Source organism: Suncus etruscus, chromosome 9 (genome assembly GCF_024139225.1).
Source record: "Suncus etruscus isolate mSunEtr1 chromosome 9, mSunEtr1.pri.cur, whole genome shotgun sequence".
NCBI classification, from domain to species: Eukaryota; Metazoa; Chordata; class Mammalia; order Eulipotyphla; family Soricidae; genus Suncus; species Suncus etruscus.
The window spans coordinates 37,384,027-37,672,384 of NC_064856.1; the positions used below are offsets into that span (position 1 = coordinate 37,384,027).

Here is a 288,358-nt window from a genome sequence, read left to right on the forward strand (position 1 = left end):
GCTCCTGGAAGGCACGGGGGACCATATGGGACACCAGGATTCGAACCAACCACCTTTGGTCCTGGATCGGCTGCTTGCAAGGCAAACGCTGCTGTGCTATCTCTCCAGGCCCCCCTTTGCATCTTTGATGCTTTACTTTTTATTGCTATGAGCGTCTTTATCTCTGCCTTTTTTCTTCTTTCCTTCTCTCTCTTTTTTCTTTTTATTCTTTCTTTTTCTTTCTTTCATCCATTTTTGTCTTTCTTTTGTTATAAGTTCAGAAAATATGATTCAGAGAAAAAAGTATATTCAAATATTAAATATAATCACTAACTCAAGAGATGGCAAAATGTAGATTATGAGCATGGATCTGCATAGAAATAATCCATCCACCCATACATACATACATATATAACAATAATGGAAAACCAATGATGTTGACCTTTGAGGTTGAATGCAAGAAGTTGCCACATACAATCAGGGAAGAAAGTTTACTTAGAGGAGATTTTCAAAGATTCTTTAGAAGACAACTGCCATTTCCCTAAAATAATCAAATGGAAAAGGTTCTAAGCAGAAGAACAGCTATAGCTCCTACTACCTGAAGAATCTTGTCTTCATTTCTGCCACCACCACTAGAAAGAGGTTGAATTGGACTTGGATCTTCCAACCTTCCCTAATTTCTTGTGATGATGAGGCATTCATCTAGGCTTCACACCTCTAGGCTTCAGTAGAGGTGTGGGGGGGGGGGAAGAAGAGAGAGAGCAAAACTTACTTCGATAAACTGTCTCTCAAGGCTTCACTCAGCAAAATAACAGTAACAAATAGGCTTTCTTCTCTAGAGTTTCTGTAGAAACTTAAAGCATGTTCCCATGCTAGGTGTACTTAAGTCAGTTTAACTACCCCATATTTTCTGGCATATAAGATGACCCTTCAACCCATGAAAAACTTCCTAAAAGTTGGGAGTCGTTTTATATGCCGGTATACAGCATGCTGAAACTTATTCTAGCTTCAGAGATGATTGATCCGCCCCCCTCTTACTTTTAAGACTTTTAAGAAGTTTTTCATGGGTTGAAGGGTTGTCTTATACGCCGGAAAATACAGTAAGTTATCTATTCCCAGTACTTTATTCAGTGACTTGCTCTATGTTAGTAGCTTGAACTTGATCATTGAATATTTATACCCATGTGTCACTTAGTGATAGGAATAAAATGTGTATGTAGATAATTTTGCATTGTGTGTATGCCCTGCAGTGGTCCTCTAACTTTTTAAACAGGGGGCCAGTTCACTGACCCTTAAACTGTTGGAGGGCCAGATTATATTAAAAACAAAAACTATGAACAAATTCCTGTGCACACTGCATATATCTTATTTTGAAGTGAAGAAACAAAATGGAAACAAATATAATATGTGGCCTGAGGGTCATAGTTTGAGGACCACTCTAGGAAGCTAGAGTCTAATTACACAAACTTTAAAACTAGTTTACCAACTCCAAATACTTGTAAATATTCCAGGTACATTTTGGCTAACTGAACTGGATAGCTCAATGCTAAGTCTGACTATATAATGTTGCTAGAGCTTTTCACTGTAAGGGATCATAGGGATCAGCATGTTAGCTGGGAGATTATTAGGGCCACACCAGTAGAATTGGGGATTGAAAGATGTTATCAGTGCCAAGGTTCAAACATACGTCCCCTTAGGCTACCTTCAAAGCTAAAGTCTAGAATCAAACACTGGAGATGTAGTTCATTGATTGAAGATTTGCCTTTCATGTGTGAAGTGCTTGGTTAAACACAGAAGCTGCAAAATAATAAGTGCAATAATAATAATAAATAAGCAAATGTGAGAAATACTAAGAGATAGAAGAAGTTCTCTGTCCCCCCTGACTAAAGTTTTGCAGCGATCATTATCTGCTAGAACTTGGACTCTCATGGCCTTTTTAAAAACAGTAATAAAAATATTTTTAACATGTTCATATGCTATATAAAGAAATTATTTTCTATAAGTTGATTATTTCTACCACAATATGAGACACTAAAATTGATGAGACAGCTTCATCATTTAATCTCACACACATAAGTGTGGCTTTTCTTGGGCCAGTGAAATAGCACAGCAGAAAGTGTCCTTGATTTATGTGCAGTCAATCCAGGTTCTGTCCCTGGCACCAGGTATGGTCCCCCAAATCAATCAGGAATGAGATCTGAGAGCAGATGTAAGTCCCGCACATTGTCAAGTTTGAGCACAGAACAGAAAATAAAGAAGCATAGCTTTGCTGAAACACTTTCTACTCTTCCTTATGGACAGATAACAAGGGATCTCATTGTAAAAAAACTAATTTATTGAGTGACCATTATTAAGAAAAAAGATAGAAAATAAAATGAAATTGGGTTTTTTTTTTAACCTTGGGGCTGGGAGCTAGTATAGCAGGCATGATGTTTGCTTTGCACACAGACAACATGGGTTCAATTCCTGTCACTTCACATGATCTCCCATGCCCTACAGGAGTGAGCCCTGACTGCAGAGCCAGGAATAAGCTCTAAGCATCACCAGGCATGAGCCCAAAACACACATACACACACACACACACACACACACACACACACACACACACACACACACACAGAGTGTTTAACTTTTTTTTCTAATCCTTGATAGATTTTACTTTTCTGTCTTAGTAAGGAGAATTCTTCATGCCATCGAGAGCCATTCCCAGGCATTTGCAGATACTTTAAGTCCTTGTTAACAAGATAAGTGTTCCCCATTTGATACTGTACCTTGAAAGAAAAATATAACCATGTCAAAACTGTGGCAACCATGAGCACCTTGGAGATGATGCGTGTTCAGACTAAATCCCTGAAATACAACTTTTTTCTTGTTATTTGCCTTTTCTAAGGACTAAGATTTCCCAGCACATTTCAACAATCTAAGTTAATTAAGAATTTACAACCCAGATCTTAGTCATGTCTCCTTTTAGTCTTAGTCTGAATCATCTTAGTCTTGTCTACCCGTTAGCCAATGGGATAAAAGCAACCCTGGAACTGGCTAGCTTTCTCTCTTTTGCTTTTGTTTTTTTGTTTTGTTTTGTTCTGTTTTGGGGTCACACTAGGCAGTGCTCAGGGGTTACTCCTGGCTCTAAGCTCAGAAATAGTTCCAGGCAGGCTCAGAGGACCATATGGGATGCCAGGATTCGAACCACTGGCCTTCTGCAGGCAAGGCAAACACCCTACCTCTTACTATCTCTTCGACCCCTCTTTTGCTTTTTCAAATTTCATTGCAAGAGCCCAACTGCAACTCCAGGATTCTCTGAGCATTAATGATTCTCTGCACTGGGCCAAAGTGATACCACAGCAGTAAGGCTTTTGCCTGGCACATGGCCAACCCGTGATAGACACAGGTTCAATCTCCATCATTCCATATGGTCCCCCAAGCCTGCCAGGAGTGATTTCTGAGAGCAGAGTCAGGAGTAACCCCTGAGCACCTCTGAGGGTGCCCAAAACAAAAACAAACAAACAAACAAACAAAGATCCTCTGCATTAAAGGAATTCCCTATAGTTAGTTCTCTATAGGATTTTAATTGATTTAGACCAGAAGTAAGTGTGCAGCACACAGTTCCAGATATGTGACACCTGAGACAGATCATTATTTTATTAGCAATAGTTTAATTACAAGCAGAAAATTTAGTTGAGCTAGAGAGACAGTATAGCAATTGGGGCACTAGATTTGCACATGGCTAATGTGGATTTGATAATGGGCACTGAAGTTTGTTTCTAAAGCATCACCAGGAATGAATGATCCCTAAGCACTCTAAATGACACCTTAAGCCTGGCCTGAGGAAACCCTGTATACAGTGCAAGGAGTAATTTCTGAGCACTTCTAGGTGTGGCACCAAAACAAATCAAAACAAAGAAATTCTTTCCAGTCCTGGTTTTCCCATAACCATTGTTGTTCAGAGTGTAAGGACAACTACATATGAGTGATATAAAGCTTTCTAGAAGAATTCCTGAAAAATAAAGCTTAGAAAATCACATGTCTACAACAATAGTTTCCAGGTTAGGAATAGGTCATTCCTTACAACCCAACAGATACTTGTCAAAACTTATTATGCAAAAAAAAAAAAAAAAAAAAACCTGTAGGATATGGTAATGCGTATATATGGAGCCAGTGATTGTTCCTATGAAAGTATGCTTCAAGAGAGGAGAAACGGGGCCCGGAGAGATAGCACAGCGGCGTTTGCCTTGCAAGCAGTCGATCCAGGACCAAAGGTGGTTGGTTCGAATCCCGGTGTCCCATATGGTCCCCCATGCCTGCCAGGAGCTATTTCTGAGCAGACAGCCAGGAGTGACCCCTGAGCAACGCTGGGTGTGGCCCAAAAACCAAAGAGAGAGAGAGAGAGAGAGAGAGAGAGAGAGAGAGAGAGAGAGAGAGAGAGAGAGAGAGAGAGAGAGAGAGAGAGAGAGAGGAGAAACCCTGAATCTCTTAGGCCATGGGAATTCCCTTTATTCCCCAATACTTCCTGTGCCTATGCAAAAAAAAAAAAAAAAAAGTGAGGGTAATGCCAAACCCTGCCACTCCAACACTCCTTTTTCTTGTTTTGTTTTGTCTGTTTTTAATATTATTTTCCTTCTCTTTTTTCTTCCACTTTTTTCTTTCTTTTTCACTTGTGTGGAAATTATTTGGTGATTTTTTTTTTTTTTTTGGCTGGGTGCGTTTATTTTCTTTTCTCTCTTTTTCTTTTTTGGTAGTTGCTACCAAATTTTTTTCTTCTCTTTTCCTTATCCCCCTTATCTCCAACAGAATCACATAACTTGAATCATTCAGCCTCATAAATTGAGGGGGTGGAAATGATGATATCAGGACCAGTCATATGAACATGTAGTGAAAATAAAAAATTATCAGACTTGAACACCAAACCCAAAGTCAATGACAACAGAATAAATACCCAACCTAAAACAAGCTGTAGAGTGGAGACCAGTTACACTAGTATTCTGGGTGTGTGTGTGTGTGTGTGTGTGTGTAAAGGAGGGAGATATGTGATACATGCTGGGAACAGGGGTAGAGGGAAGACAATAGCAGTGGCGGGAATGCCCTTCATTCATTGTCACTATGTACCGTAAATAATTCTGTGAAAGACTTGTAATATACTTTGATCACAATAAAAATATATTAAAAACTTATTATGCATATGTCAGTACAAGGAGTACCTTGTTTGAATAATACAGGTACAAGGTGTAGCATCCCATGAGGGTACCCACATGTCCCAAAAGAATCATTATTTAGATACTATTTGCCCTAATAAAGATGGTAAAGGGTAGAGATATCATGAAGGTGTTAGGGAAAGTTGAAGAATTGAGCTAGTAGCGGAGGTGGGTGGAATAAAAAGGAAAAAGTTCAAGTAGCCCTGCCACCTTACAGCCTCATAAAGAGTCCATACCATTCCTACACAATTCAAACAAATATTTTTTACATGAGATAAACTGCAGTTAAGGCTAAATAGGCTTTGAGAACAATGTAATTTTTCTAATCTATTTAGCTCTCTTTCTTTAGTTCCTGTGACCTAGTGATGGGAGTGGGGGGGCACCATGCCTTTGGTTAATTAACCCCAGGCCTCAGCCCCCAAAGAAGGTAAGTCTCCCTTGTTTTTACCCTTTCTCATAACTGTAAATCTCTGCCAACTTGTTTTTCTCTTTTTGATGCTAGTTAATTCTTTGTCAGCTATTTCTTACTAACCGGTTTCCTCTCTCAACAGGAAATAAAAATTCAATAAGCACAAATCACTTGACATAAGATACCATATTAACAAAATAAGATAAAAGTCACATAATTAGGGGCCAAAGACATAACATAGCCATAAGGTGTTTGCCTTTTTTTTTTTAATCTAATTCTTTCTTCTTTTGGGGGGGAGGCAAACACCCAGTGAAGCTCAGGGTTTATTCCTGGCTAAACACTCAGAAATCTTTCCTGGTGTGGGGGACCATATGGGACGCTGGAGGAAATCAAACCACAGTCTGTCCTAGGTTAGCATGTGCAAGGCAGATGCCCTACTGCTTGTGCCACCTCTCCAGCCCCTTTCTTCTTTAAAATTTACATTTATAGCTTCTAAACAGGCTCCTCCTAACCTTTCTCTTTTCTTTTTTTTTCCAACAGAACCACAGAAATTGAATCATCTTGTCTGCCTCATAAATTGAGAGGGGACAAAAAACAATGGTACCAGGAGCAAACAGTCACATGAACATTGAGTGGAAATAAAAATGATCAGACCTAAACACCAAATCCAAAGTCAATGACAACAGAATCAAGCTAACCCAATCTACAACAAGCTATATACAAAAGGGACCTATTACACTAGCAGTCTAGGGGGCAACGGGGGTGGTATATCATGCATGCTGGGAACAGGGGTGGACAGAGGACAACACTAGTGGTGGGAAAGGTCCTGATTCACTGTCACTATGTACCTCAAATATAAATGTGAAAGACTTGTAATTCACATTGGTCACAATAAAAATTATTTTACAAAAGAGAAAGAAAGCTGAATAACGCATAAAAAATAAAAAAGATGTTAAGCTTTCAGTAAGTGCAGACTACATTTTATGGATAGACAATGCTAAAAATTTAATCATAAGATTTTAAAAGCAATAAACTAACATGGCAGATTAGTAGGCTGAAAAAACAAGTTACAACAGTCAAAATATTTCAAAATATTTTAAGCTTGCAAGCAGTGAATGAGAAGAGAATAAATAAATACATAAATAAATAAAACACTTCCATCTACCAAAATTAAATTAAATTAGTTTCCAGAGGGCAGGAAAATAGTACAGAAATTATGGCACTTGCCTTGCACTCACTGTCCCTGGCTAGATACAAGGCATGGCAAGTGCTGCCAGGAGTAATCTTAAAAAGAGCCAAGAATAAGTACTGAGCACTGCTGGGTGTGGCCCACATCACACTCTCATAAAGTAGTATTCCACACAAATATGAAATAATGGGGGTCAAGGGCCAAGTGGTCTCAAGTGCATTGGTGGTGTTAAAAAGGACAGAACTAAATATCCAAGCCAAAGTCAACAACAATGTCATCATGAGATCCAAACTTTAACAATCTAAACTTTAAATGGTCTGGCAAGCTGAGATCAGGGGTGGTGACCAGGGATGCACCCTGAGAACACTGGTGGAGGGAAGTGGTCACCAGTGGTGAGACTGTCCTGATACATTGTCCTGATGTATGTCTGAAACCCAAATATAAAGAACTTTGTAAATCACAATGGTTTCAAAAATATATAACATTTTTTAAAATGTATGTTCCAAAACATCAATGCCTAAGAATCATCATAACAGAAAAACTAAGTTTCTATTCAAAGTGAGGCACTCAGGTAGGAAGAAGTCCCGATGGCATATCTTGGGATACAATAAACCAAGAGAAGGGATTTGAAGGAGTCACTATTTTACAAGCCTTAGCAGCTAATAGCATCACTGTCAGGACTCACCACTGACTCCTGTGTGCATAGTAACCAAATAAGAAACTTATCTGGAGCCACTGATGATGTAGAAAGAAAACTGAACTCCTTACCAGAGAAGTTACATCAGAAACAAAAGCCAGGAAAAGGATATCAAAGAAGATCAACTACCCACAAAAGTCCCACAATGGGCGGATTGAAAGAAGTCCTATAAAAGTCAACTTGGAAAAAAGGAGGGTGCATATGTGTGTGCCAACCCAAGTATAATGTGTCTGCATGCACATGTAGTCTGCAACTTTTCTCGAGTGGTGGGCTTCCATACTGTAGTAGTGCTTTTCTGCTGGGATGCATAATGCAGTTCTTTCTTTACTGGGGTGCTCTCTTGAGCATTTTACTCTTTCTCTTTCTTGTTTCCTCCCTTTTTCAGAACCTCAAAATAAAACCTGTTTTCACTTCACTGCCAACAGGCTCCTGAAATTCTTTTATGAAAGAAAGTCTGTATAGACCTGGAAAGCCTGAAAAGGTCTAGGATTGGCTTTTCTTTCTTCCAAACAGCAAGGCCTACTGTCCTAGATCTCCCCGCCAATCCCCAGTGGTATGAATGAGTAGAGAGAAAGCAGCAGATTTCCTTCTTAGGACTGTCTTCTCTCTCCCTCCTACTCCACATTAGTCTCTTGAGGACCCCAACCAGCATCATAAGAAATAGAAGATGAGAAAGAAAATAAAAAAAAAATTCTAGGTTTATAGATTAAAAGTATTGTCAAAATAACCAGCCTACTCAAAACATTATGCTGATATAGCACTATTCCCACCATGACTCCAGTGACATTCTTCAAATAACTAGAACAAACTAATTAAAATGTGTATTTAATGATAAAAATTTTGAATAGTTGAAATTATTCTGAGAAATGTGGACACAAATTCAATTGGATTGAAATTTTTGACCTCTGTCCAGCAGAATCAGTTATGGTGAATTAGACAGATGGCACATCCAAGTTACAAGTTATCCCCAGCAGCCCCAAACACAGAAATAGTCTGGGCTATAACACAAAACTTGTTCCTTACCTTGTCACCATTAACAGTTACATTAAAAACAGTTAGCAGGTATATTAAGATCCAGGGCTGGGATATTTACATAGCTGTGACCAGGGTGATACAAAATCAGCTAACACCTTTAAATAGCATCAAAACTCATGGTGATTTTTGACTCTATTTTTACATGCTTACATTTGCTGCCTGTGTTGTATTCTGTACTTGTCTTGTTTTAATCACAGGACGATCCTAATTTTTGGTTTATGATAAAGAGGATATTGAATAAAAGAATATAAGAAGCATTAACTTTCCTTACTTTAAATTATACTAGAAATCTAAAATAATAAAAATGGTGTAGTACTGTAATAAGATAGACTCAGACCAATGGAACAGAATTAGAGTTCAGAGATAAATATCAGGTTTATGAACAGTTAATCAATAACAAAGGAGCCAGGTATGTAAAATTAAGCAAGGAAAGCTTTTCAACAAATGGTGCTGAAATCTTATAATTCACACATTCACAGTTATCCTATTCTGTAGCTCAGGATAAACTTTCTTTTAGCCCTTGTACACTTCAAAAATAACATTCAATTATATTTTCCATATACTTGTAGTTAAATTTGTTTTTTCCTCCTAATAAAACTAGTCCAAAAAATAAAAAGTTGAACATAAAGTAGAATTTAAACCAAGATAGGAGTTAAAGAAGTTACTCTGTCACTAGGCCTGAAAGAAGTGAAAAACATATTTTCCCCTACACATTCCTGATGGGAGTTGTCTGTCTCTTTCTCATGCAATGCAATGTTCCCCCCTCAACCTCCCCTCTGTGTTAACTACCTGCTTGTCTTTTATCTACTGAGTTACAGGTGCTGATCCATTTGCTGGCTCCCCATGGTTTTACAGACCCTGCATTAATTGTGCTGAAGACATCTTGGAGACTTAATGTCTGGATCCCGCTCACTTGGAGACTTGAAGTCTGGACCCTACTCACACCTACCCCCAAAACCTCCGGATTCCCCCATATCAAAGCCCATTCCTGTTTCCTCTGTAAAAATAACACAGCCCACCTGAAAACTGTATAAAAACCCCTTGATTTCAGACTTTGGGGTTCGCAACCTCTGCTCTGCTCTGAGCACGTTTCGAACCTCTGATCGATCAGATTAAACTTGGAACTTGCCTGCAATTTGCTGAGCACGTGCCTTTTTCACTATTCTGTGCTGGGCAACTGGGGGGTCGGGTCGTCCGGATTTTTCATTTTTGGCGAGCCAGCCAGGAGACCCTTACACACCCCACCCGAGCCGGACGAGTGAACAAGGTCTGCTTGGTGAGTTCCCTGGGATCCCTTCTCCCTCCTCCTCCCCTTAGCTCACTCTCTAGTTCCCCGTGTGCTTTGCTCTGGGTTTATCTGTGGGAAGCGCTATTGCAAACAGACCTGATAATCGACTAAGGGGCTTAGTCGTGGAAGTGTGTGACTTTGGAATCCCAGACTGAGGTTCCCACTCGATGCGTATACCGAGTGGCAAAGGAGTTGACGAACTCCAACGCAAAGTCACATCCCTGGCCGCGCGCACCAGGGTGCCTAGGAGGCGATTTAAAGCAACGGGGAAGACGTTCCCTGGTTGCAGGAAGGAGGTCTGTCTGTGTAAAGGTTTGTCTGCGTCGTAGGTTTGCTTTCTGTCGCTATTATTGAATTTGAAACTGTTGTTGGAATATTGGCTTGCGATTTGAGTTGAATATCTGGCAATTCTGATATCGTCATTGTGTTTCTCTATTGTGAGTCCCTTGGGGCTCGTCCTTTGATTGTTGAGCCGAAAAACTTTCTGTTTAAGATCTCTCACTAACTGTATCTAAACTAACGCTACTGAGTCCGACCGCAAAAGTCCCCCGGAGCCAGGTACCCCGTCTTCTCCATAAAAGACGTGGTCCGATAGATAAATCCTGGTGAAGAATAAAGGGTCTCAGTCAAGTCTCTCCAGATAGACTTGCCCTCCAGCAAGACAAACTGAGCTCCGGTTAGGAACACATTGGTTTAAGCAATACACTTCTCCCTCAAGTGGTCGGACATTCTCTTTTTCTATGTCTTCTGTGACTAGTTCTTTCTGTCCTCTTACTTGTAACTGGACTAATCCAGCCTCATATTCTGGTACACTCATCCCAGTTTGTTGTTTTCTCTCTACGGAACACCCTACCCTTGTTTTCGTGTTCCAAATCGGACTCTGTATTGTGTTTTTTTTATTCCTTGTTGGTTGTTACACTGTTAGGTGTGGAAAGAGGGCTTGATATATTGCTGTGTGAAAGAGAGGCTTGGTAACAGCTGTTTGTGCATAAGGCTGGTGAGACCAGGCAGCAATGGGACAGGTACAATCCACACCACTTGCTCTTACACTAGAGCACTGGAAAGAAGTTAATAAAAGGGCAAAAAAACAGTCTTGGGTTATAAAGAAGAGAAAATGGCAGGCATTTTGCTCTTCTGAATGGCCCTCCTTTGGTGTAGGGTGGCCTAAGGAAGGCTCTTTTCATTTGCCATCGGTACGGAAAGTAAAAAGCGTTATCTACCGCGCCAAACCCGAGGGACACCCAGAACAGGAGTCCTATATTCTTGTTTGGGAAGATTTGTGTGAAAGCCCCCCGGAATGGATGCGCCCCTTTCTGTTTCCAACAGCTCCCGACAGCCTGGTCGCCTTGCCGCCTGACCCTGAGCGCTCTTCCTTACCCCCACCTACTAACCATAGCATTCTTCCCGTAAGAACCCAAGAAGGAGGCGCCCCGGAGGAGATAACGAAGCCAGCCCCTCCCGGCTCACCTCTATGCCCACCACAGTTCCCCAACATTTATCCAGATACAACTGATCTTCTTCTTTTCGAGCCCCCCCCTTACAGGCCCACAGAACGGAGATTCGCCCAGCCTGCATCCACACAACGGGAGGCACCTGTCTCCCCTGCGTCTCCCTCAACTTGCGAAAGTTCAGAGAAGCAGGGAGCAGGTCAGGGGGCGTGGCCGCTTCCCGGGTCTGCAGAGCGGGGAGCGTCTGCCCAACCTGCGTCTCCCTCAACTTGTGAAAGTTCGGAGAAGGGAAGGGCAAACGGGGGGGCGTGGTGGGTCACCCCAGCGCCTGCCTCGATCTGCGGGAATGCAGGAAGTGCAGACCAGGGGACGCTGCGGCTCACCGCAGCGCCTGCATTTGGGAGAGGGGAACCATCCACACTGTCAGCTCCCACTGCCCCTCCCCAGCCACCACCACCACTATTAACCAAGGGGCATGACCGGGCCCCTTGCCTGCCTTCTGTTTTAACAACAGACGGACAGGAATCATACTATCCACCCTCCCCCCCTGACTCAGAGGGAGGGGATGGACGCACAGGACCAGCTGCAGGGACCCGGAGCCAGCTAAGAGGACAAAGCTCTGCCCCTCTTGCAGCATCTATAATGCCACTAAGACCAGTGGTCCCCAACGTTCCTTTGCCCGATGGGCATGGTGGAAATATGCCTACCTTACAGTACTGGCCTTTTCCCTCCTCTGATTTGTACAATTGGAAGCTAAATCATCCTTCTTTTTCAGAGGACCCTACTAAATTAATCAACCTTTTTGACTCCCTAATGAACACTCATCAACCAACCTGGGATGATTGCCAACAACTGATAAAAACCCTCTTTACTACTGAGGAACAAAATAGAATCCTGGCCGCAGCACGGAAAAATGTGATTGGGAATGGTGGTTTAATCACCGACAGGCCTGATGAAATAGATGACATCTTTCCTTTGCGCAGACCTGACTGGGACCCCAACGCTCCTGGAGGTAGGGAACATCTGTCCACTTATCGCCAGACACTCATGAGAGGTCTCCGGGAAGCTGCTAGGAAACCCACAAATTTAGCCAAGGTAAAAGAAATAATACAAGGGCCAGAGGAGCCACCAGCTGTCTTCCTAGAAAGACTAATGGAGGCATATAGGCGATATACCCCATTTGACCCTGCTTCTGAGGTCCATCAGGCATCAGTAATCATGGCTTTTGTAGGACAGTCAGCAACAGATATTAGAAGGAAGTTACAGCGGCTAGAAAACATACAAGGCAAAAATTTGCAGGATGTGTTAAAAGAGGCAGAAAAGATATATGAGAAAAGAGAAACAAAAGAAGAGAGAGAAGAAAGGTTAGAAAAGGAACGTAGAGAGTGGGAAGAAGAGAGAGAAAAGCGTAAGAAGGAAGAGGAAGAGAAAGAAAGATTAGAGAGAGAGCGGAAGGAAGATCGGAGAGATTACAGGAGAACTAAGCAAATAGCAAGAGCCCTGGCCGTAGCAGTCAGTGCAGAAAGGGCAGACAGGGACCTGGGCCCACGTAAGAACCCGGGATGGGGCTCAGGCCCGCGTCGCGATTTAGGATCACGACGGAAGCCGCGCAAGCTCGAGAAGGACCAGTGTGTTCGATGTGGACAGATAGGGCACTGGGCACGGGAGTGCTCCCAACCCCCGAAACCTCGCTCAACAAAGACCCTAGCAATAGACTCCGAATGAGGGGGTCGGGGCTCCAATCCCCTCCCGGAGCTCAGGGCTAAGTTTAAAGTGGAGGGGACTCCCGTGGATTTTGAGTTAGATTCAGGAGCAGTATATTCAGTCCTGAAGAAACCACTAGGGCCATTGGCAAACAAAATAACTTTAGTACAGGGAGCAAATGGAAGCAAGTACAGACCCTGGACTACTAGTCGTACAATGGATCTGGGGAGAGGAGAAATAAAGCACTCCTTCCTGGTCATTCCAGACTGTCCTTCACCTTTAATGGGTCGAGACCTATTAACTAAATTAAGGGCACAAATTACTTTTGAGGAAACAGGCCCTGAGGTAATTTTTAGGAATCCAAAAGTCCAACCTATTGGAACATCCATTTTAACCATGAGAGCTGAAGACGAGTATAGAATATTTGAGGAAGAAATCCATACCTCCAAAACAGATCTGGACTGGTGGTTAGAAATAGCACCAGCAGCATGGGCCGAGACTGCTGGACTAGGGCTGGCAAAACTACAGGCACCAGTAGTGGTGGAATTAAAGGCAACCGCAACCCCTGTAAGAATCAGGCAATACCCCATGAGTCAAGAAGCAAAGCAGGGAATAACTCCCCACATCAGAAAGCTCTATAAGCAAGGAATTCTGGTAAAATGCCAGTCCCAATGGAATACTCCACTCCTCCCTGTCAAGAAACCTAGCTCCGGGGACTATAGACCAGTACAGGACTTGAGGGCAGTTAATGCCCGGGTGGAAGACATTCACCCTACGGTGCCCAACCCCTACAATCTGCTTAGTACCCTCAGTCCAGACAGAATTTGGTACACTGTGTTGGATTTGAAAGACGCCTTCTTCTGCTTACCCTTGCACCCAGCTAGCCAGCCGTTGTTTGCTTTCGAGTGGACAGACACGGAGGCCGGCATCTCAGGCCAGCTGACATGGACACGACTCCCGCAAGGATTTAAAAACTCCCCCACCATTTTTGATGAAGCTTTGCATCAGGACCTAAGTGCTTTTCGCGAACAACACCCACAGGTAACTCTGTTAGAGTATGTCGATGACCTGCTGATCGCTGCCGAAACCGAGGGCAGTTGCAGGCAAGCCACTCTAGATTTGCTACAAGAGCTAGCCCAGCTGGGATACCGGGCCTCTGCCAAGAAGGCCCAATTATGCAGACAGGAGGTAACGTTCCTAGGATATACCCTACGTGATGGCAAACGATGGCTGACGGAGGCTCGGAAAAAAGTAGTTGCCCAAATCCCGCCACCAACAACACGGCGACAGCTGCGTGAGTTCCTGGGAACAGCAGGGTTTTGCCGTTTATGGATTCCGGGTTTTGCCAACCTGGCAGCACCTCTATACCATCTCACAAAGGGAGATGCAGCATTTGAATGGACTCCTGATTGCCAACAAGCCTTCGATGCAATCAAGACGGCCCTGCTGTCCGCCCCAGCGCTGGCTCTACCTGATGTGAGTAAGCCATTCACTTTATTTCTGGAAGAAAGAGGCGGGGTGGCCAGAGGCGTCTTAACCCAAACACTCGGGCCGTGGAAAAGACTGGTTGCCTACTTATCAAAGAAATTGGACACAGTAGCCAGTGGCTGGCCCAAGTGCCTTAGGGCAATTGCAGCCGCGGCCCTTTTGGTAAAAGATGCTGACAAGATCTCCCTTGGGCAAAAGCTAACTATAGTAGCCCCACATGCACTGGAAAGCATCATCCGCCAGCCTCCGGACCGGTGGCTCTCAAACGCAAGAATTACACACTATCAAAGTATTCTGCTAGACAAAGACAGAATTCATATCGGAGTACCCGCCACCTTAAACCCGGCCACTCTGCTGCCTGAAGAAGAAGCAGAGCCGGTACTGCACAAATGCCAAGACATACTGGCTGAGGAAAGCAGTACCAGAAAAGATCTCCAGGACCAGCCGTTAAAGCAGTCAGATGTGATATGGTTTACAGACGGGAGCAGTTTTGTAAAAGGAGGAGAAAGAAGAGCCGGAGCAGCAGTAGTAAGCAATCATAAAGTGGTTTGGGCCCAACGGCTGCCAGATGGAACTTCTGCTCAGCGGGCAGAACTAATTGCATTAACAAAAGCTTTAAAATTAGCAAAGGGGAAGAAAGCCACCATCTACACAGATAGTCGGTATGCTTTTGGAACCGCCCACGTCCATGGCATAATTTATCAAAGACGAGGGCTGCTGACTTCAGCGGGAAAGGACATTAAAAATAAAAAGGAAATACTGGAATTATTATCTGCCCTTCAACTCCCCAAAGAACTGGCCATCGTTCACTGCCCCGGACATCAAAAAGGAAATGGAGCAGTAGCAGCAGGGAACCGAAAAGCAGATGCAGAGGCAAAGGCTGCAGCTGAGGGACTACTGCCCTGCCCCGTCGCAGGACCAAGGCCACTTCAGGAGGAGGCATTAGTATGGGTCAGAGAAGACATCCCTATACCTCCACTCAAGCCGGAGTGGAAAACTACAAAAATTGCTGAACTAGATCCGGAAGAAATAGAAGAGCCTGACCCAGAGGCAAGAAGGTTGTTGCCACTCAAGGAAGTACCTAGACAAGAGAAAACTTCAAGAATTCAAGAGTACCTAAAAACACTCCATCGCCTCACCCACCTAGGGCCCAGGAAAATGTTAGAAATTGCAAGAGACTGGCTGGGGGACACGCGCCCCGAGGAAATAAAAAGACTTGCAGAACAAGTTGTTAAGTTGTGCCAGCCATGTCAGCTGGTAAATGCCTACCCTGGAAGAATCCAAATGGGAAAACGATTAAGAGGAACACGACCTGGACAGCACTGGGAGATTGACTTCACCGAGATCAAGCCCACCAAATATGGACTGAAATACCTATTAGTTTTTGTGGACACTTTTTCCGGCTGGGTAGAAGCCTACCCCTGTAAAAATGAAACTGCGCAAATGGTATCTAAGAAAATTCTAGATGATATTTTCCCCAGGTTCGGACTTCCCCAGGTAATCGGGTCCGATAACGGACCTGCTTTCGTGGCCCAGGTAAGTCAGGGATTGGCCAGGGCTCTGGGAATCAATTGGAAGCTACATTGTGCCTATCATCCCCACAGCTCAGGACAGGTAGAGCGTATGAATAGAACTATTAAGGAGACTTTAACTAAATTATCTCTAGAGACTGGCGTAAGTGACTGGATTTCCCTCCTCCCTTCAGCCCTTTTCCGGGCTCGAAACACCCCTCTCCCCTCCCAGTGTAGTTTAACCCCTTTTGAAATCCTATATGGGGCTCCTCCCCCAGTAAAAGTTATAACTGATACTTATGAACCTTCTCTTGCTTCCTCTTCCCCCTTGGCTGCCCGACTGGCTGCTGTCACCACGCTGCAAAAGTGCATCTGGAAAAATCTTCAGCAGGCATACGAGCCCGGGGACCTGACAGTACCACACAACTACAAGCCAGGAGACTCAGTCCTCGTGCGGCGACATCGTGCTCTAACACTAGAACCCAGGTGGAAGGGACCGTATGTTGTCCTCCTCACGACCCCTACTGCAGTTAAGGTAGACGGTATTGCGGCGTGGATACACGCCTCACATTTAAAGCCAGCACCAATAGAATTTAATCAGAATGAGTGGGCAGTGGAGCGAGCAGAAAACCCGCTCAAAATCCGGCTTAAACGCCAGCAAACTGCTCCTCCTGCCTCAACTCCTGTGGTTACTTCTAATGCCCCCAGTCTTAGGGGGGTTTGATCGGCCAGTGGAACACCAAAAGCTGCTAAGGACTCTCTACGGTAACCCCTGTGACTGCCCCGGAGGTCATCAGTTCAAACCTGAGTACCGAGCTACACAGGCAGTCGACTGTGGCACTAAAACGGCCTATCTCCAGCTCAAGCCAACAGCTTCCACAGGTGAAATCAAGGCTCAGTGGGTATGTAAGCAAAAACCCCAACCCCTTCCCCCGGACACGAAAGGAACCTGCCCCCCAGGATGTGTAGAGCTAACTCAGGTACACTCACGGTGCTATAAAACCTATCAGCAGTGCGTTAAAAATGGCCAACTCTACCTGGTGGCGAAACTAACTGATACCTACAAGGGGAGCACTGGAGGTGAATGGGGTCCTGAAACTTTTAAAACTCCATACGGGGCAGCACATTGTCTAGCAAATATTGGAGATGTGGTCTGCTGGCCTCTAAAGGCCCCTTTACATATATCAGATGGGGGAGGGCCCACAGATCAAGAAAAAGAAAAGGAAGCCATAGAATGGGCCGAAAAGGAAGTTTATAACCTAATGCCAAACTGGCCCAAGCACCCCTCCCTTCAAGCTAGGGTGCTAAATGAGGATCTGGATTCAAATATACACGAGATTCTAAAGTACACTCACAAGCTCTTAAATCAAACCAACCCAAGCTTAGCGGCTGACTGCTGGCTATGCATGAAAATGAGTAACGATTGGCCATTAGCAATACCTGTGCCTAAACCAAATATAAGTAGCTTTTCAAACTGCACCTATACCAAGCCCTTTAAGGTAATCCCTCAGGAATTTGACTCCTCCACTTGCTATGTTAGAAATTACTCACTAACCATAGATTTAGGGCAAGTACCAACAACAAGGTGCTCTAACATCTCCGAAGTCTCGTTGGACTTGGGATGCCTCCCCCCAGGACAGGTCTGGGTCTGTGGAGGAAATTTGGCTTATCCAGTGTTACCCAGAAATAGCACAGGCATTTGTGCACCTGCCTTCCTGCTACCCAACATTGATGTTCTCCCAGGAACTGAACCAGTCCCTCTTCCCAGCATAGACCTCCTGGGAGGACACCGAACTCGAACTCGTAGGGCTGTAGTATTACTACCCCTGCTGGCTGCGTTAGGTGTGGTCGGAGGATTAGGAATGGGAGCTGCAGGGTTAGGAGTTTCATTGGACCGGTATAATAAGTTATCTGATCGACTGGCCTCAGACATCCGGCAGGTTTACAAGTCTATCCAGGACCTACAAGACCAGCATGACTCACTCGCCCGGGTGGTCCTGCAAAATCGGAGGGGACTAGACTTAATCCTAGCCGAGAAAGGAGGATTGTGTGTAGCTTTACAAGAAGAATGTTGCTTTTATGTTAATAAATCCGGAATAGTACGAGACAGAATAAAGAAACACCAGGAAGAATTAGCAAAGCGAAGGGAGGAACTCTATGATCAACCGTTATGGTCTCTATGGGGAGGAATCCTCCCCTACCTCCTGCCTCTACTTGGTCCACTGCTAAGTGTACTCTTAATAGTTGCAGTAGGACCCTGTATCGTAAACAGAGTTGTAACTTTTATCCGCACTCAAGTGGGGGAAGTTAAGCTAATGGTGCTAAGACAGCAATATCAGGAAGTACCCACAAAACTCTGAGTAACCACTTGCTGCACCTTGAATTTAACCCCTGAAACCAACTCCGCCCCACCTCAGCAGGAAGTAGTTACAGAAGAGACGTCTGCCCAAAATCCCTTCAATGTTCTTGGCTAGCAGTGGTTACTTCGGTTACTTCTGTGTTAATTCTAAGAATAGAATTATTAACAAGAAGGAGTGGGAAATGAAAGAAGTGAAAAACATATTTTCCCCTACACATTCCTGATGGGAGTTGTCTGTCTCTTTCTCATGCAATGCAATGTTCCCCCCTCAACCTCCCCTCTGTGTTAACTACCTGCTTGTCTTTTATCTACTGAGTTACAGGTGCTGATCCATTTGCTGGCTCCCCATGGTTTTACAGACCCTGCATTAATTGTGCTGAAGACATCTTGGAGACTTAATGTCTGGATCCCGCTCACTTGGAGACTTGAAGTCTGGACCCTACTCACACCTACCCCCAAAACCTCCGGATTCCCCCATATCAAAGCCCATTCCTGTTTCCTCTGTAAAAATAACACAGCCCACCTGAAAACTGTATAAAAACCCCTTGATTTCAGACTTTGGGGTTCGCAACCTCTGCTCTGCTCTGAGCACGTTTCGAACCTCTGATCGATCAGATTAAACTTGGAACTTGCCTGCAATTTGCTGAGCACGTGCCTTTTTCACTATTCTGTGCTGGGCAACTGGGGGGTCGGGTCGTCCGGATTTTTCAGGCCTAGCCAAAAAATAAAGGCATTGTAGTCCAAACACTTGTGGACACAAGAACTAAGATTTGATAAGACTCTGTCATAGCACATGCCTAGTAAAAGCTGGATCCCAACCCCAACCCCTTCTCCAGAAAAAAATTCCAGATTAGTAAAGGGCTGTGATAAGGACATAAAAGTGGACACCAAACGTCCATATTCCTCCCTTTGACAACACAATAACAATGGATTCTTACCAACATAAATGTCCCCATGGGGGAACAGTTTGGGAGAAAACCTATAAAACCAGCATTTCTACCTAAAGTATGTGTATTCTCATCTCTCTCTCTTTCTCTCTCTTTCTCCTCTCCCTCAGCCTGCTTTCTGTCTTGTATTACCCTCTTGCTTTTCTTCTTCATAATCAATAAATAAACCTTTTACTTCACTATTCAGCTCCACTTGAAATTCTTTTCTATGAGGGAAATGAATCATTTCTAGCAAGTCTGTGTAGATTTTCAGCTCATTTCCTTCCCTGAAAGGAGCAATTCTATATTACAGTCTGGGTTCCAAAGCTACAAGACAAATTGGATAGCAGGGTTCATTCCCATACAGGGTAGGAATCAAGTTGAGCTGGTGAGATGTGTAGTCTGAAATATGAAGGGGCTAACTGCTGATTTTCATCAGTTCTCGAGTTTCCCAAGCACTTCATTGGGTAACTCACATGGGCAAAAAAAGAGAAAGTGGTAAGCACCCTTCTTGAGGATGCTACCTCTCTCTTGCCCACTTCACATAATTCATTCACAACAGACTCAGAATAAAAACTGGTATCCTCCTCCTTGGACTGTTAAGAATGTAAAGAATATTTACTTTATTTTGTCCTTCCCACAAAAGCCAATTAAAGAAAGATAAAAACTTAGCTGAGGACTTGATCAGAAATCCTTTTTAAGATTTAGAGAAGACAAGAAAAAAAAATTCAGTTTAATAAAAATGTTAACTTTGCAAAAAAAAAAGTTTTAGAGAAGACACAATAAAATATGCCTCTAAAAAGCCAAATGAATTTATTGACCACTCACCAATCTGCAACCTTCTCTCTAAATGCAAGTTCCCCTCCTTTTATTCCAATATAAACTGCATATAGTGACCACTGCCAGAAAAATTTGTATCTAGGACAGTGTTTCTCAGCCAGGAGCCATTTGTTCTTTTCTGTTCCCCTAGGATATTCTAAAGTGAGTAAGAGGTGAAAAACATTATAAAGAGAGGCACCATCCAAGACCAGTGGGCCAGAAGTAGAACAGGGTTCACAAGAAGAAAAATGTGAGGGAAATTGATGGGCACTTGGGAATATGAGGGGAACTGATGAGATTTATAGGTATAAAGAAGAGTGAAGGAAGGTGATGAATCTGAGCATAAGAAAGGCCCATGCCACCAGAGTAGAAACTGAAGCAAAGCAGTTACTTAGGTGCAAAACACTTTGTACTTCAAAACTGAATCAACATTAGCTATGATTTTCTTTATGTAAACCTGCTTACTTGCTTATTTGCTTGCTTGCTTCCATGTTTTAAGAGATAACAATAGAATGGACCCTTTGTTTGGGCCTAAAAATTGGCAGGAATACCTCAACTATTTGTCTGTGTGAATAAACTCCTATCTCCTCAACCCACCCTGAGCAGCAATCTTTATTTCTTGAACTTTCTCTAACAAAACAAAGTTAGAAGAGGGCCAGATAGAACAGGTTGAGAAATATTGGTCTAAGATACAAGTTTTCTATTTTCCAGCCTGCAGATTTGCTACTTTATTAAGCCCTTTCTCTCCACAATACACTTAGAACTAGACCTTTGAGGTTACCTTACTGTCCATCTGATGTTAATAGGGGAAATGAAGAAGTCATTGATTGCTCTGTGAGGTACAGCTGTTGCTTAGTTTTCCTCTGTTGGGACCTGAATTCTGAACAAGGAGGGACTCCATCTTGTAAAGGTCACATGGCTGGCTTTTTCTCAGGTTCTGAGCAAGGAGAGATGCTATTTTGTAAAGACCACATGGTGTAAGTCACATGTTAGGTCTTCAAAGCCTATTTCCAGAGACCCCGCCCCAAGCTACCTGGCCATACTAGGTTGTCTATCAGGACCAGGGAGCAGTAGAAAGGTACCCCTAGACAAGAGCCAATCGTTTTAAGGATCATCAGAAAGCTGAACCACCCAATATCCCTTCCCTATATAATCTTCATCATGACCTTGGGCAGGCTCATTTTCTCTGGGATGGCCCTGGCTGGACAGACTGGGGGTCTTGTTGGCAGACGGATTAAAGTATTAAACTTTATTCCAGTTGTGTGGCTCCTCCTTCTACTCTGGAACCCTACACTGGAACCTCATCATAATGCAAATGAGATGAATAAAGCTATTTGTGGTGGTTTTGATGGGGTTCATATGAAAAGTTCCTGTAGCTAAAGCTTCGATTTTATCTCCACCGAAACCTTCAATAAAAGGTTAACATCATGTATGAAGGTAAAATCCAAATGGATTAAAGACCTTGATATCAGACCTGATACCATAAGGTATATAGAACAACACGTCAGTAAAACGCTCCATGACATTGAGACTATAGGCATCTTCAAAAAGGAAACTGCACTTTCCAAACAAGTGGAAGCAGAGATCAACAGATGGGAATACATTAAGCTGAGAAGCTTCTGCACCGCAAAAGAAATAGTGCCCAGGATACAAGAGCCACCCACCGAGTGGGAGAAACTATTCACCCAACACCAATCAGATAAGGGGCTAATATCCAAAATATACAGGGCACTGACAGAACTTTACAAGAACAAAACAAATAATCCCATTAAAAAATGGGGAAAAGAAATGAACTGACACTTTGTCAAAGAAGAAATACATATGGCCAAAAGGCACATGAAAAATGCTCCTCGATACTAATCATCAGGGAGATGCAAATCAAAACAATGATGAGATACCATCTCACACCACAGAAATTGGCATACATCATAAAGAATGAGAACAATCAGTGCTGGCAGGGATGTGGAGAGAAAGGAACTCTTATCCACTGCTGGTGGGAATGCTGTCTAGTCCAACCTCTATGGAAAGCAATATGGAGATTCCTCCAAAATCTGGAAATTGAGCTCCCATTCGACCCAGCTATTCCACTCCTGGGATATATCCTAAGAACACAAGAATACAATACAAAAACCCCTTCCTCACACCTATATTTATTGCAGCACTATTCACAATAGCCAGGCTATGGAAACAACTAAGATGCCCTTCAACAGACGAATGGCTAAAGAAAGCATGGTACATATATACAATGGAATATTATGCAGCTGTCAGGAGAGATGAAGTCATGAAATTTTCCTATACATGGATGTACATGGAATCTATCGTGCTGAGTGAAGTAAGTCAGAGGGGGAGAGAGAGAGAGAGAGAGAGAGAGAGAGAGAGAGAGAGAGAGAGAGAGAGAGAGAGAGAGAGAGATGCAGAATAGTCTCACTCATCTATGGGTTTTAAGAAAAATAAAAGTCATTTTTGCAACAATCCTCAGAGACAATGAGAGGAGGGCTGGAACACCAGCTCACTTCATGAAGCTCACCACAAAGAGTGGTGAGTGCAGTTATAGAAATAACTACACAGAGAACTACCATAATCATGTGAATGAATGAGGGAACTGGAAAGCCTGTCTGGAGTACAGGTGGGGGTGGGATGGGATGGAGGGAGATTTGGGACATTGGTGGTGGAAATGTTGCACTGGTGAAGGGGGGGGGGGGTTCTTTACATGACTGAAACCTAATCACAATCATATATGTAATCAAGATGTTTAAATAAAGGGAAAAAAAGGTAATTGCTGGTTTTCTTATTTGAGAAATTCCATGAATAGGGACTTTTGGTTTTTTATGGATCACATCTCTACCACTTAGCCTGTGTGCAAACTAATAGTTCTTGGATCTCATTTACATTTATTAAAATGATCACATAGGAGCGATATATAGTACAGTAGGAAAGGCACTTGCCTTGCATATAGCCAACTCTGATTCAATCCCCAGCATCACAAAAATTCTCCCAGGAATAAGAGCACATCTGTGTATGGTCCGCAAAAAAAGGAGTGGGGAGAGAAGAAAAAAATTACTCCTCAAGATGCTATGAGATTAAATGAGCAATTGCCACTTGGTTTTATTTGTCCCTCTCTTCATTTCCTCAGAGGAAGGCACACTAGAAATAACCTTTCTTCACAACAATTTTGTGTTGAAAATGATTGAGAAGAGGGAATTTCAGGGTTCTATACATTCTTCCTATTCCTATCAGTCGCTCTGCAGAGTAAGGCTAAATCTGCAAACTATCCTTGGGGAAAGCTTCTAATTAGCATTTAAAGAGATGCTGGAAATGGATATCCTCTGCTTGGAACTCTGGCACAAAAAATACTTGCATCCTTCTCCACAAGGGAAAACAAAGGAAACTTCTGCAAAGGCTTTCCTGTTGTTTAGTGGAGGAAGGGTAACTGTGCTTAGTTTGCCATTTCCAGGCTTGTCAGCAAAATCTAAACTTGTAATGTGGGGTGGAGGTGGGGGGAACAGGGCATATATTCCCTTCTTAAATAAGTCAAGACATGCTGAAGATGTTAGACTCAGGGCATATATTCTAGTAGTTAGATGAGGCAAGGACAGGATAACCAAACTCAATGAGAGTTAGTTATGTGGATCATTACAGAGCAACCAATTAGTAAAGCCAAGACTGGAAGTCAGATCTCCTATCACATGTGCACTAAGTCCTTTCTCTGCACAGTCACCATCCCTTGGGGTCAAAGTCCCTTCAAGCCAATAAAAAATAGCATTTTACTAATAGCATATGCTAATGACTCTAACAATCCATTCCTGGTCATATCAAACAAGGTCTGAGAAAAAGAGGAAAGATTAATTCCACTTTCAGTCCCAACCAACTTCCAAAGGAAAATGAAGGTTTAAATAAAAACCGATATTGGAAGCAGTCTATATACTCAACATTAGAAAATTATCAAAAAATGATGAATCCACTCAATTATTCATCAATTACTACAGTTTTTAACATATAACATTAAGATATCTTATAATACAATGTTAAGAAAAAAGATGTAAAGTGATATCAATACTATGTTAACTACTTAAAAGATAATAAAGATCTGAAATTTCAAAAAGGAAGTAACTAAATGTTGCTAAATTATTTTGATAATTGATGGTAAAACGAAAGTTTAATTTTTTTGGGGGGGGGCCACACCCCATGACACTAAGGGGTTAATCCTGGCTCTGTGTTCAGAAATTGCTCCTGGCTCGGGGGACCATATGGGACACCAGGGATCTGACCCAGGTCCATCCTGGGTCAGCCGCATGCACGGTAAATGTCTTACCACTGTGCTATCGCTTTGGCCCTGATTTGTTTTTAATTGAAAATATATTTTAATGTTAACAATCATGCCATTGCCTTTGCTTTTTTCTCTTTTTTAAATGGAATATATTTTTATAGACCTCATATCACATAATTGACATAGTTAATCACAATACATTTGTTTCCAGATAAGTGAGAGTAAAAATACTATAAAAATAAAAGAGAAAAAAGAGTACAGAATCAGAAGATTTTTGAAAATTAGTTTATCATAAGGTCATTAAGTTACTATCATAAGGTTTAGTAAGCCCTTGTTGCTAGATGATCATTCTGATACTTCTTTTGTGTCTAAACATTAGTTAGCTTAAGAGACACCATAGCATAGCATCTAGATTGGTGCATTTCTACTGGGATGACAGCATTAAGCAGAAATAGAGTGGTCCAGAAATTCCAAACACTATTACTGGTATTGCAGTTTTTGGGGGGCTGCTTTTGGCTGTCAGGTCTTCAGGAAGTATGAGAAAGTGGGGGGGTAGAGGAGAAGGGAGAAGGTGCCTATATTTACTCAAAAAATGTCCTGGTGATGTCAGTCAAAAACTGACACACCTGTAGTTTTGGTCAGATTGGTATCTCTGCAGAGAGCTGTAGAGAATTGGTGAAGCAGGGCCATTGGTGAACCAGCGATTGTGTGTAATGGGTACAGCAGGTGTGGCTTTGGCGAGGTAGGGACTTAGCCATCCCTGTCCTTCCTTGATCGCCAGCTTTCAGATGCACAGCTAAAATAGCTATAATTTTTCATGGCTTGGTTGACATCTCCTTTGAGAATAGAGTGAATCATGAAGATGATAGAATGCAGACAGCAATTTTTTAAATGTACTTAAATTATCATGTTATATTCTTATACCTTTATTGTACTATCCTAAAAAAAACATAGACAAAAATATCTGTTCACACAGATATATGTAACTTGCTTCTAATTTTACTTTCTTTCATTGGAAAGAGCATTTAACTATCTTAGCAGAAAATCAGCTCATATCTGCTTGTGTGCCCAAAATGGTGACACAAATTCTGAAAGGTAGAAAAATGAATTAGTATATATAGATGTGTGCTCACAATTTAGAGAAAGAAAAGCAAAGGCAGACTCTGGGGTGTACCTCTAACTACTCAGAGTTTGCCTAAATAGATGAATGTATGGATGCATGATGAATAGAAAACAGGAAAATGAGTTGGACTATTTACCTTTCATTAGTTCAAAGCATCCTTACTTTATATACTCAGAGAAAATTTCTGGAACTATTTTTTTCAATATTCCCATTATAGTTGTGGATTAATTCTGCCAATAAGAGGCTTTTCAAGACATCTAAAATATAGAGAAAGAAAGCTTTTATGGTCTGGGGACACTATTTGCCAGCAAGTGGATATTTAGCAGATGTTTTGGGATATATTTGACAATTACCCTTCTGCTGCTCCAAGCCATTGAATCACCCGCCACATCTCTTAGCTCTTATGCACAGCCACCTGGGAAATTATCCCCTTGGCAACAACCTCTTCTCTCTAAAGTTGCTGCACTCTGTGATTTTATGAAAGCAGAAATCAACTTCGAGCAGCCATAGAATTCTCTAATTCTCCAATGCCACTTTTCACCGGAAATATCTAGACTGCTATCTCTACAAACTGTGCTATTAATACAGTGTCAAAAGTAATAAAAATGTTTGCCTTAAAATAATTATCTTTAAACCAAATATACAGATTTTTAGTAATAAGTATATGTTAACTGGCATGTTTCACTGCTTTGTTAAAATTTAACCACTCACCTAAAAATATTTACCATGCATTTGGGCTGGACTAAGTAAAATGGATACCTAATTAAGGAGGTGATTTTAGCCCTGCAGATGCTAACAGAATTGGAAAAGACAAGAAAAGCAATAATGATAAAATTGGAAGGTAAGGGCTAAGGGCTCACAGCCGCACCTCAAGCAATGTCATATTCTACTAAGACAAAGGGGGAAGCTTCATAAGAAGTTGAGACAACATGACAATAAAGAAGAAATAGAATTTGGCTAGAAAAAGAAATAGGACTAACACTTAAAGACCTATCAAACAAGAAACAGGAATACAAAGGAGTCTTAAGAATGTTGCAGGAAGGTAGATATAGGGGGATCTGGTAACATCATTTGGAAAAAACAGCATCTAAAACCTGAACCAGCTTGAAGTCTTAGAGGCTTTTGATTAAAGGGCCCATGGAGGAGCCAGGAAAGCCACCGAAATGCAGAATTTCAGGCCATTTACATGAAGCTTCCAAAGAGGAGATGCTGGACCCTTGGAATGAGAGGGTCCACCACTAAAACAGATTAAGAAAATCAAAGGAAGACCTTCAACTGCTCCTAGATCTCCTCCTTAGCAACTACCTTATCAACAAATTGGGGCATGGATGGAGGGGGACTGTCTGGAAGTTTGGGAAAAGCTAACTTGGGATAAAGTTAGCTTGACTTTGTATTGCAAGTACATGTTATCCTTTTATGTGCTGTCTGCATCTCTCCTCCTGACATGGTATTATGGCTTTCTCTATTCTGGAGAATTTTGTATTCTCATTTGAGTGTGTCTCTTCACTTACATTTCTTTTTTTTCCCATAAAATTGCTAAACTTTACTGCACATCTCCTACTGAAATTCTTTTTTCTGCACAGAAAAAGTGATGGTCCAGAAAGTTTTGGTCTAGGACTAATTTTTCTTTCTGCAACGAGCAATTTTTCACTACATCCTGAGCCCAAGGCTCTCAAAGAAAACAGGAAGCAGGGATTATCTTCCACACCTTGCAGAAAAAGTGCATGTTAGATACACTTTGAAGGCTGCCTTGTGGGGCTCATAGGACATTAACAGTGACTTATAGCAGACTTTTTCCATTCCTAGAGCCCCAGGCACTCCTGAGTTATCAGAGATCTGGAGAGGAAAAGCAATAAATTTCTTTCTAGACTAGTCTTCTTCCCACTTCATATAATTCACCTGGAAACATCCAACAGCTTCAAGGACACAGAGAAAAAAATTATTCCACCTAGGATCTGTACACAGTTGGCAAAGAAAGCTTAATTCCCATCTAGATCTGCCCAAAGTCTCAGATCCAAGACCCAGCTAAGCCTGCTCCTCCCTCTCCACCCATTTCTATGTTCTATGCCCTACCGAAAGACACCAAAAGTAGACACAGGAACAACAATATTACAATATTACTGCATAATTTTCTTATGATCTGCCTTTGAAATGTTCACTGGTGGCCACAGGTATGATTCAGAAGGATGGAGCATATTATTTGCAAATTGGATCCCTACTACTGCATGATGCCCCATAACATTACCAGCAGTGACACCCTCCAAATTTTTATTCAGCTGGGGTTGCTTAATTGGTATATAGTAGATATAGCATATCTATATGGTAGAGACTGCTAGGATTATTTTATGATTAATGTAGAGAATATTTCTAAGTAACAAAAGACAAGGTGAATTATATAGGGAGAGAATCAGAGTGAGATAGAGACACAGAAAGAACATCCAGAGGGCACAGTCTGAAATTTTGGAACCAACCAGGCCTATTATGTGGAATTTACATACCTTTCAAATTATCTGAAGCATTATCTGTTTCACTTACTTAAATTTACTTAATTTTATTTACTTAAATTAAATTTACTTAAAATTATCTGTTTACTTAAATTCTTTGTGGGTGTGTATATTTATATGTGTGTGTTTTAATACACTGAATTTAGATAAACCAGGTGGTACCAGAAGATTTTTTGACAACCCTAGAGACAAGTCAGAAGGCACTGCTCAATCTGGAAATTCGATCATGGAAATGAAGGCTCTGGAGGAAGTATCACATCAACAAGAGTAATAGTAGTAAAAGAGCAGCAGGCCAAGGGGTCAGGGAGTGTATGGAGATGAAAGATATGAATCGTACTGAGAAGAAACCTCAGAGAAGCAGAAGGAAAACAAGAAGAGATCACACCAGAAGCTTAAAGATGAAGGCAAGGAGGGATTATGTGACAAGACCAGATGGTTCATGCAAGTGTTTGAGGTTGTGATGCTGCTCAGGACCTGCAGTGTGATGATACTCAGGCCACACTGGCAATGCTGTACCCCATGGCTGTACCCAGCAATATTCAGAGGACCCTATGTGCTGAGGACAAACTCATATGCTAGGCGATGTAACTTAATTACTATACTATCTCCCAAACTTTCAACTTGAGTTATACAGATGATCATTAGTATTCTTGTCAGATTTAACTATAATAATTAAGTTGTGAAAGGCCAGAGAGGTGGCACAAGTTTTACTTTGCACACAGCTGACCTAGGACTGACCTGGATTTGATCCCTGTTGTCCCATATGGTTCCCCAATTCAAAAGCAATTTCTGAGTGCATATCCAGGAGTAACCCCTGAGCTTCACCAGGTGTGGAATCCCTCCAAAAACAGTTAACCTGATACATGTGATCTTTGGTTCACACAAGGCAGCATAAGACCCTAACACTAGCTCTTCAAGTACTGACATTTATAGGTTTAAGCTAATATCTTGTCTTTGATTCTATTAAATACAAATCCTAACAAATATACTCTTTTTTTTTTTTTTGGGCCACACCCGGTGACGCTCAGGGGTTACTCCTGGCTAAGAGCTCAGAAATTGTGCCTGGCTTGGGGGACCATATGGGACACCGGGGGATCGAACCTAGGTCCGTCCTAGACTAACGCAGGCAAGGCAGGCACCTTACTTCTAGCGCCACCACACCGGCCCCACAAATATATTCTTAATAAGCAGAAAATAATAAATAGCTATTAGGGCAGGGATAGCTCAATGGTCAAGTGCATGGAGTCCCAAGATTGAAAATCAGATAAAAACTTTTCCCTTTAGTGTCTCCAGAATTCCTCTGGTGCTTCTCAGTGCCACAAGGCCTAGACAGTACCACATTCTCAAGCCCTAGCAATAAATTTGCAGCCCAATTAGTTCAGTACTCCAGTAGTGGCTCCAGGCTCCTTGGAACTGTTGGGTGCATCCCCCTCCACTTTCTGAATAAGACCCCCAACAACTTAAAATGTAGTTGAGCTTTTTACTGATGCTACCTGAGCTGCATAAGCCAACTGTCTATAATAGAACTTTTTCAAAGTCAAGTTCATTACACCATAGCTAAACCAACTCTCTTAATATGTTCCTCAAGTTGAAGTGAAGGAGTTGTGAAAGGAGCAGAATAGTTAGTTAATGATAGTTAATGATCATGGAACCTCAGAGAAAGAACAATCAATGAAGGAAAATACCATAGGTCAGATGGGCTAAAATCTCACTAGGGTGAGTTGGGCTTGTTCCAAACCAAGGGTTTTAGGGCAAGCAAATAATCATAAAAGGGAGCAGTAGAAATGTAAACCTGCTTTCAGGAGGGCCATATGATTCCTGTGCTGCCAGTTATTCTTAAAAGTATCTGGCTATACTTGAGAATAAGCCCAGAAGAAATACTGGAGCAGCCTGTTATTCATGAACACTAGGCAGCACCATGACATGCCATGTCTACTTTGTATGACACTTGTGTTGGGTACATATATGCAGAGTGCATTATGTAAATATACATCTGTATACATATATACATTACAATTTCCCTTCGTTTTTGTACAAGTGTCCACTTTGGTTTCACAAAAGTTTATGAGTTAATATTGCTTTTATTTTTCAAATAAGACGCATGAAGCAGGATCTCTTTGGAATGATATACTTCACAAAGATTTCATAAGAGTGAGTGAATTTTCACACATGCCTGGGCACAGTGGATTTTCTCATAGAAAGGAGGTGACACATAGGTGGCAGTCCAGTGTTTTAGTCAGTCAGAGATTTTTCACTTCTAGTCATGCATGTGGCCATTCCTTCTTTCACTCATGCTGCAATTGCTTGTTTATAAATTAATTCACCACTGCATGATAGTCCCACTGGTCCTCACTGTGTGTAGGAGAGACCAGAAGAGAGGCCCAGGGCCCGCAAGCAGCAGTAATGGGATGAAAATGGCACCAGTGGGAAGTGAACAAAGTAAGGAAGGCTTACCAAAGTAATAGTGGAAAGAACTTAATTAAATTGTAATTCCCATTTAAGCTTCCTTTGCTTTGCTTTACCAGATTGGATTTTAGAACCCTGGTGTGTACTTTCAAAATGCCTTCTACAAAATATTGTGTTCAGCCTGCTGTTTCTGCCACCCCTAGGCTGTTAGCCACAACACTGACCTGCACCTCTGGGTGCTGACTTGATTCCCAAGCATTCTCCCAACCCACAGGAAACTTCTATGACAAGCCTGGATCTGATTTCCTTTCATGGGGGAAGGGGGGACAACAGGGACTAGGCATATGAGTCTCCATGGCTTGTTGGTTGTCCCTCTCACTTTCTAAATGCTTTCACTTCTAGTTCTTTGTATCCCCAAAGCTTCTCTTAAAGACAGACATCTATTCTCCTTCAGATAAAGAAAGGTTTGAAAAAATTTAAAGGTTCACACAGGCCTATGGATAAATTGGTGGAAAAATTTGACTCCTTTTTGATTTGTTTTTGCCTTTCTCACACACGCTCCACAACCCCTGCTCTACCCTTTCCCCTCACTACTACATTTACCCCTGATCCTGAGTTGTCTGCAGATAGGTTGCTAATGTGCAAGAGAGACAAACAAACTGTGATCACAACAGTACTGAGACTAGACAAACAGCCAGTTTACAGGGAAACAGAAGAGGAACACTGCACCTAGGCCTGCTCACAGGAACAGGGCCTGTTCATTGGTTTTTCCATGAGTGAGGTATGATAACCTGACACAGATTCTGCATTAGCAGGGTCATTCCATATCTCTTACTGAAGATACTCTGGCCCAAGCTTCTCCTTTGCCACAGTTCCCTAGACCTTCAGTTAAAGTGCAGCTTCCATTTCTTTCAGAATCCTTAGTTTGGCAGAAGTCCTCTTAAAAACCACTGGATCTGGAGGAATCTGAAGATCAGGATCAAACTGATAATATGTTTATTTGCCCTCTTTATCTCCTTCCCTCTATCGCCACCATAAATTTCTTTAATATTTCATTGTTGGCAAACTATGTAGGTTATTTTCCCCAACTCACATCTGTTCCCCACATCAATGTTGTTATAAATACTTTAGGGGGAGTTCTGTTATAGTAAATGTCAAAAGGTGAAAATACGGTCATCTCAATAGTTTGTTTCCAAGTTCCTCTCATGGGAGAACTACTCTGGTGTGAGGAAAACACAAAGTAAGACTGACAGAAACTTAGATACAGGAGCAACTGAGTAAAGAGAAGAAAACGCCTTGGTATTTCTCTGAACAGGAATAAAATATATATAATATAAAGTAGAAGAAAGGATGATACAAGGAGGAAAGGGAGAAGGAAACGATAATTCAGGCCCCATATATGTGGTATTCTCCTCAAAGTGAGTGATGATCCTGAGTAGTGATGGAAAGAAGTAATGTCTCATGTTCAAGTACACTCTTCACTGCTATATGAAATACTTTCAACTCTTACCCACCCACCCAAATCTCAGTACACCTTGTGTTAGTAGGTATACATGTTTTTTTTATAAAGGATTAAACAAAGAGTTTGCAGTTTGGGGGTATTGGAGTGGTCAGAATTAATGCAATGAAGGCAGAACCTTTATTTCTGACAGAACTATGTAGGACAATTATTGACTTTTTGCAAAAGGAATTATAGTTGGAAGAGACTAGAGTTGACAGGGGAATTCCAACAAATGCCAAGTGATTAAACAAAGTGTTTGAGAGAACTGGGACCAGAATTGGACTTAATGCAATCACACACAGGAGAGCAGTATCAATGTTTTGCAAAATACTTTTTCCTTGAGTATTTTATCTAATTTTAGGCCGCCTTGGTAGGCCATTTGCAAGAAGACGCTGAAGGGATGGATGCCATACTGCAGGAAACTCTCAGGGCATCTCCTGGATAACACTATTTCTTTTACAGAACTCACAGAGGTGGCTGTACTCATTCACAAACACGTACACATAAGATAGGTCTGCCCCTTTGCTTCTCTGCCCCTTTGCTTCTTTTCCTTTTATCCTTCCAGCTTTGCCTTGGAGGTGGGTAGGGGGATGCTCCATAGAGAACCTGCAAGGAAGACCCAGGCCCTGAGGAAAGGGGTTCAGTTACAGCTTGTTATATGTCCAGAACTAGGAACTTCCTCTGTTCTTTCTGGAAACACCTCAAATCTTTCCAATGGTTTTTCTTGCCAGTCACCTCTGGGAGTGGGGGAGAAACGCGAGTTTGCAAGACTGGGTTAAGATGCAGAAACAATTCTCACACCTCTGCACCCCACCACCACAGACTCATCAGCAACTGGACCTACAGGTGTGTACACCAAAGGGCCACCCAGCTGGATGGGTCTCAGGCCTACGGCTCACTGTGCTCCATGCCCTGATAACCTGATAGGGACAACCCCCTCCCTCACTCCCCGCCCCAAACCCCCCCACACTAGTTTCCTAAGGACAATCGGGCCAGCGGGATGAGACCAATTTAGTCTCCCGGGCCTCCAAACTCTCCCCAGAGGCTGCAGAAGCTCAGCGTTAGTGGTAAATTCAGAAAGCTAGTATGCATGGAGCTCGGCTGCCACCCGGTGGCAGAAACAGACTTGTTTCTTAAATACATAATAATTATTATTTAAAATAAATAAATAAATACCTTAAAAAAAATAAGAGGATATTCATACCACCATTTATCTCAGCATTCAGTTCAATAGCTACTAGTTGGAATAAATCTAGATGTCAAACGACAGAGGAAAAAGAGCCTGTGGAAAGACAGATTAAGAGTAAGTGGTTGTGCTGCAAGCATTCTAGTGACAAGATAGCTCATGCAGTATTCAATAACATTGAGATACATTAGCATAACAGGTGCCAATCCTACACACACAAAAAAAGCTTCCCTCTTGGAAATTCCATTCCCTAATGGGGCATTCATCCAGTCTTTTTAAGACACTATCTAATGACACTGGGATAGTCCATCTTTGAACCCAGAAAGTTAACAAGAAGCCTAATGGAGGGAATGGTCATCTATTGGCATTTGGTTGAGATTCAACTAAGAACCTTCCTCCTCCCAGTCTGTTGAGTAAAGGAACCATTTTGGAAGTGGCTTCCAGACCAGGCTATTGATTTTTATTGGTCTCTTTTTAGCTACAACTTTCTGGAGCTTTTAAAAGATCTTTTATTTTTCTTTTGCTATAGGCACTGAATTTCTAATTCACAAAACCCATGATGATGATGCTAAAAGGACTGTTACATATGCTAAATTTGGGGACAATTTATTCTGAAATAGTAGTAATCATGAAAGTCCCCTCGCCTATCAATCTCTGTCCTTATTCAGGGTAGAAACATAATTTTATTCATATTTCCCACAATATCCTCAAGTACTGGGGCATGTTTTATTATGCTTTATGCCATGAGGAAGAAACGAGAAAATAAAACCAGAGATTTTATAGCCCTAATTGTGTTCTGTCTCCTTCTGTCTATAATTGGGTCCTTCCAAAGCTCTGAAAAATTTACTTCAATTACTTTGAAATCAGAGAGCAGAATTTACCTCATAGGATTGTTGTGAAAATTCAGCAAGATAGGCAATGTGAAATCTCACTGCACAGTGCCCAAAATTGCTTTCTGAAAAACTAGCATCTGGAAGTAATCACTTACTGGCTGCTTTGTGTTTTTTAAGCATTGTCCTCAAGCTTCCTCCAATTGTCTTATTAAAACAGCAGAACTACATTGGGGTATATAGTACATTCAGACTTCAATGCTGTCAAGAGGCAAGGCAAGTTAATTTCTGTGTTACCACATCTAAAGGTGACAATCCAGATGTTCCCCTACCTTCTAAACCTAGGAACTGCATGTAATGAACACTTTTGGTCTGGTATTATATCTAACAATTTTTCCAATGAGATTATCTAACTCAAAGACTTATTAGAAAAGGATTTAGATCTATTCCTGTCTGCACTTAATTTATGGATGTAAGATAAAAATAATTTGAAAAACAAACTAAAGATAAATGAAAAGGTGACAGTAATATTACTTTAAGAAAAAAGAGTATGAATTTTCTTCCATTTTGTGGAAGAGAAAAGAAAATGAGGACTTCAGAGGCAGGCATGAGGCAGGTCAGCAGGAATAGCTTCTGACATCTCCAGCAGTATGTAGAACTGGCATCCTAATGCCTGTAGGGAGAGTCTTGCACAGCTAATCTAACCAGAATTTAGTAATCATAGAAGCCAAGTGAGGACCCATGCCATCAGCCCATGATTCAAGAATAATAGGCTTCTATCTTCCCTAAATGTCCCTTGATGATTCCTCTCATCTTCCTTGATTTCCAATCTTGAGTAAAATATTATTTAAAAATATTTCTGAATTTTAATGTTATTAATTATAACTTGCCTCTATTATTATAATTACCATCAGTATTATCATATTGAAAAGATTGCTTAATTACTATAGAGTATTCAAAATAGCATTGAACAAATTTCTGAGTGAGAGCCTTTAAATACTACTACTAATATATTTCTAAAGCAGTTCCCAGAAATATTACAAGGGTCTCCAATTGATGTGGGTAACTTCACAACTTTGGTATTAATAAGGTAATTTTTTGTGCAATTGATAGTCGGAGTCCAGTGTCACTTATGAAATGCTTACTATTTTCCAGAAACTCTTAGTTGCTAAGAATGGCACAGCAGTGTATATAGAACAATGATCTTCATTTCTATCAAGCTTACTCTGCAAAAGATGCCTTGCAAATGCTAGGGGCATCAGGGTCATGCCTTTTAATGCTTAGGGAACCTTCTAGGCTATACCAGACATGCACAGGAAGCCAAGTGGTACTGAAGATTGAACCTCGTTTGGGCACATTAGGTATACATTATAGTATTTCCCAGTGCCTATTTATAGTCATTTTAATAAGTTTGTAATAATCTCATTTTTGATTTTCATTTATAAAGATGAAGAAACATCTTTTCAAGTGCTTGACAAATAAGTATTTTGAAAAATATACTCAAATTGTGCCTTTTTTCCACTATCTTTTGGTCTCAATGTAGTGATGAGAGTTCAGCTATTAATCTTATTTGGGCTACCTTTTAGCAATATATTACTTTCCTCTTGCTATTTTCAAGGAAAGTTCTTTGCTGTTGGTTTTGTCTTTCATTTTAAGTACCTTTACTCGTGACTGTTGACCTCCCTGAGTTTATCCAACTTGTAGTTCATTAAATCTATTGAATATATTGGTTTTAAAAAATAGTTCTTCAGGGGCCGGCAAGGTGGCGCTAGAGGTACGGTGTCTGCCTTGCAAACGCTAGCCAAGGAAGGACGGCGGTTCGATCCCCGGCGTCCCATATGGTCCCCCCAAGCCAGGGGCAATTTCTGAACGCTTAGCCAGGAGCATCAAATGGGTGTGGCCCGAAAAACCAAAAACAAAAATAGTTCTTTAAAACATTGGAAGGTTTGGAGGCGAAAGAGTTGGTATACTAGGTAAGGCAGGTGCCTTGCACTGCAGCTGACCTAGGTTTGATCTCCAGCATCCCCTATTTCAAGCAGTGCCAGGAGTGAACCGTGAACACTGTTGGGTGCAACTCCAAAATTAAAAATTAAAAAATTGAGAAGTTTTAAGCCCATACTTCAAACATCTCAAGCTTATTAATTGAGGTTTTTTTTTTCTTGCTTCTTTGACTTGTCTAGTCATTATTAATCTGTCCTTATGTTCAGTAGTTTCTTCCTCAGCCAATTAAGCTGCTGAGCTGCTTTAGCAAATCTTCAATTTTAGAAATTATAATTTTCAGCATGAGAATTTCCATGTAGGTTTTAAAATTTTCTCTATGATAATTTCATTTAATGTAAATTGCCCTTATGCCTTATCTTTTTGCCTTCTATTAAGATTCTCTTCATTCTGTGAAAATATTTATAATTTCATTGAAATTTCTTTTCTATTGAAATTGTCTAGGGTCATCCTCTTGACCCATTTATGCTACCTAGTTTTGTTTTAATTCAATGTGGAGGTTAACACCAGACTCTTCTTCCTTTGATTGCCAAGTAAGTTTCAATCAGAAACTAGATATTTTAGGTAATATATTGTAATAACTCTGGGTAATTCATTCCTCCATACAATTTGTTTTTACTTGAAAAATGCTTAACTAAGTAAATGAATGATTTAGTGATGTCTATTTGTCCCTCCTGGCCTTAATTTCTCATTATTGCTGCTCAGGGAAAAGTAATTTAGCATACTTAGAGTCATCCTGGGATGATACTCCTCATTTTTCTTTTTCCAGAGCTCTAGAACTGGAAGTGTAGGAAATTAGCAGACTTGTATTAAAATGTTACTTCCAGTACTGGAAGTGCTCAGTAAAGACAGGAAAGGCCCTAGATGAGTTTTTTGGTTGTTTTTTTTTTTTTTTTTTTTTTTTTGGTTTCCTCTAATAGAATTTAAGTATCACAATAGGCAGCTGGGAGCAGGGTGGAATTCAATTTTGATAACAGATGATATTATTAAAGGTAAGATTTACCTTTCATGGTAAAAATAAAATTCAATGATGACATTCATTTGTGGGACATAAACACAATAGGAGAATAAAGAGCAAAGACAATAGAAAGCAAGGTCAGGAGGTCTGGTCCTTAGCTGCCATAAGATAGCAGGAGTAGTTAGATCAGAGAAGGGCAGAGGGAAGTCATTAGTCTGGATAAGAATATAAGAAGTGAGTTCTGAAAAGAGAAATATTGATATACGTGATATCCTTTCAGTAACATTATGTCAAGTCACAATGTCTACAAAGAAAAAAGTATTTGCCATAGAGATAGGTTAGAGGGAGGGAAACTGAGGACATTATTAGTGTAGGGAAGTATTCACTGGTAAAGGGATGGGTGCTCGATTATTGTACAATTGAATCTCAATCATGAACAACTTTGTAACTTTTTATCTAATGGTGATTCAATACATTAAAAAAATTCACCATCCTGAATTTTAATTAATTTGAAATGTTTATTGGTTGTTATTTTATTTTATTTATTAAAGGGAAATACAGAGATAGCACAGCAGTGTTTGCCTTGCAAGCAGCCGACCTAAGTTTATTGGTTTGAATCCCAGCGTCCCATATGGTCCCCCCCCCATGCCTGCTAGGAGCTATTTCTAAGCAGATAGCCAGGAGTAACCCCTGAACACCACCGGGTGTGCCCCCCCCCAAAAAAAAAAGAAAAGAAAAGCTCTTGTTGTTTTGGGGCCGGAGAGATAGCATGGAGGTAAAGTGTTTGCCTTTCATGCAGAAGGTCATTGGTTCGAATCCCGGCATCCCATATGGTCCCCTGAGACTGCCAGGAGTGATTTCTGAGCATGGAGCCAGGAGTAACCCCTGAGCGCTGCTGGGGGTGACCCAAAAACAAAAACAAAAAAGGGAAATCCATGTTTTGTTTTGTTTTGTTTTGTTTTGTGAGTACATTCAGTGGAGCTAAGTGCCTAACCTGGGCTGTGTTCAGGAATCAGAGAGACCATTAGCGGTGCTAGGAATAGAAGCTGTGTTGACCTTGTGCAAGGCAAATGCCCTATCATGTACTATCATTCTGGCCCCTTCCAGTTTTTAAAAGGTTAAGATTTAAGAATAACTTTTCCTAGGGACTGGAAAGTCCCTTAGCAGAGGTTGCATAAAGCTTATCTCTGTATTCAAGAACTTTTTATCATGGAAAAAAATCTCCCCTCCCTTTTTTTTTCGTTTTTGGGCCATATCTGGTGACACTCCTGGCTATGCACTCAGAAATTGCTCCTGGCTTGGGGAAACACATGGGACACAAGGGGATCAAACTGGGAAAAATCCCTTTACAGGTGTGATTAGCTAATATCTTCTCCCATTGTAGGGGTTCCTCATCTCATCATAGAATATTTTAGTTAATATTTTACATTCATAAATACCTTCCTCTGTCCCTCTCTTCCTTCCCTAGAACCACTAGTACAATATAATGGATCATTTTTTGCTTATTGATAAAAGACCAAATGTATTTATTCATTCAGCAAAAACTGCTGCAGTTTTTGTGAATGATCTTTTTTAGTAAATACATCTCTACTTCAAATATAAGAAAAAATTATCCTTCTATGTGGCTGGCCCAGGGGACATTGGGGGGGGTCTTATTGGTGATGTACATTGTACATACATTTATGTATACACATTCATGGTGGTGTACATTGAGCTGAAACTCAATAATGAACAACTTTGTAATCAGAGTGTTTTAATAAAAGGAAAAAACATTAGTCTGTGTGAGCTTCCCAAGTTTTTGTAAGGAACTTGCCCATTCCAGGGGTCCTCAAATTTTTTAAATAGGAGGACAGTTCACTGTCCCTCAGACCATTGGAGGGTCTGACTATAGTAAAAACAAAACTTATGAACGAATTCTTTTTTTTTTTTTTTTTTTGGTTTTTGGGTCACACCCGGCAGTGCTCAGGGATTACTCCTGGCTGTCTGCTCAAAAATAGCTCCTGGCAGGCACGGGGGACCATATGGGACACCGGGATTCTAACCAACCACCTTTGGTCCTGGATCGGCTGCTTGCATGGCAAACGCCACTGTGCTATCTCTCCGGGCCCATGAACGAATTCTTATGCACACTGCATATATCTTATTTTGCAATGAAGAAACAAAACAGATACAAATACAATATGTGGCCCACGGGCCATAGTTTGAGGACCATTGAAACTGTCAAATTTATTAGCATAAAGTTATTTGTAATTTGATTATATTTCTTTTAAAAAGTATCTATAGTGGGGCCGGGCAGTGGCGCTAAAGGTAAGGTGCCTGCCTTGCCTGTGCTAGCCTTGAATGGACCGCGGTTCGATCCCCCGGTGTCCCATATGGTCCCCCAAGCCAGGAGCAACTTCTGAGCACATAGCCAGGAGTAACCCCTGAGCGTTACCGGGTGTGGCCCAAAAACCAAAAAAAAAAAAAAAAAGTATCTATAGTGATAGCACCTTGATTATTCCTGATACTATCTTTTCTCTTAATCTGTTTATTTGCCTAAATATTTAGCAATACTTTTATTTTCAGATCTTCAATTTTTTTTAATAAATTTTTATTGTGATCGAAGTGTATTACAAATCTTTCACAGAATTATTTACGGTACATAGTGACAATTAATGAAGGGCATTTCCACCACCAGTATTGTCCTCTCTCCACCCCTGTTCCCAGCATGTATCCCATATCTCCCTCCTTTACCCCTCAGAATACTAGTGTAACTGGTCTCCACTTTATAGCTTGTTGTAGATTGGGTATTTATTCTATTGTCGTTGACTTTATTGACTTTGGGTTTTGTGTTCAAGTCTGATAATTTTTTTATTTTCACTACCTGTTCATATGAGTGGTCCTGGTATCATCATTCCCCCCCCTCAATTTATGTGACTGAATGATTCAAGTTATGTGATTCTGTTGGAGATAAAAAGGATAAGGAAAAGAGAAGAAAAAATTTGGTAGCAACTAGAGAGAGAGAGAGAGAGAGAGAGAGAGAGAGAGAGAGAGAGAGAGAGAGAGAGAATGCACCCAGCAAAAAAAAACAAACAAAAAATATCACCAAATATTATCAACACGAGTGAAAAAGAAAGAAAAAAGTGGAAGAAAAAAGAGAAGGAAAATAATATTAAAAACAGACAAAACAAAACAAGAAAAAGGAGTGCTGGGATGGAAGGGTTTGGTGTTACTCCCACTTTTTTTTTTTTTTTTTTGCATAGGCACTGTAAATATTGGGGAATAAAGGGAATTCCCGTGGCAAGAGATTCAGGGTTTCTCCCCTCTTGAAGCATACTTCCATGGGAACAACCCCTGGCTCCATATATACTCATTACCATATCCCAAGGGATTTTTTTGTGGTGCCAGGAAACTTTCCTCTCAGTTGTGGATGAGAAAACCAGGCCACTGTAGCTAGCAATCTTGGTAATTGCGCAGGTCATAAGACAAGGTCTAGGATAGTGTCTTTACGATTCTAGAGGTTCTGTTCCATTAGGTCTTCAATTTTATTTATATTTTTCATTTTATTGTTTTCTGGCTGTCCTATTATTTTCTTATTTTCATTCATTTTACTCTAAATTCTTCTCACTGCTTAAAATGTTTATTAAGATGATTGGTTTGTAAATGTGTTTCTATTTTACCATAGCTAGTGCTGTAATTTTTAAGAATAACCATATTTGTATCTAATACATTTCAAAATAGTGTTTTCATTTTTTTTTTTTTTTTTTGGATTTTGGGCCACATCCTGGCCCAGGGGACCATATGGGATGCCGAGGATGGAACCTAGGTCCATCCTGGGTCAGCAGTGTACAAGGCAAAAGCTCTACCACTGTGCTATAACTCCAGCCCCAATAGTGTTTTCAGTTTTATCTTTAAAATTTATCCTAATTTCATTAGAAGTGGTAGAGCAGTTTCCCAATATTTGAGGGTTTTTGAGATTTTAAATTTTTTTTCCTTTTGCCAGAAAATATGCTTTGTATGATTCCAACATTTTATTTATTATGACTTGGTTTATAGTTCACAATTTGGCCTCTTAAAAGTGAAGGGAATCTGATGCACACAGAACTGTTGTTGGGTGGATTATTTTATAAAGGTCAGTTGAGTCAAGATAGTTGACAAAGTTCTTCAAGACTTCTAAATACTAATTATCTGTCTTCATGTTCTATTAATTACTGAACATGTTGAAAAATACAATTCTGAGTTTTTTCAATCTTTTCATCTATCTGTTATTAAGCACACTTCTAGAAAGGCAATTTTCTTTTATCAAGTGAATCCTTCATTAAATTATAAATATTTTAACCCATAATCAAGGTAAAAATCCCCACGTTCTGGAATCTATTTTAGTATAGCAAACAGAATGTCTGCTTTCTTGAAACGATTGTTTTCAGCATGATTTATCTTTATACTGTTATTTTTGTTGGCATTGAAGGATCTAGGGATCATTTACTTGGCTGCAGGGCCCCTTCATTTGGTTGTGGTTTTTCAGAGAAATTTGCATACTTGGTTGTGGTGATCACAGGCTTGTACATCAGAAACCATACTCTTGGTCAGACATTTGCACACTTGGTTGTAGTGTCTGGGATGTGGGGTTGTGATCAAACACATAGGCTGCATTCAAGGCAGGTGTTTTTCCCACTGAACTACATCTTTGAGTATATCATATACTTTAAATATATGGGTGCTTTTATGCTTAAAGTGAGTGTGAAGGGCCAGAATATAGTTTAAAGTACTTGTTTTACATGGACATGGCAGGTTTGATTCCCAGCACACAAAAGTAAAAATAAAACAAATTAAAATGGGTTTTAAGCATTGAGTTGTTTTGCTCCTTTTATTCAATTCTCTTTTAAATTCTTTTTTATTATGTACTACACCATTAATAACCAAGGTGATAACTGGTATGCTTAGGTTTAAGTCTTTCAACATACTATTTTTTTTGTTTGTTTGTTTTTTTGGGTCACACCTGGCGGTGCTCAGGGGTTACTCCTGGCTGTCTGCTCAGAAATCGCTCCTGGCAGGCACGGGGACCATATGGGACACCGGGATTCGAACCAACCACCTTAGGTTCTGGATCGGCTGCTTACAAGGCAAACACCGCTGTGCTATCTCTCCGGGCCCTCAACATACTATTTTTTTAGGGCAGGCATATTAACTCCCCCTCTTTTTTTCTCTCCCCTCCCCCTATCTCCCCCCCCCTCTCTTCCTTTATTTTTCTTTTAAGACATTGTGGTTTGCACTATTGTTAATGGAGGGTATCATGTATATCACATTATCTCTGTCCAATATCCAATTATTGTTACTGTGCAAAGTAATCAGTTCCAACTATTATTGTCATAGTGGTGTTTTCTCTGCCCTAAGTGCATTGCTTTACTATTTGTGGTGAGCATCCTATCATTAACTAGTTCTCCTGGCCTTCCTCTCTAGTCCCTGGATATTTTTCTACACTAGCTTTTATTACAAAAACTAATTTAAATAGTGTTATATCTAAAGAAATTCAACTCTCAAGCCAACTTTTACTAGAGATTCCAACCAAACATATCAAAAGGTAAGTAACACTGTTTTTTATACACTCAGAAAGTCAAAGAGAAGGGAAAACCTCTCATCTCATTCTATGAAATTTGTATTTTTCTGACATCAACACCAGACAAGGAAATTAAAAGCACAGCATCCTTCCTGAAAATATGTACACATTTTAAACAAACTTTTAGCAAATTGATCATAACAATATATAGTAATAGTAAGATATAATGATTAAGCAGCTTAGGGGGGGTGGGAATTCACCTGACAGAACTCAGTTACTGCTGGCTCTATGCTCAGATATTATTCCTGGTAGACTCAGGAGAGGATATAGGATGCAGGGGTTCCCACCTGGGTCAGCCACATACAAGGCAAATGCCCTATTGGCTGTGCTATAGCTCCAGCACAACTTAGCTTTTATCCTAGGAAAGCAGTCTTTTTGGCCATGAAAATTCAAATGTGATTGATCATATTAACCTACTGAAAAAATATCAACCAGGAGGAACAATTGACAAAATCTTCCAGTCCATTTCTCATAATATATAATAATATTGCATATTTTCATATATATTTACATAAATATATAATTATATATAATTATGTATTATATAATTATAGAATAGTCAGGAAAACAGATAAAATATTATGTAACTTGTTTTTTTTACATAGGCTGCACAAAATATTATTGCAACTTTGATTTTCAACAGTTATCTTTATATTGGGTTTAAAAATAACAAAAAAGTAGATGTCTTCCAGCAAAAGGGAAGAACAAAGTCTGCCATATAAAACTCCCCTATAAAGTACCAGATCACTTCATAGATTCACAGCTTGCTTAAGGAAAAAAATCTGGGCCCGGAGAGATAGCACAGCGGCGTTTGCCTTGCAAGCAGCCAATCCAGGACCAAAGGTGGTTGGTTCGAATCCCGGTGTCCCATATGGTCCCCCATGCCTGCCAGGAGCTATTTCTGAGCAGACAGCCAGGAGTAACCCCTGAGCACCGCCGGGTGTGGCCCAAAAACCAAAAAAAAAAAAAAAAAAAAAGGAAAAAAATCTACTTGTATCTGTAAAGTGGTACAGATATTGTAAAATGGTAGGAAATGAAATCTGGTGAAATCAATATATGAACAGATCCCAAATTATGTTTTGCACATCAGTGGTCATTAATATGGCCAAAACTGATTGGATGATGGGAAAAATTCTAGAAGTGTCCACTATTCATTCAACAATAGATGGAAAATGGAAAGACACCTGGTGGGCTGGATAAATGTCCTGGTGGAATACATGTGGCCTGCAGGCCATAGTTTGGGGACCCCTATTTTAGGAGATGCAATCCAATAGTGCTTTGGGAAAACTTGTGGTACTCTTGGGATTATTACTCTATACTGCTTGAAAACTCGTGTTTTTCCAGTAGTTTAGGTGAGAAATGAATGCCTAATTATGTTCTTGAATCTAAGTTAAAGTAAATGCCAAACCCATTCTTAAAGGCAATATCTTGTAACTATATTATTATTTTACATAGAGAGTATCTATATTCTGAGAAAAATAAATGTTCAATTCTGGGCATAAATTCTGGTATGTCAGCTGACCAAATGATAGTTTGATTCTTTACTCACTGTTAAAAAATTACTAGACACACCCGCCATTTTCCCAGCAGAAAAATAGCCCAGCTCCTCTACCAAGCTCCAAAATAATGGCCGTCAATACTTCTTGGTTCTGGAAAAATACCTCTGTAGCATTTTTGGAACCGTGGGAGGTGTGTGTTTGTGTATGTGAGAAATTCCCCTTTTTTTTTTTTTTTTTGGTTTTTGGGCCACACCCGGTAACGCTCAGGGGTTACTCCTGGCTATGTGCTCAGAAGTCGCTCCTGGCTTGGGGGACCATATGGGACACCGGGGGATCGAACCGCGGTCCGTCCAAGGCTAGCGCAGGCAAGGCAGGCACCTTACCTCTTGCGCCACCGCCCGGCCCCGAAATTCCCCTTTTATGTATAAACCACAGCAGCTCAGTGTCACAACCTATACCCTATGACAGAAATGACTCAGCTGTATGACTTAACCTTATCAAATAGCCAAACCAATGAATAAATCCTGCATGAGACACCTCAAAATATAGAAGATATAGTAGTGTCCAGTAGTATTACAGGAAATTTACTAGAAAGTTATGTAATAATTAACCAAGGCTCAGTGAGCCTAACGAGTAAATAGAAGGCTCAACTAGCATCAACCACAGCACAAAACTCTTAAGACACTGACTCTAGTAATACCATGGAGAGTTATAACAATTATATCAAGCTGAGCCTTGTTGACTTGAGTTTTGTTTGATAAATCCATTTGCCTTTCTGTTGTAACAAACAATATGAAGTTAACTTTTTTTTTTTTTTTTTTGCCTGCAAAGAAGCAAGAAATGGTGGTAGGTGGAAAACTGGGGACATTGTTGAAAGGACAGTGACAGTGGTGGTGGGATTGGTGTTCAAAAAAATAAAAATAGTTGTATTTACCTCATAGGTGGTAAGCATTGGATTTGATATAAACAATTTACTGAAAATAGAGGGCTTTATATATTGGTTTCCTTTCTTTTTCCCCTAAAAGTGATCATCAGAGGAAGCCATTTAAGGCTCTACCTGTGCTAATTAAAAGAAATTATTGTCTTTCCCTAATTCTCAAGATCCGTTTTATAATAGAGTCTTATTATACTATCAAGAAGTCCGATACAAGTAATTCTGGGAAAAGTGCCTATGAATTTTATACTGTAAAACTGAGTTGAAGGAAAGCAACTTGTATCCTGCCCTGTATACTTCGTTAGGATTTGGCTTTTTTTTTTTTTTTTGTTCGTTTGTTTTTGAGGGAATTAACTTGAAAAATTTTGCAGAAAAAGAAAATAAATGAAAATACAACACATCATTCTTTGAGACATGAAGCCAAACTGGCTCCAGTAGCTGCTGGCATGGCAGGCAAAGCCAATTTCCTAGAAGCATTTACAGGATCATTTGTAAGCTAATGCTTTCCAGACTTTGAAATTGAGGGCTAAGGGTAGACTTTTTTTTTTTTTTTGGTTTGCAGATTTCACATAGAACCAATAGACAGTTGCTGAAGCTACTATCACTTCCCTACATTTCTTTCAACCTTATATAAAGATCTAATTTTAGGCAATCAGACAGAAGATATGGTGGATTTTGCCCTTTAACTATTGTACCATAATCTAAAGGAACAAATAGGTGGGGATACAGTTAATCAGAACCCAATGGAAGGTGCTCTCGGAGAGACATTAAGAAATAGCTACAGGAAGGCTGCGATTAGAAAAAAAAAGTTAGCAGAAGACAGTAAAAGATGACTAAATATTTCAGGATATAAACAGAATAAGGCAAGAGAATTGTTTTTTGTTTTTCGGGCCACACCCGTTTGATGCTCAGGGATTACTCCTGGCTAAGCGCTCAGAAATTGCCCCTGGCTTGGGGGAACCATATGGGATGCCGGGGGATGGAACCGCAGTCCTTCCTTGGCTAGCGTTTGCAAGGCAGACACCTTACCTCTAGCGCCACCTCACCAGTCCCGAAAGAGAATTCTGTTCCATGGGGAAAAATGATTGAGTGGAATAGATCTTTGGCCTGATCTATTTAAGACTTGGCTGTGTAGAACAGCAATTTTTTCACCACCACTCCCAGCAACTTTTTTTAATCCCTTTTTTTTTTTTTTTTTTTTTTTTGTGGAAAGTAAAAGAATCCTTTTGCTGACACTGCTTTTATTTTCTGAAAATGTTTAGAAGTAAGCAGTTACTGGTTCTGAGTCTGAGGCTAAAGAATGTAGTCTGAAGACAATTTCTATTTTTCTGTTCTGACACTAACATGATGGTTTTTGATCTTTTAAATTTTTCACCTCACCATTTACAAGCTGTTACCCATAGATCTCTAGAGTTCTGAGTTGGGGGGTGGGGGCTAAAAAACTCTACTTTCATTCTGGAGGAAAAAAAAACACATTTTCTTTAAATCTTAGTAGCTGAAACTTTCCTCAGAGCAAAAGTTGAAAATTGTCTAGACAAGAAGGGATGACATTGAAAGATCTGGGGTTTAAACAAAAAAAGTCAGGCTCACGCCCTATGGACTAGATATGTTGAGGTCTAAAATAAATCCAGTATCTATCAACAAAGAAAATGATTAAATTCATTTAGGTTAGCAATTAACAACAGCTAAGATAAATTTTTTTTGGGGGGAGGCTACACTTGGTGGTGCTTAGGGTTTGCTCCTAGTGGTTCTGTGCATAGGGGTCACTTCTGAAGATGGTGAAGATGTGGCACTGGGGAGCAGACACATGTGAACAGTATTCAAGGTACGCACCTTGTATTATCTCTTCTCTTTGGTCTCTTGTGTTAAGAATGGGGGAGTGTGAAGGGATGACGCAACAATCCCAATTCCATCGCATTTTATTGATTTGTTCTGCCTTAGTTTCTAAGATACCATCGTGCTATACCTGAGAATGATAGGTATTCAAATTCTGCTCACTTAGATTTTGCTTCAAATGATTCCTTTGTAGATGTTACTATTAAATTTCATAAGGCGAAAAACTTATCAAAGCCCTTTTAATGTACTTGACATAATCCCATACTTAGGACATTCCTTTTTTAAAAATTAATCTTAACAAGGTCATTGGATCATTTGTAGCACATATACCTAACACTCTTAAAAAAAAAGTGAGGTACCCTAGTTTTTGCTCTGTAAGATGTACCTGACCATAAGGCATACATAGTTTCGATAAGGAAAACAAGAAAAAGGTATTCTCAAGCAAATAGTGTTCCAAAATATTTAATAAACTATAACAGAATAATATTTCAACCATGTTAAATGAACAGCTCGCAATGTGATATTAAGTATCATTATGACTGTCATTAACAAATGGAGAGTTGAAGTTTTGAGTACTCCTCTAGTTTTCTGGGAAACCCAAGAATGCCTCATCGTTCCATAAGATACAAACAATTTCCCCATCTTTTGGGGGGGAAAGTGCATCTTATGGTATGAAAAATACGGTATATCTTGCTAACCTGGTTTAACCCAGGGTTTCCAAACTTACAATGATGCATGTAGACCCTGTCTTAATAACAGAAAAAAATTCTTTTCTGCTCCTTCATAAATAGGTCACTTCACTATGCCAAATTTGATAGCATAGATAGCACTTACTACACTTATTTACAATTTTAAATGTTTTCATGTTGAATGAACCCCTCATTCATATCTTAAAGGGATGGTCATTAACTTTCTTTTTCATAGAATCAACTTTCTTTAGGTTCTTATATGACAATCAGACTAACATTAGTGTCTCACCTTCAATTTTGTTAAATTTTATTTAATGAAAGAACTATGAGTTAGAGAGTTATTGATAGTTGTTTTAGGTATAACAACACCAATTCCACTACCAGTGTACTGTGTATTTGTCAGCAACAAAAACATCTGTTAATTCTCTGTCCTCACAAACTCCCTGGTGTTCCAATATTCCAATGTCCCCATCCTCATCTCCCACCTGCCATCTGACAGGCGCATTGCAAAGTTTGGTGGCTGCCTCTTAGGTTTTTTTTTTTTTATTGTTGTTGAGTCTGTGCTTAGGATGTATAAAATCTTTTTTTTTTTTTACATTTATTTTTATTGAGACCAGGCATTTATTAGGATCATGATCCCAGGAACAGTTCTACTCAATCCTGGTTGTCGCAGTCAGGCTTATATAATTAGCAATCTTGGTTTTTGCAGAGATCCTATGTTGAAGCTGGGGTGTTAAGGAACATCTTCTGATTCCATCTTACCATTAGATGGTGAGGCAGGGAAACTTGCCCTTAGAGAGAGTTGTTGCTGTTTCCTTGTTGTTAGGGTAGTCATATGAACCTACTCTGAAGCAAGTTAATGCCAGGGCAGCATTAGGGCCTCCCCTGGGGAAAGTTTGATTCTTGGTTCTGGTGCAGAAAACACTGCAAGTTCTGAGGATAGGATCCAAGGTTCAAGATTGGATGGTAGATGTCCGATCAACAGAGGTCTAAGTCAAATTCCCATGACAAATGTTCAGGGTAAAAGGAGGTCCTGCATTATAAAGTTTATGAGTTCTTATCCCTATTAGATAAGAGCTTCTATACATAAAATTTCTCCATTTTATTGTGCTTATGCAAAAAGGAACAATTTCATATGAAACCACTGGTGCATATGAGGGTAAAAAATAACAAGCTAAACCATCTCTATAACCTGGTTCTAATCTGAATTTAGATCCCAAGAGAGATTAATCTACTAGAATTTCCTACTATGAAGATGCAAATAAAGGAAGTTCAGGGAAGCAACCTCTACATATGTAAAAAACACTAAGAATTATAACTATCAAGAAAATTACCAAAATATATAAAGAAAAATATATATCTCCTTTAAGACTTTTTAAATAGTCTGAGAAAAAGACTTTTTAAATAGTCAGGGTATATTATCTGGATGTATATAATCTTCTCTGTATTTTTTTTGAATAAACTGAAAACAAAATTCTCTTGAGAACTAAAGATAAAGAAATAAATCACAAAAATATAGTAGACTAGCCTTCACATAAGTCAAGATAGAGGGAGGCTAGAATATGTGTTTATAATTTCTTTTCTCCATATCTTCCAGCATTCCATCCCATAATGACAATTCATGCTTAAAACCCTCATAGACCTCAGGCACCAATCTTCTATCCATAGAGTCCTCTTGTCTGACCAGAAGATATATCCTGCCAAGAAAACTCACTTGAGGAGATGATTGGTAACTGAGAAAAGTTTAACAGACATTGAATAAAGACTTCTCAGAAAGTGTCAGATCTGATAAGTAATGAAGGAAGTAATGTTTTTGGATGACTCCAGCTAATGCAAGTACACAAGTCAACCTTTGGAAGCTTGATGCACTCTGACCATGGAGGGATGCCATGGCCAAGAAAGGCAGTTAATGGTATGTTGTGTGACAAGACAGGGAAGATTCTCTGCCTATATCCTTGGGCTTTCTAACAGGTGAGAATATTGTGCTCTGGTGGGTTCAGGCTATAATACTGAAGTGAAAACTGAATAGACAAGATTGTATTTGCTACAAAAAACTACAAAATGAACTGGTCTTATGCATTTAGTGGTGGTAGTAATATGTATGTGTGCTTGTGTTTGTGTGCCAATGCATGAGTGTTTACAAATTCTCACGTGTCCATATGCAATTATTACTGGCATTCTTGAATCGGTGAGGGCAAACAATAAAGATCAATACATTGATTACTCAGAATATATTTGGAAGAGGTAGAAGTAGAAAATGGGACAGCAACAGGAAACAGGAAGTGCCTAAGCAGCCACAGTCAGACAGGAGAAGTCAAAAGGTTGTAAAGAAAAGACTGCATCTCTGGATTTAAAAGCTCCAAATACAGGCAAACATATATTTCCATAGCTTTCCCCAGATCTTCCTGTCTAGAAAAGTAGATATCCATCAAAAGAGACCAAAAAAAGTTTACTCCAGGGGCCAGAGAAATAGCATGGAGGTAGTAAGGTGTTTGCCTTGCATGCAGAAGGTAAGTGGTTCGAATCCCAGCATCCCACATGGTCCCCTGAGCCTACCAGGAATGATTTCTGAGCATAGAGCCAGGAGTAACCCCTGAGCACTGCCAGGTGTGACCTAAAAACAAACAAACAAAAAAAGTTTATACTCCCGTTTTTAAACTTGCTCCAGAGATGTGTGCCTGCCCAACTGCATTAATGAACACAATGAAGCCCTCAGTCAAGAGGTACAGTTAGTATAAGGCAAAGCCAAGTGAAGGGCAGAGGATGGGGCAGCCACAAGAGGCCAGGCAACAGATTAGGAAGGAGAGAGTTCAAGGGTAGCTCAGGGGCAAAAGTAAGCATGAGTCCCTGAGAATGATGCATATTATGCCCTGCACAATCCTGGTGGACCCCAGCAACATACCAGTGCTTATCTTCTGGAGCACCACAGTAAAGTGCCTTTGAGGCCCATGCTAAAGCTGCACTCCCTTGGGTACAAATCCAGTGTGTGAGCCCTAATTAGTAATTATGTAATCAATATCTCTACCTTATAGGAAAGGGGAAAAGAAACATGAGGGAGGAGAGACTGAAATTCAAATAACAAGAGAACAGTTACTAAATATTGATTCTTGCTTCAATGAAAAATGATGTACTTTTCTCTCAGTATGTGCTAGTAAACACTGGTATTGCAGCTGTGATCCCAGAGCCCTACACAGTCTGCTTAAGCCTCAGTACATAGGATGATACCAGAGCTACATTCCAGGTATCCTATGTTTCCAAGAATCAAAAACACTGTCAGAGGAGTTCATGCTCTATCCACTCTCTCCTGTGATTTTCATGTCATATTCTTTTTCTCCTCTTGTTCAATCACTATCAGTTATGAGAATTCTGTCTCTGAAAACGAATACTCAAGAGAGAGCTACAAGAAAAGATCAATGTGTAATTAGAGATAGAGTATTAACTAACTTAGCAATGTCACAATTCAACAAACAATCACCTGCAGGATGGAATGACAGTACAGAAGATAGGTTTTTGCCTTGCATGCTGTGACCCAGATGATACTTCCCAGCATTCCATATTCCCTCCCTCCACCTCAGAGTTTTTCCTGAATACAGAGTTAGGATGAAGTTCTGAGCATAGTCAGGTGATGTTTCAAAACAAAGCAATAAACAAAAAAATCATTCTACTTATGGACAAAAAATATATCAAAGGAAGGATAGCCTTGCTTTGTCAAACTACTGTTTGACAGAAACAAAGTAAAACACAAAGCAAATTAATGGATCCTCAAGGATTTGGTGGACTTTTTGCTGCCCAGTAAACAGTACCCTCAGATCACTGTTTTTCTGACCAAAATGAAAGGCTCTAGATCACACTGTTGCGTGATATGACACAAATGAAAAAAAGATGAATATCCAATTTGGGGTTTCATTATATATTGTCAAGATGATCTAGATACTAGGGATGTGATAAAACACTAGCATGAACAATTCTGTCAGCATTAAGAACTGATCATATAAATGTTAGTCTAGCTACTATCCACAAAAGGAGATGAATATTAAAAAATTAAAACACAGGGTAGATTAGCTTGGCAGACATTTGGGGACTTCTCCTGGCATCCCCTGACGGCTTGCCTCGGCTGAGGTGAGTGTTTGGGGGCCGGAGTTGCGGATCAGGCTGACTGCTGGACCCCTAGGCCCGGCAGACATTTTGGGACCTCCCCCAGCCTGCATCAACCTGGGAACTTTGACCTCCTTCAGCATTAATCTCTTCAAGGCGAGTCTCGCTGAGGCGTGTGTTTTCTGTTGGAGTTGTGGATTGTGCTGGTTTCATTAGCTTGGCAGACATTTGGGGACTTCTCCTGGCTCCGCTGCGCTTCGTGGCCGCGCACTCCACCTAGCCAATGAGTACCACCACAACACGTAGAAAAACCCACGCGTAAGCGTGACAATGGGGAGACTACGCAGACCAACTTCAACCATAGAGAATGAAGATGGAAACTCTGATGACCCAACAACGACCAACTACCTAAGCAGTCTTTCAGAAATGGAGTTTAGAGACGAAATATGGAGGTTGCTAACAGATATCAAAGAAAGTATAAATCAGAACGCTAATAAAAATCAAGAGAATATGAAGATAGAAATCAGAAAACTCCAAACTGAAATATCAGATCAGATAACAGGTCTGAAAAACTCAGTAGACGAATTGAAGTACATAATGGATGAGCTTTCCAACAGGTTAACAGCAGCTGAGGATAGAATTAGTGCTTTAGAAGACGAGATGCATAACAACTTTACACAGCAGAAGAGATTGGAAAAAAGCCTCAAATCAAATGATCAGACAATGGAAAATTTACTCAAAGAATATGAGAAGATGAAAATAGAAGTCTTTGATAAGCTCAACAGAAACAACTTTAGAATCATTGGAGTTCCATAGACCCAAGAAGAAAATCTTCAGGAAGAATCAATGGTTAAGAACATCATCACAGAGAAACTACCAGAGCTAAAGAAAACATGTGACCAAATCCTGCATGCCCGAAGAGTACCAGCTAAAAAAGACCCCAGTAGAAACACCCCAAGACACATCCTAGTCACCATGATGAAACCCACCGATAGAGATAGAATACTGCAAGCAGCAAGATCGAAAAGGGAAATTACATTCCAGGGAGCATCCTTGAAATTTACAGCAGACCTGTCACCAGAAACACTCTAGGCCAGAAGGCAGTGGTGGGACGTAGTGGCAAAACTCAATGAAATAAATGCTTCGCCAAGAATATTGCACCCAGCAAAACTAAGTTTCAGGTTTGACGGATGTATACACGGCTTCACAGATAAACAACAGCTCAAAATCTTTGCAGACTCAAAACCAGCCTTAAAAGAAAAACTGAAAGATCTACTCTAAAAACAAGACAGAACAAAAAACACACCAAACTTCTACACAAAGATGGCAATAAATCCCATGACAATTATTTCTCTCAATGTCAATGGACTAAATGCACCAGTTAAGAGGCACAGAGTGGCGAAATGGATCAAAAAACTGAAGCCAACCTTCTGCTGTCTACAAGAAACACACCTGAATAGTCAGAATAAACATAGACTCAAAATCAAAGGCTGGAGGAAAATCATTCAAGCAAACAACACCCTTAAAAAAGCGGGGGTGGCCATACTAATATCAGATGACACAAACTTTATACTCAGAAAAGTTGTAAGGGACAAAGATGGATATTATGTACTAATCAAGGGATTTGTACAGCAAGAAGAAATCACTCTCCTAAACATATACGCACCGAATGAGGGTCCAGCAAAGTATTTAATACAATTGTTGACAAATCTGAAGAAGGATATCAATAATAACACAATAATTGTGGGAGACCTCAACACAGGCTTGTCAACACTTGATAGGTCAACCAAATGGAAACCCAACAAAAATATATTAGACCTGAAAAGAGAAATGGATGAAAGAGGCCTAGTAGATATATATAGGGCACTATATCCTCAGAAACCTGGATACACATTCTTTTCCAATGTACATGGATCATTCTCCAGGATAGATCACGTGCTGGCACATAAAACATACCTCCATAAAATAAAAAAGATAGACATTTTGCAGGCTGCCTTTGCTGACCACAAGGCTCTGAAGTTAGATGTGAACTGCAAAGGGACACAGAAGAAAAAATTTAACACCTGGAAGTTAAACAGCCTCATACTCAATAACCAGTGAGTCCGAGATGAAATCAAGGAGGAAATCAAAAGGTTCCTGGAAACAAATGACAATAAAGACACAAACTATCAGAACTTATGGGACACAGCAAAAGCAGTACTGAGAGGAAAATTTATAGCTTTGCAAGCACACATCAGGAAGGAAGAAGGAGCTTACCTGAGTAGCTTAATGACACAGCTAATAGAACTAGAAAGTGCTCAACAAAAGGACCCAAAAATAGGGAGACAGAAGGAAATAACAAAGCTGAGAGCAGAAATCAACGAAGTGGAAACCCAAAAAACAATCCGAAAGATCAACGAAAGCAGAAGTTGGTTCTTTGAAAAAATAAACAAGATTGATAGACCATTGGCAAAACTCACAAAGCAAAAGAAAGAGAGAAACTTGATAACGCGTATTAGAAATGAAAAGGGGGAGATCACTACAGATACTGCAGAGATTCAAAGGGTATTCAGAGAATACTTTGAGAAACTCTATGCCACTAAATATGAGAACCTGGAAGAAATGGATAAATTTCTGAACTCATATAACCTTCCACGGTTGAATAAAGAAGAGGTAGCATATCTAAACACCCCCATCACTATTGAGGAAATTAAAACTGTAATCAAAAATTTACCCAAAAACAAAAGCCCAGGCCCTGATGGATTCACGAATGAATTCTTTCAAACCTTTCAAGAGGAACTACTACCAATTCTGGCCAGGCTCTTTTATGAAATCGAAAAAACAGGAATACTTCCAAATAGCTTTTATGAAGCCAACATCACCTTAATACCAAAACCTGATAGAGATGCTGCCAAAAAAGAAAATTACAGACCAATATCCCTGATGAACACAGATGCAAAGATCCTCAACAAAATCCTGGCGAACAGGATCCAGTGCCTCATCAAGAAGATCATTCACTTTGATCAAGTAGGTTTCATCCCAGGAATGCAAGGATGGTTTAACATCCGTAAATCTATCAATATAATACACAACATAAACAACAACAAAAATAAAAATCACATGGTCATATCAGTAGATGCAGAAAAAGCATTTGATAAGGTTCAACACCCATTCTTGATGAAAACTCTCAGCAAGATAGGAATAAAAGGAACCTTTCTCAATATAGTCAAAGCCATCTACCAGAAGCCAGTGGCAAATATTATCCTCAATGGAGAAAAACTAAAATCCTTTCCTCTAAATTCTGGTACAAGACAAGGCTGTCCTCTCTCACCACTCCTATTCAACATAGCACTGGAAGTACTTGCTATAGCGATTAGGCAAGAAAAAGATATCAAGGGAATCCAGATAGGAAAGGAAGAAGTCAAGCTCTCACTGTTTGCAGATGACATGATACTCTACTTAGAAAACCCTAAAGACTCTACCAAAAAGCTTCTAGAAATAATAGATTTGTATAGCAAAGTGGCAGGATACAAAATTAACACACAAAAATCAATGGCCTTTTTATACACTAATAATGATAGGGAAGAAATGGACATTAAGAGAACAATCCCATTCACATTAGTTCCACACAAACTCAAATATCTTGGAGTCAACCTGACTAAAGATGTGAAGGATCTATACAAAGAAAACTACAAAACACTGCTCCAAGAAATAAGAGAGGACACGCGGAAATGGAAACACATACCATGCTCATGGATTGGCAGGATCAACATCATTAAAATGGCAATACTTCCAAAAGCATTGTACAGATTTAATGCGATTCCTCTAAAGATACCCATGACATTTTTCAAAGAAGTGGATCAAATACTTCTGAAATTCATCTGGAACAACAAACAACCTCGAATAGCTAAAGCACTCCTTGGGAAAAGGAATATGGGAGGCATTACTTTCCCCAATTTTAAGTTGTATTACAAAGCAACAGTTATAAAAACAGCATGGTATTGGAATAAAAACAGACCCTCAGATCAGTGGAATAGGCTTGAGTACTCAGAGAAGGTTCCTCAGACATATAACCACCTTGTTTTTGATAAAGGAGCAAGAAATCCTAAATGGAGCAGGGAATGCCTATTCAACAAGTGGTGTTGGCACAACTGGTTAGCCACTTGCAAAAAAGCGAACTCAGACCCACAGCTAACACCATGTACAAAGGTAAAATCCAAATGGATTAAAGACCTTGATATCAGAACTGAAACTATAAGGTAATAGAACAACATGTAGGTGAAACACTCCAAGACATTGAGACTAAAGGCATCTTTAAGGAGGAGACAGCACTTTCCAAGCAAGTGGAAGCAGAGATAAACAGATGGGACTATATTAAGCTGAGAAGCTTCTGCATCTCAAAGGAAATAGTGCCCAGAATACAAAGGCCACCCACTGAGTGGGAGAAATTATTCACCCAATACACATCAGATAAAGGGCTAATATCCAAAATTTACAAGGTACTGACAGAACTATACAAGAAAAAAACAACTAACCCCATCAAAAAATGGGGAGAAGAAATGAACAGACACTTTGAAAAAGAAGAAAGGCAAATGGCCAAAAGGCACATGAAAAGATGTTCAACATCACTAATCGTCAGGGAGATGCAAATCAAAACTACTATGAGGTACCACTTCACGCCACTGAGATTGGCACACATCACAAAAAAGGAAAACAAGCAGTGCTGGCGGGGATGTGGAGAGAAAGGAACTCTTTTTCACTGCTGGTGGGAATGCCGTCTAGTACAACCTTTATGGAAAGCGATATGGAGATTCCTTCACAAACTGGAAATTGAGCTTCCATACGATCCAGCTATACCACTCCTAGGAATATACCCAAGAAACACAGAAATACAATACAAAAATCCCTTCCTTACTCCTATATTCATTGCAGTGCTATTTACAATAGCCAGACTCTGGAAACAACCAAGATGCCCTTCAACAGATGAGTGGCTGAAGAAACTGTGGTACATATACACAATGGAATACTATGCAGCCATCAGGAGAGATGAAGTCATGAAATTTTCCAATACATGGATGTACATGGAATCTATTATGCTGAGTGAAGTAAGTCAGAGGGAGAGAGAAAGACGCAGAATGGTTTCACTCATCTATGGGCTTCAAGAAAACTGAAGGACATTTTTAACAGTATCTCAGAGACAAGAGAGATGAGGGCTGGTAGGTGCAGCTCAGGACATGCAGCTCATCACATAGAGTGATGAGTGCAGTTGCAGAGATGACTACACTGAAAACTATCATAAAATGTGAATGAATGAGGGAAGTAGAAAGCCTGTCTCGAGTACAGGTGTAGGGGGGTGGGGAGGAGGGAGATCTGGGAAATTGGTGGTGGGAATGTTGCACCGGTGAAGGGGGGTGCTCTTTACATGACTGTAATCATACAACTATAATCATGTTTGTAATCACTGTGTTTAAATAAAGATAAAAAAATATCATAAAAAAAAAACACAGGGTAAATGAAATGGATTAAAGACCTTGACATTAGACTTGAAACTATAACATACATAGAGGAAAACATGAACAGTATACTCCATGACCATGAAGCTAAAGGCACCTCCAAAGATGAAACATCTTGACCAAGGAAGTGGAAGGGAAGATAAACAAATAAGATTACATTAAACTAAGAAGATTTTGCACGTCAAAGTAAATAGTGACCAGGATACAAAGACTGCCTATATAATGGGTGATACTATTCACCCAATACCCACCAGATAAGGTGTTAAGAGAGGGGGTTAAGACCCAAGATCATTGGTAGTGCTAAACAAGAAAAAACATCTAAACACATCCAAAAAACAGGAAAAAGAGATGAATGTTCTCAAAGAAAAAATGCAGATGGCCAAAAGACAGATAACAAATTCTTCCACATCACTAATCATCAGAGGAAAACATATCAGAAAAAAACAAGATATTTATCATCTTACATCACTGTTCTCTGTTTAAGCTGTTTTAGAAAACAATATGGATACTTGTCAAAAACTAGAAATTGAGCTTCCATATGACCAAGCAATATATGACCCTAGGAGCTCCAAAACACTGCAAAAAAGTCTCTGCACTCCTTTGTTCATCACAGCACTATTCATAATAGCCAGAATCTGGAAACTACTGCCTGAGAATAGATGAGTAGATAAACTGGTACATCTACACATGGCATACTATACAGGTGTTAAGAAAATTGAAGTCGGGCACGGAGAGATAGCACAGCGGCGTTTGCCTTGCAAGCAGCCGATCCAGGACCAAAGGTGGTTGGTTCGAATCCTGGTATCCCATATGGTCCCCCATGCCTGCCAGGAGCTATTTCTGAGCAGACAGCCAGGCGTAACCCCTGAGCACCGCCGGGTGTGGCCCAAAAACCAAAACAAACAAAAAACAAACAAACAAAAAAAAACAAAACAAAAAAAACAAAGAAAATTGAAGTCATGAAATTTACTTATACATGGATGGATATGGAGAGTATTATGCTGAACAAAATGAGTCAGATGAAGAGGGATAGAAATAGAATGATTGCACTCATTTGTGGAATGTAAAAAAGAGATAACATGGTAATACTATCCAGAGACAATCAAGACAGGGGCCAGAAGAGCCAGTCCATGGAAGGAAGCTTGTCACAGAGTGCAGTCAGTGCAGAGAAGGGGCCACTGTGATGATGATACTTGGAAGTGATTATTCTGGACAAGAACCTGATGCTGAAAGAAGATAAAGTGAAGAGAGAGAGAGAGAGAGAGAGAGAGAGAGAGAGAGAGAGAGACAGAGACAGAGACAGAGACAGAGAGACAGAGACAGAGAGAGACAGAGACAGAGAGAGACAGAGAGAGAGACAGAGAGAGAGACAGAGAGAGGAGAGAGAGGAGGAGAGAGAGGGAGAGAGAGAGAGAGAGAGAGAGAGAGAGAGAGAGAGAGAGAGAGAGAGAGAGAGAGAGAGAAGAAAAATGTCTGCCACAGAGGCAGGCAAAGAGTGGGAGGGAAAATTGGGACATTGGTAGTAGGAAATGTGCACTGGTGTTGTGCACTATATGACTGAAACTCAATCATGAGCAACTTTGTAATTGAAACTGTGAGAAAAAGCAACTATATTATGAACAATCTTGTAAACCATGGTGTTTAAATAAAGTAATTTACAAAAAAACAACAACAAAATAAATAAATAAATAATATATAAAATACTGGGTGAGAATTTAGCATTTTGATTTTGATTAGAAAACATGTTCTTTCTAAAACAGGTAAATTATAAAATCTGAGCAAAGAATCATAAAAAATCTAAATAATGACTCACTTAAAAACAAAAGAAAAATTAAACTGCATCAACTTATTGATAACAACATTTACAGGTTAAGGGAAAATTACAGAAGTCAGGCCAGAGTGATAACATGGGATCAAGGCACTTGCTTTGCCTAATCAACTTCTGGCATTACATATAGACCCCTAAGCAATACCAGGAGTAAGTCCGGAATACTGTAGCTCCAAAACTAAAAATTAAAAAACATATACCCACTCAACCCCCCCCCCCCCCCCGCACACACACACAAACAGTTGTAGAGGCCAGAGAGATAGCACAGCTGTAGAGTGTTTGCCTTGCAAGCAGCCGATCCAGGACTGATGGTGGTTCGAATCCTGGCATCCCATTGATGATCCACTGAGCCTGCCAGGAGTGATTTCTGAGCACACAGCCAGGAACAATCCTGAGCACCACTGGGTGTAACCCCCCCCCAAAAAAAAACCAAAATGTTGTAGAATTATAGAATTTATAAAAAAAACCATTATTAATATTGACTAAAATTATGTGATAAAAACTGATAATCTAACTTTAGAAAATTTATTAGCATACAACCATATCTTTATTTGGTTGATGCTCTGTGATTTTATTAATATAGGAAATATGAATGAACCAATAATATTGCTGTCATAATGCAGTTTTTACTATAAAAACATTTAGGAAATATTAATAAAGCATATAATACCAAAACTACCAGTTTGGGTGAAAACTTACCATAGGTAATAATTCTTCAACTCTTTATAAGGAAAAAAATAAAGATATTTTGATTATCTTCCAGTAACACAAATGAGTTTTTTTGTGTCTGCTTGAACTACATGTTGTAGTCTATTCCAAAGAAATCAAATACAGTTTATCTATTCAAAATTGCAAATTATATATTCACCCAAGTCACATCAAATATTTATTATTGTATTCTGGCATGATCATTATTTCAACTTACATTTTACATAAAATAACTTGTTTTCTAAAAAAAAAGGTAAATCATAGAAATATTCCTTTTGTCCATTAAAATTTTACTTAAAAAGCAACTTAGCAAAATTTCAGTAGTTATCTTTTAATATCAGAGCCTTTAAATGTCTCTAAAACACTCAATTTATAAATTAAAAAAAAACATTTGACTTATAAGTTAAAGTCAAGTAATCTTTTAATCTGTCAGGAAAAACTTTTATCAACAAAATTTCTGGAAAGTGAGGTGCAAACAGAAGTACTCTCTGCAATGCTTTAATACAGTATTTTCAAAGGAAACACAGAACTAATCATCATGCTGATGCCAGTGAATAGAAACTTAAAAATTTATTACTCAATTAATTTGAAGTCTGAGACCAAACTGATACTTTGACAGTACTGTTATATGACAAGTCAAATATAAAATTAATCACAACACACAAATTTGATCAATTAAAGTGCTCTCTGTATTATCAGTCCGTTCTTTCATTGGGTTTCAATTTGCCATAACAACCAAGGATAGGATTACATATAGACAAAAATAACAAGGTTTGAAACTAAATATGGAGGGTTAAGTATTTTTTTAAAGTCTGGGCTATAATTCTTGTTGTAACACAATTCTAGAGCATAACTAATTTTACAATGCCTTAAAACTTTTCAACAAGCAAATTATTAAAAAAATATACCATACATTCTATGTTACATTAACTATTGACAATCAATTACACCTTTCAATAACTTAGAAAAGTACAACTTTTCCCTGAAAAATTGCAGAGTGATCGTGTTTTAATCATAACTGCCACTTAAACTATCATAGTGGGCAGTGACTGTATTTTCTCACTTCTTCATTTTAACAGAAGTAAAAATTGCATTGATTTTTTTTTTAAAAGAGACTAGGGAAATTGAATCCAATTAGTGGTGAAATGAACCTTCAAATAACCATTGGATTTTATATTGCTTTTAGTCAGTTTAAACTATTGAAAGAAAATTAACCATCAGACTTGTCAAAATAACTTTTGCTCCATAGAATTTTGCTTTCTTCTAAATCATCAATGGCACAAACACTTAACTATATATAGAGTATTCAGTCCTTATAAATGAAAATAAACATGATAAACCTACAGGAGGCTTAAAGGTAACTCATTTGCTTTAAATAGTATAAGGCTCCTTTGAAAGATTAAAACATACATTTCAACTGTATCGATTCCAATGTAGTCAATTTCCACTTTTCCTAATTCTCTTTTAGTACATAGGTTCACTGGGCTTCCAAAAAGTTCAGCTGATCGTGGAGAAAAATGAAGTCACCAATGGAAGGGCATGGATACCATGGCATTGTTCCAAAGAGTATGAGACCCGTTTTTGCATCCCTGAAGTCAGAACGGTCACTTTCCCCAATTCAATTGCTCTATACTAAAGCAGCATTGTCTGTGCAGAGTCACTTCACATCCATATAGCCAGAATGTTTCACTATTCTAGTTATTAATTCAAACGTTAAAAAAAAAAAACACAGATCAAATACATGTACCCGTGATCCTTTGTATCCTAAAAAGTAGAAATATTCTTAGTTTTAACCAAGAATTACATTGGAATGAACTAAACACATCTTTTATAGTCATTTAAAGTATACTCTTTTTGTTATTATAATCCTATATAGATTATTTAATATTGCTTGTGGACATAATTTAATCAATAATCTATCATATCAATCACGACAGTGATCCAGAATCAGGTTCTGGCTGCAGAGGGAGCTTAATTATTAAGCAACACCATCCTAAAAAAGCTTCTGGATATCTGATTGGTAAGAAAACAAACGATGCATTGCTCACTGAAAATTAACACTGAAGTTCAAGTACAGGCCCCCTTCTTTGTATTGACCATAATTAACTCTCAGGATAAAATAATGAAACGTTGAATCCCATTAATAAATTACAATGAACTTCAAGAAAGCTCTATGGGCAATTCTGGTGTTATAGTTGTATATCTTGGATCCAACCTGGGGACAAAATCTGGAAACTGTTGAGATGCACCAGTACCAAAAACATCAAGGACTTTTCGGTTCATAACAGCAAATCTGTAAAACAGAAAAACACAACAGATAATCACTGATTGAAGTTTAATTAACAGCTGATATACTTTATTTGGTTTCAAAATCTTTTTTTTTTTGGTAGAAATTGCTGTTATTTTGTGATCAGTAAAAACATTACTATCACTTACTTGCCCTTGGTTAGCCTTAAAAGGAATTTCCAGTAAGATGGTCGTAAAGTCTGAACTTCCATAACAGCCTAAGATTAAAAGTATTCAATTTGAGAATTATATTACATAACAAATGTTATCACGCATAAGCAATAGTGACTTTATCTTTATTTTCATCATTGTATCTTAAGAACAGTGATGGCTATAAAAATAAAACAAGCTGACAACTTTTTTTTTCAAGTGTTTCAAGATTCTGTAAATGTGCTCCTAATTAGGAATACTACTTAGGAAATTAAAACATGCATTAATAGTGACTAATATTAAAATGTTTACTGAATAATCATTAGCTTAATTTTATTAATTAAACTTTATTAACTGTTAGCAGCACTATGAGAAAAAAATAAAAATCTTCCCTGAAACTTGGCAATACCCCTGAAACCCTTATTATCAACATGTATTTTGGACTTAATCTCAATGCCTGTGCAGTAAAAGTAAAATTTTTTTCTTATTTTTTAATTTTTTTTTTAATTTAAAGCACTGTGGCTTACAAAGTTATTCATAGTTAAGTTCTAAACATATAATGTTTCAGCACCAATCCCACTGGTAGTGTCAACTTCCCTCCACCAATGTTCCGAGAGTCCATTTCATACCTCATTCAACTTCCCTGCCTGTCCTCATAACAATTACCTTTTAAGTTTGGTTGTTAAAGTATAGGTCTCATGATTTCACAGTAGTTGACTCTGGTTTAGATATTTAGTTGTCTTTCCTTAAAACCAGCAATGTACACGCATTCCCTGTCCCTGTTATTTCATATGTCTTTCTCCTCCACTCAATTTCTTTCCTTCTTCTCACTACACTCAGGGGTCAAGAGTGTTCTAGACAACTCTCATTTAAAATATTGCATTCCTTCATGCAGTTATTTTAAATATCACATATAAGTGATATCATCCTGAATTTATCCTTCTTCTTCTGGCTTACTTCAATTAACATGTTATTTTCCAGTTCTATCCATTTATGCTTATGGCATCTATCCCCTCCCCTCAAGATAATTAAATTGGGACATTCAAGCTGTGGTAAAGCAGTACTATTTTACTTATAAAAATTACACTCTATTCCTAAACGTTGATGTGTTATCAAACAGAACCTAGATCATTAAGTTAAATGTTCAATCATTTAAAACTTGCTAAAGTTATCCTGCTATAAAATTAGCACAAAATAACAAAATGTAATAAACAGAATATTATCAATCTTACTTTTTTCTTTATTTGTTAAGAGTAGACTGGAGAGAGAAATAAACCTATTTCTCATTTCAAAAAGCTGTACTTACTGCCTGAAAGCAGATTGCTGTAGATATGGAATAGATGATAGTATCTGCATGGGGAAAATAGGGAACCCTCCCTGTTTCAATGCCTTTGAAATACATTGTCTGCAAAGCAAGCACAGTGTATAATTAATTAGAAAACAACAATAGCTTTAACAATAAACTATAGTTAAACAAAGTTGAATAATATGAGCCCTATCTATAACCATTTTTTCTACCTTTCAAACTTATAGTAATCCTTCCATAGCTCAAATAATAGTCATACCTTTAGGAATGAATTAAACAACAGTCCTCCTCCTTTCCCATTCCATACTCCCTTGTCCCAGAGGCAAAATCCAGTACCTCTATATTTCATGTTCTCTGTCACTTATTTTTCAAATATTTTACATAATACCCAGTTCTTCTCTTCCCTGTTATTCACTTAAAATATTTCATGTGCATTTATATTTTGGGACAATGCTAGGTTGAGTATTTTGAAATGAATAAAACACGGCATAGCAGAAGTAACAACTAGTCCACTCTAGTAATGCTATATGCTATATTTATATGTGTACATATGTATAATTCAAACATAAGTACCTATGGTGCATATATGTTGCTTAGTTTTGAATTTCCCACAAGGGGCAACTACTCTACCTAGAAAAATGACTCAGGGAAATCAAGAAGAAATTCAGAAATAACTTCATTATAGTAGTGCCTTTTACCCATTTACAGTAAAAATCTCCTCATTTAAAAAAACATTTGCAATTGCTACAGTTTGAATGCTTTGTAAATCTGTGATTTAATATAAAAATTAAATTGAAAGACATTAAACAAATTTTATTATTTTAATAATATCAAATTGATCTGTCAACTGATGTAAAGTTCTCAAATACTATCAGTTTCTATACTTATCTTGTCATGAGCTGGTGACCATGACAGCCCAATGACCATATTTTCTTTTTTGCTGATGGGGGCACAACCAGCAATGCTTAGTGACTACTTCTGGCTCAGTGCTCTAAGGTTGTACCTAGCTGTGCTTTGGGGAGTATGAAGTGCTACAGACTGATACATGGGTTCCTTGTGTACAGCAAATACTTCCATCCATATTTCTGATAGTACTACCACAGAATAGGGAAAAAATGAACAAATATGTGAAAAAGCAGGATTCATGGAAATAGGTTTTCTGGAAAATGGAAAAGATAAATGTAGAAAGGGAATGAGAAAGAAGATCAGAAAGAGGTGTTACAATAAGGTAGGATAGAGGAAGGCCCCAGAAGAAAAGGAAATGAATTAAAAAAGAGAAAGACAGAAAGATAAAAAGAAAAATAAAAAGAAGCCTAACAATTGGGACAAGTATATTACTCTCAGCTTTGCATCTTTCTGTTATCTACCTTGAACACAAGCATAGATAATGGTACTAAAATATCTGCTGAATGGATCATTTATTAGCTCAACTAATTTGTCCCCAAAACTCCTTGTGATGTATGTTACTTTAATTAGAGAACAAAGCAACAAAGATGGTGTGATAAATAAATTATATATGAATCAATTTTTATAAAGTATAGAATAGGGGTGGAGCAGAGCTATAGCACAGCAGGTAGGGTATTTGCCTTGCACCTGGATTCAATCCCCAGCATCCAATATGGTCCCCTGAGCCTACCAGGAGTGATTCCTGAGTGCTGGAGTAACCCCTGAACACCACTGGGTGTACTCCCTCCCCCAAAATAAGTATGTGCTGAGAAACTTAATCTGGAATTAGGATATAAAAATACTAAGGTCTATATATAGACAATCTACCTTAAAAAAATCAAATGCAGTGTTACTCTGAAAATAATATATTGACAGATTTTCAATGATAAAACTTAAATAAAAGTTATAATCTTATCAACATGTTCCCAGTTATTTTCTATAATCTAAGAAGAAAGGAGGGTGGAGCTTTCTCTAGCTCTCATCACTTCAAAAATTAATAAACAATGACTTGTCTAGGAAAAAAAACGTTACCCCAAATCAAGTCTAAATATTATTTTTCACTAATAGAAATTACAAGTCAAGAAAGGTTGATTCTATTCTTCAGGCAGAAAATGTCCCAGAGAAATCTAGATTATCTGATTTTATTACCAAGTACAAAAGTTATTTAATATACTCGTCTCATGTAAAAAAAAAAAAAGTCAATTTGAAGAGGCACTCTAGAGAAAGATGAGGCAACATGAGCATAACTGCAAAAGGTTGAAACAAAGCAGCATTAAAAATATTAAAATTCATGTCTCCCTAATGATATTTGAAAATATACTCATTTTGGCTCAACTTTGCAGGATGATAATTGTAAACACAGGTGAATAAAAGAAGGTGGCCAAATGCTTTATTATTGATTTTGTAAACAATACTTCAGAGTAAACAAATTGTTAAAAAGAGAAAAGTTCTTTTTTAAAAAAATTCTACTCATAAATACAGAAGGAGGAAAAATAATAGTCTGGCAGCATTTTGCAACCCTCATACAATAATAAATCCTAGCAATAATCAGAATGGCAGGGGCCAGAGCGATAACACAGCTGTAGGGGAGTTTGCCTCGCAAGTGGCTGACACAGGACAGATCTGGGTTCGATCCCTTGCATCCCATATGGTCCCCCACGCCAGAAGCAATTTCTGAGCACATAGCCAGGAGTAACCCCTGAGCATCACAGGGTGTGACCCCAAAACAAAAACAAAACAAAAAAAAAAACAAAATAAGAATAGCTGCAAAACTATTAAATAAAATCTTAGTTGGCTCTACAAATACTGAGCCTACTAAAAACCCTTATTGCAAAAGGAGAGAGAACCAGACATGTGTGTGCCTCTTGAGCAATTATTATAATTCATCAAGAATTAACGGTGATGGGAATGTCGCACTGGTGTTTTCAAGGTGTTTAAATAAAGATATTAATAAAAAATTTTTTCAATTCCTTTTTTCCTGCCCTTTCTCAAACTGAGGTTGAAAGCCTCTAGAAGGACTACACTCATTTTTGGCTTATTTGATTTTTACCCCCATTTTATTGCTTTTCTCTTCTTCAAACAAAACCACATAACTTGAACTATCTAGTTCTGCATCTCAAATAGAGGGGGAAATAAGGAAGGGTACCAGGACCAAACAGATATATGATCATTATGTAGTAAACTAGACACAGAGGGGACCACTTACTCTAGCAGCCTGGGGGATGAGGGTTGCGGAAATGGGATGCAGGATGGGAGCAGGAGTGGAGGAAAGACAAATTTGGTGATGGAAATTCCCGATTCAATGTGAATATGTACCTAAAATACTACTGTGAAAGATATGTAAGCCAATAAGGTCAAAATAAAAATTATATATAATATAAAAAGAAAAAGAAAAATCATATAAGCATAAAAAAAGAAAATGAAGATGTGAACTTCATTCTTCACATGTAAAAAAGAAAAAAAATTAACATAAATAGGATAAGGGTCTGCCCTCTACTGGCAAACCCTAATTCTGAATTTGTGTAAGCCGCCTAATTTTAATTATAAATTTGTAGGAAATACTGAATTAAACAGAGAGCTCAGTGAGGATTTCAATCAGCAAAAAGGGAAAGGATGGGTAGATGAGAGACCAACTATTTAAGCTGAAAGATTTTGCATCCAAAATCAAACAAAGGAATTATTCAATTAAATTTCTGTTAGACAATTATTAAAAACCAAACTCTCAGAGCAGGACAATGGTTAATTTTTGTTTCTTCATTTTTTTTTTTTGTTTGTTTGGTTTCTGGGCCACATCCGGCGGTGCTCAGGGGTTACTCCTGGCTGTCTGCTAAGAAATAGCTCCTGGCAGGCACGGGGGACCCTATGGGACACCGGGATTCGAACCAACCACCTTAGGTCCTGGATCGGCTGCTTGCAAGGCAAACACCACTGTGCTATCTCTCCAGCCCAACAATGGTTAATTTTTAAGGATGGACATACACACACAGAGCTAGAAGCCTACTTTTGCCTCTGTGCTAAGGGAACATTTGTGCTCAGAGATTATGCAGACTCTGAAGTTTAAGCCCAGGCTTCCCACCCTTTGAGCTTTCACCAGTCTCTTCTCTTTATTTTTTATATTTATCCTGATTTGTTAGTGATGAAATTATTTTGTCTGAATCTGCTTTACAATAATTCAGTACATGAAGGTTTGTGATAGAAGAGATTTGCCCAATAATACTAATAAAGTACTAAAACTCTATGATGGTGTTAATTAATTACTAATTAAGTACTGATTGATTAATTACATGACAGTTAATTACTGTCATTTCCAAAACTTGTATTTTAAAATAATACACCAAAATTAAAAAAATAAACCTTAAAGATGTTTTAATAATTAACATTTGCATTTGTAATTGGGAGAGAAAAATGATTTAAAAAATTATTTGGGGGGAAACAGGACAAGTATTAAAATGTTTGCTTACCTCTACCAATTTGGAAGCTAAATACATGGAAATTGTTGTACTTTTATAAAACATCATTGATACACCTGCCAGAAATCCTGAATCAAAAATAAGACAAAACCAATCAGGTGTCAAAGTGTTTATGAATTAGTCACTGTCTTGTTAAAACAAAATCAAGATAGTAATTCACTTGATGACATAAAAATGAGATGGATTCTATCAGTACATTTAAATTTAAAAAAATTCAACTTAAAAACTATTATCAAACAGTTTTGAGACCCATCTTATCTGATCTTTTATATTTATATCCTTTAAAAACATTACCACATATAATCATATAATCAAAGATAACTTTAAAATACATTATAATTCCTGACTTTAAAGAGAAATATTTATTCATTTCTTCTACTAGTAGCTCAAGTGACTTTCATTATATTTCTCTCCATAGTAGTGCCTTCATCCTATACATAAAAAACAGGGTAGGAAAGAGGCCTAAAATGTTAATGATACTAAGAATATTACTAATAAACACTAAAAATTTATCTAACTTAAGTAGTGCATATATTGCACTTGTAGAAAATGTTTTGTTTGTTTGGCTTTTTTTTTTGGCCACACCCGGTGACGCTCAGGGGTTACTCCTGTCTATGCACTCAGAAATCACTCCTGGCTTGGGGGACCATCTGGGATGCCGGGGGATCAAACTGCAGTCTGTCCTAGGCTGGCGCATGCAAGGCAGATGCCTTACTACTTGCATCACCGCTCCAGCCCCTAGAAAATATTTTTATGATTACCATTTTACCAATTGATTATATTCCTAAAATAAAACAGAAAATCCCCTGCACTATTATTAAAATATACATCATTTTCCAGCAGTGAAATAAAGTATTTTAAGAATTTTAATTATAATTCCATTAACAAGCAATATAATATTTTAAAACATTGTTCTTCTTTTGGTTCAGGCTTCAAAACAATGGTCAGGGGTCCTGTGTCACTCATAAGAGATATTCAACCAATTCAGCAAAATAGTTTAAAGCTCAATCCAACAATGTGATCCTGTTCAGGCTCATCTAGAAATACTATAAAGCCATCAGAATGACTGATGGTACCACTTTAATAAAGTACCACTTTATTACCATAGTGGGATATATAGTATCAGAAATAAAATTTAGGGTACTCCAGGCACATCTATAAGTCCTTTGACCTACATTCCAGGCCTTTTGTTATCTTATAATACATTTTTTATGATTTCTGGCTTGTAGGGATAGGCACGTTATTACATTGCCAACTCAAAAACAAATGGCAAGAATGCCTGTTGCGGGGCCAGAGTGATAGCGCGTTTGCCTTGCACATAGCTAACCCAGGATGGTACTTGGTTCAATCCCGGTGTCTCATATGGTCCCCCAAGCCAGGAGTGATTTCTCAGCGCATAGCCAAAAGAAACCCCTGAGCGTCACTGGGTGTGACCCCAAAACAAAACAAAAAAAACAAAAAATGCCTGCTAAATACTATGTTCAAATTTGGAAATACTAGCTAAATTAGTGTAGTGCCTTTCTAGGAATTCTCTTACAGAGAAGATGACACAAAGAAATAAGTTGGAAATTAATTCATATTCATCACTATCATCAACTGGAAAACAATAATTCATTTTATTGTCACTTCTTTACCAGCTATAATAGCATGTAGTTCATCATCCAAATTTCTGACCCAGCGCAAGAAACAGCTAGTGCCCTATATTAAGAAAAAAAAATACAAAAACCTTAGTTACTTCATTTCTAGTAAAACAAAAAAAAATGTGTGTAATATTAGTTAACAAGTGAGTAATGACACTGGAGACAAATTAGTGATTTATCTAAAACAAAATACGTAATTAAAATATTATAAAATATAAACTAGCTACTAAGATGTTACTTTGTTCCTAATAGGAATTAGAAAATTACTATTACTATAACGATTTCTGAGAATGATTGGATAAATTCTTCTGCCTAGACTAAATTAGGATGCCACAACTATTTATCTTCTCTTTTACCACTCAAGCCAAAATTCTATACCCACAAAAATATTTTTTCAGTATTGAATATGAAATAACACTCTCATAGATAAGTTAAAAGTATATTTCACCTTCAAACCTAAATTATCAGAAAGAAAAAGTCCTGTAGGAAGAAAGAATATGATATTCAAATCTATTATGACTGTAGTTTAAGTAATATGTTTATAATAGTGTGAACATTTATGACAGTAATTTCCTGTTACTGCATCTCAATGCCACCAAAGTGCCCAAGGCCCTCCATTACTGTCCTTACAACACTTCCAGTCCACCCATTCTCCCATTTGGTTAATCTAAATTTCAAAATCTAAGGCCAGGGGTTTAGCATCATTTGATACTGTCTATTCTTTTATTCTAATTCTCAGGACACTACAGATGAGTAAGATTACCTATCATTTGGTACCTCTGATTTATTTCAATTAACATGGTATCTTCCAATTTCATTCATTCTTACAGATTATAGCTTTTTTTTATTATCTTTTCTTATAATATTGTGGATAGTCAATAGGGATATGATATTTATCATTACTTATTACTATAAAAATGTAAGCCAAATTGACAGTGAAATATAGGATCATAGCAGTGATAATAGAATATATAAATAAAAGACTAGAAACCACCAATATTGATGATGATGTGGTTTAAAAGTTTAGATTTCTGAAGAAATAAAAAGCTGTGGTAAGATGAAGGCAACTTTAAAAGCATTTTTATTTTGAATCATGTAATTTTAATGAGTTAATTTATTAAAATAAATTATTCTACAAGTGGCCAGAAAACTTTAATCCACTAGTTAAATCTATCCCGTCACACATTTTCATATGGCTTATAAGCTAACTGTGTTTGTATACCTATGAGTGAATAAAAATAAGCAAAAGAGCAGTCCATGAAATTTCATAAATTATGAAACTTTAAATATCTGCATGAACAAGTTTTATGAGAATATAGTCATGTAAGCTCACTTCCCTTTTCAATTCACTTTTCATGGCTGTTTTCACACTATAAAAGCAAAAGTAAACAGTTTACATCAAAAAAAAATCATGGTCCACAACATTTAAAAACCTTATCTTTTACAGAAGAAATTTTCTGTAATATAATATATGTAATATAATAATGGATTATAGCACTAATATGAAAATATAAATGGATAGCACAAGTAGGAAAGAGGATTACAAACACAGTTTTGTAATGTATAAAATTATATACTAAATATTAATTAATAAAATTTAAATGTTGATACAATCATTATATATTTAAAGGGGGCAATAAATATTAAAGACTGAATAGGCAAAATTTCCCAAAGTGTCTGGTAACACCATGGGATACGTGGTTGATCCAGAAACAGGGTAGTAATAATTCTGGGTACAATTGAGGGATGCTTTACTTTTGTGTTATTTACTTAACACACTGACCCTAGTATAATGGCATTAATTAAACCATATCTAACTGTGAGCAAGTGTTAACATATTAAGAAGGTAGCTTTCGAGGGAATTATGATTTTTATTCCCATTTAAAAGGCAAAGGGATAGTAGGACAAATAAATATGTGAATCTCTGGAAAAGTGCTATGAGTAATTTTAAAAAAATTCAGAAAAAAGGAGAAACAAAAAAGGATGGGGGACAGTAAAGCAAAGGGAAAATAAAACAGAAAACAAAGAAAAACAACAGAGTAGATTTAAATTCAACAACATTCATAAATACATTAAATGTAAATAGTATAAACATACCAATCAAAAGATAGATGATCAGACCATACTAAAAAAGAAACAATTATAGGCAATCTAAGAGAAACCAACTTAAAATAAAGATACAGGAAGATTATAAGTTAAAAGGACAGCAAATGCAATCAAAATTACAGTACCAAAATTAATATTAGAAACAGAAGATTTCAGAACAAAGGGATAAAGAGGACTATTGCAAAATGAAAAGGGCCAGTTCACCTAGAAGACAGAAGAAAACATTCATTTTTTTCCTGGGTCTTTCTTTAATTGCATTCCTATGAAGTTGCTAATGGCATCAACATATATGTTAATTAATATATATTCATCACATATGTCTTTGGAACTCTGAAAATGAGTTTTCTAATAGTTTTCTAAACTGGTCATATTTTCTTTAATACCATTAATTTGCATTACCTAGGTAAATAATTAGTAACAGAAATAAAAGTAAAAACACATGCTCTGAGACATGCTTGACCCTGAAGAATAACTAACTTGAATGCTTGACCCTGAAGAATAACTAACTTGAATTATGTATGCTGGAGGTAACTCACATTTGATAGCTGACAGCAAGACTAAATACAAATACTATGGCATGGGAGAAAAGTGAATACAAACATATAATTATCAATAATCTCCCCTATTGTTTCTATGAATTCAAAGACATCAATAAAGTTTCCTAATCAATCAATATTTAAAAATTACAATTCTAGTTATTACTAATGAAAATTGTCATTCACCCAGTAAGTGTGGATATTATAAACATAACAAGTGACAGCCATCCACAAAACTGTAATTTTATGCACATCCTCTTCAAATACTTTCTCAATTTTACATAATAAAATTTTCTGTAAAATGATGCATGACCATTTTACTCAAAATGACTTTGACCAGCATTTTATCAGCATTTTCTTTCTGTTTTACAAAAGTAATTAGCGTGTATCATATCCCAAATTAGTCAACCTTATTATTTAATGCATTGTTTCATTTAGAATCTAAATTTTGTCACTTAGAATTTAAATTTTAGATGCTTAACAAGATGTATCAGTAAGTTAATTTACATATAAGTAATTCTTATTACAAAAGGTCATATGTCATAAATTACTCCACGTGTTTAATTGTGTGCTTTAGGTACCTGAGTTTATTTATAGTAAATGAGTACATTTATGTGGAAATGCAGTGAAGACTGTAAACTGGTTACTGGAAAAGTGTAGAACAGTGAGTGGGAAAAGAGGGGTGAAAAATGTTGGTTATATAAATAAATTACAATAGAAAAATCCCTATTTCCAATAAGCATTGATATTAGCTTAAACTTCTATAATAGATTTAAATAACCAAACAGTATATAGGTTTACATAATATAAAAGCACAGGGTATATCAGTAATTTTAGAATACTAGAAAGTCCCTATTTTCAGTATACAGATAATTACAAATGTTAAATATTAAAATTTTATTTTGTAGGGGCCAGAGTAATAGCATAGCAGTAGGACACTTGCCTTACAAGCGGCTGACCCAGGACAGGCCCGAGTTCTATTCCTGGCATCCCATATGGTCCCTGGAGCCTGCCAGGAGTGATATCTGAGCATAGAATCAGAAGTAACTCCTGAGTGTTACCGGGTGTGGCCCAAGAACCAAAAAAAATTTATGTAGGATATTTATAGAATGTCTTTTAATAATTAGAATTAATATTTTAATATTCAACATTAGAACCTCAATTCCCAATATGAGTACATCTATTTGGTGATATTTATGAATAATATAGAGTTACTAAATAATGATAGATGAGTATGTCATAGCACTTTCTAAGAATAGTCACATTGGTTATTTCCTATTTTTAGTTTCCTTTTCTGAAAAATCTTACCTTGTAGATACTAACAAAGGAACCGAGAAAAGCTCCAAGCTGAAAGTTTTCTTTATTGTAGAAAAGAGAAAAAAGCCGGGATGGCTGTGTAAATAGATGTCTAAATGCAGATGGAATTCGGAGGCAGCACTGGATCAAATATCCCACACTAAACATTCTGATGAAACCCTAGAAAAATTGTGAGAGGAAATCTGATTTACTAGCTAATATTAGTTTTATATATAAAGATTTTTGTCTTAAGAGTAAAAACAGGTTTTTAGACACAAATTCTATCACAGGCATTCCAAAATTAAGTCTTAAAACCTCAAAGAATACATTTTTAAAAACTTGAGAAAGGTGGTGAAATCTTGGAGTTCTTTGAGTTATGTTCTTTGAGTTACAAGACTGAGAAAATTCTTAATCACTAGTGGAATTTGTTTCTCCTCCAAGCAGCTCCCTCAACCCACCCTCACTCTTAGGACTTCTTTTGAGAAAAATAATTTTATTATTTTTTTAGAATTTTCTCTCAACGTTTTTATTTGTTTGTTTTTGGTTTTGGGCCACACCCAGTGATGCTTAGGGGTTACTCCTGCCTATTCGCTCAGAAATTGCTACTGGCTTGGGAGACCATAGGGGATGCCAGGAATCGAACCAAGGTCTGTCCTAGGCTAGCTTGGGCAAGGCAGACGCCTTATCCCTTGTGCCACCGTTCCAGCCCCTTCTCTCAACTTTTTAATTTTGCCATGCAGGAATCAAATCCTAAATCTACAACTAAACCACATTCTAGATTTCAACTTTTAATCAACTTTTGAAATATATGGGTTACAAGTGTTTCTCAGACTAATAACATCTTTATCTGTGTTCAAGCTGAAGTAACTGTAAGAAAATGATAGCTTTAAGATATATTAAACACAATTTGGGGCAGGTGAGGTGGTGCTAGAGGTAAGGTGCCTGCCTTGCAAGCGCTAGCCCAGGAAGGACCGTGGTTCGATCCCCCGGTGTCCCATATGGTCCCCATAAGCCAGGGGCAATTTCTGAGTGCTTAGCCAGGAGTAACCCCTGAGCATCAAATGGGTGTGGCCCGAAAAACCAAAAACAAACAAAAAAAACCCACAATTTGATGGGGCTGGAGTGATAGCATGGAGGTAAGGCATTTTTGCCTTGCATGCAGAAGGTCAGTGGCAAATCTTGGCATCCCATATGGTCCCCTGAGCCTGCCAGGGCGATTTCTGAGCATAGAGCCAGGAGTAACCCCTGAGCACTGCCAGTTGTGACCCCCACAAATTTGTTATAAATCTATATTTTAGGTACATATTAACGTAAAAACAGGGGAGTTCCCATCACCGAATTGTCCTCCCTCCACCTCCGCTCCCGTCCTACCTCCGTCCTACCTCCCATATCCTGCTCTCTCACCCACGGGGCTGCTAGAATAAGTGGTCCCCTCTGTGCCTAGCTTACTACTTAGAGGTCCTACATCTATTTGGTCTTGGTACCTCCCTTATTTCACTCAGCTGTGAGATATATAAAAAATTAAAAGTATGTTGATGATATCTAGCCACAATAGAGATAAGGATTAGGAGGACCAGTAATGGAAGAAATCTTGCCACAAAGAGTGCAGAGTACAGGTAAAGAGAGAAGGGTCTAGAACTGGTTATTAAAAGGGGATAAAGTGATATGCATGGCACCTCTTCATTAACAGTAGTACATACCAATGTCAAAAAAGGAGGGGGGGTGTAAGATGACTGCCCCAGTCAGGCAGGGAGGATAGGTGGGAGGGAAGAGGGTATTAGGGAGGGTAAAGGGATACTATTGACACTGATGACAAAAAATGTGCACTGATGAAGGTTGTTGTACCAATATTGTATGACAGTAACTTAATCACAACTACCTGTGGAAAAATCTGTATTATAAACAACCTTGTAACCATGGGGTTTAAATAAAACACACACACAATACATGCAGTGACTTACACAAATTGAAGCAAAATATCCATTGAGTCCTATTGATAACTTAACCTTTCCAGTTTTTTGTTTGTTTGTTTTTGTTGGGGGCTATATCCGGCAGCACTCAGATTACTCCTGGCTCTGACTCAGAAGTCACTCCTGGCAGGCTTGGGGGACCTCATATGGAATAGTAGGAATCGAACCTGGGTTAGCTGAGCTCAAGGCAAATAAATGCCCTACCCACTGTGCTATCCCACCAGCCCCAACCTTTTTATTTTTGGATAAAATCCATTACTCCGGAAGCTGAGATAATCACTCTGTCAAATGTGGGAATTATTTTGTGTGAAAATATATACAGTTTATTACTGAAAAAAAATGGGTGTGATTCATTGGCAAGTATGACCATAAGCTGTCCTGTGTTTTATCTAATGTCACCCTGCTGAGCATGCATACAAGTACCACAGCTAAGGAAGTGCAAATCTTGGGATTTATCTCGGCTAAGGCCCACAACACAACCCAAAGTACATGCATGCACCTTGAACATTACAGCTGTAATGTGTCAGCACCATAGCAGTCATCATCATATAAACAACAAAGAAAAGGGGAAGGAAAGAAAAAAACATAGTAAATATTGGGACCAGAATGATAGTACAGCGAGCGGATAGGGTGTTTGCCTTGCATGTAGCTGACCCAGGTTTGATCCTGGCATCTCATATACAGTCCTCAGAGCACTGCCAAAAGTAACTCCTGAGAGCAGAGTCAGCAGTACCCCTGAACATGGGCAGGTGTTTTATAGATAAATAAATAAAAATAAAATAAAACAAGTGATAATTAAAAAAATAAACAAATACATATAAAATGATTATAACTATGGTAAGTGAGATAGAAATAATCAAGGCACTGGGAAAGAAATTAAGAGAATAGCAGATTGAATGATATTACTGAGGATGTGACATTTAAATTTAGAAGTTAGTATGAAGAACACATTCCAGTAGGTGGGAGAAAAAGTACAAAACCAAAGAGATGGGAAGGTATAAGGAATCCACAAAGAATGGCTGAAGAGTTATTGTTTAAGAGGGAAATGTAATTCTATGAAAAGGACATAATTTAACACAAGAACATGATTTAGCATGAGACCAGGGAATAATGAGGGCCAATTATTTTACAATTCTTTTTTTTTTCTTTTTTGGTTTTGGGTTTTGGGTCACACACAGCAGCGCTCAGAGGTTACTCCTGGCTTTATGCTCAGAAGTCACTCCTGGCAGACTCGGGGGACCATATGGGATGCCGGGATTCGAACCGCCTGCCTTCTGCATGCAGGGCAAGTGCTTTACCTCCATGCTATCTCTCCGGCCCAATTATTTTACAATTCTTATACAAATTCCTCTTCTATTGTTCTCTAATTATGAAAATAATATTCCAGTTTACACATAAATTTACAAGTTTACAAGACTGGCACACATCTGAAAGAATTAAAAGATTTTCTTCATTGCTCAGTAATTCTTTACTATCTTACATACTGAGAAATCATCAGCATTCTATGCCAGTTTTCTCCAGTGCCTCTGGATTTAGCTCCCCTCCAGGAGTATCCTAATAGGCAGTTAGGTTGCGTTGGAGGTTGTGACCATTCTCTGAAATCTATAGATTCCAAGGATGCCAGTAACTGTGCAGTGCCCCTACTTTAAAACTGTGGCAGGAAATGAGATATGGAGGTCAAGTAACAGAAAGCACTGTGCAACTGCATATCTATTCACCAGATCTTATTCTTGGTGGCAGCTGTGGGGATTTGGAGAGAACACCATCAACTTGCTGTGTCTCTTACAACTCTAAGCTATGATGTGCACAATCCCTCCCTTCCATAGCAAATGTCTTGGGTGATGAGCATAACTCAACTCTTATCATCAGCTAAGTGTGTCTGAAATGTTTGAATAAAGAATATAAACTGTAAGAGCACCAGAATAGTTAAAGCATCATCCAAAACTCAATTTGTGGAAAATAGTATCCCACTTCCATGCCCAGCTGACAACAAGATAAATGAATTGCTTCTGAGAGGGAGCAGGGTAAGGGTGGGCAGAGGGCACTGTTAGGAGTAGGGGGTTTCTGCTGGTGAACAAAGCTAAGTTTCTAATTGTAAAGCAAAATGGACAGACTCCAGCTACCTCAATGTCTTAAAAACTTCAACAGCTTTCCAAGTCCAAGCCAGACCCCAAATGACAATAGATTAGAAGTGCACAGTGCATATGTATGAGCACTGACTAACTTTACTCCACACATTCCAGGACCTTTTCTAGGAGGTACTGAATGAAATGAGAATACATAATGAAGGACAAACTTTAATAACTTTTTCCCTTTGTTATTTCACCTTTCCTTCTGCTTCATAAGTTTTTAAAGTCAGTTTTAAAATTTTATTTATTTATTTTTGTTTTATTAAAACAATTATAATCTACAGAGTCCCTCATAGTTGAATTTCAGATATACAGTGAGACAGGGGCACTAATTTTTAAGTAAGACAATTTTAAACTGTTTAAGGAAATGGTAAGTCAAAATGGAAAATTAATTTTCTATTTCTCACAATTTGGATGGGGGTGGGGTGGGTGCACTAAAACCAAGAACTCATACCTGCTAGGCAACATTTTGCTACTTAGTTACAACTCCAGTTTATTCAGAATCAATTCACAGATTTCTTATTCCTAAAGTTAAAATGCAATGACAAGAGTCAGAGCCATAGTACAGTGGGAAGTAACCCCTAAGCATCTTGGCATGGCCCCAAAACAAACAAACAAAAAAGCAAATGACACCATTCATTGTCAATTCACTCATTTACTCTGAAGTAATTTCTTCATTATTTATTACTATACTACTTTCCACAGTTTATATATATGTGTATATATATATTTATTTATATGAGCATATACTTACTTTAATACAATAAGAGATACAGTTATCTTCATAATGTTTGCAACATCTATGCCTTGGTCCATGTTTACATCTGAAATTAAATCAAAATGTATGTGTTATGAATCTCTCTAAAACTTTTCAAAAAGGCCAGAGATAGTGTAGGGGTTAAGTCACTTAACTTTTAGTTTCACAGAACATAAAGAAAGCAAATCACAAAGATAACAGTTCATTTTTTTCCTTTACTTGTCAATATTTGATACATCGTGTAAAATAATATGACCATAGCCAAAATATTTTAATGTAGAACAGATAAACCATATTAATAAATATCCGTGACTAAACATTAAAAAATGCATATACTTTCTCCATACTCTGCCAAATCTTTTGGAAGCTTTAAATTTCTTATTGTAGAATATAAATGGCCATAAATCACCCATGAAGTCAGTACTTAAGCAAAAAATTGTAATGAGAATGTGCTCATATTACAAGAATTTATACTTAATTATATTTGCTAGAAAACATCTGGAAAAGAAACTTGATAATCATATTAGAATTCAAAATTCAACCTTTAAAATAAAGAAATAAATATGTGGGAATTTAAGAGTATATTATTGATGATTTAATAGTCATTTATTTAGCCCTCTAGAGATTAAAAAACATTTTTGCTGAAAGGACTACTGTTCAAAACTGTTACTTGATATGTTGACTTCAAGACAATTCATTCAATTACTTCAAAAAGTCAACAGAATATCTAAGTGGGTTTAGTTCTTTTTATTCTTCTTTTCTCTTTAAAGGATCCATTTTCTAAAGTAAGTAGACTATAACATCTTGAGACTATAGTTAATTACCTTCATGGTTGAAACTCATGAACTCAATCCTATTTATAATAATTTAGACAGTGATATTCTCACTACATATCTCTAATTCCATTTGTAAATTGATTATAAGACCTTTTCCGCAATCTAATTCTGCTCTGCAGCTGGAGTACAGTCATTGGTGACAGCAACAGTTCATACCGACCATAGCTCTTATGTCATTAGAATGATATGACACATTAGGTCATGTGAAACTGGTGAGTGATTCCAGCTGGCACCTGAGAAGAGGTAAAGGAGAAAAGGGCTGCCTTATGCAAACCATCACTCTTCATATTTCTAAGTGTCCTCTTCAAAGACATTTCTTAGCCACTACTACCATTCTCTACAGTTTCCCCTCTGCTAGTAAAATTAAATTCTAGAGAATATTGCCATTGAATCTCCTGTGTCTCACTAAAACTAACATTTGCTCTGCTCTGTATTAGCCTGTACTTCTCTCAAAGATCTCTAAAATGCAGTGAGTCTATTTAGATGAAAAGGTTATTGTGACCTGGTCAGTTCTAACACCAAAGGCACCATCCAACGTAAAATACATTCTTAGCCTTCTCTCCCCAGTGCAGGTGACATCATTTCTACTAATAGGAATCCTTTCTCTATCTTCTAAGTGAGGTAAGTTACAACTATTTTGTACTTGCTTAGTAAGTTCACCAATATAATCCTCTGCTAACCCTTTCTTTTTATCTTCTTTTTATCTTACAGAGAACAATCTTCATATTTTTCAAAAATCAGTAAAAACTGTTAGTATTTATTCTGTGCTCAGCTATGTGAGAAAACTCAAATTATTCCATTTATTGCTTATAACACTGTTAATAGAGATTATTAGTGTTAGTTAACTCATGAGGATTGTGGAATGTGGAGTGATTCAATCACTTGTTATAAAGCTGGCAGGTGCAAAATGTGAGTGAAACACAGTTTTTTTAATTTCCAAGAGCTTAACTTTCCAAAACTTGATCCTCTAACTTCCTTTATAGCCTATACATTCCACCTTCTCTAATATATAGTTAATAAGGTTATTTTTATTGATGTTTGAATTTTATAATTTTATATTGTTAATTTTAGTACCTACCTAAAAAGTCATAAAATGAAGATCTACTAATATGAAATATATTTTGTTGCATAATATATAAATTTCAATTTTTTATTTATAAATTTCTAATAAATTCTGCTCTTTATTTTAAGCTTGCTTCTTAATATTTCTGCATCTTAAGTCTCTTTCAGAAATTTTATCTTTTCCAAACTAGGAAAATTCAATTAGCATATATTAGTATATAGAAATAGTCTTAGTCTAGCCTCTTGAAATCTAGCTATAATTTGAAATAAAAATATTTCAATTTCAGGTGAATCTGTTTTAAAAATGAGTGATGGTTTCTTGTCCTCCAAGAAACAAGTAACATTCATTCTTTTGAAAAACTCAATGCAGTTCCTAAATTATCATTATCTAAAGAAAAAAGAAAAACACCTTGCTATTGTACATATAGTACATAAAACTGAAGTGTGCTAACATATCAAAATTAAAAACTCACATTGAATCCACAAGTTTCCTAACTAGAGCAATTATATTCATTCTCCTTGGTTTTTCCTCCTGATTCTCAGTCTTTTGTTCTATTCTTGCATATGTAGCCTCCGGTGAAGAAGAATGTGTGGGAATTTCTTCCTTCCCAACAATGAACCTAAAGGAAAGAACACAATATGAGGCAATTTTCAGCTTAAAAATATACAGTGAGAAAATATTTTTTGCTATATAGAAATAAATGCTGAAGACTATCTTTTAATTTTTTCACAATTTATGTAAAATCCAACTACACTTTAAATAAATATTAGGTTTTTGAACTCTAAATCCTCAAAGACATTAATAATTATTTGTTTGAGAATTCAGGTATTTTAAAATCATGTTAATCAGGTAAAACAAAGGAAAGCACTTTTGTCAAAAAAAAAAAAAAAAAAACTTTCAACTTAGGCCACAACTTCAGTTCGCTGAATATTTATTTACCTTAAAGCTTTTGTTTTTTTATCCACATAAGCAAAAAAGCCACTAGTATGAATCTACTAATCTACAGTAAAATCTATCTTTATTTAAAGCTTACAGAGTGTTACAATTGAATGGTTCTCAGTGGCAATTCAGTAGAACAAGAGCAAAATAAAGAAAACTGAAGGAAAACCAGAAAATGCTCAAGATTCTATATATCCACATTATTTCTTTGAAAATCTTAATCTGATGTTATTCCAATCAAATTATTTCTCTTGGAGAAAGCCAATATCCAAGAAACTCATTATTTTTTATCTCTTGAAAACTGGACTTTATATTTCCACAGACCATAATAAGAAAATGTCAGCACCACTTGAGATTTTATTTGTGCTATTGTATCTTTACTGTATGAGTCATTGTCCTTATGTAGGATAATTAAACTCCCCTAAGAGAATTCCACCTTTTAACTTTACAGAAAATATCGTAAGTGATCAATAACACTACACCCAAGTTTTAGAATACAGGAACTATGGCAATAAGACAATTTCAGCACATGTGAAAGAGAAAAAGAAAAGGCTACTACCTACAACAACTGAAACCCATTTCATTCAGACCAAGTTGATAAAATATCTAGTTTCTCCACTTGTTAAGGAGCATGCAAAGAAATGTGTCACCACATAGCAGCTGTGCATCCGTGGCAACTACTGTTAGCCCCAAGGAATCTGGTTCTTAATTGTGAATACGCATGGTGAATTTACAATTTGACTTCCATGCTTTAAAAACAGCAGAAGCAACAGGATAAAAGCAGGCTTGAACAGATACAATAGCATCTCACACTCTTCACAACACTATTATAGAATTGACCAACACATTTAAGAGGCCAATTCCCTGGAGAAGCTGCTGCCCTTGCAGCAAACTGCAAAGTTAGTGATTCTTCCTTCCCTTTATGCTTCCATAGCCCAATGATGCCAGTATGGAACACCTCAGTCGTAGTTCACTTAATCTACTAAACTGTGTAGTTTGTGAGACTCTATATTTTCTTTGCTATTATTTCTCAGCACCTCACATAGATCTCATACATAATATGCATTTACTACATTGTGAATGAAAATAATAACAAGCATTTTTATAGGATTGGAAACATTTTTGTTGTTTTATTTTTCTAGTTTGGATCACAAGTGTCTGCTCAGGAGTTACTCTTGGCTTTGCATTCAGGAATCACTTCTGGTGGTGCTCAGAATGCCAAGGAATGCAAAGGAACAAACCCTGGTTCTTCCTGTGCAAGGCAAACCACCTTACCCACTGTACTGTTTCCAGGTCAGAACAAGCAACTTTTAAACAATTATTAAATCATTTCAGCCTCCTAGCAACAATATGAAGTAGATACCATAATTCCCATGAAAGGCTATCTGGAGGCCCACCCCATGACCCCACGCTTTGTGCCACTTTTCACTGGCTACGCTGTACCTCAGAGGGAAGCCCCTCAGAACATAGGACACAAGGGAACTTGGTTCAAGGGAGCCATAATGGTTCATATGGTTCAAGGGAACCATAATGCAGAAACAAGCCTCTTATGTCATCTAAACGCACCAAGGACTCTGACACCCTACTACTGACCTATACCCTATGCCACTTATCCTTGGCTCCCCTGAACCAGGAAGCCCCCTGCTGCCTGAATCTTGAACCCAAAAATGTGCAGCATGTGAATTTGACACTTTCCACTCCACAAATGCCAAGTGTTTTGGGTTTTGATGCCTCCACAATTGCCCTCTAGCTAAACAAAATCACTTTTTTCTATATAAACATTGAAATAGCATGATACGACACTAACTTTGTTAGATTAACAAATTAAGGATAGTAACAGTGTGCTAAAATATGAAGAAACAGTTCAGATCTCAGACAAATGGGAATCTGCAGCTAAAAATCACAGCATCCAGAAATTTTCAAAAACAATGATGAAAAATAAAAACTGACAAACTCTGGCAGATACTAGTTCTGTCAAATCATAAAGCTCCGACAAAGTCTCAATCCTCACTTATGAAGAACTTAATGGTCAAGGAAGTAAAGCAATCAACCAATGATAAGATGAAGTGATCCAGGGTATCAGAGTCCAAACATTGAAGAAGAATTTAATTGAAGAAGTTAAAAATAATACAACAGGGGCCAGAGCAGTGGCACAAGTTGTTGGGCATTTGCCTTGCACGTGCTAGCCTAGGCTGGACTGCTGTTCGATTCCCTGGTGTCTCATATGGTCCCCCAAGCCAGGAGCAATTTCTGAGCGCAGAGCCAGGAGTAACTCCTGAGCATCACCAGGTGTGGCGCCCAAACCAAATAGATATAATAGCCAAGTATAATGACAGAATTAACCATGCAGAGGAACATATCAGTGAGATTAAAGATAAAATAACAGCCACAACCAAGAATGAACTGACAAAAGAAAGAGAGATGAATGAGTGAAAAAGAATATAAGCATGGGACAGGTAATAGCAAGAGGAATAATAATCAAATCATAGAAATATTAGAAGAATGTTACCAAAAAAATAAAGGAAAGTAGAATTGGTGAAGAAACAATTCCAAAAAATATTCTAAACTCTGGAAAGAAGCTTCTGCACAAATTCAAGAGACCCAAAGAACATCAAAAACCAAATAAATACAAACAACACCAAGACATATAATCAAGCTGGTAAAAATCAAAAGACAAAGAGACTACTTAAAACAGCGAGGAAAAAAAAAACGACCCTTATATATATATATATATCAACTATGTAAGAAAAGCAAAAGAATAGAATTACATATTCAAAGTATCAAATTAAAACAATTTCCAGCCTCAAGTCCACTATCCTATGAAGCTATCATTTAAACTTGATGGAGGGAAAAAAATAATCTTCTCAAACAACAGTTGGCAGCATTTGCAACAACTAAACCTTTCTCCAAGAATTACTGAAAGGCCACCTATAAAAACAGACTCTGGTAAAAGCAGCTAGAATCCACAAACATCTTGTATCCTCAAAAATGGCAACACAGCCATAGATATTATTATGAACTAAACCACCTATAAATGGCACAAAGTAACTGGATGATCAGAAAAGAAAATCTATCCATCTGCTTCCTACAGGAAACACAGCTAAACCTAAAGGATAAGAAGAAGTTCAGAGTAAAGGATAAAAAACAATCATACAAGGCAATGGAAGGATATACAAGAAAAAAAGCTAAGCAGCCATACTTAGACCAAATAGTATTTACTATAAAGTAGATAATTGAGACTGTGATAGACACTACCTAGTGATTAAGAATATAATAGATCAAGAAATACTATCATCAACCTTTAAGTACCAAATGAATGCTCAGCAAAGTTCATAATGATTCTGCTAGCAAAATAAAGAAACCATTGATAGAAATACAATAGTAGTGGGAGACATCAACACTCCATTTTCACCACTAGACAGATCAAGCAGATGAAATATCAGTAAAGAGGCAGAGCCCTAAATGAGGAGCTACAAGAACTAGAACAGTTGGACATATACAGGACTCATCTATCAAAATAAGAATATACAGTTTTTTTCTAGTGCACATGGAACATTTTTAAGATAGATCACATATTAGGGTATACTTCAAATATATATATTTACAAATATAGAAGTTGTAAAAAGCATCATCTCAGACAATAATGCCATGAGTAGAAATTAACCACAGAAAGTAGATGATAAAAACTTCCAGCATGTGAACTTAACAGAATACTGCTAAACAGCAACTGGATCAAAGAAGACAATCAAGAAAGAAGCAAAAAAATATTTATTGAAACAAATAACAATGAAGATATAAATTGTCAGAATTTATGGGATAGAGCAAAGTCTATACCGAGGAGGAAATTCAAAACATCACAGGCCTACATTAAGAAAGAAAAATAGAGCCTAAATCAACAACCCAGACATTTATCTATTTAGAGAAAGAACATTAAACAAACCCTAAAGGGTAGCAGGAGAAAAATAGTAAAAACAAGAGCAGAAATCAACAACATGAAAATCAAAAAAGCAATTCAAAGAATCAAGAATGAAAAGAGTTGGTTCTTCTGAAGAATAAATAACATAAACCTTTAGCGAGACTCATGAGAAATAGAAAGAGAATGTTCAAATTAACCATATCAGAGATATAAGGGGAGAAATAATAAAAGACCCTTCATTAATTCAAAATACAGTGAAAGGTCACTATGAACAACTGTATGCACTTAAGCTTGAGAATCTAGAAGAAATGGATAGATTTTCAGAGTCATGTAATCTCCTAAAGCTGAAAGAGGAGAGAGTAGAAAGCCTAAACAGGCCAATCACAAGTTAGGATATCAAAACAGTAATTAAGAATCTCTCCAAGAATAAAGTCCTGGTCCAGATGGCTCACTGGTGAGTTCTATCAAACCTTCAAAGAAGATTTACAACATTTATTCCTTAAGCTCTTCCAGAACATTGCAAGAAGAATCCTTCCTAACAACTTCTATAAAGCTAACATTATACTAATACCCTAAGCAGACAAAGACATTTCCATAAGAAAAAATTTCAAACCAATCTAACCTCCCTGATGAACAATGATGCAAAAATTCTAAACAAGAAGACCATAGTGTGGGATGAAAATATGCCCATGATCTCATTCCCCACAAAGATGGTCTCAAAAGACATAATGGGATATCTATATTTTCTATGTATGTTTGATTCCTAAACCTCTTTATACCTCTTAATGTTTCTATACCCACCCCAATGCAAAGGTAGCTTCTTCCATCCTTTTTATAATTTTATTTTTTTCTCTTTTAATTCTTATATATTTTATTTTTCTTTGCTTGTTTGGGTTCTGTTCAAGGTGAAATTCTAGAAGAAAGGTCTAGCCTGGGATAAAATAGCTCTGGCCAAAACCAGGGCGCATAGACTGTATAGCCTGCCATTTCTACCCCTTAATGCACCAACAATATAATATGGCATTGTTCCTTCTTGCATAGGCACACTAACATGGGGAAATTCTTTGTATAGAAACAAGCTCTTATCTACTACGGATAAGAACTCATAAATTTTATAATACAGGAGCACCTCACACCCTGAACACTTAACATGGGGACTCGACTTAGACTGAATGAGATACAACAAGGACTGTCCAACTCCAACCCCATATGCCAACTTTAGAACTGACACCGTTCCCTGCACCATTATCAGGAACCAAACTCCCCCCGGGGGAGGTCCCTACTACCACTCTGGCACCAACTCGCGCCAGGCTAGGTACATAGAACATCCTGATAACAAGGAAACAGCAAAACCTTGATTTAAGGACAGGTTCCTCAACCTCATCACCTAATGATGAGATGAAATCAGAAGACACTTCACCCTTTGGCCTATGCAAAACCCAAGATCACTAATTACAGAAGACTGACTGCAACAACTGTGACTGGAACCATAAAGACTCTATATTAGTCTTAGACCTAGGACCTGTGCAAAAACCAAGATATTTAATTACAGAAGACTGACCTTGACAAGCACAACTAAGCAGACCATTTCCTGGAACCATTAAAAAAAAAAACTTGGGGTTTGACAATGAGCATGGCCATAGCCTATAGTTGATCCAAATAAAGTATGCATGCACCAAGGATAGAGAAACCCTGTATCTCTTAGGCCAAGAGAATTCCCTTTCTAATTTCCCCCAATTAACTGTGCCTATGGCAAAAAAAAAAAAAAAAATATTGCCACACCAGTCCCTCCTATTTTTAATTTTTAATTTTAATTTTTTAACTTTTCTTTCTTCTTTGAAATTTAAATTTATAGCTTCTACACAGGGGCTCAAGCCTGCATTTTTCTTCTTTTTCAATAGAACGATAGAACATGAATCATCTTATGAGGCTTGTTCTGCCTCATAAATTGGGGGGGGGGGGGGGGAAGTGGATGGTACCAGGGGTAAGTAGTCTCATGAACACTGAGTGGAGAAAAAAAAGATCAGTCCTAAATACCCAACTCAAAGTCAATAAAAATAGAATCAAAAGACCCAAACTACAACAAGCTATACACAAAAGGGACTTGTATACACTAGCAGTTCAGGAAACAAAGGGTGGAGACAGGGAAAGCATGCTGGGAACAGGGGAGGAGGGAGGTCAACACTAGTGGTGGGAATTGACCTAGTTCACTATCACTATGTACCTTAAATATAACTGTGAAAGACTTGTAATTCACATTGGTCTCAATGAAAATTATATACATATGATTATATATATAAATATCAATAAAAGAAGCTCTAGTGGGTAGGAAGTTTGCCTTATACATGGCTGACCTAGGGTTGATCTCCAGCATCCCATAGGGTCCCTTGATTCCTGCCAGGTGTGATTTCTATATACGGAGTCAAAAGTAAGTCCTGTCCCTGACTATTGCTGGGTGTGATCTAAAAATATTAGCAAACAAGAAGAACGTAAAAAACCCTGGAGACATCTCTCTTATGTATGTATGTATCTCTCTTAGACTGAAGGGAAAGCAAAGGGATTTTTACTTGACCTTGTATTTGATCATATACTATGCAGATGCCAGGAGTGTGAGAAACTAAGTTCTTGTTTGTTAAGCACTGACTCGACTATATATGTGCAAATGTATCTATATATGTTTATGTATATTATATATATTTTGTTGCAGTTCAAGTTGACTGAAACAGTTAATTTACATTGTTCACATTAAAATCCACTTTATACAGAAAAAAAATCCTTAACAAAATCTTAGTCACTGAATCCAACAACATATCAAAAAATTCATACACCAATCAAGTGGGAATCAGTACTAATATGCAAGGATGGTTCAACATATGCATATCAATTAACAATACACTACATTAACAAAATATAAGAACTATATCATGATATCAATGTAGAGAAAACTTTTGACAAGATTCAACATAAATTCATAATTAAAACCCTCAACGTAATAGGGGTGGTGGGAACTTTCCTCAATATATTAAGGGCCATCTAGAACAAATCCATAGCAAGTATCATTCTTAACAGTGAAAAATTGAAACCATTTCTTCTTAAATCAGATAGAATGCAAGGATGGTCACAATCTCCACTTTTATTTTATATAGTATTAGAAGTACTGACTATAGCAATTGGTTAAGAAAAACTAATCAAAAGTATAAAAATAGAAAATAAGTCAAATTATCACTTTTTGCAGATGACAGAGTAATATATATATATATATATATATATATATATATATATATAAAGATCCTAAAAAGTCCATAAAAACGTTCCTAGAAACAAACTTTACTTTTCATACACTTGAATTGTCGTACACTAAAAATCATCTCAAAGTGGATCAAAGACCTAGAGACCCATCCAGGAACTATAAAGTTTACTAAGGAAGAGATCAGCAGAAAGCTAGAAGATTTGGGCCTCAAAGGCATATTCAATGATCACTGGCAAAGCCAAGAAAATTAATTAAAAATAAACAAATGTGACTATACCAATTTGAAGAGTTTCTACAAGGCAAAGAAAACACAGGCTAAAACTAAAAAAAACAACTGTGTCTTTTAGTTTCACATTCAACAGTTCAGATAAGTGCTTAATATATATATAGAATACTAATAAAGATCAACAAAAATAAATTCAAAAATCCTATCAAAATGAGGAAAAGAAATAAACAGACATGTCTCAGAGGAAGACAAGTGGATTGCCAATAGGCACATAAAAAGTGTTCAGAATTACTTGTCATTAGGAAAATCCAAATCAAGACCACAAAGAGATATCATCTCATACCAGTGAAAATAGCACATGTCAAACATAGCATGAACAAATTGCTGGTGGGGACGTGGACTAAGGAATTCTCATCCACTTCTGGTGGAAATGTTGTCAAGTTCAACCTCTGTGGAAATTAGAGTCCTCAGTAAATTAAAATGAGTTGTTATATGACCCAGAAATTCCATTTTTAAGTATCTATTCATAGGATGTAAAAACATTCATTCAAAAGACACATGCACACTATTCATCATTGTAACAATGAGTACAATGGCTAAAATATGAAATCAACTAAGAAAAAATGAATGGATTATAAAGATTTGGTACAAATATATAATGGAATACCGTGCAGCTGTAAGGAATGATGAATCATGCAATTTGTTGCAACCTGGTTGGAACTGGAAAATAGTGTGTTGAGTGAAGTAAAGCCAGAAGAACAAAGACAAACACAAGATGATCTCACTTATTTGTGGAATGTAGAATGATTATATTAGGAGATGTAATGTAATAAAGGGGGATGCATAAATCACCCTTGTCCCCAAAGCTTAGAGAGAAGGCCAAAGAAATGAAATCAAGGAGGAAAGGAAGCAGATGAGAAAGAAAAGTAATGGGAGAATATGGGCTGGGCTTTGGTTATGCTGGGAATGTGCAAGAATGGCAGAGCTATATATCCAAAGCACAGACTGAACAACACTGGAATACAAGATATAATCTGAAACCATGAACTTTATGTGCCTGCTCATGTAGCAAGTGGGGATTGGAAAGGTTAGTTGAAGGATTGAAAGTATGGAAGCATTGGCCATGGGACTTGATAATGGTGGTGGGATTGGTGTTGAAATATTATATGCCTAAAATTCACATGTCAATAACTTTGTAAATTACAGTTCTTTAATAGAAAAAATTTAAAAAATGTTCACTTGGAAAAGCACCTGTCCATAGCTACTGGCATCAGTAATTATTATTTTTGGTTTTAATTGAATCACTGTGAGATACAGAGTTACAAAGGTTTTCCTGACTGATTTCCAGTTATACTATGTCCAACACTCATCTTTTCACCAGTACACATTTCCCATGACCAAAATCACCAGTTTCCCTCCTGTGCTCCACCAGCCATCTACCCCACACCTGCTTGCCTCTATGGCATTCTCTCTCTCTCTCTCAATTTATTACTTAGAAATTTATATGGGGCTGGAGCGATGGCGCAGTGGTAGGGCATTTGCTTTGCACATGGCTGACCCAGAACAGACTGAGGTTCGATCCCCAGGCAGCCCATATGGTCCCCGGTCCCCCAGGCAGGAGCGATTTCTGAGCACATAGCCAGGAATAACCCCTGGGCGTCATCGGGTGTGGCCCAAAATATACAAAAAAAGAAAGTTATAATAGTGTCATGGTTTATGGCATTGACATAAAAATATTATATCTCTCCCACAAAGTTTCCAAAACCCTGTTCTTTGCATCTCCTTTGCTATTTCCTCTTATCTCACCCCATTCTTCCCTTGATTGCTTGATATTTGCTACTAATACCAGTGATACGGTTTTAATCATTGTTTATACAGAACTGTTCATTTTTCTTAGTACTGAACTCTCCATATTCTATTGAAGAGAGAGACCGTCTGTTTCTTTTCCTTCTCCCTGACTTTACTGAATTCTTACTTTTCTTTAAACTGTGATGAGTCAGACTGTGTATTCATTCAGACTCCAATTATTTTGTCTTTAACTTCTACTATCATCTATTAAAAAATTAAAACACCAACATTCCAAATAAATCTTTACATTTGTGCTTTTGCAGATCCCACGGAAAGATAGCTTTCAACAAACCAAGCTTAGTTCTGTTATCAGTAGTATCAACTTCTCATTTAGCAAATCTTTCACAATTATACTGCAACACTTATTTTATAATATATAATTAATATATGCAATATTAACATTAAATTAATATTAATATTATGCACATATTATATAATATGTATAATATATTACTATGTCATTAATATGGTATATGATTAATATATACTAATATATTTCAATAAAATATAATATAAAATTACTGCTCTGTATTTTGATTTAGCTATGGTTATGTACAGTTTACATTGCATATTGTGATCATTTCAATCACATATAAACTTAATTAATTTGTTCCCTCCAAGACTGGTTCTCATGTTTCTGTTCATAGTGCCTTATGTTAGGCAGTTAGGTTTTCAATTCTTGTCCGGTGTTAAGGACAAGAGATGGGGAAAAAATCTGCCACTGGGATTTCATTTTCTTCCATTAGATTCTCTATAATCCTCCACTTTTACCTAAATCCCAGTCTTTACAACCCTATTCTACTTCTTTGTGACTATCTTTTTCAATAAGCAAAATTGCTGCAGTCATATTTTTCTTATCAAGTAATAGTAAAAATAGAAAACATTTATTTTCTTTTCCTTTGGGGGCACGCCCAGCTGTGTTCAGGTGTTATTCATCATTTTGCACTCAAGAATCACTCATGAGGGGTTTGGGGAGGGAAGGACCATAAGGATGCTGGGCACCAAACCCGGGTTGGCCGCATATATGCAAGGCAAACAGCTTATCCACTGTACTGTAGCTTCAGCTCCCAAATAGCCAATATTTCTTGAATAGTATGTGCAACACTAAGCACTTCATACAGTCTAACACATTTGATTTTTCAAAATAATCATGGGGCTAGAATAACAGTACAAGAGGTAAGGAGCTTGCCTTAAAATCAACTAATCCGAGTTTATACAGGGCATCTCATGTGGTTCTCCCAGAACAGAGCAGAAATAGTTTCTAAACAATACCAGTCCCCTAAACCTAAACATCTTACTGAAAACAAATTTATAATAATCTTAATTGCACTGGAAACTATGACACAACCTAGAAAAGCAGTGAATTTGGGGTATAAATGTAGTATTACTTTGTGATACTAAATTCAATTAGTCAAAAACTTTTTTTTTTTTTTTTGGTTTTTGGGCCACACACCCGGTGAATCTCAGGGGTTACTTCTGGCTATGCGCTCAGAAATCGCTCCTGGCTTGGGGGGACCATATGGGACCTCGGGAGATCGAAATGCAGTCCATCCTAGGCTAGCGCAGGCAAAGCAGATGCTTTACTACTTGTGCCTCCGCTCCGGCCCCAAGTCAAATATTCTTAAACCTAATTTCTCTAACGATATTGTCATATAGAAATAAAAAATACTCATAATGCAGAAATTTGAAATATTTTCAAAATTATGTGAAAATGCTTGGTATGAACTATGATATAAACACATACTATTATTAACCAACTTTCTATAGTATCTATCAAGTGCCAATCACTGTAGTAATAAAGAACTAAAAATAAGACTCTAATGACTCTAAAGAAGTTTCCAAATCAACTTGAGTTTTCACTGGCATTAGAACTGTACTAAGGAAGTCCATAGTCTGATACCACAGAACTAACTACTTCCATCTACAACTTGTTGGGGTTTTTTTTTTCCAATCCATGGAGAATTCTGATAATTCTTTTGAAATACCCATGGTATATGGCATATAATAGGTCCTAAAATAGCTGCTGATTTTCAATAATAAAAATCTGACAACTTACTTTTTAAAAATATTTCTGTGGCTTCTAAATTTACTTTTAGCTTCAAAATGGAATAAAAATGTTTATGGTAACTATGTATGATATTTTTTAAAAATTTTACATATCCTCTAGTAATATGAAAAAAAGTTACTCACCTAAGTGCAGAGAATGTAAATCCTTTCAAACCATCTTTGGACCTAAAACAATAAAAACTTACACTTAAAACATGTTTTAAGATGTCAAGTAGTATATTAAAATGACAATTTTTCTGAAAATAATTTTTCAAACAGTGAAATTACTTTTGGAAAATAATCTGAGGATTACAAATGGTTAAAGAGTAAAAGACAATGAAGCAAGACACTCACACAAAATAATTTTCCTATGTTATATTAAAATAATTTAAAGTTTGTTTTTACAGATTTCCAGGATGAAGAGAGTAGAAGTTAAAATTTCTAAGGGTTCCATGTAGATGACAATGAATGCTGGAATAAAGTGATCTTTATTCTACCCAGGTTTGGGAAAAATACTTGGGAGAGGGGGGTCTGCTTATACCTGCTGAGTCTTTTGTATAAGCCAGCTCAAGGTCCTGATTTCTCCCTTCTTAGTAGTGCTCCCTTATTAACTCTGCAGTGAAAGCAGAGCAATGCAGAATTGGCAAGCACAGCAAACTTAGCTCACATCATAACTTTTGAGTGAGTAAAACCAAACAAAGTAACAGACCAAGTGAACAGGATAGGTAGGGAAGGGGGAAAGAGAGAAACATTTCAAATGTTATTAAAAGCACTTCTTTATATGTGCAACTAGGCTTAATTATACCTTAGATCTATGAACAGGTATTTCTTTTTTTTTTCTTTTTTTTCTTTTTGGGCCACACCCGGCGGTGCTCAGGGGTTACTCCTGGCTGTCTGCTCAGAAATAGCTCCTGGCAGGCACGGGGGACCATATGGGACACCCGGATTCGAACCAACCACCTTTGGTCCTGGATCGGCTGCTTGCAAGGCAAACACCGCTGTGCTATCTCTCTGGGCCCCAAACAGGTATTTCTTTATTCTATAGTGATGTGCACACACGAGAATGTATATGATTATAGTATGTGCATACACACGCTTCCAGATATCAGAGCATTTGGCAGAAAAAGAGTTTGCCTAAAAGTCACGGTTTTCTCTTAAACCTCCTACTGAAACACTACAATTCTTTTAACATAATAAAACAAATTAAACAAATAGAAATCAAATAATCAATAATTAAAAAAATCAAGGCAATCAAAGGAAAGGGGAAAAAAGAATTCTCAGAAAGGCAGGAAAATATTTAAAGATTTTTAAAATTGGTACATGTTATATGTTTATATATAATAATATAAACTAGTCTATATTATAACTACCTTACTAAAGAACTGGTTTAGTTTCAAAATCCCTTGAAAGAAATTATAAAGATTAGTGATACAATTATGCTGATGTTTATGAGTAATACCATATATTCTTGGATAAAAAATATCATATCAAGGGTCAGAGCTAGTAGAGTAGCTAAGATGTTTGCCTTGCACACAGCTGATTCAGTTCAATCTTTGGTATATATGATCCCTACTCTGCGAAGAGTTATCTCTCAGCATAGAGCCAGGGAGTTAGTCCTGGGTTTTGATGGGTATCATGCAAAAACCATGAAGAAAAAAATATATGATGCCCCAAGTATATGAAAAATTCTTCCTATTCTTTATTTTATAACAATTGCAAAGGAAAAGCACAAGATATAAAAATTATAAAAATATTACAAAACTAGGGCCCGGAGAGATAGCACAGCGGCGTTTGCCTTGCAAGCAGCCGATCTAGGACCAAAGGTGGTTGGTTGGTTCGAATCCCGGTGTCCCATATGGTCCCCTGTGCCTGCCAGGAGCTATTTCTGAGCAGACAGCCAGGAGTAACCGCTGAGCAATGCCGGGTGTGGCCCAAAAACCAAAAACCAAAAAAAAAAAAAAATCACGAAACTAAATAAAATCAAATGTATGCTGATTTTAAATATACACATTTTTTATTGGAGGACATTTTTTAAAAAATCCTAAGATTTTTTTTCAGGTGCACAGGTGTTTTAAAGTATCTAAAAATTCATTTCAATAACATGACCAATATTGGTCAAACTAACAGTAATAAAGCAAAAATGAAATAAAATATGCTACCTAATTTCAAGACAGATTAAGCCTAATGAAAAATAAATAACGCTAAGTTTACAAAATAAATAGGAAAATGCAGAGCCCTGGATGCACCTAAATGCCAAAAGGAACAAGTGTCTGAATTATAGACTCCTCTGATATGTCCTGCAGCTAGAGGGGGAAGCTTCCAGGTGCCAAGCATCCAGGAAAAGGTGAACATTAAAATAATTTTTTAACATTCAAATGACTTTATTTAAACACTGTGGTCACAAGGTTGTTCATAATAGTTTTTTATTTTCAAGATAGATGTTCATGATTGAGTTATGGTCATCCAATGTACAACCACCTTCACCAGTGCACATTGCCTGCACCAATGTCCTCACCCTAGATTCCCTCTGACCCCAGTTGATGTCCTTTTCCTTCCTACCCACCCTAACCTACCTGCTTCTATGGCAGGCATTTTACCTCTCTCTCTCATCTCTTTTTTCTATTTTGACAGTGTGGTTTGCACTACTATTAATGAAAAGATGCCAATCATAACATTTTATCCCCTTTCAATATCCAGTTCTTGTCCAAAGTGATCAAATCCAACTATCACTTTCAAAGCAGACCTTTCTCTACTCTAACTGCACTCTAAGCTCTTTGTGACAAGCTTCCTACCATGTACTGGTCCTCTTAATCCTCATTTTTATTACCTCTGAATATCATCCCCACACTGTCTTTATTTTCTTTATATCCCATAGATGATTGAGATTATTCTATGTTTATTCCTCTCCCTGTGATTCATTTCACTAACCATAATAATCACCATGTATATGCACATATAAGCAAATTTCAGTTTTCCTTGTGGCTGCAAAACATTCCATTGTATAGATGTACTACTGTTTCGTTAACTACGTACTCATTTGTTGTTGGGCACCTGGATTGCTTCCACATTCTAACTATTGTAAATAGTGCTGAAATGAGCATAGGAGTACAGAGGGCATTTTTGTATTGTGTTTTTGTATTCCTAAGGTACATTCATAAAAGTGGTATTGCTAGATCATAAGGAAGTTCAATTTCCAGCTTTTTGAGGAATATCTATATTGTTTTCCAGAAAGGCTGAACTTGACTGTATTTCAATCAGCACTGAATTAGAGTCCCTTTATCCCCATATCCACACCAGCACTGATTCTTGTTCTTTGCGATTTATGCCAGTCTCTGCAATGTGAGATGATACCTTATTTCTGTTTTGATTTGTATCTCCCTGATGTTTAGGGATGTGGAGCATTTTTTCATGTACCTTTTGGCCATGTGTATTCTTTTTTGAGGAAATGTCTATTCTTTTCTTCTCCCTATTTTTGATGGGGTTAATTTTTTTCCCTGTTAAATTGTCAGTACCTTACATATCTTAGACATTAACTTTATCAGATGGTTACTGAGTGAATAAGTTTCTCCCATAACATGGGTAGCCTTTTTATCCTAGTCACTGTTTCCTTTTTGGTGCAGAAGCTTCTAGATTTAATGTGGTCCTATTTGTTTATCTTTGCTTCCATTTGCTTGGACAGTGGTGTTTCCTCCTTGAAGATACCTTTAATCTCAATGTCCTGGAGTTTTCCTATGTTTTCCTCTATGTACCTATGGCTTCAAGTCTGATATCTCAATTAATCCATTTAATTTCTCAATTAATCCATTTGGGTTGACCTTGTGCATGGTGTTAGATAGTAGTCTGAGTTTGTTTGTTTGTTTGTTTTGCATGTGACTGACCAGTTGTTCCAACACCACTTGTTGAAGGGGCTTTCCTTGTTCACTTTGTATTTCTTGACCCTTTATCAAAGATTAATTGGTTGTAAACCTGGGGGTCAGTTTCAGAATACTTAAGTCTATGTAATTGACTGAGGGTCTGTCTGTCTTTGTTCTACTCCCATGTTGTTTTAATGACTATCGCTTTATAGTACAATTTAAAGTTGGAGAAATTGATGCATGCCTCCCATCTTCTTTATCCTAAGGATTGCTTTAACTATTCATGGGCATTAAATCTTAAAGTATCATTTCATTTGCAAAGATAAAAATTCTTAAATTTATCTTTTTACAGCATGTTTATTACTAGATTTTATATGTATATGTATATGGCAATAAATTCTTTTTGTTTGTTTTGGTTTTTTGGAAGGGACACATTCACCCAGTGATGCTCAGGGTTTACTCCTGGCTCTGTGCTCAGAAGTTGCTCCTAGCAGGCTCTGTGGATCATATGGGATGCCGGAATTAGAACTGGGGTCTGTTCTATTTTCAGTGTGTGCAAGGCAAATGCCTCCTTACCACTGTGCTATTACTTCAGCCCCGATATCTGGTAATAAATTCTTGACCCTTGGTAGGTTATTGATAAAGCACAGTCATTTATCTCTGTGTAAAAATATTTTGGTTTTGCTTGTTTTTTAGCTATTGAGTCATACCTACTGGTGCTAAAAGGATAGAAAGGCACCTCACTATTAGCTAAAATTGTTTGTTATAATGCAAATTAAATCACATTTCTCGTGCATGTGGTAATCAAGCCTACTGATCAGTAAATAATAACTGTGCCTATCATGTATAGAACAAGTTTATAATAAATGAGTGCCTACTACATATAAATACAATTTAACTTCTAAGGATATTTGCAATGAAAAATTCTATCATACAGCTGATATTTCAGAAAGGTTGATTAAAAAATCATTGGAAAAAGTATGATATACAGTGACAACTGCTGACAAAAACCTTAGTGGGTTAAAAAAATTAGTGAAATCGTGTCTTACTATTTTCATAACATGGTCAAGAAGGGCCACTCAGAAATAACATTTCTATACCATATCTTGAAATACCATTGGCAAAATTTCATGAGTCTGGATGTAGGGTACAAGAGATGAATATAATTATCGTAAAACTATTATTTAAGAAAATGAAAGTATCCTATGTCAATCTCTAGTTACTAAAGTGAGGGAAGACAATAAATCAACCAAAAAAGTTGGAGGATAAAAATCTACAGTACTTTAAGGTTGAGATGATTAAATGAGCTAATAAAACACAAATATTAAGAAAATCAGCAGTCTGGCTCCAAGTAAGAGGTCTGATTCTAAATAAGTACTAATACATGGGAACTGACCATCTTTTAGGAAATAAGAATAGAGGACTGCATATATTTTATTTCTCCATAATTTATAATATAGAAAATATAAAATAATAATAAAAATATTGGGGCTGGAGAAATAGCACAGCGGCGTTTGCCTTGCAAGCAACCGATCCAGGACCTAAGGTGGCTGGCTCAAATCCTGGTGTCCCATATGGTCTCCCATGCCTGCCAGGAGCTATTTCTGAGCAGATAGCCAGGAGTAACCCCTGAGCACCGCCGAAAACCAAACCACAAAAAAAAAAAAAAAAAAGTAACAATAATAATAAAATCATTCCTCCTCTTAGTAAATAACTTATATTAAGATGATCTATACAAATGACATATAACTAACTGGGATCAACTTAAAGTTATGAATTTGTAAGGCTGTGATAAAAATAAGTATGATTTAAATAAAGCCTAAAGAAACAAGGAGCAAAATATATCTGCAACACTATACCAAATAAATTATTGAATATAAAAATTACAAAGGTTCCTAATAAAATTATATATTTAAAAGTATTAAAATTTGTTGTATTATTAAAATACTATAGTGCAAATGATAATTATCACAATATCAGAGCATTATTTCTCGATTATAACTATCAATAGTAATTAAAAATATTTTACCTCATGCTTCATTTCTATTAAATTATGTCCCTGAAATACTTCCATTTTTTCCCATTTTTTTTATTTAAAGAAAATGCACCACATAGTTGACATAACTGATCCTAATACATTTGTTTCAAGGGAAAGCAAAGATGTTGAAAAATAGAAAGAAAATAGAAAGAAAAACTAAAAAATAAAATGGAAGAAAAGAAAAAAGAAAAAGTTCAGTAGCAAGTATATTTGTGAAAATTATTGTATCTCCAATAAAGTTATTAATGTAATAGCAATTTTAATAAGCTCTTTTTTTTTCAAAGATAAGAGATAAAATACAATAAAAATAGATGTGTGTGTGTGTGTGTGGCAGTTGTTGTAGTTGTTGTTGCATAGGCACAGCGAAATATAGGAAAATAGAAAGGAAAAACCTTTGGCCTAGAAACAGGGAGACCTTACCCCCGAAGAAATACTTCCATCTTTATTACAACATTGGACCAGTAGATGTCACTAGTAAACCATCTTTGATGAATTTGTATTTTTTTATGTGATTTCTGTGTCTAACAGTCTGTTTATTTAATATTTCCCTTAGAAAAACATTAAAGACATTAAAATGTTTCCTAGTCAAACTGCTTTAAGTTTCCAGTAAATAAATATAATATTAGTTATGAGTCATAATCCTGTTCTCATAATCCACCATTCTATCACAGTTAAGAAAAAATTAAGAACATGTACTATTAATTGCCAAAAAAATCTGGTAATACAAAAGTTGGAGATATAGTAGATAGAGGGTCAGGCACTTGCCTTGCATGCAGCTGGCAAAATTTCTATCCCTAATGCTACATATGCTCCTTTAAACATGCCAGGAGTGATCCCTGAGCACAGAGCCAGTAGTTATAAATCCTGAAAGCAGCTGTTTATGGTACAAAATGTGCTTCCTGATTATATGTTCCTTAATAGATGGAAAACATTTCAAATTAAAAAGGTTATGAATAAAAACCAAAGCTTTTGTTTCTAAACAAATTTACTGTCAATAGTTTACATTTGGCTAAATGAGTATATAAATTTATAAATGGGTATATAAATTTATAAGGCCAGGGAGACAGCACGAAGTTTAATACACTTGCCTTGTGTGTGACTTTGGCTATGACAATGATTCAAATCCTAACATCACATATAGTTCCCTAACACCAAGACAGGTTTGGAGCCACAACTCAGAGCAGTAGTTGGCTCCTAAGCAGTGCAAGGTATAGTTAAAAATAAAAAAATTAAAAAAAATAAAATATATATATATATATAAAATGTAGTCCTATTGTTTATCTCCTTTTCCCACTTATTTGGACAGTAGTGTTTCCACTTATTTGGACAGTGATGAGACAACTAACAAAGTTGGAGAAAGACCTGTAAAAAAAGAGTTAAGGAAGCAATCCTATAACAATCATTAATGACAACGTTTTATAAAACTGAAAGTGGTCAATAAAATGAACCAAAAATGGGAATACAGAAGGAAATAATAAAGCTTAGAGAGAATTCAATGAATGGGAAATCCAAAAATCAACCCAAAAAGATCAATGAAAGCAAGAGTTGGTTCTTGGGAAAAAATAAACAAGATTAATAAATCATTACCAAAATTCACAAAGGAGGAAAAATTTATTAAACCAAATTAGAAATGAAAATAGAAAAATTACTAAAGATTCTTCAGGAAAATTACTAAAGATACTGCAGAAATTCAAAGGAAAATCAGAGGTTACTTTGAGAAACTCTATGCCACAAAACATGAAAACCTGTAAGAAATGGAAAGACTCTTGGACTCATAACCTCCCAAGTTTGAACCTAGATGATCTAGCACAGTGGTCCGCAACCTGCGACTTGCGAGCCACATGTGGCTCTTTACACTTTTAATTTGGCTCTTCTGTGTGCCTGGCGGCCTCTCCAGGAGTCAGGACTCTGCTCCTAGCTTCTGTCAGTGCCCGCCCAGTGTGCAGCCCAAGCAGCCCACTCCAAGAGTGTAAGATGATACCTAGTATCAACCCAAAAACAAAGGTGTTCCCCCAAAGTCATCCTTTCTTAAACCTCTTCCTTTGATATGTAAAAGTCCACTGACTATGTACTTTTGTCTCTCTCTCTCTCTTGACCTGAAGCCTCCTGGTATTGGGAATTGGTTTTAATAACTGGATTAAAAAAAAAATCCCTGCTGAACTAAACTCTGTGACAGATGACACAATAAAGATAATTTGTGAAATTCACAATTGTGATCAAATCCAGGCTATTCACCACCCTGGGTGAGAGTATGGATGCCCACTAAAAAAACTCCCTGCTGAACTAAACTCTGTGATAGATGACTTAAATTTTCACTAGAAGAAAGCATAACTTTGCTAACTGAAACCAATGTTTCAGATTAAGATTTATTTGAACTTGATCTCAATGAACATGGAAAAATGTGACTACATTAGACTAGGTAACTATATTACATCAGGTTGGGAAGTTAAGTTAACAAACTGAGTGCATTATCTGAATGTAGAAGCTGTGGTTTGATCCCCAGCACTGAATTATCTGTGAAGCACTGCAGGTAGTGTCTATCATGAAAATGTCAAAAAAGATTAACGTAGACTGGAAGGACAGTATAATAAATAGGGAATTCCCCTTGCATGCAACTGACCCAAGTTCAATCCAATGTGGCCCCTCTTAGCCTGCCAAGATAATTTCTGAGTGCAGTGCAGAGAGTAACCCCTAAGCATCACTGGGTGTGGTAAAAAAGGGGGGAGGGAGGAAATAAATTAACATGCAATTAATTTCAGGCACTTTATGTTTGTTTGGGGGCTACATCCAGCATTGCTCAGAACTTACTCCAGGTTCTTTGCTCAGGGATCATTCCTGCCAGGAATCAAACCCAGGTCAGCACATGCAAGGAAAATACACTGTACTATTGCCTGGTCCTTTTATTTCACTCTTAATTTTGATTTGTTTAAAAAAATTTAGTCTTTGTTGCATATGTATACTTCAATAGGTTAATTAAACCACATTAATCTACTACATAGAACCGGAGGGCATGATCAAATTTATTGTTAATATATATAAATCTTTCCTTTTGATCAACTATTCTTTGAATAATACTTCTGAATGTGGCATTTAAAATGGAGTAAGGCAACTGTCATATTCCTGTTCTATAAAAACTCATATAAAACCATCTGAATCTGGTATAGCAACAAGTGAACAAATTTGGGAAAGACTTGTTTGTAATCTTTAACATATCTTTTTAGTTGTTGCTGGGTTTGTTTTTTGTGTTTGTTTTGGTTTTTGGTCGTCTGCTTTTGGAGAGAGCTACACCTGGTGATGCTCAGAGGCTATATCAACTCTGTGCTCCAGGATGGATCTTGGAGGTACTCAACAACTGGACTGTGTGATATCAGGGATTGAACCCAGGTCTACTGCACACAAAACACATTTAACTCATTAAGCTATTTATCTAGTACCATTTAAAATCCTTATATGTCTTCAAAATAATCTTCAATTCATTTTATTTACATAGAATATTTTCCAGTGTTAATAATGTTGTTTTTAATATTGATTACCATTGTACAGTATATTTCATACAGGATGAAGTACTGGTTTAGCTTATTCTCAATAATCTAAGAAGAGTTGCTAAAGCAGGCAGCAGTTATGGGTAATCAAGTGTGATTGTAAGTCCCTAGATGATTATTTTGAACATTTTTTCTGGTGTGCCCTAAATATAAATTGGAAACATTTGGATTCAAATTAACTTTAACAACTCCAATAGAGTCAGATTTCTGGAACTGTTTTTGCTTTAAAATCCAAACTTTAGTAAGGTCATGCTCCCAAATGGCTTTATTTAGTAAGAAACCAAAAATCACCTTTAGACTGTGTCTAAAAAGAAATGCTAATTAGAACAAATTTCCCTCACAGAATGAAATGATAATAGGAATCCTAGTCAAACTTAAATTGGTTGTCCAGGGAGCAGATTTTGGTTTCACTGGACATTCTGAAAGGCCTATATGTAGTTCCTGAGGAAATAGCATATGTTTAGACTTGACAAATTAAGTACAGTCAAAAACCAAATAAAATCAAAATGATATTTTGTGTAAATTCAAGGGAAAATGTAGCAAATGTCACTTTGCTACAATCACTGCATTGCTCTGGAAAGAAATCATTTACTTTAAGTAATATCACAAGTACAATGCTGACTCAATTTTACTTTATAAAAGTGACTGCATACTGGCAAGTATTTTCATGTCTGTCTTCTAAAAGGGCTGTGAAAAATGTAAAACAAATGCTTTCAATTATATAAGTTCTCAGAAACAACAATAATTTTAACTAAGTATTGATATCTGGATCATTAAAATGAGATGAAATTGATGTTCGTATTGAATAAAATTATTTTAAACAATATTGTTGTTTTACTTTGGCTGTGCTCCGAGTTTATTCCTAGCTCTATGTTCAGGGATCACACCCAACAGTGCCTTCAAAGGAATCATATACAGTTCTGGGACTGAACAGTGGCTACCATATGCAATGCAAGTACCTTATCCCTCTACTATCTCTCCAGAACCTTGCGTAACCCTAATTAAAAAAAAATATTTTGGTTCAAAATGTTTTATTCAATATAATTTGCTTCTAATTAATTAGCTTTGCACTCTCCTTAATTACTAAGATGTTACTCTGAAGAAGTACTCCAAGAATTATAGGGATATCAGATAAGAGGGAAAAAAAAGTCACAAATAATCTAAATAAAGGAAAAGGGCAAAATCAAACTAATATTATCCAAATATTTGACAAGAAATAGAAAGGAACAAATTGTTTTGCTTTGATTAAAATTATTTTTTAATTGAGGCATTGTGATTTACAGTACAGCTAAAAATGGTTTCATGTATTTACCATTCCAACCCTACACCTACAACCTCAGCATCCATTTCCCTCCACCAAGGTCCCAGAGGCCCCTCCTGCTCTACCCATCAGAAAAACCGGCATTTGGCTATTTGTTACTGCATTGCTAAATATTCTGATACCCTACATCTGAGACTATGCAATATGTTCCTTTTCTTCTGACTGACTTCACTCAGCAGCAAGACATTTTCTAATTTTATCCACATGATAAGCTTTTGTTCTTCGTTATAGTTGCATTGTATTCCAGATGTATACCCAAAATCTTGATCTATTCATCTGTATTTGGACATATGGTTGTTTCTATATGCTGGTAACCGTGCTAAATGCTACAATAAACACTGTTGTGCATATGTTCTTTTGTTGTTGTTGCTTTTGACTTTTGGGCCACAATTGGTGACACTCAGGAGTTATTCCTATGTACTCAGAAATCGCTCCTAGCTTGGGGGGGTCCATATGGGATATGAAGCTGGGGGATCGAACCGCGGTCTGTCCTGGGTCAGCTGTGTGCAAAGCAAACACCCTACTGCTGCGCCATCACTCAGGCCGCACATATGTTATTTTGAATTAATGTATCTGGGTAGATAGTTTTTTAAAAAAGTTTATTTCTAAGTATTTATTTCCATGTGACTTCTTATTTAAACAGGTTAGTATTTCTTATCCTACTCCTGGAGGTGGGTGTGGTGCATTATATACCAGAAAAGCATAAATATTAACATTTTTGAAAATCATGTTTCCTTAACAACAATAATAGTAAAACTTTATGCAAATTTTAGGTATTAAGATCTTAATTAATACCTTGTTAACTAGCTTAAAAAACTTTCAAATTGGGGCCAGAGCGGTAGTGCAGCAGTAGGGTGTTTGCCTTGCACGTGCTAACCTAGGACGGATCAAGGTTCGATCCCCGTCGTCCCATGTGTCCCCAAGCCAGGAGCGATTCTGAGCACATAGTTAGGAGTAACCCCTGAGCATCACTGGGTGTTGCCAAAAAGCAAAAATTAAAACAAAAACAAAAAACTTTCAAAATCACAAGTATGCAATGAGAAAAAGAAATATTAATGTTGCTAAGAAATTCAAGCAAATACTATTAAATTCAAAAAACTAGCTTAAAAAATCTCTGTATTGATAGATCCATCTAACTCTCAAAAGAGAAGAAAAACAGCATCAAAAAACGCATGGACAGGGAAAAGCAATAGCACAATGGGAAGGTCATTTGCCTTGCATGTGTCTGACCTGAGTTCTATCCCCAGCATCTCATATGGCCCCTGAACCAGGCAGAAGTAATTTCTGAACACAGAACCAGGAATAACCTGAGTGTCGCTGGGTGTACCACCCCCCAAAAACAAAACAAAACAAAACAAAAAAGCTCATGGACATATTGGACTTGCAGCTAATTATACTACGGCCCTTACTAGAGGGCAAGACAAGTTCCCCCAGGTTGAAGTCCTGGCCGCTACTCACACCAGCCCTACAAACTACTGCCATGAAGCTAGGCTTCACTCATTTTCTACCAATTTATGCAGAGATTCCGAGTAGCCAAAAAAACTCCTCTCCCTGTACCTCTGTATTTCCAGAAATCCTGGCAACCATGCCCATGAACTACTGCCACCATATGAGCTCATCTGCCCAGCTCCAGGAAATTCTCAAAAGTCATGAACCATACAAAAACTTATATAGCTGCACAACATCCCCATAATTTTAATACTGACTTCTAATGCATCAATTAGATGTGAAATTATCATACTTAAGCTTAACAAACAAAATCTCAATTAGAAAATAAACAAGTTAGTAAACCTTCAGATAATGACATAATGACCCCATTGAAAGATATGACGTTTTCACATATATTCTATTAATGAATAAAGTTTGGGGAATAATTCAATTACCATTTAGTTGTACTAAGAAATATTAGCAAAATTATCCATACCTGCCAAGAGACAGGCTTCTAAGGAGGTTGGGAAACTGGTGACAAGGTTGGAGGGAATGTTACACTGGTGGTGGAATTGGTGTTGGAATAATAAATGCCAGAAATAATTGTATTATGAATAACTCTGTAAGCTAGTGTCAAAATAAAAAATTAATTTAAAAAAATCTCAGCACTTTTACATAATATCATTAATAATTTCTTGCCTGCTACTTCCAATTAGACATTCAATCAGGCTGCTTCTATCACCAATTATGATAAGAATGATGAAACGATAACCAAATTGTATTAGTCTTATGCACTTTTATATTATAAATGCTATATTCAAAAATTATGGGGCAATAGTTTTTTTATACATACATTAGTTCCACATACAATTATTAAGCACTGAGACTGCAGATTGAGAGTACCACAAAAACTGAAAAGTAATTTAAATTTCAAGTTCTTGCCTTATCTGTAAGATACAAATAGCTGCCCCTACTTTATATAACTTTAGTAAGTAATCAATAAACATGACTTATTATTACTGATGCTGCCATTACTATAACAAGATCTATAAAATAAAGATATAGCAATTACTGTCATTATATTGAGAAAAATATACAGTAGTTCTTACTCATATTGTACTGATAAACATAAAATTCTGGTGCGTAAGTCAAAAAAGATATAAATATTGCCATAAAATAAGCATATAATCATGGAAGCACATAAATATTTACAAATCAAGACTAAAATAGATAAAAAGGATAATAAGTTGTCAAGTAAAAAAAAACACATTGATATATATATAGGTATATGTGAATATACTGTGTGATAAAATATAATACTACTTAACAATTAAAAATTGTTGATATACAAAACAAAATCAATTAATTTTCAAAAAACAAACTGGTCAGAAAAGCCAGAAACAACAGTGCATACTAGGATATATGTATGTATGTGTGTATGTAATTCTAGAGAAATCTAAAGTGCCAGAAAGTAGATCAGTGTTTACCTGGTATAAAGCATGAGGACAGGAGGAATAATAGTAAGGGGGGTCAGAGTAAATAGTACAGAAGGTAGGACACTTGCATTACACACAGCCAATTTAAGTTCCAGGTCCTAGGCACCCCAATATGGGCACCCTATATGGTTTACTGAGTACCACCAGAAATGATTCCTGAGTGCAGAGCCAAAAGTAAGACCTAAACACAACCAGGTATGGTTGCAAAGCAAGACAAAACAAAAAGTACAAGAAAGGTTAAAAGAACTAAAATTTAACTGAATCAGTAGTGTACAATTATATAAAGATACTATATTTTAGATGCCTGTGTCCTAAGTTGACTAAGGCTATCCAAAAAGCAATAGAACTCATAAAAGACTGCGTTGTTGGGTATCCCTTGTTCTCAAGAGTAATAATATGTAATTCAAACTTACATATTTGAAAGATATTAACATATTTTAGTAAACTTTCTAGGAAAGAAATGTTAGATAGCAATATAGTGAATACTTAATAGTTTACTAATCCTAAAAATGTTAATATAAAATTTTATTGTTTTATGCTATTTGGTATTCTTTCCAAAAGAAATGTTAGGACTTTCAGGAATTTTATTGTTTCCTGAATATTTTTCCCTATTCTCCTCCAAAGTTGTTAAAATAAAATTATAAGATGAACATAGGGGCTGGAGCAATAACACAGTGGGTAGGGCTTTTTGCCTTGCACACTATGGACGTTGGTTTGGCATCCCATATGATCCCCCAAACCTGCCAGGAGTAATTTCTGAGTGCAGAGTCAGGAGTAAATAAACCCTGAGTACTACTGATTATGGCCCCAAACCAATAGATAACATACAAACAAATGCACATTCTGCAAACATTCTAAAAATATAGTTTGTCGGAGCTCAAGTATATACTCCTACAGGCCTATTCACTCTCATTCAAATGTATATATGTCTGTATGTATATGTGTTTGTATGTATAAGAACTTTTGTACTGAATCATGAGAAGAGGGAGAAAAGAGACATTAGTAGCACTGGGGGCCAGGAATCAAGAATTCAGGTACAAGATTTCATGCACAGGTACATCGTGCTGTTAAGGAATGATAGAGCTGAATAAACAAACTAGAGAGCCAACAACACTGAAACCATGAGACCTAACTTTAACAACTGAACTGTTAAAAAAAAGGGGAGAGTAATAGGAGGGAACTTGGGAACATTGTGGAGGGAAGTTGACACTGGTGGTCGGAATCAGTGTTGGAACATTGTATGTCTAAAATTCAGCTGTGAATAATTTTATACATCACAGTGCTTTAATAAGATTTTTAAATTATAAACTTAGTCTCAGCAGTTGAAGAAAAACCTGGATCAATCAACTGGTCTAGAGATCTTTGTTAACCAAAAAAGGACAAAATACATTTCATTTGTTTGTTTTCTTAGCTGGTATCACGTTTGAAAACATTCAAGATTGCCATTTACTTTTGGGCAATATACTTGAGACAACTCCTCTACATTGTTTAGCTCAGAAGTAAAATGCCATCATTTTGCGGAGGTTGGAAGGTTGCAGATAAACAAAAAGGAAGTACATGAATAAGTTATATACTTCGGACTAGTTTCCTTCCCTATGGGACATGAAGTTATAAATAAAATAAAACCCTCCATACAGAAAAGACTGTGTAGGTTACTATAAGGCAAAATATAATAACGAAGAGTGCCTAGTGCTAGTGAGAGACTCAATAACAAGTATTCAATACAGTTGAGTTCTTTCCCCTTAGAATCTTGTTTTCTGAAATTTGTGGGGGGTTTTTTCTTCATCAATTTCCAGAATGTTTGGAATGTTATTTCTGAATCTATGATCCTGGTTTTTGAAAATACAAGTGCAAGTTCTAAATGATAATTTACATTCTGTGAGGATTACTTAACACTTGCTTAATTTTTTATATATGTCCATAGTTTATTCAAAAACTAAACATTGACAGAATCACACATATCAATAGATTAGGGAAAGAGAAGGCCTACAATACATAAAAAAATAAACACTATCCTCATCCTCGGGTTCCATTCAATATACTAGTAGCATACTAGTATACTATATACCACACTAGATATACTAGATATACTAGTGTACTATATATACTAGTATACTGCAGTATACTAGTAGACAAATCTCTGTTCAGAGTTCATGTAAACAAAATACTCTGGGGTCTGTCGGTCTTGACACCTTGGTCCCAATACGCACTAATAACTCCCTGTGACACTGTCCCTTTTTTGCATAGGCACATCAAAATGGGAAAAGTTAACAATTGCAAATAAGTTCTTATCGAATAGAAATGGAAACACGAAATTTTTTTATACTGCAGAGGGCCCTTACACCCTACTTGGCAAAATAACTTGGCTTAGACTCCAGTTGATTGGACACTGACTATTCACCCCCTGAACCGAGGATGCCACCTATGGAAACAAACAAGGTTTCCCACACCAGCACCAGGATAATAAGTTCTACCAAGGAAGGCCCTACTACCTCCACGGCACTGACTTACTCCAAAAATAGTTTTTATATCATCCTGACAACCAGGAAACAGCAAGAGTCTGCTTTAGGGCAGGATTCTCTGCAATGTTAACTGATGGAGAGACGGAACCATAAGACATACCACCTGGTCTTCAACACAGGATCTGTAAAGAAACCAGGATTTATAATTACAGAAACCTGCCAGCAACAACTATCAGACTGAAGAATTGACCACTGAGAATGACTAGGGGTTCGGACAACTGAGTATGCCTGGAGACATGAGTTAGTTTTATGCCAAATGCTTCTGTGGTAAGATCTCCTTGTTTTTTAGATCAAAGGTGTTTATTTCCAATTTCTTCCATATTTTGCTGTGACTTCGCAAACAACAATTGCCACACACATACATACATTTTTTTAAATGTATTTCCCATCTCTGGATGGGAAACCTTCGGCTATTGCATTAATGACTTTATTTCAGTGGTCGGCAACCTGCGGCTCACGAGCCACAGGTGGCTCTTTACACTTTTAATGTGGCTCTTCTGTGTGCTGGGCTGCGGCAGGACTCTGCTCCTAGCCTCTGTCAGTGAGCGCCTTTTTTGGCTCTCAAAATAAGTTTCAATCGTGGTTTTGGCGAGATTTGGCTCAGTTGAAAGAAAAGGTTGCCGACCACTATAGGTGATACAGTAAGTTCCACAAATATAACTGCTTATGAACTCTCTCCCCCTTTTCCATGTTTTTAATTCTCTATTCTCTTTCTATTTCTTAATAACTTTGCTTTCTGTCATCCTGAAACAAATATATTATGATCAGTTATGTCAACAATGTGATACATTTTCTTTAAATAATTTAAAATTAAAAAAGAGAGAAAATAAACGCTAAAGAATAAAAGCTAGTCAGAAAAAAAACAGTAAATACTAAGGGAAAAAGGTTTTGAATAAAAATATAAGGTTGTATAACAATATTTATATGATGTTTGATTTGAACCTCATGATACCCATTTTGCAGAGTAAAAGGTGATATCTCAGAAAGGGAATTACCTTGTGTGACATTGACTGTACCTCAATCAGAGGAGAATCAATAATTAGAGCCTATGCAGTTTGCTTCTAAATTCTATATCCTAGTTTTTTGAGTGGGATGGGAGTTCAAATTGTATGACATAAAACACATTTTGTATAAAATAATTATATTTCACCAAGAAAAAATATACATAAATTTCAGTTGTTTTAAATAATAAAGACAAAAACAGAAAAAAATAATAGTGTACCAGGTAGAAAGGTTCAACTTCAGTAAAGAGAAGATGTAAGCAGAACTAAAAGCTTAAAAAGTAAATTCTTTAAAGAAAAGTAATATGTTTCATGTACTGAGAATATAAAACGCTTTTTCAAGAGCTTTATGTTCCAAAATAGCATTCTTCAAAAATCCTTAGGTGATCACAATATTACTACAATATAAAAAGACTCAGGTTTCAATTAGGAAAATGCCAAGCTCTCTTGATCAAGACCTTTAGAGACTTTCAAGTACTGGGTATGAAACAACCCTGAGAACCAATGAGTATAAGCTCCCAAATAAATAAATAAATAAATAAATAAATAAATAAATAAATAAATAAATAAATAAGAAAGTGACCATAAAAACTATCTACATGTCACTCAGAATCATCACAATGGGACTAGATTCAAAAAAGACAAGAGACTGTTCACTTAGATATATGTAAAGTGGGTGTGTAATTTAAAAGTTTTAGTAACTCTATTTTAAAAAGTAAAATAATAACTATTTAATTCAATCTTATACTTATCTATTCCAATATAGCCAATTTTATATTAACAAATAATCAAAATAAAAGAAATATGAGATATTCATATCATTTTATCACAATAAATCTACCAAATCTAGTGTATGTTTTATATTAAATTTGGAGGAACTACACTTCAGGTAGCTACTGGTATCTAGACAGAACATGCAAGCTTTAGATAATCAAGCAAATAACTATAGCAAACATATGTTAAGTGATTTTCTGAAGATTAAAGTTCATTGGATCGTATAGGATATAATTAAAAATTACTCTTCATTGATTTTAGAACCAAAAACATTTCATAAAAATCCACAGAAACTTAGAGTGGCTATATATTAATTAAATTTGATAAACTAACAAAACTCAGTAAGTTATGACTGCTGCCTTCATTTAGTAATAGAGTATAATTTTCAAGGGGCCTTTTTTTTCCGCAAAAGATTATAGTCAAAGAGGAAGTAATCACAAATGACCTTTTTCAAAGTAAAATGATAGGTAACCTGATACAGCAAGTTTAATGGAAACTTTAAACAACATTCACAAAAACAAAACAAATTAGAATTTTTATATATGGTCCTTCAGGTACACATGTCTTGAATCTGGAAAAAAATTGAGTTTCTTTAAAATAAAAGAAAAAAATAGTTAAAAGAAATCTGTAGTTTATGGATAATTACAGACTATCATTCTAGAAAAGTTCTCTCACATATCATTTAAATAAAAATTTATGAAATCATGAAGAAACCATTTAACAATAAACAAGTCGTATCCAATAAGTCATATAAGCTGACAAAAAGATGTAAAACTGCTTTTCTGGTAGACTAAATCATAAAAAGATATAGTACCTGATAAATCATATATAATATATATGAATATTTCTGAATTATACAGAGGAAAATACTTTACTGTATACAGTTAGGCTTTCCTTAATAAGAATCTATTGGTGACAGACCTATAGATTTATTTGGTTAATTGAAATTAGAAAAGTACAGTTAAAATTTACTACACATTTCATTAAATGAGTCATTTTTAAAAGAAAATTGTGGAATCTATAATTCTATAACAAACTAACGTAAAATGCTGATTTGGGGGGGCACACTGTGACACTCAGGGGTTACTCCTGGCTATGCACTCAGAAATCACTCCTGGTTTGGGGGACCATATGGGACGCCTGGGGATTGAACCACAGTTCGTCCTAGGTTAGCAAGTGGCAAGGCAAAAGCCTACGGCTTGTGCTATCACTCCGGTCCCATGCAAAATATTGATTTTTAACATAAAAAAGTGAAGCACAATTCTGGGGAGAGGGGAATTAAACCAGTTAAGAAAGACAAAGATACACATCTCTAATAGAACTATCTTTTCAGTGGAAAAAAATAAGAGATAGAAAGAAGCAAATATGTCTGCCATAGCAACAAGTAGGGAAAAGGGTCATGGGGAGGGGGGAGGAAAACTGAGGCATTGTTGTTGAGAAATGTGCTCTGATGAAGGGTGTTGTACACTGCGCAACTGTATTTTCAGGAAAATAAAAAGAAGAAAATATATCTGCCATAGAGGCAGGTAGGGAAGAGGGCCATGCATGGGGGAGGGAGGGAAACTCAGGCACTGTTGTTGGGAAATGTGCACTGATGAAGGTGTTGCACACAGCAACTGAAACTCAATCTTGAACATTCAACTTCCTAACTGTGTATCTCGTTGTGATTCAATTAAAGAATTTATTTATAATTATTAAAAAAAAGTTTTAATTAAATAAAAAAATTAAAAAAAAGAAAGAAATGTCATTTTAGAGGCTGGAGATAATACAGAGGATAGGGTGTGGCTGACTCGGGTTCAGTTCAGTCCCTAGGACCTCATACAGACCCTGAAACATGCATAAAGAGTGATCCTTGAGTATTGCTGGCTTTTTTTTTAAGGTCCTTTCAATCTTTGTGAAACCTAGACTTGAGAAAACCTCCAATTACTAGAATCCAGCATAGACACACAAAAAAAATCACTTTGAAGACCATTCTCAAAAGCTATAAAAATAAAGAAACAAAGAACACTAAGAAGACAATAAGTTTACAACCTGTGCTGTAAGATTAAAAAAGTAATAAAGAAGCAAAAGAAAAAACAATAAAATATTTGTTAAATTCATGATCATTAACCATTCAATAACTTTTTGATTCTGTTTTTGAGTAACACCTGGTTGTGACCAGGGCTTGTTCCTGGGTTCTGTACTCAAGGTCCATTTCTGGTAATGCTCAGGACACCATATGCAATAAGAGAAATTTGGTACAGTAAGAGATTTGAATATAAATTGTCCATAAACAAATAAATACCTTACCTCCTATACTACTTCTCTGGTCCCCCAAAATCAATAAATTTTTATCCTTATGATCAGTAATTTTGCCCTAATACACTCTTAAAATATATATGCAGAATGTTTTCTCATTATGGCTAAAGTGCTAAAATATTTATGAAATTTTAAAATGAGATAGCAGATACACAGAATAAATCACATATATAAAACAAGCTATGGAAATATTCCTATTCAGGGCAATTTTTTTGATAAAGTAGGTAATCTCTATAAATACAAAGAAACACAAAGTAGGATGTTCTATATTCCATAAAATCCTATCGTATATAGAAAAGAAAATAATCATTATATTTAGTGTTGCAAATTATTTTTGAGGTTATTATCCATAAAATTCTTTATATAAAATAAAATCAACATAGCATTGTTAAATAAAATGCAGCAAATTCCAAGTCATAAGTTGTTTCAATCTTCTGAATTCTGTTCAAGACTTTGAAGTCTTTGCTCCTCTATCATTAGTTTCAACATGACTCTGCCTTTTACTTGATTGGATAAATCTAAAAGACATGATTTTTTAATAGAAAGCAGAGAAGATTCACAACAAGCTTTGTATTTATTATATTACATAGCTACATTGCTAGTTTTGGTTATGGTCATGGGATAAGTTGTTTACAAGAATGCAGAAAAGAAAGAAGAGAACTTAGAATCAATTTTTATTTTGTTATGTGTCTATATACATACATATTTATGTGAGAGATTAGAAGAACTTTTTTTTACCCAACCTGGAAGAACTTTTAAACATAAATATTTGAGGGCAAAAATGAATGCTGTTTGCCAATAATATAAATCATCAGGGCATAGCTTAAATTTAGCAATATTATTATGAGGTCCAAAAATGACATTTTCCCTTGTGAAAAAGAAAATGATCTACTTGAAAGAATTTCATTAGAGTGGAGAAAGGTAGAGAAAAATATAAAATTATTATCTATCATATACATAAAGCTTTTATTTGTAATAAAGAATTCTTGGTCATCAGAACATATGTAAATTTAATATCTTAAAGAGTAAACCATAGGCTTCAGACCTAGATGGTCTGTGTTTTGTCCAATAATATATAAATTGGCTTATCCTCAAAATAAATATTTCCTTTTCCATTACTATGAATCATGCATGGAAAGAGACAAACCCTGAATCTCTTAGGCCACGGGAATTTCCTTCCTTCCCCAATACTTACTGTGCTATACAAAAAAAAAAGGTGGGGTAACACCAAGCCCTGCCACTGCACCACTTTTTCTGGTTTTGTTTTGCTTTATTTTTTGTTTGTTTTTTGATATTATTTCACTTCTCTTTTTTCTTCCACTTTTTCCTTTCTTTTCACTTTTGTGGATATTATTCGGTGATTTTTTTTCTTTCTATTTTAGTAGTTGATACCGTTTTTTCTTCTCTTTTCCTTAACCTTTTTATTTCCAACAGAATCGCATAACTTGAATCATTCAGCCTCATAAATTGAGGGGGGAAAAGAATGATACCAGGACCAGTCATATGAACATGTAGTGTAAATAAAAAATGACCAGACTGGAACACCAAACAGAATAGATACCCAATCTATAACAAGCTGTAAGGTGGAGACCAGTTACACTAGGATTCTGGGGGGAAAAGGAGGGATATGTGGGAGACAAGCTGGGAACAGGAGCAGAGGGAGGACAACACTGGCGGTGGGAAAGCCCTTCATTCATTGTCACTATGTACTGTAAATAATTCTGTGTAATGAACTTCAGTCACAATAAAAAAAAGTAAAAAAAAAAAAGTAAAGGTTTTCAATAAAAATATGTTAGCTATTAGTCTATATATGCAACAGATAATTCAGGATAATAAGTTTGTGTAAAACTCGTAATGAGTTTTAGTATCATAAGGAATATACTGTGTAAAGTTGAAAAAATAAATAAAAAATAAACCTAGGGGCCAGAGAGGTGGTGCTAGAGGTAAGGTGTCTGCCTTGCAAGCGCTAGCCAAGGAAAGACAGTGGTTCACAGCGCCCCATATGCCCCCCCCCCCAAGCCAGGAGTAATTTCTGAGCGCTTATCCAGGAGTAAGCCCTGAGCATCAAATGGGTGTGGCCCCCCAAAAGCAATAAATAAATAAATAAATAAATAAATAAATAAATAAATAAATAAATAAATAAATAAATAAATAAACCTAATGAACATTCACTAATCACTAATAGAAGTTTTACATGAGGGACCAGAGCAGTGATGCAAGCCATCTGCCTTGCCCACGCTAGCCTAGGATGGATCACAGTTCTATCCTGCCACCATCACCACCACCCCCAGCATCCCATATGGTCCTCCAAGCCTGGAGCAATTTCTGAGCACATAGCCAGGAGTAACACTGGATGTGGCCCAAAAACCTAAATAAATAAATAAATAAACAAATAAATAAATAAATAAATGTTTGCATAATACTGAAAATGAGCTAAGCCAGGAGATGAAATGAAGTAGAAAAATACCCTATACTATTTTTATCAGAGGTAGGCTATTACTATTTGGTATACTATATAAATCAAATAAAAATTGCTTTACATTTGAGCCTTTCATTTTCCTTATTATTTGTCAAAATAACAGGTAGGTAGGGTTAATGAATCTAATAGTTTTTATAACATTCCAATTATTTTCAAGAAGCATTCAATTCTTAAAATTTAGTTTAAGAATAATGAAAAGTAAAATTCAAATGAATGTAAATAGATTTCTCTGTTCCTAGAGATGAAGAGAAGAGAAAACATGTTGGAGTTGTGTGTCAGAGACAGAATGAGGATTAGGGTATTTACCTTGTATGCAACCAACCTCAGTATGATCCCAAGCATCACATGGTTTCCAGAGTACTGCTAGAAATGTATGAGCACAGAGCCAGAAGAAGCACTAAAACACATCTCATCTATTTATCCCCTAGTCCTCCCAAAATAACACATTTGAGCAGTGTTGCTCTATGTATGACAATGAGTGGATTAAATCATCCCCCACCTTTTTTTTTCTCTTTAAGAATAAAAATAATCCAGAATTATTTAAACATGATAGAAAGTTAGTCTGACTAAAGATCTGGCTTGACTGAAAAAATATTCTAAAGTTCTAACCAGGACATCTTATCAGAGTATAAAAATTCCAAAATCATCACAACCAGATGTATAAGGCAAAAAAAGTCTTGTTTTTTTTTCATAGTATTTCAATTAAAATAAATTCATAAATTAATTTTTAAAAATCTTGGCTTCAGTATGGGTTTTTCACATATTAGTCTATAAAATGAGAATTACTATCTGTTCTAGCTCTCAATTTCCTGCTTCTGAAAAAGCTCTAAGTGTAAAAAAAAAAGTGTTAAACTTTATATAAAGTTAATTAAAATTATATGGAGTATTTGAGCTGAAACTGGTTATTATTTAGATAATACAAATGAACTTAGATGTTCACTTAACTGATAGTCTGATATATAATACATTTCTTGAATCGACACAATATTTTCTGTATAATTAATACATTTTTATCACATAAATGCCAGAAAATCTTACAGTCTTAACTAATATTATATTTTGTCTAATATCTGAGTTTGGGTAAACACCATAGTCATTTTGTAATACTAAAAATATTTATTCCATTGTTTTAAAATGGGTGGGAAATGGGGTATTTATGATATGGCTTGAGATTCAATGGAATTATAATGTTTCTCTTACAAAATACTCTAAGAGTAAATAACAAATCAAACTCATTAGATAGAAAATTTACATTTGTAAGAAAAATATACAATTCCATAGAGGATACTTAAATATATAGAAAAATGCTAGATTTAAATTATTTTTTATAAGTATATACTCTTCTCTCTTGTAATCATTGAGAAATCAAAAGCATGCAACATATCCAACTGCTATATGTATATATAAATAAGCTTTACAATTTAAAAAACTCAAAATTATAATTTAAATGTATGCAACAAATAAATATCTTATTTATAAGATAAGAATTGTCTTGGATTTCTTTCTTTCTTTTTTTTTTGTTTTTTGTTTTTTGGCCACACCCGGTGATACTCAGGGTTACTCCTGGCTATGCGCTCAGAAATCGTTCCTGGCTTGGGGGACCATATGGGTTGCCAGGGATTGAACCAAGGTTCATCCTAGGCTAGCACAGGCAAGGCAGACGCCATACTGCATACACCACAGCTCCAGCCCCACATTTCTTCTTTTAATTTTGGGATAGTTTGTGCTTTCTATTAAAAATTCTTTTAGGGGCTGGAGAGGTGGCGCTAGAGGTAAGGCATCTGCCTTGCAAGCACTAATCTAGGACAGACAGCAGTTCGATTCCCCGGAGTCCCATATGGTCCTCCCGAAGACAGGCGCAATTTCTGAGCACATAGCCAGGAGTAACACCTGAGCGTCAAATGGGTGTGGCCCCAAAACAAAACAAAATTCCTTAAAAAAAGTTTTTGGTGGAGGACAGAGTTTTGGGGTCAAAATCTGGTGGTGCTCAGGAATTACTTCTGGCTCTGTGCCTGGTAGGTTGCTCAGAGTACCATATAGTGTGCCAAGAATCAAACTTGGGTCAGCTGCATGCAAGGTAACTGTCCTACATACTGTACTGGTGCTTTGGGCCCTAAGAGAATTTTTGAAATTAATTTTTAATTAAATAAATTATTTAATTGCACCACCATGAGGTACACAGTTATAAGTTATTCATGACAATTTCAGTCATGCAATGCCTAACACCCATACCTTCACCAGTGTGCATTTCCCACCATCAAATGTCTGAGTTCCTTCCTGTCCTCCTGCCTATCCTTCCCACTGCCTGCCTCTATGGAAGACATTAGCTTTAAAAAAAAAAAACAACTATCAATCAGGGTCTGGAGTGACATTAACAGCAGGTAGGATTTTGCTTTGCACATGGCTGAACCAGGTATAATCCCTGACAGTCCATATGGACCCAAGTCTACCAGAAGTAATTTCTGAATAGAGCTAAGAGTAATCTCTGAGCACATTCAGGTAGAGCCTCCCAAATAATAATAATCATACATTTTACTCTACATTAATTACAAAACTACTGTTTATTATGCCGTTAAAATAATACTGACAATTAAAATTTGACTATAATAATACTTTGAATCCAACAAATTCTGGGTAATATAATTTTTATACTATCAAAGGCAACAATAATCAGGAACTCAAAGATGTGATTATAAATCTTCCTTATTCACAATATGAAATTCATTTTTAAATGACTTTAGATAACATAGTTACAATAATTTTAATATACAAAGCTACTGTAATCCCACCAACAACAATACAAAGTACCATAATCTTTTGTGCCACTATCCGTATGTAACCAATAGTCTGGTTTTCATTCTTCCTCACCCTACTTTCCCTGCTCTACTTGGTAATTGGTTTTGCAATCCAAAGCCATGGGGTTGTCATTGTTCAATATTATGAATAATTTGCTTGTTTTGTCTCTATCGTTTACAGCTGAATGACACTATCTAGAACCTATTCTCCTTGCTATATTTTGCTCAACATAATACTTTCCAATTCTATCCATGTTGCTGCAAATGCCGAGATTTCTTTTTTGTGGCTGTATAGTATTTCATCATGTACTACAGTTTCTTTATCTATTCATCTTTCATTCAAAATCTGTGTTGTTTCTCTCCCCTACTTATTGTGCTAAATATTACAATAAACAGGGTTGTGCACATATTTTTTGAATGTATGTTTTTGTTTTGGAGGTAGATACCAAAAAGTGGGATTGCTAGGTCAAATGGGACTTGATTATTACTTTTTAAAGAAATCTCCATAATGTTTCCCATAGAGGCTGGATCATAGGGATTCCGAGAAGCAGTAAATGAGGGTTCTTTTTCACCACATCCCCAACAACACTTCTTGTTTCCAATCTTTCCTATATGAGGCAATAATTCATTGTCATTTTGTTTCCCTGTAACTACATGATAATGAGCACTTACTGTGTTTACTGCCAATTTGTATATCTCTGTGGAAGTGTCTATTCATCTCTTTTCACATACTTGAAGCACACCCTTTTGTTGGTTTTATTTTAATTTCTGCTGCTGAGCTTTGCAAGTGCTTTCTATACTTTGGAATGTTATATTGAGTCTTTTATATTGAGTTTTGTGAGTGGAACCTGGTAAAGGGAAGAAGACATTGGTGGTGAGATTGTGTTGGAATATAGTATGTTTAAAACAAAAACATAAAAAAAGAGAGAGAAAAAATAAAGGCAGAATTAGAAATTAAGTATGCTAAAAAAAAAAAGGGAGGGGTTTTTGAGAAGAAAATGTTCTAGAGAAAAGAAATTTCTAGTCAATCTTTTACTATAACAGCTATTAGCAACATTCCAATTTCTGTTTTAAGTCCAAGTTTCATATTTCAATTATAATTTATTATACTGATGCATATTAGTTTTACAAAGCTGAATAAAAACTTCTACAATATGGTTTCAAACTCATGAAATTTCATGTGACTCATAGCTTTAAAAATAATCTTTTTTAAAAAGAGTTTTGAGAATTTAATTAACTATTTTACTGAAATGAATGTCAATGCTAAAACACACTTATTATTATCCTTAAGATAATAAACCTTGGGGCCAGAGAGATAGCACAGCGGCGTTTGCCTTGCAAGCAGCCAATCCAGGACCTAAGGTGGTTGGTTCGAATCCCGGCATCCCATATGGTCCCCCGTGCCTGCCAGGGGCGATTTCTGAGCACCGCTGGGTGTGGCCCAAAAACTAAAAACCAAAAAAAAAAAAAAAAAAAAAAAAAGGATACTAAACCTCAAAAAGCTTAAGCTGTTTCTGATTTTCTGGGTGAAGTTAATATATCTAAATGTGTGTAAAAGACAAGACTTACAGAAAACTGACTTATGCAATGAGCTTAAGCATGAAATTCCAGTGCAAAATAAAACAACAAAAATCCTTAAAATGAGCAAACCAATACACAAATCTTTACAATGTTTATATTTATAAAAAAGTTATTTATAATATTAAAATGCTTATAGAAACACAAATACTGTAGTTTTTCTTCTCAAGGACTCAATAATAATGGACAAAAAAATAGGAAAATAAATTTTCATTCCAAAATCCTAGTCTTCTTTTTTATAACACTTTATTTAAACACCTTGATTACAAACATGATTGTGGTTCGGTTTCTGTCATATAAAGAACACCCCCCATCACCTGTGCAACATATTCCCATCACAAATGTCCCAAATCTCCCTCCTCCCCAACCCACCCCCGCCTGTACTCGAGACAGGCTTTCTATTTCCCACATACATTCTCATTGTTAGGATAGTTCTCAATGTAGTTATTTCTCTAACTAAACTCATCACTCTTTGTAGTGAGCTTCATGTCATGAGCTGCACTTCCAGCCTTTCTCTCTTTTGTCTCTGAAAATTATTACAAGAATGTCTTTCATTTTTCTTAAAACCCATAGATGAGACCAATCTGCATCTTTCTCTCTCTCTGACTTATTTCACTCAGCATAATAGATTCCATGTACATCCATGCATAGGAAATATTCATGACTTCATCTCTCAGACGGCTGCATAATATTCCATTGTGTATATGTACCACAGTTTCTTTAGCCATTCATCTATTGAAGGGCATTTTGGTTGGTTCCAGAGTCTTGCTATGGTAAATAGTGCTGCAATGAATATAGGTGTAAGGAAGGGATTTTTGTATTGTATTTTTGTGTTCTTAGGGTATATTCCTAGGAGTGGTATAGCTGAATCGTATGGGAGCTCAATTTCCAGTTTTTGGAGGAATCTCATATCGCTTTCCATAAAGATTGGACTAGATGGCATTCCCACCAGCAGTGGATAAGAGTTAACACACATTTGCTTTACACACTTGAAAGAACAAGGTAGATATTTAATAATTATTTTTCTATGTTTTTATTATGTTTTTACAAATTATCATTGTTACTTTGTGCACTACTAAAACCTTTCTGACAAACTTTACTAAGGATGACTTCCAATTCCATCAAGTTGCATTAGACTGCAAGATAACATCTTTTCCAATAGTTCAGTATTGGATTCCACTACATATCTAGAACAATTTCTTGGCCACCTTACTGATTGCTGGGCACATGGGACGTTTATACATTTAACCATTGTAAATAATGCTGTGTAGGACACAGATTAGATAATTAAGTTTTAACTATTATTGTGTACCATTATTTTATGATGTTATGTATTCAGATAAATAATCAAACACAAAAATGATAGGAAAAAAGAAGGGGACAGGCAATAAAGCATTAAGAAAAATAGTCATGTGACTATAGTTTTTAATCATTCTCTCAGATTTTAAAGCAAAGGGCAAATATTTCTTTTGTTTGTTTGTTTGTTTGTTTGTTTTTGGGCCACACCTGTTTGATGCTCAGGGGTTACTCCTGGCTAAGTGCTCAGAAATCGCCCCTGGCTTGGGGGGACCATATGGTATGCCGGGAGATCAAACCACGGTCCTTCCTTGGCTAGCACTTGCAAAGCAGACACCTTACCTCTAGTGCCACCTCACCAGCCCCTAGGGCAAATATTTCTAATGGCAGTAATCCAAAATATTTATTTTGTCAACTAGAAATCAGACAATGTCTAATTTAGTTCAAACTACTTCCTGTACAAAACCAAATATATATTATGAAAACTTGCATTGTTGTTTTCAGATCATACTAAGTAGTACTCAGAGCTTACGCTTGGCTCTGTCTCAGGGAACACTCCTTGCTGTGCTCATGGGACTATATATACGTCACTGGGAATAGGACCAGGGTCATTCACAGGCAGGCAAGCAACTTAACCACTGGCACAATCCAGCCTTATATTATGAAATTTTTGAACAAGCATCATAATTTGTTTTGTTCTATGTAATTTTATCTTTGATCTAAAAGAGGTCTGGTGTCAAACTGTACTATCAAGAGTAAACAATAAATTTCACAGCACACACCAAACAATTCAAAAAGATTCAAAAGATCTTGCTGCTGTTATAGAAATCAGATTAGGGTTTCATCAAAAACCTAAAGCAAAATTAGAGCAATACCCAGAATTTCTACTTTTTGTTTATATACAAAGGGGAAAATGCTAACGCAAAAAGTTACACAAATCCCTATGGCTTAGTGTAGCATTATTTGTAACAGCCAAGACAGGGACTCAACTTGTGTTATACAGACAGAAATATTCAGTTTAAAAGAAAATATTGTCATCTGCAACACATGGAAGAATTCTGTTAAAACTCTTAAATCCAGAAAAATAAACTAGAGAAAGGTGAGCATTATATAAGCATTTCTTTTGTGGAATCAAATATCACATAATCTCTAATTTGCTTCTCTTCTGAAATTTCATGATCCTCTTAAATATTACAATATTTACTTAAAATTTTTTAAATAAAATACTTTTGGTCAAAGAATTTTCCATACTTCAAATAAGCCTAACATGACATCAATTCAGCACATAAAAAATAATCCTTGAAACTCAGTTATTTTTAGACTGAAATTTACAAGTATAAAGATAGATGTCAATTATAAAAATTAGTTTTCACAATGAAGTTTAGCCTACTGAAATAACCAACTGGCAAATCAAAACAGTAGAAGCCAAATCTTAAGAGCTTCAAGATCTTTATGATTAGTGTGGGAGGTAAAAACCCTAAAAGAAAGAAGAAAATACTGAAAGAATAGGGAAAAAAAAAAGAGAGAGAAACGGTGATTATTTTCATCATTAATTTACAAGTCAGGGATACATGTTTTTTATAGTGCTTTATTCCTCTCCATATAAGACTATATTTAATAAGAAAAACTTAAGTTTCCTTTTGTCTCTCTCTGAAACACCCTAGGGTACATACTGATTACTCAAACACAAAACTGAGCCACCCCATATATGTATCTGTTCACTCCAGATGAACCGCATAATTGCCAAGAGTCAGCTGTGTTTGTCTTCAAGTGTGAAGCCCTTTTGTACTTGTTAGTTCAATTATAATATTGACCTACATATTATAAAAACCAAAAGAAAGGTTTTTGTCTATGGAAATGGAATATAGAAAGGCATGTGAAGTATTGTTTACAAAATAAATATAACCTTCAAATCGAGCTAGGAGACTCATAGACAAAGAAATGCTTTGCTAAATAATCAGCTATTGGTTCAAATAAAGTAAATCTATCTGTGCTTTGAAGAAAGTATTAGTAAAAACTAATACTGCAAGGAGAGCAGCTTTTTCTGCGATCTTTTGTCATCTCAGTTTTGGTCTCAAAATGAATCCATGGAAGTAGAACCCCCTAACTAGACTACAGATCCTTCCAGTTGATTTACTGCTAAGATTTTCTGACTGTTGTTTGCAAACAATAATTGGCTACAGCAATGTAATAGTAAAAATCACAGTTGGATTTTATAATAAATCTCACTGCATATTTCGTAGCAGAGCTGCTGTTGATCTTAACATGTAAACTGCAGGGCTGACGAGATAGTATAGTGGGTAAAAAAAACTTGCTTTGCATGAATTTAATCTGAGTTCAGTACCTGCACCACATATGTTGTCCCTGGTATCCAGCCAGGAGTTATCTCTGAGCAAACAGTGAGAAATAAACCCTGAACACAGCCAGGTATAACCAAAAAGAAAAGTAAAATATTCTGAGCTTACTTTCATTAAGAACCACAGAACCTATCTTTTAAAATGACACTTGAAAACTTGTAAAAAAAAAAATTAAAATTGGCTTATCCAAATATTAGAATTGGGAATTTTCTGATCCATATACTAATTTTTAAGCTTGCAGGCAAGAAAGACAGTAATTTTGTTTCTAATGTTAGTGCTCGTTGTTCAAGTGCTTTCCATCATTTAATTTGACTATTACATTTCTTCTGAACTTCCCTAAGGAACTCAGAACTATAAGAACTAATATACTTCAATTTAAAGAACAAGTCACTTCCACAAGTATTCCAAAGCTACTAGGATTATAAGGTTCTAGGACTACCGCAAGAACAACTTACTATCCAAGTCCAGATAAGTTGATGATATTTCCTTCTCCTATTTTGCATTTTAGATAACAGGAAAAATGTACCAGCAGTATAAAGAGGCTTATGTTGCTGAGTAAAGGAATACAAAAAAGGAAGGAGATGCAGCTAGGAAAGATCATTTTAGAGCTTAAAAACTTTAGAGCTTAAAAGCTTCATCAATTTTCCTCAACTCATTTTATTGGTTCAGTGACTCAGTCAACAACTAAGAGATGAATCTTTGCTGTACACTGATAATAGTGGGAAAATATTCTATTTTAGTTATATACTTCCCCTCCCAGTAAGTCCTGGCACCAAAACTTCAAAACATAAAGAGCCTACATATATTTTACATAAAACTTTAATTATATAGGGGCTGGAGCAGTGGCACAGGCGGTAGGGCACTTGCCTGGCATGCGCTAATCTAGGATGGCCTGCAGTTCAATCCTTGGCATCCCATATGGTTTCCCAAGCCAAGGGTGATTTCTGAGCACATAGCCAGGAGTAACCCCTGAGCATCACGGATGTGCCCCCCCCCAAAAAAAAAGAAAACTTTAAGAATATAGACTGCAATGAATAATTCCAATTTTTGCCATCTGTAAAATTTTAATTTTTAAATGTTTAGCATTGAAGATAGAAGAGGATATTTCTGAACATGGTACAGAGCTTTAGTATGTTTCTGTCTGTTCAGCTGACTCCAGTGTAAAATCAATCTTAAGAATCAACACTCTAAACTGAAGTTCTGACTATTGTGAAAAGTTCTGACTATTATAGAAAAGTCTTGCTATATACTCTCTATTCTATCGTCCTGCAAGAGAATATTCCTGCTTCAAAAATATTTGAGAAAAAGAATTTTTTTGTTTTCTATTTCAACATGTTATGTACCTCCTAACATAGTAGTTAATATACTTATAACAATGTGTCAACACAGAATCAATATGTAACTTTGCAACAAAGAGCAATTTACAGTTGAAATACTATTTGCCATTTTAACAGATATTAACAATTTAAGTCAATATTTTAAAACTCATTAAAGGGTATCGATCAATGGTTTTACTGTATTCATATTCTTACAGACATAGTCTAGATGTCCATTTTATAATCATAATTACTTTCAGAACATTTTATCAAGATTAAAACATAAATCCTAGGAGAGGGAAGTAGCTCACAAATAGGTATGCTTTATGAGGCACTGGATTCAATTCAGGGACAAACCAAATCAAATAAACCAATACTCTTTCTCATTGGTAGATCATCACTTGCCCCAGACTCCTAGCTATAGGAAACACCATTCCTATCACTTTTTAGCTCTATTCTGATTATTTCATATAAATAAAAATAAAACAAATCTAATTCTTACAGCCAGATTTAATATGAATAAGAACAGGAAATTAGAGTGCTTATATTGTGACAGATATTAAATACTTACAAACAGTAACATGAGGCAAATATTATCCCTTCTATTAATAGTCAAGTGAGAAACCTGAGGTATAAAGAGTAGGTCAATTACCCATGATGACATAAAATGTTAGAGTGAGAATCTTAAACTAAACAATCTGGCTCCAGAGTTTGTGCTTTTAATTAAATAAACTACCTTATACATCTTGATTACTTTTAAGAAAATTCACGTAGTAGAAAGTATTACCAAAAAAAAAAAAAAAAAGCTTGATTCTGGGAGAAAAAAAAACAGAATAACAGAATGAATTCCACTTATATAGTCTAAAGCACATTGGGGAAGTTGCAGAGAATATAAATATATACACCTGTGAGCACAGAAAAAAAAGCAAGAAGCAAAAAGGGAAGAAATGGGACTGAAGAGATATCTTAGGGACTAAGGCTCATATTCTTCATGTGGCCAAACCCCAGTTTGATCCCAACCCTACTTGTATCCCCAGCACACATAGCTTCCTGAGCATCGGCAAGCGTGGACTGATGTGGCTAGATGTTGTCCTGGAGATTTATGACCATCATTGGGGATGGTATGGATAGTCCCTAGCACTGCAAGGTCTGCACAGCATCACATCCCCAGGTCCTAGACTGAGAATCACTCAGAGTAGCCCCTTCCCTCAAAGGAAAAATTGGGAAAAGAGGGTGACAGGATAGGAGGACAAAGGAGTATAAGTAGGTGGGCAGAAAATAGAGAGTAAATACAAATATATAAGAGAGGGTGGTTTATTCTTCTTTTAAAGTAGAGATTATGAGAATAGTGGTGATGATGACAGTGATTTTGCTTAGGGGTACTTTTCTCTATAAGAAATATTTTTGTTTGTTTTAGTTTTGGGGCCACACCTGGCAGCGTTCAGGGTTACTCCTGACTCTGCACTCAGAAATCACTCCTGGCTGGGGGACCATATGGTATGCCAGGTATCGAACCCAGGTCCATCCTAGGTTGGCTGCACAGAAGGCAAAACCCTACCACTGTGCTATCTCTCCAGCCCCATAAGAAAATTATTTTTAATTCACCTTAATATCATCTTTATTTAAGACCATCTACTTTAAAAAAAAACTCTGGTTGGGGCCAGAGAGAGAGTACAGGGAGAGTAAGACTTGTTCTGCACATAGATGATCTGGGTTAGATCCCCAGTACCACATACTGTCTCCAGAACACTGTCAGAAATGATATCAGGGGCCCGGAGAGATAGCACAGCAGCGTTTGCCTTGCAAGCAGCCGATCCAGGACCAAAGGTGGTTGGTTCCAATCCCGGTGTCCCATATGGTCCCCCGTGCCTGCCAGGAGCTATTTCTGAGCAGACAGCCAGGAGTAACCCCTGAGCAATGCTGGGTGTGGCCCAAAAACCAAAAAAAAAAAAAAAAAATGATACCTGAATACAGAATGCCAGGTGTAAGCCCTGAGTACTGGCAACTGTGGGACCCACTTCCACAAAAAATTAACGAAAAGAACCCTTGGATACTTGCTTTTCCAACTCACATGATACCGTGTTTTATTACAGAGTAGTTTTACATCCTTTTATATCATAATAAATTTCCATAGGTAAAGTATACCCAAGCACTTATATCATAACACCTCTTAAGCAAAACTTAATTCTATAAAGTATCTATATGTATTTTATCATACTTCCACAGCCATCATCTAACTTTTATACTTTTATAAATTACTTTCCATTCCAAATAACTTTAATCTCATTATTTTCAAAAGAGAGCTTATCTCAAGTCCAAATAAAATAAAACAAATCATAATTATGACTGCAGGGTATAAATGTGTGAGTTTACACAGCTGGAATTTCTGGTCTGGGCTAACCCAATAGATCTTTTAATAAATGCTAGCCATAATTTGGCATATGACCTTCAAAAGAATAGTGAATTTAATTCAAAGACAGTTATATATTCAGACTTCATTATTATTTTTAAGACTCCATTTAAAGTCCTTCCTTTACAATAAAGGAAGTTTACATGTAGATAATAGCTTTTATCGTGTGCTAGAAAGCAAGTCTTCTGTTCATTTTTTTTACGTAGGTAATTCAAGTATTTTCTTGACTGGCTACTAGAACCAGGACCAGACAGTATACATCTTGGGACCAATAAAAAAGCCCTAGTTTAGGGTTTGAACTATGACTTGCACAATAATCATGATCCCCAGTCCCAAAGGTCTGACAGAGACAACTGCAACAGAATGGGGCTTCTGGAAGCACAAAGAAAGAGGCTATCCTAGGCGCCATCCTAGGTTCAGTGCAAAGACCAAGATCACCAACCACAAAAGATGGATTAAAACGACACTGAGGTAACAGAACCTCTAGAACCACAAAGACTGACTTCATCATAAGTCCCACCTCAGGATCTGTGCAGATACTGAGACCTCTAAACACAGAGCTCTGATTGTATCACCCTGGACAGAGCAGTAGTCTTCCACACACCAAAAAAAACACCACCGGGAGAATAAATGATCCTGAGCAAAGTCTAGAGCTGATCCCATGACAGTATACTCCAAGGACGGAGAAACCCCATATTTCTTAGGCCAAGTGAATTCCTTTTCGAATGACCCCAATATTTACTGTGCCAGGGCAGGAGGGGAAAAAACAAAAATACAAAAAGCACAAAACCTTGGTTATTTTATATATATATATATATATTTTTTTTTACCTTCATTTATTATTGTTATTATTATTTTTATTTACCTATCTATTTTGGTCAATTTCTCTGTTTGGGTGTGATTATTGAAATCGTTGTCCCCAATTATACTTATTTTTTTCTCTTCTTTTCTCTTCTTTTGTTATGTGCTATGCCATGTTTCTTATTTCAAGACCATGGCGTGTTTTTGGTTTGTTTGTTTGTTTTTGTTTGTTTTGTTTTTTGTCTATTTTTTGTGGTGCTTATCGATATAGCTGGAGTCCTCGCTGGATAATTGACACTTTTTTTTGGTAATGGTGGAGTGTTTCACCTTCTTTTTCTCCTTCATCTCCCAAATCGATGATGAAAGCCTCTAGAAGGATTCCACCCATTTTCGGAGTATTAGACTCTTACCCCAGTTTATATATCTTCTCTTTTTCCGGCAAAACCATGCAACTTGAACTAGCTAGTCCTGCCTACAGTTAGAGGGGGAGATAAGGGAGGCATCAAGACCAAACAGGTGCAAGACTACTAAGTAGTGGGTTGGATACAGAGGGGACCACATATTCTAGCCGCCCTGGGGGTGAGGGAAGAGGAAATGGGAGGTAGGACAAAAACGGAGGTGTAGGGAGGACAATTTGGTGATGGGAATCCCCCCTGATTTTATGTAAATATGTACCTAAAATGTTATTGTCAACAATATGTAAGACACTATGATCAAAATAAAAATTATATTAAAAAAATCACTTTTACATTAAAAAAAAAAGAAAGAAATTTAAAAAACCCTTCCCATTTTTCTATCAGTACAAGCTGTTAAAACAAAATGGCAGAATCTGATTTCTCTGGTAAGATAAATTTATTTCTTATAGTACAAGTATTAGAATTTCCAAAATCAAGAAACACTTTGATTCAGATTCAGTCTGTGAGAAAGCTTCTTCATTGATAGTTTTGTCACTGCAGAATCACATTGAAGAATAGGTTATAGAGCTCTTCAGGACAATTTGTTAAGCTTATCTAAGGGGTGGAGGAATAAATTGAACTAGATGGGACTTAGACATATTTTCTAACTTTACAGGTGATGGTGGCTGTATCACTGAATATTTTTATGGCAAGAGGAATTTTTTTTAAAAGCCATGTTACCAAAGCAATAATTAGAATTTTTTCCTTTGATTTCTGGCCAACACCCAACAATGATCAAAGCTTGCATCTGGCTCTGCATTCAGAAATCACTCTTAGTAGTATAGTGCTAAAGGGGTCATATAAAGTGACACAAAATGAATTGAGATGAACCATATTCAAGGCAAGTGTTCTACTATCTCTCTGATCCCAAAATTAAATAAAATTTAAAAAATTATCTGTAAACTGTACTTTTTTTTTAGCATTTATTTTTGTTTGGGGCCACACCTGGCAATGTTCAGGATTATTTCTGGCTCTGCACTCAGGAATTATTCCTGGAGGTGCTTAAGGGAACATATGGGACACTGGAGATGGAACATGCATCAGCCTACAATATGCCTATAAGTTGTACTATTGTTCTGACTTCTAATTTTACATTTTATAATAATTTTTTTCATTTCTCCTAAATGTTAAGAATATCAAATTTATGGGTGGAATTATTCTGTCAACATATTAATACAATTTGTAGAACTTGAAACAAATTACCTTTTTTAATGATGCCTCTACAGCTGCGATTAAACTATAACTAAATTCTAATTAACTTACAGACTAAATAAAAATGACCCTATAAAAACATTATAAAAATAAAAAAATACAGTGAGAATTGCTTAACAATGCAAGTGAGTAAAATGATAATACTGTATGGGGGCAGAAAGGCAATACCCAAGGTAGGGGGTTGCTAGCACATAGCTAATCTGGTTCCATTTCCAGACTTCGACATTAAAAAATAAATAAATAAAAGCTTGCTAACAAAGAATGGTGATGGGATGTTGATACACTAACTTCTGTATTTATGATATGTCCATGCCAACCATTTTGTAAACAGTTAGTAAAGCACTTAAAATGTTGTTTATTCATGAAAATAAATGAGTTCTTGAATGACAACTGGATACTTCTGACATGGTGTATCACAATAAATTTTATTTTATGAGGACTTTAAGTTAATACTTTTTTTAATGGTAGTATGGAAGGCTCTACCAAAACCAACCAAAACATTTTTTAAGTTATTTTCTTGCAATTTTTAGCATAAAGAGTCAGTAAACTTCCTTACTCTTCTAGTAGTAGAATCCATGTAAGAAGGTTTATTAGTTAAGGAAAAAAAACATTAATTTTTAGTGCAACTATAAAGGATTCTTTTGTCAACATATGCCAATCTGCAATATAAGTCAAAATATATGTCCTAATGTTCAAATTTCTGAAACAAAGTTTTTTTTCTTTATTATATATACATATATATATGTATATATATTTGGTTTTTGGGGCCACACCCATTTGATGCTCAGGGGTTACTCCTGGCTAAGCGTTCAGAAATCGCCCCTGGCTTGGGGGGACCATATGGGACGCCGGGGGATCGAACCGCGGTCCTTCCTTGGCTAGCACTTGCAAGGCAGATACCTTACCTCTAGCGCCACCTCACCAGCCCCTATTATTATATTTTTAATATAAAAAAAAATCTTCGGGCCAGAGAGATAGCACAGTGGCATTTGCCTTGCAAGCAGCCAATCCAGGATCTATTGTAGTTGGTTCGAATCCCGGAGTCCCATATGGTCCCCCATGCCTGTCAAGAGCTATTTCTGAGCAGATAGCCAGGAGTAACCCCTGAGACCGCCGGTTGTGCCCCTAAGACCAAAAAAAAAAAAAAAATCAGGCCTCTGTAGCTAGTATAGATTTAGTATACATACTAATATCTTAGTATTTGCACATGTCATAGGATAATTGATTGTGAATTCTAAAAAAAATGACTCAAATTTGCAGTTCAAATCGATGAAACTTGCGAAATCTGACTCACCTCAATTAAAAAAAAAACCTTCACCAGTGCAACATTCCCATCACCAATGTCCCAAGTGTCCCTCCTACCCACCCACCTCCGCCTGTACTCTAGACAGGCTTTCTACTTCCCTCGTTCATTCACATCTTGTTATTATGGTTCTCAGTGTAATTATTTCTCTAACTGCACTCATCACTCTTTGTGGTGAGTTTCATGTTGTCAACTGGACCTTCCAGCCCTCCTAACTTTTATCTCTGAGAATTACTGCAAAAATGTCTTTTATTCTTCTTAAAACCCATAAATGAGTGAGACTATTCTGTGTCTAGCTCTCTCCCTCTGACTTATTTCACTCAGCATAATAGATTCCATGTTCATCCATATATAGGAAAATGCCATGACTTTATCTCTTCTGACGGCTGCATAATATTCCACTCTCTCCCAAAACTTTTTTAAATTTAATCACTGCATTTACAAAAATTTACAAAATTTTCAAACTGGGGTTTCAGAAGTAGAATGTACACCAACCTCCATCAATTCAATCTTTCTACCACCAAAGTCACCCCTTTACCCTCCCCCGCCCCATCTCTGCCTGTCTCTCAGAGAGGCATTCTTCCTCTCTCCCTCATTATCATTGTCATTGTATTTACCGTTGTTGTTATGAGCTAGTCCTCCTAGCAATCATATCTTTTGTCTCTGGATATTATTGCCATAATTTCTTTTATTTTTCTTATATCCCACAGACTACAGAGACTATCCTATGTCTATCCTTCTCCCTCTGGCTCATTTTACTCAACAATGTGTCTCCATGTCCAAACATGTATAGGCAAATTTTATGGCTTCATTTTTCCTAATAGCTGCATAGTATTCCATTGTGTAAATGTACCAATTTCTTTAGCCATTTATCTGTTGTTGGACACCTGGGCTGTTTCCAGATTCTGGGGATTAAAACTGTGCTGCAATAAACAGAGTGCGTAGTGCAGAGGGCATTTTTGAAATGTGCTTTTGTGCTCCTATGGTATATACCTAGGAGTGGTATTGTTGAATCATATAAAAGCTCAATTTCCAGATTTTTGAAGAATATCCTGATTATTTTCCAGAAAGATTGGAGTAGACAACATTCCCACCAGCAGTGAGTAAGAGTTCCTTTCTACCCACATCCCTGCTAGCAATGATTGTTCTTGTTCTTTATGATGTGTGCTAGTATCTATGGAATGAAAATATCTCATTGTTGTTTGGATTTGCATCTCCCTATGTTTAGTGATGTGGAACACTTTTTCATGTGCCTCTTGGCCATTTATATTTCTTCTTTGAGGAAATGTCTGTTCATTTATTCTCCCAATACTTTATGGGCTTAGATTTGTGGGTTTGTTTTTTTTTTATTATTAAGTTCTGTTAATACCTTGTAAATCTTGGATATTAGTCCCATATCAGGTGGGTTTTGGGTGAATAATTTCTCCCATTCCATGGATAGCCTTTGTACCCGAGTCACTGTTTGCTATGAGTTGAAGAAGTTTCTCAATTTAATGTAATTCCATTTGTTTATCTCTGCTTCCACTTGTTTGTATAGTGGTGTTTCTTCCTTGGAAATGCCTTTAGTCTCAATGTCATGGAGTGTTTTGCCTTCATTTTCTTCTGTATACCTTATAGGTATTGATCTGATATCAAGGTCTTTAAGGAACCCCCAAGACCCAGAGCCAGGAGTAAGTCCTGAGCACCACTAGGAGTGGGTCAAAAACAAAATACCCAAAATTGTGCTCATTAAGATTTGAAGGCCATTAATTTACATATTCAGCTTCCTAAAATGAACCTATAAGTAGAATGTTAGAGGGGAGTAGATCTGTCTTCTCTTTCTGTTTCTTTCCTCTAACCACTAAGAGCAATACTTTACATTTAACTCCTCTAGGTAAAAATTATTTTAATTCATGCTACTTGAGAGGGACATATTAATTACACTATAATTATTGATATTTTAATCATATAAAATTAATAGATATAATGCAACATACCTGAAAAAGAACATGTACATGGCAGCTGTGATGCAGAACAAAAGAACCTGTAACAAAAAAAAAATAGCACATTAATATAAACAGGCACAGATATCATTTGCCTATGTCTCAGAAAACCAAATATACAAAATTTTAAATTATCTCAGGCCCAGCAATGCTCAGGGGTTACTCCTGGCTATGCGCTCAGAAATTGCTCCTGGCTTGGGGGACCATATGGGATGCCAAGGGAATCGTACCAAGGTCTGTCCTAGGTTAGCATGGGCAAGGCAGACAAACGCCTTACCCCTTGTACTACCACTCCAGCCCTATGGACTACTATTATTTACTATTATTTAAATGTAAAATAGTTAGTTGTAATTAATTCTTATCAATAAGAAAAACCTTTATAAAAAAGATAATCATCCTGGAGTCAGAAGACAACTCAGCAATCAGGGCTGCATGCTTTATGATGAGCTGAAAATTAAGTTTAAATCTTAGCACATAAATCCCACTATGGCAAAGCCAGATGAACCCCTAAAGGAATTATCCCACAAACCATCAAAAATAGATGAATGATTTCTTTCATGTAACTTCAAAGATACTAAAAAATAATTCTACTCAATGGAAAGCAAGTATTGGGGTTAAGACACTTGGCTTGCACATACCCTATCCAGGTTTTACCCATGGCATTGCATATATTCTCCTAATTACAGGATCTCCTAATTACAGAATATATATTTTAAAATATATTCTTAGAATAATCTAAATTAAACATAAGGATCAGAAAGTCACCTCATACCAGAGAAAAATAGCAAATGGATCATTTTCAATTTTAATGGTCTGACTTCATAACAGTAGAAATGAGAACAGTGCAAAATATTCTACAGGACTTTCTACACATATAACTTATAGTTAAATATAAGTTTATCATAAAGGAAGTTTGAGAGATTTGTCATTGCATAAAAAAATCCTACATAGGTTCAAAAAAAAAATCAATGAACCAAAAAAGGCATATTACTACAAAACAATCTAGACATGTTTCAAAAAATAAAGAATTCCAAATACCATAACAATTCCACTTCTTGGAATCTACCTTGGCTCCAAAAAACTTTATTTCAAGAAAATATCTGCTATCTTATTTTCATATCATTATTATTCACAACAGCCAAGATCTAGAAACAACCTGAGTGTCAAAGAACAAATGAATGATTAAAGAAACTGTGACATATAGATGTAATGAAATAACCAGTATTAGGTTTAATTTAAAAAAAAGAAAAGAAAAAAGAAAAAGAAAAAGCATGCTATTTACACAGAGGAAACAGTTGCTAAGTGAAGTCATTCGGAAGGAAAGGGTCAGAAACAGAATAATATCTCTCCTACATAGGATATAGGAACAATAAATGACCACAGATGGCCAACAGATCTGGAGAGCTGTCAACAGAGCATATGGTAGGGGGATACAGGTAGGGTACTTAAGGAAATAGTAGAGGGAAATGGCAATCTGTTGGTAGCTCTGGTGCTTAAATGTTGTTTGCTTGACACTATCATTAACAATATAGTTAACCAAGGGTCGGAGCTGTGGTGCTAGAGGTAAGGCGTCTGCAAGTGCTAGCCTAGGACAGACCAAGGTTCAATCCCCTGGCATCCTATATGGTCCTCCCAAACCAGGAGCAATTTCTGAGCGCATAGCAGGAGTAACCAGTGAGTGTCAATGGGTGTGACCCTAAAACAAAAACAAAACAAATAATATAGGTATATTAAAATGTATATTTTTAAATAAAATAAAAATAAAAAATAAATTCAAGGCTGGAAAAAGCCAGTAGCTACTTGCAGGCAGAGCCATCATATCTAAATTCTGTCAAAGCAAGAAACTGAAGAGTAAACTCTGGAGTTTACTTTAGAGTAAACTCCAAACTAGTTTGAGTTGCAGTGAGATGACTGTCAGGTGCTCACTCACTCCAGACTAAACAAAACCAGCTTCTCTCAGTCCACATCTGACTAATAGCAGGCTGCCTAAATAAATGCAAAGGACCACAAAGGACTTTCAGAGATAAAATGAAAACATGTAGCAGGCCTTCCACTGCTTGCCGAGCTCACAGTCAGTATTTTTAGTGGAATACTTGAACATTTGTTTGGAGTAGAGGCATGGTCAAACGTGGAGTCACAGAACTTGTCCAGTACTGTGCCATCAGACCTTAGAATAATTCCCAGGCCTGCTAGCGGTGGGAGTACAGTTACTGTCAGTTGCCAGCAAACAAGTGCCTTTGTAGCTATACAGGTCTAGTAAACAAGAGCCTCCATAACATAATAGCCATTGCCAGGCATTGGAGACTGTAAACCCTCCATTCAGAAACTGGTTTGCCAGATCTTTAAGCTCCAGACTCTACAGAAAGCTCCTGACTGATAACAGGTACTAGTTAAGAGTAATAAAAGCAATACTGTCTTCATAAGCATTTGTCTGATAGATATGAAAACCTAAAAGGATATTTGTACCCCTATGTTCACAAAAGTCAAAACACAGAATTATTCTAATTGTCCAGAAACAGATAAGATAAAGAAGATATGGTGTGAATATAAATACACAAAATAAAATCATTGAAATATAACTTTTATTGAAACAGACAAAATTATGCCTTAAAAAACGAAATGAATGTATCTTCAAGTGATTCTAAGTGAAATAAGGAAGCATAAGAATTATCAGATGTTTTATTGCTTTTCGGCCTTTTGGCTAAGATCAAGTGAAGAATTATCAGATGTTTTCACTCATGTATGGAACATGATATCTAAGTAAACAATTTGACTAAAAAAGGACACCCTGACTTAGTGGTAGCCGATCATTTCCAGAGAAAAAAGTGAATGGGATCTTTTCAGTTATTGGATAACACTAAAACTTTGGTGAGAAAGTGATGAGAATTATATGCATATGTGTGTTTGAACCTAATCCCCTAGAATTCTATAACAATTGAAAATAATGATAAATTGGAAAAGTTTTTATTTCGAAAAGGAAAACATAGGACTTAGACACAGAACAGTGAGTAAGGCACTTGCCTTAAATGCAACCAACCTGAGTTCTATTCCTGAAATCCCATATGGTTCCCCAAGCATCATCAGGAATAATTCCCAAGTGCAGTTAGAAGTAATCCCAGAACACTACCAGATGTGGCCCCCAAATAAAAGCAAAACAAAATAAAAAAACAGAAGCATTTTTATGTACAGTGTCACATAATTTGGAATAACCAACCTTTGGAACGTATATAAGTAAACAAAACAGATGAATTCATAAGAAAGACATAGCATATATATATACACATTGCATATATACTCAGTAATTAGAAAAGATGACATATTCTATTTTGCTACAACATAGAACTAAAGAGGACATGTTAACTAAAATAATTCTGATGGAGAAAGACAAATACTAGATGACCTCAAGCTATTCGGTATACAAGAATACAATAAGGGAATGGCCAGTGGGCCAGTGAAAATAAAATCTAAGACTCTCATCTTGGAACTGAGGTTTACAGGGAGAAAGGTCAGTGTGGCTGAAAAGGCAAATAATGGGAAAGGGTCTTTAGCTTTTAAAAAAAACTCACTAAATAGTGAAATTTTCTTATCTCCATATCCAACTGATAGAAAATAAGTTAAGATATAGTCTCTCTGGCAAAGAGTTTGTCATTTAAGTAAATCAAATTTAAAAGAAGTGGAGGTGGCAAGACTTCTACAAAATACCTTGAAAAAAATCTTGAAATTTTCAAGTTACCTAAATATTACAATTAAAAACTAAAATTTGTACATATTACTATATTAAGGGAATAAGAAGGCAAACTGCATGAGCCAGATTTCCAAAGTAAGCCATTCTTTGTCCTACTGCTGTCACAGCTGTTACTTTTCAAATCAGACACAACCATTAACCCCCCCCAAAAAACAGCAACAATTTAAGAATAAACCAAGTCATTCGACATGGTGGGAGGAAGATAAGGTTTTATATTGAATCAGATCAAGTTAAAGCTAAAACAATATTGTGTTTACAGTAGGGCAAAGAAGACAGGCCCTAACCAAAAACTCATTAATATAAAAAGACAACTATAGTAAGTTGGCTATTTTCCATCCAAGACTGTTATTCACATTAACCTCAAATAAGAACCACGCTTACCATGATACCATGGTTTCTCCTTCAAGGCAACACATAAATATATAAGAGGTTCCAGATTACTTTAGAGAGATCACAGAAAGGCTGCATACAAATAATATGTCACTATGACAACTCAAATTTTCAATATTAGAGAAAGGTGAGATATCTCATTATTGTGAAGGTTTTTGTTGTGAGTCCTTTAAGGTGATCAGTGAGATAGTACTCAATCCTTGATTATATATTTATATATGTGTGTGTGTATTTGTGTGTATATAATAAGATTCTTCCTTGGTGCTTTCTGTACTCATTTACATCAAAGAAACAATAAATCCACACTTTGCACTGTATCAGGTAACATTTAAGAAACTTTAATTTCTGTAGAATTTTTTTCTTCTTCAATCAACAAGAAAGATTCAGTATTTCTCACTAACAGGCATAAAAAGTTTGAAATATAAAGTTTTTCAAGAAGCCTACAACAGTATTAAATAACAGTTACAACTGATGTTTTTAAATCATAACTCAAAACTGAATAAGTCTAAAACAATGAGAAGTTCGCTTCAATGTAGGTTGCTTAGTTGTGCTCAAAAAGTAAAAAGGAATCAAGAATTAACAGATAATAGTCTCAAGCAATTGTAAAACTAAGTTTATCGACAATTAGCTATTAGTTATAGATTCCAAAATGATTAAAGAGAGGAGTCTTAAAGACCAGTGATTACATCTATCATAAAAATCTCTATTCTCTGGCCGAAGAGATAGCATGGAGGTAAGGCGTTTGCCTTTCATGCAGAAGGTCATTGGTTCGAACCCTGGCATCCCATATGATTCCCCGAGCCTGCCAGGAGCAACTTCTGAACATGGAGCCAGGAGTAACCCAAGTGCTGCTAGGTGTGACCCAAAACCAAAACAAACAAACAAACAAACAAACAAAGCTCTATTCTGTATTATATTCTAGTTGCATATAATCAAAATCATGTGAAATTTATATGTAGCCACCTTCAAGAAAAAAAAAACTGGACCATATACTAAACAAAAGAAATAAGTCCTTCTCTAAACGTCAAAATCAAAAATTTAGGTACCCACAAATATTTGTATGAACTCTTGCATATCTAATGTAAATATTATGGATATATAGCTGAATAACAAATGGCAATAGTAGATGGATAGATGTTAATAATTGAAGGTATAGGTGGATAAATAAATAATTTTGGTTTGCATATATAATTCATCCTTAAGACTCTACATAAAGTTGGAACATATCTGTGGCCTGAGCGACAAGGCATCTAGCTTGCCAGCACTAGCTTATGATGGACCACAGTTCAATCCCCCAGCATCCCATATGGTCCCCCAAGCCAGGAGCGATTTCTGAGTGCATAGCCAGGAGTAACCCCTTAGCGTCACTGGATGTTGGGCTACCCTCAAAAAAAGGATGGAACATATTTCCCAAAATATTCTAAATCAAAATACTGTATAAACTAGTATCTCTACTGTTACAAATAAAATGTCTATTGTTATAGATGTTATAATTTGTACCTTATTTACCAATCTGTAAACCTAAAAATAGCAAAACCCAAAATATCATGTGATTTTCCCCCCAGGATCTTAAACTGTGTATTCATAATGCATGCACTGAAGAGGATAGGATTTTAGAATGAAGACTATATTCCTGATATGACATTTTAGTCATAAGAAATACCAAATGTTCATAACCTAATAATAATTTATTTGGAGAAATAATCACGAATAGAAAAATAAATTTTGTTTTTTGTTTTTCCAAAAAGTTGTAATTAAATGGCTTACAAAAAAATGAACAAAGGTTTTTCTTAAGCTGCCTCATCTTAGCATTCTTATTATTTCCTTGGTATTTTTCACTAACAAGTATATAGCTGAATTTATATTTCTGGATTATTTATTAAATACAGAAATATCTACTGCATTTAAATTTATCAATAACATGAATAGATGCTTACCTTAAATTATAATCAAAAGTAGTTGAAAAAGCAAGTTCCTAGACATAAAAACATGTGGGACATATTCTTTAGGGATAAGCACAAAAGAGATATTCATTTAAATTACAGGCTCGGTGCTAGAAAAATAGAATAACTGGTAAAGCCATTAAGAGGGTGCTTGTCTTGCACACAGACACCCCAGTTCAGTCTCAGCACCACCAAGAGTAATCATTGAGTGGAGTCAGGAAGAAGTTTGGAGCACCACTGAGCATGGCCCCAAAATAAGTAAAAAATAAAAGTTTATTATTAGATATTTAACCATATCTCATAATGCTTAGATTTTTCAAGCAGCAATTTTGAAGGTATTATACAGTACAGAAAGTTTAAAAAAGCCTCAAAATATACACACAAATCATAACTATCAGATACATAGATCTTCTGAAGATAACTACTAAAGTATGATGTTTTGATACAAATGTTATCTCTTAATAAAATTAGAATAAGATCAAAATCTAAGTAGAATAAAATAACACACAAATACAAAGTTATTCTATTCTACTGAGATATTCATCTCAATTCTTATTCTAATATTTTATACTAATATTGTAATGTAAGTAGATGTCCTCAAACAAGTATACACAATATCCAAAGCACTCTGAAACTAATATGATTTGGCCGCTTAAGTCTTTAAAATTTAATTAGTAACAATAAACCAGACTAATGAAGAGTGGAAGCAACAAAATTCAGAAAGTACTTCTAAATATAATTTCTTAGTGTACAGGGCATAGCAAAATGAGGTATGTATGGATGCCAGCCAATACATTCACATGGAAATTCTGACTATAACAACAAATAGTCTGATAAATATTTTAATAAAAAGAGCCTCAAGGAAAGCAGGTGGTTCCTGATACACGGTCTCAGTGTCAGAGCTATTCTTCTTACACTGCTCCCTTCATTTAATAAAGCTTTGAGCAAAGCCTAACTGGCATTCGTTAAAGTATGACTTCAGTTCTATAAAAAGAGCAGAAAGTAAAATATTGCCAAATAGTTATGAAAACTAAACATTCAAATACTAGTAATCACACTACTCCAAAAGTGTCGTTTAAACTACTTTTACATTTGAGATTTATCTGAGAAAACACCAACCTACTCAATCAATCGTATTCTGTACTTAATAGTAAATATTGCAGAAAAAAGGTAATCACATTATATCCACTTATCTCATGACATTAGAACTTCATCTTGGATTCTGTTGGTACCTGGCTACAAATAAGAGCAGTTTATTTATATCACGTACATTTCAATACAAAAGGGGATGATTTCTGTTAACCCTAAAACCATAAGCTATCTACTAAAATCATTCTTTTTCCTTCCCCCTTCCTTTCTCTCTTTCTACATTCCCTTTTCCTTCCTTCTTTCTGGATTTACACACAAAAATACCCACAAGTATTTCTATGCTCAGGGACTCTGCAATGCTGGGGAATCACAACAAGGTTCCCATATGCAAAGCTCTGTCCTTGAATCCTGTGAGCTATTCCTCTGGATATGAAAAGCATGCTCAGTATTGTTAATTTCTTATGATCAGTTAGGCTCCATTGATATTTTTATCTATCACTAAGTTGTTAGATATAATTATCTTTATATAAATATATATACATATTTCTAATATCGTATTTGAATTTTTACATAATTTTAAATATAAATGGGCAAGAAAATTTGCTTTAATAAAGCATCAAGGGAAATTTGTATCAGTGGCAATTTGTAAATTTTATAGCCATGACAAGTTTAGACGAACAGACACTGGTCATCTTAAAAACTTCAGCAAAATTGTCTTAAATCATTGAGAAAAAAATCATTTGAATTTATCATGAATCACTGGGAGAGATGAATGATATCACCAATTTTTTAAAAATGGCAAATTATCAGGTTACATTTATATTAACTAGTTAATGAAAAGCATATTTTAAAGAAATGAGTTATAATGAAGCAAGTCTGGTGAGATCAAGAATAGAGATGACAGACTCTAAAGAGTGGTATGAAGGCCAACATAACAGTGAGAGGAATAGAATTCATTGTGATGTGCATACGAAGAAGCTGTTGAAAATGTATGTTATACTTCAAACATGTACTACTATCAGTAGGCCTCATCATTTCAGCCCAGATTAGTGTCAAAAATTAGATAGATGGACTACCAGCTGAGCTTAGAAAGGGGAGAGAGAGGAGAGAGAGTGAGAGCAGAGAGAGAGAGAAAGAGAGAGCAGGGAGAGAAAGAGAGAGAGAGGAAGGAGAGAAAAAGAGAGAGAGAAAGAGAGAGAGAGAAAGAGAGAGAGAGAGAGAGAGAGAGAGAGAGAGAGAGAGAGAGAGAGAGAGATGGTGTCTTATAAGAGTAAAGGTTCTGAGTTCAATCCTTAATGCTACTTCACGTGTTGTGCACGATCTGGGCAGTTTTGACATCTACGCCTAATCACTATGCTGCCTATGATCCCTACATCAGAAGTGGTTTCCTTGGCACTACAGCCAGGACTAAGGAGCACCATAACCAGAATGCATATGAGTCCTACAACTGAAGACTGAAACCTGATGATCACCTGTGCAAGATGCACTAAAACTAAATGAAGGTTACCTCTAGCAAATAAATCTTCAAACTCCATAACCCAGCAGGTATCTGACCCCAATCATTGCACAGAAACTATACAGGGAAAAAGCTTTTTGCTTTAAAAAAATTTTTATAAAAGCTGGGTGGGGGAGGGTGAAGAGACTCTAGAACACTTGCTCTCACATTGTTGCTCCAAGTTTGATCCCTGTAATTCTGTATGGTACCCAGGAATGATCCCTGAGTACAGAGCCAGAAGTAAACCTGAGCACCACCAAGTTAGCACACACCCCAAATAAAAAGTGTATACATGCACATACAATAAAAAAAAAAATTACTGCTCAGTTCCTCACTTAAATCACATCTCTAGGTAATATCTCATCCTCAGCAGTAATGTCAGTTAAAGTATAATAATTCTCTTTTGTTGATGTGGGAGGTGAGTTAAGGTATGTTGCATATTTGGCAGCATCTCCAGCCTCTACACACTAGAAGACAAGAACATGCTCCATAATCAGTATGCCCAACCAAAATTATTTTTAAACTTTGCCAATATTTATTGAAAGGTACACAAAATTGTGCCCATCTGAACTATCAAAGTAGAGGAAGCCTGGAGATTTTTAACAGAGAACAACACATATAATCTTTTTCTTTTCTTTATATTTTTCAGTTTTAGAAAGAAGTGAGAGAAAAATACAAACATGTTCAAGAGAGGTTGTAGGCTACTCCACAGGGGAAATAAGAAAGCAAAGAAACAGAGATAAGCAAGCAAAATATGTGTTCAAGAGAAAGCACAGTTTTGAAAAGAGCTAACTGGGACACCCATATAATCTCTTTTTTTTTTAAATTTTTTTCTCTTTTTTAATTTAGTCACAGTGAAATTACAAAGTTAATCATGATTTGATCTCAGGTATACAATATTTTAACACCAATCCCTGCAACAATGTCTCCTCCCTCCCCTAACCCATCCTTCACTACATTGGCCTTCCATTTACCAGTCTGCTTATATGTTTTGTACCATGATAGGGTTTCATATATAAAACTATACCTTTCAGCACCATCTTCTCTCAGCTGAAAATTTCCCTTCCCCATAGACATTGTTTGTCCTCTTAAGCACTGAAAAACCCTGCAAACTATCTAACAAACCTCTCTTCTCTACTATAGATACTGGATTCCTCCTCTACTGATCATAAAAGATCAGTGTATAGATTTTGATTAAACATATCCTAGCATAGGAAACTGTCAACTTTACCAGTCATTTTGACAGTTTTATTTGAAAGTTTTCCCTTATTTTACATGGCATTAAAATGTCTTACTACGAATTATATTTTTAATTCCTATTTTATAAAAAATGAATATTTCTTCCATAAATCGCATTCCTCAAATATAAGACAATAGCCATAAAATCTTGATTCATTTACAAATACAAACTGAAATAGTCTCAGTCAACATTTTATCAATCTAATAGTTGATAATGCTCCCAAGACATCCCAAGTGGGGATTTTGAGAAACTGGAATACACCTAGTCCAGATAGATTCAACTGTGGATCATAAATACATATAAAGGATATATCAAACTTTAATTAACTTTCTACATTCTCAAAAGTATATTAATAATTTGTAAAAATAACATTTTACTTTTATAATGATTTCACTTTCATTTATAAGGTCATCACTTTTTGATAAAATTAACTTGCTAATTTTTTTTGACTTATCTAGCCCACATGAGTGGATCAAATAAATATGTTCTCAATCAATTTAATAAAAATCTTTTCATTTTTCTCATTGATTGATTAGGTACATACCTGCTGCGACACAAGGCTTACTTCTGGCTCCATGATCAAAGAACATTCTCTTGGGTACTCGGGATCATACTTAGGGCCAAATTTTGAACAAGGGTAGGCCTCATGTACCGTATCTCCTGTCTAATATCGCCAGGCCTAATTTTCTATTTTAGTATAACTGGTTACTTAGATGCAAATAACCCCTTAGTTTTATAGTTTTATTTTTTTCTCAGTAACCAAAGCTCTGGCATTGTTATAATCTAGAATATGTGTCACTTATTTTGTTTTATTTTGGGAGCCATACAGATTAATGCTCAGGGTCCATGTGGTATAAGGGATCAAATGCAGGCCTCCAGCAAGCAAAGCATGTGTTTCTCACCTTAAAGATATCCTTCCAGTCCTAGATTACAGTTTTTTAAGTGCCTGATAAAATCAAGGCATATAAATACCTTAGTTACAAAATTATATTTTAAAAATTGCTTAAGGCAAAAATATTTGTTTTAATCATACAATAAATTTCACATGTATAAAACTAGCTAACAAGAGTAGATATCTAATAAAATAATTTTATTCTAAAGAAACTATTCAAGCAAAGTAAAACTGAAATGAATGAAGAAATATTGTCTGAGGTTGACCTACTCACTGGAGTCCATTTTACTACTAAGCCATAGTACACACTGCAGTGCCTAGAAGGCTCCCTATGAATCAGGAAATATGTAAAGAATATTTTTAAATATATTCTCACTTGTTTAAATGTTTTTATTTTCTCCTCCTTCACACAAATGAGGAGAAAAAAAAAGAAACTACTGTATCCTTCTATATACTATATATACTCTATCCTTCTATATCTGTTCTTCAAAATAAATCACATAAGTCTAGAAATTGGCTAAAGATGCTGCAACTGCCATACCCTTGATTTGAAGCAGAATATCTCAAACCCATTATAATAATTAATATTATTTATTTCATTAATTATTCATTAATTAATAATTATAATTCTAGCAAAGTGATTTTCAAAAACACTATTCCAACATAGGAAAGGAAAAGAAAACCTAGATTAGAGAGAAACACAAAATAATAATCATTGAAAGGAAAAGAAAAAAATACATCATCAAGTTTTAAAAATTCATAAGATATATTGCTTGCAAAGTTGGCCATAATTTCTCCAATCTTTATATACATATTACCTTGAAATTTGACTTTTGATTCTTCTCTTAGGGAGAGGAAAATCAATTAGTCATTCTCTGCCTAAGATAGTTCTACGACTTTTCATGGCAAAAAAATGTAGCAAAGGTGACATTATTTCCCTAACACAGTTCCACACATCTTCAAACTATGAATCAGCCAAAAAACTGAACTTGCCAACTGAAGCATGGGAAAGCAGAAAACAAGAGAAGCCAAAGTCTAGCTCAACATAACTAACACTGACATCCCAACCAAAAACCAGAGAACACAGTTAAGTGTCCACTAGAAACCAGAAGAAAATCTTCAAGACTAAGTACAGATTAAACTGCTGGCCCACAGAATTACAAATAAAACTGCTTCTAACTTAAGTCACTAAGTGTGGGCCTACATCACAGCACAATAGACATAGTACTAGATGTTAAACTAAACAAAAGTTAATTGTCATCTGGATATCACTTGTTATAGAATAAGAGACTGTGCAATTTGATAATAGGCCTAAATAGTTGAATATTTATTATAAAATATTTCACATTTATAATAAAAGACTTAATGCTTTAATCTAAAAAAGAAAAATCTGCAATGTCTCACAAAAAATTTAAGTTCACTTAGAATAGTTTGATAACTTGAAAACATAAACTACTTAAATTTTTGCATTCCTAAATAATAATTAGATTGACCTTAGAAATATAATAACTTGGCTGGAGAGATAGTATAGCAGGTAAAGAGCTAACCTTGCAAACATCCAGACTGGGTTCAATCCCCAACACCACTGAGTAACACCATCTGAGTAACACCAGGAGTGATCCTGAACAAAGCCAGGACTAAGCCCTGACCACCACAGAGTGTCTCTAAAAATGTAAAAGAAATTAGAGAGAAATAGATGGAGCGAGGTGAAGAGTGGGGAAGGAAGGGGAGAAAGGAGGAAAGGAGGGACTGGGAGGGAGGGGAGGAGAGAGGGAGGAAGGAAGGAAGAAAACCAGGTAAGGGCAAATTTCTTTAATATTTTTATTGAATCACCTTAAGATTCGCAGTTACAAAGTTGTTGTTGGCTGTTTTAGTCATGCAATGTTCCAACATCCATCCCTTCATCATTGTATATAGTCTTCCTGCCACTAATGTTCCCAGTTTCCCTCCCACCCTTCCACACACACACAGCCTGTGTTCTATGGCAGACTTTTACTTTCTTTCCCCCATTTTCATTCAGGCATTGCTGTTTACAATACTGTTACTGAAATTATGCATATAACTTTACCTCTTTCAGGACCAGTTCTGTTCAGAGTTATCATTTCCCATGATCATTGTCACAATGGTGCATTCTCTGTTCCCTTTGTGGTAAGCTTCCTACCATCAACCAGTTCTCCAGGTCATCATTTCTATTATATTGGGATAGTTTTTCATATATAATTTTTATATCCCACATATGTACAATCACTTTATGTTGTCTCTTTCCATCTAACTCACTTCACCCACTGTGAGACCTCCATATCTATTATGACTTCATTTTTACTAACAGTATTTGTGGTGTGAGATATCTCATAGGCATTTTGATATGCATTTCCCTGATGATTAATGTTGTGGAGCATTTTTTATGCACCTTTAGCCATCCAGATTTCTCCTTTGAGAAAGTTTCTGTTCATCTCTTCTGAGTTTTCGTGGGGATGAATTTTTCTTTTCTTGTTAAGTTCTCTGAATGCCTTTGATATCATAACCCTTAGTCAAATGGATGTTGGGTATACTCTCCCATTCCATAGCAATCTTTGTATCCTGGTCACCATATTTCTTTAAGGTGCAGAAACGTCTTAATTTAATGCAGTCCTATTTGTTTATTTTTGCTTCCACTTACTTGATTAGAGTTGTCTCATCCTTGAAGACGCCTTTAATTTCAATATCATGGGCAGTTCTGCCTATATTGTATTCTTTGTAACTTATAGATTCAGGCCTGACATCTACATCTAAAAACCAATTTTATTTTAGTTCTATACATGATGCTAGACTGAGGTCTGAGTTCATTTTCTTGCATGTAGATGACTTGTTTTCCCAGCATCAGGTATTGAAGAAGCTTTTCTTTTTTGAGTACCTATATTTTCTTATAGGAACAGTCAGGTCAATTATAGCTACCTAAAACTTAGTATGTAGTTTATAGTGACTAATAAAAGTGCATATTTTCCTGCTAACAAATCCTTATCCAATGCCTTATTCAAAACCTTGGCTAAAAAGATCTCATAATTAACCAGTTGTTAAAACAGCTGAAACGCTGAATAAGTGAACCATAGCTTCAGTCTTTTCTTCACATAACTTTTCCATTAGGGCATAATATAGAGAAAGTTTTCCAATTTTAAAGACCATGTAATTAAGCAAATATTTAAATTGCAGTTATATATACTTTTTAACCTCATAATCAAGAACTGTAGCCAAAAGGAAATATACACACCAAAAATGTGTTTTATAGAGTCTAATCTATACAGGTAGTGTTTTCCCCAATGAAAAAATCTCATTCACTGGATCTCTAGCATTGCCTTTAAGATGTAACTTCCCAGTGCAGATCATCTGTGAATAAGACTTTAGCTTACCCACTACCTGTACGACAGAGTACATGAAAATTTTATGTATTTGTGTTTCACACTGGGCAAGGTCCTTAGAAAAATAGCCTGTGGGTTATATTACATTAAGAATTCACCATGGCATACACAAAATCCTACTATTATTTTAAGCTATGACACTAACATTTAAAACAAATTTTAGATTTGAAAATGTATAGAGGGCATTTTCTTTGTATCCATCAGAATCAAATTGAATCTCTAGAAACCAATATGGCTGCCCCAGAGCCCACCAGGAGTGATTCCTAAGAACATAGCCAAGAGTTAAGTCCTACCAGTTTGACCCCAAAATCAAACCAACCAAGCAAACAAACAAAATTCACCAGTCTAAAAGAGAGGAGCTTTATTTCTGTTCAACACTCAGAGGATTGCTTCAAGCAACAGTTATCAGTGAATAAAAATTTCAAATTCCAACCATTATACCTTCATTAACTTTTAAATTAGCTCCAATGTTTTATATACTCAAAAATGAAACTATAAGAAAATATAGGTACCATAAGGTGCCACTGTTATTTTATAACAGTGTATCTATATTACTAACAACATTACAATATAGCAATGCCTCACAGTCCCCCGACCAAAAACAAAACAAAAAATTTCCTTTTTAAAATTTTGAAGGCTCCCTTTTTCCACAGTACATCACTATAAAATGTTACAGGAAGAAAAGGGTGAAATTATAGTCAAACAAAACAGTTGTAAGATCCTTTTCAGTCTACATTAGAACAAAAATAACAAATGTATTAATAGCTGAAATATACACAGGTTGTTAAGCCATGTATTCTACAAAACAATAAAGAATAAAGAAAATAAAAATGTAATGGGTATATTTATGGCACTGACTATGGTGATAGTTTCATAAGTATGTACTTATCTGTGAACTGATTGAATCAATGCATTAAATATGTACAGGTTTTTTTTTTTTTATTTCGGTTATACTTCAAGAAAGAGAGTGGGGTCTTTCCAGTGTGGGTTATTTTCCTAACTGATTCTTATTCAAGAGTCAAGACTGACAATTGAATCTCCTCACTCATACAAAAATTTGCTGATCACATACTATCATTCTGAGTATACAATGCAGAATAATAAATACAATATCTGTAACAAGGGCCTGGAGGACCAGTCCATGGTAAAAAAAAAAAAAAAAAAAAAAAAGTTTGTCACAAATAGCATGGGATACAATTAGAGTAAAGAAGGAATCACTCTAACAACGATAATTGGAAATGATCAATCTGGACAAGAACTGGGTGCTAAAAGGAGATAAAATGATAGGCATGATACTGTGTCAGTAACAATATTGCTAATCAGTGTTTAGAAGTGGGGGAAGAGAAAAGAGAGACAGAATGAGAAGAAAAAGATCTGAGGCAGGCCCCGGGAGAGTGAGAGGAAAACTGAGGGCATTGATGGTGGGATATGTAGGCTGTTGATGAATATTGTACACTGTACATTATGCATGATTGAAATTCAGTCACAAACAACTTTATAACTGTGAAAAAAAAACAACTGTATCACGAACAACCTTGTAACCATGGTGTTTAAATAAATTAATTTTTAAAAATAAAAATATATAAATATTAAATATATATAAACTGAAGCTTGAAAGTCACATCTTAAATTCATTACACTCACTCATTCTACAGAAATTTACTCAATACATTCTAAAAATGAAGTAAAAAATATTTGATGTGGGGCCAGAGAGGTGGCACTATAGGTAAGGTGTCTGCCTTGCAAGCGCTAGCCAAGGAAAGATGGGGTTCGATCCCCAGGCGTCTCATTTGGTCCCCTCAAGCCAGGGGCAATTTCTAAGCACTTAGCCAGGAGTAATCCCTGAGCATCAAATGGGTGTGGCCAAAAAATATTTGATGCAATATGTACTAATTTAAAAGCTTGAAGACTGTTCTTCTGCAGAGACTATTTTGAGCATAATTAGATACTACTCTATGTTCTATCTTCAGTCTAGAGGCAAAGTTCACAAAGACCAATAATCTTTCTTTGATGCCAGCTCCTCATGATATCATAGATATCCCAGCATTTTATCACTTTGATTGATTCTTGAAGCTTAATAATGAGTATGTTGTAATAATAGATGAATTAACTGCAAAAATAGATTTTGTATTTATTTATGTGGTCAATTTTTGCGGTCACACCTGGCTGTGTTCAGGGCTTTTTCATTGCTCTGCACTTAGGGATCACTCTTGGAGGGGTGGAGGTAACCATATGGGTTGTCAGTTATTAAGTCAGGGTTAGTTGACAAGACTATCACCATACTCATTGTACTATCTCTCTGACCCATGAGGGTTTGTATTTTTATAAAAAATTATGCATATTTCTATATTATACTGTTGAGAAGTACTAATTTGACTCTTAATTAGCATACAAAGAAATCTAATTTCTTGCCTCCCTCTCTCTCTCCCCTCCCTCTCTCTCCCCTCCCTCTCTCTCTCCCTTCCCTCTCTCTCCCCTCTCTCCCCTCTCTCTCTCCTCTCTCTCTCCCCTCCCTCTCTCTCCCCTCTCTCTCTTCCCTCCCTCTCTCTCCTCTCTCTCTCCTCTCTCTCTCCCCTCTAAAAAAAAACAAATCTAATTTTTTAGCATGCAGAGACACCAGTTTACAAATGTTTATATTAATAACAAACTCTGAGACTTGCTTTAACTACAATGTAGACTTTATATTTATAATATAAAACTTAACCATCGCTAAGAATATATACATTCAAAGAAACCAGATTATTAATGAACACAGGATCAAAGTAAGATGAGTTAATTATATTTAAGTATGCACTGAAGTCAAACCAAAGAAAGGCATCATTTCTAAATCATTGAGATTCATCTAATACAGTCAAGACTTATATTCTCAGATCATGGCACTCTCTTCTATACTGAAAATGCTAAACGTTTGGCTCCCTTATCGAATGACAAATATCTTCAGAAAGCCCAGAGTTTCTCTTTATAATTATTGATATATTCAGTTGTATTTCAGTCTATTTCTACTAATACCTAACAACTATTCTGACCTTTCAAAATAATTACATATTTCTGCTTTAGTCCATTTTGTAACTCTGATTAAAGCAAGAGGTATTCAGAGATATGCATTTACTGAAAAAAATTTTAGATGCTCTTACGTACGCAATTAATTAAACAAGAAGTTTTAGACCATGGTGAATTTAATCCTTAATAGTTTACATAAGCAAGCTAAAACCTATCTAAGAACAAATTTCTATATATGCTTAAAGGTATAAATCGAAACCAAAGGTTAACTATTAACCCAACTAACTCAATTTTCACAAATAAGTCAATTGATAAGGTTTAAATCATTCAAATACTCTTTGCATAACACCCATGTCTGCCAAATAAAGGGCTTCTCTAATTTTTGTCTGTAGAGTGCTCCTAAGAAGTTTTAGATTGAACTGCCTGATCAGAATTGATATTTGCTCAAATAAATTCTTGTAAATTTCAATAAGTCAGATTACCCTCTAAGAGTTAAGTTTTACAATATATTTTTTAAAATCAACGGTTTTATAAAGATGAACTGTTCTAGTTAATAATATGCACTACCAACTATTGGGTATTGGTTATAAGTCAAGTCTAATTCTATGCAAATGAATAGAAAAAAATAAAATCTGATTCTACCCTCTTAATCATCTGAATAGAAATCATGTGTCTCTCTTACTTTTAGGAAAATATTCTCTCCAAAAGTTGTTAAGCATGCCAAAAATAACATACATATAATACCAGAGAATTTCTTTGCCATGTTCCCTCAAGTAAATTTGGATAAACCTGGCACTTTTAAATACAAGTTTCAATAGAAAGAAGCAGTTGAAAAACAGATCTTAAATTTCAAACTTCTCTCTCCCAATCACATAACTTATTAAAACATATATAAATGTCTTATGTAGTCACATACATACAAACACATAAAGAAAATGCACACAATCCATAGGTAAGTGGTTTAAAGTTATCAAATTTTGTACTATAAGGTTTCACTGCTTCCTCAATTCTATAGGTGCTACTTACAGTCTATACCTTTTTTTTGATTCCCTTCATTAAATTTCACTTTTGCTAATTCTCTTCATTAAATTTCGCTTTTGTGGTCTGGGACTATAGGATGCAAAGAAATAAGACTGGAAACACAGAAATCTGTGCTAATAATGAGAGCTTTGCTTCTAAAGTATTTAATGAAATATGAATATATCAAAAGTATAGCTATCAAAATAAAATCAATTTAGATTTAAATCAATTAAATCAATTTAAATTTAAAGTTATGTGATATAATAAAAAGTCCAATGCATTTTATATTAAAAAGAGGCAATGTGTTTGTTGTTAGTCAAGAAAGCACAATGTGTAACTTTTGGTAAATTAGATAGCCTCTCTTCAAACTATATCTACATCTTTAGAAAAAAACCTTTAGAGCATTTGATGAATTCATGCATAGAAAACATTTAGCACATTTAATGACACAACAGGAAGGCTCAGCAAATGGTGATTATTGTTATTATATGGAATAATATGTTCTAATTAAGCAGATATTATTATTGAATTATTAAACTACAAACATGTGTATCCTGCATCCAAAGGGGATAGTCTGCTAAAACTATTTCATGTACAATAAACATGACAGGAAATCAGAGAACAAAAGCCATAAGATAAAAATATCCAAAAGCTGAACCATTAATTTCACCAAAATTTCACCTAAGTAAAAAATTGTGCTTACAAAGTTTTAAGAAAATCCATCCCAAGAACCTAATATCCCAAATCAAAGAACCCAAGCCCCAGCTAAAATTATCTCAGGCATTTGGTTCTAAAAGCCCTACTTCCTCTATCCTCCTAGCTTTCTGTTTTATACTAATTATTAGTGAATTTAGTCAGAAAATCACTGCTAAGTGGCTAACTAGTGTCTGAGTAGTTATGTCTAATCTCATTAGGATGTACCAAAAAAACTAAACAAACTCTAAACTAAAAAAAAAAAAATCTTCATGATTTTTCAGCATCCCAGAAGTAAAATTTTATTAACCTTTTTACCTTTAAGTGGGCTATTCTAGTATAAGCCAGTTCTAACATATGTACTAAAATATATACATGTATTAATATAAAGAATTCATGCAGTAAAACAATTTCAAGTTTAAATAATCATTCACTGTGATTTTACATAACATGACTTGAACAGTAGAAATAAAAATAATATTCTCAAAATAATTGTAATTGCTATGGCAGTTTATAACATTAATATCCTGTCAAAAAACTTTAAATATTAAAGTTATATAAACTAAGCTTTTTGTTCAGGCTAATGAAACTATAAGTATGTAATAAATATTCTTACATTAATGTTAAATGTGAATATTTCCAACAGATGTTTCTCATTTAACCATATAACAACATTACCATTCTATCAGTTGTATTGTGTAAACTTTAGGAAAAAAATACTTTAACTGCAGCATTTGTTTTTGCAGTTTCATTTACTAAATTTGAACAATTATGGGAATAATCAGTACCAAAAGACTGGAAGGTCATAACATTTAAAATTCTTCAATGAGTCACAAGTACTATCATTTACCTCTTTGCATAGTTTTTAAAGTAATTTGAGATTGATTAAAACATATTTTCACAATTCTCAATTTTCATTTACTGTATACAAATTTACAGAATAATAAATCTCAGAATTTCACAAATTCACACATTAGTCCCAGAGGCAGTTTCTAAGATTTGCCAACAATCTAGAGCAGACTATGATATTTTCAAATCAGAAGTATCACTCTATAAAATGTCAAGGCTGAGTGTTTTTATAAGAATATTACAAAATCAGGGGACTGAAGCAATAACACAGTAGAAGGGTGCTTGCCTTCCATGCAGCAGACCTAGGTTTGATTACTGGAATCCTATGTGGTCCTCTGAGCCTGCCAGGAGTAATTCCTGAGTTCAAAGCCAAGGGTAACCCAACCCCTGAACATCCACAGTGTGGCCTCAAACTACAACAAAACAAACAAATAAACAAACAAAAATAATTATGAAGTCAATCTCTTACCCACTTGTATGTTGTGAAAGAAATAGTGAGGCACAGAGTAAGTGGTATGGACTCAGGAAAAGAAATAGAAATGAAAGAACAAAATCTAATTTAAATACTTTGTAGATGCTACACCTCTTAATTTGATAGGATATATGCACACCTATAGTCATCACAGCACTTAGTACAGTAGTCAAGATATAGAAACAACCCAAATGCCCAACTACATATAAATGTATAAAGTGTGATAAATATACACAATGAAATACTATGCAACTCTAAGAACAAAATCATGCAGTTTGCTGCAACATGAATGAGGCTAAAAGTATAGGCTGAGTGAAGGAAGTAAGAGAAAATAGCTAGGAGGTTGGAGTGACAGTACAGTGGGTAGGACATTTGCCTTGCAAGTGGCTGACCTGGGTTCTATCCCTAGCACTCCATGTAGTTCCCCAAGTATTGCTAGGAATGATTAATGAGTGCAGAGTCAGGAGTAACCCCTGAGCATTGCCAGATGTGGCAGAAAAAGGGAGGGAGAGAGGGAGGGAGGGAGGAGGAGGGAAGGGAGGGAGGGAGGGAGGGAGGGACGGAGGGAGGGAGGGAGGGAGGGAGGGAGAGAAGGAGGGAAGAAAGGAAGGAAAGAAGGAAGGAAGGAAGGAAGGAAGGAAGGAAGGAAGGAAGGAAGGAAGGAAGGAAGGAAGGAAGGAAGGAAGGAAGGAAGGAAGGAAGGAAGGAAGGAAGGAAGGGAGGAAGGAGAGAAGGAAGGAAAGAAAGAAAGAAAGAAAGAAAGAAAGAAAGAAAGAAAGAAAGAAAGAAAGAAAGAAAGAAAGAAAGAAAGAAAGAAAGAAAGAAAGAAAGAAAGAAAGAAAGAAAGAAAGAAAGAAAGAAAGAAAGAAAGAAAGAAAGAAAGAAAGAAGAGAGAGAAAGAAAGAAAGAAAGAAAGAAAGAAAGAAAGAAAGAAAGAAAGAAAGAAAGAAAGAAAGAAAGAAAGAAAGAAAAAAGAAAGAAAGAAAGAAAGAAAGAAAGAAAGAAAGAAGAGAGAGAAGAGAGAGAAAGAAAGAAGAGAGAAAGAAAGAAAGAGAAAGGGAGAGAGGAAGAAAGAAAGAAAGAAAGAAAGAAAGAAAGAAAGAAAGAAAGAAAGAAAGAAAGAAAGAAAGAAAGAAAGAAAGAAAGAAAGAAAGAAAGAAAGAAAGAAAGAAAGAAAGAAAGAAAGAAAGAAAGAAAGAAAGAAAGAAAGAAAGAAAGAAAGAAAGAAAGAAAGAAAGAAAGAAAGAAAGAAAGAAAGAAAGAAAGAAAGAAAGAAAGAAAGAAAGAAAGAAAGAAAGAAAGAAAGAAAGAAAGAAAGAAAGAAAGAAAGAAAGAAAGAAAGAAAGAAAGAAAGAAAGAAAGAAAGAAAGAAAGAAACTGCAAGGGCATGATGTGACCCAGGTAGCTGGTTCCCTGCCTCTCAGTCATTCTCTTCCCCCCACCCCCACCCCTGCACTCCCATTTGATCCAGTGAACTCAAGGTAGATCCTGACCACTTATTTGGAGTGCTATGCTCAGCTCAGGAAGCTGGTCATTGTGGTCATTGGCCTTGGTCCAGAGGCAGACAGCAAAGGGAAGGTACAAGGGAGTGTAGAGGTGCTGGGTGGGCATGGTGGAAGGTGGCCACATCAAGGCCTCCTAAAGAGCCACACTCCAGAGAGGACTAAGACTAAGGCATTGGAGCAATAAGACAGTGGGGAGGACACTTGCCTTGCACACAGTGAACTGGATTTGAAACCAGGCATCCTATATAGTACCCCAAGCAGAGCCAGAAGTGATTCCTGAGCGTTGAACCAGGATTAACCTCTGTGTGTGGTCCCCAAAACAAAAAGAAAATCAAAAAGGAAGGGGATTGATACAGAATGATCCCTTTTAAAAGTGGAACTTAAAGATAAACAGCAAGATAGTAACAAAAGATCAAAAGAGAAATGATTAACAAAACAAAATTTTGAGGGAGGTATGAAAGGCATAGTGTTACAAATGCAAAGATACTGGGGAATTGGAAGAGGGAGATGGGTACACTGATAATGAATATGACTTGAATTTTGTTCTCTGGAAACCATCACTGTGGTATTGCACACCACAGTACCTCAAACAATAGAAAAAAGTTTAAAAAAAACCTGTGCTCAGCAAATATTTATCATTTTTTAAAAAATAAAGACTATATCTTATTTATTTCTAGAATCTATGATATCAGCATTACAAGTACTAAGTATTAGCTTGTGTGTTTACTTTTTAAATTTTTCAACATAGTTTGTGGCATCAAAATTTCCAAGAGTATCAGCATTTTTCCAAGTGTGGTGTTTTATCACATTTCTCTCAAAATGGCAATGCCTCCATGCCACACCAGTCTTGATATCTCCCAAATATTACTTCTGGCATTGTAGCATTTATACCATTCATTAATACCAAGGTAAAATAAATAATAAAAACATATAAAATATGTTCTGCCTGTTTTGTTTTGGGTATTTTTTTTTGCATTTAATTCTGACTCATGGTAAAGTGACAGTCTTCTTTATGCATCACTTTCATCATGTCATTTTTCTCAATTTATCTACAGTAAACTTTACTATGCACTACATATAGCCATGATCCTACCAAACAATCTTTTATCTAATCAATGTTACCTCACACTACAAAATTTCCAAAATAGGGAAATTACAATTTGTAAGTGAACTCGAAATAGTATAGGGATTAAGGCGCTTGTCTTGCAAGAAGCCAATGTTGTTCAATTGGGGGGTGGGGTTGGCTCAATCCCACCCCTAATATTTTTTTTAATTTTTACAACTATCTTTACACCTTTGCTATTTTTCCCTTTTAGGTAACTTTCTTTTCTTTTTCTGCAACTTAAAATCAGCCAATTCTCTCAGCAATAGCAAGAGAAGAGCAAAGATGAAAAAGTTTTGAAATTTTATTAGAGGTAAAACTTAATAGAAATGACAGCAACGCAAGATAAAGTAGTACTAAATAACATTGATTTTTACAAGTATATTCAGCATATTGTGTAAAAAGCAGAGCATAGGGGATAGATACAATTTGCAAGTGAACTACAAAAGGCATTTCAGATAGAAAATGCGTGAAAAACAATTATGAAACAAGTCTTACATGGGATCTAGAGAAGTTATCTAGAAAAAAAGTTGAATACTCAAGAATGAAACAAATTATAGATAAATTGTAAACAGCTTTAAATAGGAATCATCTGTATAAAGAATAAATTATTTCATTCATTGAAAAAAAACATTGACCAAGTAAATCTGCTTCACAAAATTTAATCAAAAATGAGCACAAAAAAAAAATACTTTGGAAAAAAATTCTCAGAATATCTGCAGAAATTATAACAAATGACAAAGTGTAGAGACATGGAGACAGTTAATAGAAGAAAGCTCAAAAAGAATTCATAAAAATTTACTTTGTATTATGAATTCTATGGAGGTCACTCTTGGTGACTCTTAGAGGTTTATGGTCCCTTTAATTTAATCAGGCCTGTTGCCAGTATTCATGAAATTTTAAGTACAGTAAAATGTCACGTAATTTACAATGTTTAGTAATATCCTATCTATAAAAAATGTTTTACATGTTTAATTAATTTGAACCACAGGGTTTATTCTGTAAAATGAGTATATCTACTTCATAGACTACAAAAAAAAACCCACATAAATAAATTAGCATGGTACTTGACAAAGACTGTAAATCATAATTCTATATAGATAATATTATAACCACATGTCATTAAAGTATATTATGCCCAAATACAAATGGTCTGTCAGGCCCTCCTCAAAAGCACTTTAAGTTACTAAACCATAAAATATTAAAATGATAATGATAAGAAATACTTCTCCAAAATTTCCTTATTTTTTTGTTTTCTTTTTTGGGAGGTCACACTGGTGGTACCCAAGGGTTACTCCTGGCTCTGCGCTCAGAAATTGCTCCTGGCAGGCTTGGGGGACCATATGGGATGCCAGGGATCAAACCCAGGTCTGTCTTGGGTTGGCAGCTTGCAAGACAAATGTCCTACCACTGTGCTATCGCTCCAGCCCCCCCACAAAGTTTCCTTTAACATCAAAACTGTATAGTGGATTTAACTACAGTGTGATGAATTCATATTTTCTTAATGGCCATTTTTAAGGAGCTAAGACTGATCAAGATTTTAGCAAGCTAAGTGAGAATGTTCATAGTAACAATTACAAATGCATTTTTTTTAAATCTGGTTTTCTGAAGAAGGAATAAAAGTGGGGAGGGGAGGCACATGAGTCTAACTTACTGCTCATATTTCGGGAAGTAGAAGTTTTCATATATTAATAGTCATTAGGTCCATGATATGATTAAGTTAACTCATCTTAAGAGCAGGTATATTGAACAATGACTTCAACAGTGGTATGTCACAGTCATTGTCTGCAGCAGAAAAATGACAGAATTTGTAATATTTCAGAAGTATGGAAGTCAAGAAAAACTTTGTACTGATATTTTTAATTATTTAAATTTAAACTGCATCTATAAGATGCTAGTTAAAGCCTAGTAAAAATGATACTACATACTTACTATGTTTTCTTTTCCAAAGGCTCTTTCTTTACTCTATGCAAAGCTGTTTTTGTATCATTCATATTATGAACATATTATGAGCATGCACGATATAAAAAAAATAGCAGGAGAGAGCATAGAAACACCCAAGCAGTGCTCAGGAGACCCAGAGACAAATTCTGGAGATCAGCCTACCAAACGGGAAGGTGGCCTAAGGATGCAGTATTACTCAGGTCCTACAGTGATGCAAGGCCAACCCAATGTTACTCGGGGGGCCTCCAAGAAGGTCAGGGTGTGAAACTCAGGAAACCAAGAGGACCAAAGCAGCTTCAGCTCCACACAAAACAAACCCCAGAACCCAAGAACTCTCTCCAGCCCAATGATAATTTTGGGTGTTCTTTTTCCAGATTGGGTAAAAACTTTCTTTTAACTTAATTGTTATTATTTAAATCATATTTTATAAGAATATTAACGTGTAGATGATATTCTTAATTAAAATTATACTACATAGCATGGGAAGGTGTTTGCCTTTCATGCAGAAGGATGGTGGTTCGAATCCTGGCATCCCATATGGTCCCCAAGCCTGCCAAGGGAGATTTTCTGAGCATAAAGCCAGGAGTAACCCCTAAGCGCTGCCAGGTGTGACCCAAAGAGCAAAAAATAAAAAATAGAAAAATTATGCTACATATAATATTACAACACATAAGATTTTATAAGTTAATGTTTTCCTTCTCTAGGACAGGATAATATAGCAGGAACAATGTCTTCCTCAATTAAATTTCTGGTTAATGATTATTTAGCATTATTTTTTGCACAGTAATTGACAATGATTTCTTCTTCTAAAAGTTAAAAGGGCACACTTATTTTGCCTGGGAAAGGCCCTGGATCCAATCTCCATCACTTTATGAACCTCAAATCAAGAATTGTTAGTAGTTACATATTTAATAAATAAAGGGTTCAAACCATTATTAATAAGAATTGGAAAATGGAAACGGTTATATTAAGAAATAAGTAAATTCTATTAAAATAAATAGGCACAAAAATAATTTCAAGGTTAAAAACAACAAATTTACTTCACAACTTCATATACTTGTTATTTTTTTCTCCCTCTTCTAATTTGCTCAATCTATTATAGTTTTCACAAATGCCTTAACAAAAAAATGTGTAAGTGCTATGATCCCCAACACTGTCAGGAATGACCTCTGAGTACAAAGCCAGGAATAAAAGTTGAGAGGAGCTAGGTGTGGCACAATGCTTCCTCCCACCCACATAAAATTTTGAGTATTCAGCTCATTCCCTAAAAACTCAATAATTATTAAAGGCTGCATGCTCAGTCAAGTAAATTATTGTTAATTTAACTTCATGATTAGTAGTTTCAAAGTGAATGCCGGAACATGAAACACTATGAGCTATGAGTACAGGTCACAACTTTCTATTTTATAGCTTCCCCATACAACTAATTTTATAGCTATATTTGATTTGTTTTTGACATGAACGTACTGTCTTAGAGAGGTCAATATAAGTTTTCCCTCCTCTTGACATTCCCTCTAGACTACACTACTCAGAAACATTAAATCACTATAAAGAGAATTCCCAGTGTTTAGATTCTAAGTAAGTTCCCTATTTTCAGTGCTCACTTCTATAGACTTTAGGAAAAAAAAATGAATGTCTACTTCATTATAATTGGCTCCTTAAAGGATCATTATCAAACAGAAGCCCAAATTTGAAGTCATTACATAATTTCAATAAAAGGTGAAAAAAATAAGAGTGCTGACTATGAACCTAGGATGAGGCAGATTTCTTTCCCTCATGATATGAATATAAATTAATAACTTATCTTTTCAAAGAGACATAATAATAAAATGGTACTCCAAGAAACAATTACATTGTTAATATAAAAGGGCATAATTGAATTTAAGAAAATAATACCTAAGTATGAACTCATTTAAGTACTGAATAGTAATTACTTTCTCCAACAGGTACTTCCTATAAAATTTTATTATCATCTCACATATATATATACACATTAGATAACTCAAGCAAATATATATTTATACTAGGTTTATATAAGCAGATAATCTTAGTCAAATAAAAATGTTGACAGAAAAGTCTTACATTACATTTAACAGTGAAAATATAAAGAAAAATTGTTTATAAGAACACATACAAATGCACACTATACATATACAATTACATAAAGAAAAATATACAACTTATAAGTATAATGTTCTCATACTATTATATTGTAAAACAACCTAACTACATTTTAGATATGCCAAATTGAAGAAATTTTGTTTCTATGAGTGGTATTTTTTAATTATATGAAGACAGGTGTTTTACTCTATTAAAAAGCAATAGTTAGGGGCTGGAGCCTGGCACAGTGGTAAGGAGTCTGCCTTGCCCAAGCTAGCCTAGGACGAACCACAGTTCGAACCCCTGGCATCCCCTAAGCCAGGAGCGCTTTCTGAGAACATAGTTAGGAGTAAGCCCTGAACATCACCTAGTGTGGCCACCCCCCCACAAAAAAAAAAACAAAATTAAAAAAAGCAATAGTTAAACATTACTTCTGCAAGTGAAAAATAAGCAGAAAAAATACGCAACTTAACTATTTTTACAAAGTGGAAAACAACATTTTCATACCCAAGATTTTCTTTCAAATATTTCAAATATTATAATTTATATAATCCATTACATAATACTGGAAAAAATTCATAATCTTCCTTCCATTTCACTTTTGGATTTTGTGGAAACTGTAACAAAGAATACTCTATAGGCTTAATATATTTAATAACTATCAACTAACTCTCTTAGGTAATGACATTATTATAAGAACTACCAATATTGGGGCCGGCAAGGTGGCATTAGAGGTAATTAGGGGTAATGTGTTTGCCTTGCAAGCGCTAGCCAAGGATCAGGACTGTGGTTCAATCCCCCATATGGTCCCCCCAACCCAGGGGCAATTTCTGAGCCCTTAGCCAGGAGTAACCCCTGAGCATCAAATGGGTGTGGCCCGAAAAACAAAAAAACAAAACAAAAAAAACTGTGACAACTACCAAAAATAAAATAAAGAAAATTAAAAAAAAAAAAAAAAAAAGAACTACCAATATTGTAATAAAGAAGTTTAAAATTGGGCCCGAAGAGATAGCACAGTGGCATTTGCCTTGTAAGCAGCCAATCCAGGACCAAAGGTGGTTGGTTCAAATCCCGTTGTCCCATATGGTCCCCCGTGCCTGCCAGGAGCTATTTCTGAGCAGACAGCCAGGAGTAACCCCTGAGCACTGCCGGGTGTGGCCCAAAAACCAAAAAAAAAAAAAAAAAAAAAAAGAAGTTTAAAATTTGGCTTTGAATTTTTGAATAGTGGAGCCTAAGTTCTTTGAACTTAAACTATGTTAAATATAAATCATTAAAAAAATTAAGTGAGAAGAAATAAACCAAAGGAAAAACCAACTAACACAAGAATTAAATGTTTGAACTCAAAAAGCAATCTACTACCTTTTACAGCTGTTTTTTGAACAGTCTTTTTTTTTTGTTTCTTTTTGTTTTATTGTTTGTTTTGTTTTGTTTCTAAAATGGTAGCATGGTTTTCAAGAGTTTCTATGGTTTCTGCTTGAATATGCTACCTTATAAATAAAATACATCAGATCAAGGTCAGATTGAGGAAACAATGCTTTTGTCCCTAGATCACTGGCAAAAAAAAAGTGCCAGAGAATATATAAATCTTATAATGCTCAGTGTTATAGAAATAAAAAATAATGATAACAAACCAAATGGTCAATGGAAATGAGTACATGCATGATGGTGTCATGTATAATAAATGGTAAAGCAACCATTATAAATAGATATGAAGAATGAGTAACACACAAAAGAATACATAGCAGTTTAAATGATGCTAATTATCTACTTCTAGGTAAAATGTAATGGGTAGAATGTGTATGATCCCGTTTTATTTTAATTTTTTTGAGGGGGGCCACAATTGGTGACACTCAGGGGTTACTCCTGGCTACGTACCCAGAAATCACTTCTGGTTTGGGGAACCATATGGGATGCCAGGGGATCTAACTTCAGTTCATCCTGGGTCAGACATATGCAAGGCAAATGCCCTACTGCTACGCCATCAGTCTGGCCCCAATCCCATTTTATTATTAAAATATTAATTATTATTAAATATACATAAATGAACATCTTTTTAATGTTCATCCTAATGTATGTTTATCTTTGTGATGAAGAGCAAAAGATGAAGTTGATACAACATGGAGCTGTTAAAATGAAGCTGTTAAAAGCTAAAACCAGAATATAAGTGTGTAGCTCAGTGATAGAGCAAAAGCTCTATAAGTATAACACCCTGAATTTGAGCCCCAGCATACAGACACTCAGCTTACACACACAAACACACATGCATATATACATACACACACAGGAAAAAAAATCAAAAAGGTCTATTATTTTGTTATTTATATAGTTATTAAAATTTTGTCATATATAAACTTAGCATATATTACTGCAAGATATTTTTAATACAAGAGAAACACTAAAAGACAGTAAGAAAAACTATTCTGATAAAAAAAAAACAGGAAACTATAATTTACTCCTATTTCCATTCAAATGAGTTCAATTCAATTATGCTAGTGAAATTCCACACCTTTTTATTTTCCAGAAAAGTTTATAAGATTGGGGATGGGATATAAAAAAAAGATGAGAATATTATATTGACTATCTCCACAACACGCTAAAGCATAGCCAAATATCAAGCAGTTAGCAGCTAAATTTCATCCTAATAAAGAGGTGCCTGTGAATAAGCCTGTTCTCATTGTTCAACTCTAAACTTCTAAGCTGCAAATTCTGAAAAAATAGTCCTTTTTTACAAAAATAATGCAAATTTAGTTCTTTTCAAAGCAAAGTCACATATCAACATCAACCAAATTTCAAATACAAACGGCCAAGAGACACATGAAAATTGCTCCACATCACTAATCATCAGGGAGATGCAAAACAAAACTACAATGAGGTACCATCTCACACCACACAAAGAAGAAGACAATCAGTGCTGGTGGGATGTGGACAGAAACTCTTATTCACTGCTGGTGGGAATGCCGTCTAGTCCAGCCTTTATGAAAAACAATATGGAGATTCCTTAAAAAACTGGAAATTGAACTCCCATATGATCCAGCTATTCCAGTCCTAGGGATAGACCCTAAGAACACAAAAACACAATTCAAAAATTCCTCCCTCACACCTCTATCCATTGCAGTGCTGTTTACAATAGCAGACTCTAAAAACAACCAAGATTTTCTTCAACAGATGAATGCTAAACAAATTGTTGCACATATACAAAATGAAATATTATGCAGCCGTCAGGAGATGAAGTCATGAAATTTTCCTATACATGGATGTACATGGAATCTATTATGTTGAATAACATAGACAGAAGAAGAGAGACAGACACAAAATAGTCTCACTCATCTATGGGTTTTAAGAAAAATTAAAGACATTACTGCAATAAGGCCCAAAGACAATAGAATTAAGGACTAGAAGGGCCAGAAGGACCAACTCACAATTTGAAGCTCACCACAAAGAGTGGTGAATGCTGTTAGGGAAATAACTATGCTAACAACTAGCATGACAATGTTAAAGAATGAGAGAAGTAGAATGCCTGTTGCAAATACAGGCAGAGGTGGGGGAGGGGGAGGGAGGCATTGGTGGTGGAAATGTTGCACTGGTGAAAGGGGGTATTCTGTTTATGACTGAAACCCAACTACAAACATGCATGTAATCATGGTGCTTAAATAAAGATTTATAAAATAAAATTAACAAAGTAAAATTAGAAACTATAAAATTCTTAGGAAAAGCTGGAGTATTAAAAAATAAAAAATAAAATAAAATATAGTCCAAAGTTTAATTTTGAAAGACTGGCAAATAAACAGCTTCTAGACATCCTGTAAATGATAGGTAAAAGAATTTTTTAATGCAAATAAAATGTTGTTGAAACAACATAGTTAAGAGATATTTTCTTAACAAGTTAGTGAAAAAATATTTCAATCTTAGAGTCATAAAACAACAAGGTTTCTAATAAAGTTCTATGAGCATAAAGTAAATTGCTTGCATGTACATATACAAACACACACACACACACACACACACACACACACACACACACACACACACAGAATGTTTCAGGTCCTCTTAGTTATACAGATTACACTCCGGCCTCAAAAACAGAATAGGCTGTAGATTTAAGGCAGTTAAAATGAAAATTTGAGGACCAGAAATATTGTAGCTCTTAAGATGCAAGCCTGGCACAGATCTGGTTCCATCTGTGGAATTCTGACTGAACGCCTCTAAATCAGAACCCAGCCCAGGCGGAATGATATGGCAGCGCCGCGGGAGCCTCGGTGGGCCCGGGATAGCTGATCCCCCACCGTCCCCACTGGCGCGTGTCTTCCCCCGCCCCCCCCGGCGCGCATCAGGACCGGGGTCCGGTGCGGAGAGACGCTCCTCTCGGGAACCGGGGTGCAGCTGGAAAGGCAGCCATCCCTCGCCCGTTGCGCATCGCATGTTCGTGGGGCACCTGGCGCTAAACCATTCTTAGATGACCTGCTTCTGGGTCAGCTCCCTCGCTGCGATCTATTGAAAGTCAGCCTTCATGTATGCAGAGTATGTGCTCAGACCATTGATCTAAATCTCCAGCCCTCCTAATTCATTTTTAGAGCAGGTGTCCAAGATAGCATACAAAGATGGATGGGGATTGAGGGGAGCACTCATTCAACCAATTAAAACAAATGTAAGATTTAAATAGTAGAAATATTTGCATTCTCATCTTAACAGACTAAAAGAGATGACTGAGGAAATATAAACACTGGTTAAATAAATGATGTGCATATGAAAAATACGTGAAATAAATAAGATTATTTATATTTTAAGGAAATCTTTGGTGACACAAGCTCAAATATTTATAAACTGAGTATTTTATATTTGCTTCAAAATTATTAAAAGGAAGCAAAAGGAATTTAGATGGGACATAGACAAAAGAGCCTGGCTGGTCCAAGGAGATAAACTAATGGTAGGAGTACATATACTTAATGCAGGAGGCACAGGCTAAATCACTAGCACAGCATGATTCCCAGAATGCTGCCAAGAGTAACCCTCCACAAACCAAACCAAGAGTAGGCCCTGAGCAACAGCAGTGGGAGAGAAAAACATACAGTTCCCTGAGCAAGGAAAGATTTCTGAGCGCATAGCCAGGAGTAACCCCTGGGCAACACAGGGTGTAACCCAAAAATAAAAAACATAAAAATAAATTAAAAAAAGCATTTAGAGCTGAGATGGTGACACAAAAGAGCTGAGTTCTTGCTTGATAAGAGAAACTCCCAGATTCTATCCCTGAGACCGCATGGTACCTTGAGCACCACTCATGAAAAGAGCCAAGGCACCACTGGGTTTGGATCAAAAATAAACAAGCAATTAAAATATTTAACATTTAAGCATTCAAGAGAACTTTTAAAAGAAACAAAAATAAAATACTTTTTAAGAAGAGAAATCTGTGCTCGCTTCAGCAGCATATATACTAAAATTGGAACGATACAGAGAAGATTAGCATGGCCCTGGCACAAGGATGACACACAAATTTGAGAAGTGTTCCATATTAAAAAAAGAGAGAGAGAGAAATCTGAGGTTTAGGAATAGTACAAGGGTTAAAGTATTTTAACTTGCCAGTAGTGAACAGCACAGATCTACAGCACCAGAAATAGTCCACATAGACAGAGCCAGATGTGGTGCTGGGGCACGGATGGTATGGCCCAACACTTCTAGTCCAACCCCCTGGAAAATGTAAAATTCATTTGAATGCAAGTGCTAATTATTCATCACTGCACTCTCCCCTATGTTTAGAACCATTCAAAAATAATAATTTTCTGACCACAAATCAGAACTAAATAAAAATAAATCAAATCTTACAATTTAAGTAAAATAATAAGTTGCAAAGTACCTCCAGACAAGGCCATCACAACAGCATTAAACTTAAATGTTTAATAATCAACACTTCAAAAGAAGACAAGCAAATAAAAACTATATCTGACATTTTTCAAGGTGTTAAGATCTGAAAGTCAAACTCATCCCAAGACTCTTATTTCTCTTTATCAACATATAACACCGCAGGGTGCTACCTTTTTCTCCATTTATTTTAATAGGTATATTTAATTACCTCCTATTTATTCATTCCTCCAATCTACAATAGCTACGATAGCTTCAACCTCTAGACTGAAATTGCTACAGTAAAAGTCACTACCCAGACCACTCTGTAAGATAATGAAATACTAACCCTATTCAATTCTAGGATATATGAGAGTTTCAATGTTCTATCTGATATTATTGACATCACTTCATGACTTCATGCAAATTTCTTTTGTCACGTGTCTACTGAACCAGCATAAACAACCCCACATATTCCTATGTAGCAAACTCTCTTGCTAAGAACAAAACCAAGAGACAAAAAAGAAAAAGTATGATCAAAATGTTGATATACTTAGATGTCGTGTATAAAATTAAATTTCCTTAGTAATTCAAAAAATTTAAATTACTGCTGAATTACATTACAGCATTACAGATAAAATTTCTTAGCCTGTTTGTATAAAAGAAGCTCTTTCTGTATATCCAAGAATTACTTTTTAAATAAAGACTTCATTTTCCAATGTATTTAATCACGGTTAGTTAGGTAACCAAGGTAGGCAAGCTTAACTGCAGTGGATGGTTGGTGGAAGAATGGTGCTTGAAATTAGCCTGATACATGTGGAAATAATTGCTTTTCTGGCCTATAGTTCTTCCTATTACGATCAAAACAAACTACTGTTATCATAAGAAACCTAATAATATTTAAAAAATAAAACCTAAGTGTTCCATAGTGAGACATATTGTCCAGCTTAGTTTAAGAACAAAATTATGGCCTATTTATTTTTTATTAAAATAAAAGGCAAAGCTATAATTATGAACAATCAAAGGATAATTATGTCAATACCAACAGTCACATACAGAGCTAATATAGGCAATTCCACATAACTTAAACATTATGACTTGATATTTTGAAAACTTTAGCCATTTGCCTTCTTAGCCTGAACCAGAATTTTCTTAATAAACCTCATTATTCAGAATATGAAATAATATCCTAGCACTATAACATGATGATTCATTTAAAGCAGAGTTAGTGACAGAATCATTTTATAATGAAACTAAAATGTAAATTCTAAAACTTAAAGCTTTCAAATATAATTCTGATACAGATTCTAAATTTTCTAAGCACCAGCAAAATTATCATATTATCCTGGAATTAGAAAACTGAAAAATCTACCAAGATATTAATTAACAACAACCTATGATTGTTCAATAGCTGGAGCATGATAACAATTCCACAATTCCTATAAAGTCTCTTTTTAACGTCCCACAAATCTTGCAATGATGGCAAATAGTTCTAGTTGACACAAACTTCCTGTTCCGCAACCAAAATTCATTTATTCCTACCAAATTAGAAATAGGTTCAGGGTTTCCTAATATATACCAGGCTTGTTATAAATACTCCTGGAAGTATTTATACACTTTCTCTTTCTAATAATTATTTTATTCTCTTCCTCTGGAAACTATTTTAGCAGTATGGTTCTATTTTTTGTTTGTTTGTTTATTTGCTTGGGGGTGTTGGGGCCATGCATGGAGATACTCTGGGATTATTCCTGTCTGTACTCAGAGATATATTCAGGTTAGCTGAATGCACAAGCACCCTACCAACTGTATTGTCACTTTGGTCCCATCATTATGTTATATAGATTATAGTTTTTAAAAAAGCTATATTCTACCTGTTGTTTGAAAGAATAATATAGCAATTTTCCAGGCTAAATATATTATTTGTATAGCCTATTGATACATATTAAATTTGGAAATCAATCCCAAAAATTGGAGAAAAAAGAAGACAACAGAATATAGAGAAACAGAGCACTGGCTTAGAGTACATGCCTCTGGGAATATGGTCATGAGTTCAAATCCAAAGATCATCATATGTACTCAACATGCTCCTGATAGCTCTACTGTATGCTATATCTAGTCACATTGCAGCCAGGAGTACAACTAAAAATGTGTGCAACGCTAGGTGAACAACACATCTATAAGATATGCAAATATCATGGCCATGAAGTAGGACTCATGGCAAGCACAGAAGCGACCACCACATCTCCTTACCACTTAAGGACCACAGCCATAATTTATGGGCTCCCACTAACAATGCAACCTTTAACAAGCACATGGGCAATCATTGGAAGTAGAGTGAGTCCCGTGGAAAATATTGCAATGAGTGAGTATGCAGGCAACAAAAACCAGAAAGTCCCAACAGCTAAAAATTTCTACAAGAAATACATCTATGTATATGTGAAATCCTCAGACTTCAAAACAACACTGAGAAGGAAACAGCATTGAAATAAAATAGCTTTGCTTTTATTTTATACAATAAGCCTGAGTTATTAGAGAATGTCCTAAAATAATCAGATTCTTTTCCCTAGAATGATAGAAGGATATAAGAGAAAATTAACCAAGATAATAAAGACTATAATTAAATGTCAATAGACAGGTCTAAATTATAGTTTGCATTTCTAAAAAGCTGATTTCTTCCCATTCTCAATGCAACTTTTTCCCATCTAAGATTTACAACTATAAGAACAGTCTTATGAACACTGAGTAGAAATAAAAAAATGATCAGACTTGAACACCAAATCCAAAGCCAACTACAACAGAACTGCTACCCAATCTACAACAGGCTAGACACAGAAGGGACCACTTATACTAGCAGCCCGGGGGGCAAAGGAAGGGTGATATGGGATGCATGCTGTGAACAGGAGTGGAGGGAGGACAACATTGGTGGTGGGAATGCCCCAAATTCAATGACACTATGTATCTGAAATACTACTGTGAATGATTTGTAATCCACTTTGGTCAAAATAAAAATTATTAATATAAAAAAGTGGCACAAATATACTAAAAAAAAATGTTTTCACTATGGAATAATTTTATTTTGTTTGGCTAATAAGTCTCTGTATTTGTTGTACATGTCCACTCTTCTATCAATGAGTTATTGTCTATTTTATATAAAAACAAATCCATGACTAGCAGAGTTATTTGATTGAGTAGCACCTGCAAATAACTATACAGTCTTCATATTGTATAGTACTAGATGGCAGAGAATATGGGCCACGATGCTGACCTAAGTATCTTGAGTCTCGAAAAAGGAAATAATCATTTAAAAATAACATATACACTGTTATTAGCATAGATGTGTATTCAAAAAGTAAGCCTTATCTTTGAAAACCAACTTTCAATTACGTTATTGCTATAAATAACTGCAATCCAGAAGTCTTCATATATTCATTTAAGTAAAGAAAACACTTAATTGTATTTATTTAACTGAGGAGAGAGCTTGAAGGGCCGGATAACAGGCTTTGAGTATAGGAGCCCTGGACTCAAAGCCTAGCACCACCGCTCAAAGAACAAATCTTGTAGCATTAAATCATGAGCAACACCCAAGAACAACAAGAAAAAAAAGTGTGAGTACCAGATTATAAATTAAAGTATTTTAATTACTGGTAATCAAAAATTGAAAGTATGATTTATTTTCAACCAAAAATATCAGATTCCTATATGGGTGAATTAAAAAAGATGATCAAGTCATGTATGCTCAAAATTATAAACATCGAGTATTTGTCAACTTGTTATAGAAAGCATGACAGAATTCACATTTCATATTTTTAATTTCTTATCCTATGAATTATGAACTAAGAATTATATAAAATTCTTATCTTACTTCTCCATTTCGTAATGTAGTGATGGCTCCTCTTGCAACACCCATTCTAAATAAAGTTTCTGTTGCCTGTGAATAAAAAAGCAAAAATACATCATCTATAATCTGTAATTAAATTTAAGTCATTCTTCAAATTATAAAAGCAGTGTATTTACAGCACATCTTCTAAGAAAGAAATATCAAGAATATATAGTAAGAGCTACAAGTCTAACTTATATCCCAGAAATATACCTTTCAGAAACTGTTAGATATTATAAGGAGTTCAAACTAATTGTTTCAAAGGCTAGTCTGATCTGCTGGTATTCTATTTTTATTTTATTTTGGAGCCATACCAATCATGCTTTGACTTACTTCTAGCTCAGCACTCAGGGATCATTCCTGTAGGATTCAGGGAACCTTATGTAGAGCTGAGGTCAAACCCAGATTGGCACAAAGCAAAACAAGCACCTGAATCACTGGACTATCACTCTGGAGGAAGGTCTACGGTTTCAAACTAGCTGAAATTCTTAAAGGTCTATGGTTTCAAATTAATAAGCTGAAGTAACACTAAGCCTTGTTTTATTACTAATATGTTACATAATATTAAGTTATCAAGGTCTACTCCCCCATTTAAGGCTTGGGAGTCACCTCCAGTAGCACTTAGGCAGCCTTGAGGTCCCAGGGATGGAACCTGGGCCTATAGTTAAGTCTCTTGAACTCTCTCTGACAAATCATTTATTCTAATATTTAGTTTCTATTTTACATGGCTTGAGTGTTACTGATATAAATGGAACAGTCATGATACAATAATTCAATAATACAATATAGCACATAAATCCTCCCAAAGTTCTTTCCTAAATAATCCTAAAATAAATCCTATATTTATATGAATAATAAAAAATTCCTAAAAGAATTCAAATACAGGGCCCAGAGAAATAGCACAGTGGCGTTTGCCTTGCAAGCAGCTGATCCAGGACCAAAGGTGGTTGGTTCAAATCCCGGTGTCCCATATGGTCCCCCGTGCCTGCCAGGAGCTATTTCTGAGCAGACAGCCAGGAGTAACCCCAGAGCAATGCCGGGTGTGACCAAAAAAAAAAAAAAAATTAAAAAAAAAAAAAAAAGAATTCAAATAGAGAAACATCATAAATAAGTAAAACACAAAATAAAATGTGTAACCAAAGAATTAAAAACTGATATGCCAAAATACTGGTATATAATATATATATACATATATATAATACTGGTAAGATTAAAAAAAATATAAATAAATGGAAATATAGTCTGTTAATTAATTAGAAGACTTAATTTTTATTAATATTAAATACGACCCAACATCAGTGATCTAAGAGATAATAGAATTCATGCATTCATGGCATTGGGGATCGATTTCTACCAAACGCCAAAACCAATGACTCTTTAAAAACACACACACACACACACACACACACACACACATACACAAAATTCTGTCCAAAAATTCATACAAATTGAAAGAACAATCATACTTTCTAATTTCAAAACTTATTTCAAAGCCATAGTAGTGTGATATTTTCATAAAGACAGAAACATTAGCCCCTTCAAAGTAAAAAATGGAGAAAACAACAAATGTTGGCAGGGATGTAATTAAAAAACAAATTCTCTGCTAGCATGAAGTCCTCTGTTTCAGCCTCTTTGGAAAACAAAATAAAGATTTCTCAAGGAAAAAAAAGACAGGAGCTTCCATTGACCCAACTAGCCAACTTGTAGGTGTCTCACTCCATTGAATCCTAATTATCTTTCAAAGGCCCCTCTCCTCCTAAAATATAATACTAATGTGATAGAGTTTCAACACATGAACTTGTTGATGTGAACACAAACACCCAGTTGATAGCAGTATGTCAAGCAAAAGAAGAATGACCCTTAGCAAGTTTATGAATTAGTAGGTTGGAAAAGTATGACTCAAAGACAACATAAGGATATGGTTGAGATGAGAGAATATAGATTCAGCTATTCAATATGCTCATTTACTTTATCAATCTAGCAAAAGATAAATTATTTTCCAACACATGACAGTAAAGTATAATTTAGATTACAGTTCCAAGAACTTGACATACCCTGGTGTCAGACACTGGTTGTTCCTAAGGATGATCATTTTGCCCCACAGGTCAAGATGCCAGAAACTGAAAAGCTGCTAGTCACCTCTACTTGGCTGTGCCCAGCCCCAGAAATTAAGGCATCATGGAGTCAGGGTTTTGTTTATTCATCAGGATCCTCAATTAACCCCCACATCAGAACTCCCACCTCTTAACACCTCACTCTGAGCAGATGAAGACATTTTAATTGTAGTCTTTTTTTGTTTTGATTTTTGGGCAACACTCAGTGACACTCAGGGACACCCAGTGACACTCCTGGCTCTGCACTCAGAAATTGCTCCTGGCTCAGGACCATATGGGACGCTGGGGATCAAATCCAGGTCAGTCCGGGTCAGCCGCGTGCAAGTCCTACCACTGTGCTATGGCTCAGCCTCCCACATTCTAATTCTAGTCATCTAGACATATAAAAATACAAAAGAAACACCACCAGATTGCAAAAGACACAATAAGAAAGCAACTCAGAGGGTCATCATGCTTAGCAAACTAAGAGCAGTAATAACCAGCTGTCACTGGACTAAAACTCAGTAAGAAAATACTTGGTTTAAAGGAAGAAAGAGAAGAGAGGAGTTCAATAGGTATATAATCAGGCTTTACATAATCAAAAGGTTAAATACATATTCTTCTTCAATGTACACAGGGCAATCTCCAAGAGAATTCACATGCTGGGACACAAAACAGATTCCACAAAATCAAGAGGATAAAAATCATATTAACTACCTACTCAGACCATAATCTCTGAAAATAGAAGTTAATCAGAAATGGAAAAACAACACAAACAACTGGAAATTAAATAGTATTACTAAACAACTAGTGAATCAGAGAGATAACAAAGAGGAAATTAAAAGACTCCAGAAAATAAATGAAGAGGAGAGTAATACCACCAGAATATGTGGGACATAGAAACAGAGGTACTAAGAGGAAAGTTTATAGTTAAGCAAGCATTCATCATGAAAGACAAAAAGGGCCCAGACAAATCACTGAAGAACTTAAGAAACTGAAACAGCAATAAAAGGAGCCTAAGTTAGGCAGGAAGGAAATAATAAAAAAAAAAGTTAATTAACTAAAAATTTAAAAATCCAAAAGATCACTGAAATAAGGGCTAAGTCTCTGAGAAAAAAATCAAAAGGGAGGTCTGCATCACAATAGAAATTCTAAGGACCATTATAGAGTGCTTTGAGAATTACTATGCCATATAATGAAAGAACTTAAAAATTAATTAATTAATTAATTAATTAATTAATTATTGGGCTCTTAAAACCTCTCAAGTCAGAATTAAAATGATTTGGAACAGCTGAACAGACCTATCACTTTCAAATAAAACAAAAGTCTACCAAAAAAGAAACAAAAGCCCAGGTCCAGATGGATTCACAAGTGATTTCTTTCAAACCTTTAAAGAGGATCTACTGACAATCCTTTTTAGGCTTTTCCAAAAAACTAAAAAAACAAACACTGTTAGATGGGCACTGAAGGAATTTCAACATAATCAAAGCCATTCACCATTTATCACAAGCCACAGCAAACATTATACTCAATAGGGAAAAACTAAGATCAAGCTTGATATAAGGTTGCCTGCTCTCAACACTTCTATTCAAGATAGTACTGGAAGTAATTGTCATAGACATTAGCCAAGAAAAAAATATCAAGGAAATCAGATAAGAAAGGAAGAAGACAAGCTCTTACTATTTGTGGATGACATACCATATTTAAAAATCCTAAGGACTTTAAGAAAAAGCTTCTAGAAACAATAAATTTGTGTAGTAAAGTGAATATGCAGAAGTCTATGGCTTTCCTATATGCAAATAGTGAAAAGGGATATAGATATAGATACACATACAGATATAGATATATAGATATATTTGGTTTTTGGGCCACACCTGGTGACACTCAGGGGTTACTCCTGGCTATGCACTCAGAAATCATTCCTGGCTTGGTAGACCATATGGGACACGAGGGATCAAACCAAGGTCTGTCCTAAGTCAGCACGTGCAAGGCAAGTGCCTTACAGCTTGCGCCACCACTCCGGCCCTGATATATAGATATTTTTTAAATCCCATTCACAATTGTGCCTCAGAACATCAAATATCTCAAAACCAGCTTCATTAAAGAGGTAAAAGACCTATAAAAAAAACTGTGAATCATTACTTCAAGAATAAAAGGATCCAAGGAAATACAAACACAACTCCTGTTCAGGAAGTGGGAGGATTAATATAATCAAAACAGTAATATTAGCCAAAGCACTGTACTAATACAACACGATTCCTGTAACTATACCCATGACACTTTTACAAAGGAAAATACTGAAAACTCCTAAAATTTATGTAGAATAACAGACCTCCATGAATAGCTAAAGCAATCCTTGGGAAAAGAAATGTGGGAAGTATCACTTTCCTCAACTTCAAACTGTATTGTAAAGTGGTAGTAATTAAAACAGCAGGCTATAAGAACAAAGACAGACCCTCGGATTAATGGAATAGACTTGAATATCCTGAGATATGCAATGGGCTCATCTTAATAAAAGAGCAAAAATTAAATGAAGAAAAGAAAGCCTCTTCAACAACTGGTGCTGGGGAAATTGGTCACTTAGTTAAATCAGTTCCCTTTTTAATTCCATACACGAAAGTCAAATCAAAATGGATTAAAGATATTAATATCAGACCTGAATTCAAAAGGTGCATAGATGAAAATGTAGGCAGAACTCTCCATTATTTGAAGCTAAATATATCCTCAAGGATGAAACACCACTGACCAAGCAAGTGAAAGCAAAGATAAACATATGGGACTATATATAATTAAGAAGCTTCAGCACTTCAAAGGAAACAAAGACCAGGATATAAAGACAGCCCATGAATTGGGAGAAATTATTTATATACTATTCATCTTATAAGGCATCATTATCTAAGATATATAAGACACTGGTAGAAAAATGTTCCCCAAAATCACTGAACAACATAAAAGAAGAGATGAATAGAAACTTTCTCAATTAAATTCAAATGACCAAAAGTATATGAGAAAAATGCTCCAAATCACTAATCTTCGAGAGGCCAATCAAAACATCAATGAAATATCTTCTCAAACTATAGAGAATAAAATACATAAAAAAGAATGAGAACTGGGCCGGAGAGATTGCACAGTGGTAAGCGTTTGCCTTGCATGTGGCAGACCTGGGAAGGACCTGGGTTCAATTCCCTGCAGCCATATGGTCCTCAAAGTCTACTAGGAGAAATTTCTGAGCCCAGAGCCAGGAGTAACCCCTGAGCAGTATCAGTTGTGAACCAAAAACCAAAACCAAAACAAAAAAAATAAGAATGAGAACAAGAAAAACCAGTATCAGCGTGAATGAGAAAGGGAATCTCATTTACCACTAGTAGGCATGCTGACAGTCCAACCTTTCTGAAAAACAATATGCATACTACTAAAAAGTCTACAAATTGAGTTTCTACTTGACCCAACAACTCCACTTCCCAAAGACCAAAAAACAAATCAGATAAAAGATATTTACATCCCTATATTCCTTCCAGCCTTGACCACAATGCTACAGAATGCTGCTTCTCATGTCCTCAAAAAAAAAAAAAAAAAAAAGAGTACGTAGAAAGCTATTAAATATATTCTTTATCTGCTGGGCATGAAACAAGACCCCTTACTCGAGATGTTTTCCAGTCCCTGCTGGTAGACAACCTTCCTAACTAAAGGACTTTGTTTCATTGCCAACAAAACTCCTCCTATCTTCAATGTTCCTGGGCCTTTTTCTAGAATGACAAGTAAAACTTTGTCCTAGGAAATGGCAGTTGAGTCAATATTCAGCATCCAATCTTATAAATGTACTCTTACACCTCTAGACAGAACATGAGAGATCATAAAAGATACAGGGGTTTAAGTAAGCAGCAGGGGTTCTACCTCAGTGACTTTTGTAAACTCTGGAAGATGCTACCTTGGATCTAAGAAACACACACACACACACACACACCAAACACACACACACACACACACACACACACACACACCAAAAAAACAGAGGACAAAGTCCTGAGTTGAGCTCTCTCGGTCCCAAACTAAGGGCTGTGTAACAAGGCTTCCGCCTACTCTAGCAGACTCATTTCCTGCCAGTAAAGAGGTCACAGCTAGCCAGAATAAAGGAATGCCTGAAGGGAGAAAGTGCCTCACAGGCCTCCTAAAGCTAAGCAAGTTAGCAAGGGAGTCTGTCTGTCTGTCTCTCTTTTCTCTCCTTTCTCTCCTCTCTCCCCCTAACACACACACACACACACACACACACACACACACACACACACACACACACACACACACACACACACACACACACACACATATCCCTACCTCTACCCCTAATTCAGGTCCAGAGGGCTCAAAATACAAAATGGAGATAGTCAAGTATCTTTAATAAATGGTGTTAGAGGTCTAGAAAATAAAATAACTCAGGAACCTCTTGAGTGCATCCTCTGCATACTGGAACTCCAGGTTCCATCCTTAGGGCCCTCTCAGATTTTCTGAGAGCAAACTCTGAACATTATATCATGAATAGCTCCATGTACTTCCAGTATGATCCCAAATTCAAAGAAATAAGTGAATGAGTAAGTATTCTGGATGATTAGTTCAAAAAATTATGCTGAAACACTATCTTACATCATGTTTTAGTATGTATTAAAAATTTAGTTGTGGGGCCAGAGAGATAGCACAGAGGTGGGATATTTGCCTTGCATGCAGCCGACCCAGGAGGGACCCAGTTCAATTCCCGGCATCCCATATGAGCCCCCAGCCTGCCAAGGGCAATTTCTGAGAGCAAAGCCAGGTGTAACCCATGAGCACTGCCCGGTGTGGCCCAAGAAGCAATAAATAAAATAAGTAAACAAAAATAAAGATTTAGTTGTTAGAAATCATGCAGCATTAAGGATGGAACTAGATGATATCATGCCTGAGGAAAATTAGTGAGAAAGAGACAGATTTTTTTCATAGCAGGACTTAAAAACCCACAGCAATGTAGCAACAAAGGGCCAAAGGCAATAAAATAGGCAAACTGATCCATACAAGTGAGTTTGAGGTGAGGGCATTGAAAATGAGGGACATTGGGATCCTTGGAAAAGGGAGATGGGTACACTGATGATGGATGTGGTGTTAGAATTAAATGCATAAAAAAAACATCATTAACAGTATTGTAAATTATAGACTCTCAATCACCAAAACAATTTTGGCTGTGAGATTCAACCAAATAATAATAATAATAATAATAATAATAATAATAATAATAATAATATAACTAAACCAATAATAAATAAGCCAATAATAAAAATAAATAACCACACAAAAAACTTGGGCAAAAAATAAAACGAACAAAAACATAGGCAATATTCCACAATTTAGGTTTCAGTTGTGTCTTCAATGATTCAACTCTAATAGCAAAAAAAATAAAATAAAATAAAATAAAAATAAAACAAATGGTATTCTGCAATGTGAAAGGAGATCCATAAAAATAAAGACATCCTATTAAATAGGAGAACATTGACTCACACTATACTTCTGACAAATAAATAATTTCCAAAACATCTAAAGCATTCCAAAACTCAACAATTATAAAAATACATAAAATATAGGGAGAAAGCTAGTGATAATTCACTAGAAAAAATATACAGATAACCAATTGCATGTATAGCATCAGTGATTATCAAGCAAGTTTTATTACTTTGTATATGGTGTAAGAATGGCCTGTATTAAACAGGTCAGAAACAAAACATGCTAATAGGATGTGAGGGGAAAGGAATCTTCATTCACTGGTGGAAATGTCAATGGGTCTGTCATCTAGTTCAACTTCCTCAATAAATATTAAAAAAAAAAAGTGGGGGCCAGCGAGATGGCGCAAGAGGTAAGGTGTCTGCCTTGCAAGTGCTAGCCAAGGAAGGACCACGGTTCGATTCCCCCGGCGTCCATATGGTCCCCCTAAGCCAGGGGCAATTTCTGAGCGCTTAGCCAGGAGTAACCCCTGAGAATCAAATGGGTATGGCTCGAAGAGCCAAAAAATAATAATAATAATTACAAAAGGAAAAAGTGGTTGCCTCTGGGATGTAGATATCAGACACTGGGAGAAGAATACCACCAATACCATGATATTTTAATTTTTATTTGTGTGTATAAATATATATATATTCACATATATATTATATATTTTAGTGCCAAGATAAAAGTCAAACAGAATTAAGTACACTCATAAAACAGAACAGTAAAATAAAAAATAAGATTGTGTTGATACTAGCAAAAGCAAAGCTGAAAAAAATTGTTGACAGAAATTCGTGCGGTAGGGGAGTGATTTAAACAGGTTTTTAATGCAAAGACTATGTAGTCTTTGAGGTGGAAAATAAACCAAAAAAAGAGGAAAAACAGTGAGAAAGGAAATTCTTACAGAAAACAGAGCAGATCACACATGGTAAAGTTATAGGGAGAAAATAATATATAAATATATATAGGTAAATGTTATTCCATTCTCTCTCTTTATTCCTCCCTCCCTTCTTATCCTTCTTTTCTTTTCCTCCTTGTATTAAAAAAAGGATAATATTCCTAAAATAAGATCTAGAAAAAAGATCCTCTTCCTGTCTTTGGATTGACAAAGGAAAAACTATAAGAGAAAAAAGAAAATATAAAACTACCAAAACACTATGAGTAGCATTAGAAGGCACAGACCCAAAGTAGTATCCAAAGGCACTAAATATAGAACTTACACTAGAACTGATGTCTACTGACAAGACAAAAAATAAAAACAGAAAAGCTTCTTACTACCTAACTAGGGGAGAAAAAAAATAACTTTCCTCAGAGGGATTCAGGACCCAAGATCTTACAACAATATATCCAAAATAATCTAAAATTATTCAAACTGCAAAGAACACACGCACGCATGCACGCACGCATGCACGCCTTGCAATAGGAAAAACAATTAAATGTCAACATGAACAGCCATCACTTGTAAAATACTCTTTACTATGAGAGGAAAAATGTTATTATCAAAGAAATAGAAACTGAAATCATAGATTACTTTAAACAAAAAACAGAATAGTTCAAAAACTATGAAATCATAGATTTAAACAAAAAATAGAATACAGTTCAAAATACAATGGTTGAAGACATAGAGTGAAGAGAGGAATTAGTGAATATTAATCAATGGAAATTACCCTTTTACAAAGAAAGGGTTTGAAGAAAAAAGAACAAAAATCCAGAAATATGTGGGAGAATAGCTGAAGATCTAATAATTGTATTTCCTATCATAGAGAAAGTATTTAAAGACATAACACACTGAAACTGGCTAGATTTGTGGAAACAACCCTTCACCAGTTTTTAAAAGCACAAAAGAGAACAGAAAGATAGTACAATATTAAAGTACCTTCCTATTATGAAGCTGATGTAGGCTAGTTCCCTGTCACCCCATACTTCCCCCAGCCCAAACCGAAAGTTATCTCTGAGTGCAGAGCCTGGATTAAGTTTTGAGCACTGCCAGGTGTCCCCTTCCCACAAATAACACACAAAATTTAAAAAATAAAGAAAAATCATAATGACACATTGCACTAATCAAGCCTACACCAACATATGTTTACTTCACACACGATTCCTTCTTTCTTATCTATCTATCTATCTATCTCTATCTAGATAGATAGAGAGGGAGAGATAGATAGATAAATAGATAGATAGATAGATAGATAGATAGATAGATAGATAGATAGATAGATAGATAGATAGATAGATAAATAGATGATAGATAGACAGAGACAGACAGATGACAGACAGATAGATGATAGATAGATTAGATAGATGATAGATAGATAGATAGATGATAGATAGATAGATAGATAGATAGATAGATAGATAGATAGATAGATAGATAGATAGATAGATGATAGATGATAGATGATTGATAGATAGATAGATAGACAGACAGACAGATAGAGATAGATAGATAGATAGATAGATAGATAGATAGATAGATAGATAGATAGATAGATAGATGATAGATAGATTGATAGATAGATAGATAGATGATAGATAGATAGATAGATAGATAGATAGATAGATAGATAGATAGATAGATAGATAGATAGATAGATAGATAGATAATAGATACTCCAGAAACCAGCAGCACCAAAGACAGAGCCCAGAGATCCTGGGTAGAAAATATTTACCCCTTTTGAGCAATAGCCCTTTCCACTATCTCTCCAGCCAACAAAATTAAGTTTTAAGGGTTCTTGGTTTAAGAGGAACTAACAATAAGCCAGTAGTAGCCCCTAAATACCCTAAACACCAAAAAAAAAAAAAGACATAAAACTTGAAATGAATCGATAAACAAATTCTTTTTTTTTTTTTTTTTTTTTTTTTTTGGTTTTTGGGCCACACCCGGCAGTGCTCAGGGGTTACTCCTGGCTGTCTGCTCAGAAATAGCTCCTGGCAAGCACAGGGGACCATATGGGACCGGGATTCAAACCAACCACCTTTGGTCCTGGATCGGCTGCTTGCAAGGCAAACGCCGCTGTGCTATCTCTCTGGGCCCAACAAATTCTTTCATTTACAATTCAACAAAAGGTATGTAATATATATTCCCATATATTAATATATGTAATATATTATATAATATATAATATATAATAAATATATAATAATATATGTAATATATTTGCATAAGTATATACATGAGAATATATTCAAGTGCATGTGTTATATATGTGTGTGTATTAACTATATACATATATATATGTATATATACATATATAACTATAACAAATACAGGCCCCCCAAAAGTCAACCATAGGTATTTCAATTTATTAGTTATGAAAATGAAAATCACAACAAGAAGGTATAATATATATGTGTCAGTACTGCTAATAGTAAAAAGAATGACAAGAACAGATGACAGAGGAAATAAGGATCTGCTGTATGCTAATACATTGTTGGAATTAATATATAAAAGATAGACTATGAAAAGAGTTGGGCAGTTTCCTGTGCAGCAAAGTAATTATTGCTTTTCAAATAGTAATTAATTTAGGGCTTACTTTTCCCAAAGAAAGAGCATTTATATTATTTTTTGACAACAAAAGGAACTATAAACAAATGTGCCTACTTTACCATATTGATAAAGTCCTCGTACTAATAATAGAAGGAAAGATTTAATTGACTAGAATTTTATCTACTAAAAACGAATATTATAAGTTAAAATAAAGTTTTATTTAGGTATATTTGCTATTATAACTTTCCAGTATGTTCTACCAATTTATGCTCATTTCTAATCTTTCAATTCACACAAAATATGGGGGGAAAGAATGAAGGATTAAAACAGAAAAATACGAAAAGAAAAAATGTTTTTCAGATATTGGCAATACCAGTATCACAAAACCTAGAGGTCAGGAGTCTTGATTACAACCAGAAAGTCTTGCTTATAAAGACCATGTCATTGGAACTCAAGCAACAAATAACATGAAATGAATGGAGCCCTTAGTATTTGGTACAAAATGAATCAGACATTTAAGAAACTGGTACTCAAACTAGTTCCAACTACTTGGCCGTAATATCAAACATTTTCTTCAACCCAAACTAAACTATTAAGCAATCTATGAACAGTGCCTCAATGTTGAATTATTTGTCTCATTCAAGTCAAAAGAAACCATATTACCTAAGTATGGTCTAACAAAGTAAATGAGTTAGAAAAAAAAAAAAAAACTACTCAATCAATGTTTCTATCAACCAGGCTGGTGCTGTTTTAATAAATATCATACATGAACTTACCCTTTTTCACTAATGCTTGTATATGCTTAAAAATATGTAATAAACCCAATTCTTAATTATTTCCTTAATGCCACAATTTCTCACCATCTCCTGTAGTACTATGCTTCTACTGTTGACTTTTATTTATTCCATCATATAATCAGAATCCAAACAGATATTTTATTAAGACATACACTATAAATGCCTACTTGAATAATACTGACCAGTTTCCTTCAAATGCAAAATCGTTGTGCACTTTTCTAGCACTTCCAAATATAAATAGGTTATACTTTATAGGATTTATTTTATTAGCAATCTTAACATCATCAAAAAAATAATTTAGACTATCAGATTATAATTTCAATTAGCCCCTTTCTCTCACAAGTCTATGTGTGTATGTGTGTGTATGATAGCACAAGCAAAAAGGAAAATCATGAACTTCTAAATCTATACATTTTAGGACTAACTTCTTAAAAATTAAAATACAATATGATAAGTATATGCCAAAAAGTTGAATAACAAATTTTTATGATCATCTTTAAACTCATTTTTCAAGAATAATTATCATACCCTAAGTAAAATGTTTTTTGTAAGATATTTTTAAAAATTGGCCCGCCTCTACCCTCTTTCCCTACCCTCATCGCCCCTCCTTCCCTCCCTCCTTCCCTCTCTCCCTCCATCCTTTTTCCCTCTATCCCTTTCTCTCCCCCTTTCTCTCCCTCTCTTCTCTTCCTCTCCTTTCTCTTCTTTGCCTCTCTTCTCCTCCCCTATTTCTCCCTTCCCCTCCCTCCCTCCTTCCCACTTTACCTCCCACCCTCTCCATCCACTTCTCCCAAAAAAAAGATATTTTTAAAAATTGAAGACAAGATAAAAATGAAGATTAACAAGAAACCCAAAGTACAACAAGCTATACACAAAAGGAACCTAGCAAGGTGCTAGGGGTGGAGGTATGGGATGCATGTTGAAAACAGAGTGGCAGAGAGGGGTCAATGCTGGTGGTGGGAATTACCCTAATTCACTGTCACTATGTACCTTAAATATAACTGTGAAAACCTTTTAATTCAAAAGAAAAAAATTAAAAATTAAATGAAGATTAAAATTCAAGTATCAGGATTAGATAACTCAAAGAGCTTGGCCCTGTGTTAGACCTCCTGGGCCATACAACCCCAACCCTTCAAAGACGGTCAGAACACTGAGCTGACTGCCAGACCCAGGCTAAATTAAGTGACAAAAATAGCCCCCAGATCCGGAGTAATGTGGCAAAAATTCTCCAAAAATAAATAAATATTTTAATACTCATTACTAATATATATGCAGAAAATTAAAATTATATACATATAAACAATAATTCAGACTTTTAATTAAAAAGCCAAAAAATTTCACTACTTTTCAAAGTGATCAAAAATGATGCTAATTTGTGTTGATTCATGTAGATTTATGTTGATCTGTTAAAATTTTTTTATCACTTTAAAATCAACATCACTTTTATGTAAAAATTCTCATTTAAAAGTAACAATTTGGGGGCCAGAGAGATAGCATGGAGGTAAGGCGTTTTTGCCTTTCATGCAGAAGGTCACTGGTTCAAATCCCAGCATCCCATAAGGTCCCCCATGCCTACCAGGGGCGATTTCTGAGCCTGGAGTTAGGAGTAACCCCTGAGCGCTGCCAGGTGTGACCCAAAAAAAAAAAATCAATAAATAAATAACAATGTAGGACCAGAGAGATAGCATGGAGCTAGGGTGTTTGCCTTGCATGTAGAAGGATTGTGATTCGAATCCTGGCTTCCCATATGGTCTCCCGAACCTGCCAGGAGCGATTTCTGAGCATAGAGTCAGGAGTAACCCCTGAACGCTGCTGGGTGTGACCCAAAAAAAAAAAAAAAAAAGTATCAATATAATAAAAATAGTGAAAAGAAAGCAGTAAATAAAATTAAATTCTTACATTTCTTTTAAAGCCAGAATTTGAAACAAAACAAAAAAATTGAATAGCACATCAGAGAACTATGGAAAAACTTGAGAGAAACTAAGCATCACTGGAATCCCTGAGGAACAGGAAAATGATTTAATAAAGAATCACTACAAGGGCCCGGAGAGATAGCACAGTGGCGTTTGCCTTACAAACAGCCGATCCAGGACCAAAGGTGGTTGGTTCGAATCCCGGTGTCCCATATGGTCCCCCGTGCCTGCCGGAGCTATTTCTGAGCAGACAGCCAGGAGTAACCCCTGAGCATAGCCAGGTGTGGCCCAAAAAAAACAAAACAAAAAAAAAAAAAAAAAAAGAATCACTACATAATGAAATCATGAAGATAGTTAAAAATTGCATTCATCCAAAATCAAGAGACTTAAAGAGTCCCAACCAAAAATAAATAAATAAAAACAAAATTATGGCAAGGTAAACTATAATTAGAAAGACAGCAAAATCAAAGACGGAACTTATATACAAAGGAAACAATGTAAGGCTCACAGCAGATATATCAAGTTAGAACCTATGGACCAGGGAAAATGGACAACATATTGTCAACAAAAATATTTAAAAAGCCATCAATGAAGTAAATACCTTACCAAGACTATTTTACAGAACTAGATTATAATTCCAATTGGAAAGAATAATACAAAGCTTCATGGTTAAGTACAGCTTGGGAAACTCATAACCAAGAAACCAGTTTTGCAAGAAGCTTTAAAGCACACTATTTAAAATAAAATAAATTACTTACATACATAAGTAATGCAAAATGATGGTAATAAAGTTCCTTTATCTCATCCTCTGCTGGTGGAAATATCTAATGATTCAACCTTTTGGAAAAACAATATAGACACCACTCAAAATAACTCAGAATTGAGTTTCCATATGAGCCACATTTCTATTTCTGGACATCTATCCAAAAGGCCCAAATGTTCTATTCAGAAAAAAGAAAATCACTCATTGCAGCACAGTTTACAATAGCCAAAATATGGCAACAACCCAGGTATTCCAAATTAGATGACTAAAGAAACTATGCTATGCATTCACCATGGAATACTATTTAGTGATTAAAAAATAAGAAGAAATCATGCAATTTGCAACTTTGTGAATGAAACTAAAGGGAATCATGGAGAACGAGGCCAGTTGAAAGGACAGGGAGAGATGCAGACTATTCTCTCTCATATCGGGATATAAAGAAGCATAGTAGGGAAATAAGAATAGGCAAAAACAACTGAATCTAAGAAACGGTTGGCAGAAGTAAGTTTGCAGTGGCAGTAAAATGTGTGTGAGGGTATAGGAGAATGAGAAGCATGAGAGGAGACTGTGACACAATGACACCCCTTTGGGGAAAGAGATGTTAAAATGTTGTATTCATGAAACCCTATCATTGACAATATTTGCTGTAAAACTTAAATCATGATCAATAAAATTCAAAAAAAATTAAGAAATAATTCTAGGGCCCGGAGAGATAGCACAGCGGCGTTTGCCTTGCAAGCAGCCGATCCAGGACCAAAGGTGGTTGGTTCGAATCCCGGTGTCCCATATGGTCCCCCGTGCCTGCCAGGAGCTATTTCTGAGCAGACAGCCAGGAGGAACCCCTGAGTACCACCGGGTGTGGCCCAAAAAACAAAAAACAAAAAAAAACAAAAAAAACAAAAAAAAAAAGAAAAAAAAGAAATAATTCTAATGTTTTCACAAATAAAAATGGAACAATTTTAGTACATTTAAATATTTTTTAAGTGACAGGAGTAAAGAAAACAATACAATAGGAAACTGCTAATACAAAATCACAAAGTGTCACGGGAGAAGATTAGGGTAGAGAACAGAGTCTACATTTATGAAGCACATGGACAAAGTGTTCATCACCCATTACCAGAGGAATGTAAATAAAAAGGACAATCTGATATCACCTTAGACCTGAAAAAATGATGTACTAAAAAGACCAGAAAATGTTTTAGGGAAAAGTGTACAGAAGTAGTAGCCTCTGTTGCCCCATTTGTTAGGTCCCGTTTACTCCTTTGTTGATGTTTGAGTATCTGCAAAGAGCTCCCAGAATGAGAAATTGATTCCCAATCTCTTGTCCCTTTTTGGGGGGAGATCTTGGTAATATTTATTTGCAGCAAATAATCCACACAGATAAGAGGATTAAGGGGTAAAAGGTTGAGCGAGGAGGGTCCTTTGTCAGCTTGCTGCAAGCTCCAAAACACACCTAGAGCCAGCCAGCAAACTCTGGCAAAAGACCCTCGTTCCCAACCTATTTATTCGGCTCTCAATAGCGCCTCCACCTGGAAGGTCAAGGTGGGACAACAGGCAAAGAATAATCTTATGGAAATGTTTTCATATACAAAAGCCTCTATATATTGTGAGAACATAAATTGATGTAATGTTGAGAAATAGTCTACATATACTGTGTACGTGTATGAGAACATAAACTGACATAAGATGAAAATATGGAAGATTTTTAAACAGATATTAAAAACAAATCTACTCTATGATCCAGCAATTCCCCCCTAGGCATGTATCCCAATACAGTAACAATAACTTGAAAGGTGTATGCATCCCTATGTTCACTAAAATACGATTGTCAACAGATTATATAAAAACAACCCAAGTGGGCCAGAGAGCACAGCGGTAAGGTGTTTGCCTTACAAGAGAACAACACAGGATGGACCTCAGTGGGAATCTCAGCAGTCCATATGGTCCCCCGAGCCTGTCAGGAGGGACTTCTAAGCATAGAGCCAGGAGTAACCCTGAGCGCAGCCGGGTGTGACCCAAAAACCAAAATAAAAAAAAAAAAAAAGTATCCAAAGACAGATGAATAAAGATGTGGTACAAATACACAATGAACCACCTACTTCTTTCCCACATCTGAAACAACTGTTTATTTTCTTGTGTTGGTTTTATTAACTCCTTGTGTATGATGGGCATTAATTTTTGTTCAATATATTGTGTACAAAGTTTTCTCCCACTGAATAGGATTGTTCTATTATAGTGATTTTTTTTTCCATGGTTCAGAGCTTTTAAATTTGATGTAATCCTTGGGGTCAGAGTGATAGAGTAATAGTAGTGCCTTTGCCTTGAAAGCAGATAATCCAGGACAGATCTAATTTCAATCCCCAGCATCCCATATTGTCCTCTGAGCCTGCCAGGAACGATTTCTGAGCTCAAAAGCATAAGTAACCCCTGTGCACTACCGGGTGTGGCCCAAAAAACAAACAAAAAAAACTGATGTAAACATATTTCTTTGTATTGCTTTTGTTTCAAGGAAGGGAGACAGGGAGGGAGACAGACAGGGAAAGAGGGAGGGAGGGAGGGAGGGAGGGAGGGAGGGAGGGAGGGAGGGAGGGAGGGAGGGAGGGAGGGAGGGAGACAGAAAAGGAGGGCTATAAAAGGGAGGGAGGGAGGGAGGAAAAGACGAGGGAGGGAGGGAAGGACAGAGGTAGAAAGAAACTTCTAAATTAAGGGAGAAAAGAAGGAAAAAGGGAGGGGAGAGATTTCTAAATTCAGAAGTCCATAACCAGAAAATAAATTAACATATGCCATGTATTAAATGAGAATTGACACTTTCTGGCTGGCCTTAAGCACTAATGTCTAATAGGAAAGTCAATGTATACTACAAAAGGTAGAAGTAAAAGCAATACAAATTAAATAAGCTAATAAATTTAAACCTAGAATTTCTTTATCATGAAAAGAATTAATTAAAGTTTTAAAATAAATCAGAATTTGGGTCTGAAGCGGTGGCACAAGCAGTAGGGCATTTTCCTTACATGGGCTAACCTAGGACAGACCGGGATTTGATCTCCCAGCACCCCATATCATCCCCCAAGCCAGGAATGATTTCTGAGCACATAGCCAGGAGTAACCCCTGAGCATACCAGTGTGGCTCCAAAACACCCAACAAATTAATTAATTAATTAAAATAGATCAGGACTTGACAAAAGACTTACCAAACAAAAAGGTATTAGCCAAGAAGGGTCTGATGCGTCTCATTTTTGGGTAACAAGTTTAAATGAAGAAGCTGAGTACAATGGAATAGGTGAAATGACTATTAATTTTCACTATTAAGATAAGTATAAAACATTGAGCAGAGGTGTCCTTTAAAAAGCATCAAGTGAGGGGCTGGAGAAATAGTATGGAGGTAGGGCATTTGCCTTGCATGCAGAAAGATGGTGGTTCAAATCCCGGCATCCCATATGGTCCCCGGAGCTCGCCAAGAGCGATTTCTGAGCATAGAGCCAGAAGTAACACCTGAGCGCTACTGAGTGTGACCCAAAAACCAAAAAAAAAAAAAAAAAAAACTTAAGAAGAAGAAGAAGAAAAATCAAGTGAAACTTTTGAAATGATTCAAAAGTTCAGATGTACATTAATCATCAGTAGTCTCTTTCCAGTTTAACTGCCAGTTCTAATAAAGCTTTTTATTTGGGAGATCAGGAAATGGCTAAGCAGCCACTGCCACTCAAGTGTAGCTGCTCTGCAAGCATGAGGTATTGAGTTTTATCCCAAGCACTGCCTGCAGGTGCCAAGAATGATCTTGGCAGCTCTGCATACTATGATACCACAGAGGTCTTCAGGATACACCACAGTGGTTTATGAGAGCACCACATCTAAATAATGGAAATACAGATACAAACAACACAACAAAAATGAGTGAAAGCACAACTAGAGAAGTTAACACACTCCCTACCCCAGCAAACACAAAAAGGAATCTAAGGCACATGGCCATATGAGTAAACATAAGAGACCTGATGTATGTCCCTAGCAAACAACTCAACCAAGGCATGTGCCATCACAAACATGCATGTGTGTGACCTTCAATCATGACACCAACAGAGCAAAAGAGGAAAGGAAATATGCTGCTGCCTACACTTTATTTTAAACCTCTAATTAACCATGTCATAAAAATTCTTCCTCCTATACTCCATCTTGAAGAAAACTTTCAACATGATTAACAGTAAGTTTAATCGTGCATGGCACTCTAAACAGTTATCTTCAGGCTATCCCTACTAACACAGGGCCTGAGCAGCACAACAACATTTGTAGCACTGGAAGTGGTACAAATCACTAGGTAGGTCCCTGGGCTTTAGAGGAACCCAAAATAAAATAATAAAAACAAAATATTTTTTAATGAGACACTCAAGTCCTTGACTCAGTATATAATACCCTACATAATTAGACAAGTTTGTAATACAATCCTATTTCACTGCATTTCTCAATATTACACAAGTTTTATCTGAATCTTGCATTTACCACTGTTATGTTTTGTAAAGCCCATTTTAATTTTTTTGTTTGTTTTTGGGCCATACCCAGCGGTGCTTCAGGGGTTACTCCAGGCTCTGCATTCAGAAATTCCTCCTGTTAGGCTCTGAGGATCATATGGGATGTCAGGAACCCCAGGTTCAACTAGGGTAGGCTGCATGCAAGGCAAACGACCTACTGCTGTGCTAACATTCCTGCCCCAAGCCCATTTTAATCTTAATTACTTTTATGTTCTTCCTAACTAAAATTCTATAATGGCCTTATTTCTAAGGATAGCTACAACATGCACAACACTTTACAGATTCTGAAACACAAATGTGCAATAAATATAAACTGAACAAATGAACAAAAAATAAGCATATAAAAAAATATTCCCAGAGAACTTGTAACTAGAAAATTTTTACATACAGTTCTCCCTTTACTGAGAATTCCCATGTCATATTTATAACCTACCTGGGATATTTCTTAATTACCCTTTAAATGCAGTTACCACCACAAAAATTTCCTTATTCCCAAGAGTTGATCTGCCCTGCTTCTTATTCCTACAATAGTATTTATGACATCAAATTGTAGTGTGTCTACAATAAATAGTTACACAATATTAAAACTAAGTTTCAAGAGGACAGAAACTAAGTTTTGTTGGTCATTGTTTTCCCAATATTTCCCATCATTGTTTTGCACAATGTAAGGAACATGTGAGAAGTCTAAATGTATTTGCTGGCTATAGAAATTAATATTTGTTTAAAACAAATTAAAAATTCTATATAAAACTGTACATTTCAGTGTTCTCATTATAAGCTAATTTGCTTTAATAACTTATTTTACTCTAGGGAATAGAGATATAGCTCAAAAAATTGTGCACATAGTTTTCATACCATAAGACATACTTTTTGAGGGGCCAGAGAGATAGCATGGAGGTAATACATTTGCCTTGCATGCAGAAGGATGATAGTTTGAATCCAAGCATCCCATATGGTCCCCTAAGCCTGCCAGGAGCGATTTCTGAGCGTACAGTCAAGAGTAACCCCTGAGAATTGCTGGGTGTGACTCAAAAACAAAAACAAAAACAAAAAGACATACTTTTTCCCTCAAAAAATGTGTCTTATGGAGCAAATGCCACTGGGAGCTGAAGACTGAGTGCAGGGAAGGAGAGAATCCAAACACTATGTGTGTCTTATGATCAGGTGCATCTTTAGAGCGAAAAATATGGTACTTAAAAGGACACAGGTTCAGATTCAATACTCAGCAACACACAGTTTTCCAAATATAGTCAATCGTCCCCAAGAAAAAGCCAGGACTTGACCCTAAGTACTACTAGATATTCAAAAAAACATATAACCTACAAAAAATTAAGTTCTTTATATAAATTAATAAATTTTAACTGAGGTTAAAAATTATTTTAGTATATACCTCACTATATACACACAAACACTCAAATAGCAGGAAAGCTGAAATTCTTTTTTACCAACATTCCCATTTCAGATACTAATTGTAGTTACACCATTTCATTTTTCAAGTATTTTTGATAAGTTGTCACACATCTATATATAATGAATATGTCAATGTACATATGCTTATATATTTGTAATAAATATTAATAGATGTTAATTATTAATCTAAACTATTAGGGCAGTTGAACTTAAATGCCATCACTTAAAAAGTGATCATGTAAGTATATCCTGTAATATCTGGAATCAATTAAGTTGAAGAAAGTTTCAAGAAGGCCACCCAGTAATAAACACAAAATAAACTGTGTCTGCTGTCCTGGTCGTGATAACTTTTTATTGCTACCTCAGCTTTCAGATGTCAAAATAATGACTTCCACATTCTGATTAAAAAGAAAATTGAAGACATATGTTAGAAAAGCACAGACTTTAATATCACTGTTTTCTAAGATTAAACACAAAATAAATGTTTATAGACTAATATTTATCCTGATAAATTCTATCAATGTAACATCAAAAATAATGTAGAACTATACATTTCAAACCAGGTCTACAGTACAGAACTGAAAACTACAAAACACCCATTCACAAGTACATTGACCATAGAGAGATATAAGCTACAGAGTCAATCTTAATCGATCTTGTTCAGATTAAAAGTTTTTATAAGATTATTTTACATCTTTAAGCAAATCAAGAGTATCTAATTTTGCTATGTCCAATAAACCATGATTTGTTACATAAATTATGACAATGTGTTATATACATCTATTAAATATTAAGTAAATTAAGACTGTTTCCTAAATATATTTAGATTAAATTTCATTAAATAATTTATTCAATAACAAATTTACTTATTTTTGGGGGGTTTGGGGGCTACACCAGGCTGTGCTGAGGTCTCACTCCTGGCTTTGCAATTTGAGACCATACCAGCTTTGCTTTTAGGAATTATTTCCAGCAGGAGTCAAATGGCCATAAGGGATGCCAGGGATCAAATACAGGTCTGCTGCAAGCAAGTCAAACAGCTTACCTATCATACTATCTCTCCGGCCCCATCAAATTTAAGTAATACAAATTTAAATATTACAGGCTGTACTCTTTTTTTCTTTGTTTTATTAAACTACTACATGTATAAAACTTTCTGGAAGGGACACATCCAGTGGCTATTCTGGTACTGCTTGAAAGACCATATAGTACTAGAGATCAAACCCACACTTCCTGCATGTTTGCTTACAAACCTTGCACTCAGCCCTCAGAGCTAACTCTCCAGTCAGTTTTAAAAATGAAAACTAAGGAATTGAGAAGAAAATTCAGGAGGGAAAACATATTATCAAACATATTTGAGGCCTGAATTCCATCTCATGTATGGCTGCCAGTAAACCTAACCCTACTACCAACATTTTGGACCTGTACCCCACCCCATAAGCACTTTACCTAAGCCTGGAGCACTGGGAGTGATCTTTATGCAAACACCATCATGTATGATCCTTATTTTGTAAAAATTAAATGAATAAAAGAGAACATTTTGATTTCAAATGAAGCCTCTTTAAAATATTCCCCCAAAAGCTAAATCATGAAGATATTAGAATTCTGGTGGGAATCTTGCACTAGTGAAGGGGGTGTTCTTTACATGACTGTAATCATACAACTGCAATCATGTTTGTAATCACAGTGTTTAAATAAAGATAATTTAACAATAAAAAAAAAAAAGAATTCTGAGGGCCCGGAGAGATAGCACAGCAGCGTTTGCCTTGCAAGCAGCCGATCCAGGACCTAAGGTGGTTGGTTCGAATCCCGGTGTCCCATATGGTCCCCCGTGCCTGCCAGGAGCTATTTCTGAGCAGCCAGGAGTAACCCCTGAGCACTGCTGGGTGTGGCCCAAAAACCAAAAAAAAAAAAAAGAGAGAATTCTGAACATTTTTTAATAAATTTTTATTGTGATCGAAATATAATACAAGTCTTTCACAGAATTATTTATGGTACATAGTGACAATGAATGAAGAGCATTCCCACCACCAGTATTGTCCTCCCTCCACCCCTGTTCTCAGCATGTATTCCATATCTCCCTCCTTTACCCCCCAGAATACTAGTGTAACTGGTCTCCACTTTACAGTTTGTTGTGAATTCTGAACATTTCTAAATTTAACTACCTACCTAATATCAGCTAGATGATTTAAAAAATTATTTTAAAATTGTAGTGTTACAGCCAGAGCAGTCATAGAGCAGGAAGAGTGCTTGTTTTGCATATGGTCAACCTGGGTTTGATTTCCCAGTACTCCACCAGGATTGATTACTGAGCTCAGAGCCAAAAGTAATCCCTGGGCACCACAGGTTGTGGCAAAAAAATTTTTCAGTTACAACTAATTCACTAAATTGCACAATTTAAAAGCTTCAAAGGTGGTTCGAATAGTGATATAATCCATAATTATATGGTTATATGGTCAATTTCTCCCTTAAGTCTGTAGTATTTGTGTGGTTACAACTAGCTGTATTCTATTTCCATCTGTTTTCTTTGAAATTCCATTCATTCTGAAAGTCCTAATGGCTATATATAATTGAATTATAATATTCACTGATTCCACCACTCTGTATCTTTTGTTTTAATGCTGTTTTGTCATTGTTGTAGTAGGAATAGGTTACTGAGCGCTCATCACGGCAATACCTAGCACCACTAAGGATCCATGTGGTGCGAAGAATCAAATATAAATCAAATCACACAAGCAAGGCACATTTCTGGCCCACTTCCTGGATTTTGATAGTGGAATTTAATACATCTATATTTTAAGCAGTTATTAACAGGCAATGACTTTACTATCTTTTTAGCCCAGGATCTTTTGCAGTTTTCATGTTTCTATATATACATCTTGCTGTCTTCCTTCCTGAATTAATGATATTCTATATTGTTTGGGTTTTTTCTTAATTTCTCTATATATTTTTGCATATCACTTATAGGTTTTGATAGTTTTGGTATGAATTATCTTCTAACTTTTATTTAGCTACCATGAAAATCACAAAGTTAGTCATGATTGGGATTTAGGTATACAATGATCTAACATCAATCCCTTCAGCAGTGCCCACTGTCAACTTAAGTTTTTGCTTTGTGATTACCTCATAACTTACAATTTTTCTTAACTGGTAACAAATCATACACAGGAATTAAATGCTCAGCTATCGCTGTTTGCCTGTTTGTTTTTTGAGGAGACCACACCTGGCAGTACTCAGGGTTTAGTCCTGACTCTGCACTCAGGAATCACTTTGGCAGGATCAAGGGAACATATAGGATACTCAAACCAAGTTCAATTGTATACAAAGCTCAACTCATTGTACTATAGCTACAGTCAGATAGTTAGAGCTACTTTAAAGCTATATTCTAGAATAAACTATGCTAAAACTAAAATTTGCTTGTTCTTTGAGTCCATTGCTAAACTTCTCAACATGTCATATTTTTCCCCGATTTCACTGAAGTGGCTTCTGCATGTACTTAAAAACTTATTTTAAAAATGATTAAAAAAAAGGGGGGGGGGAGAGATGGCACGGAGGTAGCGCATTTGCTTCGTAATGCAGAAGGTCTATGGTTCGAATCCCGGCATCCCATATGGTCCTCTGAGCCTGCCAGGAGGGATTTCTGAGCGTAGAGCCAGGAGAAACCCCTGAGCACTGCCAGGTGTGGCCCAAAAACCAAAAATAAAATAAAATAAAAAATGATAAAAAAAAAATTGGAGCTCTCCGTTTGTGTGAAATGTAATTGGAAAATTAGCTTCCTGTGACAGTTTTGGTTTTCACTGATTATCATGTTCACATTTGAAGAAGTCATTGCCTTCTATTTTATTAAGTAGACTTCTTTTTTATTATGTATTCTTTTGTTGTTGTTGTTAGGAGAGGTTTGTACAACCCAGCAATGCTCAGGAAACACTCCTAGATCTGTATATAGGAATCACTCTTGGAAGTGCTTGGAGAACCACATTCAGTGTCAGGATCTAGGTAGGTAATATGCAAGGCGAATGCCTTAACTAATTTACTCTCCCAGCTCCACTTCCAATTTTTTTAACTGATGTTCTTTTCAACTTTGCTAAATATTCTGATATTCTCAGACCTTTAATATTAGTATACCTGCCCCACTCTTTTGCTTTCTTCTTCTGACAGAACTCCCTTTTTTTAATTGATACTGATTCATAACAAATATTTGTACTCTTGGTGCTGTGCACCAAAGTTGTATACCACCTCACCACCAATGTACCAAAAATACAACAAAGACTTATATCCAACAACAAGCTATAGCAAAAATCCAACAACAACTTATATCACTTCTTCCTTTCCTGCTCCCCGATTCCCTCACTCTCTTGGTTATTTCAATTCTGTTGTCAGAGTACCAGGGTTTATTTTCCATTGTCTAGGCATTTTCATGATCAAGTGCTATTTCTCAATCTCCCTCTGTCTTCCTATGACTTATTTCAGTTGGCACCCTCTATATTCATCCAAATCGTAGCTAAAGGTAGAATTTCGTCTTTCTTAATGCTGAGTAGTTATTATATGATATCCAAATATACCACAATTCTTTGTCCATTCATCTCTGATAGACATGGGGATTTAACTTTGCTGTATAAAATCAAACACATCAACAGGATGTTGTATGATATTGGTCAAACTGTGTTACTTCTATGCTTCAATCATCCCAGTTGTAAAATGGTAATATACTAGTTTATAATATTTCTAAAATATTTAAATATAACATATTACATATATATTTATATTATATAAATTATAAATATAATATTTATAATAGTTACCTACCACAGAGCAAGACCACAAAATTATGATAAAATTTATATAAAATTCATATGAACATTAAGTAGAAATTTAAAAATAATCAGAATTAACACCAAATCTAAAGCCAAGGACAACAGAATCGACATCCAATCTACAACATGCTAGACACAAAGGGGACCACTTATACTAACAACCCGGGGGGTAAAGGTGGGGGATATGGGATGCATGCTGGGAACGGGTGGAAGAAGGACAGCATTGGTGGTGAGAAGGCCCCTGATTCAATGTTACTATGTACCTAAAAAATTACTGTGAAAGATTTGTAATCTACTTTGGTCAAAATAAAAATTAAAAAGAAAAAATAATTTATATAAAACTTACTAGAAAATTGTTTTTGTACAGTGTAATTCTCATATCAAAAGGTTTTAATTTTTCTAAGTCTCATTTATCTGTTTTTTTATTCATTTAATGTCATATGTAAACTCAATGTGAAAACTAAGATCATAAGCTTTTCTCCTGATTTTCTTTTTCTAGACCTTTTTATAATTATGTTTTGCATCATCACCAGTGATCTATGTATTTTATTTTGGACACCATAGTTTACAAAATTAGTAGGGTTTCATAAATGAAAAATTTCTAGCACCAACGACTACACCCAAGTGCCCACTTCCCTCCACCATACTTCCCAATATCCCTCCCACTCTTGGAAAGCTTCCTATTGAAAAGACCTTCTCAGTTTGGGTTGCCACTGGGCATTTATTATTCCCCTACAAGGATTCTTAATATCCCACATATGACAGAAATCATACTCTGTATCTCTCCTAAATAACTTCAGTCAGCATGGTATTCTTCAGCTCCATTCACGTAGCATCAAATTTCATAATTTTATATTTCCTTACAGCACAATAGTAGTCCATTGCATATATGTACTATATTTTCTTAATCCAGTCACCTTTCCTTAGAAACTTAGGTTGTTTCAATATTTTAGCTATTGTGAATAGCTAACAGATTAATACTGTGAATAGTTAATAGATGAACTTACAAATGTCTTTTCTGAACAGAATTTAGATGCCCAGAGTGAAATTGCTCAGTCATATGAAAGTTCTATATCCCATCATTGTTTTGAGATATATTTTCTTGACAATATGCAATACAGAGCATATCTTCCATATTTTAACTTCTTATATATTTCAAAAAAGAAACAAAATTGTTGGTTTGTTTTTTGCTTTTTTTTTATCCCGGGGGTGGGGGTGCAGCGGCAATGCAGATACCCACTCAAATTATTGACCCAACTTCTGAGGTCTTTATATTTTATATCTGTGAACCAATGGGAGTAGGAAACGAGCTTGATATTTCATAGTCTAATTTTTAATTTAAATAAAGAATCATGGCTTACAAAGTTATTAACAGTTGAGTATTTTTGCATATAATATTTCAACCAACCACACGAAAGTGTCAAATTCCATAACCAGTGATCCCAAACCACCATCTCCCACCCACCCTTCCAACCAATGGCCCTCACTAATCCCCCTGCCATCTTGGCAGGAATATCAAAATTCCATGGATTCAGCCTAGATCTCATTTTCAATGTTATTGAGTGAGTCTGTGATTTGGATATATGGTTATATCACTCTCACACATCCCCAATATAAGACACCTAGACCACTTACTTTTCTCATATATTTCCTTCCCACCTAATTTCTTTTCTTCTCTCACTTTTCCTACTCAAGCTGTAGAGTCAAGGGTGATGTACACATCATCGATTACTATATTACATTTCCTAATACAGCTACTATTTTGTTTACCACAGATAAGGGAGATCAACCAGTATTTGTTTGTTTGTTTTTTTCTGGCTTACTGAGCAAAACATGTTATCTTGCAACATGTTATCTTCCAACCAGGTTGCAGCAAATTTCAATGTTCCTTAAAGGTGCAAAGTATTCCACTGTGTATGTGTATACCACATCTTCAAAACCTGTTCTCATTGGATATCTAGGTATTTGATCCACTTTGAACTAACTTTTGCATAAGGTGTGAGATATGGACCAAATTTTAAATTCTTACATGCAGTTATTCAGTTTTTCCAGCACCATTTCTTGAAGAAGTTATCTTCACTATGTCAGGTCCTTTATCAAAACATACATATACACACATACACACACACACACACACACACACAAACACACACACATGTGTGTGTGTGTGTGGTTTTGTCACTAGGGATTCAATTCAGACCTACAGATCAGAGCGCCTTTGTGTATTATAGTACCAGCCTGTTTTAATTCCTATAGGTTTAGAATACATTTCTAAATAAGATTGACATTGGGAATTACTGGCGCTGGATCATGAGTAGCAGAAACAAATGTATTATAAGCAAATACGTAATATGTGGTCTTTAAATAATGATATTAAATATTATTTTAAAAAAGATACTGGCAGGGGCCGGGCGGTGGTGCTGGAGGTAAGGTGCCTGCCTTGCCTGCGCTAGCCTAGGACGGACCGCGGTTCGATCCCCCGGCGTCCCATATGGTCCCCCAAGAAGCCAGGAGCAACTTCTGAGCGCATAGCCAGGAGTAACCCCTGAGCGTCACAGGGTGTGGCCCAAAAACCAAAAAAAAAAAAAAAAAAAGATACTGGCTGTGGGTTTATTCTAGATGGCCCACACTATCTTGAAGAAAGATCCCTCCCCTCCAATTTCATTAGGATTTTTATCATAAATGGATGAAGAAGCTTTCTCTACATTGAATCAAATGATCTTCTTATCCTTATTTTTTCTTTTACTAATGTGGATTGATTCACATAGCTGGACACATCTTTGCATCCCTGATATGAATCCCACATAAAAGTGGTATATTTTTTTCATTTGTTATTGGATTCAATTAGCTACTATTCTGTTAAGGATTTTGGCATTGATGCTCATATGAGATTAGTCTGAAATTATCTTTTCTAAAAATGTCTCTGTCTGCTTTGGGTAATAGTGTAATGTTAATTTCAGAGGTTTTAAGAAAGATTCTCTCTTGCTGCATTAAGTAGTATCTGTTTGTGTTTTAATTTTAACATTTTGATTACTATGTGTCTTGCTGTTGTTTTGTTTCAGTTTATTTTGTTTGGTACTCTTTGGACTCCTTGCAATCAAGATTTTTATTTTGTATCTAATTCTAGCGCCTCCAACACCCAATTTGACCTAGACTGAGGTCAACAAAGAAAGTTTGTGGAATAAAAGAATAAATGGGTCTATGTATATTTTCAGTAAAATAGGAACTGGGTAAAGCCATGTGTGAACTTCAAGACTAATATGAGAGTAAGACATAATTCAGCACAGAGGGGGGAAATATCTAGAAAATTGAAATAGTAATTAAGGAAGGGTCAGAGAAAAATTAGTCCCAGAAAACAGAATTATAGATATGGTAAGACTCAAGATGCAAAAATAAAAAAGGAAGGAAGGAAGGAAGGAAGGAAGGAAGGAAGGAAGGAAGGAAGGAAGGAAGGAAGGAAGGAAGGAAGGAAGGAAGGAAGGAAGGAAGGAAGGAAGGAAGGAAGGAAGGAAGGAAGAAGGGAGGGAGGGAGGGAAGGAGGGAGGGAGGGAAGGAGGGAGGAAAGGAGGAAGGGAGGAAGGAAGGAAGGAAGGAAGGAAGGAAGGAAGGAAGGAAGGAAGGAAGGAAGGAAGGAAGGAAGGAAGGAAGGAAGGAAGGAAGGAAGGAAGGGAGAGAGAGAGAGAAAGAAAGAAAGAAAGAGAGAAAGAAAGAGAGAAAGAAAAGAAAGAAAGAAAGAGAGAAAGAAAGAAAGAAAGAAAGAAAGAAAGAAAGAAAGAAAGAAAGAAAGAAAGAAAGAAAGAAAGAAAGAAAGAAAGAAAGAAAGAAAGAAAGAAAGAAAGAAAGAAAGAAAGAAAGAAAGAAAGAAAGAAAGAAAGAAAGAAAGAAAGAAAGAAAGAAAGAAAAGAAAGAAAGGCAAGATATTAACTACAGAAAAAAACAAAACTAATAATCTGATGACAGACTGAGTCCTGATCAAACTATTTTGCCACAATAAAAATGTCTACATCCCAAGTGAATAGGAATGATATTGGGTTCACTTGATAAAAAGGGGATATAGTTTAAAATTGCGTTTAACAATTCATTTCATTTCTATAGCATTTAACATTTTTCTGTACCTTGTGCTAGTCACTGTGCTTTATGCTGGTAGAGGTGTGTGTGAAAGAGAGTGAGAGAGTGAGAGAGAGAGAGAGAGAGAGAGAGAGAGAGAGAGAGAGAGAGAGAGATTTGAAAGCCAGTGAAATAATAAAAAGATGAGAAACTGGATTTGATCCCTGGCACCAATAAAAGTGAACTAAAAAAAAAAGATAGCCTAAAAAGTTAAAACAGAATGATAAAACTTTCCAACAAGTATCTTTACTTTGTTTTCTGCTTTTGGGGCCACACCCGGTAACACTCAGGGGTTACTCCTAGCTATGCACTCAGAAATTGCTCCTGGCTTGGGGGACCATAAGGGACTCCAGTCCGTCCTAGGTTAGCACATGCAAGGCAAACCCCTACCGCTTGCGCCACTGCTCCGGCCCCTCCAACAAGTATCTTTAGGAATTCTTCAAAGCGCAACTTTAAAATAAAAATAATTTAAAATAAAATAAAATATTCAGCCTTAAAATCTAAACTCACCTAAATAATTGTTATCATTGGGAAAGGAAGGAGAAAAGGAGTTTCTGAGATTTTGTTGTTTTGTAATACTAAGCATCAAACGTAGGGTCTCACATATGCCAGGCCTAACAACAACCAAATATCTACATCTCTGGCACCTAATTATAGTTTATGTAATATGGCTGCAATGTTCATAGTATTGATATATCTGTTATTGTACAAATGCACATGACCCTCCACTACTGCCCTATGTTGCCTCCCTAAACTATTAGCATGTATTTATAAAATACCTACTATATATAAACCAAATTGAGGCTCTCATTATACAATAATAAAGTGAAAAAAAAAGGTCCCTGACCTCTTTATTAAGTAAAGAAATGAATTTCAAGACTAATGTGAAGGGATTTTCTCAGGTAAAAAAAAAAAAAATAGTCCCAATTTCTGTGATGTCATATGGTTTCCATCTTATTGTAATTAAAGATGCTTTAAGTTTTTTATCATATATTCATCTTTGTTCAGATGCTCAACAATCAACATTATCTGTATAAAAACATTAGGATAACTATTCTTTGACCAAACGAACAACACATCTCACACAGAACTATTTGATGTTGTTATAGTTCCAGCAATACTACAATTTCAATTACCGTATTTCAATCTTTTAGTACTTTATAGTACTATAGAAAGTGCTTTATAGTAGTTTCAATTTTTTCAAATAATATTTATACTATGACTTTTACTAGTCACCAAACTAGAACAAAGTCTCTTTTTCTCTCTCTCACACAAAGCGCAGGAAAATCTTAAATGTTATCAAATGAAATGAACTGTTAAACATAATAATAGAATATATCCTCCTATTAAAGAATGTTAGCAAACTATCTCATAATTTCTTTGTTGAAGACTATAATGATTCTCATCATTTATGTTAAACTATAAACATTTATGTCATATAAATATGATCTTAAAATATGAATTTGGCAATAAATTCATAAAATATTGCTTATTTACCACAAAGAATATCATACTCAACATCAATTTTATTTCTATCATTTTAGAAATATGGAAGCTTAGGAACTAACTACATAAAAAATGGGGGCAAAAGAGATAGCACAGGGATTAAGGCACTTGCTTTGAACATAGACAACCAAAATTCAATCACTGGCACTGCAATATGATGCAAGCACTGCCAAAAGGGATCCCCAAACAGAAGAGTAAGTTCTAAGCATAGCTCTGTGTTTCCCAAAAACATAAATTGAAAGCTAGAATTGGTGCTGTCTGACAATATACAATATAAAGCTCATTATTCCCTGTAAGAAATAGTAATAACAGCAGAATATTAAATAAAATTTAAGATATATAAAAACACTGGCCATAGTAATAATTCGATGGGTAGGGTACTTGCCTTGCCTTGTATGAAGCTGTAATGTAATGTAATGTAATTCGTAGCATCCCATATTGTCCCCTAACATTTACCAGGAGTGATCCCTGAACAGTCAGGAGTAAGCCCTGAGCACTGCAGTGTTTACACCACTCCCCAAAAAAGATAGAAATGCAAATAATAGGTACAGATTATATCATAAAGATATAAGTCTAAAGAAAACAAAATCATATAGAACAGAAGTAATTTTTACCTGAAGTAAAAATCAAATAATTTTATATAAGAACATATCATCTCTCAAGTTTCTTTTAAACATTTACATTTACCCATTAAAACAGAATAAAAATTATCTTAACTTAGGTAAGTTTTGTTGATTTGGTTGTGTAGAGCCAGATATTTTTTAGCAGGGGCCATATCTGGTGGTGTAGGGGTAAAGAAGATAGAATACCAAGACAGAAATCAAGGCTTGCTCAAGCTAGACATATATTCAACCACTTAAGCTATGTCTCCAGTCAGTCCTTAAAGGAATTTTTTTTAAAAAAAGTAAAAGGACTGGGCCTAGGGATTTAGTTCAACAGCAGAATACTTGCCTTGTACATATAAGACTCTGTATTCAAACCCCAAAGAAAAAAAAAATTACTTACCAAATTGGCCATATAAATTGTGAGCAATCCTCTCCTGCAAATATTTTTTAAAAGAGATATAATGAGAAAAGCATTAATTTGACTCAATAATATCATATTTAATCAATCAAAATAATTAATAAGCTGTTTTCAAGCTCTTTAGCAGATTAAAATATTTTATAATAAACAGTTTGGGGGCTGGACAGATTGTGCAGCGGTAGGGCACTTGCCTTGCAAGCAGCCTATCCAGGACGGATGGTGGTTTGAATCCCAGCATCCCATATGGTCCCCCATGCCAGGAGCAACTCTGAGCACAGAGCCAGAAGTAACTCCTGAGCACTGCCAGTTGTGACCCAAAAAATAAAAAAATACAAAAAAAAAAAAAAAGAAAGAAAGAAAAGAAATGAAAAAGAAACCAGTCTGGTGGTCATTAGTTAAAATTCTTTAAATTATCACTTTGTAAGATGATCTTGTTGGGGAATGGGAGAGCCTTGGGACTATATCTGGCAACACTCAAGAATCACTGTTGGTAGTGAGCAAGAGGCTATATGGTGCTAGAGATCCAACCTGGGCCTCCCACATTATATGCATACATTTGGTCCTTTGAACTCTCTCAGGGCTTCCCCAGTAACTGTTAATTATGCTTAGGCTGTCACCATTTCATAATGTCTTCTAATTATTTAACTATTATTGTATACAACTAAAATTAAGATAATGCTATATGTCGACTACAACTCTATAAAAATTACTACTGGCAAGGCTAAAAAGATAATACATTAATTACATTAAGACATTTGCTTTGCATTTTACCTACCCTGATTCAATCCCTACCACTGTATTTGGTACCCTACAGCACTGCCAGAGGTCACTCCTGAGCACAGAAGAAAGAATAGTCCCTAAGCACTGCTGGATATGACTTAAAACCAATGAAAAAATAAAAAACAACTACATGATTAAGAACATTAAGAAAGTACAATAGGAACAGTGTAACTTCTAAGATATAAAAGTTTGTGTACTCTAAATATAAAGAAAAATTCTATTTAAAAAAGTGTAAGTTCCTAAACATTATAATCATTAATTAATCCCAAACATTACTAAGTTATGCTGTTTAATCATCTCAGAAAAACTTTCAAGGTTTTCATCTCACTTTATGAGTATAAAAATGCTTTTTTAGCATAAAAGAAAAACTTCCAGACAAAAGTAAAATTTTATCATATATAATAGATAAATTTTGTTTTGTTTTGTTTTGGGGCCACACCCGGCGGTGCTCAGGGGTTACTCCTGGCTGTCTGCTCAGAAGTAGCTCCTGGCAGGCACGAGGACCATATGGGACACCGGGATTCGAACCAACCACCTTTGGTCCTGGATCGGCTGCTTGCAAGGCAAACGCCGCTGTGCTATCTCTCCAGGCCCTGATAAGTAAGTTTTTTAGAGGGCTGAAAAGCAATTTAGCTTTTGTCCTCTGAAAATAATGATAAATACCATTAAAGATGTCAAAAGTTATAGCATAAAAAAATAGTATTCCTTTATTCACATATTGTGTAGTTCATTCATTTTTGTGATACATACGAGGAGCTTCCTAACCACCACAATGTTTCCAAACAATTCAACCCATGGTATTTATAGAATAATGTGAAGTGTTTTTCTATTTAATCTTTGTGCATGTGCATTTGAGTATCCTATAATTTTAACTTATCTAAACTAATATTAAATATCAAATTCCATAGCATTCTACAAACAAAATCCATCAGAATACAAATTTCTTTCTGAATCACAAACAAAGCACTTTCTAGCAAAAGAAAAAGAAAACTAGATCTTAACAGCCCACCTATGGATGAACTAGATGTTAGCAATGTTCCCTGCTGAGTTACTATGATCACAGTTCTTTGTGACACAAATTTTTTAAGCAACCCTGGAAACAACTTAAAAGATTTCAAAGAACCCCACAGTGAGGCGATTAAGATTTAAAGCTGTCCTCTTCTTAGATGTAGGCACTATCCAGCAATGCTTGATGAAAGAAGAGGAAAACACTATGAAAAAAGAGTGGATGGGGCTGAAAGGGCTTTGCCTTGCATGAGTTAACCTAGGATGAACCGTGGTTCGATCCCCTGGCGTCCCATATGGTCCCCCAAGCCAGGAGTGATTTCTGAGCACAAAACCAGGAGTAACCCCTGAGAGTCACCGGGTGTGCCCCCCCCCCAAAAAAGAAAAGAAAAATTAGTGGATGGGTAGATGGATGGATGGATGGATGGATGGATGGATGGATGGATGGATGGATGGATGGATGGATGGATGGATGGATGGATGGATAGATGGATGGATGGATAGATGGGGAGGAAATAGATGGAGGGTGGGGGTGGGTGGGTGGGTGGATGGATGGATGGATGGATGGATGGTGGACAGACTAATAATGCATGCATGGATTGAAGGAAAAAAGAGAAGTACAAAAGTTAAAGCAATACATTTATGAATATAGGCAGATCTTCATCTACCTATGTATAAACACACCCATTATATTTGTTTACTTACATACAAACATGTGTGTACATGTTTACATGTGTGCTCACATTTCAATCCTTTCTAATGATCTAATAATGATTAGATAATGTTTGCCCAGGTATTCCTTTCAACATTTTGTTAAAAGTAAGCAAATAACCTTTAAAACTATTTTCCTATTATTCAACTGCTAAAATTAAATAACAGGTCTAAAATCATCTTTTAAATTTGATATAGGGGGCTGGAGCAATAGCACAGCCTTAGGGCACTTGCATTGCATGCAGCCGACTTAAGACCGGATCCCCAACATCCCATATGGCCCGATAGCCTGCCATAAGCAGTTTCTAAACATAGAACCAGGAGTAACCCTGAGTGCCGCCAGGTGTGACCCAAAACCAAAAATAAATAAATAAGGAAGGAAGGAAGGAAGGAAGGAAGGAGGGAGGGAGGGAGGGAGGGAGGGAGGGAGGGAGGGAGGGAGGGAGGGAGGAAGGAAGGAAGGAAGGAAGGAAGGAAGGAAGGAAGGAAGGAAGGAAGGAAGGAAGGAAGGAAGGAAGGAAGGAAGGAAGGAAGGTGAAATAAATTTGATATAGTGTAACTTTTGAAGTCTTATTTCAAAAACTGTTATTAACATTTATAAAAACTGACCAGTTATACCTCAATAACTTTCTCAACCATACAGCTGATAAAAAATTAATAATAAAACGATGTAATACTATTGTTATGTGTCAGATATTGCTTTAAGTACCTTATACATATTACCTCAGTTATTCCCTTTTTATATTCTTTTTTTTTTTTTTTTTTGTGGTTTTTTGGGTCACACCTGGCAGTGCTCAGGGGTTATTCCTGGCTCCAGGCTCAGAAATTGCTCCTGGCAGGCACAGGGGACCATATGGAGCGCCGGGATTCGAACCGATGACCTCCTGCATGAAAGGCAAACGCCTTACCTCCATGCTATCTCTCCGGCCCCCCTTTTTATATTCTTTTTTAAAAATTTTTTCCTGGGGCCGGGCAGTGGCGCTAAAGGTAAGATGCCTGCCTTGCCTGCGCTAGCCTTGGACGGACTGCGGTTTGATCCCCCGGTGTCCCATATGGTCCCCCAAGCCAGGAGCAACTTCTGAGCACATAGCCAGGAGTAACCCCTGAGCGTTACCGGGTGTGGCCCAAAAACCAAAAAAAAAAAAAAAATTTTTTTTCCTTGCCAAGTCCCTTGACACAGCTATAGGACAGTTACAAAATGGCATCAATGCATTTGTGCCTTTCCGTGTAAGGACCTCACAGTTGGTTCAGGACATTTGGGGCTAGAGAGATAATACAGCAGGTAGGGTGCTTGCCTTAAATGCAGTCAACCCAGGCCCAGAGAGATAGCACAGCGACGTTTGCCTTGCAAGCAGCCAATCCAGGACCAAAGGTGGTTGGTTCGAATCCCGGTGTCCCATATGGTCCCCCGTGCCTGCCAGGAGCTATTTCTGAGCAGACAGCCAGGAGTAACCCCTGAGCACCGCCGGGTGTGGCCCAGAAATAAAAACAAAAAAAAAAAAAAAAAAAATGCAGTCAACCCAGGTTTGAATAATTCCTGAATGCAGTGCCAGAAGTAAGCATGAACATCACTGGGTGTGGCCAAAAAAGTACATAATATTAAAAATAATAATAATCACTCATTTGAGCCAGGTAGATATAGCTCAGAGTATACTGCAAGCCTCTGCATTTGATCTCCATCAAATGCACCCAAGCACAGCTAGCTTCAGCCAAAAAAGGCCCTCCAAGCATCACTGTGCCCCACTAGACCCCAGCACTAAACAATAAAGTTCTGATGAGAGTAACCCTGAAGCTCCTGAACATTGCTTATGGATCCTAAATTAAATTAAATTAAAAGTAAAAGTAAAATAACAGCATAACATAAAATAACATTAAAATAACAAAATTATATAGCATATAACATAAAGTAAAATAAAATGAAAAATAACAGATTTAGCAGGTCATTCAATGACCCTGAAATAAAGTAGAGAACTACATAATAGAAAATTTTTAATTATTAACATAATACTAACAGAACTTATAATTGGGGGGGGGGTCACACCCGGCAGTACTCAGGGGTTACTCCTGGCTCCATGCTCGGAAATCATTCCTGGCAGGCTCAGGGGACCACATGGGATGCCGGGATTTGAACCACCGTCCCTCTGCATGCAGGGCAAATGCCCTACCTCCATGCTATGTCTCCAACCCCAAAGGTTTAATAAATATTAATATAAAATGTTAATATAAAATTTAAATTCATATCAATATTAAAGAGTATAATAAATATGTAAAAAAACTCATCCCAAGATTACAAAATGATAAGCAAGAAAATTACAGTTTAGTAGATAATATTTATACTAATTATGTAGAAATGTAAATTTTTACCTGCTTTTTCTTTCAATTAGAATGGCAACATAAGATGCAGGCAAAGCAGCACCAAAGCCAGGACTCCATGAGTAAAATTTTCCAAGTATCTTCCTGAAATTCAAATGATTGTATAAAATTTTCAGTTGGTTGTTTTAACTACTACTAATACAAGCCCCAGTTCTCAGTCTGCCCTCAAATTCAACATGCCTAAAGTGTCCAAACTTATTCTCTCCTGTAGCACCATTAACTTTTTCTTCTCTTTTTTCCTAGATTAATGACAGGTATAATACTTGCCTTTCCTTCACCCTCATCCGATAAATTAAATAATCCCCTTAAAGTTTTCTGCATATAACTTATCTATCATACTTTTTCATGAATCCACTATCCCAGCATATTTATCCTGTAGTCAAAAATTTCATATTGCTATAAAAACTACAGAAAACATTTACCAGAACAAAGTATATACAACACAATCAAAAACTATTAGCTGTTATTACTATTATAATCATATGGCAGTAAAGCATGTACATTATAAAGCAAACCTATATGAGACAAACAAAAATATTCAATTTTTTTTCATTCTTTGCTTCTATAACCTGTGATCACTTTTCTTTTTTTTTTTTTTTTTTTTTTGTGGTTTTTGGGTCACACCCGGCAGTGCTCAGGGGTTATTCCTGGCTCCGTGCTCAGAAATTGTTCCTGGCAGGCACGGGGGACCATATGGGACGCCGGGATTCGAACCGATGACCTTCTGCATGAAAGGCAAACGCCTTACCTCCATGCTATCTCTCCGGCCCCCACTTTTCTTAATAGTACTTACTAAAGCATTTTAAAATTATATATGTATATCATTTTATTTATTAGAATATATCCCTTAAAGGAGTGATTCATAGAACTCATAATGAGAACTAGTTTCTGGGTTTTTCATTTTTAAAAACAAAAATATTAGAAAGACACTATGTTCCAAGGAACAAAAGAAGCAACACATAAAAATTACAAATGACCTTAAACAAAATCAGCCAATAGAAACATGGTACATACATATATATATCCACACACAAAGAAATAACTACATTGTAAAATTAACTTATTAAGTTAGAAAATATACTGCATTTTATAAAAATGATAATTCTGAAACAGATATCAAAAATTTCTTGGAAAGATTGGAAGATATAAAATCACCCCAGGGCATAAAGTCAGCAAGCAGGCATTCTACTTTCTTTATAATAATTTCTTTTTCCACATCTTATTAAACAGATGCACAGAAAAATATATTGTAATAGCAGTGTATTATCATTTTTAATGAAATTATCTTACCTTAATTTTTTAGTTTTCACATATATTAGAAACTTTCTAAAGAATATGTTACACAGATCTTCAAGTCAATTTAATAGCATGATTTCCTTAGCAGTATAAACCTTATCAATTATTTTCTACATTATCTTATGAATAATAAGGGTTAATGTTCTGAGAGAAAAAATATTTGTAAACTATTTTTGTAATTCAAATATACCTTAACTACTTTGAGCAATACTAGCTGGATAATGCTAATATAAGAATAAAATTAAACTATTATTTTAACTTGGCAGCTATTAATTAAAACACTACTTTGGGTTTTATAATTAATTTTATTATCTGAGAGAGAGATATTGGGGCGACATACAGCAATGTTCCAAGAATATTCCTGATTCTGTCCTTAGAGATCATTCTGGCTGTACTCAGTGGACTATATGCAGTGCAAGAGTTTAAACCTGGGTCAGCTGCATGCAAGGGGAGTGCTCTATACATTCAACATTCTAATTTGGGTTTTTAAGCTAAGTAAAACAAAAATTAGGGGGCCGGGCGGTGGCGCTGGAGGTAAGGTGCCTGCCTTGCCTGCGCTAGCCTAGGACGGACCGCGGTTCGATCCCCCGGTGTCCCATATGGTCCCCCAAGAAGCCAGGAGCAACTTCTGAGGGCATAGCCAGGAGTAACCCCTGAGCGTCACAGGGTGTGGCCCAAAAACAAAAAAAAAAAAAATTAAATATCTAATAAATACATTAAAAATATCACAGCACTAAACAGACTGAACTCTAACTGAAGATGAACTATAGCAATGTACAACAAAGATAATGTAAAGAAGATGGAATCAAAGGCCAAACTGATAGGTCAGGTGCTTATCTTGCATGCACCTGCATCTGAGTTTGATCCACAGCATCGCATACTATCCCATACCTGCCAAGAGTGATCCCTGAGCCCAGAGCCAGGAGTAATCAGGACCAATGATTTCATCAGTAGCTTATATCAGGAGTGAATATTGTGTGTGATATTTATACAACTATATATCAAGTGTGATGTTATAGCTCATGCAATCTTGTATGAGCTATGTAATTGAAAAGTTAAGAAATTTGTGTTTGTTTTGCTTTATGGTTCATACCCTATGGTACTCAGGATATAGTCCTGGCTCTGTGCTCAGGAATCATGCCTGGAGGGCTCAGGCAAACATGGGAAGCCAAAGATCAAACTCAGGTCAGTCACATGCAAAGTAAACACTATCCACTGTATTATTGCTCTGGCCCCTGAAAAGTTAAATTCTTAGAAGCTGGTAAATATAGAAGGGCTTTGAACATAGAATTTGCTGTAAAATCATACTTTAAAGTTAGGTCAAGAGGTTGAAAACATGATTTAACAAGCTTTCTTTAAGATAAATTTCACAGTGAGAAAAAAATGCATGCAGTGACCTGCATGACATTTATATAAACATCTATTTGTTTCTATTTCAAGAATAAATTTGTATTACCCTCCAGTGGATTGTGAGTACCAACCTTAAAATGCAAAAGAAAGCAATATACAGGGCCCCATTTGCAGTCAGAAATGAAGCAGATTGCAGGATCTCAGGTACTAGTTTGTGTAAATAATATTCTAATTTGCGTTTCCGAAGAATTGCTGCAATCTGGAAAGAGAAAGGCTTTTTTTGTTTAATGAAATCAACTTTTTCAACTTAAGTTCACAATTATATGGATTTACTGAGTACTAATATGTAATTAAAAATTAAAGTATATATTCTACTATTTTATTGGCTTCTCTATAAAAATATAACTTCTAGGATAAATTACTTTCAGGTACTGAATATATAATGAGTAAATCATGCACCAAAATATTACAACATAGGTCAGATAATGATTAACTGTCAAATTTGTTAAAAATTTTTAAAAATAAATACCTGTAGTTCCCGAGAGAACATAATGTGTAATTCAAATTGAAATTAATGTCAAAACAGTAGCATTGGTAAGATTACTATTTGAACATTTAAGTCTGAAATGATTGTAGTATGAACAACTTGGTAATCATGGTATTATATAAAAGAAAAATGTATAAATGGCTACATTTTTCAATTACTAGAAAAGCTCAGGGATAGAAATTAATCCTGTAATTCTATTTTTCTTTTCTATATATTTTCCCAAATTGCTTTTATTCAGTCAGTTATTCAAATGTGACTACAGAGTAATAAAAATCATGCTAGGATATAATAAATAAAATATATTTATAAAATTAATAATGTGTCCCACCTAGAGTTCACTAAAAAATAGATCTTAAAATACAATTATGAAAATACAATACAGTACTTCATACTAGTATAACAGAGAAACAAGAATTAGTTCCCAGTAAAAAGGATCAGAGAAGTTCATCCAAACAGAATATCAAACTACGTGTCTTAAAGCATTTAGAATGAAAACACTCGGGGCCAGAGAGATAGCACAGTGGTAGGGCATTTGCCTTGCATGCAGCTGATTCAGGAAGAGCAATGATTTGAATCCTGGCATCCCATATGGTCCCCCAAGCCTGTCAGTAGCGAGTCCTGAGCAGAGCCAGGAGTAACCCAAAAACCAAACGAAATTTAAAAATAACAACATTTGTTAAGAGGTTTTTTTGTGTATAAATATAAAATGTTTAAAAATTAAAAATACCCGGGCTGGAGAGATAGCATGGAGGTAATGTGTTTGCCTTGCATGCAGAAGGATGGTGGTTTGAATCCCGGCATCCCATAAGGTCCTCCAGACCTGCCGGGGGCGATTTCTGAGCATAGAGCCAGCAGTAGCCCCCTGAGTACTGCCGGTGTGATCCAAAAAATAAATAAAAAATAAAAAATACCAGATATTGGAGCCAGAGAGATAGCATGGAAGTAAGGTGTTTGCCTTGCATGCAGAGGGACAGTGGTTCGAATCCCGGCATCCCATATGGTCCCCTGAGCCTGCCAGGAATGATTTCTGAGTGTAGAGCCAGGAGTAACCCCTGAGCACTGCCAGGTGTGACCCAAAAACAAACAAAAAACAAAAACAAAAACCAGATATAACTTAATAATAATACTTAGGATATAGGCAGTAAAATGGCTCAAAAAATGGGGTGCAGGCTTTGCATGCTAGAGCCCAGGATTCAATCTAAGTACTAACTTAGTAGTAAAGTACTAAGTATTTTTTTTTAATACTAAGTATTAAACACTAAAACCACCCCATCAGGCTGCCAGGAGCAGACCCCCAGTGCTGAGCTAAATGTAACCCTGAGTATCACCAGGTATGGCCCAAATTCTCTAAGAAAATCATAAAATCAAAACACGACACTAAATATTTACTGAGCATAGTATTGCTATAAGAATATGAATCAAAATATGCTCAATATAAAAAATAATTGAACAATGGTTAACAAAGCAGGAAAAATGCCCTAAAATTTTAGGGAAAACATTAGTCTGCTATACAAGTAGATAGGAGGATTCACTGAGAAGGGCATGTGATGTGAGCAAGGTTTTAAAGATAGTAGAATTCTGATATGTCATTATGAAACTCTCAAAATGCAACAGATTTTTTTTAAATAATACTAAGGTGACATGAGCAAATTGCCACAGAAGAGAATAAAGCAGATAAACAAATTAACCATTAGGGAAATACAAACTAAAACCAAAATGAAGGCCAAAGCTCAATGGATTGAGGACAGGCTTTGCATGCAGAAAGCCCAGGTTCATAACTGGATACCACCCAGTCTGATAGCAGATAGCGCAGAGTGACACCTGACCTAACCACAGAGCAGAAACAGACAGTAAGCACCTCCAGGTGTGGTAACAAACAAAAATATTAAATAAAATCATAATTAGCTGTTAGGATGGTAGATTAAAAAATATACATGTAACACCAAATACCACAAAGAATGATTGGAAATCAACTAATCATTAATGCTTGTGATATTTATGATGACTGTCAGCTTTTTGAAATTTAAACAAGCAGCTATGACAGCAATTGCGGTCTTGCAACCTAAAGAAATAGATACATAAAGCTCTATATATATTCACACAAAACCCAAACACAATAGCAATAACAACTTTAGAAGAACAAAAATGTTAAAAACAGCCCAGATGTCCTATAAGAGGCAAATCACTTTTAAAAACTGTGGTTTATCCATAAAAGCAATTTTATTCCACGATAACGTGGAACAAATTAGTAATATATGAAACAAGCTTCTAGGAATTGTTTAGGCATAATTTTAATTAGTGGGAATACTCATGATTTAAAGCAAATGAGATACAAAAAAGTTTAAAACTCCAGTTAAAGCAAGATATTCATTTTAAGACTTTACAAAGTCTGTGAAACATTTGTCTATAGAATTACAAGTGGAATTAATAGTGATAAGAGTAGTATTTTCTAAGCAATTTTGTCCCCTTATCATAAAGAATAAAAATAATTTTATGGGGCCCGGAGAGATAGCACAGTGGCGTTTGCCTTGCAAGCAGCCGATCCAGGACCAAAGGTGGTTGGTTCGAATCCCGGTGTCCCATATGGTCCCCCATGCCTGCCAGGAGTTATTTCTGAGCAGACAGCCAGAAGTAACCCCTGAGCAACGCCGCGTGTGGCCCAAAAACCAAAATAATAATAATGATAATAATAATAATAATAATTTCATTTTAAAAAATACAGCAAATTGCTAAAAACTTTAAAAAAAAGAACGAAAACAAGTTCATCCCTTGGGTCTTGGGTGAATAGTAAATAGGGGAGAGAAAGTAGAAGAATTTTCTACACACCCTGGTTGGCCAGGCACACCAATTCCAAAAGAGTAAATATTTATGATTTTACATAATAACATTCCTGAAAGACTAAATTATAGAAATAATTTAATGGCTTCTAGGGATAGAGAGGAAATGGGTAGTAACAATAGTGAGTACTGCTAGGGTAGCACAGAGCAGAGAGCCAGTACAATGGACTTTGCAAGGAGATCTACACTCACCCCTATTCCCAAGCAACTCCAGGAGGTACCCATTAACACAGAGCCAAGAATAGAAAATACTTCTTGGTGTAGACCAAGAACTAACTAAAGGTAATAAGCAAAAGGAACCTTCTAGTGATAGAAATGTTCCATATCTCAACTATATCAAAGCCAACATTAGTTATGTACTCTTATTGTGCAAAATAATATCACTGAGGAACAGGACAGAGAATATATTGTTTGTTACTACATAGTATTTACTATCTCCAAATTAAAACTTCAATTTAAAAACGAAGAAAAAGCAGTCAACTATGTAACCAAAAGACATATTAAATATCTTTAGCACCCTTAAAGTAGTCTTAAGAGGAACACAACTTAATTAACTGGAGTATACTCATCCAAAAGATTAAAAAAAAAAAAAAAAGTCCTTGTAAATGCAGTGGGCAATAATTTAGTGAACACTTTCTCACACCTGCTGGTGGCAATAGAAATCCAGGTACTCTGGAAAACTATTCGTGTCTAATGAAACTAAATATATACCTATTCGAGAATGCAATAATTATACTCCTATGAATATATATAAATAAAAAGCCTGCTTTGAGCCAGAGTGATTAGCACAGCGTTTATCTTACACAAGGCCGACTCGGGGCCAACCTGGCTTCAATCCCCAGCAACCCATATGGTCCCTCGGACCTGCCAGGAGGGATTTCTGAGCGCAGAGTCAGGAGTAACCAATGAATGCCACTGGGTGTGGACCAAAAAAAAAAAAAAAAAAAAAAAAAAGCCTGCTTATCCAGGTCAAATTCATAAATTCATAGTATTATCTTTGATTACAAATAATCAAAACTCCAAACCATAAAAGTCCATTTAAAAACTTCAAACTATCTACTAAAATCTATACATTGTACATATTTCCAACTCTGGTAATCTATTGTGAGGGACACAACCACAAAATGTGTTCAATATGCATTCATAAAATTCCAGATGAAGTCAACACAACAGAACAGCAGTAAGCACAATTCCTGAAAGATAAGAACAGAGTCCAACCTAACACAAAAGCTACAAATGAAGAGTGATATAAAACAGTAACAGGCCCCCAACTTAAAAATTTCTTTTTACAAAAATATCAACATTAAAAAACCAATAGACTAGAGTCAGAGCAATAGTAGAGAAGGTAGGAATTTGGCTGGCATGTTGCCATCCTGGGTTTAAACTCTGGCACCGCATTTGGTTTTCTGAACCCTCAAGAAGTAATCTGAACACAGAACCACAAGTAAGCCTTGAATATTTAGATATGTTCCCCCCCCCAAAAAAATAATTTAAAAAATATTGTATAGTAAGGTGATTGCCTTGCACATGAATGACTCAATGTGAAGCTCTGAGCATAACTGGGTAGAGTCAAAAGCCAAAATAAATAAATAAATAAAAATCCAGCAGAGAGTCTCAGGGAGATGGTTCAAGAGGCTGGCATACATGATTTGTACATTGGAGCCCCAGATTTGATACCCAGTATGGCATGGTTCTCCAAGCAGCCCCTGGAGGTACACTAAGTCAGAAGTAGCCTGTAAGCACTATGGCCCCAAAAAGAAATAAGAATAGAAAATCCAGCAGGATGTATGAATTTTATCTCCTGCATTTATAATTCCCCTTTATGTTTACCCAGGTAACTAAGACTAAACTCCTGCAATAAAAATGAATTCTGTACTGAGACTTCAGTCCCTGGTCATGGAGGACAAAGATAATTGGCTCTCAAAGGGAATGACCACATAATTAGTGGCCTTATTAGTACCAAACTTTAGCAGTCATTTTTAATTGAAAGTTCAATTACTAACTCTTTGAAAAGACTCTTTCCAGAGTGATTAGTTTTTAGACTATAAGGGCAATAAGGAATTACTATGTTCTACTATATTTGACCTTTCTTAGAGAATCATCAGGAATTAGTAATTTATTAAAAGTGATTATTAAAACCTCAGTACTTTGAACATTCTGGGCTAGGCAATTTGCTGTTGGAGGTTATACATGCATTATAGTATATTAACAGCATCCCTGATCTATGCTATCTAAATATAGTAGAATGCATCAAGGCGAGACAATACTAACTCCAAGTATAACCTAATATCTTCTAGTAGACTAAATTACCCTTACTAACCTAAAAGAAAACAACATTAGGGTAGAAAAGAGAGTACAGGAATTCAGGCACTTGCCGTGCATGGAGTTGACCCTACTTCGAATCACAGGCACTTCTAAGCACAGAGCTAAGATGCTAAGCACAAGGCTGTAAGAGCCCATTAGCATCAGAGAGTGATCCAAATCATCTTTCCCTCCAAAATAGATCCTTAAGAAGACAAAGCTTGAGCTGTGAGTATATTAGAGTCATATTCCAAAAGTAGTATTATTAGTATTTGGGATAATGTTGGTATAGTCTTAAGATCACATATTTGTTATTTCCACTTACTCAACATGCAAAATAATCACTTTAAACAAAATATTTTTGTACAGTGCTTTTGCCTATATCCTTCTGAGGGGAGAGAGCAGTCATACCTCGAAGTACCCAAGGCTTACTTCTGGCTCTGTGCTCAGGGATCACTCCTGATGGGACTTAAATGGTTATTGGTTTGAACCTGTGTGGGACACATTGAAGGCAAGCACCATACCCACTGTACTCTCTGGTTCCATCTTCTGTATTCTTAAATATAACCAAGATAACCTCTAATATGAAATACTAATAAAGAAAATAAAGAAATAATAAGAAATTTAATAAATAAAAATTTCAATGTCCATTTCATGGACCTTATTTAAGTAAAAATATACACTTTTCCAATCTCTACAAAATGAATACTGATATACTAAAGAGAAGCCTTAAGAAAACTTACACAAACTCAGAGTTCAAGTCACTTAGGACAATTTGAAAAGTAAGAACTCACAGTTATAAGAGAAATATGCTAACTTGGTGGGGAAATGCTTGGACCAGGGAAACAGCTCAGTGGGCTATATAGCCCATGCTTTGTATATGAGGGTCCTAGATTTGAAGTCTAGCAGTGCATGTTCCTTATACAAGCACCACTGGGTATAACCCCCAAATCAAGAAAAATAGATATGTTTATATTTGATACCTAAAATTCTATTAACAAAAAACAATTCCCAAATGGTTTAAACAACACTAAACTCAAACATGTACTTAAACTCAGGCTGAAAGTTAATAATAATCTCTCAGGGTCTGGCAAGATGGCGCAGCACATGAAGGGCTTGCCTTGCATGCAGTTAACCTGGTTTTAATCACCAACATCTCATATGGTCCCCAAGCACCAACAGGGATGTTTGCTGAGTGCAGTCAGGAATTATCCCTGAGCATATCTAGTTCTGGCCAAAAAATAAGCAACAACATTTAGTCTTTCAACTATTTGATAAATATATAATTATTATCCCATACTATGTTCTGATGGAATTAACCAATCTGACCTCAGTCTATCAGAACAAAAAGAAATGTAACCATAAATTTAATCACGAAAAAAAAAGAAAGACAAAGAAAAGTAAAGCTATAAAAAGTTTCTTAAGGGGCCGAAGTGAGGACTCAGTGGTTAGGGCTTTTGTCTTGCATGCGGCTGACCCAGGATAGACCTTGGTTCAATCCCGGGCATCCCATATGGTCTCCCAAGCCAGGAGCAATTTCTGAGCAGATACCCCTGAACATCACCAGGTGTGGCCCAAAATACAAAACAAAAACAAAAAAGTTCCTTAAATTATCATTTTATCTCAAATAACTTTTACTTTTCAATAGATAAATTAACAGAAAATGCTTAAAGAGGTTTCCTAACATTTACAATGGGAAATTTCTGAACATCTTAATTTAAAAACAAGATTTCATTAAAAGAGACGTACAATTTCAGAGAATGATAATAAAAACATTTTATGGCCTGCAATTCTTTTCTTACTAAAAAAGAAAAAAGGAATGGGAAAGGCCGCAGTGCAATGATGTCTGTTCTCAATGCTGAACTCAACTGTAAAGATGACTACATATTCATCCTAACAGCCTTTCTAGAAATCTCCCCACCTTTTGTCCTCCCCTTCTCCTAGAAAGCATGGCTCATGCGACAATTCCAAACTTTTTAATACTGTCATCCTAGTAATAATACAGCAATTTAGATGTCAACTTGGATTGAATCCCCCCTCAGGTTCAGAAACAAAAGAAACAACAAAGATCAACTAGCAACAAACAGCTTAGTAAACCTTCTGAATAGGACTTAATGACCTCATTGAGAGATACAACCTAAAAGCAACAAGCACACACAAATGCACAGGCACAAAATCAACAACTACCCCCCCCCAAAATGTGATGAGGAGATGCAGAAGGAAAACAGCAACTGCCCAATAGTTCACAGGTATGAAATCTTATATATAAGCCTCATGATACCCTTGAAAGTAAAATCCATTGCAAAACACAGTCGAATTTAGAAATGAAATTCAAACAACACAAAAATAATATTGAAAGCACAAGGACTGATGAGCAAGTACTGCACATCAGAGGCCAGGTTCAATCACCACCAACATATAATTACCCAGGCAACACCAGCAATGATGAGCATTAAACTCATTTTTAGCCTGAGTGCCACTTCTGTGGCACAAAAACCAAAAGTAATTTTTGTTGATTTTAAAAAATAAAGAAAAAACAAAAATTAAAAAAAAATTGAAAAAAACCTACAAAACTGCACAAAATAACAAATAAGGTGAAGATTCTTATATTTCCGTTATTACCCTAAATGTTAATTATCTGAGTTCACCAATTAAAAGGTATAGATAGTACTGGAATAGACAGACTCAAGACTAAGAGAACAAAACTGAAGTCCCAGAAATAAAGCCTCAGATGTATTAGGCAGTTTATTTACAACAAAAAAGAGGAGTGCATAAATCTGATGAAGAAAATTCTCTTTATCAAATGTTGCTGGGAAAATTGGCTAGTTACAAGCCACAAAATGAAACTAGACCCCTATAACAGACTATATACCAGGGCTAATTCAGTTTGATTATTTCAACACCTATATCCACAAAACACATAGAAGAAACATAGGCAAAACATTCCAGGATACTTATCTCAGAGTCGTCAATAAGAGGAATGTACTGGCAAAGAAAGTAAAAGTAGAAATGAACAAATGGGTGCTCGCTTCGGCAGCACATATACTAAAATTGGAACGATACAGAGAAGATTAGCATGGCCCCTGCGCAAGGATGACACGCAAATTCGTGAAGCGTTCCATATTTAAAAAAAAAAAAAAAAAAAAAAAAAGAAATGAACAAATGGGCATAACAAAAAATAAATAAATAAATAAATAAATAAAGCTTCCACATTGTGAAAGATATGACTAAAATCAAGTTATCCAATTGAAAAGGAGAAAATATGCATACATAACACACAACTAGCAAAGGAGTAATATTCAAGATACATAAGTACTAACAAAGCTTAATAATAAAAAAATCAAGTAATCCTATCAAAAATGGGGAGGGCCTGGAACTGAAGAGATAGTACTATAAATAAGGTGTTAGGCTTGCATGCAGCCAACCTAGGTTCATTCCCAGGCATCCCATTTGGTCCCAGAGCACCATCAGGATTTATTCCTGAGCATAGAACTAGGAGTAACCCCTTGACACTACCAGGTATAGCAAAAAAAAAAAAAAAAAAAAAAAAAAGAGGGCAGTCCATAAAGATAATATAAGGCTTAAAGTACTTTCCTTGCAATCCAGTTCAATTTCTGGCACCAAAGATGGTCCCCTGAGCCCCACAGAAAGTGACTACTGAAAATGGAGCCAGGAGTATGTCCTGATCACAAAAAGAGAGACCATCAAAATATGGTGAGAAAAGTTTAAACAGAAACTTACTTAAAGACATATATGTCCAAATATATGGAAATTTGAAAAGTGTGACTTACCAATGTTGTCTGGAAAATAAATGCAAAGCCAAGCCACCAGGTATCAAAGTGTAGGGAACAAATAAGTGCTGGTAGGAATGTAGTAAAAGAGCAACTTAATTCACTGTTGATGGTAATACAGAAAAAAGTATGAAAACATTATGGAAAGCAGAATGGAGACTTCCCAGAAAACACTAATAATATGTGCCAGTCTCTGTGCTGTGAATACAGATGAGTAGATAAACTATGGTACATATACACAATAGAATATTACAAACGTTAGGAAAAATGAAGTCATAAAATTTGCTTATATAAGGATGGATATGGAGAGCATTATGCTGAGAGAAATGAGTCAAAGGAGAGTGACAGGGGTGGAGCAATGTCGCAGTGGTAGGGCATTGTGCCTTGCATGCGGCTGATCCAGGATGGACCTCAGTTCGGTCCCCATCGTCCCATATGGTCCCCAAGCCAGGAGCAATTTCTGAAGCACATAGCCAAAAGTAACTCCTGAGCATCACCAGATGTGGCCCAAAAACCAAAAAATAAATAAATTATATATATATATATATATATATATATATATATATATATATATATATATATATATATACGCACACCTATTTCAACATGGCATTTTCACAATGCCCAAAACAGGTCAAGTATGCAATAAAAGAGAGTCAATACTATTGGACAAACAAGTGAAAGCAAAGAAAAACAAATGGGACTAGATTAAACTAAGGAGCTTCTGTACCTTAAAGAAAATGGTGATTAGGATACAAAGTCTCCCCACAAAATGGAAGAACTATTTATCCAATACCCATCTGATAAGGGGTTAATTTACAAGATATTCAAGGCAATGGTAGAGGTTAGCAAGAAAAAAATTACCTAACACGATTCAAAAATAGGGAGAAGAAATGAACACACTTCCTCAAAGAAGAAATAGAGATGGCCAAAAGGCACATGGAAAAATGCTCTACATCATTAATGATCAGCAAAAAATGCAAATCAAAACAATGAGAAACACCACAGAAACTGGCACACATCACAAAGAACAAGAATACCTAGTGCTGGCATGGATAGAAAAAGGAAGGGACTTTCATTCACTGCTAGTGGAAATGCCAACTGGTCCAGCCTTTTTGGAAAACAATATGAATATTCCTCAAAAAACTAGAAATTGAGCTTCCATATGATCCAGCAATATCAGTGTTAGGAAGATACCCTAGAAAGCAAATACACAATACAGAAAAGCTCTCTGCATTTCTGTTTTCATCACAGCACTATTCGCCATAGTCAGATTCTGTAAATAACCCAAATGCCCAAGAATAGATGAATAGATAAAGAAACTTTGGTACATCTACACAATGAAATACTACAGGTTCAATCCCGGCATCCCATATGGTCCCCAGAGCCTACCAGGAGTGATTTCTGAGCACAGAGCTAGGAGTAACTCCTGAGCATCACAGGATGTAGCTCAAAAACGGTGACAGATAGACAGACAGACAGATAGATAGATTGAGAGTTAGATAGACAGACAAATGAACAGATAGACGATGATTGATAGGTATATATAGACAGACAGACAGACAGACAGACAGACAGACAGACATAGAGATATAAACCAACAAATAAGTAAATAAAAGGGGGGAAAATAGAGAGACAGACACACAGAGAAAGAGACAGAAAAAAAATGTTTACTCCAGAGGCAAGCAGGGGATTGGTGGAAGAGAAGCAAGGAACACTGGTGGTAAGAAACGTGCACTGGTGAAAGGCAGTGTACATTGTATAGCTGAAACTCAATCATGAATAACTTTGCAACTGTGAAAAGAAGAAAAACCCAACTGTCTTATCAACAACCTTGTAACCAGTGTTTAATTAAAATTTAAGGTAAGAGTGAAAAAAGGAATTGTGTGTCTCTCTTTCACTTACACACACATACACACACACACATACACACACACACACACACACACACACACACACAATGGAATACTACTCAACTCCAGTATAAAAAATGACAAAATGACAATCCAGTTTGTCATCTGGATGGAAATGGAAAAAGTGTCATGCAAAGTTAAGTGAGTAAAGAGGATAAAAATATGATATAAACCAGATGATTACACTCGTATGTGGAGTAAAGAGAAATAAATAAGTAAACAGACAATGGTCATTGGAAGCTAGTCATGAGATAGCACCAACAGAACTGAAAACTGAGACTGTAACTAGAGCAGGGAAAGAGAAGGACCTGAGGAAAATGATGGAGGGACACTGGCACTCTGGTTGATAGTGGGGCATAGTAATGTTACAAGCAACAAAAACACATTTATTGTTATAATTACTTATTATAATAAATAGCTATTTAAATACTTTATGTCATCTGCATAAATCATTTCTTCACTCCAGAGACAAATAAAGAAAATTTAAATAAAATTTAAGTAAAAGACTAATATATATATACATATATATATACACCAAATGATGCAGCAACAAAATACATAAAGCAAACACTAACAGAACTAAAGAAAGTCACTGACAGATAATACTATGGCTAGGCCTCCAAGGTTCAGATTCTAGCCCAGCACTGAAGTCCACTACACACTGCCAAGAGCAGCTAGCTCCCAAGAACATAAAGTACAGAAAGAATCCCACCAGCAAATAGGGAGGGTCCCCCATCAAAAATAAGAAGATTTTTAACATAACATATTCAACTATTAAAAGATCAACCAGGGCATGCACACAAAACATGGAGGAACAGACCATACATATCAGGGCAGATACCCTTAAAACCTAAGAAACCAACTATATATATATATATGTCCCCTACAGCTCTCATTAGTTTATCACTGGAAGATGTGTGATTAGTTTAAGCACCCACATTTTTTTGCTTTGTTTTAATTTTTAATGAGATTCTATGATTTACAATTCTATCCATAATGGTTTCTCATGCACATAATTCCATCTTTAGAAGTGTGGTGCCCAGAGTTCATTCTGTTTGTGAACAGGGAGGGGATGTCTAGAGCTCAAGCTACTGCTAAATCTAAGGAAAGAACATCAGAAAGACTGAAACAAAGTCAAACTAAGCATGGGCCTTCCTGGATATTCAGTTCTCCAAGGTGCCATTAAGAACCCATAGAAGAAAGAAAAAATTCACTTAATTGCAAGCAAACTGGGTGCAGTAACTAGTTAACACCATGAATTTTAGCTGATGTGGCATGGCAGGTGAAACAAAAGTTCCCACCCTTCTCTGGCCCCAGTGCTAAACCTTCAGTCAAGGGCCCCAGGTTGCAATTCAAGTCTAGCAAGCAGCTCAGCCAGAAGAGAGGGTTCACTACAACCAAATTTCTTTGTGGAGTCTGAGATCATAGAAGTCTCCAGATATAGCAGGCTCCTTCGAAGGAGCTTCACATCTCCTCCCAAGGACAAGAGTTGGAATGAAAGTTTCCATGATAGGGGCCAGAGCGATAGTGCAGTGAGTAGGGCACTAGTCTTGCACATACCTGATCCAGATTTAATCCCCAGCATCCCATATAGTCTCCCAAGGATAGTCAGAAGTTATTCCTGAGAGTAGAGCCAGGAGTAACTGCTGAGCATCACTAAGTATGACCCAAAAACTAAGAACAAATTAAAATTAAAAAAATAATAATAAAGTCTCCATGATTTTTAAGAGACATAACATAGCTCATCTGTGTTAGTAGTAGGACAAAGGAGATAAAAAATTAGTGTAAATGAAAGAAACCAAAAAAGAATTTAAAATATCAAATTCAAAAATTGACTCTGAGAAAAGATAAAACTGACAAACTTGTAACTAAGCTCACAGGCAAGAAAGAAAACTCTACTAAACAGAATCAGAAATGAAATGGGAGAAATTACAACAGATAGATATCACAGAGATATAAAAGAATACAAAAAGAAAAAAAACACTATGAGTAACCATCTGCCCATAAATTTGATAATGTAGAGAAATGACTATGTGTTTAGAAAAATATAGTCTCCCAGGATTGAATCAGGAAGAAACAGAAAATTTGAAAATACTGATAACAAGTATAGACACTGAAAGAGAAATCAAAAATCTCTCCTCAAAACCCAAAAGGTCAAGATCAACTGGCTTTACTAGTGAATTCTATCACATTTACAAATAACCTAAGTCTATTCTTTTTTAAATCATTTTTTTAAATGAAGAGGAAAATTTCTGAAAAAATAACTTATGAGGCCAACCAAAACCAGAAAAAAAAAAAAAAACAGTACAGAAAAGAGAGGGGGGCCAGAGCAACAGCAGTAGGTAAGGCATTTGACTTGGGTTGGATCCCCCTGCTTCCCATATGGTCCAGAGCCTGCCAGGAATAATTTCTGAGCACAAAGCCAGGAGTAACCCCTGAGCGCCACTTGGTGTGACCTAAAAACCAAGAGAAGCGAGAGAGGAGGTGGGAGCACCACTAGAAGTGATCCCTGAGAGCACAGAGCCAGGAGTAAGCCCTGAGCTTGGTCAGGTATAAAAATAAAAAACAAACACAGAAATAAATGATAATAAGAAAAACTGAAGACAACTAAAAGAAGTATGGGGAGGTGGACAAGAGAATGGACCAATTTAGCACAAAGCACATGGTAACATTTCAAATGAAAAGGAGATATACTAGAGCCATCAAAAATGACAAGAGCATTAACAAGACTTGAAATCCTAAAAGCATAATGAAGTCCTCACAATGCACCAATAAGTTCTACTCACTTTCTCTGTGGCTAACTTCTCCCCGGATGTAACCCTTGAAGTCTTTCCTTAAAGACTTTCCTTTCATTCTCCATAGCACACCCAAGGACCTCCTCAATCCTGAACTACTACTACTCATGAGCTCATTCAGACATTTCCTGCTCTCAATCACTCACTGAAATTCTGTGCTAGTTTTAAACACAAACCAGCAAACAGAAGATACAAATTAAAATCAATTACTCTTTTAATAATAACCAATAGCTACTATGTAATATCTACTGGACAATAGACTCTACTCCTACACATTAATTACTATCTCACTCACACCCTCGTAACAACCCAAATTTGGATGGGAATCCTCTGCAATGCAAATAAAGGGTAAGGCTCGAAAAAGTGAAGTATTTCTCCTAAGATCATAATGCTAGTAAATCACAAAGTGCTAGTCCTTAGGATCACTTAATAAACGTACTGCACCAACTCCTAAACAATTTTTACAATCCAGTCTACCCAGTTCCTACTAATCTTCTGAAAACAACATTTCATACTTTGAATGCCTTTAGTTAAAGTTTCTCAGAACCCAAGATATAGCATGGAGGTTAAAGCACTTGTCTTACATGCAGCTGCAAAAAATAGTTTGAAAACAGTCTGAATCCCATAGTCACATATGGTATGCCCACCACACACATCACCAGCATCACCGAATGTGACACCTAACCACAGAGCCAGGAGTGACCCCTGAACACCACTGAGTGTACCACCCCACATCCCATCTAAAAAATATTAACATTTTGAATGATTTGTTTATACATTTATCTTTGATTAAGAAAAATGCAAAAAATATAGAAGTAAATGAAAAGAGGTGAAATAATTCCTTGCTAGATCAAAATCTTGGAAATCATTTAGTCTCACTAACCTTTAGCATATTACTTTTTTACTATGGAATAGAAATAAGGTGGAGTGTGAGAGAATAAAATCAAAAACACATGTTTAAAAAGACGTTGTAAGTAATAAATGTCATATCCATAGCTTCTGAGTCAATCAAAATACAGAACGCTTTTCTTGTGAAACTAGTTTAAATTCTGCTTCAATTCACTGTTCCTCCTTCTCCATTAAGAAAGGATATTCTTGGGGCTGGAGCAATAGCACAGCGGTAAGGCATTTGCCTTGCACGGAGGCAACCCGGGACAGACCCAGGTTCGATTCCCCGCATTCCATATGGTCCCCCAAACCTGCCAGGAGCGATTTCTTAACACAGAGGGGGGGGGGGTGTAACCCCTGAGCACAGCTGAGTGTGACCCAAAAACGAAAATAAAACAGAAAAGAATGGATATTCTGGGTCCAAGAACTAATAATACAGGGGATAATTCATTTACTAGCACAGGGTTTAAGGTGCCTTAATCCAGGGTACCATAAATGGTCTCCAAGCACCACCAGACCAGGTGTGATACCTGAGAAGAGAGTCCAGGGTAATCCCTGAAGGGGGGGAGGGAGGTGGAGGGAGGGAAGGAGGGAGGGAGGGGAGGGAAGGAGAGAGAGAGAGAGAGAGAGAGAGAGAGAGAGAGAGAGAGAGAGAGAGAGAGAGAGAGAGAGAGAGAGAGTCTCAAAACTCTTTTAAAACATAAATAAACTAAAGCAGTCAAAGACTAAACACAACATATGTGGGAAAATGTAAACCACAAGGAAGACCTAAAGAGAGGTTCTCAGCTCCCTAAAAGTTATTGTCAGCCTTTACAGTTCAAAATGTTCCTGAGTCCATCAGCACTGACATTACCTGGGAGTTTGTTTGAAATGGAGTATTGGGGGGGGGGGGGAGGGAGTGTAATCTCCTACACATACAGCTCGTGAAGCGTCCACTGTAAAATGATAACCCAGGTCATTCATATCAAACATTAGAGTTGGAAAAGCATTTGCCTATAGAGTCAAGAGGATGGTGATGCCTGCATTGTCTCTGTAGTAATCAGCTTCTCAAGGTGCACACTGTACTATTTTGACTCTACAAGGACATGATATACCAAAGGGGCATAAACGCATGTCACAACTCATGCTAAATACTAACCACTGAACATTAAATAGAAACTTTTAGGAAACACAGAGACCCTAAATGTCTTCCTTCTAAGGACACAGAATCTACTGCAAGCACATAGGGGAAGGTGCAAACTTCTTTTTTTCACGGATCTCAGTGATCTACACTACTGAAGAGGTCGTGTCCAACTCACACCGATCTCCAGACACCCAGAAGGGGGTTAGGTCAAAGCAGGGCGCCCCCAATTGCCTAAATCACTCAAGAGAACTGAAAAGATTGACCCTTCAGCTCGCCCATCCACGGGACTTCCAGGGACACCTTGCAAATATCTTCAAGCCACAAAGCTGCAAGCCACCCCAAACTCCAGACGGGCTCTGAGGCCGAGGGGACCTGCTGTCAAATAAATGGCCCTGAAATAACTAGTAAAAGAAAACCGAGGGCTCAGCGACGGGCAGGCCTCGGTTCCCAGGCGCCTGGGGGTCCCCCAACTCCAGCCCCAAGTCGCGCCCGCCCGGGGAGCACTGAGGCGGCGGGTCTCACCAAGTACAAGGGCGCATAGATCTTCAGGGACTCCTCCAGGGCGCCCCCGGTGATCTGCAGGAAGGACACCCCGCAGGACGGGTGCCAAGTGTGGCCGATCTCGTAGCAGTTGTGCGGGATGGACTTGCTGAGCGCCGCCATGACGGGAGTGGCGCGCGCGTATGTGTGTGTGTGTATGTGTGTGTGTGTGTGTGTGTGTGTGTGTCTGTGTCTGCGCGCGAGGAACTCCCGGACGGACCCGAGGCCCGAGCGAGCCCAACCAACCGCCGCGGGGCCGCTCGGCCGGCCGCGGGAGGCGCCGAGTGGGAGGGCAAAGGTCACGCGCACGGGGTTACTCGGGGCCGAAGCCCTCGGATGTTGAGCGAGCAGCCTATCGCGGCGCCAGGGGGCGGGGCGCGTACGGGAAGGCGGGGAGAAGCGGAGCGTGCGCGCCCCCGACGCCGGGCCCCAGGGCGTCGGGGACGCGCGCTGGCTGGAAGCTCCTTGGCGGTGGGCGGGTGCGCGACTGGAGGTGACCTGATCTCCTTGTTCTTTCACACCTTTCCCTGTCTAGCTGAAGGCCTTGTTTGGAAGAGAGGGTCACCCTGTCTTTGTGGAGAGAGCTGCTAGTGCCTGGGCTACGTCCTCTGTAGCCAACTGCCAAGGCAGTTAGTTCCCTTTGCCCCATAGTGGCTGATCCTCAGAGCCAAAGCGACCTGCTGCTCTTAAGATTGCTCTCAACTGATGAGCATTCTCCTCAGCCCTAAGATGCTCTGGAAGTCTCCATGGGTCAGTCAGGTGCCTTGATCCACTTCTGTGTGTTGGGAGCAGCAGTTCATCTTCTCCCAAGATTGGCCCACTGAAACAAGGAGCGACTGGTGTTCACATCACAGCCATCTAGGCATCTCTGGTCATTACAAAAATACAGAAATAGCTCTCTCTGGGGTGTGAGCTATAAAGGAACAGAATAGGGAAGAACAAATGGTTCCAGGTAATAGACCCTGAGAACTTGTTCTACTGATCTGAGGTGGAAAAGGGGGTCTAGGGTGACCGGGTGGGGGGGGGGATACTGGGGCACGGTATGGTTTTTGTATGCATGAAATTAACAATTCAGCCACCATACCTAACATAAAATTAAATAAAATCATTCCTGGTTAGAAAGCCTAACAGTTGGTATTACTAAAGACCTGGATGGCCTCTTGAGTCAGATGACACCTTAAAAATCTTAGTTTCCTCAATACCATCAACTTTGCCAAGTGTAATTGAAAACCTAAAAGTCTATTAACGCTGGAATTTATTCTAACTGCTTTTGTTGATTTTATTTTTCTGCAGCTATTTACCAAACACATACTCTTTTCCAGGTACCATTCTAAATTACCATGATATAGGTGTAAATAAGGGAGACTTGGATTCTTTTCACATCCCTTGCTAGTGTCATAGGGACAAAGCTCTGCTGCCAACACCTGTGGCTTCTGAAGTTACAGTGGATGAAGTCACTGACCTCTTTAATAAAAGTTAAATGTTCACGAAGAGATCAAAAAAGAAGAATTTTAAAGGGTTTGGAGGATAATTTGTAGGATACCTGGCACCTCTTCCCCCAGCACGACTAGGACCAACCCCAAGCACTGCTAGTAACCTCGGGGGACCAGCAGATGGGGCCTAAAAACAAACATAAAATACATAGAAAACATCATAAACATGTTTTCTGTTTAATTGCTAACTAAGAAAAAAAAGATTGTAAAAGAAGCAAAGCAGATCTTCATGGTTAAAGAAACCCTGCAAGCACCAACATGTTTCCTGGAGCAACTCCCTCTTAAAGATGACGTGTTTTGTATGCTGTTGCATATGAAACAAAAGAGCTAAGAAGGAATACCTATTATTTTTATTCTAGATTTTGGAAAAGTGCATCTTGAGAGAGCAAGATGATTTAAATCAACTTTGAAGAAACCAAATATGATATGTCAACTCATGAAATAAGTGAAGACATTTATTTGCCTTAAAGCATGTTGCTGCAGCCTGGGTCTTTATTCAAATCCCTGGGACCACATATGATCCCTTAAGCATCACTATACTTCACTCCTTAGAACAACCAGGAACAACCCCTCAGATGTGAGGGGGAAAAAAATAGGGACAGGGCTAGTATTGTGGGTAAAGTACTTGTCTTGTATGCAGCTAATTCAGGTTTCATCCCCAGCTCCTGTATGGTTACCAAAGGATCACTGAGCACCAAACCACCAAGTTCAGTTTAAAAAAAGACACAGGCATTAAACAGAAGATAGGAAGTAATCAGTTTAAAGATATTAAAGATCATTGAAACTTGGACAGAAATTGGTAGCCAGTCTAGTCGTAATCTGACTTGAAAGGAAACCACTTTAGACAGGAAAGTGTCATTTGTTTAATTTTCTTAATTTGCCTAAGTTTCTACTCCTTTTAAACGAACCTGTTCACAACAATTAATGAAGATAATACAAGTTATTTAAGCAAGCTATCAGTGATTTAATAGGCACTTAGTCCCAATTCCTATGTTTATTTCAATGGGGGGGTTGGACTTTCCCCACACCAATAAGCAATTTGAACTGTATGTATATGTTTGGGGCAGGAGTGGGGAGGTAGTAATAATAAAGATTAGAAAACTAAATTTGGGATCTGGGGGAAGAAAAAGAAAACTAAACTTAAACTTAAATCTGATACTAGGGATGGTATCATATTTCACAGGTAAATGGCTCATTCTCTAAAAGCTGACCATCACTTCAAAGGCCAACCTCAGACCTAGGTTGTGACCTCTGTTCTGATTGATTGGCCAAAACTCACCACCTCTAATTCCAGAGACCAGTCAGTACAGTACATGGAACTCACTGAACTCATGCAGATAGATCCCTTTACTTTCAGTTCATTGATTTGTGACAAAGCATTCTAAAGGATATAAAGCAATACATGAATACACAAAACAAGGAAGGTCTACACACACACACACACACACACACACACACACACACACACACACACACACACACGGTATCAGTCCTGGATATGAGACCTACCTGGCATAGTGGCACATAGAAGGATCCTTCTCCAGCCAAAATAGTTTCTAACGTCTCTCCTTATGTATGTACATGTTATACCATACTTATGACTAAAGGTCTAGTTATTAATAACCACTATCCAACAAACCTACTAACCCCACCCTCTACCCATTCTATTAAAGAGATCAAATATTATGGCAAATGACTCTGCCATTGCTCTTATAATTTAAGAAATATTAAGCACATTGCCAACTATTTAATTATCGTTACTTTGATGTAGAAACGCTGAATTATCTTACCATAAGATTTTAGTGAGAACAACTAATTTTCCTTGCAGCAAACACTGCAACAAAGATGATTAGTATTAAGCATATTAAAATTAGAACACTAAGAGTTAAGAAAGTCTTAAAGTCTTCACAAGTCAGATGGTAAATTTTGTTCAGTGTTATTTATAGTCACACTTGATAGCAGTTTTGTGAGGCTCAAACATTCATACACATCCTCTGCCTTGGCAACTCTATTCTACTGACATGGCAGAATAGATAATATAGAAAGTGACATCACTGGACCAATATTAAAATAGGGCTAGTGGCAGAAAGTCATTGCATAAATAGACTTTTTACTGTGCTCTTGGAGCTGGATCTCACCCTTGACCTGGGCCAAATCACAACATTCTGAAAAGTCAACAGAAAGAGAACATCCTGTTTAAAGTTAATGAATGAGAGAGAGAGAGAGAGAGAGAGAGAGAGAGAGAGAGAGAGAGAGAGAGAGAGAACATTTTACCTACTTTTGCCATGTGATCCCATTCACATGACCTTTTTTTTTCTTTTGACTCCACCACCTGGCTATTTTTATCATGTACTACCTTCATTAGTGAATTACTTCACCTTTCTTTATTACATCTTTTTTATTCCTTCTCAAAAAAAATATTCTGACTATAGTCTCCTCCTCCAGTCACATTTTGGGATTCTAACCTGAACTGTAATTCTAACCAAACTGTAATTCTCAGCTACTCTAAAATAAACATTGTTTTTACCAGCAAATGTGCTGTTCCTTATAAGAGGCTGATAGTTATAATATTTTTTTTGGTTGGTTGGTTTTGGGTCACATCCAGCACGTTCAGGGGTTACTCCTGGCTCTGCACTCAGAAATTGCTCCTGGCAGGCTCAGGGGACCATATGGGATGCTGGGAATGAACCCAGGTTCGTCTCAGGTCAACAAAGTGCACAGCAAATGCCCTATCGCTGTGCTATCATTTCAGCCCTGATAATTCAAAGCACTTTATTCTGGTACTGAGTTTAGCTCCTGACACGCTACAAGAATAACATTTAAGTTTTCTTAATGATGTCATTAGATTATCCTAGAGCCTCAGTGTATCTATTACTTGAATATCTTCATAAATATAGTAGCTCTAGCTTTTGGAGAGATAGTTCGAGTGCATGATTTGCATGTAGGAGGCCTGGGTTTGATTGCCAATGTTACATGTTTCCCCCAAGCAGTGAGGAGCTGGAAATTGCCCCTGTACACACCACCAAGTGTGGCCAAAATATAGCAATTGCTGTAATAAATGCCATCTTGTTATCTATTGATTCAAAACTCTAAAGTATGCATAGGAGTTTTATGTCTTACATATGAGATGTCATGAAAGACTCAACCATAAAAGCAATGGTTTTATCACCTTTTTAAAAAAAATTTTTGAAATGCTTTTATTTTCATGATACTCATATTCTACAAGAAAAAACTAAATGAGATAATATGAGATAAGTGTAACTACTGCATAAGCTCATTAAGATGGTCAGAGAGATTGTACTAGTGATTAAGTTTGCCATACAGATGGCCAAACTTGATCCTCAACACTGTAAATGGTCCCATGAGCCCTACCAGGAGTGATCACAAAGAGCAGAGCTAAGAATAAAATCTGAACACAACTAGATAAATAATAAAAATAAACAAAAATAAAAAATAAACAAACAAAAATTAATTTTTTTTTGGTTTTTTTGGGCCACACCCGGTAACGCTCAGGGGTTACTCCTGGCTATGCGCTCAGAAGTTGCTCCTGGCTTGGGGGACCATATGGGACACCGGGGGATCGAACCGCGGTCCGTCCAAGGCTAGCGCAGGCAAGGCAGGCGCACCTTACCTTTAGCGCCACCGCCCGGCCCCCTCAAACAAAAATTATTAAGAAAGCTACTATATAAATTTGAAATCCTGTCAGAAGTGACCGTTGAGCCAAGAGTAAGTGCTGAGCACTGCAGGATCTGGGTCAGTAACACACGCCCAACACCAAAAGAGAAAATAGATGTCATCCAGAAAAATTAGCAAAATATAAAAAGAAAGTTGACATTCTCTTTTTAAGAAACATCCCAGAAGATATATGCAAACTTCTTTTTTTAATTTATTTAAAGAAAATGCATCACATAATTGTTTTAGTTCATCATAATATATTTGTTTCCAGATAAACGAAAGCAAAGTTACTGAAAAAAATTAGAAAAAAAATGGAAGAGAAGGAATAGAAACAAAGAAAGAAAAAGGAAAAAGTACATTAACAAGCACATTTGTGAAAATTATTCTATCAACAATGAAGTCATTAATACAATGAGAGAAGGGTTAGTAAGCATTTATTGTTAGCTGTCCATCCTGGGGTGTTCTTTTTAGGGATGACAATATCAAACAAAGTTGTCTAGAAATTCAAAGCACTAATACTGATACTATGATATGTAGGAGCATGTGCTCAGCAGCTAGGCCTCCTGGAATAAGTAAGATAAAGGAGAAGGGTGGCCACAGTCACTCCGAAAAGCTCTTGTAATATCATCCCAAAAATTGGACTACAGAAGTATGGTCAGAATGGTGTCACAAAAGGGAATTATAGAAAGTCAGTGATAAGGCAAGGCCACCAGAGATTCTGGGTGATGGAGGCAACATGTGTAGCTTTGGCAGGACAAGGGGCTTGGTCCACCCTCTCCACTCAAGGTGGCCATCTTTCTGCAGCATGGGCTGTTGTATCCACATGACTCGATTTACATCTCGTTCAAGAAAAAGTTGAGTCTATGGAGCTAGCCTGGTTCAAACATGATGACTGCATTTTGGGACATGGTTATTGCTGCCAGGCTTCCTGGTATAAGGAAGATACAGGAAAATAATACTTGCACTCGCTTCAAAAAGCCCTGGTGATCAATTTGAACTTAAGTTCATGCATGGAAGGTTTAAACTCGGAGCTATCTCCCTGACATGGAAGCCTATTTTAAAATGGAAAAGGGCAATAAAAAAACTTCTACAGGGGGCGGGAAGGTGGCGCTAGAGGTAAGGTGTCTGCCTTGCAAGCGCTAGCATAGGACGGACAGCATTTCGAACCCCGGCGTCCCATATGGTCCCCCCAAGCCAGGGGCGATTTCTGAGCGCATAGCCAGGAGTAACCCCTGAGCGTCAAACGGGTGTGGCCCCCAAAAAAAACCAAAAAAAAAAAATAATAATAATAATAATAAATAAAAACTTCTGCAGCCAAACATTGCTAACAGGCATTTATAATAAAGTAAAATACCAAATCAAAGTAACAAATTATCAAGTCAGGAAATAAAAGACTTAAAGAACAACATTTTAATCACCGATTTACCTTGTTACTAATAGTTCTTTTAAACTTAAATAGCAAATAAAGTTTACATGCATGATAAAAAAATGTATAACATCTGGCATGGAAAATATGCATAGATAGCTGAGAAAATTTCATTTAAAATTAAAAGCAGGTAATTTCCTATGGTTACTAAATTGATCTTTGGAGATTAAAATATTTGAATATTTTATCACTGCTATCAAAAGCAACAATGCTAATGAAGTTTCTTATTTTGTTTATGACAAAATAAGCAAATTTAGGAGCTGGAGTGATAGCACGGCAGTAGGGTGTTTGCCTTGCACGCAGAGGGTCTGGAACAGACCCAGGTTCAATCCCCAGTATCTCATATAGTCCTTCTAGCCACGAGTAATTTCTTAGCACAGAGCCAGGAGTAACCCCTAAGTGCCACAGGTGTGGCCCAAACCTCCCCCACAAATTTTTTTTCAGATAAAATTGAATGTAACTATCTTTTCTGGTGCTTCTGGGAACTCTAAAACAGCTCTCATAAATTCTCAAGGAGAATCTTAACTTTTGTGAGGAAAAAAACTATAAAGTGGATCATCTAACAGTAAAATCATAATTATATTTGTAAATATTTTATATGCATTTATTTCTTTTTTGTGTGTGTGGTTTTTGGGTCACATCCAGCAGTGCTCAGGGGTTATTCCTGGCCCCATGCTCAGAAATTGCTCCTGGCAGGAACGGGGGACCATATGGGACGCCAGGATTCGAACCAATGACCTTCTGCATGAAAGGCAAACGCCTTACCTCCATGCTATTTCTCCGGCCCCATATATGCATTTATTTTTTTAAAATATATTGGACTGTCTTAAAAAGTCTTCTTATGATGCCATTTAGCCTAAGGATAATGTACATATCATTATGTGATTTTATTCATTTAGGCTGCCTATTACTACTATTTTGATTAGTATTCCTTCTTATGTCACCCATGTTTCTCTTTCCATTAAAAAAGAGTCTGGAAAAAATAGATCTGAAGATTAATCAACAAAGTAAAGCAAAGGATTTTTTTCAAAGATGATCTACAGTGAATAAAGGAAATTGATTTGGCAATTTGTGGTAGAAATTAAAGGCTTTGAAGATTGGTCAAGCTGAAAATATTACTCTCTTCAGCTTTGGGATTTGAAGAAGACAGTGAAAGGGAAATATTCGAGCTCTTAATAATAATGCAAAGGAGTTAGCAACAAAAGCTTATTTAATTTTATATAATTTTATTTATGTCATTGTTTAAATGCATTTAAGAATAAGCAAGTGACAAATATACTTCTTAATTCCAAAACATTTAGGTTCAAGTTCCCTTTGCTAAAACTAAAGAAGCTTTCAAAACAATTATAATTCTGATTATAACAAATTTAAATTTTTCTTCAGATAATTTATGTAAAATATTCCATTCTGAGATATAATTTTTCCATATTGTAATAGAAAAATAAGAACTATTTGCAACTCTTTATCGTTTGTTTTTACTCCTTAAAACTTTGGACTCTGGGAGCCGGAGAGAATCCTGGCATCCCATACGGTCCCCTGAGCCTGCCAGGAGCAATTTCTGAGCATAGAGCCAGGAGAACCCCTGAGCACTGCCAGGTGTGACCCAAAATCCAAAAAAAAAAAAAAAAACAAAAAAAAAAACAAAAAAAAAACTTTGGACTCTGAAGTTAAAAAAGCTCAAACAGAATTGCCTGAAGTTTATAACTTGAAATATCTAGCAACCTCTACCTTGAAATAACTACCTTATTACATTGATTTTTGTTTGCTTACTCCTTTATTTACTTAGTAGCCATGATAAACAAACATTTTTAATAAAAATCAGTGCTCCTTCTTCACACATTGCACAAGTATAGCATCCCTGGACTAATGGCCTAAGGTTTTCTCCTTCTCACACCCCATGTCCTTAGCAATTTTTTTTTTTTTTTTTTTTTTTTTTTTTGGTTTTTGGCAGCACTCAGGGGTTACTCCTGTTTCTATGCTCAGAAATCACTTCTGGCAGGCATGGGTGATCATATGAGATGCTGGGATTCAAACCACCATCCTTCTGCATAAAAGGCAAGCGCCTTACCTCCATGCTATCTCTCCAGTCCCAGCAAACTATTTTTTTAAATTTACTTATCAGAGTTTGCATCACATGCTTATCATACTTGTAAGACTTATGGTTTTGAAATCCATAGTAATCTCATCTCTAAACCACCAAAAGTCTAAAGTCCTTGACCAATGGCATCATCATCAATGTTTCATTCTGCCAGTCTACCCTTTCTCTTTTTATTGGGAGTATTATTGCTATAGTTCAGGGCCAAAAGTTTGTCATGTCAACCTATATATCACTGGTAACTTAGAATACTCAGTATTTGTCATTTTCCCTCTGATTTACTGTGCATCAGTTACCCAAGTGGCATTGAACTACCATGAGTTCATTTATTTCTCATAGCTATATAGTATTATATTGTGTGTATATATCTGTATATATACATATATTTGTGTATATATACCATATTTTAAATCCACTTAGTTGTCTTTTATATTTATTTAAAGAAAACGCATTACATGGTTGACATAACTGGTCATAATACATTTGTTTCAAGATGACAGAAAGTGAAGTTATTAAAAAATAAAAAGAAAATAAAAAAACTAATAAAAATAAAATGAAAAAAAGAAAGAAGAAAAGTTCATTAGCAACTATATTTGTGAAAATTATTGTACCTCCAATAAAGTCATTATTACAATATCAGAAGGTTTAATAAGCTCTTTTTTAAAAAAAAGATAAGAGATACAAAAATACAATAAAAAGGGGGTATGTATGATAGTTGTTGTTTGCATAGGCACAGCAAAATATGGGAGAAATAGAAAGAAAAACCCTTTGACCTAAAAAACATGAAGTATTCTGGCATAAGACCAACTCCAGGTTCCAGGCATACAAGATTGTGCAACCCCAGAGTTATTCTCTTTGGCCCTAGTAAAAGCTCTTCACCATCACTGTTGTTAGGTTTCTGTAGTTCTGTAGAGATTCTGGTTTCTGTAGAGATCCCATGTCAAAGTCAGGGTGGCATAGAGTCTTCTGGTTTCATCTTACCATTGGAGGTGGCAATGCAGAGAATCCTGCCTAAAAGCAGGTTGTTGCTGTAACCAAATTATCAGAGTGTCATAAGCACCCTCTTTGGAGTAAGTTGGTGTCAGGGCAGCGGTAGGCCCTTCTCTGGTAAAAGTTTGATTCCTGGTGATGATGTAGAAAACCGTGGTTGTTTCCATAGATGGTATCCATGGTTCAGGGATGAATATGGTCAATGTCCGATTTATTGAAGTCTAAGCCAAGTCACTATGCCAAGTGTTCGGGGTGTAAGACCACCCCACTGCATTATAAAATGTGTGTGTTTCTATCTCAATTAGATAAGAACTTGCTTGCATATATAAGGTTTTCCCATTTTAATGTGCCAATGCAAAAAGGAACAATGCCATTAGATATTACTGGTGCATATGGTGGCCTAGGTAACAAGTCCAACAATCCCCTGCTTCTACGAACTCTAAATAGAGAGACTTATCTATTAGAATTCCATACAAAACAGAACCCAAAAGTGGGGGAAATTGCCGCTACATAAGAAGATATTCAATTAGGGGTTGAGGAAATTTATTCAAAGAAGAGTTCAAAGGAGATATACATGTCCCCTTTAAATCTTTTGAAATAGTCAGGGTCGGGGTAAAATTTGGAGCACATCTTCAACCTGTGATTTGGTCTTGTGGAGGCTAAAAAACTGGCTTCCAGCAGTCACATATCAGAAAATGTCTTCGAGTGGGGGACTTCTTAGCAACCAAATCTGGTAGCAGGCAAAAGTTCACAGTGAAGGGAGGTGGAGGAAAAGGGGCCACTGAGAACAAATCAGTCGCAGAATAGTATCGGTTTCTTCTCAAGTTGAGAATCTATCTTTTCACTTTGGGAGCTGTTTGGTAGCTGGCTGGGGTGGGGATAATGTTCTGCTTTCTGAAGAGTTAAGAACTGAGGGTAAAAAGAGTTAAATGGGGGAAATAACATGAAGGGCTAGAAAAGAATTTGTAAGGTGGTAAGGAAGGGGGGGAGGAGGGATTATAGATGATAGGGGGAATAGTATACAACAGAGACATTATATCTATTATAAATGGACATTAGATAGACATTAGTATGGTGAAGATATACATTCATGTGCATACATCAACAGACACTGAAGATCCATCCATAGGTTACGTTTGAAAAGCTGACCCAGATGAAGTGGGACATTTCGGACAAAATAAATGTTTTCCATTTTCTAGGCCAATTATGATGGATGAGGGTGAACTTTACTGAAGAAAGGCTTCCTGAACTAGATTGTGTATAGTGCATTCTTAAAAACAATCATAATTTTCAAATCTAAAAATCTAAGTGATATGGTAATAAACACTGTATGGGGAGTCTATACCATGAAATTGATGTTATATATATATTACAGACAGACATTAGACTGACATTGGTATGGCAGCCACATAACTCATATGCATATATTGACAGACACTAAGGTTCGATCCATGGATTACAGTTAAAAAGCTCACCGAGGTAAAATAAAACAGAAAACTTTAAAAAAAATTTAGTTTGGAAAATAAGGACTGAGGGGAAGGAAGGAAGACTGCTCAGAAAGACCCAAGTACGAGGATGGAGCGGTGGCACAAGCAGTAAAGCGTCTGCCTTGCCCATGCTATCCTAGGATGGATAGCGTTTCGATCCCCCGGCTTCCCATATGGTCCCCCAACCCAGGAGCGATTTCTGAGCGCATAGCCAGGAGTAACCCCTGAGCGTCACTGGGTGTGGCCCAAAACCCAAAAAGTAAAAAATAAAATAAAATAAAGACCCAAGGACAGCCCCATTCCCGTTTGGTGGGAGGGGTTAGGGACTGGTGTTTCTTTTTTCCCTTCCCACTCTCCGGTACCCACCTGGCTGGCCACGAAGGGCAGGTGATCGGTGCTGGACCTGGACACCAGGAGGCTATTGAGGGGAGGCTGGAGAGGGGAGGAGGCTTCCAAGCCCCATTCAAGCTCGATAGAGGGAATTAGGTGTGGGGCTCCCTGTTCACTATTGCCCTGTCCCCTGGGCAATGGAGATTCAGTGATGGTGCTGGGGCCGGAAAGGCTACTGGGGAAGACCCAAGGACAGCCCTGTTTTCATTTGGTGGGAGGGGTTAAGGACTGGGGTTCCCTTTTCCCTTCCTGGCACCTACCTGGCTGGCCCTGATGGGCAGATGACCAGTGCTGATCCTGGACACCAGGAGTCTACTGATGGGGCAGGGGGGACTTCAGAAGGGAGGAGGCCCCCAGGCCCCGTTCAAACTTGGTAGAGGGCATTAGGTCTGGGGCTTCCCTGTTCCCCACTCAGGCACATGCCTCCCTGTCCCCAGGGGAATGAAGATTCAGTCAGTTGTGTTTTTTGTTTGTTTGTTTGTTTGTTTGTTCTTTGGGTATTTTTCTTTTGAGCACACAGAGTGGTGCCCAGAGATTAGTATTGGCTCTGCTCGCAGGCGGCACTTGTAGTAGGGTTCAGGATAACCTATGGGATGCCAGGCATCAAACCTGAGTCAGCCACATGCAAGGCAAGTATCCTACCTGCTTTACTATCATTCCCACCCCCATTTATCTGTCTTGTAGATTTGAGTTGTTTCTACATCCTGGTTATTGAACTAAGCACTGCAGTAAACATTGGTGTGCATTTATGTTTGAAAAAATATCAATATTTTGGTGTTTGGGGGTTAGCTGTCATTAAGTGGAATCATGGAATCATATGCAGACTCTACTCTTTTTTCTTTTTCTTTTTTTTTTTTTTTCGGTTTTGGGCCATATCCGATGACACTCAGGGGTTACTCCCTGAGCTCAGAAATCGCTCCAGGCTTGGGGGACCATACAGGATGCCAGGTCCGTCCTGGGTCAGTTGTGTGCAAGGCAAACGCCCTACAACTGCGCTATTGCTTCGGCCCCAAGGACTCCATTCTTAGTTGACAAGACTCACTTTTCCATAGAAGCTAGCCCATACTACATTTGCAGCAGCAGTGAGAGTCCTTTTTTTTTTTTTACCCCCACCCAGAGTCCCTTTTCACCACATCCGTGTCAACACTGATTGTCTTCTGTGCTCTTAAAATATGCCATTATCACCTGTGCGAAATGATACTTCATTTTGATTTGTATTTCCCTAAAGACAATCTGAATGTCTTCTTTGTCGAAACGCATTCATCTAAACTTACCATTTCTTTCTTTTTTGTTAATCTTTTTTTTTGTTGTTGTTGTTTTGTTTTGTTTTGGGGGGCCACACTTAGCTCAGGGGTTACTCCTGACTAAGCACTCACAAATCGCCCCTGGCTTGAGGGACAATATGGGACCCTGGAGGATCAAACCTTGGTCTGTCCTAGATTAGCGTATGCAAGGCAAATGCCTTACAGCCTGTGCCATTGCTCCAGTGCTTGTTTGTTTTTGTTTTGGGGCCACATCAAATCTCTCCTGGCTTTGGGGGACCATATGGGAGCTGGAAATCGAACCTAGGTTTGTCCTGAGTAAGCCGCGTGCAAGGCAAATACCCTACCACTGTGCTATCATTCCGCCCGATAATCTTACCATTCCTTGGTGTGGGGGTTATTGGTTTCTTTTTAGGTTTTTCTTGTTTGTTTATTTTTTTGGTTTGGGAGGTTTTAGGGACAGGAGGTTAGAGTTTGGGCTCTGCATTCAGGAATTACTTCCAAATATTTGGGATACCATATTAGATGCCAAGAATCAAACTAGAGTGGACATGTGCAAGTAAAGTGCCCTACCAACTATGTTATCTCTTGGGCCTCTGCTACTTATCTTTGTCTTTTATATATCCTAGATTAGACTTTTATCTAGGACATTTTGCGCAAATATCTTCTACCATTTGGTAGGGTATATATTTATGTTAGCTAATTTTCTTCTTCTATGTAAAACCTTTCCATTTTGATGGGGTTTTATTTGTTTATTGTTGTCTCTGTTATCATCGCAGATGGAATTGCATCACTGACAACAACTTTGAGGTCAAGATCATGTAGCAGTCTGCCTATATTTACATAATATATTTTATGGATTCTACTTTAATCTCAGGGACTTCTTTTGTATATGGCATTAGAATAAATTTTATTTTTGTTTGTGATTATGTAGTTTTCCCAGCAACATTTGTTGAAGAGGCTCCTGATTACAAACAGGACTGTAGTTGGACTTTTCAGTCACCAAAAGAACACCAGTGCAATATTCCCATCACAAATTACCTCCATCTCCCTCTTCCCACACCCCCTGCCTGTATTTGAAATAGGCATTGTATTTCTCTCATTCTTTAACATTGTCATGGTAGTTGTTAATGTATTATTTCTCTAACTGCACTCATCCCTCTGTGAGGTGAGTGTCATATCGTGAGCCAGTCCTTTCGGTCCTCATCTCTGAGAATTATCACAATAATGCCTTTAATTTTTCTTAAAACCCATTGATAAGCAAGACTATTCTTTGTGTCTCTCTCTTTGTCTGACTTATTTCACTCAGCATAATAGTTTCCATGTTCATCCATGTATAGGAAAATTCCATGACTTCGTCTCTCCTGAAGGCTGCATAATATTCCATTGTGTGTGTACCACAGTTTCTTTAGCCATTCATCTGTTGATGGGTATCTTGGCTGTTTCCAGAGCCTGGCTATTGTAAATAATGCTGCAATGAATATAGGTGTGAGGAAGGGGTTTTTGTATTTTATTTTTGTGTTCATATGGGTATATCTCTAGGAGTGATATAGTTGGATCATATGGGAGTTCAATTTCCAGTTTTTTGACGAGTTTTCATATCGCTTTCCATAAAGGTTGGACTAGACAGCATTCCCACCAGCAGTGAATGAGAGTTCCTTTCTCCCCACATCCCTGACAGCACTTATTGTTCTTGTTCTTTGTGATGTGTGCCAGTCTCTGTGGCTTGAGATGGTACCTCATTGTTGTTTTGATTTGCATCTCGCTGATAATTAGTGATTAGGAGCATTTTTTTCATGTGCCTTTTGGCCATTTGTATTTCTTTTTTGAGAAATTGTTCATTTCTTCTCTCCATTTTTTGATGGGGTTAGATTTTTTTTCTTATTAAGTTCTGTCAGTAACTTATTTATCTTAGATATTAGCCCCTTGTCTGATGGGTATTGGGTGAATAGCTTCTCCCATTCTGTGGGTGGCTTCTGTAACCTAGGCACTATTTCCTTTGAGGTATGCACCTGATTCTTAGATCAAAAAAAATTGTCCATACTTGATAGATTATCTCTAGGCATTCAATTCTAATTCACTGGTCTGTTTATCCCTATTCAAGTATCATGCTTTTTTGACTATTCTACTCTTTCATTTGTATATTGGGCCCCACACACCAATGCTCAGGGCATGCTCTTGTCTCTGCTCAGAAATCACTCCTGGAAGTCTTCAAAGACCAGAAAAAAAGGAAAGTACCTCAACCTATAATTTATCTTAATCACTAATTTATCTCTTCAATCTTATTTTAGCTGTCGAGTATAATTTAAGTTCAGATAATGAATTATCACTCAGCTTCTTTATTTTTAGAATTGCTTTGGATGCTAAAATATTGTATAGCTCCATACATAATTTATTAGTGTTCATTCTAAATAATTTAATAATATGGTAAATTTAATATAAGTTTTACTGAAATTCACTATAATATTGTAGTCACAACAGAAATTTTGACAACATCAATTTTCCTAATCCATGAACAAGAAATCATTTTCCATTTTCTGGTGTCCTATTTACTTTTTTGTTTTGTTTTGGTTTGGGGGCCTCATCAAGCGGTTCTCAGGGGTTACTCATGGCTCTGTGCTCAGGAATCACTCCTGGAAGGCTGGGGGCGCATATATGGAATGCTATTGATTGAGTCTGGATCAGCAGAATGACAGACAAATGCTTTCCCCATTGTTCTATGGCTCAATCCCTATTCTATTTCTTTTTTATGTGATTTATAGTTTTCAAAGTATGTTAAGTTTATTCCTAGGTACTTGATGCTTTTGATCTAATTAAATCTGATATAGTCTTTTTTATCTCTAGTTTATAATTTTCAAATAGATATATAAAATACTTTTCTTGATATGGTAGCTTTCCACTTTGTTGCATTTGTTTTCTTTTTTAAAGAATGTCTTATCAGAATCTTTAGGATCTTCTAAGTATATTGTCATGTTGTCTTTAAATAGTAGTTTAACTATTTTTCAAATTGGAGTCCTTTGATTCATTTTTATTGCAAAATCTCTGCACTGAAGAACTTCCAAGACTATATTGAATAATAGTGAAGAAAGTGGCTATTCTTGCCTTATATCCAATATCAAATAAAAGGTTTTCAGTTTTACATCATTGAGTATGATATTGGCTGTGGGGTTTTTGTAAATGGCCATTACTATTTTGAGAAAGTTTTCTTGTAGCTCTATTTTGTTAAGGGTTTTATTAGACATGAATATGTCTTGAATTTTTCAAAAGCTTTCTCTGTATTGATTGTTATGATCTTATAATTCTTGTTTTTCTTCAAGTTAATATGATGTATTCCATTAATTGTTTTTTGTGTGTTAAACCATCCTTGCATTGGGATATATTTTATTTTATTTATTTATTTTATTTATTGAAGATCTTTATATCTATGTTTATAAGAGATATCAGACTGTAATTCTTTTAGGTAAAATTCTGTCTGCTTTTGAAATTTGGTAATTTTGGCTTCATGAAGTGATTAGAAAGAATTCTTCTTTCTTTAATATTTTGGAAGAATTTGGTGAATATAATAAGGAAGTCTTAATAAAACCCACCATAGAAAGCATCTGGAATAGAACTTTAGTTCTTGGGTTAATTTAAATTACTATTTCAAATTTGTTAGTTTGTGATTGATATTTTCAGATTTTCTACTTTCTCCTTATGCGAGATTTTGGAGGCTATATGATTCTAAGAATATATACAACTTTGTCACATAGAATTTCTTGAAATTATGTTATTTTGTATTTTTGAGCTGTCTGGCAAAACCAAAGCGTTATTTAATAAACAAAAAAAAGAGAAAAAGAAAAAAATCTCAGATATAGGAAAATAACAAAATTCACAAAAGATTTCTCAAATGAAACTCTAAAGGTGAAAGGAAATAGAAAGATATATTCAAAGTAACAAATGAAAAGGAAACCTTCAATTTATAGTCTTCTATCCTGTATTGCTTTCATTTAGATTTGAAGGGAGATAAGGACATTCTTAGACAAATATAAGCTGAAGGTAATTGCTACATCTAAATCTATTCTGTGAGTAATACTGAATAGCCTCTATTTGCTAAAGCAACTGAAATTCTCATAGAAAAAAAGGCAGAAGTGCAGAGGGCCACAGGGCGAACAAGCCCTAGCATCCCATATGACCTCCCACACCTGCCAGGACTAATTTTAGTGCAGAACCAGGAGTAATCCCTGAGCTCCACTGGATGTGACACCCAAACAAACAAATATCACAAACCTTAGCTTGATTCACAAGGAAAAAAAGAAAGAAAACCCAAATAAATCATATCAGAGAAGAAAGGTAAGAAATTTGACAGTGTTAGAGTTTCTGCAATTTGATTAGGACAAGACAGAATCTTCATAAAATCTGTGAGGGCTGGATAGTCAGGAGGTAAGGTTCTTGCCTTTTCGTGGCCATGTACCCAACTCCAATATGATCCCTGGTAACACACACACACACACAGACACACACACACACAGACACACACACACACACACACAAATAAATTTACATGGAGCCAAGAAGAAATCCCTGAGCTTAATCTCAGGCATAGCATGTCTGCTAAGTACTGTTAGTTGCACCGCCAAGCACCAAGTCAAGATTAACCCCCAGAAGTTTGGGACATTGGTGGTGAGAATGCTGCATTGGTGATGGGGAGTGTCCTCTTAAATGACTGAAACCCAACCACAATCATGTTTGCAACCAAGGTGTTTACATAAAATATTATTAAAAGAAAAAAAGGAAAAATAAATAAATAAAAGCTGAGACTGGAAAAAAAGAGAGAGAAGTATCACCATTGGATGTATTGGTCAATATATAGGCTGTGTAATGAAGTTCTTTTTGACCTGCATTTGCCTTCACTTCATTACACTACAAGCACGTCCCTGATACCTTTCTCTATCAGTTTAGGCACATATAGATGTTTGATGCATGTTACCAAATGCACATACCACCATTTCTCTCTTGTAAATGTTCATGAGTTTCTTAAAAGAATATTAAAATATGGATAGACTGTTATGTTACCCTAATTCTGGTGGGCATAAAATCAGATTTCATTTTGTTTCTGAAACTTGCTCTGTTGCCTGTGCTTACACATGTTGACAAACCAGTAATTTTATTGTCAATAAATCCCCTCTTTTCTATCAGTTTTCCTATGCATTTTGGGAATATCATGAAGATGGAAAGCTGTTGTATTTTGAAATAATTATGCCTTTTTTTTTTGGCCACACCAAGTGGCACTCAGGGTTACTCCTGGCTCTGTACTTAGAAATAGCTCCTGGCTCAGAGGACCATATGGAATGCCAGGAATCAAACCCACATCTGTCCTGGGTCAACTGCATGCAAGGCAAATAAATGCCCTACACTGTGCTACCACCTGGCCCCAGGATAATGATGCTTTTTATAATTAATCTAAGTAGGTAATACTTCTGCCAATATGAATATCTTAAAATGTTAGAAAATTACTATATATCAAATTATAATTATTCCCCTTTTGGGATGTGTTTGTCACTCCTAGCAGTGCTCAGAGCTTACTCCTTGCACTGGTGCTTACAGATCATTCCTGATGATGTTGGAGAAACACATGCAATGCCAGGAATCAGACCAGGCTTTATAGCATCAAGGAAATTGCCTTAATTTTTTTTTGGGGGGGGGCCACACCCGTTTGACGCTCAGGGGTTACTCCTGGCTATGTGCTCAGAAATCGCCCCTGGCTTGGGGGGACCATATGGGACGCCGGGGGATCGAACCGCGGTCCTTCCTTGGCTAGCGCTTGCAAGGCAGACACCTTACCTCCAGCGCCACCTACCCGGCCCCCAAGGAAATTGCCTTAATTTTTGAGCTATATCTCTGGTTCACACAGACATTTCATTTAAAATTTTTGTTTATTTGTTTGTTTTGGTCTAGAACTAGATGCTCAGGGGCTACACTGGCTCTACACTCAGGATTCACTCTTGATAGTGCATGGCATACCATATGAGATGCCAGGATAGAACCCAAGTCAACAACATGCGTTACCCACTGTACTATCCCTACAGTCATATCACCCTATTTTGTTTATTTACTTACTAAATTTGGTTTTGGGGCCACCCTCATCAGTGGTTGAGAGTTATTCCTGCTTTTGCACTCAGGAATTCCTCTTGGAAGTGCCTAGAGAACCACGTAGGATGCCTATGTTCAAAGCCGGGTCAGATGCATGTAAGACAAGTGCCCTACTTGCTGTATTATTGCTTCTCACTCCATAACTTCATCCCGCTTTTGTTTTAGTTTTTGAGTCATACAGGAATTACTCCTGGCAGGCTCAAGTAACCATATGGGATGCTGAGGATTGAACCTGGGTCAGCTGCATACAAGACAAATGTCCTATCCACTGCACTATCATTCCAGGATCCTCTCATTACATTTTTTTTTTGTGGTTTTTGGGTCACACCCGGCAGTACTCAGGGGTTTTTCTTAGCTCCGTGCTCAGAAATTGCTCCTGGGTGGCATGGGGGACCATATGGGATGCCGGGATTCGAACCGATGACCTTCTGCATGAAAGGTAAACGCCTTACCTCCATGCTATCTCTCCGGCCCCCTCTCATTACATTTTTAAAAAGTCACAACCACAATTTTTTGAGAATGAAACTTGAGCTGAAAATCTGGAAATAATTATTCATCTCAAAATAAACTGACTCTAAAATATTTAAAAGAAAAGATACATTGAGAAGAGTAGTCTTAAGTCTAAAGTTTTGTAAAAGCTTAGAAACTCAACTCAGGGCTGAAGGAATAGTTTAGCAGGTAAGGGATTTGCCTGGGTTCAATCTTTGCATACCCCAATCATTACCAGGAATTATTCCAAGAAAAGAGACAAAACCAAACTAACAAAAAAGTCTGATTTAATCAGAATTGTATTTAATCTTTACCTTAAGTAATATGTTTATTTCACACACACACACACACACACACACACACACACACACACACACACACACAACTAGCACCACCACTTTTATCACCTACTCCTATCTCTGTCAAACTGTAATTCCAACTTAGAGTGTGGCAAATAGGAGATGGGGCTTTTGGGAGGTCTTCAGAGTATGCAATTGGCTCTTTTATACATGGTCCTGGTGCTCTTTTAAAAGAAAAACAGAATGGATTTGCCCCTCCTTAAAGTGAGCACACATGAAAAGCTGTATGTGAATTAGGATGGAGGCCCTCAAAAGACACCAAATCAGTGGGTGGATTGCTTTGAAATTCATAGAGAGAAACAAAAATATATGAAAAAAGCTTATTGGCAATACATAGTCACATTGAACAATGACAAATGCTGGTCTGTGAAACATTGACCTTTCTCTCCCTGTCACACTCTCTCTCTTTCTAAATAAAATAATTTTACCACACTATTTCCCTCCTGAAAAAATCCTTTATGAAAAACAAAAGCTCACCATACTAATTGACTGTCATTGTATGTGGCTCCTTCATCTTTAGTTACTACTTATGGCCTGGGGAGTCAGCTCAGGTGGCAAATGCTTAGCACACACAAGGCCTGAGTTCACTTTTCTGAAACTCATGCTCACCTACACAGTATGTTCCTGATGAACTCTGGTCCAGTAAATTCTGCTGAGAGTTGCTCCAAGCTCTCCCACACCCACTTTTACTCAATAATGTTATTGAGCTTGGTGTCTAGTATTTTTTGTTTCTGATTTATTTGGGGTTTTTTTGGGGGGGGTAGAGAATTTTAATTTTTGATTTTTGAGTCACACCCGGTTGCACTCAGGTGTTACTCCTAGCTCTGCGCTCAGAAATTGCTCCTGGTAGGCATAAGGGACCATATGAGATGCTGAGATTTGAATCACCATCCATCCTGAATCAGCTTTTGCAAGGCAAAAGCCGTACTGCTGTGCTATCCCTCCGGCCCTAAATATTTTTAATAGAGTTCAATTTTTTAGAATAGTTTAAATTTTTTAAAGGGAAGATGATACAGAGTTTCCATACACATCAAACAGTTTCCTCTAATAGTACCATCTTACATCCAGACAATTATATTTGCTAGAATTAATAAGCTAATACCAATATTATTAATTAAACTTGGTATTTTTGTGGGGAGCACACCCAGAGGCATTCAGGGCTTACTCATGGCTCTGCACTCAGAAGTCACTCCTGGCACGCTCAGGGGACCATATAGGATGCCGGGATCAAACCCGGGTTGGTCGCATGCAAGCAAACATGTTACTCACTGTTGTATCACTCTGGCCCCAACTAAACTCGGTAGTATAATAAAACTTACGAAGGTTTTTTTTCCCCCTCACTTAATTTTTATTTACTACCAGTTTGCTGGTCCAGGATCTCATCTAGGTCATCACATTACATTTAGTCATATCTTTGGACTCTTCCTGGCTGTGAAAACAATTTCACTTTTCTTCTTTTTTGATGAATTTAACAGTTTTGAGGAGTACTGATTAGATTTATTGGAGGATGCTCCACTATTTGGAACATAATGGAGATTTGTCTGATAATAAAATTAGTATGTACCAGGGTTTAGGTGCAAAGAGAATAGCAGAGGTAAAGAACTAGTTTTTCCACATTACATAAACCTCACATAAAATATTGTATATTTTTCTGTGGAATGCTCTCTAAAATAATGACTCCATTCACTCAGTGGATGAACAATAATTTAGAACATTAGGTATGTACTGTGTTCTGAAGAAGTTAGTGGTCAATGTTTAAATATAAAGTCAAATAAAAGCAACACTGAACTAGACCAGGAGTTAGAGATGATCAAGAAGTATGGTCACCAAATAACTATTGGATTTTTCTGCCATTCATTCTGAGACCTTCTATTCTCCTTTTGAGTTCTAACTCAAATACTATCTCTGTGAAGATTTTTAGGTCAAGTTTATTGTTTTTTGTACTTCTATAGCATATGCTTCATATGTTTGCTATCATGTTATTTTAATATGTTTAGAGAGTAGTGGTGTTTCTTGTCACCCTGTTCACCTCTATCCACCAACCAGGTTATAAGGCACTCAAGCACAGATTGCCTTCATTATTTTGATGATTCATTCAATAAACATTTGATATTCATTCAATAAATTTAATATTCATTCCATTGATATTCATTCAATAAACATTTAAATGAAAAGAATTGAAGTCAAGAGAAGGAAAATAGAAACTATGATTCATTTATGTATAAGTAACCATGTAGTATTACTCAAATTAAAATTTATATTTTATATTAAATATTTAAAATTTATGATTATTTTTAAAAATTCACTTTTATTGTTTGAGTTTGTGGCCAATATATAAAGAAAATAAATGTGAGGACTTGCCAGCTGTTGTTAATTATAAACGTAGCCTATTCAGAAATGTATTGAGGAAATCTGTCTTTTGCATCAACTTATCAGAGTTGACAATCTCTACAACCTAAACTCACAAGAATCCATACCTCCAATTTCATTTAATTCTGCATGACCTGACTATAGAAATAGAATCCCTAAAGAATATCAATTTAAAATTTTTACTAACTCTAATTCTTTAACCCTTATACAATCTTCTTGAATGACTGTTGACAGGTATCTAATGTTGAATAAAAAGAAATAAAAATTAGTTCCATATTTATGTAGCAGAAAGAGGCTAGTTTCCTATTTCCTTCTTTTAAATATTTTTGGGCACACCCAGAAATGTTCAGGGGTTACTTCTGACTCTGCATTCAGTAATCACTCCTGGCAGGTTCTGGGGACCATATGTATGCTGGGGGATCAAATTCAGGTCAGCTGAATGCAAGGCAAGTAAGTACCTTACTCACTGTTCTATTGATCCAGCCCCTTCTATTTCTTTCTATCTTTGAGTTTAACCCCCTTTAGGAATAAAATACTTAAGAGAAGCAGAGTCCTAAAAGGTTTTACAGGTACATAATACATGTTACAAGAATTCTGACCAAAACTTACCAGAGATTTTTAAGGCAGAGTTTAATTTCTCCAGTGAAAACTTTCATTTCTTGGTTTGGGGGAGATCATCTAAATTAATGAGATTTTAAACAATAACATTTACCCAAAACCCTTTCTGAAATGGAAGGTGGGCAGATGAATTTTCAGTGAGATAAATTCTTCTGCATAATATTAAAATTTATCTTTACAATCAGAAGAGTGGCATCATGTCTTTTATGAGGCCTTTAGAGAAACATTTCCTTTTAATTATGGATGTGGACTCCTATATCCCATTGTTTATTTTAGCACAAATGCTTGCACTTCCTGTTTAAATAGCTTCTCGTGGGAGCCTAGAATGAGGGCTTTAGAGCAACATAGAAAAAAATGTTTCTGACTTTTCACTTTTAATGAATAAAAGTAGCAAAAATGGGGACTGGAGCAGTGGCGCAAGTGATAGGGCGTTTGCCTTGTTATGTGCTAACCTAGGACAGTTTGATCCCCCGGTGTCCCATATGGTCCCCCAAGCCAGAAACGATTTCTGAACACATAGCCAGGAGTAACCCGTGTGTGTCACAGGATGTGGCCCCCTCCCACAAAAAGTAGCAAAAATGGATTAAGTTTGGTACAGAATTGTTTTTACTTGTGAAAATATTGAAGCAATGACACTGGGAATGGAATCCATGGAATCTTTCTTTTCTTTCTTTCTTTCTTTCTTTCTTTCTTTCTTTCTTTCTTTCTTTCTTTCTTTCTTTCTTTCTTTCTTTCTTTCTTTCTTTCTTTCTTTTCTTCTTCTTTCTTTCTTTCTTATCTTTTTCTTTCTTCTTCTTTTCTTTCTTTCTTTCTTTCTTTCTTCTTTTTTCTTTCTTTCTTTCTTTCTTTCTTTCTTTCTTTCTTTCTTTCTTCTTCTTTCTTTCTTTCTTTCTTTCTTTCTTTCTTTCTTTCTTTCTTTCTTTCTTTCTTTCTTTCTTTCTTTTCTTTCTTTCTTTCTTTCTTTCTCTTTCTTTCTTTCTTTCTTCTTTCTTTCTTTCTTTCTTTCTTTCTTCTTTCTTTCTTTCTTTCTTTCTTCTTCCTTCCTTCCTTCCTTCCTTCCTTCCTCCTTCCTTCCTTCCTTTCTTTCTTTCCTCTCTCTCTTTTTCTTTCTTTCTTTCTCTTTCTTTCTTTCTTTCTTTCTTTCTTTCTTTCTTTCTTTCTTTCTTCTTCTTTCTTTCTTTCTTTTTCTTTCTTTCTTTCTTTCTTTCTTTCTTTCTTTCTTTCTTTCTTTCTTCTTTCTTCTTTCTTTCTTTCTTTCTTTCTTTCTTTCTTTCCTTCCTTCCTTCCTTCCTTCCTTCCTTCCTTCCTTCCTTCTTCTTCCTTCTCTCTTTCTTTCTTTCTTTCCTCTTTTTTCTCTTTCTTTCTTTCTTTCTTTCTTTCTTTCTTTCTTTCTTCTTTCTTTCTTTCTTTCTTTCTTCTTCTTTCTTTCTTTCTTTTTTCTTTTCTTTCTTTCTTTCTTCTTTCTTTCTTTCTTTCTTTCTTTCTTTCTTTCTTTCTTTCTTTCTTTCTTTCTTTCTTCTTTCTTTCTTCTTTCTTCTTTCTTTCTTTCTTTCTTTCTTTCTTTCTTTCTTTCTTTCTTTCTTTCTTTCTTTCTTTCTTTCTTTCTTTCTTTCTTTCTTTCTTTCTTTCATCTTTCTTTCTCTCTCTCCCTCTCTCCCTCCCTCCCTCCTACCCTACCTCCCTTACTTCTTCCTTCCTTCCTTCTTTTTATTTATTTATTTATTTATTTTGATTTTTGGGTCACACCCAGTGGCACTCGGGTTACAGCTTGCATTGCACTCAGAAATTGATCCTGGCAGGTTCAGGGGACCATATGGGATGCCTGGAATTGAACCCAGGTCAACAACGTGCAAGACAAACACCTTGCTCTGTGCTATTGCTTCTGTCCTCCATGGGATATTTTGTCTTTACAGAAAAATCTCAATGAACCTAAAGAGCCTAAAGAACTAGACCTGTAAACTCTCTCCTTACCGCCCGCCATCACAGGAACTAATTAGAAAATGATGATAGGGGAGGGATCCTGAGTTTGGGGAGACTAGGGGGAGAATATGTGTTGGTCTCCTGGGACTTTGGGAGATTGCACCTGAACATTCTAATAGAATATACTTGTTGGATGCTACTGGAAAGGGAGAAGAAATAAGTAGCTCTGCCATCTGATATAGGCCTGAAACTGGAGGAAGGGCCTTCTGCTCCATGAGTCACTTTCATCCTGACTTTAATCATAACCTAAAGATGTTGCCAAGTGTTACAGCCTAGTCTGCGGTGAAAGGTCTGTGCTCACCTTTGGGAACATTTATATGACAGTGAAGAAAAGACATCTTAAGACTAGAAGAGCTGCGGTGGCTTCAGGAGACTGTGGAGCAGTGATAAATAAGCTGGAAGCCCAGGGCAGTCAGCCAGTGTCTGTGGACATTGTGAACAGCTGGGTGCTGCAGAGACCTGCCTGTAGAAGAAGCACCTCATAAAAGATGCAACTTCCTGTCATCAGATAAGACGAAAGTTTGAGCCTACAGTTACCAGAACATTACAGGGTAAACATGACATCATTTTAAATCATAGTCTGGTTAGAAGTCTAGGAGTCTAGGTATGTGCATCTGGAATGGACTATAAAATATAGTTTCTGTATTTTAGTAACCTATTTAACATAGGGTGGTGGAATCCAAAAACGGGTACAAGATGGGTTCAAAATGAGCTGTATAGCTCATATTACTATTACTCAAATTCTACTTACAACACATTAGAGATCATAATCTAAATTCTAGCATGTGCCAAGTAGTACATTCGAAATCAAAACATAACCTCTGAAATGTATCTGGTTAAACTGCTTCTTAACACTCAAGCTTGAATTATGATCACTTATTAAAGTCTCCGGAATTTCATTTTATAATATCTTTATTTAAACACCGTGATTCCAAACATGATTGTAGTTGTGTTTCAGTCATAAAAAGAACACCCTCCTTTACCAGTGCAACCTTCCCATCACCAATGCCCCTATTACCCCCCTCCCCTCACCCCCTGCCTGTATTTGAGACAGGCTTTCTACTTCCCTCACTCACTGACATAGTTATGATAGTTCTCAGCATAGTTACTTCTCTAACTGCACTCAGCACTCTTTGTGGCGAGCTTCATATCTTGAGCCAGTCCTTCCGGCCCTCATCTCTGGGAATTATTTCAATGTCTTTCATTTTTTTAAAATCCTTAGATGGGGCCCGAAGAGATAGCACAGTGGCATTTGCCTTGCAAGCAGCCGATCCAGGATCAAAGGTGGTTGGTTCGAATCCCGGTGTCCCATATGGTCCCCGTGCCTGCCAGGAGCTATTTCTGAGCAGACAGCCAGAAGTAACCTCTGAGTACTGCGGGGTGTGACCCAAAATAACCAAAAAAAAAAAAAAAAAAACAAAACAAAAAAAAAACTTAGACGAGTGAGACTATTCTGTGTCTCTCTTTCTCTCCATGTGACTTATTTCACTCAGATAATAATAGATTAGAGGCACACTTAGCTGTGCTCATTGCTTACTACTAGTTGTGCTTGGGGGGTGCTATCTGGCACTGGGGCTCCAATTAGTGTCAGCCACCTGAAAGGCAAATGCATTGTCTCTAGTCCCAATGTTCCTTTTGAAAATAAAAATGACTTTGCTCACATAAATGTTTAATTTTTGTGAAATATGTGTCACTTTCTTCAGGTTCCTTTCCCTTTAAGATATTCTAAGAATTCATAAGATTAACACTGCCCCTAAGGGAGCTCTACTGGATTTCCATGTTAGTCTCTGATAAACTTTCCACTGACATTCACTGATGCTTAGGGTATTATTGTGGAAAATTGGTCTCCCACTATTGATGGCCCCATTGATACTCCACTGCTGAATGCTGAATGCTGATCTATAGGCCAATATGGTACCGTGGTGGAGGTTGATTTCATGAGCAACTCCGTTATTTTAATATATGATCAATTGATACTAGCCCACATTGGCTCTCCCAGCCTACTACATTGAGTACCATGTCTTTTTTGTCATATAGTCATTCATCACCCAGTTTCATCATTAGGCCTCTGACATTTTATTTAGACCAGCAAGTGTCAGCCTCTCACAGTTACAAAAATTCTAGTCTCAATAAACCCACCAGAAACCAAGCCCATATTAATTATAAACACAACATGTGTTCATTTCAATGTTTTTTAGATACTAGTTTCTTTCTTAACCTCAACTAAGATAACTACCCAAGTGGTTCCCATGTATAGTTTGCTCCTAAAATATCAATGGTCTTCATGGGTTTAGAAAAATTGTGGTGGTCACCTGATCATACTCATTATAAAATATTATTCACTATTTGAGACTAAATAATGTATTTTATATTAAGGTTAAATGACTTCTTTGAAATTTACTATTTCCCTAACTTATCTGACTCTAAGACCAATGTAGATTAAATACAAATATCCAGGCTTTACCTCTGGAATTTCAGATCCTAAAGACTTTAAGTCAGATATAGAAATCTATATTTCAAATTACCTCCAGAATGTTTGTCTGAGGAAGGGATAGCTAAGTTAATTAATAAGAATTTATTATATTATTTGAATCAGTATAGTATTTCACTACATTGTTTGGCTCTCAGTTTAGGGGCGTAAGAGATGGTATAGTAGGTAAATTGCTTGCCTTGCACATGACAAACCCCATTTTGATCCCACCACCACATGTGGTCACCCCCTGAGATCCACCAGTATTGATCCCTGAGTACCAGCCCCCAAACAAAGATTAATGACCTTTTCATTTTAATCATTGTGTCTATGATTCTACTCATCATGCAGCTTAAAAGTTCAACATAGCAGTAATGACCATTGTGTCATCTGAATGCCTTTTTTTATTCTAGAGCAGCATATCTCAACTGGGACCATATGACAAACTGTGGAACCTCCAAATTATGATTCCAATGAGACATGGATGACAATTGCATAAATTTGGAGTTGAGACAGAAACAAAGGGTCAACCAGTAGTAGGTCAGGAAGGCACAGCGAGGAACCAAGAAAAGGGGACATAGTTGAGAAACAGAGCAGAGTAGGTCACTGCCTAGAATACTCAGCACATGCACATTTTCTATACATGTTGATAAACCCTTTATGGGGCTGGAGCAATAGCACAGTGGCAGGGCATTTGCCTTGCATACAGCTGACCCGGAGGGACCCGAGTTTGATCCCCCGCATTCCACATGGTCCCCTGAGTATGCCAGGAGTGATTTCTGAGAGCAGAGCCAGAAGAAATCCTGGCGCTGCTGGGTGTGGCTCCAAAACAAAAACAAATAAATAAAAAAGATCGCTGTACTAGTTTTATAAGCTGATGATGAGCATTGATCATTGTCAACTGATACCTACTGGAAATATTAAAAACACAATAAATACTATTACACATACAGATAATTAAGCGTTGGGGCTTTTTTCCACATGAAACAATAACTGAAGACTTCAAAGAACAGGAAATATGAAGGCACCAGATTGATCTGAAGATGTTACACTAAGGCAGAGCAACAAGATAAGCACATTTTATATGAAAGGTACTGAGGACATCTTGACGGTTTATGGAACAAATAAGAATGGGCACAGGAACTTCAGACACTGAAGATTAAATCTAGTAAGTAATCCATGCTTCATACACTAGTACATTTTTCAAGTATAATAATTCTAGCATAAAACACACATCAATATTATATAATTTGTTAACTTTTCTTTCCACAATAGAAAAATGTTTTCTAAACTGTTGGGAAGAAATTATGTGCATAGATTTGGACTATCACATATTAATGTATATTCATTAGTATTCCATGTATCCTTATCTTGCACAAAATATAACTTATTAAAAAGTAATATCTAAGTAGTACTAGTAAAATTTAAAAAGCAATTCACACAACGATTGTGCCCGACATTTTTGCAAAAAATATGGCATAAAATCTGCAATGATTAGGTGATAAAACAAGGGAGTTTTCACTACTGAATATCATAATTACTTGGGAAGCTTTTGATCTAAAGGAAATGTCTCTAGTCTATTTAGGAATTTTTGTTTGATTTTGGGGTTATACTGTGCAGTGAAACAGCTATTTATATACAGTCAATTCTGGTAGTGACTGAGAACCATATGGTGCTAAGAATTTAATGTAGGCCCTCTAGAAACAAAGCATGCAGTTAGTACATTGAGATTATTTCTGAATGGGAATAGTTAACTTATTATTTTTTTAAATAATTCATATTACAGAAAAGTTACAAGTACTTTAAAACTTATTTTGTCTGAACCAGGGGTTATTTATTGCTATGGTACTTTAGGACTCTATAAAATGTTAGTATCTCTTAATAACAAGGACATTCATGTAACCAAAGACAAACTTTTAAGATGAAAAAAAACTAATTTGTTTAGGAAAAAATGAAAAAAGGGAAGTGGGAAATACAATCTAGGAGATTTGAAATTCTATTTTAATATAGAATATATGCCAGTACCATGGAGTTTTCGTTTTACTTTTTGAAAGTTCCCTAAGTAAAGTTTAGGAAGTATGAAGTGTCACTTCCATAATATGCAATTATGTGGAACAGTGGTTCAGCTCAAGGATGTGATTCTGTTTGGGCACTGTGTGTCCAGGGTCACTGGGATGCAAGTGTTCAGGACTGTGAATGCATGTTCAGGACCTTGGTACATGTTCAGGGCCATGAGTACATGTGTTCAGGAATGTATGAACAAGGCTTGAAAGGCAGATAGTGCCTGAACAGCCCAAGAAAGACATGTGCTCTAACCACATTAGCATTTCCCCAAAGCGGTATACCTGCATTTTAAAACACTTGCCCAGGAATTGTGGTAATAATGGTTTTAGAACCCATCTGAATTTATAACTCTTTCATTAGAGAAAGCTAAGAAGATATCATTTTAATTCAACACTTATTATTGCCATTCACTATTTTTTTTTTTTTTTTGGTTTTTGGGCCACACCCGGTAACTCTCAGGGGTTACTTCTGGCTATGTGCTCAGAAGTTGCTCCTGGCTTGGGGGACCATATGGGACACCGGGGGATCGAACCACGGTCCGTCCAAGGCTAGCACAGGCAAGGCAGGCACCTTACCTTTAGCGCCACCGCCCGGCCCCGCTATTCACTATTTTAAGCACAAGGACATATACATAGAAATATATAGATTCTATATTATAGAGGATCCTGCCTTGAATAGCTGGCAAATGTGAAAGGAGACAAAGAATATGGAGTGGAATAAAGGTGACTGCAATGTGTAAATGCTATGAGACCTAGGTAGCAATTGTTAATGATTTCTGTGGAGTTGGAGAAAGTCAATAGTCAATTTTCAATTTTAATCTTTTGGGTCTTCCCAGAAGTGCCAATGGTCTCTAGTGACACTTCCAGTGATACTGGTCATGACTATGGGCCTGATAACTTTATGTTTGGGTGATGTGGACTGCTCATAAATTATCAATTCTGGGAGCTGCTAGAGTCATACTTAGTAGAATTTGGGGTACTAGGAAGTGTCAGTGATTGGACTGAGAACCATACTTCAGCACTTTGGATGATCTCTTTAGCCCTAGATTTGAGTTTTAAAAAAGAAATAAGAGCATACAGAAGAGGAGCAATGGGATTCATAGCAGGAAAAAAAAATACATTTTAAGGTATTAATGAAAACATTAAAACTGGAATCCTTATTAGACATGAAAACCTTCCATTAAAAATCATTTAGACCAGAGTTTGAGTTAAATATTACAAAATTGGATGGGGTTTGGGGAGACCCCATGTCGAAGGCCTTTTCCCTAACTTGGGTGTGCTGGGAGCCTTGATAGGCCCCCAGCCGTCCCCTCTTCTGTCCCCGGCCTCCATGCCCTCCCTGTGTGCCAGCCCAGGCGGCCAGACAAGGTGGGTGTCGCGTGATCCCTCCTGGATGGGGTCCCAAGCATTCCCCGCCCTTCCCCCAGCACTAGGGTGGGAAGGGTACAGGGTGGAGGGCGGGCAGATCCTGGATTCCGGCTCTCTACTGAATCCTTTCTTGGTCGAGGCTAGCTCTAGCCAGCACGTGGTTTGGGGAGACCCCATGTCGAAGGCCTTCTCCCTAACTTGGGTGTGCTGGGAGCCTTGATAGGCCCCTAGCCATCCCCTCTTCTGCCTCCGGCCTCCAGGCCCTCCCTGGGTGCCAGCCCAAGCAGCCAGAAATGGTGGGTCCTAACTCGGGGTGTGCTGAGATTTGCTTGGTTGCACTGTTTGTCACTGGCAATTTCTTACCAGTCTACATGTTCAAGACCAGGCTAGCGCCCCCGCGTGCACAGTATATATTAAGAGTATTCCCCATCCTTAAGTTATGTTTTGCGTATGCAGAATGTCCATTTTGTATTCTGTCCTTTCGCATACCCCTACAAAGCTCATTTTTACTTCTTAACTCTCTCATCAGTAACGCACATTACTCTTTTTAACTTCAGTACTGCACAATCCTTATCACAGACCAAAGCAGTGCATTGGATCTAACAAACCCCAACTATTTCAAAAGACATAAAATGGACACATATGTCTTTTGAATATTTTATGTGTTTTTTCTCTGACAGCTATATGTCTTACTAAATATTCTCTTATACAGCGACGATTCTAACCACTTTTTATCTTTTCTTCTCTTTGTGAACTGTTCAACAAGGAATTTTGGTGAAAGAGTTCCCCAGTTTAATGCTTATGATTGAACCATGTCATGGGGATTGCTGTACTTGTTCTTATGGCCCCCATATGCGCCGATAACACCACGTGGCATCGTTCTTTGCTTGCATAGGCACATTAAAATGGGAAAATACTATACATACAAATAAGATCTTATCTAATTGAGATTGGAACACACAAATCTTGTAGTGCAACGGGACCTTACACCCTGAATATTGACATAATGCCCTGGCACAGGCCTAAGAAGAATGGGCATTCTCCATTCACCCCTGAACCAGGGAAGCCATCCAATAAAGATCCAAGTTTGTCTATAACATCACCTGGAAGCAGTCCTCTACCAGGGAAGACTCTACTGCTGCTCTGACATTGACCTGCTCAAAAGAGACTTCCCTTAACATTGAGAAGATTTAACAACAACAACGACCTGCATTGCCCTTTAACTGTGAGGTGAAACTAGAGGATGCTCCACATCCTGACTTCAATGTAGAATATGCAGATTACAGGATCTTTAATACAGAAACATGATACCAACAACAGAGATGTGTGTAAAATAAAAGTGTGTTGGCACTACAGACAATGTCTTGGATTGGACAAACTATCTTGCCTGGAGCCCAGAGTTGATCTTATGCCAGAAAACTTCAGGGGTAGGGTCTCCTTATATTTAGGCGAAGGTTGTTCCTTTCCATGTCCCTCATATTTTGGTGGGCCTATGCTAACAATAATTGCCACTCTAACACCGTTTTTACTGTACTCCTTTGACTCTAATCCTTAAAAAAAAACCCACTTAAACTTTTGAGGTTAACTTAAACTAATATGCATATGTATGGAAATGTAAAAAAATACTATGCCTTTAATGTTTAAGGAGTTACATAAGTTTTACGACTTTAGATTGCTTTGTGTGCTGCTAAGAAATATTATAATATATTACAATCTGGGGACTTGAGGGACAAAGTAATTGTACATGGGTTCTGTTTTATTTATCTTAATGTTCTTTGACTAAAAGTTCAAAGTTAAGATATCAGCAAGGAGACTTCTGAGAATTATGTTTATGGGTGATTGTCCTTCCACTGTAACTTTACCTTGTCCTCTTCTTTGCATCTTTGTTCTCATAATTAAAAATAAAAAATTAAAAATATATTATAAAATCAGTCAACATAATGCTCTTGGTTGGTCCATTAAAGCCAACAGGGTCCTGGGGATATGGTTAGATGTTAAAATAAAAGAGCCCCTTCTTTGAATGTACGAACCCTATATTCAATATCTAACACTCCAACACTCCTGAACACCAAGTCATGAATATCTCCAAAAACTATTGATGTTGCCCCTTAATAAAAACCTATCAAGCAATTAGCAGCCAGTGGATCTTTTGAAGAAAATATCAAGTTAACAAAGACATAATACTACATCAACTAATTTGTTATAAAACTAAAAAAAAAAAAAAGACTGGAATCTGAGGAGTCGGCTTAATGGGCCACAATACATACTTTGCATTATGAAATACAGAGTTTGATCCAAGAACCTGAATGGTCTTTGGAGCAACTCTGTCAGCAGCAATCACCAGGATTGATCTGGGTGCAGTACCCAGAAAAAAAATCGTGTGTGTGTGTGTGTGTGTGTGTGTGTGTGTTTGGAGCCACAATTAGCAGTGCTCAGGCTTAGTCCTCATTCTGTGCTCAGGGATAACTGCTGGTGAGGGTCAAGGAATCATATGTAATGCCAAGGATCAAATCATCACCATCAGCTACATGTAAAACAAGTGCCTTACTTTCTACCCCAAAGATACATTAACATTGAAAATATAATATTCTCAAGAGTAGGATACAACATAAAAAGTTATAATTCCCCTGATTCCTTTACTCAGAAAATCATGGCAGCAATAATTTGTTTTATTTTCCTCGTGATTTTTTCTATGCATATGTAACAATTGTGTATGGGTGTATTTTTTGTTTTACCCAAACTTGAACTTAGGATATTATTTAAGGCTGATTATTTTTATTTTTTAAATAATATATTTATTTAAACACCATGATTACAAACATGATTGTAGTTGGGTTTCAGTCATATAAAGAACACCCCCCTTTACCAGTGCAACATTCCCATCACTGATGGACCCCTCCCACCTGTATTCGAAATAGGCTTTCTACTTCCCTCATTCATTGACATTGTTATGATAGTTCTCAGTGTAGTAATTTCTCTAACTGCACTCACCACTCTTTGTGGTGAACTTCATATCTTCAGCTGGTCCTTCTGGCTCTCATCTCTGGGAATTATTTTAATAATGTCTTTTGTTTTTCTTAAAACTCATAGATGAGTGAGACTATTCTGTGTCTCTCTCTCCCACTGACTTATTTCACTCAGCATAATAGATTCCATGTATAGAAAAATTTCATGACTTCATCTCTGTGATGGATGCATAATATTCCATTGTGTGTATGTATCACAGTTTCTTTAGCCATTCATCTGTTAAAGGGCATCTTGATTGTTTCCAGAGTCTGGCTATTGTAAATAGTACTGCAACGAATATAGGTGTGAGGAAAAGATTTTTGTATTGCATATTTTTTTAATTTTTTGTTTGTTTTGTTTTGGGGCTACATTTGGTGGTGCTCAGGGGTTACTCCTGGCTATCTGCTCAGAAATAGCTCCTGGCAGGCATGGGGGACCATATAGAATGCCAGGATTTGAACCAAATACCTTAGGTCCTGGATCAGCTGCTTGTAAGGCAAACGACGCTGTGCTCTCTCCTGCCCCTGTGTTGCATTTTTATACTCCTAGTGTATATCCCTAGGAGTGGTATAGCTGGATCATATGGGAGCTCAATTTCCAGTTTTTTGAGGAATCTCTATATTGTTTTCCATAAGGATGGACTAAATGGCATTCCCGCCAGCAGTGAATGAGAGTTCCTTTCTCCACAGCACTTAGTGTTCTTATTCTTTGTGATGTGTGCCAGTCTCTGTGGCGTGAGAGAGTACTTCATTGTTGTTTTGATTTGCATCTCCCTGATGATTAATGATGTGGAAATTTTTTATGTGCCTTTTGGTCACTTGTATTTCTTCTTTGAGAAATTGTTCATTTCTTCTTCCCTTTTTTTGATGGGGTTAGATGTTTTTTTCTCGTAAAGTTTTGGCAATACCTTGTATATTTTAGATATTAAGCCCTTGTCTGATGAGTATTGGGTGAATAGCTTCTTCCATTTCTGTGGGTGGCTTTTGTATCCTTGACATTATTTACTTTGAGGTGAAGAAGCTTCTCAGCTTAATATAGTCCCATCTGTTTATCTCTGCTTCGACTTGTTTGAAGAGTGACGTTTCCTCCTTGAAGATGCCTTTAGTTTCAATGTTTTGTAGTGTTTTACCTACGTATTGTTCTATAATTCTTATGGTTTTGGGTTTAATATCAAGGTCTTTAATCCATTTGTAATGCTGACTATTTTTAAATAAGCCTTTCTTGGATAACTTCCTACATATATTTATATAATTCTTTTAAATATATTTAAAATACCTATTTTTAAATACCTAAATTTAAAAACACCTTGTCAACATTATTACCCCTATACAGTTTTGCATTAATGTCTCATTACTGGTTCTGTTGTTTTTTTGTTCTTTTTAAGGAGAATCATGAACAATGTTGAATTTTTTTATCTCAAATTTTAAAGATTGCAGCCTGTTTATCATTCCAGGCCTCCTTTCTCGAGGTCCTCTTGTGTAATTTGTACTATATAGCCGCTATCATAGGCACTCATAACTCAGCTACCTCAAGAAAGAGGTGCATCTATAGAATTGCTTCAGGACAGTTGACCCTTGGCACTCTTATTTTATTTCTTTAGCATTACAAAACTAATATGAGGAAAAATAAATAAAGAAGAGTGAAGGAAATGTGTGAACCTCTTAGAGCCTCTAAAACCCCTAACAACCTGGGCCTCCAGGTTTAGATAAAGTTCTTTCTAGAATGCTACACTGCTTTGTCTCTTATAGCCATAGGGATGAAGTTTGAAGCGTGTGAAATCTTGGAAAATGTACAACTAAACTAGGTTTAATCATCAGTGATTGGAAGAGAAATATACAATAGAAGCCAACTGGGATTTAACTCAAAGACATTCTGAAAGTTTCCTTCAGTGAGATAGAATTTGCCTTTTGTCCTGAATTTCCCCACAAATATTCTATAGACATTTTTTGGAATCCCAAAGCCCTTAACTAATTTTATTTAAGGCAATTTTATGTGTCTAATTGTATAGTTTGCTAACTTTTAAGTAAAAAAATAAGTGGTCTCAAAGTCCTCTTGTGACTAGTGATATTTCAAGGTAAGCGAATGTTTTGGAATGCTTCCCATTTTCCAAATGTAATATTTTCCAAAATAAACTTTGCATTAACTGCATGGCTGATACCATGTGAACATTTTAATTCACACAATACTATTCTGGACTTTATTGAAGGTTGGCATATTTTCAGGCGGTTTGGAAGTCTAAAAGTTAGCCAGTTACTACTCTGTGGAAGGAAATTTGGAGGAGGCAAATTAGAATTGGTCAATTGGAGAGGATACTGCAAACTGAATTCAATAGAGAAAAAAGTGCAGTGTAATCTTAAGGAAGAAAGCTAGTTGCACAGAGGTGAAAGGGTTAAAAATTAAGGGGTTAGGGGCCGGGCGGTGGCGCAAGAGGTAAGGTGCCTGCCTTGCCTGCGCTAGCCTTGGACGGACCGCGGTTCAATCCCCGGGTGTCCCATATGGTCCCCCAAGCCAGGAGCGACTTCTGAGCGCATAGCCAGGAGTAACCCCTGAGCGTTACCGGGTGTGGCCCAAAAACCAAAAAAAAAAATTAAGGGGTTAAAATTAAAGGGTTTATAATTAGGGTTGTACAGAAGAATTGAATAGGAAAGTTAACAGCCCCTTGTTATTCTTGTAAAGAATATTTCTCTTTTAAAGAATGAACTAGTGTAACAACATCGAGGTGCAACCTAGGAATATCAGAACCTTCCATCCATACCTTTTCAGAAAGTCCCCCAAATCTTCAACTCTTCTTGTTCATAATGTTCCTCTTACAAGCAACCTGCCCAAAGGTCAATTTACTGTTATCAGAATGACATCACACTATTACGATCTGTCCCTTGTCTTTTCTCCTCCAAAGTATGAGATTCTTGGTATCAGGAATTTAAATGAACAAAATTATTTTTTAAACTTTTCATTTATTCATTAAATAATCATGATTTACAGAGTTACTGAGTTTTAATTATATTTCTAAACCAATCCTGCCACTGATGTCAACACCTATAACCAATGCTCCTATACTCCCTCATTCTCAACCCACTACCCACCCTCCCCTATCTTTTGTCTGTCTCCTTGGCAAGCACATTAAAGTTTGGTAATTTCAGCCTAGATTTCATGCGTTCATTGTTGAGAAACAAAATGATTGTGTACTTAATGCTGACTGATTGAGCCTCTTTGTCATTGGCTACATTTTCTCCTTCGAGGAGTCTCCTGGTGATTTATATTTACTTCACTCATATTTTTTACACTCTCTTGTACTGTAATTCCTAAATATTTTAGCCCCATTTTGAAAATTTAATTTCTTCTGCAAGAAACATGAAATAATTCATATAAAGTATCATTATCAGGCTTACTAAATAAATGGCTAGATATTTTATGGTGTAATAGGGTGCCAAGGGAAGCCAAAAAAAAAGCTATTTTTTTAAGACAAGCATCAGAGAATTGCCTTGAAGCAGATCATGGTTTTGCAAGAGTTCTTGAATGACAGTGCTTAATTAAACAACAAGAAACCTAACTGAAGAAAAAATAATAGGGTGTCCTTGTTTTTAAATATGTTTCTTTTCACTCCATTTATATAGAAAGTTGAGGATAAAATTAAGAGGGGAATTATGATGAGTTGCATAAGTCCTTTGGGCTTTGTTCATATTGTAGTATTTCATTATTGGATATTTAAATTCTGAAGATTCACTTCATGAGATACCATTTCTACTGAATATAATCAGAATGGATGACTAAAGGTTGTGTGAAGAGGCAGCCCTAGGAAGGAAAATGAGAGGAATTGGGTCCTTTCTCATTAAGGTTTAAGATTATTAAATCTTAAGTGGGATAGGATGGTGCTTCCTGAGAACTAAAGATTCAGAGAGCTAGATGAGTCAGAGAGCTATAAGATAAAGACTATCTGTGGAGGATTGAGTCCATAAAACTTTCTGACAAGGACGCCATTGGGAAACAGTAATAGACACTGAGTAGAAATCAAACGAATTGAGAATTTGTGCCTTAAAGGCAGCCTGGCATCACACACAACTCAACAAGATGAAAATCATGGAGAATGATAAGGGCAATAGTTACCTAGTATGGCAGAAATAGGACAAGACCATTGGATTTGTTTGATCCCATGATTTTTCTCACCAAGGACTTGAGAAGGGAGTTAGAACGCTTCAGACTGAGGAAATATTTTAATGTCTTTCTTTTTCTTCCTTCCTTCCTTCCTTCCTTCCTTCCTTCCTTCCTTCCTTCCTTCCTTCCTTCCTTCCTTCCTTCCTTCCTTCCTTCCTTCCTTCCTTCCTTCTTTCTTTCTTCTTTCTTTCTTTCTTTCTTTCTTTCTTTCTTCTTTTCTTTCTTTCTTTCTTTCTTTCTTTCTTTCTTTCTTTCTTTCTTTCTTTTTTCTTTCTTTCTTTCTTTTTCTCTTTCTTTCTTTCTTTCTTTCTTTCTTTCTTTCTTTCTTTCTTTCTTTCTTTCTTTCTTTCTTTCTTTCTTTCTTTTGTTTCTTTCCTTTCTTTTTCTTTCTTTCTTATTTCTTTTTCTTTCTTTCTTATTTCTTTTTCTTTCTTTTCTTCTTCTTTCCTTTATTTTCCTTCCTTCATTTCTTTCTTTCTTTTTTCTTCTTCCTGATAAAAATTACAAAATTATTCATGGTTCAGTTTCAGTTGTATGTATGAGCATTTGTCCCTTCAACAGTGTCCACTTCCCTCCACCAATGTCCCAAGTTTCCCTCCTAATTTTTAGCCTGCCTCTGTGTCACACGTTTCCTTTAAAAAAATTCTTTTAGGCATTGTGGTTTGCAATACTGTTATTGAAAGGATATCGTGCATATTACTTTACCTCCTTTTAGCGTCCCGTTGTTTTGCAAGGATCTATTTACTTTCTTTTTTTTTAAATAAACTTTTGTAGACAGCTATTATTTATTGTTTTATTTTCCTCTGTCTACTGGTATTTATTGCTTGTACAATAATTCCAATATTTAATTTTTGTTTTTATTTTTTTTCTTTTTTTTTTTTGAAAAAATTTTTTTTAATTTAAACACCTTGATTACATACATGATTGTGTTTGGGTTTCAGTCATAAAAGGAACACCACCCATCACCAGTGCAACATTCCCATCACCCATGTCCCAAATCTCCCTCCTCCCCACCCGACCCCTGCCTGTACTCTAAACAGGCTCTGCATTTCCCTCATACATTCTCAATATTAGGACAGTTCAAAATGTAGTTATTTCTCTAACTAAACTCATCACTCTTTGTGGTGAGCTTCCTGAGGTGAGCTGGAACTTCTAGCTCTTTTCTCTTTTGTGTCTGAAATTTATTATAGCAAGAATGTCTTTCATTTTTCTTAAAACCCATAGATGAGTGAGACCATTCTGCGTTTTTCTCTCTCTCTCTGACTTATTTCACTCAGCATAATAGATTCTGTGTACATCCATTTATAGGAAAATTTCATGACTTCATCTCTCCTGACAGCTGCATAATATTCCATTGTGTATATGTACCACAGTTTCTTTAGCCAGTCGTCTGTTGAAGGGCATCTTGGTTGTTTCCACAGTCTTGCTATGGTAAATAGTGCTGCAATGAATATAGGTGTAAGGAAGGGATTTTTGTATTGTATTTTTGTGTTCCTAGGGTATATTCCTAGGAGTGGTATAGCTGGATCATATGGGAGCTCGATTTCCAGTTTTTGGAGGAATCTCCATATCGCTTTCCATAAAGGTTGAACTAGATGGCATTCCCACCAGCAGTGGATAAGGGTTCCTTTCTCTCCACATCCCCGCCAGCACTGTTTGTTCTCATTCTTTGTGATGTGTGCCATTCTCTGTGGTGTGAGGTGGTATCTCATTGTTGTTTTGATTTGCATCTCCCTGATGATTAGTGATGTGGAGCATTTCTTCATGTGTCTTTTGGCCATTTGTATTTCTTCTTTGTCAAAGTGTCTGTTCATTTCTTCTCCCCATTTTTTGATGGGATTAGATGTTTTTTTCTTGTAAATTTCTGTCAGTGCCTTGTATATTTTAGAGATTAGCCCCTTATCTGATGAGTATTGGGTGAATAGTTTCTCCCACTCAGTGGGTGGCTCTTGTATCCTGGGCACTATTTCCTTTGAGGTGCAGAAGCTTCTCAACTTAATATATTCCCATCTGTTAATCACTGCTTTCACTTGCTTGGAGAGTGCAGTTTCCTCCTTGAAGATGCCTGTAGTCTCAATGTCCTGGAGAGTTTTGCCTATGTGTTGTTCTATATATCTTATGGTTTGGGGTCTGATATTGAGGTCTTTAATCCATTTGGATTTTACCTTTGTACATGATGTTAGTTGGGGGTCTAAGTTTAATTTTTTGCAAGTGGCTATCCAGTTGTGCCAACACCACTTGTTGAAGAGGCTTTCCTTGCTCCATTTAGGATTTCCTGCTCCTTTATCAAAAATTAGGTGATTGTATGTCTGGGGAACATTTTCTGAGTATTCAAGCCTATTCCACTGATCTGAGGGTCTGTCCTTATTCCAATACCATGCTGTTTTGATAACTATTGCTTTGTAGTAAAGTTTAAAGTTGGGGAAAGTAATTCCTCCCATATTCTTTTTCCCAATGATTGCTTTAGCTATTCTAGGGTGTTTATTGTTCCAAACAAATTTCAAAAGTGCCTGATCCACTTCTTTGAAGAATGTCATGGGTATCTTTAGAGGGATAGCGTTGAATCTGTATAATGCCTTGGGGAGTATTGCCATTTTGATGATGTTAATCCTGCCAATCCATGAGCAGGGTATGTGTTTCCATTTCTGCGTGTCCTCTCTTATTTCTTGGAGCAGAGTTTTATAGTTTTCCTTGTATAGGTCCTTCACATTTTTAGTCAAGTTGATTCCAAGATATTTGAGTTTGTGTGGCACTATTGTGAATGGGGTTGTTTTCTTAATGTCCATTTCTTCCTTATTACTATTGGTGTATAGAAAGGCCATAGATTTTTGTGTGTTAATTTTGTAGCCTGCCACCTTGCTATATGAGTCTATTGTTTCTAGAAGCTTTTTGGTAGACTCTTTAGGGTTTTCTAAGTAGAGCATCATGTCATCTGCAAACAGTGAGAGCTTCTTCCTTTCCTATCTGGATTCCCTTGATATCTTTTTCTTGCCTAATCGCTATAACAAGTACTTCCAGTGCTATGTTGAATAGGAGTGGTGAGAGAGGACAGCCTTGTCCTGTGCCAGAATTTAGAGGGAAGGCTTTTAGTTTTTCTCCATTGAGGATAATATTTGCCACTGGCTTGTGGTAGATGGCCTTAACTATATTGAGAAAGGTTCCTTCCATTCCCATCTTGCTGAGAGTTTTGATCAAGAATGGGCGTTGGACCTTATCAAATGCTTTCTCTGCACCTATTGATATGATCATGTGGTTTTTATTTTTCTTGTTGTTGATGTTGTGTATTATGTTGATAGACTTACGGATGTTAAACCATCCTTGCATTCCTGGGATGAAACCTACTTGATCATTGTGGATGATCTTCTTAATGAGGTATTGAATCCTATTTGCCAGGATTTTGTTGAGGATCTTTGCATCTGCATTCATCAGCGATATTGGTCTGTAATTTTCTTTTTTCGTAGCATCTCTGTCTGGTTTAGGTATCAGGGTGATGTTGGCTTCATAAAAGCTATTTGGAAGTGTTTCCGTTTGTTCAATTTCATGAAAGAGTCTTGCCAGGATTGGTAGTAGTTCCCCATGGAAAGTTTGAAAGAATTCATTAGTGAATCCATCTGGGCCTGGGCTTTTGTTTTTGGGCAGACTTTTGATGACCATTTTTATTTCATCAATGGTGATGGGGGTGTTTAGATATGCTACATCCTCTTCCTTCAACCGTGGAAGATTATAAGAGTCCAAGAATTTATCCATTTCTTCCAGGTTCTCATTTTTAGTGGCATAGAGTTGTTCAAAGCAGTTTTTGATTACCCTTTGAATCTTTGTCATATCAGTAGTGATCTCTCCTATTTCATTCCTAATACGAGTTATCAAGTTTCTCTCTCTCTCTTTCTTTGTTAGGTTTGCCAGTGGTCTATCAATCTTGTTTATTTTTTCAAAGAACCAACTTCTGCTTTCGTTGATCTTTCGGATTGTTTTTTGGGTTTCCACTTCGTTGATTTCTGCTCTCAGCTTTGTTATTTCCTTCTGTCTTCCTATTTTTGGGTCCTTTTGTTGAGTACTTTCTAGTTCTATTAGCTGTGTCATTAAGCTACTCAGGTAAGCTCCTTCTTCCTTCCTGATGTGTGCTTGCAAAGCTATAAATTTTCCTCTCAGTACTGCTTTTGCTGTGTCCCATAAGTTCTGATAGTTTGTGTCTTTATTGTCATTTGTTTCCAGGAACCTTTTGATTTCCTCCTTGATTTCATCTCGGACCCACTGGTTATTGAGTATGAGGCTGTTTAACTTCCAGGTGTTAAGGTTTTTCTTCTGAGTCCCTTTGGAATTCACAAATAATTTCAGAGCCTTGTGGTCAGCGAAGGTAGTCTGCAAAATTTCTATCCTCTTGATATTATGGAGGTATGTTTTATGTGCCAGCATGTAGTCTATCCTGGAGAATGTCCCATGTACATTGGAGAAGAATGTGTATCCAGGTTTCTGGGGATGGAGTGTCCTATATATATCCACTAGGCCTCTTTCTTCCATTTCTCTCCTCAGGTCTAGTATATTCTTGTTGGGTTTCAGTCTGGTTGACCTATGCTGTGTTGACAAAGCAGTGTTGAGGTCCCCCACAATTATTGTGTTGTTATTGATATTGTTTTTCAGATTTGTCAACAGTTGTTTTAAATATTTTGCTGGCCCCTCATTTGGTGCATATATGTTTAGGAGAGTTATTTCTTCCTGCTCTACATACCCCTTGATTAATATAAAATGTCCATCTTTGTCCCTTAAACCTTCCTGAGTATAAAGTTTGCATTATCTGATATTAGTATGGCCACTCCAGCTTTTTTATGGGTGTTGTTTGCTTGGATAATTTTCCTCCAGCCTTTTATTTTGAGTCTATGTTTGTTCTGACTATTCAGGTGCGTTTCTTGTAGGCAGCAGAAGGTTGGATTGAGTTTTTTGATCCATTTAGCCACTCTGTGTCTCTTAACTGGTGCATTTAGTCCATTGACGTTGAGAGAAAGAATTGTCCTGGGATTTAATGCCATCTTTATATCGAAATTTGGTGTGTCTTTTGGTTAGTCTTGTTTTAAATTAGGTCTTTCAGTTTTTCTCTTAAGAATGGTTTTGAGTCTATAAAGTTTCTGAGCTATTTTTTGTCTGTGAAACCATGTATTCTTCCGTCAAACCGGAAAGTGAGTTTTGCCGGGTACAGTATTCTAGGTGAAGCATTCATTTCATTCAGTCTTGTCACAATATCCCACCACTGCTTTCTGGCATTGAGTGTTTCTGGTGACAGGTCTGCTGTAAATCTCAAGGATGCTTGCTTGAATGTAATTTCCCCTTTTGATCTTGCTGTTTTCAGAATTCTGTCTCTATCTGTGGGATTTGTCACTGTGACTAGGATGTGTCTTGGGGTGGTTTTTCTTGGGTCTCTTTTGGTTGGTACTCTTCGAGCATGCAGGATTTGATCACATATATTCTTTAGCTCTGGAAGTTTCTCTTTAATGATGTTCTTGACCGTTGATTCTTCCTGGAAATTTTCTTCCTGGGTCTCTGGGACTCCAATGATTCTTAAGTTGTTTCTGTTGATCTTATCATAGACTTCTATTTTCATCTGTTCCCATTCTTTGACTATTATTTCCATTGTCTGTTCATTTGCTTTAAGTTTTTTTTTTCCAATCTCTCCTGCTGTATGGAATTGTTATGTATCTCATCTTCCACAGCACCAAGTCTATTCTCAGCTTCTGATACCCTGTCCCAGAGCTTATCCATTTTGTCATTCACTTCGTTTACTGATTTTTTCAGGCCTGTTATTTGACATGTTATTTCAGTTTGGAGTTTTGTGATTTCTGTCTTCATATTTTCTTGATTCTTATTAGTGTTCTGTTCCACTCTATCCATGGTTTCTTTGAGGTCTTTGAACATCTTCCATATTGCTAGTCTAAAGTCCTTATCTGAGAGGTTGATTAGTTGGTTGGTCATTAAAAACACAGTAATCACAGTGAGCAAGAAAAGCATTAACAATAATATGAGGAGTCAATCCGGTGGAGCAAACAAAATAAGGTGAAATTAACTGGTCATCAGAATTGTCATCTTCATTTTCTATGTCTGATGCTGGCCTGCGTTGTTTCCCCATTGTCACACTTGTATTGTGGGTTTTTCTATGTGTTGTGGTGGTATTCATTGGTTATATGATGCAGGCAGCACACTTCTCTGGCTCTGCCCTTTCTGGATGGGCTGACTTGCTTCCAAGGTAGGGGAGTCCTCCGTGGATGAAGCTTCACACAGGATCAAATCTTAGGCCTGAGCACGCAGCAGAGAAGACAGTCTGGAGAGAAATTCTTGCTTCTGTGATCCAACACAGTTCTTAGTGTGGTTTTTTTTTCTTCTTGTGATGGTGTTCTCTTTTTAGAAAGAGTGCACGGCTGCGTAGCGAAGTGGAGCTAAGTGCCTTCTGGAGCCTCTTTTCAGCCCACTCTCAAGAGGTTCATGCAACAGGATAGTAGAGAGACACACACAGGCAGCACTCACAGTTTTTCACAGTCGGGCCCCACTGGACAGGCGTAGTTTTCACTCGCTCGCTGGGCAGCTTCAGAATGCTGTATTTTGGGGGGTTCGCTTCCCAGGACTCTGAGGAGAGCTTCAAGAATTCAGAAAAGACAGGACAGGGCTCCCTTCAGGTCCTCTGTTTCCTCAGAAGAAGCACAGCCGGGTGGAGACTCTGCAGGTAGAGCAATCAGCACTCTGCCTGGAAACCCCCACATCCAGCCATTTCTTACTCACTCACTTGCTGGGTAGCTTCAGTTTTTTTGGGGTTCGCTTCCCAGGGCTCTGAGGTGAGCTTCCAGAGTTCAGGAAAGACAGAGAGAAGAGTAGGACAGGGCTCCCTTCAGGTCCTCAGTTTCCTCAGAAGAAGCACAGCCGGGTGGAGGCTCTGCAGGTAGAGCAATCAGCACTCTGCCTGGAAACCCCCACATGCAGCCATTTCTTACTCACTCACTGGCTCGCTGGGTAGCTTCCGAATGTAGTTTCTTTGGGGTTCGCTTCCCAGGGCTCTGAGGAGAGCTTCCAGAGTTCAGGAAAGACAGAGAAGAGTAGAACAGGGCTCCCTTCAGGCCCTCAGTTTCCTCAGAAGAAGCACAGCCGGGTGGAGACTCTGCAGGTAGAGCAATCAGCACTCTGCCTGGAAACCCCCACATGCAGCCATTTCTTACTCACTCCTTAATTTTATTTTTCAAAGAATATTTTTTTCTGGCACCGGGGATTAAATCCAGGTTCACCTCATGTACTTAATCACAATGCTACATCCTCAGCTTTCAAGGTGATTTTTTTTGAAGATTTAATATAAACAAAAAGTAATCACTTGTAACTAAGTAAACAAATTAAAACATTTTTTAAAATTAAACATTTTGTATCTTCAGAAAGAATATTATTATTGTCCAGAAGCCTTCATTATGCTACAACCATTAATATCTACAAGAGAATTTACTAATCTGATTTCAAACTCTATAGATTACCCATTGAACATTTCAGATTAATTTCTTTTTTTTTTAGTTTAAAGCATTTTATTCTTTTTTATATATTTTATTTAAACACCTTGATTACATACATGATTGTGTTTGGGTTTCAGTCATGTAAAGAACACCTTCCATCACCAGTGCAACATTCCCATCACCAGTGTCCCAAATCTCCCTCCTCCCCACCTGACCCCTGCCTGTACTCTAAACAGGCTTTCCATTTCCCTCATACATTCTCATTATTAGGACAGTTCAGAATGTAGTTATTTCTCTAACTAAACTCATCACTCTTTGTGGTGAGCTTCCTGAGGTGAGCTGGAATTTCCAGCTCTTTTGTCTTTTGTGTCTGAAAATTATTATTGCAAGAATGTCTTTCATTTTTTTTAAAACCCATAGATAAGTGAGACCATTCTGCATTTTTCTCTCTCTCTCTGACTTACTTCACTCAGCATAATAGATTCCATGTATATGCATGTATAGGAAAATTTCATGTCTTCATCTCTCCTGACAGCTGCATAATATTCCATTGTGTATATGTACCACAGTTTCTTTAGCCATTTGTCTGTTGAAGGGCATCTTGGTTGTTTCCATAGTCTTGCTATGGTAAATAGTGCTGCAATGAATATAGGTGTAAGGAAGAGGGTTTTGTATTGTATTTTTGTGTTCCTAGGGTATATTTACTTTCTATAGGTAGCCTTTAATTAATTCTTGCAAGATTGGCATAGTTGTAGCAAATGCTGCTAGGTCTTGTTTGTCTGAATAAGTTCTTAATCCTCCCTCAAATCTAAATGATAGTTTTTATAAGATTGGACTCTAGCCTGGAAGTTCTTTTCATTCAGTACTTTGAATATGTCATTCCATTCTTTCCTGGCTTGTAAGATATATTGAATGTTTTTTTTTTTTTTTGGTTTTTTGGGCCACACCCTGTGCCGCTCAGGGGTTACTCCCAGCTATGCGCTCAGAAGTTGCTCCTGGCTTCTTGGGGGACCATATGGGACACCGGGGGATCGAACCGAGGTCCGTCCTAGGCTAGCGCAGGCAAGGCAGGCACCTTACCTCCAGCGCCACCGCCCGGCCCCATATATATTGAATGTTAATTGTGGTTTTTATGTTATTGCACTTAAATTTGTGAATTTTCTTCTCTCTTGCTGCTCTAAGTGTCTAGTTTTGTCTTTTGATTTTGCCATTTTAATTACTAAATGGGTTGAAATTGGGTTTTCATTTGTTTGGTTTTTTTTTCTTGTTGCTTTGGTATTCTTTCAGGTTTATATATCTGTGCAGATGTCTTACTCCAGATATCAAAAATATTCTCAGTCATTATTTCTTCCACGAGCCACTTTCCCCATTTTTTAAAAATTTTTCTCCTTCGGGTATTCCTATGAATTAAAGAATATTTCTCTTGCTATCTATCAGGAGTCTTACATTCTCTTCCATTTGTTTACTTTTTTTCTATTGCCACTTCATTATTGGTGGTTAATAGTATTTTGTTTTTACTATCATAGATATTGTCTTCACATGTTGAATTCTGTTGCTATAACCTGCTATTATTTTTTTTAAGTAATTCAGTTTCATTTGCATAACTCTTTGATATTCTAGCCAGTTTGTCTGATTTGACAGAATATTTCTTCCAGTGATTGCATTATTTTCATTGCACAAAACATTGACTTTAATTCCACATCAATGAGGCATAGGCCTTTTTTGAGCTTGATAATTTGCCAGAACTAGTGTCCCCATCTGCCAGAGCAGCTGAATTCCTTTGCTTCCCTACTGTACTTAAAGATTTGTGAATAGTGTCATTTTAGTTTCAGTTTTCCAGTTGTCTGAAATCTGATCTGTTTCATTATTTTTCAGCAAGCTATTAATTTAACAATTTATATATCTGTAAGATACTATTTCTGTGGCCATACAGGTTAATAGCAAATATAGCCACTTTCAAGGAGAGATTATGGAAGTATTAGAGGCAAAGTTACAAAACCAACAATTCATATAATTTGTAAAGTTAAAGTGGTGGAATTGTTGCTTGAACACATCATGTCTGAATGAATTTGTCTAGGAGAGTCAGACAGGGGGTTCTTCCTTTTTCTAGAGGTACCAGAAGGCTGTCATAACACTTTTACATATATTGTTTCATATTTCGTTTTTGGTTTTTCTTTTTGTTTGTTTGTTTGTTTGTTTGTTTTTGGGTCACACCCAGCAGCACTCAGGGGTTACTCCTGGCTCTACGCTCAGAAACAGCTCCTAGCAGGCTTGGGGGACCATATGGGATGCTGGGATTTGAACCACCATCCTCTGCATGCAAGACAAATGCCTTACCTCCATGCTAGCTCTCTGGCCCCAGTTTTTATTTTCTAACTTTTATTTCTCTATATTTTTCCACATACATAATTCTGTCTGATGTATCATAATTTCACTCAATTTAATTATGCCACATGCATATATACATCCTTTGATAATTATTTTCATAAAAGTAGATCATATAATTATTACTGTTCTTTATATCATTTGTTTTCTCATTTAATTATGCATCATGGGTATGTTATAAATATAATTAATTCAAAATATACATGTAAGATGTTATTGCATCGCAGATCACTCAATGACAGACACTAAAGATTTCCTTGTTCCTATTAGTAATTTTGTGATCAATTTTTTTCCTTTTGGTTCATTTTTTTATTTGGGTGCTGTATCTGGTGATCTTCAAGAGTTATTCCTAACTCTATATCCAAGAATTACCCCTTGTGGTACTCAATGAGCCATAAGCAACCCCTGGTTGGCTATGTGCAAGTTGAATACAAGTTGAGTGCCCTACCTGTCATACTATCTCTCCATCTCCCATGATCAATATTCTTATATGTTAACTCTTCAAAATACATCTATTTCTCCTGTAACTTAAATTTTTTAAAAAAATGTTTAAAGCAATTTCTTCTAAAGGTTACATTTCTAAGTGCCTCCAGGAGAAGTATTAACTTGTCTTCACAAATATTCTGAGAGCAGTGAATCTTGATGAGTAAAAACTGAAACTTATGGTGCAGTCCACTTTTTTTGTTTTGTTTTATTTTGTTTTGAGCCTACACCAGTGATGCATAGTGGTCACTCCTGACTCTTCACTCAGGAATTACTCCTGGGGGTACTTGAGGGGACCAGATGGGATGCTGGGGATAGAATGTAGGTGGGCCACAGGCAAGGTGAACATCCTACCAACTGTATTATTTATCTGACCACTCACTGACCTAGAGCAAGTACCTAGAGCAAGTTAAGTAATCATAGCTGGGAAAGTTTCTGCCAGCCTGGGGTTTGGCAGGTCTCCACCATGCCAAAGGCCTTTTTAACCAGGCCTGGGTGTGTGTGTGTGACTTGGGTCACCCCAGCACCCTTCTACCTCCTTCCTTTGAAACTCCAGGGCTTCCCCTGGGCCACATGCCTGGGCAAACCAATGAGGTGGGTCTCGACTAGGAGCTTAAAGGTTACCCTGGGCTTTCCCCATTTCCCACCCAGCTCCGAAGGAAGGGTTTGGGTGGGGACTTTGAACTTCCAGCCTTCCAGCTCTTGAAGGATCTTTCCTTCCTGGGAGCTGGGAGTTTCTGCCAGCATGGGGAATGGCAGCACAATAGATTCTTCTGGCTTCAGGAAATCCTAGGCAAGTTTTCTTACTAACCCTGTACAATCTGAAACTGGAACATATTGACAAATGTATAGATATCATTGTGTTTAACCTGTTTGTCATATTTAGAATGCCGCCCAGAAGCTCATTTTATTCCTTTACTCCCTCACTTCCACCTCTATTGCCCCACATTTAACCATTTTTTGTATTAATGATTTTTGTTTTTGCCAAGGTGGATTGCATATCTTTCACAGTAATGTTTTAGGGGGAGTCTGAAGATTCAGCAGGCAACACGAGGACGACATGGCTCCATGCAGTAGGCTTTTTGGTCAAGCTAAAGGGAAGATGCAGCCTCAGCTGCCCGCCACAGCCTTCTCTCTCCTTCCTCCCGGTTCCCAGGGTTACCCCTGGCCATCTGCTCAGCGTCCCAGCAAGTGGGTTCCAGCAAGGAGCAGTTTAAAGGAGATCCAGGCTTCCCCGTTCCTGCAGGGGGTGGGGAGGAGACAGGTGAACTTCCGGCTTCCAGCAATTAGGAAGCAAACGCCACTCAGGGAATCAGAAGCTTCAGCAGGCAACACAGGGACGACATGGCTCCATGCGCTTTTCATTTGGCCAAATCACAGACCAAAGTGATGTCTCGATAACAACACCCTCTCTTGACTGTTTCTAAAACATAAAAGGGACACGTGTATCTCCTTTGTATATCTCAGATGTATTCCCTTAACATCTATAATTCTTTTCGAATATCCTCTTATATAGTGACAATTTTGCCCACTGTTTTTTTCATTTGATTGTTTGCTTCCCCAACTTTGAGATCTGTTTTATAAGCAATGCTGGTAGAAGAGTATCTCTGTATAGAATTCATGTTTGAACCAAGTTATGGGGAATGTTGAAGTTTATTTGTTGGCCCCCAGATGCACTGACAATATCTTGGGATCATTGTTTCTCTTTTGCATAGGCACATTAAAATGGGAAAATAATACAAGTTCTTATCTAATAGAGATGGGAATACAAATTTGGTGATGCAGTTAGACCTTATACCTTGAACATTGGCATAATGATTTGGCTTAAGCCTCAGAAGAATGGGCATTGCCCCTACACTCTAAACCATGGATAACATCTATTGAAACAACCACAATTGTCTATAACATTACCAGGATCCAAACCTCTACCAGGGAAGACCTACCACTGATCTAGCATTGACTTACTCCAAAGATTGCTCTCAACACCCGGGCGACTCAGCAACAGCCTGCTTGCAGGGCAGATCACTCCGCATCTAATGGTGTGCTGAAACTAGAGGATGCTCCACATCAGCCTGACTTCGATGAAAGAAATGCATAGAATCCAGAATCTTTAAATATAGGAACCTGATACCAACAACAGCTAAAGTGTGAACAAGTTTCACCAGGACCATGAAAATGACACCGGTTGAACAGACTGGTATGCCTGGAGCCCAGAGTCAGTCTTATGCCAATAAACTTCTGGGGTGAGGCCTTCTTGTAATCAAGCAAAGGATTTTTTTCTGTTTTCCTCATATGGGCCTATGCAAACAATGCAATTGCCACTGTCACACCTTTACTATTTTTTTTAACCCTTATCCTTTAAGAAAAAAAAAAAAACAATTTACTGAACTTGAAAGCAAATAACTATAGTAGAATGCCTGTCTCAAATACAGGCAGGGAATGGGAAGGGGGGAGGGGAGCATTGGGAGGGAGGAATGTTACAGTGGTGAAGAAAGGTGTTCTATCTGTGACTATAACCCAACTACAATCATGTTACTTAAACAAAAAATATATTAAAAAAAAAAGAATTTTTATCATGAATGGGTGCTGGACTTTGTCAAATGCTTTCTCATCTATTAATGTGATTATATGATTTTTTATTTTACTGATGTGTTATATTATATTATTTTGATTGACTTGCATACATTAAACCTTGTACCCCTGGAATGAAAAAAAAAAAGAAAAGAAATCATAGCTGGAGAGATAATATTGTAGATAGGGCACTTGCCTTGCATGTGGAAACCCAGGTTAAATGCCTGGCATGAAAACAAATAAACCACATAAAATCATACTACTTTACATCTGAAAAATGGAAAAAAGAATAGTTATTCCTACATGCCGTGTTTCTGGCAGAAACACAGTCCAGCTTCTTTGCCAATTTCCAAAAGAAAATAATGACTGTTGATTATTCCCAAGTAATGTGTTCCAGGTTGATAATTCTGGGGCATTCTCAAAATGGGTGAGGGAAGATTCTCCTTTTAGCATGAAGGCATAGTAGTCCAGTGTCACACTATATACCCTCTAATAAAAATTGCAAAGATCAATGACAATCTTATCAAATGGCCAGGCTACCAAATGTGCTTCAGATATATAGGTCCTGGACCATGGTGCTGCTTTGTGGCACCCTGTACCTCAAAATTTCATAGTAGTTTCAGCCTAATAGAATCACCGGAAATATGATGAGCAAGTTTTATAGAAATCCACGAAGTTCAGTTTGCCTAAACAGTAAAATAGAAGACTCAACTAGCACCAACTACAGGCCAGTAAATCCGTAGACACTGATTTTAGTAACACCAGGGAGAGATATCGTGTTTCTTTCAAATTGACCCTTGTTTATCTAAGTTTTCACAATGTCATTTGCCTTTGTGTTATAACAAAAAACAAAGTAAATTTGTTTCTGCCTAAAGGGGACAGGCTAGGATGTGAAAGGTGTGAAAGGTTAGGCAATCCGGTGAAGGTAAGATCACACTGGTGATAGGTTTGGTGTCTCAATGTTTAATGCCCAGAGCAGCTGTATTATAAACAACTTGGTAAACCACAGTGTTATAATAAAAAATTAAGTGTTATTCCTGAACTGGAGTGATGTAGCACAGTGGGTAGGGTATTTGCTTTGCATGCAGTCAGCCTTTCAATACACTGTACCCAAAATGGTCCCCTGAACACTGCCAGGGATGATTCTAGGCAGTCATGAGTAAGATCCTGTTTATATGTAATTAATCCTGCTATATGTGCTTAATAATAATAATAATAATAATAATAATAATAATAATAATAATAACAGTTGTCCTACACCACCTGAAATCCCAGGCAGCCAATTGCCTGAAAACCTGACTACCTCATTATTCAGTTTTACACCTACATATCTTACCCCTATGCCAGGTATTGGCTTGGTTTTATGCCTATTCATCTTCTAAACCAAATGACTGAACTATTGGGCCTAGATCTGCCCTGAAATTTTATGCAGCCATATGCCTGCAAGTTTGGGGACACAATTCTTCTGTCTTACACTATTGTATCCCACTCCTGGGCTGGGAATTAGCCCAATCTTATATATGTCTATCTTCTAAACCCAAAACTGTGCAGATTCTAACATGTCTTCATGAAGTCATTACTATATGCATCTCTTATATTGTGTGCAGGTGGGATGTGACACTCTATTTCTCAGACAGTATATAGTCTTAAAATCTCAGTAGTTGATAATTTCGAGGCATACTCAAATAACACTGCAGGGTAAGAAAATAACCTGAGTAACAGATGTATTATTAGTAGCCATCTGGTATAAACAACTCAACAAATTACTTCTCAATAACAAGGAATCTAAACTTCATCATTAATGCTCAAAAAAATGAGAAAAGCAGTGAAAAAAAACAAATAAATGCAACTAAACTCACAGATAGTAGCAGAATCCAGGAAAGTTCTCAAACTCACCAAAACAATGACACCTGATTGACGAGGGCCTAAAAATAAACACTTACTACATAGGCAACAGTAATTGAGCAAGCACCTAGCAGTGAAATAAAGCAATCACAAGATGAGAAATGCAACCAACTATAAAAATAAGTTTTTCAGAGTATGAGAAATCCCATACAAATGATTTGAAGAATCTAAAGAACAAACACACTGGAAAGTCACAGTAGCAGAACTCACAAGTGGAGGTCTGTATAGATAAACTTGAAGAAAATACAATCTATCATTGATAAAGAACTTGAAAAGAATAAGAAAAGAAGAAAATGTAAAGTATTAATGAACAAATACAAGAAAGATAATATCCATATTGTAAGAATACCAGAAAATGATGGAAAAGTAAGAGTGAAAGAATGAGAGGTAGAAGAGATAATAGCTGAGAACTCCCCCACTTTCTGAAGGGGTAACTGCACAAATTTAAAGGACAAAGGACTATCAAACAACATAGATTCAAACAGAACAACACTAAAACAAAGTATAATCAAAATGCCAAAAGCCAAAGAAGAAGTAGACAGAGCTCTAGAAACATGTAATCTTCTAAATCTGAATGAAGGAGGACGTAGATAATCTGAACAGGCCGGTCACAAACAGGGAAACTGAAACAATAATTAAGAATCTCCCTGGGGCCGGGAAGGTGGCGCTACAGGTTAGGTGTCTGCCTTGCTAGCGGATGGACCGCGGTTGGATCCCCCGGTGTCCCATATGGTCCCCCAAGCCAGGGGCAATTTCTGAGCGCATAGCCAGGAGTAACCCCTGAACATCAAACGGGTGTGGCCCAAAAAAAAAAAAAAAAAAAGCATTTGGGGCCCGGAGAGATAGCACAGCGGCGTTTGCCTTGCAAGCAGCCAATCCAGGACCAAAGGTGGTTGGTTCGAATCCTGGTGTCCCATATGGTCCCCCGTGCCTGCCAGGAGCTATTTCTGAGCAGACAGCCAGGAGTAACCCCTGAGCACCGCCGGGTGTGGCCCAAAAACCAAAAAAAAAAAAAAAGAATCTCCCTAAGAATAAAATTTCTAACCTAGATTGGTGTATGAATGGACTTTATCAAACTTAAAGTGACAATTTACTGTCATTGATACAGAAGCCCTTCCAAACTGTCAAAACAACTAAATTCTTCCTAACATTTTATATTAAATTTTGAGGTATTTCTTTTTTTGTTTTATTTTTTTTTGGGGGTCACATCTGGTGATGCTCAGGGGTTACTCCTGGCTATGTGCTCAGAAATAGCTCCTGGCTTGGGGGACCATATGGGACGTTAGGGGATTAAAATGTGGCCTGTCATAGGTCAGCTGCATGCAAGGCAAATGCCCTACCAATGCGCCACCACTCTGGCCCCAATTAATTTAACATGATACTGAAATATGGCAAATATGACAAAAATAATTAAAAATAGAGATAATTTTAGACAAATCTCCTTGATGAACATTGTTGTAAAAGTCCTGAATAAAATCTTGTGGAAATTAATTAATATAATACACATCAATTAAAAAAAGAATAGCTAATAGTATCATTCTTTGTAGCTTTTGACAGGATATATAGCTTTTAAAGGTTATATCTTTTCATGATAAAAACTTCAGTAAATATAGGTGAAAGGAACTTCCATCAAAATAGTAACAAGTATCTATAAAAAGCCTATAGCAAATGTTAATCTGTTTTAATTAACTTTATTTAAAGAGCATGTATCACATAGTTGACATAGTTAATATTATGTTGATTTGTTTCTAGAGAAGTGGGAGAAAAATTATTTTTCAAAAAAAGAGAGGCAAGGCAGAGCAAGAGTGGTGGTGCAAGCGGTAAGGCATCTGCCTTGCCCACACTAGCCTAGGACGTACCTTGGTTTGATCCCCTGGTGTCCCATATGGTCCCCCAAGTCAGGAGTGATTTCTGAGTGCATAGCCAGGAGTAACCCCAGAGCATCACCAGATGTGGGTGGAAGTAAAAAAAAAGAAAGGCAAGGCAAGGCAAGGGGGAAGGGAAGGGAAAGGAAGGGAGGGGAGGGAAAGGGAAGTGAGGGAAAGGAGAGGAGAAGAGGGGAGAGGTGGTGAGGAGAGGGGAGGAGAGGGGAGGAGAGGAGAGGAGAGGAAAGGGGAAAAAGAAAGAAGAAAGGAAAGGAAAAAAGGAAAGGAAAAAAGGAAAGGAAAGGAAAGGAAAGGAAAGGAAAGGAAAGGAAAGGAAAGGAAAGGAAAGGAAAGGAAAGGAAAGGAAAGGAAAGGAAAGGAAAGGAAAGGAAAGGAAAGGAAAGGAAAGGAAAGGAAAGGAAAGGAAAAGGAAAGGAAAGGAAAGGAAAGGAAAGGAAAGGAAAAATAAAAGAAAGGAAAGGAAAGAAAAGGAAAAATAAAAGGAAAGGAAAGGACAAGGACAAGGAAAGGAAAGGACAAGGAAAAAGGAAAGGAAAGGAAAGGAAAGGAAAGGAAAGGAAAGGAAAGGAAAGGAAAGGAAAGGAAAAGGAAAGGAAAGGAAAGGAAAGGAAAGGAAAGGAAAGGAAAGGAAAGGAAAGGAAAGGAAAGGAAAGGAAAGGAAAGGAAAGGAAAGGAAACGGAAACGGAAAGGAACATATTTGGTATGTTGTCTAAATTTGGATAGGAATTGCATTGATGGGGCCAGAGAGATAGCATGGAGGTAAGGCGTTTGCCTTTCATGCAGAAGGTCATCAGTTCGAATCCTGGCATCCCATATGATCCTTCGTGCCTGCCAGGAGCAATTTCTGAGCATGGAGCCAGGAATAACCCCTGAGCACTGCCAGGTGTGACCCAAAAACCACAAAAAAAAAAAAAGGATTTGCATTGATTCTATGTAGTAGTTAGGAAAGATGGTCATTTTGAGTGGGCAAAAATATTTGCACTCAACATAACATATTATCTAAGATATAAAAAGTATTCATAAAGACCAACAACAAGAAGTCTACAAACCCATAAAAAATTGAGAAGAGGAAATGAACAGACAATTTTCAATGAAGATCAAGATCAAGGATGGCAAACAGGCACATGAAAAATGATGCTCACCAGATTAAGACAATAGTAATATATCATCTTACACCAGTGATTAAAAAATAAGGTACATATCAAAATACTGGTAAGAATCTGTATTGATGGAGATTTGGTAAAATAAGAAATATCATCTATTACTGGTGGGAATGCTGTCTGGTTATGCATTATGGAAAACAGTATGCAGAGTTCTTAGTAAACTTGGAATTGAGCTGCCATATGACTTAGCATTTCCACTTTGGGGTATCTCTCTCCAGAACAGAAAAATATTCACTCAAATATATATATATATATATATATATATATATAAACTGCTGAGTTTAATATAATAGCTAAGATTTGTAATCAACTTAGATGTCCAATAACAGGGAAGTAGATAATAAAGATGTGGTACATATATATACATATATATGTATATACACACACAGACACACACAATGGAATACTATGCAGCTGCAAGGAAGGATTTAAGCATACAGATAACTGCAATATGAATGGAACTGGAAGATATATTAAAGGAATTAAGCCAAAAAGAAGAATGATAAACACAGAATGATCTCACTTATATATGGTAATTAGAATAACTTGATGAAGAAAAGAAATTGTTTAAAGGAGGATGCCCAGATCACCCTCAGCTCCAGAGTATAGGAAAGAAAAGAGAAGAAATGGATTTGAAGCATGGGAAGAAGTGACAGTTGAGAAGTAATAAAGGGAAGGGGTCAAGAGGATAAATATTCACTGGTTGCGTTAAAGAATAATAGAGCTCAATATCGAATCATGGAGTCAACAACATATAATCCTAAGACCCAAACTTTAACGACACAAATTAAAAGGTGCCAGTCAAGATGGCAGGTGGAAATATCTGGAGTGTGGGAGGGAACCTGGGAACACTGATAGAGGAATGTTGACATTGTTGGTAGGATCAGTGCTGATGATTGATATGTGTAAAATGATTACTGATGATGAATACATATAAAATATTCAAATCAGTATCTGACACACAATCAGTACTAAGTAGCCACTACAATTATAGTTACAATGAACTGCATATCAGTATGATTGATTATATATTCTTCTAGTGTTGTTTAATATAATATACAAGAAATTTTCCTCTATTCAATGAGAAGCAATAATCTTTGCAGTTATTAATTTAACAAAAACAGGATTCTCCAGTTGTCCCTATCTATGACCCATGATTTAACAATTTTTCTCAATGTGCTCTGGAAGTATTTTCATTACTCCTGCCTTTGAGCTCAGGTATCATCTTTTTGGGGGAGCATAAGGGTTCATATGTAAGACAAACACTTATCTGCTGTACTACTACTATCTCTGTACACCTTCCAAAGTAGTTCTTTCTGTCTATATCTTTTATGTATAATGAGTCCATTCAAAAGAGCAATTTTCTAAATTGTCTGCAATAACAATAGTTGCATGGCTATTATAGTATTAAATTGCTGTCAAATCTTTATAGTCATAAACAGAAGATTTTGTACTCCTTTTTTTTTTTTTTACTATTTGTACTCCATTTTTTTTTACTTTAGAGGATGTCAGTTTGTAAAAGGAATCATGCTCCTGAGACAATTCAGTTTTCACAAAGAAAGTAAACATTTTTATTTTATTGAGACATGGATAGAGCAGTGTTTTCTTCATCTTTCTAGCTGTTATTTTGCTGGAGCATGTAGTGAGGATTCCAGGTACATGCTCTCATTAAATTCTTGTTTAACATGGAATTAAATAAGAGATAAATTATTTGGAACTACTGGTACATATTATCATTGTAAAAAAAAAAGACAAAAATGACCAAAGCTTATAAACAGAGGTTTTTCTGAATGAACTTTGAGGAAATGCAGCGGAGTCATTTCTATCCAATTTTACTGACTCAACAAGCATTTACTGTGCATTTGCTACATTCAAGAATCAATCTTAGTATTGGTAATATGAATCAAAAATAAAAATAAAGTAGAACTAGGACACTCAGTATTTAATATTTTATTGAGGGATTAAAAAAGCACAAAGGTCATTATAAAGTACTTATCAGAGAGGGAAAATCTAATTTGGAATGACTTAAGCAAGAAACAACACATGAAGGGAAGGGGTCAAGAGGATTAATATTCACTGGTTGTGTTAAAGAATGATAGAGCTAAATATTGAACCATGGAGTCAACAACATATAATCCTAAGACCCAAACTTTAACGACACAAATTAAAAGGTTCCTGTCAAGATGGCAGGTGGGAATATCTGGAGTGTGGGAGGGAACCTGGGAACACTGATAGAGGAATGTTGACATTGTTGGTAGGATCAGTGCTGATGATTGATATGTGTAAAATGATTACTGATGATGAATACATATAAAATATTCAAATCAGTGTCTGACACAAAATCAGTTCTAAGTAGCCACTACAATTATAGTTATAATGAACTGCATATCAGTATGCAATTTAGCATTAATATCCTATGTAAATGAAAGATAAATAGGTGTGAGTTTTTAAGGGGGCAATGGATTCACAAGAACTGTAACTCTCCATTTTTCTGGACCTGCTCTCCCAAGTGTAGACTTCATGACCAGATACTACATACAGCAAGACGATTTCCATCGAGCTTACTCTATATCCTCTCAGATTTAAACCTAACAGAAAATAGAAATTCACTTCCATAGTAATGTGGTGAGTCTTCTATGTGAAAATTATTTGAATTAGTTTACAAACGAAAAAGTAAAAGGAAGGGAAAAAGAAATGAGGAAGGACAAAGACATCACATGCTTCTCAGAAAGAAAGTGAGAAAGGACAAAGATATGTGCTTCTCACATACAAAATAATCACTAGCCAATGGGTAATTATCAGCCTTGATTAGATTTGACTTTCACATAGTACTACATTCTTGATCATAATTTCTTCCTTATTGAAATTGTTTAATGTATCTTATTTAATATATTTCTTTAATCTTTTTCTTTGATATTTTGTATTTTCTTTCTATGTATATTATAGTTTCCTATCTGTATTCTTCTCTGGATATCATTTCTTTGTTAACCAGTTAGATTTTAGTTTCCTAAAAATGTATCCTTGTCCTTATAGTAGGATACTGTTTATAACTGTGTATCTCACTGACTTTGAAGTCTGCTGGTACAGGCATACATTAGATATTTTCTGTTAAGTTTTTGCAATATAAAGCAAGGGCCTTATGTATTCATACTATTTCATTTTTCTGGGAATTCAGTCTAAGAAAGTAAATATAATTTTAGAAAAGCTTTACATCTTAATACATTTATAACAAGTCAAACATATTCTTTATGGATCTGGTGCATATCATGCTGAGTGAATGAGTCAGAGGGAGAGGGATGGACACAGAATGATCTCACTCATATGCAAGATATAAAGAAACATAGTAAGGGAATGAGTAATGCCCAAAGGCAATAGAAAAGAGCCAAACTGGGGATGAAGAGGTAGTCCAGTAGGTAAGGTTCTTGTTTTGCATGCACCCAATCCAGGTTTGATCCCCCAAGCATAGACAAGAATAAGTCCTGAGTGCACCAAGAGTAAACCCTGAGAATTTAAGAGTATAAATTCCCACCTACCCTTAGTGGGAAACTTGCCATTGAGGGGGAAGTGAGGATAAGTCAGGGAAGAGAGATAATGAGAGTGACATGGGGATCTGGCCACTGAATGAAGACTGGGTGCTGAAAGGAGGTAAAATAATATGCATAGTACCCTATCTGCAACAGTATTTTAAACCACAGTACCTAAAATAAAAAACATAAAAATACAAAGTCTATCATGGGGGTGGGGAGAAGAGGGAGAAAACTTGGACATTCATTGGTGAACAGAAATGAATATTGTGTAATTCATAATGATTCAATTTTTAAAAAGATGTGCTTCAGCATCACCATTCCTGATTTGGTAGAAATAAAGAATTTTAAAAATGCATGTCACCTACCATTAAAATTTTGTTCAATAGTGTAAAGAGTTAGAGAAATCTTCTGTTATACCCAATGAAAATATATTAAAAAAAAAGAATAAGTTTAAATACATTTGAAACTGTATATGGTCACAGCTTGTAAAGATTTGTCCACAAATAGAAAAAGCAATCCTTGGCAAAAAGAAGATTGGAGGACTCACTTTCCCCAACTTTAAACTGTACTGTAAAGCAATGTTAACTAAACCAGCATGGTACTGAAATAAAGACAGACCTTCAGATCAATGAAATAGATTTTAGTATTATGAAACTTACCCCCAGCTATACAACCAATTAATATTTGTTAAAAGGGCAAGAAATACAAAGTGGAGCAAGGAAAACTTCTTCAACAAGTAGTGTTGGAAAACTGGTCAACTACATACAAAAAAGTGATCTCAGACCTATCTTTAATAGCATGGACAAAGGTCAAACCAAAATGAATTTAAGACCATGATATCAAACCTGATATAAGGTATTGACAGAACTTAACAAGAAAAAATATCTAACCCCAATAAAAAATGGGGAGAAAGAAGTGAATAGGCATATCATCAAAGAAGAAATACAGATAGTCAGTCAAAAGGCACTTGGAAACATACTCAACATCACCAATCATCAGAAAAATGCAAATCAAAACAGCAATGAGGTACCACTTCATACCACAGAGACAGGCACACACCACAAAGAACAAGAACATTCAGTGCTGGTGCGGGTGCAGTGTTAAAGGTGCAGGGTTTTCTGGTGGGAATTGCCAGATTTGAATGCAGACTGGTCCAGTCTTTTTGAAAAACAATATAGTTATTTCTCAAAATTTGAGGAAATTGAGCTCTCAGTTGATCTGGCAATACCATCCCTAGGGTTATATCCCAGGAACACAAAAATACAATACAAAAATGCCCTCTGCACTCCTGTGTTGTTCACAGCACTATTTACAATGGGCAGAAAATAATAATAATTGCAAATAATACATTGGAGATAATAATAACTGGAAATAATACAAGTGCCTGAAAACAGAGTGTGGTTAAATAAACTGTTGTATATCTACACAGTGGAATACTATGTAGCCATTAGGAAAAATGAAGTCATGAAATTTGCCTATACATGGATGGACATAGAGACTAGTATACTAAGTGGAATGAGTCAGAGGGAATGGGATATACATCGAATAATTGTGATTATTTGTGGGATATAAGAAAATAAGAGACAGTATTGTAATAATATCCAGAGACAATAGAGATGAGGGTCAGGAGGTCCATTCTAGGGTATGAAGCTTGTCACAAAGAGTGGTGAGTGCAGTTAGAGTAAAAAAGGGTCTATTATGACAATGATGGTTGGAACTGATTATTCTGGACAAGAATTCAGTGCTGAGAGGGGAGAAAGTGATATGCAAGGCACCCACCATCAATAGTGTAAACCATAGTGTCAAAAAGGAAAGAGAGAGAAAGTGAGAAAGAGAGTTACAAATTGTCTGTCCGAGAGACAGGTGGAAGCTAGGGGGATGAAAAGAAAAGGGGAGATATCCTTGCAGGAAGGGTGCACTGGGGAAAGATGATATATATTACATGTCTTAAACCCAACAAAGAACAATTTTGTAACCAAGCTGATTAAATGAATCAATTAATAATTAAAATAAAGAAATCCTAGTGAATGAAATATTAAAGACATTTTAGAATTTTAATTTGCCATATTTCCTAAAATTCACATTGATTATATTTGTAATGGGGAAATACAATATAAATTTCTTTTTAGCTCATGTTCTTCTCCTACCTTGTATGTTCATTAATTCATATTGCCCTGCACCTAGTCCCACATCCACTTCCTTTGACTCCTAGTAGTTGTCTTACCCTGTAATTTTTGATACCTCTTAAATATTAATTAAAAGGATGTATTATTTAACATTTTTTGTTTTTAAGAAAATATTTAGGAGGTGTGCAGTATGCATTGTTATACCTTAACAATAAAAAGTTGTTTATTTTAATATATGTTTGGTGTTTTTTTTTTTTTAAGAAAACATTTAGTGGGTGTGCTATATGCATGAGGCTAGCTGATGGCAATTACTTAAATTCTTACTGGTATAGCAGCATAGCTTACTGATCCTCCCCCTCCAGTGGGCTACTAAGAACCAGCTTTGGAGATAAGATAAGCTCCCATTGAACTGTGGCCTACTGTGGGCCAGCAATGTAGATAAGGAATTTTAAACAGCATCCAACTACAGAACCACTGGCTGATCCACATCAAAAGAACCTAAATCACTGCAATTTTTGGTTCCCCTGGTCAATGGCACTGAAAGAATGTGAGATTCCACTATAGCTTGAACTCCAGTCAGTTTGCCAGGTGCTGCAACTAGAAAAGACGAGGTGAATGTAGCTCTGGCAGCAGAAGAATCCTGGTTGGAGCGACTTAGAAAAAGAAAGGTGATGATATGATCTCCAAATAAAGGCACTCATTCTGGATAATAGTTTCCAAAGTCTGTAGAGTAAATAAAAAAAATCTCTAAAGAGGGAATAAAATGTAGGTAGGAATTCCCTAACTTGCTTTCCCTTTGGAAAGCTCAGACACTCTTGGAATTTTCCCTACTATTGTCTATCTGTCTATCAAGAGGCAGAAAGATAATTAGGTCTGGCATCCTGAATAACTGGGATACAGATAAAGACTTTGGAAGGAAAATGTCTGTAAAGTAAAACCTTAGAAGATGATTTGGTTTGATGATAATGAAAAAAAGCAGGAGAGAAAGTATAGTGGGTAGGACATTGGTCTTGTATACATTTGACCTGGATCAATCCCAGGCCCCCCATTTTGTCCCCCAAGCACTACCAAAAATGATCCCTGAGTGCAGGGAAAGTACTGAGCATATCTGGGTGTGGTTGAAACAAAACCAAGTCAAAACCAAAAAATTCTTCCAGGCTAAAGTAGCACTTAAGTAAACAAGAAAGGCTGGGGCACTTGAGAAAGTTTAAGCCTTTGAAATAGAAAATAGAGAGAGTAATTTCTGCCAGATTCCCTTCGATTGAGTTATGGAGAAAGGTAAGAGGAAAAGGGAGAAAAATGGAAGCACTTCCTCCATTTACTGGTGGGGTGGAGTGTGATCTGTGCTCAGGAATCAATCCTAGTAGTGTTCAGATACCATATGGTACAGGGGATTGAAGCAAGTTTCCAGCTGGCACCTTTGGAATCAAAACAAGTGTTTTACTCTCTGTTTCCTTCTTCTATTTTTTGTTTTTCCCCTTTATTCCAATCTTTCATTCTTGACTTTTTACCCCTTGTGCCTTTATTTAAATGTTGCAGAGAAAAATACGGGACAGAGACTAGATCCCGAGATCTGCTATATCCATCACAAGGAAGGAGACTGAGCAGCCATGTCAAATGTAGCTCATACTGTGTTTCAACGTGGCAACGTGGCAATTGTGCTCATTTTGAGCTTCAAGGGCATAGGGTAGGTAAGGAAGTTCTTTAGTCTTTGTGCACATGTTTTGGACAAAGTAGGTGTCTACAGGGAAGAGCTCCCATCTACTTGTACAATATGTTCTCATT

At 36.6% G+C, this 288,358-nt stretch overlaps 1 protein-coding gene and 2 non-coding genes across 3 annotated transcripts; 2 read left to right on the top strand and 1 right to left on the bottom strand.

The window, feature by feature from the left end:
• Window positions 1-61,512: 61,512 nt before the first annotated feature.
• On the bottom strand, window positions 61,513-225,381 carry TMEM135 (transmembrane protein 135). Its single transcript, XM_049780052.1, has 15 exons — window positions 225,215-225,381; window positions 208,629-208,756; window positions 205,843-205,935; window positions 200,965-200,998; window positions 169,036-169,101; window positions 132,462-132,508; window positions 92,354-92,395; window positions 80,457-80,603; window positions 78,083-78,152; window positions 73,242-73,409; window positions 69,286-69,349; window positions 67,643-67,719; window positions 63,237-63,335; window positions 61,931-61,998; window positions 61,513-61,787 (listed from the first exon to the last, which is right to left on the bottom strand). Exons 1-15 carry the CDS (start codon window positions 225,353-225,355, stop codon window positions 61,655-61,657), a joined length of 1,377 nt encoding a protein of 458 aa, XP_049636009.1. The 5' UTR covers window positions 225,356-225,381; the 3' UTR covers window positions 61,513-61,654.
• Window positions 164,746-164,852, top strand: LOC126019807 (U6 spliceosomal RNA). The gene has a single exon (XR_007499428.1). It is a non-coding gene; the product is annotated as a U6 spliceosomal RNA (small nuclear RNA).
• On the top strand, window positions 217,204-217,310 carry LOC126019640 (U6 spliceosomal RNA). Its single transcript, XR_007499272.1, has one exon. It is a non-coding gene; the product is annotated as a U6 spliceosomal RNA (small nuclear RNA).
• Window positions 225,382-288,358: the final 62,977 nt, after the last annotated feature.

Bases quoted from the DNA above. Each gene is read 5' to 3' on its own strand.
- TMEM135 (XM_049780052.1), bottom strand. From the start codon at position 225,355: ATGGCGGCGCTCAGCAAGTCCATCCCGCACAACTGCTACGAGATCGGC. The intron at 78,153-80,456 runs GTGAGTTTTTAA...ATTTAATTTCAG, and splicing joins AGGAAACTTGTGGATTCAAT to ATGTAAACATGGACCAAGGC. The intron at 63,336-67,642 runs GTAAGCAAACAT...CTTGCTTTGCAG, and splicing joins TAGCTTCCAAATTGGTAGAG to ACAATGTATTTCAAAGGCAT.